At 43.6% G+C, this 288,358-nt stretch overlaps 1 protein-coding gene across 2 annotated transcripts; it reads left to right on the top strand.

Moving 5' to 3' along the window:
* The first annotated feature begins 114,254 nt into the window (after positions 1-114,254).
* Positions 114,255-286,819, top strand: thoc2 (THO complex 2). Of its 2 annotated transcripts, none has more exons than XM_084320913.1 (39): positions 114,255-114,338; positions 134,377-134,432; positions 163,930-164,021; positions 164,465-164,516; positions 173,057-173,127; positions 173,954-174,075; positions 179,938-180,071; positions 180,335-180,495; positions 182,239-182,331; positions 185,549-185,704; positions 190,982-191,154; positions 203,912-204,107; positions 204,349-204,378; positions 204,869-204,999; positions 221,070-221,171; positions 221,822-221,906; positions 224,132-224,225; positions 224,659-224,739; positions 225,160-225,256; positions 226,715-226,832; positions 228,621-228,800; positions 240,361-240,525; positions 241,009-241,284; positions 243,387-243,528; positions 248,042-248,199; positions 254,407-254,535; positions 256,275-256,406; positions 258,256-258,440; positions 259,006-259,178; positions 261,559-261,658; positions 263,016-263,422; positions 263,636-263,694; positions 267,914-267,949; positions 271,263-271,394; positions 274,370-274,436; positions 274,565-274,710; positions 276,044-276,122; positions 285,344-285,383; positions 285,496-286,819. In XM_084320913.1, the coding sequence occupies exons 1-38, from the start codon at positions 114,274-114,276 to the stop codon at positions 285,361-285,363; spliced, it is 4,695 nt and encodes a 1,564-aa protein (XP_084177039.1). In that variant the 5' UTR covers positions 114,255-114,273; the 3' UTR covers positions 285,364-285,383; positions 285,496-286,819. The 2 variants fall into 2 exon arrangements, with proteins under 2 accessions (XP_084177039.1, XP_084177040.1); XM_084320914.1 differs by having other exon boundaries at positions 114,262-114,338; positions 276,044-276,120; positions 285,336-285,383.
* Positions 286,820-288,358: the final 1,539 nt, after the last annotated feature.

The following is a 288,358-nucleotide window of genomic DNA, read 5'->3' as shown; positions in this document are numbered from 1 at the left end:
TCGGGGAGGCTGTCAGGATGAAACCCCTGCCGGGTGATAACACTGGCCAATGGAGAGTCGGGACCTGCCTCCAAAGGGTGGCGCCAAGGTCGTATCTGGTTAATGTTGAGGGCTACCTGTACCGTCGTAACAGAGTAGACCTCAGAGTAGCTGAGCCAACAGCGAGGGACACACACGAAACAAATGGGCCTGAGGCAGCACGAGCTCCGGATATTTCTGCTCCAGAGACTGTAGAGGCTCTCCCAGCGGTGACTGAGCCACCAAGCCCGGTCAGACTCTCACCCAAGGCCTTTTCTGGCCCAGTCAGTGCCCCGCTTTCAGATGGGCGCACTTACACAAGGGTTGGACGGCTATCTAAACCACCTCAGAAACTCACTATGTGATAAATGTGATGTAGCTGTTGTTGTAAAAAAAAAAAAAAAAAAAAGGAAAAAAAGAAAAGATACTGTAAAACATACTGTTTGTTCAATGCTGTTGTTGTTAACCATCTTTGGTTAATTTGGAAACTGAGATTTTGCACTACGTTCAAATGTGTTGTTACCATACAGTTTAGCACTTGTTCAAATGTGTTAGTTCACTTGGAAAAGGAGGATGTTCCAGACCTAGGTTGATCGATGCCATCGGCAATCCTCTAGTGAGGCCTGTGATGTTTACACCCGTGCTCGGGAAGATGTTACGCCAGTTTATTATTACATGACTTAACAACACACCGCGTCCGTGTCATTATTATTTGGATACTGTATACAGCATACAGAAACAAAAGCCGCTAGCGGCGTTATTTTTTTCCGTAGCCGCATTTCTGGCAGACGCTCTCTGATTGGCCAGTGCCACTGACTGACGCTCTCTGATTGGCCACTGACATGTTTGCCCAATCGCGTTTTTTTAGTATCTCAAACAGTACTGTATTTGAAAATCTGGTATGTCATAAATGTATAGATGTAGCAGTACTGTCTATCTGTATGTCGTGTGTGTCATATGATGAATTGAAAATGGGGGACCCTGATGGAAACAAGACGAAAGTCTTTCTCATTGATTCATTGATTGAAAACTTTATTAACAGATTGCAGAATGGGTACAGTACAGTACAGCTCAATACATACAATTGTTAAGGGGATGCAGACCAGAGAAAGACTTTCGTCTTGTTTACATCAGGGTCCCCCATTTTCAATTCATCGTAACATATATGACATACAGATAGACAGTACTGCTACATCTATACATTTATGACATACCAGATTTGCAAATACAGTACTGTTTGTGATACGAAAAGAGTCCAGAAAAGAAGTATATACATTTGATGTAGAAACTGTACATTGGAGGAGGTTGGGTAGGTGGGGGGGGGGGGGTACTGTACATTGGAGGTGGTTGGGTGGGTGGGGGGAGGTTGGGTAGGAGTGGGGGGAGGTTGGGTAGGAGGGGTGGGTGGGGGTGGGGGACACTGTACAACTGTACAAGCAACACTGTACATTGGAATATTGACAAGACCATACTTTTTAGACCAATTTTTACTGTACATTGAAGGGGTTTGTGTTAGACATTTACAGGGGCCAGTTTCGAATTGCAGTCTCCCGTAGGTGTTTTTTGAGAGTGTTTTTGAAAGTGGGTAGTGATTCACATTCCTTTACAGCTTTGGGTAGTGCGTTCCACATTGATGTGGCATAATTGCGAAACGTGTTTAGTCCCTTGTTTGAGCCGAATCTGGGTTTAACATGATTTGTGGAGCTCCCTCTGGTGTTGTGATCGTGGTATTCACTGACCTTTGGGAAGTATTTTGACATGTACATGGGTACCTTGGTCGTGTAGTGTATCTTGTAGACCAGGCCCATTGCAAGTTGCTGTACTCTGTCGTCTACTCTAAGCCATCCTAGGTTGTCAAAGTGGGCAGGGGTGAGGTGGGTTCTAGGAGTAAGGTCAAGCAGTAGTCTGACCAGTTTGTTTTGAGATGTTTGTAATTTTGTTTTTAGCGCCTTTGAGGTGCTTTGGTACCATGAGGTGCAAGCATAGTCGTAGTACACTTGAATGAGTGCTCCTGCCAGAGTCTTCAGGGTATTCTTGTTTACCAGTGAGGAGATCCGGTACAAGAAACGAGTTCGTTGGTTGACTTTTTTTATTACATTGGATGCCATTTTGTCACAGGAAAGATTTGCCTCTAGGATGGAACCCAGGTAGGTAATATCTTCTTTCCTTGCGACAATATTGTCACCCACTGTAACTGAGAAGCCGTCGGTCTTGCTGAGTTTGTTATTTGAACCAAAGAGAATGGACTCTGTTTTGCCCATGTGTAATGATAGTTTGTTATCAGCGAGCCATATGCAGATTTTGCCTAGTTCCGAGCTGAGGGTTTTTTCAACCTGTGACTTGTTCTTGTCAGAGACCAGCAGGGCTGAGTCGTCCGCAAACAGGAACAAGTTGCAGTCACAAGCTGACGACATGTCATTTGCATAAATTAGGAACAGTAGCGGACCTAGTATGCTTCCTTGTGGAACACCACAGCTTACTGTGAGGGGGGGGGGATAGGGTACCGTTTACCTCCACCATCTGCTCTCTCCCCTCCAGGTAGGATTGCATCCAGCTCACTGATAGACTATCAAAACCAATTGCTTTTAGCTTGTCAATCAGAATGGTGTGATTGACAGTGTCAAAGGCCTTTTGTAGGTCCAGCATGACCATGCCGCAGTATTTGCCCGCATCCACCTCTTGTTTGATGTGGTCGTTTAAATAGAGAAGGCATTTTTCGACCTGTTCGTATACAATTTTTTCCATGACTTTCGAGATGGAGGTAAGGATAGAAACAGGGCGGTAGTTGCCTGGGTCTAATTTACTGCCTTTTTTGTGCAGGGGTGTTACTCTCGCAATTTTGAAGTCCTTGGGGACGTGTCCCTGTTTTATGGAGAGGTTTATTATGTGTGTGATGACTGGGGTGATGACGGCTGCTGAGTCTCTGAGGAATTTGGAGGGGATGTTGTCATGGCCAGAGGCCTTGTTAGGTTGGAGGGCGCTCAGTTTTTTGAGTACCTCATCTGTTGTTACCATTTCCAGTTTGAAGTCGTCTTTGTGGACCCCTAGGTTCTTGTAGTATGCTACTATGTGTTCTACCCCATAATGCCCTGAGTGGGAGGGTAGTTTGTTTACCAGTGTTGTGGCTATGTTTGTGAAGAAACTATTTAAGTAATTGGCTACATCCAGCTTGTCTGTGATGAGCGTGTTGTCCGTCTTTATGTTTATGTTTGAGAATCTGGTTTTAAGTTTTTTACTGCAGCCTAGTTGGTTATTGAGTAATTTCCAAAGTTCACGTGGTTTGTTTTTGTTTTCCTCGGTTTTGTCATTGATGAAATTTTTTTGATCATGGAGTTTACGTCATTTCTTAGTCTGTTTCTTTCCAGTTTGAGTTCAGTCACGTGGGCTTGGAGTTCACTGCTCGTGCTTATGGTAAGCTTTGACTGACTTTTACGAAACTCAGAGCATTTTTTGTCTCTGGTTTTCATAGCGGTCAGTATTTCAGAGTGCATCCACGGCTCCGCGCGATTTTTTACCCTGGTGGTTCTTAGGGGGGCCATGTTGTTTAGTATCGTTGAAAATTTGATTTTGAAGCCAAGCCATGTTTTTTCAACCAGTGTACCATTGAGCCCATCTGACCAGTCCAGACTCTCCAGTTCAAGGTTAAAGGCCTCGCTAGAGTAGGTTTTGAGGTCTCTAGATGTGACTGTTTTGTGACAGCCAGCCTTTTGTTTTAGCTTTTTGCGGGTACAGAATATCATATAATGATCACTTAACCCGCATGCTATAACCCCTTTATTGGCAATCTTGGACTTGTCAGAGGTCAGGATGAGGTCAATGGTAGTCTGAGTTGACTCACATACACGTGTGGGTTGCGTGATTAGCTGGCTGAGGCCGTGCAGATCACAAAACCTATTGTAGGATTTGAAGACGGGTGCATCTTTTTGTTGCATATCCGTGTTCCAATCCCCAATAAGAATCATTTCTGCATCCTCAGCTCCAGCTAAGCACGCATCCAACACATCATAAAAGCCATTTTGGTCTGGCGGTCTGTAAATTGTGCCGACTATAACAGGTCTGCATCCTCTTAACAATTGTATGTATTGAGCTGTACTGTACTGTACCCATTCTGCAATCTGTTAATAAACGTTTCAATCAATCAATTCAATCAATGACGAGCTGTGTCTTTGCCCATTTCTGCGTCGAACAGCCTGCAAACTACCTGGCATTTTATCGCCATGCTCTAAGACAAACTCTAACCTTAACCAACTTCGAAAGAGTGCCTAAGCTTAACCGTCGAAAGAACTTGCCGTCACGCTCTAAGACAAACTCTAACCTTAACCAACTTCTACCACTAGCGTGCCAACTGCCAAGCCTGTACCGGAAGCGTCTATATTTATCACAGCCGAAGAGTGCAAGAGCGCTTCCGCATTTTGCCCTGATTGGCCCCGGTAACGCCCTCCAAATGCCCATTTTCTTTTCCCCCGCTCAGACGCCCAAATGGAATACATGTATATTATCGCGACGCGATAACGTTATTTCCCTGTACATTGCAACGTTAACACAACGCAGCTGTCAACTGTACTTTACATATTATCCAAACGAGGACCACATAACGCCATAATGTTATTTCCCTGTACATTGTAACGTTAACACAACGCAGCTGTCAACTGTACTTTACATATTATGGAATACATGTATATTATCGCGACGCGATTCACTCGCAACGCCATAACGTTATTCGGGCATTCATAAAATTGATTGAATGAAATTGATTGAATGAAAATGTTATTAACAGATTGCAGAATGGGTACAATACAGTACGGCTCAATACACACAATTGTTAAGGGGATGCAGACCAGAGAAAGACTTTCGTCTTGTTTACATCAGGGTCCCCCATTTTCAATTCATCAGGACATATATGACATACAGATAAACTGACAGCCCTAATTACAACCTTTATTTAATGGTTAATATTTTGATAAAAGGTAATTTACTATATTTGCATATAGCAGGGGGTCTGAACCGCGTCGAACCAAGCGGCGACCTCATGCGCATGCGCGGCGAGCACCTGGGCGAAGGAAAAGGAAATGCGCATTACCGTACTGGCGTATGGCGAAGGATGCGGAAGCGATCTTGCACTCTTCGGCTGTGATAAATATAGACGCGTATCGGAAGCCTGAATGCCTTCTACAACATAACTGCATTTCCGCGTCTCTGATTGGCCAGGTCATTTCTGGTCATGTGACATGTACGCTCAATCGTGGGACCGCAAGTTTCTACAATGGTTAAGCTTAGGCGCTCTTTCGAAGTAGGTTAAGGTTAGAGTTTGTCTTAGACTTAGAGCATGGCGATAGAACGCCAGGTAGTTTGCAGGCTGTTAGACCCGGAAATAGGCGCAGAACTTGCTGTCCCACGATTGGCGCACATGGCACATGGCGGAAATGCAGTTCCGTCGTCGAAGGCATACACGCGTACCGGAAGAAGCCCCTGGCGCGTGATTTTTCCCCGTAGCCTATGTTTGCGAAGACGCTCTCTGATTGGCTAGCCGCGTACAGCGAAGACCCTCTCTGATTGGTTTAGCGCCGAAGGGTCTCTTCCGCCTTGTACATATATATTCTCTGCTTCAAAGTGGTTATGCTTTGGCCCTCTTTCGAAGTGGGTTATGCTTAGAGTTAGGGTTAGGGTTAGGGCTAATAGACAGTCTCCTCCCCACCGCATGTATATTATTCTCTCCCCGCCGTATGTATATTTCTCTCCCACCCACCCACCCCCTCCAAATGTACAGTCTCCTCCCCACCGTATGTATATATTCTCTCCCCACCGTATGTATATTTCTCTCCCACCCACCCACCCCCTCCTAATGAACAGTCCCCTCCCCATCATATGTATATACTCTGTCAGGACCTATGGGTAACAGTACTGTATATTTGAATATCGTATATGTCACAAATGTAACAGTACTAAATACCTGTATGTCATGTATGTCCCTATGCCATAAATGTCATGTATGTTGTGTATGTCATAAATGTCACTATGAATTGAAAATGGGGGACCCTGATGTAAACAACACAAACGTCTTTCTCTGGTCTGCATCCCCTTAACACTTTCAGTGCCGGCCATAACGTTGATTAATGTCCTTGAGAGCCATCATCCACTTCAATGATAGCGTTAAAAACGCATAATCTATGTTTTAAATTATGGCTATGTGTCTAATCTGCCCGTCGCTTATCAATGACTTGTTTGCAGTCAACATTGTCGAAACGGATTGTTTTTTAATCCGTTCATATCCTTTTTATAGCATTTAGAAAAGCTATCGTTTTGTCGAAAATTTCCGGAAAATAGAAAGATTCCGTCATAAACGGCATTTATTGGAATATTCTCGAATACACTAGACCAGTGGTTCTCAAACTTTTTACACCAAGTACCACCTGAGAACGTAGCTGGCTCTCCAAGTACCACCATATCACAACGTTAAAATACAGTCTATTCAGCTATGCACAGTTCACGCAGATGTATTCCTAATACCATTATTTATTGTTATCTTTTGTCAGACACAGCCACAATGTACAAAGGGGTAGCACTAGAACTAGCAAACTCTTCCACACAACTAATACAATGCAAGGGGCATTGAGAACATAATAACTACACACACAGCAAGTTGTTGTCCATTGACAACTCACATAAGCAGGGCCGGACTGGGGAAATAATTCAGGCTGGGAAATATAGTGTGAAATATAGCCCCAGTCAGGCCACTTTTTAAGTGGGGATCCGCCACCAGGAATTATTTTGTTACAAAGACTTAATTTCCTGCATTCTGGTGCAGGCATTTTTTTTTATTTTTACCCTTTAAATTTCAGTGTTTGTGATGGGCATCACAAAATATATATATAAAAAATAAAAATAAAAAACACATATTCAATACATTTTCGAATTGTAACCATTTAAATGCCAGTTTGTGTGATGGCATCACAAATTATTGTTAAAAAAAACACAAAAAAAGTAAAATATTTTCAATATATCAAATGCAAAGTACATTTTTCAAAATACAATATGTAAAAGTGGACTTAAAGGAAAACTCCAACATTTTGGGAAATTAGCTTATTTGGCATCTACCCTGGAGTTAGACAAGAAGATACATACCCTTTTTCTTCTCTGTGCATGCAGTAGGAGTAGGAAGACAAACACTGTTAGCCTAGCTTAGCGTCAGTCACTGGAAGTAGGTTCCTCCATTAGCCTAGTTCCAAACGTCTTCCTACTCCTACTGCATGCACAGAGAAGAAAAAGGTATGCATCTTCTTGTCTAACTCCAGGGTTCCCAAAATGTTGGAGTGTTAAGATACATACGTTTTTCTTCTCTGTGCATGCAGTAGGAGTAGGAAGATGCGCACCATTAGCTTAGCTTACCGTCAGTACTCGTTACTCAATAATCAACTAGGATGCAGTAAAAAACTTAAAACCAGATTCTCAAACATAAACATAAAAACGGACAACACGCTCATCACAGACAAGCTGGATGTAGCCAAATAATTAATTTTCTTCACAAACATAGCCACAACACTGGTAAACAAACTACCCTCCCACTCAGGGCTTTATGGGGTAGAACACATAGTAGCTTACTACAAAAACCTAGGGGTCCGCAAGGACGACTTCAAGCTGGAAATGGTAACAACAGATGAGGTACTCAATAAACTGAGCGCCCTCCAACCTAACAAGGCCACTGGCCATGACAACATCCCCTCCAAATTCCTCAGAGACTCAGCAGCCGCCATCACCCCAATCATCACACACATAATAAACCTCTCCATAAAACAGGGACACGTCCCCAAGGACTTCAAAATTGCGAGGGTGACCCCTCTGCACAAAAAGGGCAGCAAATTAGACCCAGGCAACTACCGCCCTGTTTCTATTCTCACCTCCATCTCGAAAGTCATGGAAAAAATAGTCTACGAACAGGTCGAAAAGTACCTAGCGGAAAAAAATCTAATCTACGAATTCCAATCTGGCTTCAGAACATCCCACTCCACTGACACATGCCTTCTCTATTTGAATGACCACATCAAACAAGAGGTGGACGCAGGCAAATACTGCGGCATGGTCATGCTGGACCTACAAAAGGCCTTTGACACGGTCAATCACTCCATTCTGATTGACAAGCTAAAAGCAATTGGTTTTGATAGTCTATCAGTGAGCTGGATGCAATCCTACCTTGAGGGGAGGGAACAGATGGTGGAGGTAAACGGTACCCTATCCCCCCCTCTCACAGTGAGCTGTGGTGTTCCACAAGGAAGCATACTAGGACCGCTACTGTTCCTAATTTATGCAAATGACATGTCGTCAGCTTGTGACTGCAACTTGTTCCTGTTTGCGGACGACTCAGCCCTGCTGGTCTCTGACAAGAACAAGTTACAGGTTGAAAAAACCCTCAGCTCGGAACTAGGCAGAATCTGCATATGGCTCGCTGATAACAAACTATCATTACACATGGGCAAAACAGAGTCCATTCTCTTCGGTTCAAATAACAAACTCAGCAAGACCGACGGCTTCTCAGTTACAGTGGGTGACAATATTGTCACAAGGAAAGATGAAATTACCTACCTGGGTTCCATCCTAGAGGCTAATCTCTCCTGTGACAAAATGGCATCCAATGTAATAAAAAAAGTCAACCAACGAACTCGATTCTTGTACCGGATCTCCTCTCTGGTAAACAAGAATACCCTGAAGACTCTGGCAGGAGCACTCATTCAGGGGTACTACGACTATGCTTGCACCTCATGGTACCAAAGCACCTCAAAGGCGCTAAAAACAAAATTACAAACATCTCAAAACAAACTGGTCAGACTACTGCTTGACCTTACTCCTAGAACCCACCTCACCCCTGCCCACTTTGACAACCTAGGATGGCTTAGAGTAGATGACAGAGTACAGCAACTTGCAATGGGCCTGGTCTACAAGATACACTACACGACCAAGGTACCCATGTACATGGCAAAATACTTCCCAAAGGTCAGTGAATACCACGATCACAACACCAGAGGGAGCTCCACAAATCATGTTAAACCCAGATTCGGCTCAAATAAGGGACTAAACACGTTTCGCAATTATGCCACATCAATGTGGAACGCCCTACCCAAAGCTGTAAAGGAATGTGGATCACTACCCACTTTCAAAACCTCTCTCAAGAGACACCTACGGGAGACTGCAATTCAACACTGGCCCCTGTAAATATCCTAACCCAACCCCCTCCAATGTACAGTCATTTACCTAGTATGGTTTTGTCAATAGTCCAATGTACAATTTTGTTTGTTTGTACAGAGTCTCCCCCCCCTCAATGTACAGTTTTGCTTGTTTATACAGTGTGCCCCCCCCCCCCCCCCCCAACCACCTCCAATGTAAATTACCCAGTATGGTTGTCAATATCCCAGTGTACCCAACCCCCCCCACCCAACCTCCTCCAATGTACAGTTTCTACGTCAAATGTATATACTCCCTTTTCTTGACTCCTTCTGTATCACAAACAGTACTGTATTTGCAAATCTGGTATGTCATAAATGTATAGATGTAGCAGTACTGACTATCTGTATGTCATGTATGTCATATATGTCCTGATGAATTGAAAATGGGGGACCCTGGTGTAAACAAGACGAAAGTCTTTCTCTGGTCTGCATCCCCTTAACAATTGTGTGTATTGAGCTGTACTGTATTGTACCCATTCTGCAATCTGTTAATAAAGTTTTCAATCAATCAATCAATCAATCAATCAATCAATCAATCAATCAATTCAATCAATCAGTCACTGGAAGTAGGTTCCTCAATTAGCCTAGTTCCCAACGTCTTCCTACTCCTACTGCATGCACAGAGAAGAAAAAGGTATGTATCTTCTTGTCTAACTCCAGGGTAGATGGCAAATAAGCTAATTTCCCAAAATGTTGGAGTTTTCCTTTAACTCGCCCTCACGGGCGTGTCTCTCCCCGGGGTCTGCGCTTTGGACACTGTCCAACTCCCCGGGAAAACGGGGAGTACCACAAGGCTGTAGGCTTCAATCAGGAGTGGAACACAGATGGAATATGGAAAACCTGATTAAACCTCTTTATGGTGGCTGTTTTAAGGTGTGCCAGCCAAATGACCATTCAACAACAATCTAGATTTAAAGGTGCTAGATATCATTCAGCCGCTAGATGTCGAAATAGAGCACCAGCATGTCATTTATTCAATCAGAAGCGTTACACGTAGGGAAATGGGAAGTAGGGATGGGGATTATATGCATGCAACATGTAAACAACAACATTCATTTTGGACCTGAAAACATTTTCTTAATGATAAATGCATTAATAAAAATGTTTTTGGGGAAAAAGCAATACTTTTATTCTGCACCTTTCTAACAGCTCTGTGGATGTATATATATAAAATAAAAAGATGATCTATAGCACCTTTTAAATAGGAACGGTTATTATATCAATTCAAATGCTATGCTATAGGCATTTACCATATTCACACATGTGAATATGGTCAATTGGCAAACGTCTGTGTATTGAGGGTAATAGCAGTAACTGAGTTGATGTTTGTGTGGTTCCAGCAAGGCGAGGTGCGTCTGAAGTGCCTGACTGCCCTCCAGGGCCTGCACTACAACTGGGAGCTCAAGGTGAATCAGCAGCCCTGCTACTTCAGTACTAGTCTGGCGAAATCTTTAGACACCCATTGGTTTCAGTGAGAAATACTATGTGTTAAAAGACAAATCGCTAGTGCTGGCAGTGCTGAGGTTGATTAATTGATTGAACATTTTATTAACAGATTTGCAGAATGGGTACAAAACAATACAGTACGGCTCAATACATTTTAATGCTACCATTGGATATCGGATACACTAACCCTAAAATACTACTTAGAACTTTCAATAGCTGGAAGTAATGAATTGCTTTTATACATTTATAAAGGGCTACCGCTCTGAACGTACTCCTTCCCTCAATGTCCCCTAAGAGACAAAGAACGGTCATCAATGACAGAGAGCATGTGAATAAATTCAAGTCTCTCTGCCCGCTTCACGCTCAGGAAAAAGTACCGCATCTCATCATCGTGGTTAGCGAGACACACACTTTAGAAACACATTTCACAAGTCAAGAACTATAGAAATGATCCCTGAAAGTATAGTCTTACCAGATAACACAACATAGTCCAGTACCACTATGGGGCGTTTACGAATCTGTGTCATGGTGTCTATTCCAGGAAGCTTTTCGCTCTAAATATAGACAGCCATCACTGAAATATCCGCACCAATGCCATCCATATACCAAACTAATACCTACTCTATTTATGAACTTATATTAATTTACAACAAGTGTGTCTCTTGAATACCCACAATGCTGTCTGGTTTACATACAGAGTAGGGCGTATCTGCACGCTCGGAGCCAAAGCCGCTTCCAGCTGCAGCCGTTCAGACCAGCGCTTACAAGCCCCGCACATACAAGCCCCGCACATAGCAACCCCTCGCTTCCATTGGCTGATTTTGGTGACGTGATTTTGGGTCACGTTGCACGTTGCACTGCGGGATTGATTGATTGATTGATTGAAAACTTTATTAATAGATTGCCGTATGATTTGGGTCACGTTGCACTGCGGGATTGATTGATTGATTGATTGATTGATTGATTGATTGATTGATTGATTGATTGATTGATTGATTGATTGAAAACTTTATTAACAGATTGATTGATTGATTGAAAACTTTATTAACAGATTGCCGAATGGGTACATGTGACCACAGGCCCTGATTGATTGATTGAAAACTTTATTAACAGATTGTAGAATGGGTACACGTGACCTGACCGATTGATTGATTGATTGATTGATTGATTGATTTATTGATTTATTGATTTATTGATTGATTGATTGAAAACTTTATTAACAGATTGCAGAATGCAGTACAGCTCAATACACACAATTGTTAAGGGGATGCAGACCATGCAGTACTGTTACATTTGTGACATACAGTAAATATATACAAGGGGGAGGGAACTGTACATTTATGATGAATTGAAAATGGGGGACCCTGATGTAAACAAGACGGAAGTCTTTCTCTGGTCTGCATCCCCTTAACAATTGTGTGTATTGAGCTGTACTGCAGATATATTTCAATTGCCTTACTTATTTACATAAGTATTATAGGCCTACAGCAGTATTGTACAGACAGTCTGTGTGAAGTCTGTGTGGTTATCCAGCTGCACAAAGGCAGAGCAAGAGGCTCTACAGAGGGTGGTGAAGGCGGCAGGCAGGATTGTCGGGACTCCTCTATCAAACATCACCTCCGTCTTCACCTCCCGCTGCCTCCACCGCTCCAAGTGTATCATCAAGGACCAGTCTCACCCAGCACATCACCTCTTTCAGCTCCTTCCCTCAGGGAGGAGATACCGGTCCATACATGCCAAGAGTTAAAGATTTAAGAACAGCTTTTTCCCCCAAGCAGTCAGACTGTTAAACGCTCATTGACTGTCCCCTCACGTGCACCATGCACTTACCTGGACTTGATAATCACTGTTACCACTCATCATGCACTTTATTTAAAATATTCTGTTATGTACAGTGTTATATGTGTTTCATGTATGTATATATTGTACTACGGTCTGTGGGAGCTCCCCTGAAATTTCACTCACGGTCATATAAGAGTTTTAATGTAGAAGGTTTTATTAATGAAATGTTGGGTATAAACTGGGAGGAGGTATGTTGTGAGGATGACCCAGAGGTTGCACTGGACTTATTTATGTCAGAAACAAATCAGCCCCATGGATAGATAGTAGCTTTTAATGAATTTTAATGAATGAGAGAGACATACTGTAGCCAAAAAAGCATCAGTGTGTTCCAGTTCTGCAGATGACAGACAAAAGTACCGTTCCTTACGTAATCAAGTCACAAAGTTAAATAAGGTGAGAAAAAGGGAATATTTTAAACCATGGTTATATGATGTGAGAAATGATGGTAAAAATCTATGGAATGTTTTAAATCAAATTATGGGTAGAAAATCCAATGTCTGTACACCTTTTGTTGAGTCATATGGAATTGTCCTAACCAAACCATGTGATATTGCCAACCATTTTAATGATTTGTATGCAAGTAAGATATCTCAGCTCAGGCAGGGAATGCACATCTCAAACAATACAAAATCAAATGACATAATTAAGAATATCATAATGAAAGATAAAGGGTGTACATTTGATTTTCAACAGGTTGAGGTTAGTGATATTGAAAGGTTCTCCAGCTTCTGCTCCACTCTTCTTCTCTTTGTCAGCCTTTCTATCTTTTCTATATTAGGTCTGGAGTTGCCCTCATTAAAAACTGATTTGGAGTCTTTGGGTAAAGGAGTAACCTTAGCCTCCTTCCATATCTTTGGACATAGTCCCACTTGTATACATCTATTAATAATATGACACTGGACTTGCTATGATCGTAGCAGTAATTCTCAATAATTTACTATCCAAGTTGTCTGTGCCAGCTAACTTGCTGTCAGGTAGAGCCTGGAGTAACCTTTCAATATCACTAACCTCAACCTGTTGAAAATCAAATGTACACCCTTTATCTTTCATTATGATATTCTTAATTATGTCATTTGATTTTGTATTGTTTGAGATGTGCATTCCCTGCCTGAGCTGAGATATCTTACTTGCATAAAAATCATTAAAATGGTTGGCAATATCACATGGTTTGGTTAGGACAATTCCATATGACTCAACAAAAGGTGTACAGACATTGGATTTTCTACCCATAATTTGATTTAAAACATTCCATAGATTTTTACCATCATTTCTCACATCATATAACCATGGTTTAAAATATTCCCTTTTTCTCACCTTATTTAACTTTGTGACTTGATTACGTAAGGAACGGTACTTTTGTCTGTCATCTGCAGAACTGGAACACACTGATGCTTTTTTGGCTACAGTATGTCTCTCTCATTCATTAAAATTCATTAAAAGCTACTATCTATCCATGGGGCTGATTTGTTTCTGACATAAATAAGTCCAGTGCAACCTCTGGGTCATCCTCACAACATACCTCCTCCCAGTTTATACCCAACATTTCATTAATAAAACCTTCTACATTAAAACTCTTATATGACCGTGAGTGAAATTTCAGGGGAGCTCCCACAGACCGTAGTACAATATATACATACATGAAACACATATAACACTGTACATAACAGAATATTTTAAATAAAGTGCATGATGAGTGGTAACAGTGATTATCAAGTCCAGGTAAGTGCATGGTGCACGTGAGGGGACAGTCAATGAGCGTTTAACAGTCTGACTGCTTGGGGGAAAAAGCTGTTCTTAAATCTTTAACTCTTGGCATGTATGGACCGGTATCTCCTCCCTGAGGGAAGGAGCTGAAAGAGGTGATGTGCTGGGTGAGACTGGTCCTTGATGATACACTTGGAGCGGTGGAGGCAGCGGGAGGTGAAGACGGAGGTGATGTTTGATAGAGGAGTCCCGACAATCCTGCCTGCCGCCTTCACCACCCTCTGTAGAGCCTCTTGCTCTGCCTTTGTGCAGCTGGATAACCACACAGACTTCACACAGACTGTCTGTACAATACTGCTGTAGGCCTATAATACTTATGTAAATAAGTAAGGCAATTGAAATATATCTGCAGTACAGCTCAATACACACAATTGTTAAGGGGATGCAGACCAGAGAAAGACTTCCGTCTTGTTTACATCAGGGTCCCCCATTTTCAATTCATCATAAATGTACAGTTCCCTCCCCCTTGTATATATTTACTGTATGTCACAAATGTAACAGTACTGCATGGTCTGCATCCCCTTAACAATTGTGTGTATTGAGCTGTACTGCATTCTGCAATCTGTTAATAAAGTTTTCAATCAATCAATCAATAAATCAATCAATCAATCAATCAATCAATCAATCAACCAATCAATCGGTCACTGTACCCATTCTGCAATCTGTTAATAAAGTTTTCAATCAATCAATCAATCAATCAATCAATCAATCCGTCAGGTCACGTGTACCCATTCTACAATCTGTTAATAAAGTTTTCAATCAATCAATCAGGGCCTGTGGTCACGTGTACCCATTCGGCAATCTGTTAATAAAGTTTTCAATCAATCAATCAATCTGTTAATAAAGTTTTCAATCAATCAATCAATCAATCAATGAATCAATCAATCAATCAATCAATCAATCAATCAATCCCGCAGTGCAACGTGACCCAAATCATACGGCAATCTGTTAATAAAGTTTTCAATCAATCAATCAATCAATCCCGCAGTGCAACGTGCAACGTGACCCAAAATCACGTGACCAAAATCAGCCAATGGAAGCGAGGGGTTGCTATGTGCGGGGCTTGTATGTGCGGGGCTTGTAAGCGCTGGTCTGAACGGCTGCAGCTGGATACTATTGGAGACTGTCGCAAAAAGCCCCTGGCGTGTGATTCTTTCCCGTAGCCTATGTTTGCAAAGACGCTCTCTGATTGGCTAGCCGCGTACAGCGAAGACCCTCTCTGATTGGTTTAGCGCCGAAGGGTCTCTTCCGCCTTGTACATATATACTCTCTGCTTCAAAGTGGTTATGCTTTGGCCCTCTTTCGAAGTGGGTTATTCTTAGAGTTAGGGTTAGGGTTAGGGCTAATAGACAGTCTCCTCCCCAGGACCCCACCGCATGTATATTATTCTCTCCCCGCCGTATGTATATTTCTCTCCCACCCACCCACCCCGTCCAAATGTACAGTCTCCTCCCCACCGTATGTATATATTCTCTCCCCACCGTATGTATATTTCTCTCCCACCCACCCACCCCCTCCTAATGTAGAGTCCCCTCCCCATCATATGTATATACTCTGTCAGGATATTTGAATATCGTATATGTCACAAATGTAACAGTACTAAATACCTGTATGTCATGTATGTCCCTATGCCATAAATGTCATGTATGTTGTGTATGTCATAAATGTCACAAGACAAACGTCTTTCTCTGGTCTGCACCCCTTAACACTTTCAGTGCCGGCCATAACGTTGATCCTGTTATGCCTTAAGGTCCCCCTATAGGGGACTTTTTTCCCCTTTATCAATAGAGACCGTATTAGATCCAATTATCATATCATGGGGTATCATTGGAAAGCCACACTCATTGGCTACAACCCTGTGCAAAGATTTTCGAGATCGCCAAATGATTGACGGAGCTAGAGCCCCGGGAGTCGGGGGTGGTAATGTGTACTTTTGCGTACTTTGGGGCACGCCTCACATATCGGCATGTAACTCGAGAACCGCTGAACGGATTCTGTCACCTGAAACGGCAATCGACAGGCAACAAATAGGGCTTTAATTCTTTGTTAATTCTACCTATATATTGTATTAAAAGAAATGCACACCCGAGCCACTAGAGGTCGGCAAAGAATCGTCCACATGTGGGCCCTTGGATGTTAAGAGGTTAATGTTTTTCAAAAGAAAAATTGTAGCCAAGAGTAAATACCATAACCCTATCAAAAACAGTAGTCAAAGTGTATATTTTCATTTTTACCGATGTTTTATATGTTTTATCGGAAATACAAATTTATCGGAAAATGCTAATTATCGTAAAAATCGCAAGAAATGACTAAATCCATAATAAGGTCAAGTTCAAGGTCAAATATGAATTTATAATTAAAGTTGATTATCATTAATTACTGTATCTACAAATCCTTCTGTTCAATCATCTTCTTCAATAAAAAAATCAAACGACAATTCGCGTCGTCGCCACTCAACGGGGGGCATGAAAAGACGACATAACACGTTGCTGGCACTCAAAGTGTTAACAATTGTGTGTATTGAGGCGTACTGTATTGTACCCATTCTGTATTGTACTGTATTGTAACCCACAGGTTAAGGTTAGGGTTAAGGTTAAGGTTAGGGTTAGGGTTAAGGTTAAGGTTAAGGTTAGGGTTAGGGAACAACATATCAATTGTTGTTGAATATGCGGAAGAGACCCTTCGGCGCTAAACCAATCAGAGAGGGTCTTCGCTGTACGCGGCTAGCCAATCAGAGAGCGTCTTCGCAAACATAGGCTACGAAAAAAATCACGCGCCAGTGGCTGCGTGTATATTTTCCCTAACGGACTTTCACTTCCGTGTTCGGGTTCAGCTGACGTTTGGCTCAGCACCAATCGCGTTACGCCTAGTTATGTCTCTAACAGCCTGCTAGCTAGCTAACGCCTAGTTCTATCACTGGTTAAGCTTGGCGACTCTTTCGAAGTTGGTTAAGGTTAGAGTTTGGAATCAGGGCTGGTGGTCTATCGCCCTGCTCTAAACCAAACTCTGACCTTAACACTATGACGACCGTTGCGGCCTGGCGATTTAGGCCTCAGAGGACAGCAGAAAGTAAACAAACCGATGTACTTTCTAAGAGCTTTATATATCATTTTAGTATTGCTATCTGTCCATTCTCATTGTCACTTGAGTGCATAAACCGTGCCTTCATAATGGCTTAAAGAAAATAAAAATCCATCGGTTGGTTGTCATTTTATAGCGTCGTGAATATAAGGTATAACGCACTTTTCGTCTAGGCTTTTCTGCAGGAAGCTAGATAATAGGCTAAATGTTGGCGCCGTTATATCAAACGCCATTTCTGCTGTATATATACGAATGAAATAAAACAAACTGCGTAGCATCCGGACTATTACAGAGCATCTATGGATGAAATGGGGGCGGCGGGGAACGCCGATTACTATTATTGATCTGCAATACAGTGTGTTCAATATAGCATTTTCATTGACCGATCACGTTACGTTATAAAACAATGTCCAATCTAGCTGTAATTTGGGGTAATATTATCCTACCGTCAGGCCATGTGATCGCCGGCAGCATTTCCTCACCAGTCATCGGATTCTGGTAGATCGATATGCACATTGGCTAATCATAAATCCCATTATTCCACGCTGAAAAAAACGCTCGCCAAGCTGATCCAAGATGGAGGATGTTCGGCTGGGATCAAGGAACTATGATCTGCCCACAGAACTGTACTTTAATTTTTTTTTTAATTCACATGATACTGCAGTGGAGCGATGGCGCCCCTAAGCGGGTTTGGCCGGTACTGCATGTTTCGAAAATCAAATATCTGAAAAGATGCTGGTAGTGGATCGGGTACCTAATAAGCGTTATAAATATGGAATAAAACAATAACAACTCGTCACGTATATACTCGTGGCTCTGGTCCACAACGCTCTTTTTCGAAACACGTATATACTCGTTCTCGGACGGCATAGTGTTAACCAACTTCGAAAGAGTCGCCAAGCTTAACCAGTGATAGAACTAGGCGTCACGCGATTGACGCTGAGAGAAACGTCAGCGGCCAATCAGATCGCGGAACCCGAACGCGGAAGTGAAAGTCCGTTAGGGAAAATATACACGCCCCCTGGCTGGCAAAGGTCCCCTGTCGTAATGCATTTTAGGTAGCAGCTGTTCTGCCTGGTTAAAAAACGTTTTATATTTGACTGATACAAAGCCTGCCCAGCGGAAGTAGCCCGTAGGTTTGATTATCAATCAATCAATCAATCAAATTTATTTATATAGCACATTTAAACATGACACTTGTCAACCAAAGTGCTTCACAAAGGATGCTTGGTTCATACACATTAGGGATGGGTACCGAATTCGGTACTTTTGAGGTACCGAACCGAAACACGTCGGTACTACCGAGTATCGAATCAAGTGAGAAACCAAAAAGAAAATAAAAAAAAAATAAAAACAAATATTTTTTATTAATTTTTTTTTTTACTTTTTTTTTTTTTTTTTACTTTTTTCTTTTCATGTCAACGTTCACACGCACAATATATGCTTACCTAGGATTTGACTTGATTCAACAACAAAGCAGTCGGAGCAATGACAAGCCGAAAACTGTCGAAATTGTAGTTATTTGAAGTTTGGATTTTTTTTTACGACTGAGGTAGGTAAATTAAATTTCGACAGTTTTCGGCTTGTCATTGCTCCGACTGCTTTGTTGTTGAATCAAGTCAAATCCTAGGTAAGCATATATTGTGCGTGTGAACGTTGACATGAAAAGAAAAAAGTAAAAAAAAAAAGAAAAAAAATTATTTTATTTTTTTTTAAAGTACCGAAAAAAGGTACCGTTGGGTACCGGTATCGATTCACAGGTACCGGTACCGGTATCGGTTCAAATGTGAAAGGTACCCATCCCTAATACACATACAGCTCATTATAGTAATATTCCACAATTATTACATTGATAGTAATAATGGCACACAGTCATAAATTCACCAACATGCACATTTGTTATACATGCAGGACTCTTTGAGACAGACGTATGTGTATTACCGCTGCCATGTTTGGCGCGGAGCACCCGGGGGGGGGGCTGGGGGGTTGGGGTTGACGAGACAGCGTTGGCTCCCCCCTCCAGCATGCATACAAGTTAGCTGCCATCACCAACGTGAGGCGCTGGGCCAAACATGTAGGAGGGGGGGTGGGGGGAGGGGGCTGGGGGTGGGGGAGCCGCATGCCACTCTTATCTCCAAGAGGGCCTTCGACTCCAGCAGCTCTAAGTTTGACCTTGGAGTCATCCAGGAATTTGTTTTGGCTGACTGACTGGCAACATTTCCCCAGTCACGTCGATTTAAATTAGATTTTGAGTAGAGTGAATTATAACTCTATTGGTTTGAGTGGAGTGAGTTTTAACAACTCCGTCCAAATGACTGAATGCATTAGTCCAAGTGTCCAAGTGTCTTAATCAGTTCATTTTGGTAGGTCCTGTGTGCGGTAAACAGATCCAAAATCTTCTTATTGCAATCCCAAAAGCTTCGATAATCCAAATGTCCACGACTTCAAGTTGGTAGCCCGATTGAAATGTCGCAGAGGCAGAGAGGGTTAGCCTTATTCTGCTTCCTTGACGAAAATATGCAATCCACTGATTAGATCCATTTCGAGTTGATTTGAGTATAGTCCGACAACCGGCACAAAGCACAGGGCACAGCAGCGTCAGGCTTCATGGAGGCAGTAGAGGCGGCGGTAGGAACGGCCTTGAGGAGCCTGGGGAGAGGAGAGAAATGCGACTGTCTCTGGGAAGGCTGGGAACACACATTAGCTGTCGATAGTTATCTGACAAAACACAGACTTTCATCAAAATGGAGAAACGTAATTACAAGGTAAGCTTTGTTATATTACCTTGTATTATTATTATTATTATTATTATTATTATTATTATTATTATTATTATTATTATTATTATTATTATTATTATTATTATTATTATTATTATTATTATTATTATTATTATTATTATTATTATTATTATTATTATTATTATTATTATTATTATTATTATTATTATTATTATTATTATTATTATTATTATTATTATTATTATTATTATTATTATTATTATTATTATTATTATTATTATTATTATTATTATTATTATTATTATTATTATTATTATTATTATTATTATTATTATTATTATATTATTATATTATTATTAGAAAAAAATACATTTTTGCTAAATTGACAAGTACTCCTACAAGTGCATTGGCTTAAGTTAAGGGGATGCAGACCAGAGAAAGACTTTCGTCTTGTTTACATCAGGGTCCCCCATTTTCAATTCATAATGAAATTGAAGCCCTTTCTTATCAGTGGATGCAAGTGAATGTTTGAACTGAATAATTTTAGACTTGAATGTGGCCCCTTGACACTGTAGAGTGACTATGCAATTTTATTCAACCTCCTCGAGTGCTGAGTCAGCATTGAAGTCATAACACTGTTTCTGCCTTTTTCATGGAGCGTTTTCTCACACTATCCTGTTCTGTATCATTAGGGGATCCGCTTGGCATCACTCATGCACTCCCTCGCGTACGTGCACGCGCACTGAATAAATTCCACAAATGTACCTTTAATACCAGTATTAGTCTGACCACACCCCTCATCAGCTTACCTTCATAAGCAGGTGTGTGGTCACCTGCTCTCCTCCTTCTCGCTTTCACCACAAGGAAGTGCCCGGTAGTACCCCACTTGACGTGTTGTTAGTTGAAAAGAGTTGTGACGAGTTTACATTGTGCTTAATTTTTTCTTCTCTCATATCTGTTGTAAAGAAAAAGTTTGGGTCATAATGTATTCCGCGGAGAGTAGACCCGCTAGACCTACTCTTCACCAGCGGTTCTCCATTCCCGCCTCCGTCGGCTCTGGATTTCCGATGGAAACTGAGGACTTCATGGAAGAGGCGGACGGATTCTTGTATGATGGTCCCGTGGAGGAGAGTATCCCTCCTCAGGAGACCCCGGAGGGGGGAGAAATGGCTCCATGGGGCTCCCTGTTCGAGGATGTCGAGGAACCACCTTGGCCTCATCAGCAGGATGCCCTACTGTCGGCCACATCAGACTGTGGCTACTTAACCAGTCGCAGCCTGCTGCATGTGAGGGATGCGGGGTCGGTGGAGAAGGTCCGCAGGGGGAACTGCAGGCTTTGTTTCCCGAGCTCATGGCGGTAGCCGCCGCCGCAAACGGCGTGCCGCTGCCGCTGCCATTGCCTGCACCTGTCCCTGATGATCTCATAGGTCATCCCTGGCAGCGTCGCCCAGTGAGAGGGGTGGACGTTGTCTACCCATTTTTCCCCTCAATGGGGGCCTATGTTCGTCGGGGTCAGGCGGTGTCCAACATCATGGGACTAACTCCCACCTACGTACCAGTTACGCGGGTGTCGGGGTTAGTCAAAGGTATGGGGGAGGGCGTGCCTCGGCTTGACAGTCCGATGGCCGCTCTCCTCTGTCCGGATATGGTGTGGGAACCCCTATGCAAGCCGGTCCTCCAGGGGAAATCGGCTAGGCGATTGGCTTATTGGGGTGACCAGTCATTTATCGCTGGTACACAATCGCTGGCTGCGGCGTCTAACATCGCCCACCTGGCTAGATTTGTATCAGGGATCATGACGGGCGGCACGGATCTGAACGAGGTAAAATGCGATCAGATCACCCAGGCTGCAGGAGCTGTCCTGCACCTTTCCCAGGTGCTGGCCATAGCCATGGGGAAAGTGCGCGCCCTGGCTACCCTGGGCCAGCGTCATCTTTGGCTGGAGCAGGCCCGTGTGCCGGAACGGAAGAGAGCCCCTCTTCTGACGGCCGCCCTCTCCGACGCTGGTCTGTTCGGGAAGGCCCTGCGGTTGATGACCTCAACATGCAGAGAGATGGCAGAGGAGAGATCCATCCTCCAACCCCATTTTCCGCCTCCCGTCCTTGCCGGTGGAGTCAGAAGGCTTCCGCGACGTCGAGCTGTCTCCGTCGCCGCTACCACTGCCTCCGCCGCCGCTGCTGGCCCTTCCAAGAGGGCCAGGAGAAGAGACGGCGCTTCTGCCACCGCCGGCCCATCCACGACCGGAGGAGACGGTAGGGAACGTCGTGACCAGCAGACAGTAACCTACCGTCCCTCCGGGGCTCCTCGGGGTGGCAAGACTCGAGCGGCGCGAGGTGGCAGACGCCGCTGAGTGACTTTTCCCCTCTGTATCCCCTCTCTTTTACACCCTCCCCGGCCCCTCTATGATTTTGTACCTTAAAAAAACATTATAAATAAAAAAGTTCCCCGACATAAGGGGGACTATGTTTTGGCCGAACAAACTGTGTGTTTCTTCAACAATTCATATGGTGGGGTTGTGTAAATATGAATCTGCACTTTTACGTTGTGAGATGAGTCGTGTTGTGTTACGAGGTTAAGCAAGGTCTGCAACATACACTCAGTAATAGGTTCTATTAGCTTGATGCTCCACATGCAGGTAGAAACTGGTGTTATTCCATTGCTTGAACTAAGTATATGTGTCTCACAATGCTGAGTTGTTTAGTTGCAGTAATACTTGTACACGCACATTCCACGGCCTAGCCATTACTCTCGGTCAGCGTTTTTTGCTATGTACGACATAGTCAACGGGTGTAGGATTCACACACATGCGACTTGTTTTTTGTTGTAAATCCTGTTCACATTTTGTGGGTAGCGGGCATTGTATTAGCTTATGCTATGCATTGCGTTCTACCGGAGGTTTTCAAAATGGCTACGGTTGTTTTTCTGTGTGTAGGGAACGTAGTGTGTTTTTGTGAGGGGGTGTCGAATAAACCCCTCCTTTCCCACTTGATTGGTTTAGGGGATTTTTTATCTCTTCTGCTGAGCCAGTCAGGGCCGAGCCGGTGGGACAGCTTGGCAGAGGGGGGGGGTTATCCTGCCAACTCCTATTACAAGACAGGAGCCGGCAGGATTCCCCGCCCGTTGTAGCGGTGTTGCTATGGCGACGCCTTCCATGAGTTACGGTGTCTTAAAGGTGTCGAGTTAGGGCGTAGGGCTCACGGTTCTGCTACGCCCGATTTATGTGTAAACTTGAGTCGGTTGGTCACATGACTCACAGTTGGCATATCTTTTTCATGACTATAAACTCATGTGGGAAGGTGTTTCTGGGAGGGTCTGGTCTTACACTCTGATTAAAAAGAGTGACTGGATTTGAAATCATGTGAAAACGGTTTTTTACTCCCAGCTGTGCAGTTGGTTCATACGGGTGATGCTTTTTCTTTATTATTATAAAGAGTTGGATGTGTCTATATGAATTGGAAATGGGGGTTCCTGATGAAAACAAGACTGACGTCTTTCTCAGGTCTGCCTCCCCTTAACCAATTGTGTGTATTGCACCGTACTGGGTTGTACCCTTTCTGCAATCTGTTGGGTAAAGTTTTCATTCATTCATTCATGGAGTTGATTGCATCTCGCCCCTCTTGTCGTTCCCCTGGGCGTCTTGGGGATTCAATAAGATGGTCTAAATAGCCTATTGTTGATGTGGGTATGTCAAAAGCCACACATAGTGCTAGCTCAGGATGTTCTGTTGGACATTGGCTGACTGGCGCGCCTTGATTGCTTGGGGTTAAAACAGCGTTTTTTATGAAGCAATTAGGATGGGGGTTTTTTCCTCTTCCGACACCCTGTGTGGTTGTCGATGGGTTTCCGTTCATATCAGGGGATGATGACGGAATGGATCTGAACATAGGGGGAAGGGTCTCACGCCCTGGGGGTGCGCCGCCGGGCGCGGTTCGCACCGAAACGTCTGGGTGGCGCCTTCTTTTTATGTTTTAAGGTCAACACGCATATCTGCCCCTTCTCCTGGAGTTGGCATGTCGGCGTGGTTAGGGCACGGGACTGGTTCTGGTCGCGCTGGTCCGGATCAGTTAAACCTGTTGTCCGCCGGGGATGCAGATCTGCTGTTCTGGTACCCTGAGGGACTTGGGCTTTTTTCAGGGGGAAAAATGCTAGGTCGGTCTGGGTGTTACAGGGTTGAGCGCTATGGAACCCTTGTTGGGTACATTGTATTCTACACTGTCGTAATGGCTTACGGCCGTGCCAACCTGTACGCGCCCGATCTCGTCGGATCTCGGCCGCCATGCAGGTTGGTCTTGGTTGGTACTTGGTTGGGTGACCTCCTGGGTATACCAAGTGCGGGGTGCTGGGGCTGGTTTTCCATTTTTTACGCTCTTCTCTTACGCGTAGCGAAGAGGGGCCTTGGGGTGGTTTTGGCCTCCTCGGGGGACCCTGTGCTCCCCGTATCACCGGGCCCGGTCCGGGGTAATGTTTCGTTGACCCGTAGGCCCGGGATGACCCTGTTGGAAACTGGAACGCGGGCTGCGGCAGTGCCGCAGGTGTGTTTTGGGTTTTTTTCCTGAGGGGTTATGGGACCAACCACCGCATAGGGTAACACCTGGGTGGTTGGTTCTCTGGTGTGTTGCTGCAGTGTCAACTCCCGGGTTCACCGATTGAGGGTGCCCCTGCACGTTCATGACGTCTGCCAATCGTGTCAGCCTTCTCTGTGGAGGCTTGGTCATGCAACAACGCCAGCATACGCCCCTTCCGCCGGTGCGGCTGTGTTCAGCTGTCCTTTCTGGCGCCTGTCTCGTCCGCAGTCTCCAGGCTAGGGTTAACAGCCTGTTGCCTGGTCTTTTTCCCCGGTGCACTGCCTGCTTCCGTTGGTTAACTCTTGTGTGTTTACGGCCATGCTGTCTGCCTGTTACAGGGCCAGTGTGCCAGACGGTGTACTGTTGGGGAGGACAGGGCCCGCTCGGCTGAGGGGCCTTTGTCCGAATACGCTGGCGATGTGGGGGGCGGGGTCACTAAGTGCCCACCTGGTGGGGTCTTGATGCTGGCATCATGGACTTCTCCGGGCCCCCATTCCAGGGAGTCCAGTCCTTTTGGTGGGTCTGGGTCTTCCTTCGCGCTCCGCTGCTACGGCCTTGCCACGAGGTTGGGTTTGCCCTTGACCCCGTGATTCTGGGGGCAGTAACGAGGTTGTTTCCCTCCGTTCGTTCCCGGGTGGCATGCGGGTTGTGCGTGTGTGTAGTCGTGGGGTCAAGCCACGGTCTGCTCACCCTGTGCGTTGAGTTGCTTGAGTGCCTCTTCGCACGGTCGGGTCCGTCGCCCTCCCGGTAAACCTCTAATAGGGGGGGTGCCCTCCATTAGGGGGGGTCGGGGGGGCTCGGCCCTCCCTGTTCTGTTGGTTGTGGGGGGCCTTCAGCGGGGTGTATTTGTCGGCCAGTGGCTCCGCTTGGCCTCCCTTTGTGCATGAGTGATGCCAAGCGGATCCCCTAATGATACAGAACGTTAGGTTATGACTATAACCAAGTTCTGTTAATTAGGGGTGACGCTTGGCATCCGACGGCCGCTGCAGCCCTTGACCTCACCTTGTGGTGAAAGCTTGGGAAGGAGGAGAGCAGGTGACCACACACCTGCTTATGAAGGTAAGCTGATGAGGGGTGTGGTCAGACTAATACTGGTATTCATGGCCGCCTAGTTATAGTTGAAAGTGGGGGTGCATAATTTTTTTTTTATTATTATTTATTTATTTATTTTATTTTTTTGACAGGCAAGGGGTGATTTGGAGGGGGTCCGGCACAACCCCCTCCACGGCAGAATTTTTTTTCATTTAATGAACCTGTACATGCAATTTCCTGCAATATAGAGCCTTCAATCTTGACCAATAAAGCTGCTCTTTTCACTATAAAACTCAGTTTATATTGCAGTATGATAGCCAATTACTATAATAATAATAATATATTAATATATATATATATATATATACTGTATATATACTGTATATTGATTTTTCGCTCTTTTATTTTTATTAAATCAATCTCCTTTCAAATAGGCCAAGTTTTTAATAAGAAAGAGAGAAAAAATACCAACAAGGAACAATAACAGGGTCTGCTGTAAATATAGCCTATTTTGTGTCTTAATTTGTTATGTTATCCTACACTTTAAGCTGTCTGATATTTCCATTACCTGTAACTCTTGGGTCTCTTTCTCTCCTTCTCTGCCTCCTCCCTGAGTCTGCACAGTCACCATATCATTCTACATTAAGGAGAGCAATACACTTATGAATACACTGAACATCATTATGAAACATTTCTATTGCACCCTTACTTACAATTCATTATGAATTGAAAATGGGGAACCCTGATGTAAACAAGACGAAAGTCTTTCTCTGGTCTGCATCCCCTTAACAATTGTGTGTATTGAGCTGTACTGTACTGTACCCATTCTGCAATCTGTTATTGATTGATTAAAAATGTTATTAACATATTGCAGAATGGGTACAATATAGTACGGCTCAATACACACAATTGTTAAGGGGATGCAGACCAGAGAAAGACTTTTGTTTTTCTTTACATCAGGGTCCCCTTATTGCATTATTATTATTATAAAAAAATTAAAAAAAAAAAAGTAAAAAAAAAAAAAAAAAATTGGGGGCCCCTCATCACTAAAGGCCCACGGGCCGCGGCCGTCGTTAATCCGGCCCTGCTTCGAACGTTAAAATTTGCAAACGAAGTCAACGTTATCCAGCTGACGACACCACATATCTAGATATATGACAACGTTACCTAGCGGCTAGCACTAAAGCTAACGCCAACCAGAGGGAAACTTTGTTATTATTATTATTATTATTATTATTGTTTGGTATGACCAGATGGCATTTCGGGACGTGAAACACTTTTATTGTATTGCGTGGTAGAACTTCTACCACTCAATAGAAGACATGTCTAACATAAATAATCTTAACAATCATAAACAACTTACTGGAAAATCCTGCCTGCCACCAAATGACACACTTCTGTGGCCTTTATTTACACTCAGCCTACCTGCAGCCAGCGCCGTGCGCTGTCTGCTCTGCTGGGGGTGGGAGAGGCACTGGATCAAACCATATGGGGGAGCAGGGGGGGGGTCGCAATCTTTGGAAACTTAAAAACGTGTTATTAAGTGTCATTGCGTATTATTAATTTGATTGAAATTACGTAGTTATGCTTAGATTTATATATTGGGGGGGGGGTATATCATATTTTTCATATGATCAAAAAGTGGTGGAGCAAGATCATATCCTTGCTCCCCCAAGTTCAATAGTCCTGGAGCACGTGCATCGTCTGCTCTATTGCGCAGGCGTCTATGCTGGTATTAAAGGTACATTTGTGGAATTTATTCAGTGCGCGTGCACGTACGCGAGGGAGTGCATGAGTGATGCCAAGCGTCACCCCTAATTAACAGAACTTGGTTATAGTCATAACCTAACGGTCATCAGCCTCAGTACATGCGCCCACTCGCTTACATTATTCAAATTGTTTCCATTCACTACTTTGCTAATGATAGCTGTCTATATAATCCAGTATACCAAACTGCCTTCCTATAGTATACCCTCAAAAGTTGCCTCACTGGCAATGGATGTTTCTACATTTTCTACAACTCTGGAATAGTTTTCATATGTCCTCCTACCTCTATAGTCTGTAGTATGTCAGCACACTTTGTTTTGGTGAAAAAGACTACTTTTTTTAACGACTTCACCCACTCTGACTGCTCTACACTGCTCCTTGCTCTTCCTAATATGCAATGAATGAAAATGGATAAATGTGTCTCTGGTGTTAGCTTTCCTTTTAAAAGAGTGTCTATATTTGGCTTCAGGGCTCGAAGACCTTTTTTTTTTGAACATCTAAAAATGTCTTCTACTGACTGCAAAGAGGGGCATCCAGGCTTTTACCTCTGCTCTTTTACACTTCTGCAATTCCCTTTACTCCTCACTTTCGCCTCTCCAGGTCTTTCATAACACAGCTGCACTATTCATCACATGGCTGTCAATATTACAGCGTTCATTTTATTTGAAAAGCTTGGGTTTTTTACGCAATTTACCTTTTTTGAGCCCAACCGCCTCCCATTAAGTTAAAAAGCAAGCTGTCCTCCCGATCCCTCTGACGTGTAAAACCAGGACATTGAATGATGAGTGGTGACCAGACATCCCCCTGAAAGGCAGATTCCATTATACAACATTTCTGAATGTACCTTTGGATTAAACTAAGTTGTAATGCCCTTTTTGCAGTGACGTCATCCCACTAGAGCGACAAATTAATTCCACAAGATTGAAAAACAACATTTTCATTGTACTGAATCTTTAATACTGGCATATTTTAAGTCTGTACCAATCTGTACCAATATTGTACCATGTACCATATACTTGATATTTCAGTCAAATTATCTAAATACATTTTTATTCCTTATTATTTTAAATTAGTGATTAGTTTATAGGCCTATTATTGTTTATGCAATTTCTGTATCAACACATCCCAGTTGGGGATCGAGTTACATTCAAGTTCAACTCTTATTTGAATCTGAAATTAATGTTGTTGTTCTATCTGTATCTGTTTGTATGGTTGTTAGTACTTTCTTTAAAATACAAAAGAAACTACTCAAAAATCTTATCAACATTTGACTACAGACTAAATAAATAGATCATATAATTTTATCATAGATGTTATAAATATTAGGCAGGGAAATAAATAGTTATTATCCTGTAATTGACTAACCGCATGTTAACTGCATTGTGTTTGATCTTTTTCCTGCTGAACATCTGCATTATATCTGTGTATGTGTATACACATTATATATTTAAACATTTGTGTATTTCAATTGTTTTTTATTCTATTTAAAAAATGTCTACTGCATCATTTATTGTTTGTATTTATGTCTGGAGATGTAACTTTTTGGACTATTTTGAGTACTTCAGTCAACCCTTAGTTGCAATTATTTTGTTTTGTTTAAAGAACTTAGAGGTGTGGGGAGGGTGTGCTAAATGACTGTGAATTTGATTATTGTTATTGTAATTTCTTTTTATATACATGTGTGCAGGGCTGGTAACTCTGCATACAAATCTCATGCCCAGTCTATTCTGTTATTCCACACCTATTTTTCATGCATGGAATCCCAAAATGTTACAGAATGCTTTATTTTTAAGCAACAGCTATCTAGGTATCATTGTATCATCAATGTTATTGGTACATAACAGTAACATATTCCTACAACTGCAGCCAATAACCATGATATAGCACAACCCATGTTGTCACTTTGTTACTTTGTAGCTAGCTGACAAGTATGTAGTGGTTACAATGCAACAGTTGACTACAATGCAAATCAATGGCGGGCAACTTGTAGCTAATGTCTCTTGTCCAATCAAAATGTGCAGTCTGAAATAAATGTGTATGTATAGTATTAGTGAACAAAGTAAAATGTTGTTATGTTATTTAGTTGCATTCCTGTACTCTGGTATTGTACTTGTTATAGTCTATTTCTTTACTTTCCTCTTTTGGCTAATGGTGAGTGTATGTGTATGTGAGATGACAACGGACCTGTTATGGTTTGACACCGACCCCAAACGCTACGACACAAGAGAGTAGGATTCAGAGTTGCCAAATACGAGGGCTTGTTTATTTGGTACTAAGAATAAGAGAAACAGGGAAAGCAGGTCAAACAAGACAGGTACAATGATCAAGGGGCAATGTTCTGCTGCTCTGCAGCTTCTCCCGTGAGGGTTGTCTTGGGAAGCAGGTGTTGACTTCTGAACCGCTCTGCAGAATCCTCTCGGCGGGTTCTCAGATGTTGTGGCGAGACCGAGAGAGGGAGAGAGGGAACGAGTCAGTGACAGAGCAGTCCTTAACGAGCAGGAGAACAGGGTGTACAATTCTTCGTGTTAACAACACAGTGAGCACAGTTCCAAACACAGCCCAAGTGAATCTCTTCGTGTTAACAACACAGAGAGCACAATTCCAAAAACAGCCCAAGTGAAACTCTTCGTGTTAACAACACAGTGAGCTAACTCCAAACACAGTCCCAGTGAATATCTTCATGTAAACACACAGTGAATATCTTCATGTAAACACACAGTGAATATCTTCATGTAAACACACAGTCCAATTGTGAAATAATATCTTCGGTGTGAGCAAACACACAGTGGATATCTTCATGAAAACACACAGTCCAATTGTGGAATAATATCTTCGGTGTGAGCTAGCACACAGAGGGAGATGGTAGATCCCAAAATATCATTCCATAAAGGAACAAGCAAAAATAGATAAATGGCTGGGTGAGTGACTGTCTGACAAAAAGGTGGTAGTCTTCAGTGTAAGTTTACACACGAAAAACGGAATAGGTCAAGAACAGTCAAATAGATAACTCACCCAGACGAGATGCGTAATTGGAACTGGAACAACAGTGGAGGCGAGCGCGCGCCACGGGAGCAGGTATCCAAGCGAAGGCTTCTAGGAATTCCTGGAGAACAGCACAGAGAAAAAAGCAGCAGCAACAGCAACGGGGAAAAATATCCAGAGACAAATCAAGGCGACAAAACAAGACGATCCAACAACTTAGGGTGGGGAGAAACGGGGTATAAATAATGAGGGATCGATTGATTGAAAAGCGTGGGGAAGTGAGAGAACCAATCAGCGACGTCTCTGATGACGTCAACGGGGAGAAAGCAGTGACAGCTGGGGAATGTGATTGAAAAGCGTGGGGAAGTGAGAGAACAAATCAGCGACGTCTCTGATGACGTCAACGGGGAGAAACGTGTGAACGAGGGGATAGAACCAATTGACAGAAACTGAATGAAAACATAGCGAGGGTGGTTAAAGGAACAGAACGAGTGAGAGCGCAAGGACAGAAACCTCACAGTACCCCCCCCTCCACGGGAGCCACCCGGCGACCAGGCCGACCCGGCTCGTCAGGATGGGCCCGATGGAAGTCGGTGATCAAGCCGGGATCCACGATGAGCTGCCGGGAGACCCAGCTACGCTCCTCAGGGCCGTAACCCTCCCAGTCCACCAGGTATTGGAACCCCCGGCCCCGCCGACGAACGCCCATCAACCGGCGGACCTGCCACTGGGGGTGACCATCCACTAGCACAGGAGGCGGCGGATCAGGAGCCGGAGGCATAAGGGGACAGAGGGAGACGGGCTTAACCCGGGAGACATGGAACACGGGGTGGATGTGCATGGATGCAGGAAGCTTCAGGCGCAGGGCCGCCGGACTGAGTACTTTCAGGACCTCGAAAGGCCCGACGAAGCGGGGGTTGAGCTTCTTGGCCGAGGACCGTAGCGGGAGGTCCTTCGCGGAGAGCCACACCCTCTGCCCAGGGCGGTAAGTCGGCGCGGGAACCCGGCGCCGGTCGGCACCACGACAGGCGCGCTCAGATGTTCGGAGCAGCGCGGTCCTGGTGATCTCCCAAACTCGACGGCAGCGGTCGAGGTGGACCTGCACGGAGGGAACTGCCACTTCCGTCTCCTGTGCGGGAAAAAGAGGGGGCTGGTAGCCCAGGGAGGCCTCAAAAGGGGAGAGGCCGGTGGCGGAACTGACCATTGAGTTGATGGAGTACTCAACCCAGGGTAGGAAACGGCTCCAGGACGCCGGCCTCTCGGCTGCCACACACCGAAGAGCAGACTCCACGCTCTGGTTCATCCTCTCCGTCTGCCCGTTTGTCTGGGGATGATAGCCAGAGGAGAGACTGACCGTTGCCCCCAATCCTTTGCAGAAAGCCCGCCATACCTGGGAGGTGAACTGGGGCCCCCGGTCAGAGACGATGTCCTGGGGAAAGCCGTGAAGGCGGAACACGTGGTGCGTCAGGAGGTCCGCCGTCTCGGCTGCTGAGGGAAGCTTGGAGAGGGCCACGAGGTGGACCCCCTTGCAGAATCGATCCACCACGGTCAGAAGGCAGGTGTTCCCCTGGGAGGAGGGTAGACCAGTGACGAAGTCGAGCGCCACATGTGACCACGGACGGCTTGGAACGGGAAGGGGCTGCAAGAGCCCGGAGGGTGCCTGGTGAGAGGCCTTGCTGCGGGCACAGACCGCGCAGGCCAATACGAACTCCTTGACGTCGTTCCGCATGGTGGGCCACCAGAAACGACGAGCCAGGAAGGAGAACGTGCGATGGACGCCTGGGTGGCAGGCGAACCGGCTAGTATGGCCCCACAGCAGTACCTGGGACCGGACAGAGTCGGGGACGAAGAGACGGCTCCTAGGGACGTTGCTTGGAGCACGTTGGAAGCGAAGGGCACGCCTCACCACACCCTCGATGCCCAAGGTGATGGCTCCAACCACTCGGGCCTCCGGGATGATGGGAGATGGGACCTCAGAGGGTGGAGCCCCCTTGGAGTGCATCCGGGACAGAGAGTCGGCCTTCGTGTTGCGGGAACCGGGGCGGAAGGTTAGCGAGAAGTCGAACCGGCTGAGGAAACTGGCCCATCTCGCCTGCCGACCGTTGAGGCGCCTGGAAGCGCGGATGAACGTTAGGTTCTTGTGGTCCGTCCAGATGGTAAAAGGCTCCTCGGCACCCTCAAGCCAATGACGCCACTCCTCCAGCGCAGCCACGACCGCCAGTAGCTCCCGATTGCCGGTGTCGTAGTTCCTCTCGGCGGGGAGGAAGCGATGCGAGTAGAAGGCGCAAGGATGTACCTTCTGGTCGGAAGGAGAACGTTGGGATAGGACAGCGCCCAGACCAGAATCCGAGGCGTCCACCTCCACGATGAACTGTCTCTTGGGGTCAGGGTGGAGCAGGATAGGGGCGGAAGTGAACCTTCTCTTGAGGGAGCGGAACGCAGCGCATGCCGCTGGGGACCAGTCGAACGGCAGAGCGGGGGAGGTCAGCTTGGTAAGAGGCTCCGCCACTTGACTGTAGTTCCGGATGAACCTTCGGTAGAAGTTGGCGAACCCGAGGAAACTCTGTAACTCCTTCCGAGTGGTGGGTTCCGGCCAATCCTCCACAGCCTGGATCTTGCGAGGATCCGCTCGGGTCAAGCCCTTCTCAACGATGAAGCCCAGGTACTCGACGGAGTTGGAGTGGAAACGGCACTTCTCCGCCTTGACGAAGAGCCGATTGTGGAGGAGGCGCTCCAGCACCCGGCGAACATGCAGGATGTGTTCCTCGAGGGTCCTGGAAAAGATAAGAATGTCGTCCAGGTACACCACCACGAACACCTCCAGCATGTCACGGAGGACATCGTTCATGAGTGCCTGGAATACCGCCGGGGCGTTGGTGAGGCCGAACGGCATAACAAGGTACTCATAGTGGCCCCTGGGGGTCTTGAAGGCGGTCTTCCATTCATCGCCCTCACGAATACGGACAAGATGGTAGGCACTTCGGAGATCCAGCTTGGTGAAGAACGAGGCCTGGGTCAGTGGCTCGAAGGTGGAGCTCATGAGAGGTAGGGGGTATTTGTTCTTGATGGTGATCTCGTTGAGCTGACGATAGTCGATGCAGGGCCGCAGGTCCCCATCCTTCTTACCAACAAAGAAGAACCCGGCTGCCACCGGGGAGGAGGAAGGCCGAATGAGTCCTGCTTCCAATGACTCAGAGATGTAGAGATCCATCGCCTTCTTCTCCGGGACAGTCAGACTGTAGAGGCGGCTGCCGGGAAGGGGAGCCCCTTGGCGGAGGTCGATGGCGCAGTCATAGGGGCGGTGAGGTGGAAGGGCCTGAGCCCTGGTCTTACTGAATACCTCCATGAGGTCGTGGTACTCGGGAGGAATGGACGAGGGGTCCGGGGGCAACTCACCAGCCGGTCTCCGGGGCGGGGGACAGGACGCCGCCTGCAGACAGCGGGCGTGACAGGAGGAGCTCCAGCCCCTGATGGTACCGGAGGACCAGGCGATGTGGGGCTCGTGCAGCGCGAGCCAGGGCCTACCCAGGACCACCGGGACAAGGGGGGATTGGGTAATGAGGAACTGGATTCTCTCGACGTGGTTCCCAGCGATGGTCAGCACGACTGGGCCGGTGCGTTGAGAGATGTCGGCCAGGCGGTGTTGGTCCAACGAAAAGATCTCCAAGGGCCTCACAAGGGCCTCAAGAGGTATGTTGGCTTGGGTGGCAAACTCGAAGTCGAGGAAGTTCTCGTCTGCCCCAGAGTCGATGAGGGCCTCCACCGTGGCACGTTGGTCCCCCCAGGCCAGGGTGACGCTCATCAGATGGTCAGGTGGTGCGCGGCGCTGGGACTGGGAAAAACGGCTCACCAGGATCTCCCGGGGTCTTGGTGAGCCCGATCTTTTGGCCGGATAGGGCAGTCGGCGAGAAAGTGTCCCGTACCTCCGCAGTAGAGGCAGAGATCGGACCTGAGCCTTGCCTGACGCACCACCTGGCTCAGACGAGAGCGTCCCAGTGGCATGGGTTCCTCCTTGCGCACCGGACGGGGAAGCCTGTTACCATCAGTAGTGTTGGGGACGGGGCGTCCAGGAGTCCGGGGTGCCTCAGGAGGTGACTGTCGGGTCCTCTCGTGCCTTCTCTCCAGGAGGCGTCCGTCAATACGGATGACAAGGCTAAACAGCTCCTCGAGGGAGTCGGGCACCTCCCTGGTAGCGAGCTGGTCCCGAACTGCGTCACTGAGCCCCCTTATGAAGGTTAAGCGAAGAGCAGGCTCGTTCCATCCGCTCTCCACCGCCGCCAATCGGAACTCCATGACATAGTCCGTCACCCTGCTGCTCCCTTGTCGGAAGGTCCCCAACCGGGCTCCAGGGTCCAGACCTCGGGCTGGATGGTGGAACACTCTGCGGAGCTCCGCCACGAAGTCTGGGTAGGAGAACAAAAAATCTGCCTCCATTGCCCAGGAGGAAGTGACCCACTGGGCAGCATGGCCTGAAAGTAGGTTGGTTATATAAGCCACTCGGGACCCATGAGCAGAAAAACGGCTTGGTTGATGACGGAAAACCAACTCACATTGCATGATGAATGTGGCACACTCCTCGGGATTACCGTCGAACAGCCGTGGGACGGAGAGATGGGGTTCCCGAGGTGCGAGATCTGCTGGGGCTGCGGGGAATGTTCCTGAAGGGTGTGAGAGATGAAAAGTATTAACGGCGTCGCCCAGCGAGTTAAGCTGGGCGAGAATCTCGGACTGTTGTCTCGCCATAGCGGCCATAGAACCCTGCATGGGCAGGACCTGGTCCCTGAGGTCCTGCACCGCAGCCGCAGCCCGCTCTAATTGGAGACCGTGATCCCTGGTCAACTCGACTTGAATAGCAAGTGCGGTCTTGACCCTCTCTGTGTCGGCTGGGGTCGTCATATTGTTGGTTGGATCGTAATGTTATGGTTTGACACCGACCCCAAACGCTACGACACAAGAGAGTAGGATTCAGAGTTGCCAAATACGAGGGCTTGTTTATTTGGTACTAAGAATAAGAGAAACAGGGAAAGCAGGTCAAACAAGACAGGTACAATGATCAAGGGGCAATGTTCTGCTGCTCTGCAGCTTCTCCCGTGAGGGTTGTCTTGGGAAGCAGGTGTTGACTTCTGAACCGCTCTGCAGAATCCTCTCGGCGGGTTCTCAGATGTTGTGGCGAGACCGAGAGAGGGAGAGAGGGAACGAGTCAGTGACAGAGCAGTCCTTAACGAGCAGGAGAACAGGGTGTACAATTCTTCGTGTTAACAACACAGTGAGCACAGTTCCAAACACAGCCCAAGTGAATCTCTTCGTGTTAACAACACAGTGAGCTAACTCCAAACACAGTCCCAGTGAATATCTTCATGTAAACACACAGTGAATATCTTCATGTAAACACACAGTGGATATCTTCATGTAAACACACAGTCCAATTGTGAAATAATATCTTCGGTGTGAGCAAACACACAGTGGATATCTTCATGAAAACACACAGTCCAATTGTGGAATAATATCTTCGGTGTGAGCTAGCACACAGAGGGAGATGGTAGATCCCAAAATATCATTCCATAAAGGAACAAGCAAAAATAGATAAATGGCTGGGTGAGTGACTGTCTGACAAAAAGGTGGTAGTCTTCAGTGTAAGTTTACACACGAAAAACGGAATAGGTCAAGAACAGTCAAATAGATAACTCACCCAGACGAGATGCGTAATTGGAACTGGAACAACAGTGGAGGCGAGCGCGCGCCACGGGAGCAGGTATCCAAGCGAAGGCTTCTAGGAATTCCTGGAGAACAGCACAGAGAAAAAAGCAGCAGCAACAGCAACGGGGAAAAATATCCAGAGACAAATCAAGGCGACAAAACAAGACGATCCAACAACTTAGGGTGGGGAGAAACGGGGTATAAATAATGAGGGATCGATTGATTGAAAAGCGTGGGGAAGTGAGAGAACCAATCAGCGACGTCTCTGATGACGTCAACGGGGAGAAAGCAGTGACAGCTGGGGAATGTGATTGAAAAGCGTGGGGAAGTGAGAGAACAAATCAGCGACGTCTCTGATGACGTCAACGGGGAGAAACGTGTGAACGAGGGGATAGAACCAATTGACAGAAACTGAATGAAAACATAGCGAGGGTGGTTAAAGGAACAGAACGAGTGAGAGCGCAAGGACAGAAACCTCACAGGACCAATACCTTAGTTTAATGCTGCATTTGTTTATAGTCGGAGACAGGACGTTGGAAGGGAAATGCGTCATTGCCGACCTACATGCGCTTGACCTACAAAGTTGGAAAGACCTGGATGTTCACACTAAACTTTTTTCTTACAATTTGTCTTGCATGAATGTCACATAAGTTGTTACTTATAATATAGATATATTACAGATGTACCTGTTTAAAGATAACTGTATACCTGAACCCGTTCAGTATGTGCATGTAGCACAAGTCCCGCAGGAGGAAAGAATGAAACGTTTTCCACAGTATATAATATTTATTTAAATAAAGGGGGAATGGAACCCATAAACACACAAATAGGCATAAGGGAAGGGAGAACAAAACAGGAGTGTACAATAGGACAAACAAAGCAGGGCAAAGGACAACACTAAACAACCCCACTCATGGGGGGAAAACAAGAGGAAAGTGTCACAGGACAGGACACAATCAAAACTCACACGGTAAGAACCAGCACGGCAACATAAGGCTATTAAACAAATACGTGTGAACTGTTCACACAGTCCCACACAACAGTGGCATAAAGCTGAACCAACAGTTCACACAGACAATTCAATGACAGTGGCAAAAGGCCATGAGTGTGTGTGGGATCTCAGGTTTTATCCACCCGCCCCTGAGTGATTGCCCTCAGCTGTTACAGTAGTCGTCATCGGGCACTCAGAAGACTCTACACTGTAGAGTCTACAGGAAGGGGCGGGCAGTACCTGAGAAGGGGAAACAGAGGTGGCCAAAAAGTTCTGGCCCATTAATGGCCCGTATCCGGCAGGCCGGAGGAAATTAATTGGCCCAAGTCCGGTTGCCGGAACCGGCCCGAGTACACTGGACCAGGTCCGGTTGCCGGAATCGGTCCAGGTCCGGGGTTGCCGGAATCGGCCCAGAATGCGGAATGACTGACTGCCCGGAATCGGCCCAAGTACACTGGGCCAGGTCCGGTTGCCGGAAGCGGTCCAGGTCCGGTTGCCGGAAGCAGCCCAGATGCGGCCCAAACACACTGGGCCAGGTCTGGTTGCCCGAAGCCTAGCCAACACTGCCAATGCAATACTGGTACTACACAGTAAATTCCGCAGAGTACATTTTACTCAAACTGAGTACATTTGACTCAAACTGAGTAAAACTTTACTCAGTTTAAGTAAAATGTACTCAGTTTGAGTAAAATTTACTTTGCGAAATTTACTGTGTACCCAGTATTCTGCCAGAGCTACCCCACTATCTGCCTATGACCGTACATTACCGGAAATACAGTAGGAAATGGTTGATTAGTAATACAAAACCACATATATTTAAGGACCCTTCCCTTTACCAATGCAGTATTGGCATGTCCCTCATTGAAAAATCCAGACGTTTACATGCTGTCTCCTACCTCACTGAAGTATATTCTCAGTGTATGTGACCTGGATGCTTCAAGTTTCCACATCAGTTAGCAGATGAATGTGAAACAGCCTAGTGTCAAACTCTGCACATTGTACACAATATACATCATTCTGCAGTGAAGCTCAAGTCAAATATCAAGTAAAGTAACAGCTTACCCCCATACATGCATGCTACTTTTTCCAGTTAAAAATGACACCATGAATAGATTATATTTAAACATTTATTAACAAAGAAAATATCATTGTTACAACTCAAATTTGTTTACTTGCTGTTTTCTATTGGAGTTCAACTGGAGTGCAACAGCATGTCTTCTCAGCAAAGTCCAACAACTGTTCTGGTATAAAGCATTAACATATCCTCTCTGAACCCAACCAGCCTCTATGGCGGACAACACCCTCCAATGAAATGCAGGTACCGGTAGTTATAAGAAACCCATTGTTCCCCTGTAACAGTCTTCTCCCACAGAGTCCATACCCAACCTTACTATATATGTCAGGGACGTGTATGTGTGTGTGTGTGTGTGTGTGTGTGTGCAGGGGTGTAAAGTACTTGACTAATTGTACTTCTTTACAATACTTAAGTACTGTTTTTGGGGATTTGTACTTTACTCAAGTAGTATTAGGTTTGCTGATTGGTCCTTGTGCAAGACTAGAAAGCAGGGATCTTTGATTAAACACCTGCTATCAGAAGAATAGACAGTCAGAAAAAAGGTGTTTACTTTTACTACTTAAGTACATTTAAAAGTAGAAACATTGACTTTTACTCAAGTCTGTTTTTAGCCAGATACTCTGACTTTTACTTGAGTACAATTTTGAGACGGTACCCATACTTTCACTTAAAGGAAAACTTTTGGAAAATAGCTTACCGTCTTCTCCAGAGAGAGACACGAAGATAGATACCAGTCTCCTCTCTGTGCGTTGAGTAGAAAGCTATCTGGCTGCATGTTAGCCTAGCTTAGCACAATGAATGGAAGCGGGCATGACTGGGTAGCCTAGGTATTGTCCAACTAACACCTCTCCCGAAGGCTACCCAGTCATGTCCATTTCCATTCATTGTGCTAAGCCACAAGAAGATATATACCAGTCTCCTCTCTGTGCGTTCTACTCAACGCAGAGAGGAGACTGGTATATATCTTCTTGTCTCTCTCTGGAGAAGATGGTAAGCATGAATATGATCAGTTTCAAATTTTGTCTACCTATGGTGGTAATTACATTAGACTATTCCTTCTAAAAAAAAAACACATTTGAATATCTATTATTGCTCATTATGTAAATATACCTACACCAACATACATCTATCTTCTTGTCTCTCTCTGGAGAAGACGGTAAGCTAATTTCCCAAAATGTTGGAGTTTTCCTTAAGTATCATTTCTGGGTACTTTTTACACCCCTGTGTGTGTATGTGTGTGTGTGTATGTAAGTGTGTGTATGTAGGTGTATGTTTGCATGTGTATACGACAGTGGTTCGGTAGGTAGAGCAGTCGTCTGGTTATCCGGAGGTTCCCGGTTTGATTCCCGCTCCTGGATGCGTGAATACTTTCCCCAAGGCAGTTGTCCTTCCGCGTTCGGTTTACGCGGCCTGATTGGCCACTGACGCCCACTGACGCTTCTCTTAGTGCCCAATCGCTTTGCGCCTAGCTTTCAGTTCCACAGCCCAAGTCCTCGCCCATTTCCTCGTATTGTTTTCATCTCTCTATATTAACGTAGCCCATTTCCTCTTATTGTTTTCATCTCTCTATATTAACGTAACGCGCTATTCATATCAATCGACATCACATCAATATATAAATAACGTATTGTTTTCATCTCTCACATCAATAGTCCTCGCCCATTTCTTCGTATTGTTTTCATCTCTCTATTAGCCCATTTCCTCGTATTGTTTTCATCCCTCTATATTAAAGTAACGCGCTATTCATATCAATCGACATCACATCAATATATAAATAACGTATTGTTTTCATCTCTCACATCAATAGTCCTCGCCCATTGCCTCGTATTGTTTTCATCTCTCTATATTAACGTAGCCCATTTCCTCGTATTGTTTTCATCTCTCTATATTAACGTAACGTGCTATTCATATCAATCGACATCACATCAATATATAAATAACGTATTGTTTTCATCTCTCACATCAATAGTCCTCGCCCATTTCCTCGTATTGTTTTCATCTCTCTATATTAACGTAACGCGCTATTCATATCAATCGACATCACATCAATATATAAATAACGTATTGTTTTCATCTCTCTATATTAACGTTAGGCTGTAAAAATCTGTTCTATAGGCTATATTTAGTCTAGTTGAGTGATAGTGAGTTGAGTGATAGTTAGTTAAAAATCTGTTCTATAGGCTATATTTAGTCTAGTTTAGTGATAGTGAGTTGAGTGATAGTTAGTTTTAGTATATTGAGCGAGTGTATTGAGCGAGTAGTTAGGCGATAGTAGAGCTAACACGATTGGGCGCTGAGAGAAGCGTACCACTCAGGCCGCGTAAACCGAACGCGGAAGGACAACTGCCTTGGGGAAAGTATTCACGCCTCCTGGATAGATAGAAAGATAGAGAAAAGTAGGGGGAGGGGACAGATAGTTAGTTAGATACACCATAAGTTAGATCAGTGGTTCTCAAACTGTGGTACGCGGACCACTAGTGGTACTTGGTGGTACTGCTGGTGGTACTTAATTTTTTTTTTATTATTATAATACTTTGCAGCCAGGCCACTGAACTTAGAAGCAGGCCAGTGTTTCTAGTTGCGGCGGCGCAATAGTTAGATAACCTAAGTGGGGAACAACCAGGAGATCACTGTGACAGAGAGTAATGCAGTAAACAGTCATACATCTTTTATTTACTTCAGCCCTGATCATAACCATTTTTATTTTTAGATTTTTTTGTAATGTCAGATACAAAATGAAATACTCCCACTTTTCTGAAAAGGGTTGTTGTTAAATCTGACATTACAAAAAAATCCATCAAAATCTGTGTTGTTGCTAATCATTGACACATGCCTAGCATGTAATAATCCCCCCCACTTTTTGTGTGTGTTTTTTTTTTTTTTACAATAATTTGTGATGCCATCACACAAACTGGCATTTAAAGGGTTACAATTCGAAAATGTATTGAATATGTGTGTGTTTTTCTTTTATACAATACTTTGTGATGCCCATCACAAACACTGGAATTTAAATGGTAAAAATTCAAACATTCCTGCACCAGAATGCAGGAAATTAAGTCTTTGTAACAAAATAATGGTATTAGGAATACATTTGCCTCCTGCGTGAACTGTGCATAGCTGAATAGACTGTATTTTAACATCGGTCATATGGTGGTACTTGGAGAGCCAGCTACGTTCTCAGGTGGTACTTGGTGTAAAAAGTTTGAGAACCACTGAGTTAGATGAACAGACAGATGGGCAGTACACTGGTGTCACCAGGGTGGATTTTTCAATAGTCTTCACCGTGATTTATAAATTGTGATAGTGTAGGCTATTATAAGTGAAATAATCTGTCTGTAAACAATTATTGGAAAGATTATTTGTGTCATGCACAAAGTAGATGTCCTGTAGTTTTAACGACTTCAACATTCAGTAAGTATATGTGACAGACTACAACTTACTAAGAATGATCTTGTCTCAAGGCCCGCTCTCTCCTTCCTCCATCTCTGTCTGATGCAAGCTGCAGCCACCTTTTGATGCATTTGTCTATGTCTGCATCAGATGCACTTTAACTGCTCCCATTGCGTCTCACGGACCCTAAAAGAAATTTTTTAAATAAGAATGGAACAGAAATTTTCTTTAATGGAGGGGGGGGGGGGGGGGGGGGGGGGTTGTGCTGCAGACATTATGCCTGCAGACTGCAGGTTTGAGTTACTCGCACTCTCTCACACACAAATATTGGTTGTGCTTGCCCATTTGCATGTCAAGAAATATGGGCCAGGTAGGCACACATAGTTGTACTGTGATCACATAATCTGAATATTGAAAAATTTAGCTATACTATAATAATAATAATAATAATAATAATAATAATAATAATAATAATAATAATAATAATAATAATAATAATAATAATAATAATAATAATAATAATAATAATAATAATAATAATAATAATAATAATAATAATAATAATAATAATAATAATAATAATAATAATAATAATAATAATAATAATAATAATAATAATAATAATAATAATAATAATAATAATAATAATAATAATAATAATAATAATAATAATAATAATAATAATAATAATAATAATAATAATAATAATAATAATAATAATAATAATAATAATAATAATAATAATAATAATAATAATAATAATAATAATAATAATAATAATAATAATAATAATAATAATAATAATAATAATAATAATAATAATAATAATAATAATAATAATAATAATAATAATAATAATTCATTTATTTTGTATAGTGCTTTTCAAAGACCCAAAGTTGCTGACAATAGGCAAAAAAGAAACAAAGAAAACAAAGAAACATAGAACCACAGGGAAACGGAGGACAATAAGAAATACACAGGAACATAAAACCATGAGTAACGAATAACAAATACGGGAGTGAGTAGGGGAGACAGTCAGGAGGAGAGTAAGGGAAAACCAAGGGGGGTGGGGGGGGGCAGGAGAGGAGAGAACGTGGGGCAGGGGGAAATGGTGGCGAGTTGGAGGAGGGTGGTTATGGGTAAGGAAGGTTGAATGCTTGAGAACAGGTAGGTTTTGAGTCTGGATTTGAAGGTGGAGAGTGAGGGAGAGTCTCTGATGGTCTGAGGGAGGGAGTTCCAGAGTCGGGGTGCAGCTTGTGAGAATGCCCGGTCACCAAAACTTTTGAGTTTGGATGACGGGACAGTGAGGGAAAGAGTGGAAGAGGACCGGAGGGAATGGGTGGGACGGTAGGGGAGAAGGAGGTCAGTCAGGTAGGGGGGGGGGGGGGGGGGGGCAGGCTATGGAGGGCTTTGAAGGTGAGGAGTAGTGTTTTGAAGTTAATGCGTTCCTTGATCGGGAGCCAGTGGAGGGAGTGGAGGACAGGAGTGATGTGTTCGCGGGACCGGGTGTTAGTGAGGAGGCGAGCGGCTGAGTTTTGGACCATCTGCAGTTTATGGACGGAGCGGGAGGTGATGCCAGTGAGGAGGGAGTTACAGTAGGCGGGAGGAGATGAAGGCGTGTATGAGGGATTCAGCAGCAGGGGGGGAGAGGCAGTGACGGATTTTGGCAATGTTGCGGAGGTGAAAATATGAAGTTTTGACAATGGAGCGGACATGGGGGTCAAATGAGAGGGTGGGGTCGAGGATGACACCGAGGTTGCGGACTAGGGGGGAGGGGGTGATGGTGGAGTCATTGATGGTGAGTGTGATGGGTAATACATTAGTAGATAGTCTAGGCCAGTGATTCTCAATATTATTTTGCATATCTAGGACCTCTAATTTAGTCCACATGCACATCTACATACAATATACTGTAGCATTACAAACCATTTGACAGCCAGGTTCTGCACCTCTCCGTTCTTGTCCTCTAGGAGCCATCGCAGCATGGCCAAGACCTTCCTCATCCAGCATACTGTCCTTCTGAAGCTCTAGCATCAAGTCATTAGTGGCCATGAACCACCATGAGAGAGAGCGAGAGAGAATTTGAATATTGAAAATGTTTGCTATACTATAATACGTTAGTAGATACAGTCTAGGCCAGTGATTCTCAATATTATTTTGCATATCTAGGACCTCTAATTTATTCCACATGCACCTCTACAACATACAATATACTGTAGCATCCATCATCACTTCTTGATTTGTAAGAAGTCTTTGCAGAAGAGCTAAAAGTAAGGACATTCAACATTCAGTATATGAAGGCATTACAGGATGACTCTTTCCAGCTGTTGAAATGAAAGTATGTCCCAGATTAAAAAGTATATATATACACAGTCACACACACAATAAAAAATGTTATACATCACTTACAAGCATGACCACTTGAAGTACCGGTAGTTGTTCTTGACTGTCTTGGGCTTTCATCTCGTTGTTGAGATCCAGCACTTGTCACAGACCGCTAGGGTTCAGAGCTAACCCTAACTTTCAGTATAGACAAAAGAGTAGAGAAAGCTATCAATGAAATGCCTAAATGTAATGCCCAGTTTCTCAAACCATCCGCTAAACTATCTGTAGGAAGGTGAGGAGATGTATATTTCCTTTGTGGAATTCTTGTCCATGAGGTTTATTCTTCACAATATCCAGTTTTAGCTGGAATAGTTGCTATTAGTTATTTGATCATGGGTAAAACAATTAACGGCTGAAGCATAAACAAGAACTGTCATAGATAAGCATAGGCCTATATATAACACAAATTAGATCACATATATAAATGAGTACAATATTTAGCACATTTAGCCACTATGCTACGCACTATGCAAGCTTATACTGTAACGTTAGATGAAAGAAAATAACGACGGTTGGTAAATGGTATCATAATATCGAACTACGTTACAGTAGTCACTGAAACACAGACTAAACAGTCAGAACACAGCCAAATTTGCGATATAATCTGAATGTTACAGGATGGATCCCACATAAATTAAATAACTATTGACGTTAACTTTCAAACGAGTGAACTATCGGACTGAACTTCAACCGTTCAACTATCTTCACAACCAGCGTCTTGAAGGGACAGTCCCCAGATCTCCCAGAAATCAAATAAAAAATACACAGGAATAAATCCTGTAACAGTATTTGCTACAATGAAATTATATATTTTATAATTAAATTAAGCCATGAAAGATCTGTGCAGCGTGATATGCATTGGTTAGCTAACATCATTCTCTATACTAGCAGTAGTGCTACAGCCCCCCGCCAGTTTCATAATATCGAGCTTACAGTAGTCACTGAAATACAGACTAAACAGTACTCATTTACATCAGCGGCACGCATTACTTATAAATAATAAAAATATATGTGTTGCATACCTGAGATGAGAAGATGCAACAGCAGTTGGTCGTATACTGTAACGTTAGATGAAAGAAAACAACGACGGTTGGTAAATGGTATCATAATATCGAGCTACGTTACAGTAGTCACTGAAACACAGACTAAACAGCACTCATTTATATTAGCGGTATTACTTATAAATAATCTAAAATATCTGTTGCATAAATTACCTAAAACGAGAAGAACTGCAGTGGTCGTACTGGTCTGGCTTCTTCTTCTTCTTCTTCAGTGAATTAATGGCAGATCGCGACCACTAAAGGCGCATACCGCCACATACTGTACAATCCATTAAACCCCATAACACACAAAACAAAAACCCCATCCCTAATATCACCACCCTATCCAAACTTAATCTATGCGTCAATCATTGCCTCCTGTGGGCTGACTCTGGCCATTTTGAACACTCACCACCACCTTCCCTAACTCTCTTACTTGATTACTCACAACAACCTTCTTCCCTAACTTCCCTAACTCCCTTGATACTTGCCCCATTGTCAACCCCTTCATACCCAAGTCTAGTACTGCTGCTTCAACTACTAACTTTAACCTCTCTTTGTCCTACTGCTAACCATCACTATTGTATTCACTACTCTTGTCACAAATGCCACTATCTCCAACTTCACCCCCCACACCCTCTCTTTCTCCTCCTGTACTTCCTCTACTGACAAATGCCCTTTTCTAAACCCCTGATCCTCACCTTGCTTCCCCTGATCCTCCTGCACTACCCTTACTGCCAAATGCCCTTCTCCTTCCTTACCTTGCTTTCCCTGTCCTACCTTCCTAACTGCCTCTGCATACGAAATCCTATCCTCCCTTCTCACCTGCTGTACCACTACCTCTCGCTTCATTGCCTCACAACCCCAATACGCTACACTATGCTTCCCACCACAACTACAACACCTCGGCTCCACTCCCTGTTCACACTCCCCATACTTATGCTCCCCACTACATCTACCACATCTCTGTCCCTTCCTACATGACCTAGCTATATGTCCAAACTCCTGGCACCTGTAACACCTCAACGGTTTCGGCACAAACTCCCTAACCCTATATGCCAAAAACCCTAAAAATACTCTCTGACTAACCTCACCCTCAAACTGAATAACTATCGTCCCTGTCACCTCCTTCTCTACACCTCTCATCATCCTATCTACACTCTTAACTATCCCATTACGTTTGTCACTCCTCAACTCTTCTAACAGCTGCTCCATACTAACCTTAATTGGAATTCCACTAATCACCCCCTTGCACCCACCATCCCTTTTCTCCCCTACTATCACTACTCTACAGACCTTCACTTTGCCAATGCTCTTCATTTCCCTTGCCTTCTCTACCTGCACTACACTGCACTACACTACACCCTATAAACAAGTTCCCATCGTCTAACACCTTTCCGTACCTTACCTCTCCTAACTGCGCTCTAATGAGTTTTGACAGCTGACTCGGCTCTATGTTCCTAACTCCGTCTACTTCCTCGAATCGCACCACTACATTCAACCCTACAAACTCCTTCTCTCTACCCTCATCCTCTGACCCACTCAAGCTATCTCCCCCCTCTTTCTTCCTCTTACTCCCCTTCCCCCCACTTTCCCTGCTCTTTTTCCCCACCTTTTCCCACCCCTCTCCCTCGTTTTCCTCTCCTACTGTACACTCCATATCACTAGCCAACCCCTCTCCTTCATCACGGCCATTCCCATCACTGTTGGAATTGCACTTGCTTGCTCTACCCGCCCTGTCTCTTGACGTCGAACCCTGGGGGGAACTAGGGCCCGAAAACGGCGACAGGCTTCGTTCACTCCTACTGCTACTTCTGGCTCCCGACCTCAAACCCTTGGGGGAAACAGGGCTCGGATACGGCAAATCCCATACCATCAACTCGTCAACATGTGTACACAAGCCGCAAATCCTACAACCATCTTCGCCCAAACTCCACTCGTCAACAAGACCACCACAACACATCCGATATTTCGGCATTCCCATTCCCACCCTCCTCCTTCCCTTCTTCCCCATCGACTGCTTCCTCCTGCTGCCCAGTCTCTTTTCAGCCCTGCGTCACCCTTAGAATCCCGCGACCTACTGGTCTGGCTGTGCGCGCGTGTCAATTCAAATGTCAAAAACCACAATGCATTGTGGGGATCCCCCACAATGCAACGCAGCTGTTAGTCAGTGTTGCCAAATTTGAGAGTCTGCCCCCATGTGGCGTTCCTTTGATTACATTGGGCGCGGTTGGGAAATTGTTCATCCGATCTGGCAACCCGCTCTTCCTTCACAGACTGCAGATCACGGTTTCCAGACAATTATTATTTATATTATTTTATATAACAGTTACTCAATCAACATGCTTTATGCCTACAATCTCTCTGACAAATCTCAATGGCACAAGAATAACTTAAAATAATAATAATAATAATAATAATAATAATAATAATAATAATAATAATAATAATAATAATAATAATAATAATAATAATAATAATAATAATAATAATAATAATAATAATAATAATAATAATAATAATAATAATAATAATAATAATAATAATAATAATAATAATAATAATAATAATAATAATAATAATAATAATAATAATAATAATAATAATAATAATAGCTCTCTTTTCAAGTAAAAAAATATGAAATAATGTTCGAAATAATACATCTTGTGTAGAAAATCCAGCTTTAACAAATTATCTCTGCATCTTTTCAATGTAAATAATAAATCAGTAACCTCATATAACGGGTACGTCCTAGTACCCGTCACGAAATTCGACCGTGCCTCGAGTGGGAGTCGAACCCCGAGCGTCTGCTCCGGGGCCAGTATAGCAAACCGCTGTGCCAAGAAGGGAATTCCCCACTAACTAACCATGTCTATCCTGTCTCTGAGGATCAGGGGAGTGAGTTTTACTTCTATGTACCGCTACCGAGCCAGCCACGTCTCTGGTCACACTATCGCGGTACATATCCGTTACATTCACCCCCCCTAAACTCACTCCACTCCACCCAAGGCACTTCGATGCCTTGAGTGGGATTCGAACCCCGGTCTCCCGCACCGCGGGCGACACCACAGACCTTTGCGCTAGGAAGGAATTCCCCTCTAAGCGCTCGGTTTATCTGCCTCTGGGGAGTGAGTTTTACACACTTCTATGTGCCGTAGTCACACTATCGCGGCACATATCCGTTACATTCACCCCCCCTAAACTCACACCACCCAAGGCATCCGGGTCAACGGCACCAGTATAACGGGTACGTCCTAGTACCCGTCACGAAATTCGACCGTGCCTCGAGTGGGAGTCGAACCCCGAGCGTCTGCTCCGGGGCCAGTATAGCAAACCGCTGCGCCAAGAAGGGAATTCCCCACTAACTAACCATGTCTATCCTGTCTCTGAGGATCAGGGGAGTGAGTTTTACTTCTATGTACCGCTACCGAGCCAGCCACGTCTCTGGTCACACTATCGCGGTACATATCCGTTACACTCACAACCTCTAATTATTTTTAAAGTGCACTATGCAGTTTTGGATTTGTACATTTGCATAGTGAACATGACATTTAGGTGGGTTTTGAGCAGTTTTTTTAATGAGTCCAGAGTTGGGGCGTTGCGGAGTTCAGCGAGGAGGGAGTTCCAGAGGGTGGGAGCTGCCACACTGAATTATAGGGTGACTTTTTGATAATTACATTATTTGAATAGCCTAAAATATCATTTTTATTGTAGCATAAAGTGTATACATGAATTGGCATAAATCTGGTCTAGAATAGCCTAATAGATATTTATGTTAATTGTTTATTATTATTGTTTAGAATGACATTACATTATAGGCTATATTTCTGTAACACACCATTTGCCCCCAGTGATAAGTCAGCTGAGTGCAGGACATCACACAGCCGCACGCTCCAACCAGGGCTGGACTGGGACCAAAAATCGGCCCTGGCATTTTTGGCCCAGACCGGCCCACCATAATCGGTCGGACACCACCCACTAGTACATCATCCTTGCGGTCCCCTTAAATAATTGTTATGGATTTTACACTTAAAGTAGAAAAACAAAAGTAATCTGTAAAATAATACAGTGAATTTCCTGTGGAAAAACATTTATTTTTTACAGTGTACCACCTCAAAAACATCTCCCGTCTCCGACCCTCACTCTCAGATTTGTGTGGCTGAGACCCTGATCCACTCATTTATCACCTCCCGGTTGGACTACTGCAACGGAGTCCTAGGTTGTCAAAGTGGGCAGGGGTGAGATGGGTTCTAGGAGTAAGGTCAAGCAGTAGTCTGACCAGTTTGTTTTGAGATGTTTGTAATTTTGTTTTTAGCGCCTTTGAGGTGCAAGCATAGTCGTAGTACCCTTGAATGAGTGCTCCTGCCAGAGTCCCCAACCCTTGGACACTTTCAAAACTGCTCTCAAAACACACCTCTTCACCAAGGCTCTTCCCCATTAGTTAGTTTAGATTAGATTAGGTTCATTATCCCTTACCTGCCCTCATCCTCCCCTTTTCCCCTACTGCCCCATTTCCCTAGCCCTCTTGATTGTAAAGCGACCTTGGGTTTCATCATTCTGGGAGGCCTCTGTGGAGTCCTGCCGCTTCTTCGGCATGACACTCTCCCGGGACCTGAAATGGGAGCTGAACACCATTGCTCTCAATAAAAAGGCCCGGAAGAGGATGTTCTTCCTACGTCAGCTGAGGAAGTTTAGGCTGCCGAGGACTATGATGGTCCAGTTCTACACTGCCATCATCCAGTCCATCCTCACCCTCTCCATCATCACCTGGTTCCCTGCAGCCACGGTCAGGGACAAGGCCAAGCTGCAGCGGGTGATACGATCAGCGGAGAGTGTGATCGGCTGCCCCCTTCCCTCCCTCGAGTCCCTACATTCCTCCAGGGCCTTGAGGAGGGCGAGGAAGATCATGGCAGACCCCGCCCACCCGGGTCACGACCTCTTCACCATGCTTTTCACCCTAGCAACCACCTAGAAACACCCTAGCAACTACCTATAACACCCTAGCAACCACCTAGAAACACCCTAGCAACCACAGATAACACCCTAGCAACCACCTAGAAACACCCTAGCAACCACTTATAACACCCTAGCAACCACCTATAACACCCTAGCAACCACCTAGAAATACCCTAGCAACCACCTAGAAACACCCTAGCAACCACCTAGAAACACCCTAGCAACCACCTATAACCACCTAGAAACACCCTAGCAACCACCTATAACACCCTAGCAACTACCTATAACACCCTAGCAACTACCTAGAAACACCCTAGCAACCAGGTATAACACCCTAGTAACCACCTCTTTTGTATCTTTTGAACCGTTTGTCATAGAGACAATACAGACCCTCTCCCGTTGGCCGGCGGTGCACAGGCGTCACCCACACTTTCACAATTTCCCCCGTGCGGAATTGTCTAGGCTAGGGTGATCATATTTTGATTTCCAAAAAAGAGGACATGCTGGCCCCAGCCTCGAGATACTTAATGATACTTTGCACAATCGAAGCGGGCATGGCCACCTTCATTTCACTATGTCTTGTGTACTGTACTGTATGTGATGAATAAACCTCTTGAATCTTGAATCTCTACTCAAAGTTTACTCAAAGATGCCTTTATTGTTTTAACATATGCTTGGAAACATGCACCCAGAAAAGCTGCCATTTTTTTTATACTTGAACGTTAGGACTGCATACTTTTTTTGCAAAGCTTATCTTTATACATTATGCCTATAGCACATGCATGAGCCTGGTCTCTTTTGAAAGATAACATTCTGAAGTTACTAATGCAAAAAAGGAAAATCACTTTTAGTGCTAATGAAATAGAGTAGCATATAGGTCTGAACTTGAGTTGAACGTGAACTTGTGTACTCACATTTTTCTGCAGTGGTTGCAATATCCCAAATTTAGCCACATAACATGCGCCCAGAAAAGTGGCAATTTTTTTTTACTTGAACTTGAGGACTGCATACTTTTTTTGCAAAGTTTATCTTTATACTTTATGCTTATAGCACATGCATAAGCCTGGTCTCTTTTGAAAGATAACATTCTGAAGTTTCGTACACAATAAAGAAAAATCACTTTTAGTGCTAATGAGTAACATAGGGCTGAACATGAGTTGAACTTGTGTACTCACGTTTTTGTGTACTATAGTTGCAATATTCCAAAATAATATATATATTTTTTGTATAAGCTGGAAAACACCGCAAATCCATAGCCTGAAGGGACATGGGCCTGAAGGGACATTAACGTGTGTTATCGGGCCTTACAAATACATTTGATTTTGATTTGATTATCAATAAGGTAGGATATCTGGAACACACAAACACACTATTTTTTAAATCACATGCCATGAAACTCTGGGACCTGGCTGAATTTAAGACTGCACAAATCATGTTTAAAGCACGAAACAATTCACTCCCGGATAACATCCAAAAATTCTGTTATAGAGAGGGGGGTTACAGTTTAGAGGAGAGTCTAACTTCAAGAAACAGGCTGTTTATTCAACAATGTATGTATATTTCAGTTTGTGGAGTGAATATGAGTTGCATAAGATAATAGAGTGTGAAGATATACTGAATACTGTCTATCTGTATGTCATATGTTAGAATTGAAAATGGGGGACCCTGATGTAAACAAGACGAAAGTCTTTCTCTGGTCTGCATCCCCTTAACAATTGTGTGTATTGAGCCGTACTGTATTGTACCCATTCTGCAATCTGTTAATAAAGTCTTCAATCAATCAATCAATCAATCAATCAAGGGGGTAGGAATACATACGTTTACACTTCTATACTCCTGCTTGTTTGTTTTTTAATCTGTTTATTACTTGTTTTTTATTATTATTTATTTTCAATTTATGTTTGAAATAAATAAACGCATTCATTCAAGATATTGTGTGAGCAAAAGTATAGTTAATTTACTCCCTCGAGTCTGGCCCGCGCGGATCTCGCAGCTGTGCCCGCACAGTGCAATACTCCAATTCAGCCATTGGCAATTCAGCCATTGGGTGGGTGGCGCTGCTGAGCGGCCCTCACAGCACGGCCGTCAGCGCGCGGCCCTGAGAGCGCCGCTGGCTCTGCGGCTCTGCAGCTGCATGCTTCTCCGGGAGTCGTCCGGGGTGATAATCTGGCGCGCCATGTAAAAAGTTGCACGCCTGACATATCGGCATGTAACTCGAGAACCGAGGCATGGATTTTGGCGATTCAGATGGCATTCGAACGGCAACGAATTGCGCTTTAATTCGGTAATTTATATGTTCGGCGAAAAATGCAGTCCCAAGCCTTCAGATGCTCGCAAAGGGCTGTGAAACTGAAACTGAAAAACAATGAAACCCCGGACATTTCCATGAATTTATAAACCCCCCCCCGGACACCCCGGACAGGGCGTGAAAAGAGGACATGTCCGGGCAAAAGAGGACGTTTGGTCACCCTAGTCTAGGCTACATCAACAGGCTGCTATGAGTGCAGCTAACGTTAGCTTTATGAGGCTACATCAACAGGCTGCTATGAGTGCAGCTAACGTTAGCTATATGAGGCTACATCAACAGGCTGCTATGAGTGCAGCTAACGTTAGCTTTATGAGGCTACATCAACACGCTGCTATGAGTGCAGCTAACGTTAGCTTTATGAGGCTACGTCAACACGCTGCTATGAGTGCAGCTAACGTTAGCTTTATGAGGCTACATCAACAGGCTGCTATGAGTGCAGCTAACGTTAGCTTTATGAGGCTACATCAACACGCTGCTATGAGTGCAGCTAACGTTAACTTTATGAGGCTACATCAACAGGCTGCTATGAGTGCAGCTAACATTAGCTTTATGAGGCTACATCAACACGCTGCTATGAGTGCAGCTAACGTTAGCTTTATGAGGCTACATCAACACGTTTCTATGAGTGCAGCTAACGTTAGCTTTATGAGGCTACATCAACAGGCTGCTATGAGTGCAGCTAACGTTAGCTTTATGAGGCTACATCAACACGCTGCTATGAGTGCAGCTAACGTTAGCTTTATGAGGCTACATCAACAGGCTGCTATGAGTGCAGCTAACGTTAGCTTTATGAGGCTACATCAACACGCTGCTATGAGTGCAGCTAACGTTAGCTTTATGAGGCTACATCAACAGGCTGCTATGAGTGCAGCTAACGTTAGCTTTATGAGGCTACATCAACAGGCTCCTATGAGTGCAGCTAACGTTAGCTTTATGATAGGGATGCACCGATATGAAAATTTGCCACCGATACCGATTGTTCAACTAACACAATCGGCCGATACCGATATTAAAAAAAATTATGAAACTACTGTATATTTGTATGTCTCTAAATGTTTTGATGAATTGAAAATGGTGGACCCTTATGTAAAAAAGCCGAAAGTCTTTTTCTGGTCTTCATCCTCCAGTCCACTGAGCTGTACTGTACCCACTCTGCAATCTGTCAATAAAGCTTTCAACCAATCAATCAGACAAATGCATAGAAAAGCCCTTATTATAACCAAATAACAAAAAATTATATTATTGTTTATGAAAATGTTTTAGCCCTATGCTTGACTATTATTTTAGCCATGGCAACAAATAAAATAATAATAATAAAATGAATAAATAAAATATAAAATAAATAGGCTACACGTCTCTCTTTTTGTGTTACAAATTGTGCTGACCGATATGAACATAGGCCTCTTTACTTACTTAAAAAAAGGAAACATCAAGAAATATGTTTATGGTATTAATTCCACCATGCCATGTAGCACTATCTCTCAACCAGAGCTCTCAACCAAAGCAATGCACCAGAACAATTTAGATTGACAGTCGATTCTGCCAATTACGTCACACCGCTTGCACCCGCCTCTGCTGTTACCACCAATCGGCAAGCGCGTATTCGTTTTTTACTTCCTGGATGTCCGCCATTGATTTTGACGAGAGCTCACAACAAGGCTAATAACGTTAGCTCCCCGCCGGCCACGAGTGGACTACCAGCGCTCCACTGGAGTACTAAACAAGGCATAATGATTTTACTGCAACGAATGTTATAATAAAAGCCCTTCGTTCTATACACTTGTCTGATTGAAAACTTTATTAACAGACCGCAGAATGGGCACAACTCAGCACGCTCTGAGCAAAGGAAGGAACTGAGATATGAATTGAGTAATGCTTGGCTTGCTATGGTCTGGTAAATACGCTGATGTTATTGAACGTGTAACTATATAACGTTAATGCCACAAAACGAATGCCTTTGTTAATCATAAGTAGTAACTTTGATGCAGTAGCGTGTGTGTGTGGGGGCTGCGTTGTGCAGGTCGCTTGACTGAAACTTCGGCTCTGGCCCGGCAATCATTACCGGGCCAGAGCCGGCTAATCTTTGGCGAGCCGGAGTCGGCTCTGGCCTGGCAACCATTACCGGGCCAGAACCGGCTAATCTTTGTCGAGCCGGAGTCGTCTCTGGCCCGGCAACCATTACCGGGCCAGAGCCGGCTAATCTTTGACGAGCCGGAGTTGGCTCTGGCCCGGCAACCATTACCGGGCCAGAGCCGGCTAATCTTTGGCGAGCCGGAGTCGTCTCTGGCCCGGCAACCATTACCGGGCCAGAACCGGCTAATCTTTGGCGAGCCGGAGTCGGCTCTGGCCCGGTAACCATTAACGGGCCAGAGCCGGCTAATCTTTGGCGAGCCGGAGTCGGCTCTGACCCGGCAACCATTACCGGGCGAGATCCGGCTCATCTTTGGCGAGCGGGAGTCGGCTCTGGCCCGGCAACCATTACCGGGCCAGATACGGCTCATCTTTGGCGTGTGCCGACCAGTAGCCGGAATCGGGCCGATTATGCTGGCTACCTGGGGGGGATTATTATAAGTGAACACAACACCATATAAATACAAAATAACTTACCTATAATAACCTGATGTTTACATTGTATTATAAATACAATAATAATGATAATGGCCAACCTACCTACGTCACAATGAACTACAACTCACAAAGACAGTTTACAACAACATATAGCTAATATACTTACAAATGTACACTAAAGACAGCTAATAACAACATTAGCATTTATACGATGTGAGTGGCCATGTTGAAATTAAGTCAAATGATGCTGAGGTTGAACTGGGGTACTACGTCCTATAGGAACCTCCAAGCAACTTGACGCACCGTTTTATTTGATTTTTTCTAGTAGGAAGTTGGAATTTCCGACCTCCGAGTTATAATCAAATGCAGAATAATACTCTAAGAATCCCAACTAGAATGAATTAATTACTTAGGGGTGAAGAAGAACACCATAGCCTATGTTACAATCAGAACTTCAAACAATGTGAATATATCAAAGTGACAAAAGTGACAAACAAAAGTGGTTATACCCAGTTAATGGCCCAATCAGTGATCCAAATGTAATAGATGGGTAGTCCCCCAGACTAGACACATTTTCTTTTTAGACACATTCGTTCTCTAGCTAATAGACTCGGCTCTTGATACTTGACACTAGACATCAGTTAATATATAAATATAAAATAGACAAAAATAAATGCTTTAAGGACAAAGAAATAGCCAAATAGGTTATTTTCTATAAATATTTGAAAGAATGTATTGGGGTCGTCAGTTGTCTCTGAGAATATAATTTGACTATGAATAGTGACATGAGGCAAATTCAAATATTAAAGGGGCACTTCACAGAAAAAATACGCCAATTTATTTTGCACATAATCTGACACACATCCCAAGGCTCTAAAGTCTAAACTCTTTTCAGAGGACACTGAATCATTGTGTTGTTGTGTTGATTACAGCTCAATGAAACGATGCAGATGAAAAAATAGAGACCATTTCCTCTGCCAACAGAGAGATAAACTGTAGTCTGTTCACAGAAGAAAACAAGGAAATAATGTCCTTCTCCAGGAGGGGAAGCCAAAAGGCCAGGAAGGAGCATCGCGTCCCCTGGTGGGACCAAAGCTGCAGTTCACTACTACGGCTTAGGGACTCACTCCTTAAACAAAGCCTGAAATCCGGGCTGTCGACAGATAGGCAGAAATGTACCCATACATAAGGTGACTCAGACCTTAAGAAAGGCCAAAGCCAACTTTTTGATCAGTGTAATTGAAGATGCAAAAGGAAACGGTAAAATAGTATGGCATATCTTAAATAAATTACTAGGTAAACAGAACAAACAGGTAAACGACATCCTGTAATTAAAAGTCAACAACGTCCTAATTAAAGACCCCACTGTACTGGCCTGTACTTTTAACAATTATTTTTTAAATAGTGTATTGGAAATAACAAAACTCTTTGCCCCCTCTGCGGTGCTTCACCCAGCCCAACTGTGGAAGCCAAGCCCCTCTTTGAGCTGGAGGAAATAACAGAGGAAGAAGTAAGAAAAATCCTGAGTCTAAGGCCAAGGACACTCATGGTCTGAACATAGATTTTTATAAAAACGCACTCCGACACTCTAGTAAAACATATCACAATATTAGTGAATCTATGTGTGTTGATCATGTCAGATCCTCTGAGATGTGGACCCTCAGGTACTTAAAGCTGCTCACCCTGTCCATGGTAGCCCCGTTTATCCTCAGTGGTGTGTGTGTCTCCTGCTGTCCTCTCCTATAATCCACGATCAGCTCCTTGGTTTTACCAATGTTCAGGAGACACGTCCACCACCACCAAAATGGTAGTGAACCCATCTGACAGGGAAAGGCCAGAAATAAAATCCAGGGATATGTGCGACCAGGGACGTTTGGGAATAGGAAGAGGCCGGAGGAGACCCGCTGGTGCAGGGCGAGAGGTCTCACTGCGCGCGCACACCGGGCAGGCCGCCACAAAGGAACGCATATCCCCCTCCACTGTCGACCACCAGAACCTCCTAAGGATAAACTCCAGGGTTCTAGTGGCCCCAGGGTGGCCGGTGAGTGAAGAGGTATGTGCCCACTGCAGCAGGCGCAAGCGTGCAGCCTTGGGCACATACAACCGCCCCGGAGGACCCCCACCATGCCAGAGCCGATCTTACCACCTTATCTATGCCCCAAGACACAGGTGCCAAAATCAAGGCCTGTGGAATAATGGGATGGGGCTTCTCCTCCCGACCCGGAGGATCGAATTGGCGCGACAACGTGTCAGGTTTGACGTTCTTGGAACCGGGCCGATAGGAGATGGAAAATCGAAATCGATTGAAGAATAATGCCCACCTGGCCTGGCGAGCGTTAAGGCGTTTAGCCTCTTGGATGTAAGCCAAGGTCTTATGATCCGTCCAAACAATGAAGGGATGTGCCGCGCCCTCCAACCAATGTCTCCATTCCTCTAGTGCCAATTTGATTGCCAATAACTCCCGATTACCCACGTCGTAGTTACCCTCGGCCGAAGACAGCCGGCAAGAAAAAAAGCGCAAGGATGCACTTTACCGTCCTTTAAACACCTCTGAGAGATCACCCCCCCCCCCACCGCGATGTCAGAGGCATCCACCTCCACAATGAACGGAACCTCTGCATCGTGGCGGATCAGTACAGTAGCGGAGGTAAATCGACGTTTGAGGTCGCAGAAGGCCGACTCTGCCCTAGGCGACCATTCAAAGCCAGGGAGAGAGGACTTAGTGAGAGCTGTTAACGGATTGGCTAAGGCGCTAAAATTGCGAATAAAACTCCTGTAGAAATTTGCAAAACCCAAAAACCGTTGTAACTCCTTGAGTGACGAAGGCCGTGACCAGTCCAAGACTGCACTCACCTTGGCTGGATCCATGCGAAGATCGCCCTTCGTCAACACAAAGCCCAGGAAGGAAACGGTGTCAGTGTGAAACACACACTTCTCTGCCTTAACAAATAGTTGATGCTTGAGGAGACGGTCTAGCACCTCACAAACGTGCACTTGGTGTTGCACCATATCGCGAGAGAAAATCAGGATGTCATCCAAGTAAAAGAAACACAGACACCCCAATTAAGTCCCGCAGCACGTCGTTAACCAGGGCTTGGAAGATTGCTGGAGCATTAGCTAAGCCAAAGGGCATGACTAAATACTCATAATGCCCACTGGGCGTGTTAAATGCAGTCTTCCACTCGTCTCCTTCTCTAATCCTGACCAGATTGTATGCATTACGTAAATCAAGTTTAGAGAAGTGTAATGCCTCCTCCGGTCCTGCGGGACCGGACGGCAACCCTCCTCCCGGTTCGGCTAGATCAGGTGTCGGACCGTCTCAACTCCCCTTCCATACACCCCTTCATAATACAACATTGCCAACCGGTGGGCTGATGCAGATCTGGCATCAGCTCACTCACCTGATTACTATTATTTACTGCCATTTATGTTTATTATGTTTATTGTCTGTGTTGTCGTTGTTGTCTCCACTTTGTTAGACTTGTGTTCCCCTGTCTGTGTTTTGTAAATATGTTTTAGTCTTGTTGTTCAATTGTTATTGTTTTTCCCAGTGTGCTCTGTGTTCTGTTGTTTCTGTCTACCACACCTGTGTCCTGTTTGTAATTACCCTCTGTCTCTAATTAGTGTTTGTATATTAGGTGTTGTGGGCCAGCAGACACTTGCATGTTCATTGTTTTATTGTTACCGTTGTTGTCAGTCATGTTTGTTGTTTTCTGTTTTGAAGTAGAAGCCTTATTATTCACCACTACGCCGTCTCCTGTATCCTGTATATCTCTCCGTTCTACACTGCAAACTGAGTTACACCACATCATGCCAGCAAAGCGGCACCATCGTAACAGAGAAGACCTGTGCCCCCTGTAAGCACTCAAAGGCGGTGTCCATGAGAGGCAACGGGTAACGGTTCTTGATGGATACATCGTTCAACCCCCTATAATCAATGCACGGTCGCTGGGAATTATCTTTCTTAGCAACGAAGAAGAACCCAGCGCCGGCAGGAGATGTGGAAGGATGTATATGCCCCGCGAGCAATGCCTCCTCAATGTAAGTGTTCATAGACACTGTCTCAGGGCGCGAGAGAAAGAACATACGCCCACGGGGCGGAGAGGTACCAGGTAGAAGATTAATGGGGCAGTCGTATGATCTATGAGGCGGTAGTGCTTTAGCACGCATCTTGCTAAAAACGTCCGCCAGGTCCCAATAGATCTCAGGTACACCTATCAAATCAGGATTGGTAGGGCTGACAGCATCTGCAACGCTCCCCACCATCCTGGAGAGAGAAGAGGAAGACAAAAGAGAAGAGGGGGGGGGTGGGCAAACTCTCGCCGAAGACCGACTTAACGCCGTTCCCCGTTGAGAGTTCACCCATGCACCAATTAATCACAGGGTTGTGAAACGCTAACCAGGGATGACCTAAAACCATGACAGAAATGGGGGAGACAAGCAAAAAAAATTGCAACCACTCCCACCAACCACCCGCCACCTGAATGTGCATGGGAGCAATGTGGTGGGTGATGCTCCCACTGCCTAGCGGCCGTCCATCCAGGGCCTGGACGGGAACGGGTACCATCAGTTCCTCGTGAAGGATCCCCCACTCCTCTACCAGCCCCACATGGATAAAATTGCCTTCTGCCCCTGAGTCAATAAGTGCCACAGTACTCTTGACGTCGCTCCCACAGTTGACAGTCACCCTAAAAAAAGTGCGTGTATCGGGAAAGGGATTTCAGCCCACTTGCCAGCGCCTCCTCAGGACCTAGCAGGCTCCTCCTTTTCCCGAGGAGCCCCGACAGCTGTCGAAGCAATGACCGGTGCGGCCGCACCGGAAGCAGCGTCTCTCCTCGACGAAGCATGGGTTCATCACCCAGTGGCTCACTCGTGTAATGCAGAGAGATGTCGACACCGGGAGAAGAAGGGACACGTACCTGAGCCGTTGTTCCTCGCTCACGTTCCCTCTCCCGATGTCGATTGTCCATGCGGATGGCCATGGTGATGATCTCATCCAAGCGCTCCGGCAACTCACGTACGGAGAGCACGTCTCTCATCCGCACGGAGAGCCCCTGAACAAACAACACACAACAGGGGATCTCTGGCCAAGCTGCCTCCCGAGCCACGATCCTGAATTCAATGGCGTAATATGCAACATTGCGGAGGCCTTGCCGGCAGGCGAGGAGCCGCGCCCCGGCCTCATAAATAGAGAGATCTCGGGAAGTATCAAAGATTCTTCTCAACTCCCCGGTAAAGGCGTCCACATTGCTGCAGATTACTGACCCATTCTCCCATTCGGCCGTAGCCCAGGAAAGCGCTCAGCCCGAGAGGAGGGTAATGATGTATGCAACCTGGGAAATAGCAGAGGGGAATGAGCGTGGCTGCAACTGGAACACAAGTGAGCACTGGGTGATGAATTCCCTGCACCCCTCCGGTGCTCCCGCATAGCGGCCCGGCGGTGATAGCCGTGGCTCCTGGACCTCTTCCTGGATCCCGAGAGCCCCACGATCTCTCCTGCCGCCGACAGCCGCTCCTTCCGGCGCCGCCTCAGCTGCCGCCGTCCTCGCCTCAGCCACCTCGGTACTGGCCCTCTGGGCCGCGGCCAGCGCCGAACTCGCCGTCTCCTGGGAGGAAATGGCGAGTCCTCCCAGTCGAACCAGCTCAGCGCTGACCTGTTGTTGTCGCTCGGATACTTGCCCCAGAGCGTTCTCCAGTTTCCGGTGCATCTCTGCAAACGCCTCCATGGAACCTTTGGTGGTCGGATCTTCTGTTACGGCGGAGACAGGTAGGTTCCAGTTGTGGAGCAATAAGTAGAAGCAGAGAGGTTTTTGTAGAACGGTACACCTAGAGCAGGGGTGCCCAACCTTTTTTGAACCAAGATCTACTTTTTTATTTACCACCTAGCCCGAGAGCTACCAGCCAAAATTGTATATTGTAAGCCGTCATTTGAGGCTTTATAAAAGCAGCATAATGAACACAAATCTGTCAGTGCCGAGTCTGACCCCATCTTAAATAACAAACAGCATTGCTTGTTGTAGTTAACAAGGAGAGGAAGAGTTGATTTAGCAAAAAAGAATAAAAAATAGAAAAATAAATTATAATCGAATTTTATTAATCAAGATTTACTTGAAATCAGCCCGCGATCTACCTGTCGATCGCGATCGACTGGTTGGGCCCCACTGACCTACAGTAACTCCAACAGGTAGTAACTCCAACAGGTAGTAACACTGACGCAGGGCGTCTAGGAGAGAAAGATAATAATGATAACAATAATGACAGCAACGTCCAGTGTCTGCGGTACCGCCGTGTACCTTGCAGGAGAATGAGTTGATCCGACAACTGGAAGCAGAAAGACAGGTGTTAAATAAGACCACATTCCAGACATACCAAGCGCACCATCGTGACAACCAATCAGGAGACCCAAACAATAAGTGACAAGTGACAGGGAGACAAGTGACAGGAAAGCCAAGTGACAGGTGTCAGAATGGTAGGTGGGGCCAAGACACGCTGACGTCACGAGACTGCCGCCATCTTGGTGTTGGGGAAACAAGCTGATTTCTACTGATCAAACGTATGCGTTGAGCTCCGTTTTTATTACATGTTTTTATCACACTCTTGTTAATTTCATAACCTTTTCATATCATTTGTTTTGATAATATTGAGGCCAACATGGCATTTCACTATTTTGAAAGCCTTTCTGGTAGTTCTAAGGCGAGATATGAGTCAAAGCTCGCCCTGATTGACTTGCAATCTTGTCCATACAAGACACCTGCAGACCATTGGGAGAACAACCCAAAGACATGGACATCCCTATTTTTTTTTTATCTACTTTTTCTCCCCATTTTCTATTTTTCTCTCTTCCCCAATTTCATATTGTCCAATTCTACCCTCCCCTGTCTCGAACGTTGGTAGGCCATGCCTCCCACAAGCCGGCTGCAATGTGGACGAAGCCTTGCATCACAAGTCCCCTCCGGTACTCAAGGAGGCAGCCGTCGCATCTTTTCACCTGTACAGCGCAATCTCTCAGCAGCGAGGGTTTGCGTGGGAGGGACACACCGCCCTCGTTGCTTCCTGATTCTACTGCGCTGTCGCTGTCCACAACGTCCGATCCCCACCCACCAGCTTCCCACCCCCTAATACTGCCAATTGTATTAGTATGAACGACCAGCCAAGCTGGTAGCAACGCCGAGAGCTGGGCTCGAACCCAGCATCTCCTGCGTTGGTGGCGAGCGCCTTGCCCACTGCGCCACCTATCCGCCCCTCGACATGGACATCTCTCGAATACCCAAATGTGTACCACTACCTGATCAAACATCCACGTAAGATTAGATAAGATAAGATAAGCTCCTATCGGTACTGTAGTACTACTACATTGTTGGACAAGCTATGCTAGCTATTGTTAGATTTTGACCATAATCAGCCAGTATCACCTCTGTGTTCGTGTAGTTTCTGCGTTGTGTTTATCTCTCTCTCCGAAGTCGACCTTCTCATACTGGCTGTACATCGATGTCATTCCCCTCATATGCAATCCGTAATCATAAGAATTTGACACTGGCAACGTGATACCTTTCTTGGAAAAACATTGTTTATTCCATAAACAAAGCCTCATAATCAGATGTAACCCCTTCTGTATTGTCCTTGAAAAGTCCTAATTCATTCGTCTCCACCGTCTCTCCTCTCATTCTCTCATTAGTCCGATGGTTCTGGGCCTTGTCGTAGCCAACCACCATTTTCCTGTTAGCCGAAGCTAATGATGATGTGTCATATTCCCTTCCCCCACCCAGCGAGGGTGGGGAAGGATGAAAGCCTCTGATCCACGTCTGCTCGCGTCAGCTTCGTGTCTAGATCTAACCTTACCCGGAAGAAACTCACTCATAACATTCTCCGCATAACAACGACAGTAATCATTTTGAGTCGTTATAAAAAAATTGAAATAGACGTTTATTTCACTGTGGCCACAATGAAAGGACAGTTTACAGACAGATACATCATGTTCACACACTAGCGTCTGACCATAAAGTGACCAAGAGGTCTGGGCAGAACGTACATTATACACACTTGCAAGACGTAACATGATACATCAGATATGATGATGTATAGTAAATAAAAATGGTTCCCAGTTACGGGAAGTAATAGCACAACCTTGCTTTGGCTGGCTGGGAAGATAACCTTGGTACTTTCGGACCTTTTAAAGAGATACACACACATTATACTAGCTGGCCATATTGAACCAGTCAAGCTGTACAAAGATAAAATGATATCTCAACACAGATCTATAATGACATGATGATATTTTCTATGACACTCCACCCTGTTTGATACAATAGATTCACAATCACTTATCAAAATAACCAAAAAATATTATCATTCTTTATTACATCAACCAACCCCCAGAGGGAGACACTAGTCCACACATAAATGAACGATGACATGCGCCCCAAGTGAACTGCCTCCGCTGGTCGAAGGCGCATCAGCTGGAAAGACAGAACAAAAAACAACCAGTATCTTGCAAAAACACATAACAAAAAACAAAACATGAAAAGCACACGCTCTGTTATGACTGCAGTGTCCGGAATCAATTTGGAAGCAGCGTTCCCATATGAACGCCTGTTGTAATCACGGCGAGAGCCTTCCTCACCCCTCCTCCTTCCTCACCATCACCATCACGGCGGAAGCCTCCCTCACCCCTTATCCTCTCACACCCTTATATGGGCAGAATCCGTTCCCCGGTTTCCCACACTGCCAGCACCTCAATCAACACGGCTGTGACGGATTCCCTCATCAGCGTGAGGATACTTCAGCCCGCAGATCCTGTTCTACCCTCGTCGGAGTGTTAACCTTACTTCCTAGGTACGACGACTAGCTCCAGCCTTGCTACTCAAACCGTGTTGAATTGCCTTGTCCTAATCCTGTTCTCTCTGTGCCCCAGGACCACCGCCCGGTACTCCGCTCACCTGGACGCCCTGTGCGGCACATGGAACGCACCATCCCTCATCTCGAGAACATTCTTGTACCTGTCGCTCATTCCTATTTGTGAAACTGTCTGCTTCCCCGTGCGGCACATGGAACGCACCATTCCTCATCTCGAAAACATCCTAGTACCTGTCGCACATTCCTATTTGTGAAACTGTCTGCTTGGGGAATTATAATTAAAACCAACCTAAACTGCTCCGTTTTCTCTCCTCCTGTGTTCTGCAATTGGGCTACGCCAAACCCCTATCCTAACAGAACACTCCGACCAGATGACGAACCCAGCATCACCGGAGCCCGGAGAATGGAGGGAATTCCAGATTGTCCTCAATGGACACGGCCGTTCTGGTAAACCAACACTCACAATTACTGGATGAGACTATTACCCAACTTGGCGCTCTCACGCTCAGCTCTGCAGAGCGAGACAGCCGATGTAACCGTTTTGATGCATACATCTCTGCCCAGCCAACCCCACCTGTAGCGCCTCCGTACAGGGAGCCCCATGTCCCCGCACCATTTACATTTACATTTACACCAGAACGCTACGACGGGGACGTTTCTAAGTGTCATGCCTTTATCTTCCAATGTTCATTAGTATTCGGACAACAGCCACAGACCTTCCTAATAGACGGTGGGCCGAAGGTCTCTAGAGGCTTCCGTTAATGAAATGATTGATCTGGTTAAACAGACTATATGTTATTGTAATATGAACTACATAATATACTATAATAACACATTTCCGTTTGTTGGCAACTGTTGTGAAGGATCAGATTAAACCGAATATATATATTTATTTATGGATATATATTTAATAGTATTTGTATATCGTTTGATATCCCTTGTATATTCTTTGTACATATACACTGAATATCCCTTTAGTCTACTACAGCCCATAATAGTTCATTCTCTCATTGGACAAGAACCTGGCGCCAGCAGACAAGCCCCTTGAGTCAAGTTCAATAGTGCCGACGAACATGTCCCAACTAGCCCCGGTTCCGCGTAGGAATACGGCTACCGAAATACGAATGGTACTATTTGTTCACCGTGCATATAAATATGGCGCAAGTAAAGTAGAACTTTCTTTTTAGTCCATTAGTCCTTTACCCTCCAACCTAGTAACAGACGTGAAGCCTCACCCACGACCCACGTGTGGTGCAGTATGGCCTATTTGGCCCCAGAATAGGCATTGAGACCTCGTGTAAATTCATAGCTGAATTGTCATAGTTTGGCACTGTACCGTCGAGTGGGACGTATTTCTATTAAGTTAATAATAGTCTATTATGTATGGTGCATCGTTCGGTTAGAGTTCTAAAGTGAGCAGCACCCCCATCGTTTCCTCGCGTTATCTAGAGTCTTAACCAGGCTGGGCAGACCACGCGTGGTGCTTTCATCCGAGGAGTTCTGGGCGAGGACGAGTGGACCTGCACATTGGATTACCTACCCGGACGACTGCTGAGCCTATACGGCATGGAATATCTATTTGCTTTGGGTGCTTTGATTTGTGGAGCGGATAACAGCCAACGCCGGTGAGTGTTGGAATTACCCCCGAGAGGAGCCCAGGTGAGACGGCGCTCAACCCAGACCGAGGCCGCCTCGCTTCTCCTTCGTTGTGGACCTACAGCCTACAGCTACCGTCTACAAGAGGGCCCAAGTGTATTCATCTGTGGATCAAGATCCTGCGGGCACTGTGTTCTGTACCTGAATTCTCCCCAGGAATCGTTGGCCAGATGGGATGCAGCTGACGGCTCTCCAAACCCCCCCCCCCCCCTTACTGACTTACAACCAGCAGGACCCCTTTAGTATCCCGCTATAATCCTTAAGTACCATCGCTATAGTTCCCTAAAGAACCAGGTTGTATACTTGCTTCCTGCGTAACCAGAGATTGGACATTCAGTGTTGATTTGCCTACGAATACTCATTTGCCTTACAAGTGCATTCAAATCATAAATGTAATTAAGTGAATGTTGTATATACCTTTTGCTATATTAAACCTTCGACTGTTATATTTGTGTGGACCTGATTTCATATGTGGGAAAGTGTTCATCATACTTAGATATCGTGTACTGTATGGCCAGAAGTTAAAGTACATCAAGCGGTAGTGGTTTAATGATACCATACTTATCAATACAGTCAGGGAATTGTACCCCTCAGTTACAATTGGTCCTTCGAGCCGGAGGGTAACTAGTGTAATATTAATATAGTGTTATTAATATTGAAATGGCCTATGATGAACACTCCACGAAACGGTCCTCCTAACGTAGAACGCCCGCGGCGCAGACGACAGACACCTCAGTACTTAGAGGATTACGCTGTTAGTCAACTACCTAGCCTTCTACAGACGGTAAACGCGGTAAAAGTAGAAAGTAAAATTATGTCTGACCTTAACGACCAGGTTACCCCGACCACAGAGGCCCTAGTGGGTTCTAATGTAACTGACCAAGCTCACGGTGGGGACCAGGAGGGAACAGACATGCCTTTACCCCTCGCCAATACCGAAGAAGTAGTCCCCGACCAGCTCCGAGAGGAAGACAACCCTCCAGAGGTGGAACCCTGCACGGAACAAGATGAGGAGAGCGCCGAGGAGATAGAGCTCCAGGACCCCCCAACGAGTACAGCCAGGAGCGGCTCACCTCTACAAGCGTCTTCCCCCAGCGAGGCGGAGAGGATGCTGTCACAGGCGTTCCTCGTCAGCCTGACAGCCTCTACCGAACGCGATCGACTCCAGGGTGAACGCGATCGACTTCAGGGTGAACGCGATCGACTCCAAACACAGCAACGGAGCGAAGAAGAGCACATACGCCTGGAGATGAGACGCCTTCAGACGGAAGAGAATATGGCAAGAGACCGGTCCGACACCCAGCGAGCCGCTGACGGTGCCCAAAGAGAAGCAGAGCGCGACATCGCTCTCATCCAGCGCGAAGCCGAGCGCGACAGACTACAGGGCGAGCGCGAGCGCGACAGACTACAAGCGCAGCTAATGGAGCAGCTGATCACCAAGGCAACACCCTCTCCCTCCGCCAGGGGTTCAAGGGCCTCGTCGAGACAACAGTCAAGGGCAGCATCCCCTAACCGACCAAGCGACCCTGAACTTGACCACCAGAGAGAGCCTATACCCCCCGCAGACCCCCTTCCCCGACCGGTCCAAGCGAGACCCAGCTACAAGGAAGGAGCAGCATACACTGCGGAGAGGCTAAATAAACGACTACAGGATCTAGAGGACCTGACAGAAGAAGAAGAGGGAGAGGAGGAGAACCAAGCCCGACGACAGCACAGTACTCCACCGGACCAGGAGGTCCAGTACAGCCCAGGCTATACCCCCGCGGCGCTGCGCTACAGACCCCCGACTCTATTCACGGGTGAGCATGACACACGACCAGCCCCGAGGAACAGCACCTGGACCAGCGGGCCATGGTACCCTGCCGGTACCAGCCCACAGAGAGGCGCAAGAGGAGACTCGCCTGGGAGGCCTCTCTCCCAACGCTCACCGATGTGCCAGCCATCCACGGCGTCATACATTGGCACACCGACGTTTCCAGACTTCACCCATGAGAATCGAGCACAGTACACGGAGCTCCGGATGTGCTTAGAGACAATGATGGTGGATGTCGTTGACGAACGCCACAAGTATGCAATATTACTGAAGCACCTGAAAGTACCCCGAGCGCACAATATAGCGCTAGCCTATGCCACCTCTACGACCCCATACACCGCGGCTCTAGCAGCGCTGGACCAGAGATATGGACGTATATGGGATTACGTAATCCAAGAGATAAGGCATATTGACCGCCTACCCCCAGCAACAGACAATCGCTCACTAGACGACCTGTCTATAAAAGTGCAGTCCCTGGTAGGGATGCTGGGAGCGCAACGAGAAAAGGGTATGCACGAGCTATACGCCAACTCTAACGTCGAGAGGATTTTAGAGAAGCTGCCGCCCGCCAGACAAGAGCGCTTTAGGCGGCAAAGAGACCACCATGATCCTAACGGTCCCGAACCATCCCTCCTCGATTTAGCCGACTTCCTGACGAGAGAAGTCAGCAGCCTACGCTTGGATACATTCGTGCGGAGCACACCAAGCTCCAGAGAGGGACCTAGGAGAGTAAACGATGGAAGAAGATCAGTGACTGTCATGCACCAATCAGAATCAGTACCGAGCAGTAAGAACCACAGTACCCCCTCCAGAAAAGAGAAGTGGAAGATGGTGTGCCCGTACTGCGAGAAGGAACACTGGCTGTCACAATGTGACCTGTTCAAGAAGATGAATGCAGAAGAAGTGAGTCAATGGATAAAGTCCAACAGGCGCTGTTACCGATGTGCGCGCAGTCACATGGCAGCCGAGTGCCGCCTAAAGAAGAGGTGCAGTCGGTGTGACGGAGCCCACCTAGATGTCCTACACGACAGTAACAGAAGAAAGCCTGCACCTGCACCATCGAGCAGCACAAAGACAAGTGTCATGTACATTGACCCCGCCAGCAGCAGCGGCGCCCAGGTGCTCTTAAAGGTAGTCCGTGTAACATTGAGCCAACAAGATAAAGTCATGGACACTTACGCCGTCCTTGATGACGGGTCAGAGAAGACCCTTCTCCTCGCATCCGCTGCGGCCCAGCTGGGACTGCGGGGGAGCGAGAACCAGATGACGATTCGGACAATAAGAAGAGATTTAAAGACGATAAAAGGCGAGAATGTCTCCTTCACTATCGCAGCAAGCGGGCAGCCAGAGAGACGGTATAGGATTACAAATGCTTTCACCAGCCAAGAAATAGGACTATCACAGTACACCTACCCCATCGCCAAACTGATGGATAAATATGTGCACCTGCGTCAACTACCTATCCCGCTCATAGACGGCGCCACCCCGACCCTGCTGATAGGCTCCGACCATGCAGACCTCATAGTCCCGATAGACCGGGTCCATACAGGACCCAGAGGCTGTCCTGCAGCAGTCGAGACCCGCCTAGGATGGACACTACAAGGCCCCCTCGCTAAATCTCTCAACCGAACAGCAGCCACTAGCTGCCTCCACTCCAGAGTGACAGAAGAAGACACCACTCTCCTGCAGCATGTCGAGAGGCTATGGACACTAGAGACAATGCCCTTTAAGAACGAAAAGAAAGACATTCGTTCTAAAGAAGACATTTACGCCATAAACCTCCTCGAGCAAGGGACAAAGAGAGTCACAGTCGGCGGAGTGATGAGATACGCAACTCCACTCCTGAGGCGAGAGGGAATGCCCACCTTTCACGCCACGAAAGAAGCTACGGAGCGGTATCTATTGAACACAGAGCGGCGCCTAGCCAAAGACCCCGCTCAAGAGAGTGTGTACCGCGCTGAGATTGAGAAGCTAATCACAGCGAGACACGTAATGAAGATTGACATTAAAGAGGCCGATCAGACGACCGAATCATGGTACGTGCCGCACCACAAGGTCCACCACAACGGCAAGGATCGCATTGTGTTTAACTGCAGCTACCAGATCGGATCCCAGAATCTGAATAAAGAGCTCTTGCCCGGCCCCACACTCGGCCCCTCTCTACTAGGCGTGCTACTACGCTTCCGCCAGGACAAGGTGGCTATCAGCGGGGATATCAAAGGGATGTTCCTGCAGGTGAGACTAGTGGAGGAGGATAAGCCCCTACTGCGGTTCCTATGGAGAGAGAGGATCGGAGATGAGCACCCAGCCATCTACCAATGGGAAGTCCTCCCCTTCGGAACCACATGCAGCCCGTGCTGTGCTACATTTGCACTGCAGAAACACGTCGCAGAGGACCCAGCAGCAGATGAAGAGGTCCGACACAGTGTGAAGAACAGTTTCTACGTGGACAACTGTTTACAAAGCGTTTCGACCCAAGAAGAAGCCGAGGCTCTCCTACTCAAGCTACGCGCCTCCCTGATCAAAGGCGGCTTTGATCTCAGGCAGTGGGCCAGCAGCGACCCGCAAGTATTGCGCAGCCTCTCCCCCGCGGACAAGGCAGCCAGTAGCGAGACCTGGATGGCGACCATCCCAGGAGAAGCCCAAGAAATGACACTAGGACTAGTCTGGCGCTTCAAAACAGACTCGCTCCACTATAGACACAAACCCCTGACCACGGAGCAGGGAAGGTCGACGGCGATACCGACCACCAGACGGAGTGTGTACAGAACACTCGCCAGACAATATGACCCGTTGGGATGTATTCTACCTTACACCACCAGGGCAAAGATGATTGTACGAGCACTATGGGACAAGGACCAGGGCTGGGACGACCCAATACCCGCACACCTTGCCTCCACATGGAGAGAGTGGGAGACGGAACTCCGCTCACTCCCAGGCGTCAACATACGCCGCAGCTACTTCCCACCCACAGTGAGGCCAGAGACATGCAAGATGGAACTACACGTCTTCAGCGACGCCTCCGAAGTAGCCTATGGATCTGTGGCCTACTTGCGTGCCCAAGAGAAGGGAGGAGAGATACACACCGCTTTCATCCTGGCTCGCTCAAGAATAGCCCCACGAAAGCAACAATCTATCCCGCGTCTAGAGCTCTGCGCAGCCCTAGCAGGAGCGCATCTAGCCACGTTAATCCAACGTGAACTCACCATCCCGGTGCAAAGAACAATCTTGTGGTCAGACTCTACGACAGTACTCACATGGATCAAGTCTGATTCATGCAGATACAAGGTCTTCGTGGGAGTCAGAGTCACAGAGATTCAAGAGTTAACAGAAGAAGCAAGCTGGCGGTATGTGGACACCAAACACAACCCAGCTGACGTCATCACCCGGGGAATGTCCCTAGATGACCTCACCCGTCACAACATCTACAGTGACGGACCAGAGTTCCTCAAGCTCCCGGAAGAAGAGTGGCCTACGCCCACCCCACGGGAGGCGAGTAAAGAGGAGGCTGAAAACAAGAAACCTATGTTCTGTGGATTGAGCACAGTCGCCTCCACAGACCCCAACATAGATGATTGCCTCACCCTACAGAGTGCGCAGCTAAAGACATTCCTGTGGCACCACCCAGAGATTCAGCCCACCACTGACATTTCAGCAGCTGACTACGAAGAAGCAGAACTTCTTCTACTACAACGAGCCCAGAGAGACTCGTTCCCCGATGAGCTAGACTGTCTACAGGGAGGAAAGCCCGTCCCATCAGACAGCAGACTGCTCCACCTGGCACCCGAGAGTGACGCCCATAATCTCATCAGAGTGGGTGGTCGTCTGCGGAGAGCCCCCGACCTACCGGATGACGTTAAGTACCCGATAGTCTTGAACAGCGACACAAGGTCACAGAGCTGATCATAAAGAAATACGACGAGGATGTGCACCACGCAGGAGCAGAGAGAGTCTTCGCGGAGATCAGACGTCGCTATTGGATACTTCAAGGGAGAGAAGAAGTGCGACGCTTCCAGCGAACCTGTCTAGACTGCCGAAAGTGGCGCGCGCAGCCCAGCATACCCCGGATGGCTGACCTACCTCCCTGACGCCTCCGACTCGGCGACAAGCCCTTTCACTCCACAGGCATGGACTGTTTTGGCCCGTTGTATATAAAGAAAGGAAGAGGAACCGAGAAGCGGTGGGGTATTGTATTCAAATGCATGACCACCAGAGCGATACATATCGAACTCCTTCCAACCATGAGCACAGACTCATTCCTTATGGCCTTCCGAAGATTCACATCGCGGAAAGGAAAACCGTCTACATTGTTGTCTGATCACGGGACAAACTTCAAAGGCGGAGAAAGAGAGCTGAGAGAGAGCTTCCAAGCTATGGGCCCAGAACTTAAGACCCACCTCGCTCCATCCCAGATTGACTTCCAGTTTAATCCCCCGAACGCACCCCACTTGGGTGGAACCTGGGAACGAGAAGTACGTTCTATAAAGACAGCCCTGTACGCCGTGCTTGGGGCCCAGACTGTGGCGGAAGAAGTCCTAATGACAGTCCTCACGGAGATCGAGGGAGTATTGAACTCCAAGCCCCTCGGTTACGTCTCAAGTGATGTAGCAGATGTCGACCCAGTCACCCCCAACACACTCTTGATGGGGCGGCTGGACCCCGCGCTACCCCAGACAATGTACAGGCCTGAAGAAGCGAACGGCCGAAGAATGTGGAGGTACAGTCAAGTACTGGCTGACAAGTTTTGGAATAGCTTCCTACTCCACTATCTACCGTCTCTACAGACCCGCCAGAAGTGGGTAAAAGAGAGAGACAATTTGACAGAAGGAACAGTCGTCATGATTATCGACCAGTCACTACCCAGAGCTATGTGGCCGGCTGGCCGCGTAAGCAAAGTGATCACCGGTGCCGATGGCAAGGTCCGAGCAGCTGAAGTGCTCGTCCAAGGGCGGACTTACACACGACCCGTGGCGAGGCTAATAGAACTGCCAAGACTCCCAGACACTATCGATGACGACCATGACCCCACGACTTTGTGAGTTGACTGACCCTTACAGCGGACCTTGAGTGGTAGACAGTGCGGTTAATCTGTCTCTGCTTAGCTAATTAGGTGGGACTAATTAGGGGGCGGCTGTTGTGAAGGATCAGATTAAACCGAATATATATATTTATTTATGGATATATATTTAATAGTATTTGTATATCGTTTGATATCCCTTGTATATTCTTTGTACATATACACTGAATATCCCTTTAGTCTACTACAGCCCATAATAGTTCATTCTCTCATTGGACAAGAACCTGGCGCCAGCAGACAAGCCCCTTGAGTCAAGTTCAATAGTGCCGACGAACATGTCCCAACTAGCCCCGGTTCCGCGTAGGAATACGGCTACCGAAATACGAATGGTACTATTTGTTCACCGTGCATATAAATATGGCGCAAGTAAAGTAGAACTTTCTTTTTAGTCCATTAGTCCTTTACCCTCCAACCTAGTAACAGACGTGAAGCCTCACCCACGACCCACGTGTGGTGCAGTATGGCCTATTTGGCCCCAGAATAGGCATTGAGACCTCGTGTAAATTCATAGCTGAATTGTCATAGTTTGGCACTGTACCGTCGAGTGGGACGTATTTCTATTAAGTTAATAATAGTCTATTATGTATGGTGCATCGTTCGGTTAGAGTTCTAAAGTGAGCAGCACCCCCATCGTTTCCTCGCGTTATCTAGAGTCTTAACCAGGCTGGGCAGACCACGCGTGGTGCTTTCATCCGAGGAGTTCTGGGCGAGGACGAGTGGACCTGCACATTGGATTACCTACCCGGACGACTGCTGAGCCTATACGGCATGGAATATCTATTTGCTTTGGTTGCTTTGATTTGTGGAGCGGATAACAGCCAACGCCGGTGAGTGTTGGAATTACCCCCGAGAGGAGCCCAGGTGAGACGGCGCTCAACCCAGACCGAGGCCGCCTCGCTTCTCCTTCGTTGTGGACCTACAGCCTACAGCTACCGTCTACAAGAGGGCCCAAGTGTATTCATCTGTGGATCAAGATCCTGCGGGCACTGTGTTCTGTACCTGAATTCTCCCCAGGAATCGTTGGCCAGATGTGATGCAGCTGACGGCTCTCCAAACCCCCCCTCCCCCTTACTGACTTACAACCAGCAGGACCCCTTTAGTATCCCGCTATAATCCTTAAGTACCATCGCTATAGTTCCCTAAAGAACCAGGTTGTATACTTGGTTCCTGCGTAACCAGAGATTGGACATTCAGTGTTGATTTGCCTACGAATACTCATTTGCCTTACAAGTGCATTCAAATCATAAATGTAATTAAGTGAATGTTGTATATACCTTTTGCTATATTAAACCTTCGACTGTTATATTTGTGTGGACCTGATTTCATATGTGGGAAAGTGTTCATCATACTTAGATATTGTGTACTGTATGGCCAGAAGTTAAAGTACATCAAGCGGTAGTGGTTTAATGATACCATACTTATCAATACAGTCAGGGAATTGTACCCCTCAGTTACAGCAACGGTTGTTGGGTCATATCTTTATGAAATTAATGTGTTGATAAGATAAAAACTACCTACGTTTGTGAAAAGGGGCGTTGCTGCGGAACCAATCAAAACGTGTTACAACGTCAGGTGACTTGATTTCTCCCAATGACATTCTTCAAGCCCTGGAACCAGGAAGTAAATATTGCTACTCGTCTGTTCACAACACTGGATAGCTCTGCATTCGGTAAGCTCTCAATTCATTACTATTACTATTGAAATGCATTTTTACTTAACTTTACAGCATTATTCAAACGTGATAGGAAGTTATGAGTCATCAGCAGTTTATATGTAGTCCGTTTTGACGTCCGATTACACATTGGAAAATGTTAGCCTACGTTAGCATTTTAACTTTAACATTACGTTAGTGTAAATCAAACAACTCTAACCCAATACTAATAATAGTAACTTGTTTCACATTTTTGCTGTGTGTTACACTATGGTAATAGCGGTCTTTGTTTTAGATGCTGTTGTCACTATGAATTACAAATGGGGGGCCCTGATGTAAACAAGACAAACGTCTTTCTCTGGTCTGCATCCCCTTAACAATTGTGTGTATTGAGCTGTACTGTACTGTACCCATTCTGCAATCTGTTAATAACGTTTTCAATCAATCAATCAATCAACATTTATAACACAATAACAAGTGTGAAAATAACATGTTATTTATTTTAACAGTAACATGTATTACAAAAACATATTCCCTGTTGTCCCAAATTACTGCTCCTTAATGATGATGATTCTTTAGCTTGGCAGGAAGTACTGCTGAGAAAAAAAAATTGCACTTTGATGGCAAGCTCCACATTCTCTGCCCTTTAATCACTAGAAACAGTTATTAGCTGATGTTGTAACAATGGAGCTTTCTACAGCTAGATTAAATGGTGCAAACTATCAAACAATAGATAGCTGGAACCAACAATGTGCATTGTATGCCTGTACCTGTGCCTTCCAAAAAAGAAATAAAATATATGAAAAAAAGAAGATACAGTGTTCTGACAGTCCAAACACAGACACATGTCTGTACATGGTAGGTTGTTTGATTTGCATGTGCATCGCCCCTTCATGCATTGTGTTTTTTTTGCAGGAGCAGTATACAAGTTCCAGGATTGCGACTGGGGCTGGAGGAAGTGACATCCAGTCAATCTCGAAGAAATCTCTGGACTGCTGATCACCACATGGGAACTGTATTGAGAGGCATGAGCACAGTGAAGCAATAGTCGGGTGTCTGCTTCCTCCTATATTGAGAACAGTGTTTGTAGTGGTAACACCTCCACCCCTGTGCCATCAGGGACTTCAACTGTGGCGGGTGGATTTACTGATCCCTCGAGAAAGTGCATTAACTTGGCTTTATCAGTTTTCACCATAGAGCCATCCATGTTCGCTATGGCTGCAGGGAAGGGTCCCAGACTGTAGACTAACATTTCCCCGATGTCAATCTTCCTCACTGTTCCCACCACTATAAGCCTGGCGAAGAGGTCTTGGTCTGCTTTCAGGGCCATCTCCTTGCCTCTCACCTTGGTAACACTTGATGTTGTTGTGTCCTTGAAGGTTTTGAGTTTCATCTTTTTTACAGGAGCATGGAAGTCCACCTCATCTGTTAGGAGACGTTGTTTAAAGAAATCGCCAAATGCCTTCTCACTGTACTAGTTACACATTACACACATACAAATGACAATAACACTATGTAACAACCATCAAATGCACTCACAGCACACACATCCACACGCACACACTCACTTTAAACAAACAACTCACTGCAGCACCCACTTTAGAACACCTAAACACACTTTATATTTATTGGCAAAGAATATGCACTACAACCCATACCTCATTACACCTTACTGTAAATTGTACCTCATCCCATTTCTGCATTGTACTGTATAGTATATTGTATTGTAACTCAGTTACTTTTCTACTCTGCATTGTACATTGTATGTATATATTGAACACTTGTCTACGTACTTGACTTCTATTTTTATCTAGCACAATCTCTGGAGCAAAACAGAAAGAAGCATTTTATATAAAAGTATTCTGTACTTCTGTATGACAACTAATAAAGAAACTTGAACATCAAAAAATCAACATTCTGTTCTCTATGCCAGGCTAGATCTGACCTTGACTCATGTTACAGGATTAATACACACTTTATACACAAATTGCATATAGCATTCTCTTTGGTAGCATTCATTCTGTGTTAATTGTGTCATACTGGGGAATAATATTAATATTATTATGTCCTATTGGGGACGCGTATAGCTTATCCGCAACAGTAAGTTACTTCCGGGGTAGGCCTGATTGGCCCCGACAGGCACGTGACGCGCAACTTTCTCTGCCGCGCGGCACGCTCGGCAGAGCTTGTGGAATTACGTAACCGTCCAAATCCGCTATGACTCTCATTCGGCGCTTTAGCTCACCTGGCATAGCAGCGGTCCGTGGTCCTGCGGTTCGTTGTTGACGCGAGTTCAAATCCCATGATTTTTTTTTTTTTTAACGTGATTTTTTTTTTAACGTGTATTCTTTCGCCGGTTAAGGTTAGGCATGGTTAAGGTTAAGGTTAAGGTTAGGCATTGTTTCGGAGTTGGTTAAGGTTAGAACGGTTAAGTTTAGGCGCTGTTAAGGAGCTGGTTAAGGTTAGAGTTTGTGTTAGAGAATGGCAATATTCTTTCTATGGTTAAGGTTAGGCATGGTTAAGGTTAAGGTTAGGCATTGTTTCGGAGTTGGTTAAGGTTAGAACGGTTAAGTTTAGGCGCTGTTAAGGAGCTGGTTAAGGTTAGAGTTTGTGTTAGAGAATGGCAATAGACAGCCTATTTCCGCGCGACAGCTCTCAGCAGCCTCGTTGCGCGTCCTGAGTTTGCCGCGTCACGTGCCTGTCGGGGCCAATCAGGCCTACCCCGGAAGTAACTTACTGTTGCGGAACAGGTACACGCGGGACATCATTTTAAATTCTGAGCAATTCAATCGTTTTTTTTATAGACGTCTGACATTGATTGAAAACGGTTAACAGATTGCAGAATGGGTACAATACAGTACAGCTCAATACACACAATTGTTAAGGGGATACAGACCAGAGAGAGACCAACAAAGTGAGGTATGTAATACATTTCGAATCAAATTGTGGTCGGTTAGATCTAACGTTAATATCACGTTATCCATCTAATGGATAGCAAGCTCACCTGACGTCGGTATGGCTTGCGAAATACAATCTTATAGTAAGAAACAAAACACAAGTTGAACATAGTTTTGAACGTTTTATTACAATAGTATTTAGGTCGGACCGTCGGATAGATAGCGTTAATATCACGTTAACCATCTAAAGCTCATCTGTGACGTCGTTATGGTTAATACAGTGTGAAATACAATCTTATATAGTAACAAAACAATACACAAATTGAACATAGTTTTGAACGTTTTATTACAATAGTATTTACTGTCTCATGTTGTGTATAATCAGCTAGCGTTCCAGTCAGATGCATTCTCCGTTGTTCATGTTGACAATTTTGGGGTCCCGAAATCCCGTTTCTGTATCCTGATTGGTTTATCAGCTAGAGGTGTCCAAAGATATGCATGAGAAAACATTTAATTTAAATGTAAGATTACGAACACAGATGACCAACAGACAGCTGGCCAACAAACGTATTTTGACTCAACATAATAACTAGATATTACACACAAAGAATTGTGTAGTCTGCCAACATGGATCAATCAAGTTCACTTTAGACTGACTCGGCCTCCCATCTATAAGTGATAAGTCTAAAGTCTCTTACCTGTCGGGTCTGCTCAAAGGTCCCGCGTTAGAATGGGCAACCGCCCTCCACTTCAGTCGGTCCCCCCTCTGCGGTTCATACTCCGCATATATCGGCGACATGCGCAAAGTCTTCGACCATCCTCCTGGGGGCTCGGATAGCACTGCCGGCTTGTTCACAATCCGCCAAGGTAATTGCAGCGTGAGCGAATATGCAATTGAATTCCGTATCCTAGCAGCAGGTTCCGAGTGGAATGACACGCCATTACGAGGGGCTTTTCGCCAAGGCCTCAGCGACGTCCTAAAGGATGAATTGGCGTCTTCCCTAGACGAGCTAATTAATTTAGCCAGAGAACTGGACACGCACCTTCGCGAACGCCGCCGTGAAAAAGCTAGCGCTGCTCGTCCTCCATTGCCCAGCTCACCTCGCTCTCCCCCCTCCGGAAGCACCGTCCGCGCCGTCTGCACCGAGCACAGCCTCTCTGAACCTATGGAGCTCGACCGCTCTCACCTCAGCGAACGCCGTCACAGACTCCAGACGGGGGCATGCCTGTATTGTGGGCAACATGGCCACTCCCTTGCTGCATGTCCGATTCGCCCAAACGTTCCGGCTCGACAGTAATGCTGGGGGCATGTTCGAGCCCAAATTATGCTCCCAGCTCCGGTCCAAACATGCAATTCAGTGCCACGCTGTGTTACAACGGCAAATCGATCCCGCTGTCCGCGCTGATCGATTCAGGCGCAGACGAAAATCTCATCGATGCTGGGGTAGTGTCTCACTTCCGTATTGCTACTGACATTTTGCCTATTCCCCGCGATGCTCACGGCCTAAACGGGAGGCTTCTCTCGCAAATAACTCATCACACCAGACCCCTCCGCCTCCTGCTCTCTGGGAATCATAGCGAGGTTATCCGCTTCCAAGTCACTAATTCCCCCCATAATCCCATTGTTCTCGGCATGCCTTGGCTAAAGCTGCACAACCCTGTGATAAACTGGCCAACAGGCTGGAGCGCTCACTGCCACACCTCTTGTCTACATTCAGCTCGGCCGCCACTGGAGGCCGCTGGTTCTCGTGTTCCCAATGAACCCATTTCTGCTATCCCTCCAATTTATCATGATTTAGAGGCTGTTTTTAGTAAACAGCATGCTCTCTCCTTGCCACCCCATCGCCTGTACGACTGTGCTATTGACCTGCTCCCGGGGGCCCCGCTCCCCGCTAGTCGCCTGTTCAATCTCTCACGCCCGGAGAGGGAGTCCATGGAGAAATACGTCCACAAGTCCCTGACCTCAGGCATTATTACCCCCTCCTCCTCTCCTGTCGGCACGGGTTTCTTTTTTGTTTCCAAAAAAGATGGCTCCCTTCGCCCCTGTATTGACTACCGGGGTCTCAACAATATCATGGTCAAGAACAAGTACCCCCTGCCATTAATTGACTCTGCTTTTGAGCCCCTGTAAGGTGCCACCATTTTCACGAAGCTGGATCTCAGGAACGCCTATCACCTCGTCCGTGTCCGGGAGGGGGACGAATGGAAGACAGCCTTTAAGACCCCGCTCTGTCACTTCGAGTACAAGGTAATGCCCTTTGGGCTGACCAACGCCCCTGCTGTCTTCCAGGCCCTTGTCAATGACGTTCTCCGTGATGTCCTTAACCGCTGTGTTTTTGTTTATTTGGATGACATTCAGATTTTTCCCCGCTCTATGGAAGAGCACGTCCAGCATGTCCGCCGGGTCCTCCAACGCCTGCTGGAGAACAAGTTGTTTGTCAAGGCGGAGAAGTGTGAGTTCCACGTCTCCTCCATCGGATTCCTCGGCTACATAATAGAGGGCGGCCGGATCCGGGCGGATCCAGAGAAGATCAAGGCAGTGTCAGACTGGCCCCGGCCCACCAACGTCAAGCAGCTCCAATGCTTCCTGGGGTTTGCTAACTTCTATCGGCGTGAAAATATCTTGTATTTGATCAAATATTTAGTAGAATTATCTTTTGCAGATACTTTTGCTTATTATACTATTTCCCCCTGATTGGTCAATTTAATGTTGTTTTACTTACAATGGCCCATAGTGCAAATTATCAGCGAGATCTAACACAAAACATCTGCAATAATAATCCTAGTCCTGTATCACAGGTCAATCAGAAATGTCTCTCTAATCCTTTTTTTTTTTATCCACTTTTTCTCCCATCCCAATTTCGTATTTCCAATTCTTCCCTCCCCTGTCTTGAACGTTGCTAGACTATGCCTCCCACTGGTCGGCTGTAGTGAGGATAGAAGCCTTGCATCACGTGTCCCCTCCGGTACACAAGGAGGCAGCCTGTCGCATCTTTTCACCACAACAGCTCGAACTCTCAGTGGCGAGGAGTAACGCGTGGGAGGCTCACGCTGCCCCCGATACTTCCTGTTTCCGCCGTACCGGCGTCACCCAACCGACCTGTAGGAGTCGCTGTCCACAACGTCCAATCCCCACCCACCGGCTTTCCCACCCTCTAACACTGGCAATTGTGTTAGTATAACGGCCGGCCAAGCCGGTAGCAACGCAGAGAGCTGGGCTCGATACCAGCATCTCCTGCGTTAGTGGCGAGTGCCTTGCCCACTGCGCCACTCAGCCACCAGTGTCTCTCTAATCCTTGAGATCAATGCTGTCTCCCAGATTCACCAAAGCAGCACATACTCGGATGATCTTGTCGATGCTGCTGTATTGCTCACGATTGGCTTCACCTGCTAGACTCTGAACACAGCGAATCGGAACTGGATCCTTTAGTATTGTGTATCCCTTGGTTCTCGAGTTACATGCTGATATGTCAGGCGTGCGACTTTTTACACGGGCGCATCAGATTATCACCCCGGACTCCCGAGGCTGCAGAAGTCAATCATCCGCCGATTGCGAAAATTATTGGTCAGCGTTGTAACTTGTAGCAAACAATGAGTGTAGCTTTCCAGTGATATCTTTCCTGTGCAAATCAGGGATCTAGGTGAAAATTGACAAGCGAAGGCGACAGAAGTGATACAAATTCCGAATGAATTTACTTGGATGAGGAAATGGAGAGATAGAGAGCTTTTTTCTTGGCACACGGTTTACCCGGATGTAATCTAGAAGACTCATTTCTGAACGGATTTTTATAAAATTTTGACCTGTACTACATAAGACTTCAAGGCTATGGATTTGCGGTGTTTTCCAGCTTATCCAAAAAATATATATTATTTTGGAATATTGCAACTACTACACACAAACGTGAGTACACAAGTTCAAGTTCAACTCAAGTTCAGCCCTATGTTACTCATTAGCACTAAAAGTGATTTGTCTTTATTGTTAAGAAACTTAAGAATGTTATCTTTTGAAAGAGACCAGGCTTATGCATGTGCTATAAGCATAAAGTATAAAGATAAGCTTTTGCAAGGATACAAACTAAATGTGTTTCTTACTTAGCATAGCTACCATAGGCTACATTACAGCATGCATACATTTGGTTATGACAAGGTTCTATCTTACCTTATGGCCTGCATATAGTGCTTGTGAAGTTCTGGATGGCATTATAGCATCCTGCTAGCCACTTTTTCCACTCATACCAGGTTGTTGAAAATCCCCGGTTGTAAGTTTTCCCTCCCCTTTGAAGGAAATATAGGTTTTTCAAGGTCTATATAGTGTTAAATATTGGTGGATGACAGCATCTACTTATAGCCAGGTCAGAGAGGTAGATGTGGTGGAAGAGGCGGTCAGAGAGAGTCAGTGTGGTAGCAGCAAGCAGGGTGTGTGTGTAGGCCCAGGGTCGTTTAGCACATAACACTGATAAGGACTGAGAGCAGGCAGAATGGTCAGAGAGAGGTTTGACATCAATAGAACGGACGTTTAATGTGTGTTAAAGGTGAATAGCAGTTGTCATGACAGCGTGTCATATAGTGACGAGAATGTCAACAAAAAACCAGAGACCAAAATGGCCGCAAGGAGAAGTCACCCATTAGGCGAGGGAGAGAGGGACAACACAGATGCATTGACACGTCAGAATGAGTCGGCCGCCCTCTGGTGGTGGGAGGGGTAATGCAGGGCAAATATTTAAATATAGATATCTGCTACCATCTAGTGGCGTAGTTCGGTAATGCAGAGAGGTGGAGAGGAAGTATTTAAATATAGGTCTCTGCAACCATCTAGTGGCAGAGTGGGGTAGTGCAGGGAAGTTATTAACAAATAATGACAGAGTGATTCCAGTTCGGATACTGGAACACGAGAGAGAAGGAATATTATTATGATTATAATAATAATATTGATATACAGTTAATTAAATAGAGTTTAATTATAGAATGGATGGGGTGCAATTTAATAGAGTGATTCCAGTTAGATACTAGAACATGAAGAGGGGGAATATTATAAGAATAATATTGATATACAGGGTAATTAAATAGAGTTTAATTATACAATGGATTAAATAAGAACTTCATAGAGAGATGGGGTGCAGTTTAATTAAAGGGTTTAATTTGGAAAATAAAGAGGGAATTTAATGTCCAGCTGCTCCTTCTCACACCAGGTAGGGCCAGAGTTTTCAGAGTACACAGTCACCAGAAAGAACTAGCGTGCATGATCGCGCTGGGGGCCAACCATGGGACGAAGATAGAGTTGCGGAGTGGGTACCGGAAGCTGCTGTGTGTTGCGACGGAAAACAACAGGGAGAACCGCCCTGTAGGGAGAGATGGGTGTTGAGAAGGTGGTAGACTAATATAATGGTAGCGCCATGGGCTGTACGACACTCACAACGTCCAACAGCCTAAAAGGGTGTGGCCATGGGAGGGGCTTGCAGAGAATATATATAGCGAACCGGAAATGACAGTAGGGAATGAGTATAATGAGCGGCCGGGAAAACACAAGGGATAACGTTGAGTGTACAGAGGACTCCTGGGTTTGTTTTTCTGCTTTCAGAGTCCGGAGACGACCGATAGCGAAAGGGAGGACCATCGACAGCGAGCAGGGAAGACGGCCAACGGGGCGGAGTCCAGCGGTCACAGGCGGTGTTGCCCAGGGGAGGACGAGGCAGACACCGGGCCTTCCTGCAGAGACGCTGTTTCGAGGCATTTGAAACAGAGATCATGGGCGGGTTTATTGTTGAATCATGAACAAACAGGGACTTCCTTCCAGAGTCAATCAAGATCGAGACAAGACGACAGCGTGAAGTTGACAGCGTGAAGTCCTGTGTGTTCATTGATAATAATTTACAGGAGTATGAGATATATTGGAAACCTTATTGAGGATTGATATATAAGATATATATATATAGAAGGTATATAGGGGGTAAATTGATGACAATTTCCGGTAGTATGTTAATATAGTCCTTTCAGGACAGATAAACTATTTCTCCACCAGGATCCAGGGAGGAGGGGGGGAAAGGTGAGTTTATCTCGGGACCACAAAGAAGGGAGGGTGTTCTATCCGAAGAGATAATTCCCATAGGAGAAAACGCATTGTAAGATGGAGATTAGCAAGGGGTGGGTAAAAACAAAAAGATAGGACAAGATAGAATTATTGGGAGCAGACAAAGGATTGTCTAATTGTTATGAGTCGTTGGATGTTGTTGGTTTGGTGGTCTGTTTCGGTTTCCTTGTGCACGAGGGGAAGCGCGACAGACCTCAAACAGCAAGATCAATGATGACAGGGAGGTGTCGTGTAAGAGTAGTAAGCCATTGGTAGCCAGCACAGTGGTTTATCAAGTAAGAGTAAGCGTGTAAGAGTAAAAGTCATGACTTGTAGTAAGAGAGTAAGTAAGCACCATGGTAAAAAAAAAAAAAAAAAAAAAAAAAGGAGCTCTCCCAGGGAGTGCTAAGTGGCTGTGAGGTTGCCTCTGGGTGTCGTTGAGTGGATGTGCTACGGTGTGTTCCCTGGTGCCACGGGAAATGCATAGTGGGCATCGACTAGCGAGATCACAGTTTTGACGGGATGCTGTCTCCCTTCCTCTGGCACCAGTGTACGTTAAAACGACAGCCGAGTATGATTGAAAAACCAAGTAGTTTGTTGATTCTGAAGGTTGATTTAGAATCAAAGGGAGGATTGAAGGAAATATAGGTTTTTCAAGGTGTATATAGTGCCAGGTCAGAGAGGTAGATGTGGTGGAGGAGGCGGTCAGAGAGAGTCAGTGTGGTAGCAGCAAGCAGGGTGTGTGTGTAGGCCCAGGGTCGTTTAGCACATAACACTGATAAGGACTGAGAGCAGGCAGAATGGTCAGAGAGAGGTTTGACATTAATAGAACGGATGTTTAATGTGTGTTAAAGGTGAATAGCAGTTGTCATGACAGCGCGTCACATAGCGACGAGAAGAGGGGGCGGGCCTGTCGTTGCTATGGAGAGAATATAGAAAAGTGAGTTTCTTCCGGGTGTAAGTGAGATTTAGCTACGACACACAGACGAGAAGAGCTTGATCAGCGACTTTGAAACGGCTCCCTCCTCCCCTCGCTAAAGGGGGGGGGGGCAGCAATGGAGAAGATGACACATCATCACTAGCAGATAGAGTGGAGGACTGAAGTGCCACGACGACAGGCTTTTGGGATAACAGCCAGGCCGCGATGACCACCGAGAGGGGTGAAAGGAGAGATCATTAGAATAATGAATTTAGTTTCTTCCCAAGACTTTTCAAGGACGGGCGGCTACGTGGCGTAGTGGGCAAGGCGCTCGCCACGAAATCTGGAGACGCTGGGCTCGCCTGTTCGAGCCCAGCGCTCCACATTTGCTTTCAGTTTAGCTGGTCGTCCGTACTAATACACATTGGCCGTATTAGGGGGTGGGAAACTGATGGGTGGGGATCGGGCGTTGTGGACAGCGACTCCTACAGGTCGGTTGGTGCGCCTGCGCAGTAGAATCAGGAAGTGTCTGGGGCAGCGTGAGCCTCCCACGCGTTACTCCTCGCCACTGAGAGATCGAGCTGCGCAGGTGAAAAGATGCGACTGCTGTTACCTCAAGTACCGGAGGGGACTTGTGCTATGTATGACTTAGTCCACATTGCAGCCGGCTTGTGGGAGGCAAGAAACAGCGTTCGTGACAGGGGAGGGTTGAATTGGATGATACGAAATTGGGATGGGAGAAAAATATAGAAAAAATGGGAGAAAAAGTGGATAAAAAAAAAATACTTTTCAAGGACAATTACAGAATTGGTTTCCATCTGATTACAGAGGCTTTGTTTATGTAATAAACAACGTTTTCCAAGAAAGGTAACACGTCTGACAGTGGTGAATTCTTATGATTACGGATTGCATTAAAGGGGAATGACCACGATGTACAGCCGGTATGAGAAGATCAAGAGATAAACACAACGCAGAAACTACACAAGCCAAGAGATGAAGAGGTGATACTGGCTGAGTGTGGTCAAGATCTAACACCTTGTAGATACTTGCTTTATGTTTAAATTTGGTCTGGGTGGTCCTAATTCCTTAGTTGCCAATTTATCCTGATTACTATGACGACTGAACGGTACTTATTTTAATGATATGATCGTGTTGCTCCTCTCACAGGTGTTGACGGTAACGTTAGCCATTTTGAACTAGACTGTGAGAGAGAGCGACACGGCACATGAATGCACCACCTACGTATGACGCTGACGAAAGCACGTAAGGGCTTGCACTAAAACAACCCATAGAAAAGCATTGGTGGTCATGTTTTTAAAAAACAAAACAGGCCAACACACGAATGAATGAGAGGACTGAGGGTTGATCGGCAGAGAGAAATTGCAGTGATTCTGAGATTCATTCCAGAACAAAATTAGATGCTGCAGCTGACTATGATATTCAGAGGCAGGATTTTTTTTTATTATTATTATATTTATCATACATCATTATAATTTTGTACAAAATTTATGTAAACATTTTTAATCGCCTGTGGGAGGGAGGGCGACGCACAAATTGCCATAATCAGTCAGCCGCCCCTGCAAAGGTCACACCCCACTCCACCCACTACAATTTGGCTTCGGCACTCATCACTCCACTGAGTCAGCTAACTGTGTTTTTATTGAAAAGGTTAAGTATATGCTGGACAAAACCCCATATGTAGGTGCTGTGTTCCTGGATCTTAGAAAGGCAAGTGCTTTTGGCAAAGTTGTCTCATTTCAATTTCTCGGTGTGCCACAGGGATCGATCCTTGGGTCATTACTGTTTTCCCTGTACATCAATGACCTGCCGGACATATGCCCGATGGGGAAATGTTTGTACATGGTAGAAAAACTGACCTGATCTCATGTAACCTCACAAATGCTTTGAACAAGGTTCAATACTGGTTGCAAAACACATGCCTACTGCTAAATACAAAATAAACTGTATGCATGATGTTCAGCAAACAACCAGTTGGCATCACAAGGTCTAATGTGTTTCTGGGGGGGAATTGGAATTGGTTTCCCATTTCAAGTACCTCAGAGTCATCTTGGATTCGAACCTATCTCACACTTCCCAGCCTTCCCAGAGACAGTCGCATTTCTCTCCTCTCCCCAGGCTCCTCAAGGCCGTTCCTACCGCCGTCTCTACTGCCTCCATGAAGCCCGACGCTGCTATGCTCTGTGCTTCGTGCCTGTTACGAAGGATCAGATTAAACCGAATATATATATTTATTTATGGATATATATTGAATAGTATTTGTATATCGTTTGATATCCCTTGTATATTCCTTGTACATATACACAGAATATCCCTTTAGTCTACTATAGCCCATAATAGTTCATTCTCTTATTGGACAAGGACCTGGCGCCAGGGACAAGCCCCTTGAGCCAAGTTCAATGGTACCGACGAAACATGTCCCTACTAGCCCCGGCTCTGCGCAGGAATACGGCTACCGAAAAGAGAGTGGCACTATTTGTTCACCGTGCATATAAATATGGCGCAAGTAAATGTAGAAGTCCTCTTATCCCTTAGTCCTTTACCCTTCTACCCAACTAAGTAACAGAACGTGAAGCCTCACCCCACGATACCGCGTGCGGTGTAGTATGGCCTGTTTGGCCTTAGAATAGCATTGAGACCTCGTGCGAATTAATAGCTGAATTGTCAGAGTTTGGCACCGTATTTCTATTAAGTAATAATAGTCTATTATGTATGGTGCATCGTGCGGTTAGAGTTCTAAAGTGAGCAGCACCCCCATCGCTTCCTCGTGTTATCTAGAGTCTTAACCAGGTTGGCCAGACCACACGTGGTGCTTTCATCCGAGGAGTTCTAGGCGAGGACCGAGTGGACCTGTACATTGGATTACCTACCCGACGACTGCTGAGCCCTATGCGGCATGGAATATACATTTGCTTTGGTACTTTGATTGTGGAGCGGATAATCGCCAACACCGGTGAGTGTTGGATTTACCCCGAGAGGAGTCAAGGTGAGACGGCGCTCAGACCAGACTGAGGTTGCCTCGCTTCTTCTTCACTGTGGAGCTACAGCTACAGCTACAGCCTACAAGAGAGCCAAGGTGTATTCATCTGTGGATCAAGATTCTACTGCACTGTCTTCTGTACCTGAAGTCTCCCTAGACATCGTTGACCAGACGGGATACTGCCGACGGCTCTCCTACCCCCCCTACTGGCTTACAACCGGGAGGACCCCTACAGTATATCCAGCTATAATCATTAAGTGTGCCATCGTTATAATTCCCTAAGAGCCAGGTTGTATACTTGCTTCCTGCGTAACCAGAGATTGGACATTCAGTGTTGATTTGCCTACGAGTACTCATTTGCCTTACAAGTGCATTCAAATCATAAATGTAATAGTAACTATTATATGTACCTTTTGCTATATATTAAATATTTGATTATTACCTTTGTGTGGACCCGATTTCATTGTGGAAAAGTGTTCATCATATTTAGATATCGTGTACTGTATGGCCAGTAGTTAAAGTACATAAAGCGGTAGTGGTTTAATGATACCATACTTATCAATACAGTCAGGGAATTGTACCCCTCAGTTACAATTGGTCCTTCGAGCCGGAGGGTAATTAGTGTAATATTAATATAGTGGTATTAATATTGAAATGGCCTATGATGAACACTCCACGAAACGGTCCTCCTAAAGTAGAACGCCCGCAGCGTAGACGACAGCCACCTCAGTACTTAGAGGATTACGCTGCCAGCATACTACCTAGCCTTCTACAAACGGTAAACGCGGTAAAAGTAGAAAGTAAAATTATGTCCGACCCTATCAACCAGGATACCCCGACCACAGAGGCCCTAGTGGGTTCTAATGTAACTGACCAAGCTCACGGTGGGGACCAGGAGGGAACTGACACGACTTTACCCCCCGCCAAGACCGAAGAAGTAGTCCCCCAAGAGCTCCGGGAGGAAGACAACCCTCCAGAGATGGAACTCTGCACGGAACAAGAGGAGGAGAGCGCCGAGGAGATAGAGCTCCAGGACTCCCCGCAGGGGAACGCATCCCCAACGGGTACTGCCAGGAGCGGCTCACCTCAACAAGCGTCTTCCCCCAGCGAGGCGGAGAGGATGCTGTCACAGGCGTTCTTCGCCAGCCTAGCAGCCTCTACCGAACGCGATCGACTTCAGGGTGAACGCGATCGACTCCAAGCACAGCAACGGAGCGAAGAAGAGCACATACGTCTGGAGCTGAGACGCCTTCAGACAGAAGAGAATATGGCAAGAGACCGGGCCGACACCCAGCGTGCCGCTGCCGGTGCCCAAAGAGAAGCAGATCTCACCAAGCGCAACGCCGAGCGCGACAGACTACAAGGCGAGCGCGACAGACTACAAGCCAAGCGCGACAGATTACAAGCGCAGCTAATGGAGCAGCTGATCACCAGGGCAACACCCCCTCCCTCCACAAGGGGTTCCAGGGCCTCGTCAAGACACGGGTCAAGGGCACCCTCCCCTAACCGATTAAGCGACCCTGAGCCCGACCGCCAGAGAGAGCCCACACCCCCCTCCGAACTCCTTCCCCGACCGGTCCAAGTGAGACCCAGCTACAAGGAAGGAACGGCGGACACCGCGGAGAGGCTAAATAGACGACTACAGGATCTAGAAGACCTGGCAGAGGAAGAAGAGGGAGAAGAGGAGAGTCAAGCCCGACAGCAGCACATTACTCCACAGGACCAGGAGGTCCAGTACAGCCCAGGCTATACCCCCGCGGCTCTGCGCTACAGACCCCGACTCGATTCACGGGTGAGCATGACGCACGACCAGTCCCGAGGAATAGCACCTGGACCAGCGGGCCATGGTACCCTGCCAGTACCAGCCCACCGAGAGGCGTAAGAGGAGACTCGCCCAGGAGGCCTCTCTTCCAACGCTCACCGATGTGCCAGCCATCCACGGCGTCATACATTGGCACACCGACGTTTCCAGACTTCACCCATGAGAACCGAGCACAGTACACGGAGCTACGAATGTGCTTAGAGACAATGATGGTGGATGTAGCTGATGAACGCCACAAGTATGCGATCCTATTGAAGCACCTGAAAGTGCCCAGAGCGCACAACATAGCGCTGGCCTATGCCACCTCTACTACCCCATACACAGCGGCTCTAGCAGCACTAGACCAAAGATATGGACGTATATGGGATTACGTAATACAAGAGATAAGGCATATTGACCGCCTACCCCCAGCAACAGACAATCGCTCACTAGACGACCTGTCTATCAAAGTACAATCCCTGGTAGGGATGCTGGGGGCGCAACGAGAAAAGGGTATGCACGAACTATACGCAAACTCGAACGTCAAGAGGATTTTAGAGAAGCTGCCGCCCGCCCGACAGGAGCGCTTCAGGCGGCAAAGAGACCACCGTGATCCTAACGGTCCCGAGCCATCCCTCCTAGACCTAGCCGACTTCCTGGCGAGAGAAGTCAGCAGCCTACGGCTGGATACGTTCGTGCGGAGCACACCAAGCTCCAGAGAGGGACCTAGGAGAGCAAACGATGGCCGAAGATCGGTGACTGTCATACACCAATCAGAATCAGTACCGAGCAGCAAGAACCACAGTACCCCCTCGATGAAAGAGAAGTGGAAGATGGTGTGCCCGTACTGCGAGAAGGAACACTGGTTGTCACAATGTGACCAGTTCAAGAAGATGGCCGCTGAAGAAGTGAGTCACTGGATAAAGTCCAACAGGCGCTGTTACCGATGTGCGCGCAGTCACATGGCAGCCGAGTGCCGCCTCAAGAAGAGGTGTAGTCGGTGTGACGGAGCCCACCTAGATGTCCTACACGACAGTAACAAAAGAAAGCCTGCACCATCCAGCAGCACAAAGGCAAGTGTTATGTACATTGACCCCGCTAGCAGCAGCGGCGCCCAGGTGCTCTTAAAGGTGGTCCGTGTAACACTGAGTTACCAAGATAAGGTCATGGACACTTACGCCGTCCTTGATGACGGGTCAGAGAAGACCCTTCTCCTCGCGTCCGCTGCGGCCCAGCTGGGGCTGCGGGGGAGCGAGAACCAGATGACGATTCGGACAATAAGAAGAGATCTAAAGACGATAAAGGGCGTGAATGTCTCCTTCACTATCGCAGCAAGCGGGCAGCCCGAGAGACGGTATAGGATTACTAATGCTTTCACCAGCCAAGAAATAGGACTATCGCAGTACACCTACCCCATCGCCAAGCTGATGGATAAATATGTGCACCTGCGTCAACTCCCTATCCCGCTCATAGACGGTGCCACCCCGACCCTGCTGATAGGCTCCGACCATGCAGACCTCATAGTCCCGATAGACCGGGTCCATACAGGACCCAGAGGTTGCCCTGCAGCAGTCGAGACCCGCCTAGGATGGACATTACAAGGCCCCCTCGCCAAGTCTCTTAACCGAACAGCAGCCACTAACTGCCTCCACTCCAGAGCGACAGAAGGAGACACCACACTCCTGCAGCATGTCGAGAGGCTATGGACACTAGAGACAATGCCCTTTAAGAACGAAAAGAAAGACATTCGTTCTAAGGAAGATATCTACGCTATAGCCCTCCTCGAGCACGGGACAAAGAGAGTCACAGTCAACGGAGTGATGAGATACGCAACTCCACTCCTGAGGCGAGAGGGAATGCCCACCTTTCACGCCACAAAAGAGGCGACGGAGCGGTATCTATTGAACACAGAGCGGCGCCTAGCCAAAGACCCCGCTCAAGAGGCTGTGTACCGCGCTGAGATTAACAAGCTAATCACAGCGGGACACATAAAGAAAATTGACTGGCGACGTCGTCCGCTGCTCCGCGCCTCCCTGATCAAAGACGGCTTTGATCTCCGGCAGCGGGCCAGCAGCGACCCCCCAGTACTGCGCAGCCTCCCCCCCGAGGACAAGGCAGCGAGCAGCGACACCTGGATGGCGACCATCCCAGGAGAAGCCCAAGAAATGACACTAGGACTAGTCTGGCGCTTCAAAACAGACTCGCTCCATTATAGACACAAACCCCTGACCAAGGAGCAGGGAAGGTCGACGGCAATACCGACCACCAGACGGAGTGTATACAGAACACTCGCCAGACAATATGACCCGTTGGGATGTATTCTACCTTACACCACCAGGGCAAAGATGATTGTAAGAGCGCTATGGGACAAGGACCAGGGCTGGGACGATCCCATACCCGAACACCTTGCATCCACATGGAGAGAGTGGGAGACGGAACTCCGCTCACTCCCAGGTGTTAATATACGCCGCAGCTACTTCCCACCCACAGTGAGGCCAGAGACATGCAAGATCGACCTGCACGTATTCAGCGACGCCTCCGAAGTAGCCTACGGTTCGGTGGCCTACTTGCGTGCCCGAGAGGAGGGAGGAGAAATACATACTGCTTTCATCCTGGCTCGCTCAAGAATAGCCCCACGAAAGCAACAATCTATCCCGCGTCTAGAGCTCTGCGCAGCCCTAGCAGGAGCGCAGCTCGCCACGTTAATCCAACGTGAACTCACCATCCCGGTGCAAAGAACAATCTTGTGGTCAGACTCCACGACCGTACTCACATGGATCCGGTCTGATTCGTGCAGATACAAGGTCTTCGTGGGAGTCAGAGTCACCGAGATTCAAGAGTTAACAGAAGTAGCGAGCTGGAGGTATGTGGACACCAAACACAACCCAGCTGACGTCATCACCCGGGGAATGCCCCTGGATGACCTCACCCGTCACAACCTCTACAGTGACGGGCCAGAGTTCCTCACGCTCCCGGAAGAAGAGTGGCCTACACCCACCCCACGGGAGGCGAGTAAAGAGGAGGCAGAGAACAAGAAACCTATGTTCTGTGGGTTGACACACACACTCGTCCCCACAGACCCCGATCTAGACGATTGCCTCACCCTACAGAGTGCGCAGCTAAAGACATTTCTGTGGCACCACCCAGAGGTTCAGCCCACAACTGACATTTCAGCAGCTGACTACGAAGAAGCAGAACTTCTTCTACTACAACGAGCCCAGAGAGACTCGTTCCCCGATGAGCTAGCCTGTCTACAGGGAGCAAAGCCAGTCCCATCAGACAGCAGACTGCTCCACCTAGCCCCCGAGAGCGACGCCCATAATCTCATCAGAGTGGGTGGTCGTCTGCGGAGAGCCCCAGACTTACCGGATGACGTCAAGTACCCGATAGTCTTGAACAGCCGACACAAGGTCACAGAGCTGATCATAAAGAAATACGACGAGGATGTGCACCACGCAGGGGCAGAGAGAGTCTTCGCGGAGATCAGACGTCGTTATTGGATACTGCAAGGGAGAGAAGCAGTGCGACGCTTCCAGCGAACCTGTCTAGACTGTCGTAAGTGGCGAGCCCAGCCCAGTATACCCCGGATGGCTGACCTACCTCCCTGTCGCCTCCGACTCGGCGACAAGCCTTTTCACTCCACCGGTATGGACTGTTTCGGCCCGCTGTATATAAAGAGAGGAAGAGGAACCGAGAAGCGGTGGGGTATTGTATTCAAATGCATGACCACCAGAGCGATACATATCGAACTCCTTCCAACCATGAGCACAGACTCATTCCTTATGGCCTTCCGAAGATTCACATCACGGAAAGGAAAACCGTCTACATTATTGTCTGATCACGGGACAAAGGCGGAGAAAGAAAGCTGAGAGAGAGCTTCCAAGCTATGGGCCCAGAACTTAAGACCCACCTCGCTCCATCCCAGATTGACTTCCAGTTTAATCCCCTGAACGCACCTCACTTCGGTGGAACCTGGGAACGAGAAGTACGTTCCATAAAGACAGCCCTGTACGCCGTGCTTGGGGCCCAGACCGTGGCGGAAGAAGTCCTAATGACAGTCCTCACGGAGATCGAGGGAGTATTGAACTCAAAGCCCCTCGGTTACGTCTCAAGTGATGTAGCAGATGTCGACCCAGTCACCCCCAACACACTCTTGATGGGGCGGCTGGACCCCGCGCTACCCCAGACAATGTACAGGCCTGAAGAAGCGAACGGCCGAAGAATGTGGAGGTACAGTCAAGTACTGGCTGACAAGTTTTGGAACAGCTTCCTACTCCACTACCTACCGTCTCTACAGACCCGCCAGAAGTGGGTGAAAGAGAGAGACAATTTGACAGAAGGAACAGTCGTCATGATTATCGACCAGTCACTACCCCGAGCTATGTGGCCGGCTGGCCGCGTAAGCAAAGTGATCACCGGTGCCGATGGAAAGGTCCGAGCAGCTGAAGTGCTCGTCCAAGGACGGACTTACACCCGACCCGTGGCGAGGCTAATAGAACTGCCAAGGCCCCCCGATACTATCGATGACGACCATGACCCCATGACTCTGTGAGTTGACTGACCCTTACAGCGGACATTGAGTAGTGGACAGTGCGGTTAATCTGTCTCTGCTTAGCTAATTAGGTGGGACTAATTAGGGGGCGGCTGTTACGAAGGATCAGATTAAACCGAATATATATATTTATTTATGGATATATATTGAATAGTATTTGTATATCGTTTGATATCCCTTGTATATTCCTTGTACATATACACGGAATATCCCTTTAGTCTACTATAGCCCATAATAGTTCATTCTCTTATTGGACAAGGACCTGGCGCCAGGGACAAGCCCCTTGAGCCAAGTTCAATGGTACCGACGAAACATGTCCCTACTAGCCCCGGCTCTGCGCAGGAATACGGCTACCGAAAAGAGAGTGGCACTATTTGTTCACCGTGCATATAAATATGGCGCAAGTAAATGTAGAAGTCCTCTTATCCCTTAGTCCTTTACCCTTCTACCCAACTAAGTAACAGAACGTGAAGCCTCACCCCACGATACCGCGTGCGGTGTAGTATGGCCTGTTTGGCCTTAGAATAGCATTGAGACCTCGTGCGAATTAATAGCTGAATTGTCAGAGTTTGGCACCGTATTTCTATTAAGTAATAATAGTCTATTATGTATGGTGCATCGTGCGGTTAGAGTTCTAAAGTGAGCAGCACCCCCATCGCTTCCTCGTGTTATCTAGAGTCTTAACCAGGTTGGGCAGACCACACGTGGTGCTTTCATCCGAGGAGTTCTAGGCGAGGACCGAGTGGACCTGTACATTGGATTACCTACCCGACGACTGCTGAGCCCTATGCGGCATGGAATATACATTTGCTTTGGTACTTTGATTGTGGAGCGGATAATCGCCAACACCGGTGAGTGTTGGATTTACCCCGAGAGGAGTCAAGGTGAGACGGCGCTCAGACCAGACTGAGGTCGCCTCGCTTCTTCTTCACTGTGGAGCTACAGCTACAGCTACAGCCTACAAGAGAGCCAAGGTGTATTCATCTGTGGATCAAGATTCTACTGCACTGTCTTCTGTACCTGAAGTCTCCCTAGACATCGTTGACCAGACGGGATACTGCCGACGGCTCTGCTACCCCCCCTACCGGCTTACAACCGGGAGGACCCCTACAGTATATCCAGCTATAATCATTAAGTGTGCCATCGTTATAATTCCCTAAGAGCCAGGTTGTATACTTGCTTCCTGCGTAACCAGAGATTGGACATTCAGTGTTGATTTGCCTATGAGTACTCATTTGCCTTACAAGTGCATTCAAATCATAAATGTAATAGTAACTATTATATGTACCTTTTGCTATATATTAAATATTTGATTATTACCTTTGTGTGGACCCGATTTCATTGTGGGAAAGTGTTCATCATATTTAGATATCGTGTACTGTATGGCCAGTAGTTAAAGTACATAAAGCGGTAGTGGTTTAATGATACCATACTTATCAATACAGTCAGGGAATTGTACCCCTCAGTTACAGTGCCGGTTGCCGGACTATACTCAAATCAACTCGAAATGGATCTAATCAGTGGATTGCATATTTTCGTCAGGAAGCAGAATAAGGCTAACCCTCTCTGCCTCTTGGGACATCATAATCGGGCTACCAACTTGAAGACGTGGTCATTTTTGGATTATCGAAGCTTTTGGACTGCAATAAGAAGATTTTGGCTCTGTTTACAGCGCACAGGACCTACCAAAATGAACTGATTAAGACATTTGGACACTTGGACTAATGCATTCAGTCATTTGGACAGAGTTGTTTTCAAGTGTTTTAGAAAGGAAGGAGAGAAGAGAGACAGGACGGTAGTTGCCTATGACGGTAGGGTTCAGGGTTGGTTTTTTTATGAGCGGCGTGACTCTGGCTTGTTTTAGGGAGGTGGGGACCACCCCCGAGATGAGTGAGGAGTTGATGGTTGTAGTTAGGAATGGGAGGATGTCTGGTGCTATGGTCTGGAGGAGTGGGGAGGGTAGCTGGTCCAGCTGGCAAGTAGTCGGACGGTTCGACGTTACCAGTGTCAGGGTCTCTGCTTCTGTAATGGGAGAGAAAGATGACAGAGTGAAGGATGAGGTTCTCGATTCAGCATTTGGAATGGGTGGGGGTTGGGAGAAGGAGCTGCGGATGTTCTCCACTTTTTCCTCAAAGAAGATCGCAAAGTCTTCGGCAGAGAAAGATGAGGGAGGGGGGGGTGGGGGGGGAGTGAGGAGGGAGGACATGGTAGCATGCAGTTTGCGAAGATTCTTGGCAGAGGCCTCGATCCTATGGTGGAAGAAAGAAGCTTTGGCATTAGTGATGGTTTTGGAGAATGTTAACAAGAGGTTGTGATATGTGTCGATGTCAGCAGTGAGGCGTGACTTTCTATACTTCCTTTCAGCTGCTCTCAGGACCTGTCTTTGTTCTCTCACTGGATCTGTCAGCCATGGACTGGGTGGGGAACGGCGGGCAGGTTTCTCAACGAGGGGACAGAGCTTGTTGAAGGAGGTTGCAAGGGCTGAAAGGAGGGTGGAGGTTGCCATCTCTGTGGAGAGAGCAGAGAAGGTGTCACTCAAAGGTAGAGCGGATAGTAAACAAAATAGTATAGCGGATAGTAAAAAAAAAAATACAGCGGACTGTAAACATTTTACGATTGTGATATGATGATTGTTTAATGAGACGATGAGCTGTATGTGTAAGTCACTTGAATTTCCCCGTGAGGGATCAATAAAGGTTATCCTTATCCTTATCCTTAAGAAACACATACAAAAAGTGAAACGCACAATTAATTTTAATTTAGTTAATTTTAGACAAATCCGGCCTTTTTTTAACAGTTGATGCTGCAAAAACATCTTCATTGCATGATATTCTCACACATTGAATACTGCTTCACAAACTGGTAGTTTTCTGGTGCCACTGTCATGAAACCCATTGAACAGCTTTTTCATAGAGCCATTGGCATACCACCATTGCAACATTCTGGAACAACATCGCTTTTTGAGCTTTGAACATGTCAAAGTCTTAAAAAGTGCTTGTTTTATCTACAAATACCTACATGGATGAGCTCCCCCCCCTGTACAGGAATTCATATACAAAAAAAGAAGGTGGCTGTGTGACGGATCATACTGGTCTGCGTTGTGTTTGATGTTAAATGAGAATGTCCCGAGGGGGAGTCGAACAGGGGGCTCCCGCGTCCGCGGGCGACGACACAGGCCGCTGCACTAAGAAGTGAATTCACTCCTAACTACCGTACCTATGCGTCTGTTAACCCTGTTATGAGGAAGTGAGTTTAACTTACCAGCCCGCACTGCCACAGTCACTCGTCAACACACCTGTTTCCGTGACTGTGGACATACCCACAGGCTTCCCCGTTACACTCACCTCCCTAAACTCACGCCCCTCAGGACATCCGGGTCACTGGGCACCACTGTGACGGATCGTACTGGTCTGCGTTGTGTTTGATGTTAAATGAGAATGTCCCGAGGGGGAGTCGAACAGGGGGCTCCCGCGTGTGCGGGCGACGACACAGGCCGCTGCACTAAGAAGTGAATTCACTCCTAACTACCGTACCTATGCGTCTGTTAACCCTGTTATGAGGAAGTGAGTTTAACTTACCAGCCCGCACTGCCACAGTCACTCGTCAACACACCTGTTTCCGTGACTGTGGACATACCCACGGGCTTCCCCGTTACAGCTGCATGGTCCAACGTAGACTGACCACGTTTGGCCACGTGGAACAGTCTCCCCATTTCCCTGAGGGAAAGCCCCACCCTTGCTTCTTTTAGAGGGCAACTAAAAAAATGGCTGAAGACCAAGCAGTCATGTGACCACATGTGACATATCTCTAGCCACTAGTATATTTGTGTATTAATTAATGCCGGACCGGGAGATTACAATATATTTTCACAACTGAATAAACTCAGAGGAAGCTTGGATCCCTTGAACACAGTTTGAAGCTAGGAATCTATACCTGCAAAGTTACTATTGCACTGCTGTTGTTTACAAAGACAGGGCCCACAATTGTGTTAAACTTATTCTAGGCTTACATTTGGTTCACAGGGTCTCAAAATTATTTAGTTAAGATAGAATAATTCTAAGAATTACAGTACATGTCTTTTGCAGGCTCTGCAAACAAATCCCCCTCCCCTGAAACTGCATAGTGTACCTTTAAGGTGTTGGGTTTACTCATTAAAAACAATGATGAGTCTCACTACAGGGACGAGGTGAGCTAACTGATCACGTAGTGCGGGAACAAAACCTCATTCTCAATGTGGAGAAAACAAAGGAGGTTGTTGTCGACTTCCGGAGAGCGCACACCCAGCACCCTCCACTGACCATCAATGGTGCAGTGGTGGAGAGAGTGAGCAGCACCAAATTCCTGGGTGTGCACAACATCACAGAGGACCTCTCCTGGAACACCAACACTGCATCGCTGGCGAAGAAAGCTCAACAGCGCCTCTACTTCCTCCACAAACTGAGAAGAGCTGGAGCCTCAGTGCCCAGCCTGTGCTCCTTCTACCGGGGCACCATCGAGAGCCTCCTGACCACTCTTTCCCAGCCCTCCCCCCGCTCTCACTCTGCCACCACAGAACGTGGACTAGGCGGCACGGTGGTGTAGTGGTTAACACTGTCGCCTCACAGCAAGAAGGTCCAGGGTTCGATTCCCGCTTGGGGACCAGGTTTCCATGATGCCAGGTACCCAGGTGGGGGATCTCCCAGGCCATTCTGTGTGGAGTTTGCATGTTCTCCCCGTGCTCGCAAGGGTTTCCCCTCCAGATAAGATAAACCCAATGGAAAAACATGCACAACAACAGATCGCTAACGCTGTGGCGTCCTTGACGAAGACGGGCAGGAGCACTTGGATTGGTCCCCGGGGCGCGGCTCACGTCGACGCCCTATCTGCTCCTGGCTGCCCATGGGGGGAAGGACGACGGGATGGGTTAGGCGCAGAGACTCAATCGCATCGGCGACTGAGAAAAAGACAATGCATGTGTGTATCCCGGTGTGTGTGCCGCTCCAATTGCATGTCCAGTTTGTTGCATTCCAAATAAACACCCATAAGAGGTCCTGCATTATTATACTAAGAACCCCCCCCCCTACTGACACACACACACACACACACACACCTCTCCCCCCTCTCTCCTACCCTGCCCCCAGACTCTGGACTAACCCCCCCCCCCCACTGACACACACACACACACACACACACTTCACAACTCACTGCCACTTTACTGCAATTATTTTTGTTTACATTATATTATCTTACTGCCATATCTATCATACTTACTGCCATTATTGTATTCTACTGCCATTATTTATTAGTTATACTTACTACTATGTACCACTGCTGCTAAAAAAAAGATTTGCACTAAGTTCCTTTACCTCCTATATTTATTTCAATCATACATAAAACATTTTAGCCACTGTTTATACTGTATATATAGTCCTGTATAGTGTATGTACATCGTGTCCCTGTTACTTATGTTTATAGTGTCCTATATGTCACTTTATTTATATTAGATATTTTTTTATATACACCGTGGGAAGGGGGAAACACAATTTCATTTCTCTGTATGTCTTGCACATTATGAGAAGCGACAATAAAGCTGAGTTTGACTTTGTCTTTGACTTACTGCGCTGCTAGGATCCTGATGAGGGTGCGCATTATGACCACATCACCCCTATCCTCTAATCACTCCACAGGCTTCCTGTCTCATTCAGGTTTGAGTACAAGGTCTCAGATTTCAGATTCAGATTAAGATCGTTTTATTTTCCATAATGCAAAATACAAAATAACCTCACTGTACTTATGCAACAAGTACAAAATTAAAAAACCCGTCCAACCTCACTGTAGTGGGAAAATAGGAACGTAAAACAAAGATGATGATGATGACAATGGAATTCTTACTCTGCATTTGCTCTACAGCATAAAGGAATAAAAAAGACAAACAATTTACAGAATAAAAGCAGGTGTTTATATACTGCGGTCTCCTTCCTTACGTACCAGTGCATGCATGGCAATGCTCCTCTCAACCTCAAGGAACTCCTCACTCCACAAACTGCCCCACGTAACCTCCGCTCTGGAACCGCCAACCTTCTGAGGACACCACAGACTGTGAATGCTTTTAAACGTGGCTTAAAAACATGCAATATAAATAAAATGTATTATTATTATTATTATTATTATTATTATTATTGTTTTTAAGGCATGGCTGGGGAATGGAAGAAAAGATAACAAAAATATTTCCATTACAGTTTTGGGGATGAATTAAGCCTGATGTTCACCAACATGCTGAAAATGTCCATGCATTAGGCAGTAAAAGGAAGGAATATCTGTCTGTCTCCGTGCGTGTGTGCATGTCGTGCTCGGCAGGTGTATTGCTGAGGACCCAGGTGGGTCTGGTGTTGAATTTGGTGTAATTTGGTCAGATGGTGGTGCTATAGTGCGTGTCTGTCATTCGCATATCTTGAGAACCATTCATCTGATCAACTTTTCACTTGGCGTGTGTGCTGATTACCCAGGGAAGTGCAGTATCATATTTGGGATGATTTTCACTATCCTCTGCAGTGCTTTTCGGTCAGAGGCAGTACAGTTGCCATACCAGACTGTGATACAGTAGTCTTGTGACATGAACACCCAGGAATTTGAAGCTGGAGACATGCTCAACCTCCATCCCATTGATATGGTTGGGAGCGTGCGTGCCAGCTCTGGTCCTCCTGAAGTCTACAATAAACTCCTTTTCTTGGTGTTGAGGGCCAGGTTGTTGTCAGCGCACCATGCCGCCAAGTCTTGGCCTGTAGGCCAACTCATTGTTGTTTTTGATAAGGCCCACCACCGTTGTGTCATCTGCAAACTTGATAATGGTTTTGGTGCCATGTACAGGAGTGCAGTCATGGGTGAAGAGGGAGTAGAGGAGAGGGCTCAGCACACAGCCCTGTGGGGCACCGGTGTTTATGGTGAGGGTCAAGAAGGTGAGATTGTCTAACCAAACATACTGGGGTCTGTTGGTTAGGAAGTCAAGTATCCAGTTGTGTGATGGGTTGATGTTGAGGTCCTTGGTTTCCACAAGGTCACCAAGTTTGGAGATGAGTTTGGAGGGGATGATAGTGTTGAATGCTGAGCTGAAGTCAATGAACAGCATTCTAACATGGGTGTTGCTGTCGTCCAGGTGGGAGAATGCGGAATGTAGTGCTGAGGAGATGGCCTCCTCCCTGCTCCTGTTCTCACAGTAGGCAAATGATCCAGTGAAAGGCTAGATTTGAGATGACCCAGGACCAGCCTCCCGAAGCACTTCATGATAATGGGGGTGAGTGCAACGGGCGGAAGTCATTAACACTTTGAGTTCCAGCGACGAGATTTATCGTTAGTTCATGCCGACCATTGAGTGCCAGCGACGATAAATCTTGCTTTTTTTTATTAGCGATTTGAATTCATATTTCATCAATCTAGTCTCACATTAGTGCTGCAAACTCTCTCTGAGCTCCATTGGGAAAATACCGCCCCCTATCGTCTCTCCCTGTTGTACTGCACCCCTTTGGAATGGATTGCATGGAACACATGGGGGGAGGGGGAATCCAGCTTCCTCATTTTACTTCTCAGACAAGTCACCCGAGAGGATCGGGATTCATTGCCGAGCCCCAAAACAGCGTGGAATACATATTTCCAGTATCCAGCATTGGATCAATAAACGCGATCGATATTTGGAATGGCGATCAGGAATTGGAATAATCTTTTTGGAGAACATCTGATCTGAGGTAAGGAATCTATTTTACCAGTCTTAGGATAATCAGAACTTTTTTCACAGAGATATCAACGTGTGCCTTATGTGTGTGTGTGGCGTGTGTGTGTGTGTGCTGATCAGGAAATGAGAGAATACATTTTTCAGCTCGTGTCTATAGCGTGCATAAGTACACATATACTATCGATAATCTAGCGTTTATTTGAAAACGATTAATAAATATGCCGAAAAATGACAATGTTTTTGTGTATTCCAGAATATTCCAGTAAAGGGCGATTATCACAGAATCTTTATATTTTCCTGAAACTTTCAAAAAACTAGAGTTTTTCAAAATGGTATAAAACGGAAATTAACCGATTAAAAAAACAATCCGTTTTCGACAATGTTGACTGCAAACAAGTCATTGATAAGCGACGGCCAGATTAGACACATAATCTAAGACATAGTTTATGCGTTTGCAAATTTGAGAGCTCTATCATTGAAGTGGACGCTGGCATACGGAGCTTTAGCGCTCCGCGTGGCTGGCACTGAAAGTGTTAAGGCTCGCTGCAGGAGTGTTTCGGCACTGGCACGATGGAGGTGGTTTTGAAGCATGCAGGAAACACTGCCTGAGCTACTGACAAATTGAAGATGTCAACCTCTTAACATGCAACAGCCCACATGTGGGCCCTCTTGAGGACGATTTGCCCACCGGCAACCTCTACTGGCTCGGGTGTGCATATTTTTTTAATACAATATATAAATCGAATTAAAGCCCCATTTGTTGCCTGTCGATTGTCAGGTGACAAAATCCGTTCAGCGGTTCTCGAGTTACATGCTGATATGTAAGGCGTGCGCCGAAGTACACGGTATTGCGCAAATACCACTCCCGACTCTTGGGGCTCTAGCTCCATTAATAATTTGGCGATCTCGAAGATTATTTGACAGGGTTGTAGCCAAGGAGGGTGGCTTTCCAATGATACCCCACGTGGGGATGTACGAATAAGGGATCTAGGTGAAAAGTCACGAGCGAAAACAGGAAGAGAGAAAACGCAGAATGAATCGAAGTCTATGAGGAAAATGAAACCAGGAACGCTACACAGTTTACCAAAATCACTCCTAATCACTCATTTCTGAACGGATTTCTATGAAATCTGGACATGTACTACACAAGACTTCAGGCTATGGACCCATGGTGTCTTTTCAGCCATGACAGTTTTTGGGGAAATACTACTTCTGGACTACTAACTACTAACGTGAGTAACAAGTTTTTCTACAACTCTAGTTCTATTTCATTAGCACTAAAAGTGAATTTTCTTTATTGTATCAGACTTCAGAATGTCATCTTTCAAAAGAGACCAGCAGTGGCGGTTCTAGACCATTTTTAGGGGGGCTGAACCCGGTTTGGATCCTTTGAATGAAATGAAAATGTAAACAAACACTGGCCTCACGTTAGAAAGTAGCACTGCACCAACGATAGAGATCAAAGAAAAATTCAAAATCAAATGGGACATGGACAGGATCAAGTACCTAGGGGTGAACATCACAAGAGGGGGGGAGGGGCTATACGATGCAAACTATACACAGATAAATCAGAAAATCAAGAGAGATCTAGAAAGATGGACGGTGATGCCCCTAGATTTCAGTTCAAGGATCGAAATCATTAAGATGAACATATTACCAGGCGGTTAGGTGGTCGAGCGGAGATTGCGTTCGTCACCAGCCCCGGAGCTGTGAGCTTGGTTCGCTTGTTCGAATCCAGCTCACAGCTCCGGGGTTGTCACCAGCTTGGCTGGCCGTCTGCACTGATACAATTGGCTGTATCAGAGGGTGGGAGAAGCTGGCGGGGTGGGTCCGGGTCGTTGTAAACAGCGACTCCTACAGTTCGGTCGGGGCGCCTGCTAAGCGCGGATTGGACGTGAGGGGGATAGTGTGGTCCTCCCACACGCTACGCCCTCTCAATGAGAATCCGCGCTGCCAGGTGAAAAGAAGCGGTGATTGGCTGGACGTGTGTCGGAGGAAGCACGTGGTAGCCTCCACTCTCCCAAATGATCTGACTGTGGGGGGTAAAGCGCAGCGACCAGGAAGGGACTGGGAATTGGCATACGACTAACATTGGGATGGGAGAAAATCGGAGGAAAATGGAGGGGGAAAAAGACCAATAAAAAAAAATAAAAAAAAGATGAACATATTACCAAGGTTACTATACCTATTTCAATCCCTACCTATATTAATACCACAAAAACAATTTAGGGAATGGGATAGACAGATATCAAGATTAATTTGGGGGGGGGAAAAGGCCAAGGATCAGATATGTGACTCTACAATTACCAAAGGAGAAAGGAGGGATGGCAGTACCCAGTTTAGAAAGCTATTACTATGCAGCACAGCTTAGAACAGTAGCATGCTGGTGCAATGTGAACTATGAGGCCAAATGGAAATATATAGAAACCAAAAGAGAGGGATTCAAAGTGCAAGCACTGATAGGAGATAGGGAGCTGTTCAGAAGACAGGAACAACTACTAGATCCAATTACCAGATTCACTATAAACATATGGAACACAATAGTAAAGAAATACAAGCTAGAAAAAGAATCTAAGATACTGAGATGGATAGCACACGACAACAAATTCAGACCAGGGATAGAAGATCATGGGTTCAAGAGGTGGGAACGGGGGGGGTATAACAGCAATGTGCACGATGACAGAAGGAGGGGAGATGCAGACTCTACAAAAATTGAAAGAAAGATACGGACTAGAGAATAGGGACCACTTTAGATATTTACAGATTAGGGACTACTATAACAAGGAAATAAAGCAAGATAGAGACAAAGAACAGAATGGGGTAATTAAGATAATGGTAAAGTCATACGAAGGACGGAAGGGGAGGGTGATATCAGCACTATATCAGGCAATAATGGACAGTAAGGGAAATACAACATTGTATGTGAAAGAAAAGTGGGAAAGAGAGTTGGAAATAGAGATAACAGAGGAGGAATGGTATGACACATGTAAGACACAACAAACAACCACAGGATCAAGGATATGGAGGGAGTTTGGGTGGAAAAATATAATTAGATACTTTATAACACCATAAATACAGGGCACTTACACACCAGCAAAGAAAACATGTTGGAGGGAGTGTGGACAGGAAGGGGCGAACCATACACACATATTCTGGGGATGTCAGAAGATAAGGCACTACTGGGAAGAGATAGGAGGGATAATAAATGAAATAATAGGATACGAAATACCCCAGGGAGGCCAAGTGTTGTATTTGGGGAATCTGTCACAGGAAGGAATCCAAGGGGAAGACAAATATTTGATTAAGATATTGATAGTGGCAGCCAAGAAAGCTTTAACTAAACTGTGGTACAAGGTAGAAGTGCCGACAAAGGATCAATGGATAGAGTTGGTAGAGGGGATACAGGAAATGGAGAGAATCACACATCTGCTGAGGCTGCAAGAAGAAAAGTTTGAATGGAAATGGGGAAAATGGGAAGAATACAGGAGGGGAAGTAACGACATCACAGAGGTTTGAAAAGGATACAAGGAAATGAATAAAAATGTAAATAAATAATGCAAATGTAGAATGGACCGAAGGACCCATGTCACACTTTTTCTTTACTCATTTTTTGTCTATTTGTTTTAATTTATGTACTGTGTATTGTCTATGAATGTTGTCTATGTATGTTGTTGAAAAAATGAAAATAAAAATTTAAGTTTAAAAAAAAAAAGTAGCACTGGTGTCGTGAAATCACTGAGCCCAGAGAGGAGTGGTTAGGCAAAAAATTGTTCAGAGTATATTTGCTTAGAAAACGTAAATGTCTAATTCAATTTTTTTTTTTATTTCTCCACGTGGTAAATACACAGGTCACAACATGTTTACAGGAACGTTTTGGAGTTGTATTTGGAGTGTATTTCGTGACTGTAGGGGACTGTAGGGAACTTCAGGGTAAAGGTCTGACCCACTTCCAGTGATGAAGCTAAGCTACGCTAACGGTGCGGGCGTTCCCTAAGCCTAATGCATGCAGAGAGACAAAAAAGGTATGTATCTTCTTGTCTAACTCCAGGGTCTGAAGGAGTCGACGAAAAGCTTCTTGTCCTCTGCAAAAGCATGCAATTGGTCCACTGATGGATACATCTTGATATTTGTGTGTTCATTAGATGGGTGAAATCCTCTTTCAGTGCCTCTGTGCCTGTTTTCTTAGGCAGTTAGCCTCTGGTATGTGTGCCATTAGTGTTAGCCACGCTTCTAGGCCTCTTTTCTTTTGGAAAGAATGATAATTTTTTTTAAATAAATACAATAAAAGATTCTAATAATTTTTTATTGATTTTTTGCATTCGACTAAGAGGTTGGCAGTCGACTACGGCTCCTTTCGATCGATTAGTCGACTATTCGACTAATAGGGGTCAGCCTTAGACGACACAGAAGCAAATCTTCATTCAAACAGCAAAGGCAGGTAGCTCGCACAGAAGCAATCGTCCGTGTTATCTGATTTGGAGAGTATTCCTTCATTAAAAGGACAACAAAAAATGTTTCTGAAGGCTTATATTGTCAGAGAATAGGCTACGGTGTCAGAGAATTAGGAGAATTAGGCTACGCTACGGTATGCTCCAAATGGCATTGAGTTTCTCTCGTTCGATGTCACGAATAGGCTAGGGGATACAAATTCAGCCTGAGTCGTTCAGAGTCACTCCGGCCCGCGCGCACACACGCTATTGTCACCTATGTGTGTCGTTGCGCTCTGGGTAGTGTATCTGTAGTAGAGCGCTGTGTAGGCTACATCATCTGGACGGACTGTTTCTGTGCGAGCAAGCATGCGTAGTATGGAATTTAATCCTGCCGGCGCCACTGCCGGCCCACATTAGTGGCCCACACACCGACTCACACACTGGCCCACACACCGACTCACACACTGGCCCACACACCGACTCACACACTGGCCCACACACCGCCCCACACACCGGCCCACATTAGTGGCTCACACACCGACTCACACTGGCCCACACCGGCCTGCCTTACAGACCATGTAGCCTGGGAGATGACTGAAATCATTGCAAGAGCTAGTAGGCTATTTTTAAGCATCTTTCTGTGGCAATTTTCATTTTTACATCTAACTTTTTCAGCCCTACCCTACCAATGTGGGCCGATCGGAGTGGACTAAATGGGCCAGTCGAACCCCCCCATCAAAAAAAAAGTTTAATTTTTTTTTGACCAGCCCACTTTACTTCCGGCCCATCGGGATTCGTCTCGAACGTCCCGATGGCCAGTCCGAGCCTGGATGGATATACAAAAATGTGAGTCTCTCTCTCCCTCTCTATCTCTCTCCCTCTCTTTCTCTCCCTCTCTCTCTCTCTTGAACGCAGTGAGCGCTCCGTAATATGATCATGATCATTATGATCGACTGGAATAAAAAATAATAATAATAGGTTTACTACTTACATACTGTAGTTGTCTCCTTAATACTGTAGTTGTTCATTAATGTTACCTAAATGTCATAAGTGAATTATATAGAAACAACTCACCAAAATTGACTGTTGCACAACTGATTTGACAAAAAAGATCCATCAAGGGGGGGGGGCCTTTACCCCTCCCTGCACCCTCCCTTGCCTGACCATGGCATTTAGTGAAATTATGCTACTGCTCTAGGGGCTGAGCCCCCCTAAAGGTCTGATGCTAGAACCGCCCCTGCAGACCAGGCAAAAAAAGGATGCAGTCCTCAAAAACGAAAACTAAAATGACCAATTTGGGGGCGCCTGTTAAGAGCGGCAAGTGCAGCTCATGAAGAGACGGCCGGGGATGACATCAGGGTCAGCTGCCATGCATTAGTCCTGCTCTGTGTGGCACATGCATTGGTGCGGGAGAGAGTGAGGGGTTGGTGGTCAACAGGGAGAGCTTCCTTGGTGGGCGCCTCCTCGTTGTCCCTGTCAAAGTGGGCTTAATGTTATTGAACTCAGGGAGGAAGCAGTCAGTGGTTGGGGGAGAGTTGTTGGTGGGTTTGTAATCTGTAATGTCCTGGATGCAAGTGTTCAAGTTCAAGTTTCAAGTTTGTTTATTATTTGTCACAACAAAATACAGAATACTTTATGATGAAATGCTTGTTTCTGTATGAACCCCTGAGAGTGTGCTACATACAGTAAAAAGAAAGTAAAATGTATTGTGTATATTGATTGAACATTCCTTTACTTACAATACAGAGTAAAATGAGTAACAGTGAGGTACAATGCAGAAATGAGGTACAAAACTTAGGGTAGAGTGCAAATGAGGTATGAATGTAGTGCAAATCGCTTTAATAATAGATAAATATAAAGTGTCTAAAGTGAGTAAAGTGAGTGGTAAAGTGAGTGTTTTGAGTGTGTACATGTGGATGTGTGTGCAGTGTGTGTAGATTAGGGCTGTCCCCGACTAAGGATTTGGATAGTCGACTATGATTGGACGAAATTTGTCGACTATTAGTCGACCAAAAATAATAATAATAATAATATTAATTTTTATTTTTTATCATTCCATTTGGGCTGTGGGGTGCTTAATGTCTGAAGGAGTCGACTGGAGGCTTCTTGTCTTCTGCAAAAGCATGCAATTGGTCCACTGATGGATACATCTTGATATTTGTCTAGTCTAGTGTGTTCATTAGATGGGTGAAATCCTCTTTCAGTGCCTCTGTGCCTGTTTTCTTAGGCAGTTAGCCTCTGGTATGCGTGCCATTAGCATTAGCCACACTTCTAGGCCTCTTTTCTTTTGGAAAGAATGATATAATTTTTTTGTATTTTTTTTATAATTATTATAATTATTATTATTTTTTTCGACTAAGAGGTTGGCAGTCGACTACGGCTCCTTTCGACCGATTAGTCGACTAATCGACTAATAGGGGTCAGCCCTAGTGTAGATGATTGGTTGTTACATAGTGTCATTGTCATTGAGCATCCTGATGGCCTGGGGATAGAAGCTCCTTCTGAGTCTCTCTGTACTGGCCATGAGACTCCGGTAGTGCTTACCTGACCGCAGCAGTTCAAAGAGGCAGTTGTTTGGGTGACTAGAGTCTTTGATTATTCTCTTAGCCTTGGCCCTGCAACACTTATTATAAATGTCCTGGAGAGTGGGAAGCCCACCTCCAATTGTGGGTTCGGCTGAACGGGCTACTCTCTGTAGTCTGCTGCTGTCTTGTGGAGTGCTATTCCCAAACCAGGAGGTGATGTTACCAGTCAGGATGCTCTCTATTGTGCACAAGTAGAAGTTCTTGAGGATCTTCTGACTCACTTTTAACTTCCTTAGGCACCTAAGGAAGTAGAGGCGCTGCCGTGCCTTCTTCACTACACTGTCAATGTGTGTGGTCCATGTCAAGTCCTCGGATATGTGGACTCCGAGGTACTTAAAACTGTTCACTCTCTCGACCGGTGCCCTGTCGATGTTGAAGGGGCTGTAATCCCTGGCCCGCGACCTCCTAAAGTCCACAATCATCTCTTTCGTTTTTGCTGACGTTCAGGGAGAGGCTGTTCTCCCGATACCACCGCGCCAGGTCCTCTACCTCTTCCCGGTAAGCCCTCTCGTCGTTTGCAGAGATCAGGCCCACCACAACTGTGTCGTCAGCAAACTTGATAATTGTGTTGTTCGGCTGTGCCACACAGTCATGTGTGTACAGCGAGTAGAGGAGGGGGCTCAGAACACAGCCCTGGGGGGCCCCTGTGTTGAGAGTAATGGATGAGGAGGTGCAGTTGCCTGCTCTCACCACCTGGTGTCTTCCTGTCAGGAAGTCCAAGACCCACTGGCAGAGGTCATATTTCAAGCCCAGGTCCCTGAGCTGTTGTTAGAGTTTGGAGGGGACTATGGTATTGAATGCTGAGCTGTAGTCAATGAATAGCATTCTCACATAGTTCCCCTGCCTTTTGTCCAGGTGTGATGCTGCTGTGTGCAGCACATGGGCTATGGCGTCCTCCGTGGACCTGTTGGGGCGATATGCAAATTGCAGGGGGTCCAAGGTGTTGGGGAGGGAGGAACAGATGTAGCCCTTCACTAGCTTCTCAAAGCACTTCATGGCTATAGAGGTGAGAGCTACAGGGCGATAGTCGTTGAGGCAAGCGGGCATGGATTTTTTGGGTACAGTGATAATGGTGGACTTTTTCAGACAGGTGGGGATGACAGACTGTTCTAAGGACAGGTTGAATATGTCAGTGAATACCGGGGCCAGTTGGTCGGCACAGACTTTTAGGAAGCGGCCGGGGATACCGTCCGGTCCTGCTGCCTTCCTGATATTCACTTTCTTAAAGGTCCTCCTAACCTCATGTTCTGTTATCCTGAACACTGAGTATCCACCGGCAGTGGCGTCCCTCTCTATTGCAGTGGTATGTAGGCTGAGGTCATTATTCACAGCCTCAAACCTGCATAGAAGGTATTTAGCTCATTCGCCAGGGAGATATCATTGTTCAGCTTGGGGGAGGTGCCTTTGTAATATGTCATTGTTTTGAGGCCCTGCCACATACCTCTGGAATCAGCCTGTTCAAATTGAAGTTCCACCTTATCCCTGTATCGCCCTGTGTTGGGGGTAGAGTTGTTAAAAATGCTCTTCCGTTCTTAGCTTGTGACTGTGCTTGGCCCACTTGATTCCTCTTTTCAGGTTAGCCCTGGCTGCGGATCACCAGATCTAAAAGTGGTGTCATGTACCTTTAGCAATAAACACCTCCACCTCTGGTCTTATGATCTGTCCACCCTGTGAAGAGTGGTAGCTCAATAGCACTGTCAGGAATTCGGCTATAAGCACATGATTCTGTGAAAATATCTGCTTGTGATCACTGCGGGGAGCAGTAAGCCCTGCCAGTCGGCCATGCTCGGTTGTTATCAAGCGATGTCAATGGGGCGCTAAAGGTCGCCAATAAAGTTGTCAGATTGTTGTAATCCAATGTCCAAAAGATCTTGTCAGGTGTATTATAAATACTGTTCTGGATGAGCAGATTTAAAACAAGTAGGTAATTACAGCTAATTTGCAAAAACTGGTGAGATGCTGGACCTCACGATGTGCCACCATCTTTTAAAACAATTTTAGCACGGAATTTAAACAAAACCCCATGTCTGGTATTGATTGATTGATTGAAAACTGTATTAACAGATTGCAGAATGGGTACAATACAGTATGGCTCAATACAAACAATTGTTAAGAGGATGCAGACCAGAAAAATACTTTCGTCTTGTTTACATCAGGGTCCCCCATTTTCAATTAATCAAGACATTTATGACATACATGACAGACATACAGATATACACACAACTGTATTACAAAGTTGGAGAGGCCATGCTGGTCATATTATTATAGAGTGCAGGTGGAGGTAAACGGAACCCTATCCCCCCCCCCCCCCCTCCCAGTGAGCTGTGGTGTTCCACAAGGAAGCATACTAGGACCGCTACTGTTCCTAGTTTACGCAAATGATATGTTGTCAGCTTGTGACTGCAACTTGTTCCTGTTTGCGGACGACTCAGCCCTGCTGGTCTCTGACAAGAACAAGTTACAGGTTGAAAAAACCCTCAGCTCTGAACTAGGCAGAATCTGCACATGGCTCGCTGACAACAAACGATCATTACACCTGGGTAAAACAGAGTCCATTCTCTTCGGTTCAAATAACAAACTCAGCAAGACCGACAGCTTCTCAGTTACAGTGGGTGACAATATTGTCACAAGGAAAGATGAAATTACATACCTAGGTTCCATCCAATGGCATCCAATGTAATCAAAAAAGTCAACCAACGAACTAGATTCTTGTACCGGATCTCCTCTCTGGTAAACAAGAATACCCTGAAGACTCTGGCAGGAGCACTCATTCAAGGGTACTACGACTATGCTTGCACCTCATGGTACCAAAGCACCTCAAAGGCGCTAAAATAAAAATTACAAACATCACAAAACAAACTGGTCAGACTACTGCTTGACCTTACTCCTAATCCACCTCACCCCTGCCCACTTTGACAACCTAGGATGGCTTAGAGTAGAAGACAGAGTACAGCAACTTGCAATGGGCCTGGTCTACAAGATACACTATACATGACAAAGGTACCCATGTACATGTCAAAATACTTCCCAAAGGTCAGTGAATACCACAACCACAACACCAGAGGGAGCTCCACAAATCATGTTAAACCCAGATTCGGCTCAAACAAGGGACTAAACACGTTTCGCAATTATGCCACATCAATGTGGAACGCCCTACCCACAGCTGTAAAGGAATGTGAATCACTACCCACTTTCAAAACCACTCTCAAAGAGCACCTACGGGAGACTGTAATTCGAAACTGGCCCCTGTAAATGTCCTAACCCAACCCCCTCCAATGTACAGTAAATGTCCTAACCCAACCCCCTCCAATGTACAGTTACCCCCCCCCCCCACCCCGCCTACCCAAACCTCCTCCAATGTACAGTTTCTTCGTCAAATGTATATACTCTCTTTTTTAGACTCTTTTTGTATCACAAACAGTACTGTATTTATAAATCTGGTATGTCATTGATTGATTGATGGAATTTGATTGACATTTTTATTAACAGATTGCAGAATAGGTACAGTACAGCTCAATACATACAATTGTATAAGGGGATGCAGACCAGAGAAAGACTTTCATCTTGTTTACATCAGGGTCCCCCATTTTCAACTCATCATAACATATATGACACACACACGACATACAGATAGACAGTACTGCTACATCTATACATTTATGACATACCAGATTTGCAAATACAGTACTGTTTGTGATACAAAAAGTGTCCAGAAAAGAGTGTATATACATTTGACGTATAAACTGTACATTGGAGGAGGTTGGGTAGGTGTGGGACTGTACATTGGAGGTGGGGGGGGGGTTGGGTAGGGGGTGGGTGGGGGACACTGTACACTGTACATTGGAATACTGACAAAGCCATACTTGGTAATTTACTGTACAACTGGGTTAGGACATTTGTAGGGGCCAGTTTCGAATTGCAGTCTCCCGTAGGTGTTATTTGAGAGCGTTTTTGAAAGTGGGTAGTGATTCACATTCCTTTACAGCTTTGGGTAGGGCGTTCCACATTGATGTGGCATAATTGCTAAACGTGTTTAGTCCCTTGTTTGAGCCGAATCTGGGTTTAACATGATTTGTGGAGCTCCCTCTGGTGTTGTGATTGTGGTATTCACTGACCTTTGGGAAGTATTTTGACATGTACATGGATACCTTGGTCGTGTAGTGTATCTTGTAGACCAGGTCCATTGCAAGTTGCTGTACTCTGTCGTCTACTCTAAGCTCTCCTCTCTGTTGTCAAAGTAGGTAGGGGTGAGGTGGGTTCTAGGAGTCAGGTCAAGCAGTAGTCTGACTAGTTTGTTTTGAGATGTTTGTAATTTGGTTTTTAGTGCCTTTGAGGTGCTTTGGTACCATGAGGTGCAAGCATAGTCGTAGTACCCTTGAATGAGTGCTCCTACCAGAGTCTTTAGGGTATTCTTGTTTACCAGAGAGGAGATCCGGTACAAGAATCGAGTTCGTTGGTTGACTTTTTTTTATTACATTGGATGCCATTTTGTCACAGGAAAGATTAGCCTCTATGGAACCCAGGTAGGTAATTTCATCTTTCCTTCTGACAATATTGTCACCCACTGTAACTGAGAAGCCGTCGGTCATAAATGTCTAGATGTAGCAGTACTGTCTATCTGTATGTCATATATATTATGATGAATTGAAAATGGGGGACCCTCATGTAAACAAGACGAAAGTATTTCTCTGGTCTGCATCCCCTGTATTGAGCTGTACTGTACTGTACCCATTGATTGATTGATTGAAAGCTTTATTAACAGATTGCAGAATGGGTACAGTACAGTACAGCTCAATACATACAATTGTTAAGGGGATGCAGACCAGAGAAAGACTTTCGTCTTGTTTACATCAGGGTCCCCCATTTTCAATTCATCGTAACATATATGACATACATGACATACAGATAGACAGAACTGCTACATCTATACATTTATGACATATCAGATTTGCAATTACAGTACTGTTTGTGATACAAAAAGAGTCCAGAAAAAAAAGTATATACATTTGACGTAGAAACTGTACATTGGATTGGGTAGGTGGGGGTGGGGGGGGACTGTACATTGGAGGTGGTTGGGTGGGGGGGGGGGGGGGGGGGGGGTGGTTGGGTAGGAGTGGGGGGGGGGGGGGGGGGTTGGGTAGGAGGGGTGGGTGGGCGACACTGTACAACTGTACAAACAAAACTGTACATTGGAATATTGACAAGACCATACTTGGTAATTTACTGTACATTGGAGGGGGTTGTGTTCGGACATTTACAGGGGCCAGTTTCGAGTTGCAGTCTCCCTTAGGTGTTTTTTGAGAGTGTTTTTGAAAGTGGGTAGTGATTCACATTCCTTTACAGCTTTGGGTAGGGCGTTCCACATTGATGTGGCATAATTGCGAAACGTGTTTAGTCCCTTGTTTGAGCCGAATCTGGGTTTAACATGATTTGTGGAGCTCCCTCTGGTGTTGTGATCGTGGTATTCACTGACCTTTGGGAAGTATTTTGACATGTACATGGGTACCTTGGTCGTGTAGTGTATCTTGTAGACCAGGCCCATTGCAAGTTGCTGTACTCTGTCGTCTACTCTAAGCCATCCTAGGTTGTCAAAGTGGGCAGGGGTGAGGTGGGTTCTAGGAGTAAGGTCAAGCAGTAGTCTGACCAGTTTGTTTTGAGATGTTTGTAATTTTGTTTTTAGCGCCTTTGAGGTGCTTTGGTACCATGAGGTGCAAGCATAGTCGTAGTACCCTTGAATGAGTGCTCCTGCTAGAGTCTTCAGGGTATTCTTGTTTACCAGTGAGGAGATCTGGTACAAGAATCGAGTTCGTTGGTTGACTTTTTTTATTACATTGGATGCCATTTTGTCACAGGAAAGATTTGCCTCTAGGATGGAACCCAGGTAGGTAATATCTTCTTTCCTTGTGACAATATTGTCACCCACTGTAAGTAACTGAGAAGCCGTCGGTCTTGCTGAGTTTGTTATTTGAACCGAAGAGAATGGACTCTGTTTTGCCCATGTGTAATGATAGTTTGTTATCAGCGAGCCATATTCAGATTTTGCCTAGTTCTGAGCTGAGGGTTTTTTCAACCTGTAACTTGTTCTTGTCAGAGACCAGCAGGGCTGCAATCTGTTAATACAATTTTCATTCAATCAATCAGTAGTTTGAATATCGATTAATTTCACCATAGATGTGGTCGATTGGATCCGGCACTCCCAAATATGGTCAAGACTTGTTCAACCGTGACGCGGTCATATAGGTGGTCTGCAACTGTTGGTGTAAACATGCGGCGACTGCGGAGCTTCCTCCGCGACTCCGCGCTCCGTTCCGCGCTCCGCTCCGGCTCCAGTGGCTCCCAGCGCTCCGCTCGACCCCGCGCGTGCCATGAACTAGACATCCGGGCTGAGTGTGGTATCGAGGGGAAGATGGCGACACTAATTCTACCTGCTGACTGGGTCAAAAACTGGGAAAAATCAGGAAAACACGAGTTGTGAGTATCGCTATACAGTAATAACGTGTCATGGAATATAAGTGTGTAACGTTGTCGAATCATTGCAGTGAAATTTAGTCTTCATCTCCTTACAAATCCGATGGCAGCCTCAATATTAGTTGGCTAACGTTGTGCTCAATGCTAACGTAGCGTAGCCACTAACGTACAAGAGAACGTTAGCTGAAAAGCGACACTGTTCCACTTCAAACCGTGCCAGTATTGGCTATTTAGTGGTATTTAGCTATTTAGTAAATTCCATTTCGGGATAATAAGTCTTTCGTGTAACGCACTCGACTGTCCTAAAAACTTACTTAATAAATTACATATGGCTCGCTAACAGGTTAGCTTGTATACGGATAGCTCCGAATCGAGACTCAATTGTGTTCACGTTAGCTAACACGCTATATTTTCATATTTGTAAAATTACAATTTTACTTAAATCTGGACCATTGTACTTCGGACGTACACTTGTTCTAATGTGGATGCAATAAAAAGAGTTCTTGGCTAGTTAGCTAGCTGACGTTATCACCAGCTTTTGATCAAAAGCGCGTTGTTAGCTTATTTGTAAACACATTTGGTAACACATTTGGTAGCATTGGCTAACTTAACATAGCGAGCATTGCGTTTAATCAGTCAGAACTTTATACCACAGTGACGTTAGGCGAGCTGAATATAACAATTTAAGTAGGGGCAATGCTTCTAAACGAGATATAAGTTATATATATATTTGTTAGCAGCTGGCTAACGGAGGGAAGAGGCTGGTTGGTAGTAACTTAGCTAATGGGATCATCGCTCCCTCGCTTCGTGTCATTACTCATTAGCGAGCAACTAACTGGCAACATAAACAAGTTGGATGTCCTCACAATAACTACTGTTCCATGTGGAAAGTGTCGTATCTTCCATCAAAAGCATTCTGTTTCCAGCGAACGTATTGGCTCACTCGGGGCTATCTAGCTAACGTTGGTCAGGTATTTTGTTCCTGCATACCAACTGAAACTTGCTCATGTTAGTTAGCTGTGTAGTGTTTCAAGACAGGCGATGGGATGGCACATTGGTAATGTTTTGAAATCTCTTACAAAGGTTCAGCTTAGTTTGACGCTTGCTGTGTTGCTTCCAGCAACAACTGATCAGTAACAAGCTAGCCGAAGCTCCCATAATACAGGCTGGCTAATACAGTGAAGGCTCATGTAGCAAGATCCAAAAGTGAACTTTATTTAGGGAAAGGGGGACCGAAAATGTGCATGGCTGAAGGAATATGGTAACGTGTGGTCCATGTCCTTGATCACACCTCTATTCTGTGTTATCCATAGATAGGCCCATAGACATGCACAATTCGACAGTGAACAGGGCCTTAAATTATATCCTATGATGTGGCCTCGTCTTGCAAGAGGCCTCATCTAAATAACACATAGGCAAGGCAACTATATCATCATATGGCATAGAGTGATTGCCACACTACCTCTAATCGTCAAAAAGTTAGTTTGTAATGCATTCTCAACTACAAGTAGAAATGGCTAGATATTTGGGGGCATCTTTTCATCTGTGGTCACATAAGGTTCAAACCCCGCAGAGGCAGACTTTCTATCATTTAATTTTTTTTGAATTATCCCACCCAGTGTCGGGTACCAAACTCAAGGATGCTGAGGTGGTGGTTTTGACAGGTGTGGTTGTGGGTGGCACTGGTGTTACAAAGCCTTGGGAGTTGGGACTACTGGTCCCGGGAGCGTGAATACTTTGTTTGTTTCCGCGTTCGAGTTTTGCGCTCTGATTGGCCAGGTCATGTGACATGTGCGCCAATCGTGGGACAGCAAGTTCTGCGCCTATTTCCGGGTCTAACAGCCTGCAAACTACCTGGCGTTCTATCACCATGCTCTAAGACAAACTCTAACCGTAACCAACTTGGAAAGAGCGCCTAAGCTTAGCCAGTGTAGAAACTTGCGGTCCCACGATTGGCGCACATGTCACATGACCAGAAACGTGCATGGCCAATCAGAGACGCGGAAACAAACATTTGTTGTCGAAAGTATTCAGGCGTCCTGCGATGCCGGCGTTCACAGTTGAGCTTTTAAAAAAAAAAAAATATATTATATTTTCCTCCCCTTTTCCCGTTTTTCTCCCATCCCAATGTTAGTCGTTATGCCAAATCCCCTTCCTGATCGTTGCGCACTCTAGCCCCTACCGTCGGTCTGGGAGGGCGGAGACTATCACATGCTTCCTCCGACACATGTGTATTGTGTACCCAGGGAACAAAATAATTTTTTTTATCTACTTTTTCTCCCATCCCAATTTCGTATCGTCCAATTCTACCCTCCCCTGTCTCGAACGCTGTTAGGCCATGCCTCCCACAAGCCGGCTGCAATGTGGACTAAGGCCATGTCCCCACGTATCTGGATCTTTTGCCAAACGCACATTTTATTCCACGATTGGGCCTTTCATCCACACGTAAAGGGTGTTTCCAGAGACATAAACAGAGATTTTCTTAAACGCATTTTAAAGTGAAGATTTTCCAAAATATCTGTTCAGTGGATCCGTGCAGCCACTGTAAACGCATAGTCTAGACTCTAGATAAACGATGACGCCCAGGGGTGTACAGTGCGACATATATCTCGCACGTGCTACAGCAACAGCTGTCTGTGCGATGGATGGATTTACTTCACTAGCACTGGTGCGATAGGGATTCGGTTCATATAGATACTCTTATTTTGAAAATCCTGTAGCGGGTCTCATTTCTGCCCACGCGCAGCTCCAGCTATAATAACTAGGATCGACAGCTAGCAACATTCAGGTGCATATGATACTCTTATTTTGAAAAAACTCCGTGACAACTCGACGAGTCATATCCGCCCTATCCGTGCTTGCAAGCAGAGCAGCGTGTTGGTGCGCACACAGCAGTGCGCCTACACGTCCCGAAATAAGTCCGGTGTGTTTTTTTTTTCTCGCAACGGGTCAAATGCATCTACATGCTTTGCACCGTCGCCATTCCTTTATGCGCACATCGCCCGAAATTAACGTTTATGTACCATTACAATCACTACAACGTTAGCAAGCTAACAAGCTAATCCTGATCAGGCAGAGCCAGCAGACACAGTGTGGAAAGGGAAATGGGGGGCACTCTCTCCCCTTCCCTGTGTGTGTGTGTGCGTGCGTGCGTTTGGAAAGACGATGAAGTCACTAGTCAGGACTCAGGACAGGAGTATATTATAGTAAACTGAGGATGGACAGATAATGTTGATATTCAAATATAAAAAATTTCGAGAGGAGTGGAAGTTTGAAGACTAGACTACAATATGATGCGGGGGTGGTGAGTTGAAACAGTGTGTGTGAATGAATGAATGTAAACTTTATTTAACAGATTGCAGAATGGGTACAGTACAGTACGGCTCAATACACACAATTGTTAAGGGGATGCAGACCAGAGAAAGACGTTTGTCTTGTTTACATCAGGGTCCCCCATTGTGTGTGTGTGTCCCAACCGACCCCACTTCTATGTTTCAATAAATTATTTGCATTTAAAACTATTAACGCTGACTCATTCCTTCAGTCCACTCAAAATTATGCTAATATTCCTTATGTTGTTTATGATATTAATTGAAAATAGCATATGAGAGTATTACTATTATAGTAATAATAACACATGGCGATATACTAAATGACAGCCAAACATGGCACTGCAACTAAATGACACAAATACAATAGGCACATTTGTGACTGTTACAAATATAACACGTTTTATACTTGTGCTACAAGATTTTGGCCTGTGCTACAAAACTATCAACCTCTGTAGCACCAGTGCTATGTGCAAAAAAAGTTAACGTACAGCCCTGCGCCACAGCTCACTATGCATGCTCAGACTGTGGCGGGCCGTAATAATATCTTGCCCGTCAGATTGTTTGGCGAATATTACTTTACTATTTCTCTAATATATATCAGACCGACTATACTATAGGCTAGCTACTGCTAGGCTATATATTTCAGCTATAATGTCCTAACAGAGAAACTACCACCTAAAACATCCTTATTACACCTTGTTTTATCCATATAGGCAGTAGCGCTTTGAAGTAATAATAACTTCGGTGGACTTGGTGCTGAAATGTCATTCAAACTATCCTTACTTATATGCGACGACGGCACCACACGTGAACAGTACAATGCAATTAATGAATGTCTTGTTGTAATTAGTATATATATAGTTTGTGATAAGGACTCGCCATATTTAGTTTCAGAATCCGGAGATTGTTAGCCCCTTTCGTGACTGATGCACCGAGTGAATCCACAGTCACTTGCTCCTCAATAGGAAACCAACCTAGATTTACCCTGAAGGACTGGTTCTAACCGAACCGTTCGTTATACAAGTATCACAGAGAAATGTCAAGGGTACTCACAGTTGCACGAGGGTTTCGAACAGAGATACGGGATGGTTTGAAAGCTCGGCGTTGCTAATAAACATTTTTTATATTTTTTATAAACTGCTCAAAGCGGCATTATTTCCGGCGTTGGCTGCACCCAACGCCGGAAATAATGCAGTTTTGAGCAGTTTATAAAAAATATTTAAAATGTTAACAGAGTTGATGTTAGGTTGTAATTTAAAAATAAACCAACGGACAATACCTTCCAACAATTTTCTACCCGTTCATTGACAGATCAATGTAGCTGCAGCCTTGTATCGTGTGAATTAGACTGAAAGTGAAACTTAAGCTACTGCGACTTCTGCACAGACTTATAAAATAGTTCCAAGGTTAGGCCTAATCCAATTTTGTACAAGTGATGAGACATGAAAACAATATAAAATAGAAAATAATCTGTCTATTACAATGCTCTTGTGCACATGCAAGTAACCAAACATGACCTGCATGGCAAAAAATAAAGACCTGCACAGCTAGACAAAGAAATAACCACCGTTTCCTCACTTCTGCAGTGGTTTGCTCACAATGCTTATAAATATCATCAGCCAATATATATATATATATATATCAGTGTTTCCCCTACCATTGCCGGGGCGGCCCGCCCCTTCAGAAAAAATAATAAATCTTTTTTCTTTTTTTATAAAAAATTATGTATTTTTTTTATAAAAAATAATGTATTTTTTTATTAAAGTTTGCTTTAATCACAGTAACGTTGGCGAGCTAGCTAAATTATACATAAATCGTTTTTCATATAAATCAATCTTCACTAATACTTTAAAACGGTGGTGCGGCACGGTCTACGGAGACGCAGAAAAAAGCTACCAAATCTATTCCGAGACAACTCCGAGACTGACTAAGTCTCAGTCTCTCTCTCTCCTTCAAGTGACCAAACGTTACTCTAAAAATGTACATCAAACTAACACACACACAGGGAGCGAAATTAACTTTTTGACTCACCGGCCAGTGGCGGGTAGATGGGAAGAATCTACCCGCCAAGCATATTTCTTACCTGCCAAAATCTTTTTGATTAAAAAAATATATATATATATTTTGTATAATTTTTTTAAATAAAATATATATTATATAATCATACTTGTAGTTGTATTATCTGCGAGACATCGCCACCACGCAATAAGTCAAAATGCTCGCTATCTGCAAACAGCTCCACTGTCTGTGATACTTGAGTAGCCTCCAGCTCCAGCAAGGATTCTCCGGCCCTGCAGCTAGACCTATTCAGCTAGACCCTACATTCAGCATGCAAGGATTTCCGGCGATGCAGCTGGACCCTATTGGTATAACGTTACGGTTCTTTTGTCAAATCACATTCAACATGCCCTCAGCTAGAATACGCATTCAATCAATGTTATAAGACATTGATATCAGGAGCTATCTGTAGCTACTGCTAGCCCGGTAGATAACGTTAAGACAATTTAGTTTACTGGGACAGATATATAAAGCGTGAGCTAGCTAACGAGGGAACGGAGGTATTATGCACTCGAGTCGACTATTGCTGGAGCATTTGTTGATATCAGCAGCTATCAGTAGCTAGCCAGCTAGATACCGTTAGACAATGCCTCGTCATGTATTAAACTAAAAGTGAATAGTTGACTGGGTCATTGTTTAAACGGTAACGGTTAGGGATGCCCCGGTCACGTTTTTTGCCACCGATACCGATCACCGATCGTCGTGAGCCATATCGGCCGATACCGATCCGATACCGATTGTTTTTGATTAAAAAGAAAGTAAAAATTATTTTATATAATTTTTTTTTTTTTTTTTTTTTTTTTATAAAATATATATATTATATAATTAGACTTGTGCTTGTATTATCTGCGACTGCGAGACATAGCCACCACGCAACAAGTCAAAATGCTCACTATCTGCAAACAGCTCCACTGTCTGTGTGTACTCTAGTAGCCCAGCTCCAAAAAGGATTCTCCGGCGCTGCAGCGGGACCCCATTGGTAACGTTAAGTGCTTTGGTCATTTCACATTCAGCAAGCCCTCAGCTCGAATACGCATTAAATCAATGTTATAAGACATTGATATCAAGAGCTATCTGTAGCTACTGCTAGCCGGCTAGATGACGTTAAGACAGAACTTTAGTTCAATGGGACATTTCGTTTTGAACAGTAAACGAACGTCAGCTAACGCAAGCTAACTGAGGTATGAACATGAACTACTAGACTTTCTGGATCATTTGTTGATATCAGGAGCTATCGGTAGCTAGCCGGCTAAATACCGTTAGACAATGCCTACTAAACGTGAATAGTTGACTGGGTAATTTTGTTTAAACAGTAACGATAGCTAGGTAGCTAACGTTAGCGCAGGTCGAATGCAGTGCACTACAGACTCGAGCAGAGGAGCCGCACCTCTTTGTTTACAAACTCTACACGGGGCGGGCGGGGCTAGGGAGGAGGAGCAGCGGCAGTTTGCAGGTCGTGTGTGTCTGAGACAGACAGCGAGTGAGAGCTTCGCTTGATCGGTTTCCGCTATCGGCGAATATGACTAATTATCGGAATTCACAGATTGCATATTTATACTGAGTATCGCCGATAACGATCGGTGGCCGATCGATCGGGGCATCCCTAGTAACGGTAGCTCATGGAGGTCCGATCTAGACTAGAGCAGACTGCCCGCATATCGCAATGGTGGCGTTTCAGGAAGTAAACAAGCCAAATGAGAGCTTCCGATTGGTCATTTGCTTTCTTTCTCATGAAACCAGTCACGTCACTCTACTGTGATTGGACCGTTGACATTGTTTAAACAGTAACGGTAGCTCATGGAGGTCCGATCTAGACTAGAGCAGACTGCCCGCATATCGCAATGGTGGCGTTTCAGGAAGTAAACAAGCCAAATGAGAGCTTCCGATTGGTCATTTGCTTTCTTTCTCATGAAACCAGTCGCGTCACTCTACTGTGATTGGACCGTTGACTTGAGTGCAATGTGGGACTTGTCGTTTTTTAACGATCTCGCGGCGGAGAAAAAAAAAGACGAGAGAGGCTATAATCTGTAGTCGCACAAAATCAAAATCAAAATCAAAATAAGAGTATCGTTATGAACTACACGGCGGGCAGCCCTCTAAGTGTCAAGCGCCAAAGGTAAAAACTGAGCGCCCCTGGCGGGCGGCGGGCTTTAGTTTCGGTCCCTGCACACACACACACTGTACTGTTTCAAAACAACACTGCTCTGTTCATTCTATTTTAAAAATACGTACATTATCTGTCTACATTTATTTAGACTAACATTATTTAAATATTGAGTGCAACTGTGGTTGATTACGTAATTCGGTGTCGGAACTATCTATGGGTTGGCGGGTCCGCAGGGACATTTTAGTGTCACGGACCATCAGCTCCGGTAACGTTAGGAGTTCATAACATCAACATGCAGTGGAAAAGCGGCAATAGTCCCGGTTGAAGTTATTAAAACAGTTGTATGTTAGCCTTCTTGGATGTTGAATAAACGCTAGGGATGCCTAGCGTTTATTTTAAAATATATATTATATAATCATACAAAATGCTCGCTATCTGCAAACAGCTCCACTGTCTGTGTACTCGAGTAGCCGCTGCCTCCAGCTACGGCCAGGATTCTCCAGCGCTGCAGCTGGACCCTATTGATCACATTCAGCATGCCCCAGCTCGAATACGCATCGAATCAATGTTATAAGACATTGATAAACGCCTATCATTGTCTTTAAACTAGGGGTGCACGATAGATTTTTTAAATGTATATTCCTGTAGTTTTGACCTAACTAGATTTATCATGACGGCGTTACTACTATGAACAAAACAAAGCCAAGACAACAGTTTTGACTGATAAAGTGACAATATTTATTTTTCCAAATAAATATAATTTGAATCAGAAAATTCACAATCCGTCAATAACTTATAATACATCCAACCTAACAAGTCAACTGCAACATCACCACCGCTACGATGGTGTGTTAAAAGCCTACGACGACGCGCGAGCAGCTAAAGCTGCTGTGAATCCAAAGCCGGCTACAAAGGAACCTGCGGCGCTTGTACCTATTGACGAGGCGTTTGCTAAATTAAGGAAGTTTGACAGAAATGACTCAAGGGCTCAAGCCGCTAGCTTTTAAGCAGTGCTTGGTGGTGCAAATTAATAGAGATGTTCCGATACCATTTTTTCCTTTCCGATCCGATTCCGATACCTAAGCTTTGGGTATCGGCCGATACCGATACTGATCCGATACCAGTGCATACATAAAAAAAATGTAAATTAAAAAAGAATTATATAAATTATAATATATATTTTTTTATACAGCTACTGTTTTATATATACTGTTTTTTAGTAACTATAAAGTAATGGTATTTATTCAACAACAGGTGATTGTATAGATTAGTATTAGTATCAGTATCTCAATGCGTTCACCCACGGAAAGGTTGTTGGCACATTAGTTCCACACGGACATTATTCGTTGCTGCACTTGCTTCCAGAAGGCTCCGTTTAAGTAGCAGAGGATCTGTTGTGATTTTTGCACAATAAATATTCAACATTCTCTTTTGAGACTCCGCTTCAGACTCTTATCTTTTGGCACTAAAAGCTAAACATTGTCACCGATATGGCTGTCCGCAACATGTCATTAATTGTGTACGCGAGGTGGTCGCTCAGTGACAACGCTAACGTGAGCTAGGTTAGCTAGCATGAGCTACCGGGAGATGGAAAGACTAACGTTACTGGTGAAAATGTGATTTACTCCTTTGCCAATTTGCTGTACTTTGCTTGCAGGTCTGCAGCCATTATTGCTGGATTATGAATAGCCCCAACTTTAGCCAAGGTAACGTTATGGCTAAACATTTAACGTTAGTTAACGCTAGCTTTCGGTTAGCTGTTCAATGCTAATAACACAACCAAGCGAACCCATCAGATCTCCCCGTCAACACCCCTCTCTCGGGAAGATGGCATTTAAGAAAGTATCTGCTGTTAAAATGACAAACAGCATTGACACTTTAATTCACGGTCGATTAAAAACACGTTTGTTTTATAATGCTCACTCAGCATTACGTCATATGGTATCGGAGCGCAGCATTAGACGGGTATTCGCCGATACCGATACCAGCATTTTAGGCAGTATCGGCGGCATTTCCGATACTGGTATCGGTATCGGAGCAACTCTACAAATTAACCTGGCTACTACGGAGCAATAAGTGACTGCGTATTCAACCGAGGGTTGCATCACAGTCATGAAAGGGGCTAGATTTGCAGCAGCTTTAGCTGCTCGCGCGTCATCGTAGGCTTTTAACACACCATCGTAGCGGTGGTGATGTTGCAGGTGACTTGTTAGGTTGGATGTATTATAAGTTGTTGCCCTTTTCCCTCCTCATGGAACTTCTGCATTGCATTTGTTACAAATAGCAAGCAAACTTTTTTCCTCTGAAACTATCCCCACACTACCGACGCCATCTTTGTTTACATCTGCGCTGCTTCAGAAACATACGTGGCTACGTCACAGCCAAGAAAGGGAGCGCTGGATTTGTATAAAACGCCCTCTTCCTAAACCACACGCTATCAGTCGTACCACAGTACTGGCAAAACGGGAGGAGCCTACAGTAAAAACAAACGCCCTTCATCCCAATTCACCCACACGCCACACCGCATTTTTTTTACCAAAAAAATACAGTATAGTATCGGAGCTATTAATAACGTTATCGGGTTTATCGGGATGACGTCATAATATCAGCCCGATAATTATCGTGCATCCCTATTTTAAACACCCCGCCTCTCAGACTCTCATTTTCTCCTCTGCTAGCTAGTAGCTACGATAACATTGCATTGACTGTATTAGCTGGCGGGCTACCATAGTTCAACATGCGTTGTGTTGTACAAACTGCTAACGCTATGGCAAGATGTAGGCCTATGTAATGTTAATGGCTATGTTTTTAAAGTCGTTTCGTTCCTATACACGCTATATTAAAAAATTCAAATGCATATGCTCGGTATACATTATGCTCCATCATGCATGAATGAAAGGGGGGGGGGGGTCGTTTATGATTCCTTGATTGTCAGTAACGGCTTTCCTTAGTACGACATACGTTGATCGGATGGATTGCAATGAAATAAATGGACAATTGAGCTGGAATTAACGTTTGATTCCTCTTAACTGTGGCCGATGAGTCTCGAGAAGAAAAATTCCAATTATTTGATTTCGATCTGCTAGATCCATTTTCCGTTTGACGCAATAAACGGCGAAAGCATATTGATTCTTGCGTCTCGAAAGCGATCGAATGCACTAGAGTGTTTGTCTTGATCAACGTAACAAGATAGCTCTGCCGGAGGATTTTCCCCGTTGCACAGAGCGCCACATCTGGTTTAGAGTGGAGTGCAACTCGCCCGAAATCCACCAGGCGGCGGTATTGAGGCGTTGAAATATCAGACGGGGTCCAGCTGGCTCCCAGAGCCTTCCTGGATGAATTATGAATGCCAATAGCGAATTAGGGCTGGGCGATATATCGAGTTTACTCGATGTATCGTGGCTTGTTCTACATGAGATGTAGTAAATTACTATATCGTGAACATTGAGTATATGTTGTGTCACGTCGCGGCTGAGATGAGACTTGCTTTAGCGCAGAGCTTTCCTCATTTCATTATAGACAGACTAGCGTGGACCTTCAATGACATGCAATTGTAATTTCATTAGACAGACTAGCGCGCACCTTTAATGACATGCAATTTAATTGACGTGAGCTGCTAACTTATCCCATGACTAGGCTAACTAGCGTTAGCTGCTAACCCTAAAACTTCGAGATGAAGCCACGTTACAAGCCCAAGACTTCCCTGGCTCGCATTAGACCTGGCAATTTTTTTTGACATTGCTATGTCTATACATTGGTTTCTTGTTCGAATGCATTTATTTCTATAGACCAGTGACATGCAATATAATTGATGCGAGCAATGGGCTAACGTTAGCTGCTAAGTTATCTCATAAATAGGCTAAGCTAACTAGCGTTAGCTGCTAACCCTGGAAGCGCTCAAAGCGACTCCACGACACTAGTTCCATTTGTGAGGAAAGGGTAGAGCCATATGAAATCAGTTTTATTTTTTTCCAAATTCCATTAAATTTTTTTCCAAATTCCGTTTTTTCCGTTTTAATTTTTCAGAATTCTGTATTTTGCTTTGTACGCTCATTTTACCATCAGAAATAGTGTCTAATAAGTGGGAATGAATAAATGTCCACAATTTAATAAGATATAACAGTCCATTTAATAGGGCTGTCTTAAATACTTCGAAGCTTCGTTCGATGGGCATGGGATTAGAATATGAAAATAAAATTTGATTATTAAAAAAATAAATAAAAAAAATATATATATATTTTTGCAAAATCAACTCTGCCTCTCTTTGTTAACTACAACAAGCAATGCCGTTTGTTATTTAAGATGAGGTCGGACTCGGCACTGACAGATTTGTGTTCATTGTGCTGCTTTTATAAAGCCTCATGTTGTGAAGGATCAGATTAAACCGAATATATATATTTATTTATGGATATATATTTAATAGTATTTGTATATCGTTTGATATCCCCTGTATATTCCTTGTACAATATGCACTGAATATCCCTTTAGTCTACTAAACAGCCCATAATAGTTTCATTCTACCATTGGACGAGAACCTGGCGCCAGCAGCCATACCCCTAGGTTCAAGTTCAATCGTGCCGACCAACATGTCGTGGCAAGCCCGGTTCCGCGTAGGAATACGTCTGGCGAAATACGAATGGTACTATTTGTTCACAGCGCATATATATATGGCGCAAGTAAAGTAGAACTTTCTTTTAGTCCATTAGTTCTTTACCCTCCAACCTAGTAACAGACGCGAAGCCTCACCCACGACGCACGTGTGGTGCAGTAAGGCCTACTTGGCCTCAGAATAGGCATTGAGATATCGTGTGGATTAATAGTTGAATTGTCATAGTTTGGCACTATACCGTCGAGTTGGACGTATTTCTATTAAGCTAATAATAGTCTATTATGTATGGTGCATCGTTCGGTTAGAGTTATAAAGTGAGCAGCACCCCATCGTTCCTGACGTTATCTGGAGTCTTAACCAGGCTGGGCAGACCACTTGTGGTGCTTGCATCCGAGGAGCTCCGGGCCAGGACGAGTGGACCTGTACATTGGATTACTTTACCCGGACGACGGCGAGCCTTCCACGGCTTGGATTATCTACATGCTTTGGGTGCTTTGATTATTCCATGGATAACGGCCAACACTGCTGAGTGTTGGAACTACCCCCCGGAGAGGAGTCCAGGTGAGACGGCGCTCTACACCAGTGAGGTCGCCTCACGTCTCTCCGTTGTGGACCGGCAGCTACCGTCCACCAGAGGGTCCAGCTGTATTCATCTGCGGACCGAGGTTCTGTGGGCATCGTGTTCAGGACTCTGAATTCTCCCAAGAAATCGTCGGCCAGATGGGATACCGCCAGCGGCTCTTCTAACCCCCCCCTCCTACTGTCTTACAACCAGCGGGACCCCCCCCCCCCCCCCTTAGTGTATCCAGCTATAATCATTTAAGTACCATCGCTATAGTTCCCTAAAGAACCGGGTTGTATACTTACTCCCTGCGTAACCAGAGATTGGACATTCAATGTTGATTTACCTACGAATACTCATTTGCCATACAAGTGCATTTCAAATCATAAATGTCATCAAGTGAACGTTGTATATACCCTTTGCTATATAAAATATTCGATTTGTACATTTGTGTGGACTTCGTTTCATCAGGTGGGAAAGTGTTCATCATATCTATATCATGTACTGGATGGCCAGAAGTTAAAGTACAAGAGGTAGTGGTTTAATAATACCATACTTATCAATACAGTCAGGGAATTGTACCCCTCAGTTACACCTCAAATGACTGCTTACAATATTTCATGAAAGCAAAGTCTTTTGTTTGTCTAAGATTTAAAAAGGTTTAAACGTTACAGCACTGACAAAGTTGAACAAAGTGCTGTACATGTCCCACAACATAATTTTTTTTTTTTAATAAATAGTTGATTCCATTTTTATTGCTCAATTCCGCGATTCCGTCCGCGATTCCGTGATCGCGGATTCCATATGGCTCTAGGAAAGGGGGTGGGTTATATTGACGACGCTTTACAACAGAGTAGGGCTGGGTGATACGGCCTAAAAATAAAATCTCTTATTTTTTTTTAAATCCGATTTCCGATTTTAATTGATTTTTTTCTCTTGTAAACTACAAACTAGAGTTGTACCGATACCAGTATCGGAAATGGCGCCGATACTGCCTAAAATGCTGGTATCGGTATCAGCGAGTACCCTCTAATTCTACGCTCCGATACCATATGATGTAATTTATCAACAACACTGCGGTCTGCTGAGTGAGCATTATAAAACAAACGTGTTTTTAACCGACTGTGAATTAAAGTGTCAATGCCATTTGTCATTTTAACAGCAGATACTTTTGTCCCGACAGAGCGCTGTTGAGGGGGAGCTCTGATGGGTTCGCTTGGTGGTGTTATTATTAGCATTGAACATCTAACCGAAAGCTAGTGTTAACTAATGTTAAAGTTTTAGCTTTAACGTTACCTTGGCTAAAGTTGGGGCTATTCATAATCCAGCAATAATGGCTGCAGACTAGGCTTGGGCGGTATAATTTTTTGCATACCGTTATACTCTGATGACCTAATACCCCGGTATACGGTATATGACTGTATGACTTTCATTTTCATCAGCGGGGGGGGGGGGGCAACCCGTGTTACCAAGTAAACAAATCGCGGAGATGGCCAGTTAGCCCGCAGCATCCGAGTGCTACTATCATTAGCTCTCAGAATGGTAGCCACTAGCCAGAAGCCCGCAGAATCCTAGTACTACTAACGTTAGCTCTCAGAATGGTAGCCAGAAGCCCCGCAGCACCCTAGTAACGTTAGTATTGTGTATTCAAAAACACACCGGACTGCGACGTAACGTTTTACCGTTTATTTGCTTGCTCCACCAGTGCACAACAGCACCAACTTCGAAGAGTGCCTAAGCCTAACCAGGGTAGAAACTGACGTCGGCCAATCAGAGTGTCCGCCAGAAATGCGGCTACGGAAAGTATAGACACAGCACGCGTCAGTGTAGAAACTGTCGTCGGCCAATCAGAGAGCGTCCGCCAGAAATGCGGCTACGGAAAGTATAGACGCAGCACAACAACACACACTCGTTACCACAACGCTTTACGGTATTTTCACAGCACTGTCGCAACATTACCGTAAAGCGTGACCACCGTTGTGATACACATACACAACAGTTAGCTCTCAGAACAGCCAGTTAGCCCGCAGCAACGGTAAGCGTGTCTCATTTAATTTCCAGTGAAGCGGGGTTTCCCCTCCTCCTCCTGTGTGTAGACAACCAGCTCTGCGGCTCGCTCCACTAGTGAGGACTGGTCTCGCCCTCTGCTGGCGCGTGTGTGCAGTGCACTACAACCAACCACTGTCAAAACTCTGTTTCACTGTAATATAAACTGAAACGGATCTGTGATTTTGACGGTATTGATTTTCAATACCGTTGGTATTTCTAGATACCCTGGTATACCGTAATACCGTCATACCGCCCAAGCCTACTGCAGACCTGCAAGCAAAGTACAGCAAGTTGGCAAAGGAGTATTCCAAGTTAAATCACATTTTCACCAGTAACGTTAGTCTTTCCATCTACCGGTAGCTCATGCTAGCTAACCTAGCTCACGTTAACGTTGTCACTGATCGACCACCTCGCGTACACAATTAATGACATGTTGCGGACAGCCATATCGGTGACAATGTTTAGCTTTTAGTGCCAAATGAAAAGAGTCTGAGGCGGAGTCTCAAAAGAGTGTTGAATATTTATTGTGCAAAAATCACAACAGAGCCTCTGGTACTACAGTAGTTAACCTAAGCGGAGCCTTGTGGAAACAAGTGCAGCAACGAATAATGTCCATGTGGAACTAATGTGCCAACAACCTTTCCGTGGGTGAACTCATTGAGATCGTTTTCAATTACTGATACTAATACTAATCTATACAATCACCTGTTGTTGAATAAATACCATTACTTTATAGTTATTACTAAAAAACAGTATATATAAAACAGTAGCTGTATACATTTAAGTTTTATAATTTATATAATATATATATTTTTTTATGTATGCACTGGTATCGGATCAGTATCGGTATCGGCCGATACCCAAAGCTTAGGTATCTGAATCGGATCTGGAAGGAAAAAATGGTATCGGAACATCTCTACTACAAACGCCTAGGAAATCATTCAAATAACTAGGGCTGTCTTAAATACTCCGAAGCTTCGTTCGATGGGCATGGGATTCGAATATGAAAGTAAAATTCGATTATGAAAAAAAAAAAAAATATATATATATGTTGTTTTTTGGTGCAAAATCAACTCTGCCTCTCTTTGTTAACACTTTGGTTGCCTAAGGTTAAATTAATGATATACCATAGATTGCCAGCGCTATTTGTCTATGGAGAAAGTCCCCTTCTTTGCAGGGCTATAACTTTTTAAATTCTATTGCTACATTGCCATTATTAGGGCCCATTCAAAGTCCTATATGTATTGTTCATTGTGTAGCAACGTTAAACTTTTTCATTCACATATTCATAGTAAAGTATGGTCTAATGTATAAGTATGTTTTCATCTCTTTCTGCAGCTTTCTCCAGAACGTGATATATAGCCCCAAATGCATTATATTGATGATGAAATACAGTTTGATGGCAATCAGCGCGATATAAAAAATTCCAACTAGACGTACTTCTAGAAGTTACTACACGTCATCTGATGTTGACCGGATGGGCGAGGGGACGTTTATAATTCCGTGGGCAGCGTTATACCAATCATCTAATGTGGGTCAAATGTTGATAATATCAGTTATTATCGAAGACGGTAACGTTACACGCTGAAACTCACCCCAGTCTCCGCACGCCGTTGGGCGATCATCGTCGAGTAGAAATTTTATCATTATGGGATATATTATTACCCGGTCCATCTCCAGCTTGTATAATGGTATATACGTCCAAATCATGTTGTTTATCGAGTTATTGGCAATCGATCGCTATGTAGTGTGACGAGCTAGAGTGCCGGAACCTATCCCGAGTGGCCGGAAGCAATACGGACATCTAGCACAACCTCTACTGCGCTTCCTGTTAAGCGGTTGCGCGATCGGCCACCAGATGGCGCTCCTGAACCGCCAGAGAGCTCAGTGGGTCCTGCTGGTGTATCTCAGGCCAGCGGAGGGACATTATGAATCCGATCGCAGATTTTTGAAATATTGATATAAAGACGACGTACAGCGTCCCCCGGCAACTTTAGCATGGCCAGCAAAGACGTCTAAAGACGGCTCCCGGCAGTCAAAGTGTTAATTACAACAAGCAATGCTGTTTGTTATTTACGATGAGGTCGGACTCGGCACTGACAGATTTGTGTTCATTGTGCTGCTTTTATAAAGCCTCAAATGACTGCTTACAATATTTCATGAAAGCAAAGTGTTTAGTTTGTCTAAGGTTTAAGGCGAGACACTGCAGGCAAATATACTTTTTTTTGTTGATTTTGAGATTTTGTTATATTTTGCTTCCTAAACATGTCTTCTATGAAACTAATGACAATAAAACGTCAACACACATTTAGTTGTTTATTTTACTTCATTTTGCCTTATTGCATCCATAAATGTGCACATATTTAATGGGGAAGTGCCTCATTTGCATATATAAACATACATTTCAGAAAACTTGCAATATATTTTTTCTTAGTTTATATGTACATAACAAACTGGGAAAGTTTCATAGTGATATCTATTTAAATATTTTTTGCCTATTAGGGGGTACTACACTGTACTACACTGTTTGTAGCCTGTGTGTAGTTATGTTCAGTTCAATAACATCATTATTATTATTATTCAGTTATCAGGCATGTGTTTAGGTTGTCTATTACTAATGGTTTGATTAGATATTGTGTTTGTAAATATCTGTTTAAAAAAAAAAGTATGGCATTTTACAATACAGAACTTTGAAGGCGTTTTCCCAAAAATGAGTTTTAAGAGTTTTTCCTCATACTCTGAGCCAGAAATCTCCACTTCAGTAGCACTCGCATACACCAAAACGTCCAGTTCTATTCATATCTATGTTCTGAAGGTATTTACAGAAGGGTTTGTTGATATCGCATTCATACCCAGATTTATATCACATTTTATTCCTAAAAACATGGCGAAATATGGAATTTTACCATAAAAATGGACTGAATGGAGTATTTTCTGATTTATGGAGTGATAAAAAGAGATATCCAAAATCCCCTCTGTAATAACCTTTGGCTCTAATATGTCAACCAAATGAAACTATAATTTTGAAAATGGCTTTATCCAATGTTCAGATTTCTGTCCTGGAATTATATGCAAATTAGTGCATATTTAAGTAGATAATGCCTCATTTGCATATTTAAACATACAATTTCAGAAAACTTGTAATACAAAAAAGTCTTGTCTTAATATAAGTAATCAACTGGGGAATTTTCATTGTGATATCTATTAGTTAATTTATTTACCCTATTCACCTGTAGTGTCTCCCCTTAAAAAGGTTTAAACTTTACAGCACTGACAAAGTTGAACAAAGTGCTGTACATATATATATATATATATCAATCATTTTGTTTAATTTTATTTTGAAGCTTCGAATTAAAATCGAATCTCTGCCCCCAAGCTCCAAAAAAAAGGTCAGCCCTACAAATAACCTTTTGTTTTTATTTGACACAAAAAGATTATCAAACCAAGATGAATTTCCCTATTGGGATTGAAGTGCAAACCTAACTTTCACCAATCTTCACTTAAAAAAAAAAAAAAATAATAATATATATATAGGTTACTCTTGATCAAAAAAAGATGAATGTCCCTATTGGGATTAATAGTGCAATAATTGCTTTTTCACCAAACTTCACTTAAAACAAATAAAACGTGCCTCTTGATCATCAAACAAGAATGAATTGCCCTATTGGGATTAATAAAGTGCAAATCTAACTTTCACCAAACATCAGTTTTTGTAAAATAAAAGGTGAATCTATTTTTTTCTTTTTAAATCTGTTTGAATTTTTCAAAATCGTCCTAGATCATTAATTTGAATTAATCGAAAATCGATTAATCGCCCAGCCCTACAACAGAGGTTTAAAGAACTTCATATTTATTGGTTATTCGTTTCTTTATATTGGGCATCCACAGTTTCAATCTACGTGTGTTAAACTCTTCCTGTTGATGTTCGAGTGTGACATCATCGCCTACGGCAGCTTATACGATCAAAACGCGAACCTAAAACAAAATCCGGGGGCTGGCTCTTCTTGCGCGTTCTCGCCCTCTCTCGCTCTCATACTACATTCAATGATTTTTATTATTTTTTTATCTACTTTTTCTCCCAGTTTTCTATTTTTCTCCCATCCCAATTTCGTATCGTCCAATTCTACCCTCCCCTGTCTCGAACGCTGTTAGGCCATGCCTCCCATAAGCCAGCTGCAATGTGGTCTAAGCCTTGCATCACGTGTCCCCTCCGGTACTCGAGGAAGCCACAGTCGCATCTTTTCACCTGCACAGCGCGATCTCTCAGCGTCGGGGGTCTGCGTTTGGAGGGCACGCCGCCCTGTCGCTTCCCGATTCTGCTGCGCAGGCGCACCAACCGACCTGTAGGAGTCGCTGTCCACAATGTCCGATCCCCACCCATCAGCTTCCCACTCCCTAATACTGCCAATTGTATTAGTATGAACGACCAGCCAAGCTGATAGCAATGCGGAGAGCTGGGCTCGAACCCAGCGTCTCCTGCATTGGTGGTGAGCGCCTTCTGCCCACTGCACCACCTAGCCGCCTACATTCAATGATTTAAAGTAGCCAAACGTTACAGTATAAATACTAACTGGATCGTTGATATAAACATTTAATTATCTGAAATATTCTAAAATCATTAAGTCAGCTATAAGCCATTATCCCTTTGTGTGTGATTATAATTTTCTCACAGTAGTGTGTATATATATATGTGTGTGTTTGGCTAAAGTGGATAGAAAACACAGTACTGTGCAAAAGTCTTAGGCACCCAAGAGTTTTTATATAAATTGTCTTTATATTTTTTATTTTTACATATTAGTGTGTCAGTAGACTACTCTTAGTACATTTTCATTTAATTATTTTTTAAAGCATCTTCATGGTTTAATAATGCAAACATATGTTGCAGGGCCTTATTATAATCATCATATTGGCGTGACTGTATGCATCAAAGGGTTAAAAGTGCTTTAGAGGAAATGTAAAAATATCGCGATATATATCGTGAGATGGTCAAAAAATATTGCGATATCATTTAGAGGCCATATCGCCCAGCCCTATAGCGAATAAAGGAAATGCCGATCATAAAAACGAGTAAACTCGTTGTTGACGTTATTAGATTGGCCGGCAATAACGAGTAAACTCATTTTTGGCGCAGGATGTGTTAAGAGGGGCCGGGCTGTTGCACGTTAAGAGGCTAAGTGTTCCCTTTATCTTTTTGAGCAGTGTATAAACACTACAATTTCTTGCAGATAATATTGATTTTCCGAGACATATAAAACTGATGATGAAAAACATTTTGATATTTGAATAGTTTCATTGACTACAATTCTCTTTTTCCCTCTTTTTAGGTTAAAGCTGTGCAAGGATCTTACAGAGAAAACTAATCATGCCAATACAATTGGAGGTAAGTCTTAAAAATGACAGTTTCAGACTCCATTCTCCCATGGGATGGCATGATTCTTATCAGAGGAACATTTTAATGCAATGGTAACATTAAAAAACCCACCTAGTATCTCCCCAAAGAGTATTTATTAGGGGTGTAACTCCAAATTCACCCCTTCCCAAAATATGTTTGTAACACAGCAGGGTCATTACTGAAAATGAAATACCCCCACACCAACTTTCTTCCACGTGACTTTCACTCGCAGCTGAGCCGAGAAAAAAACAAAAACACACAAAATGCCTTTGCTTAGCTCCTCTCCAGTCGAGCTACTGCAGTCTTTAAATCCAAAATATTGATAAATCCTCTGCCATTGTTGTGTAACATGTCATCTCTTCTCAGCTTCACGTTTAATCACGTTAAATCTACTCTAGAAGTGGAACTAAAAGTATACGGGGGTGGGGCGGTAGGCAATTAATTTACTCTGTGGATGCCTGAACACAGAATGACACCGTTATGACTGGACTACCATGGCAAGCCTAGTTGGAACTAAGTATAACGGAGGTTATCCTACTATAACCCTAGTTATATGAGTATAGCGAGCACTCTGCTCTATTGGAACTGTCCCTTTAATCATATGCTATCATGAAAACTTTCAACCACATGCACGCTCCTCACCTGCCTGGCCACGCCCACATCCGCTCACACATAAGCGGGGCCATGGCCATACTACCAGCTCCTTCCCCAGTCTTTCACCGCCGAAACGGAAGACACGTGGGGTCCTCAGTGAGTCAGAGCAGAGCGCTTGCTATACTCATATAACTAGGGTTATAGGATAACCTTCGTTATAGCTTTGCGCTCTGCTCTATTGGAACACAAGAGTGGAGCAGAACGGAAAGCCAGACAGATGTACCCGCTGAGGTCCCCTACAGGGGAGGAAAGTAACTTTTTGGCTTACCAGCCAACTGGCGAGTATCTGATTTTTTTTACCAGCCAAACAGATTTTTTACCAGACAAAAAAAATCGCTAATTGTGATAATTACTTCTTTGTATGTCTTCGTCTAAATAGATTTTCAATCATAGTAAAATAATCACACCGTGTCTCTACTCTTTAAAATATGTATTAGCATAAAACATTAATCTCTACTCTTCACAATATTAGCATAAAACATATTAACATGAAAGAGGTATCTATTCTGGACTGGGTTGGGCTGAACTGGGCAGTGAAAGATGCTGGGTTGGACTGGGTTGGGCAGTGAAAGAAAAAAACCGAAGTATGTTGTGAAGTGTATAGATAGATGTGAAATATATAGATGTAGCAGTAGTCTATCTGTATGTCATATGTTATGATGAATTGAAAATGCCGTACTGTATTGTACCCATTCTGCAATCTGTTAATAAAGTTTTCAATCAATCAAGTTAACTTTGAACCTCGGTTGTCAAGCCTCGTCAATGTTGTGTATGCATCTGGGTATGCACCTTTAAGACAGCACGGTGGTCTTACGACAGTACCGTCAAGTGTTGTGATAACGTCAGTTGGGTTGGTGTGCTGTTGTACACAGTGCACTGGTTGAGCTTAGCTAGCCCCTTTCGTGACTGCGATGTGCAAGCCAGGGGCTTTTGAGCATGAAATAAAATGTCTAACCTTACGTCGTAGTCCGGTGCTTTTTTGGAAACATTATAGTCATAACAGATGCACCTAGCTGGCTGCTTTGAGCACACGGGGCTAACGTTAGCTAGCAAGCAGCTATCGCTAAAACTAGAAGCTAACCACTATACATTTCCAGTAGACTAACATTACACCTCTGTGATTTAAATGTGTCCTTAGTAACTTATACTCGAGGGTTGTACTAGGGTTGGATGCAGTTCCCCGTTGGTCAGTCTGTCTGTTTTCCATCTTCTGCTGTGTTTAACGTTATCCGTTTGAGAGTGCTCCTGATGGCTAGCCTAGTAACGCAGGACTTTTATCATTATATGTCCGCGGGTTGGCCAGTACTGCGCAAACTTTTATTAAACATTATATGTCCGCGGGTGGTCTTGTGCAGTGCTCTCGTGGCACTGTCAACTAAAGCGAGCACTCAGAAGACGCGCACCGTTTGCCAGTGCAGTGATTGCAGAATGTTTTTTTTTTTTTGTATACTCTCCAGACTGACGAGTGGTCTTCATGAATCACTCGCCAAACGTAAAAAATACTCGCATTTGGCGAGTAAAGTGGCCTAATTTCCTCCCCTGGTCCCCTACAACCATCAGAATAGTGAGGGGCGGGAGGGAGACTGGACCCGAACTGCGCGAAGAGGGAACAGTACCTCAAACGCACAGGGTGAGCAGACCGTGGGACTTACCTTCGCATAGAAGGGCCTGCGACTACTTGGACGCGCATCCCGCACGCCACCAGGAAAAGACGTGAAGCCAAAACCCCCCGTCACAGCCCCCAACATCGCAGGGTCGGGTTCAAAAAGCCCCAACCCCGTGGCAAGGCCGTAGCAGTGGGGCGCGGAGGAGGCCCCAGCTCCAGGCCACATCCTGGGGGTCAGGACTCCTGAAAAAGGGGCCTGGCGAGGTCAACGAGGCCGTGGCATCGAGACCCCACAAGACGGTCACTGGTGACACCACCCCCCACATCGCCAGCGTATCGGACAGGGCCTAAAATAGGTGAAGGCCCTTCTCCCCCTGGCACGCCGCTCCGAAGCGCTCCACGGAGGCTCCCCCCCCCCACAATGTCGTGGGGCCAGCTGGCGCACCGGGGAGACAACCCTCCAAGGAGGTTGATCCCTCAATCCAGGTCGACAGGTCTTAACACATTGAGTGCCAGCGACGAGATTTATCGTTAGTTCATGCCGACCGTGCCAGCGACGATAAATCTCGCTTTTTTTTATATTAGCGATTTGAATTCATATTTCATCAATCTAGTCTCACGTTAGTGCTGCAAACTCTCTCTGAGCTCCATTGGGAAAATACCGCCCCCTATCGTCTCCCTGTGGTACTGCACCCATTTGGAATGGATTGAAACTAAACACATCGGGGGGGGGGGGGGGAATCCAGCTTCCTCATTTTACTTCTCGGGCAAGCCACCCGAGAGGATCAGATTCATTGCAGAGCCCCAAAACAGCGTGGAATACATATTTCCAGTATCCAGCGTTGGATCAATAAACGCGATCGATATTTGGAATGGCGATCAGGAATTGGAATCTTTTTGGAGAACATCTGATCTGAGGTATGGAATCTATTTTACCAGTCTTAGGATAATCAGAACTTTTTTCACAGATGTCAACGTGTGCCTTGTGTGTGTGTGCGATCAGGAAATAAGAGATTTGATTTTTCAGCCCGCTTATATAGCGTGCATAAGTACACATTGAAAACGATTCATAAATAGGCCGAAAAATTACAAAGTTTGTGTATTCCAGAATATCCCAGTAAAGGGCGTTTATCACAGAATCTTTATATTTTCCTGAAACTTAAAAAAAAAGCGAGTTTGTCAAAATGGTATAACACGGAAATTAACCGATTATTAAAAAAAAATATATATATATTAGTGCTGTCAAACGATTAAAATATTTAACTCGATTAATCGCATGATTGTCCAAAGTTAACTCGCGATTAATCGCAATTTAATCGCGTTTATTTATTTTTTACCATAAACTGATATTTTTCAAGTTTTAATACTCTTATATCAACATGAGTCGACAAATGCTTGCTTTATGCAAAAAATGCATTGTTTATTTATTGCCACAATAGAAATACTGTCCAGAATCTTCAAGTAACTTATTATGTGCAAACTGCATTGTAAAACAAATGCAAGATCATAAACTAAAAGAATAAATAAAAAGCCCAACAAAAAAATAACAGATGAGCGTTCCAATTTACTAACTAACATTACATAGTAATGATTACTAACACAGTAATGTTGAACTTTACACGTCAAAACAGAGTGATGCACAAAATAACTTAATATAAAACAATGAATAAAGTGTGCATTAAACAGTGTAATACAGGACTCAAATGATATAGTGCAGTCAGGCTATAGCCTATAAACAGCTGTTCTGTTGTATTCAGCAGAGTCAGGCTGAACAACACAGCCTCATTCTCTTCTGCTCTTTTAACAGATCAAATAAACACCAGCTCAGCTTTCTTCTGCTCTTTTAACAGATCAAATAAACACCAGCTCAGCTTCCTTCTGCTCTTTTAACAGATCAAATAAACACCAGCTCAGCTTCCTTCTGCTCTTTTAACAGATCAAATAAACACCAGCTCAGCTTTCTTCTGCTCTTTTAACAGATCAAATAAACACCAGCTCAGCTTTCTTCTGCTCTTTTAACAGATCAAATAAACACCAGCTCAGCTTTCTTCTGCTCTTTTAACAAATCAAATAAACACCAGCTCAGCTTTCTTCTGCTCTTTTAACAGATCAAATAAACACCAGCTCAGCTTTCTTCTGCTCTTTTAACAGATCAAATAAACACCAGCTCAGCTTTCTTCTGCTCTTTTAACAGATACAATTAATATCAGTTATACTATGTGTGTGTGTGTGTGTGTGTGTATGTGTGTTAGTGGGTGTGTATGTGTGTGTGTATGTGTATGTGTGTTTGTATGTGTGTTTATGTGTGTGTGAAGTGGGGATATAAGATGCACTGGACGCTTTTGGTAAACATGTGCCTCGTTACCACACTAAACAAGCCCCGACTGAGAATTGCTGCAATGTCAAAGACAAAAGACAAACAAATTGCCAAATATTGCTCTGTCTCAGCTATTATTGGCAGCTTAGCCGCGTGGAGAAGGAGGTGCTGTGTGACCCTTAAAGGGGAACTATCTTATAAATGGCCTTTTTGAGTGTTTAGCATTGTTTCCTAGCTATGTGAACTTATATTAATATGATCTATGTCTCTAATTCTCATATTGGCGCATTCTTCCAATTCTCCTCTCACAATATTCACCCTCACTGAACTGAGTCGTTTGAAAATGTGCCTATATGTGATGTCATATAGTCACCGCTGCATGTTAATGTTCAGGTGAACACGACGCTCAGCAGGCCCGGCGCAGTGGTTTAGGAGCCCAGGCTCAAAACAGCTCGAAATCTTGAGGTAGAAAAATGCTGTTTTTGAGGACTTGATTAGAAATACAAAACAATGAATAAAAAAAATATATATATTACAGAGGTGTTCCATAGACTCAGAGGAATTGTGTAAAAGTGCCCAAATAGTGAAAGAAATAGTAAAATAGTTCCCCTTTAAGTGTTCAGTGCTGCTTGGCCCCGATACATTTGATTCCCTGTTTATGTAATATAATTTGTGGAACCAAATAAAGTATTCAAGTGTGTGTGTGTAAGTGTGTGTAATTATTTCTTTGCACTGAGCCAGTTGCTCAAACAGACAAGCCTGTTGACATTTTCAGAAGACAGGGAGGCTCTCTTCTTTGAAACAATATGCCCAGACAGTGAAAACAACCTCTCGCATGGCACGGAGGTGGCAGGTGTTGCCAAGTACTTGCGTGCAAGGCAGGCCATCATGCTGTGTGCCCCTTCATGGTTGGACCACCACTGCTGCGGACAGTCCTCTGTGTCAATAGTTGGCTCCGCCCTGTAGCGCTCCACACATTTCTCAATGCAGTCCTCTTCCTCTTCATCCGATGAAGACGGTGGAGCAAGCAGAGCTAATCTTTTTGTCCCCTTAGGTGGCTCAGATGTCGTTGGTTGTTCCTGCTGTGCAGGCCACCCCCTGAGCAAGGCACTGATCGAACGCCACACCTCAGCCCTCTCAGCTTTGCTCAAAGACTTGAGGTCCTTAAACCTAGGGTCCAGAGCTGTCGCAACCCTCAGCCATGTCATGTTTGTTTTGTCCTTGCGTTGCTTCAAGTCTGCTGTGAAGGTCTCCTTTAATTTCACCATATATGCTGGGTCATCCTCAGAGACATCCATGACCTGTGACAGATGGCACAAGGCTGGCAGCACCACTGAGCAGGATACAAACTTCTCTCCTCCGAGAAGTTCTGTTATGTACCTGCAATAATAGTGGAAAGAAAAAAGTTAGGAACTTGTTACATCACCCACACAAGGGCTGAGGACCCCCCCCCCCCTCTCTCACACACACACTTTGTTCAATACCCTTTTCTGTAAGTTTAGTGTATTTTACTTGTTACTGCATTGTATGTGTTTATCATGTCCTACTTGTAAAGCACTTTGGTTGGCTTTTAGTAATTGTAAATGTGCTATAAAAACAAAGCTGACTTGACAGTCTCCCAGCTCTCTCTCTTGCCCCTTCTTCATCTCTCTCACACCCCCCTCTTTCTCTCTCTCTCACACACTCTCTTTCTAGCTTGCCCCTTCTTTATCTCTCACACACACTCCCAGCGCTCTCTCTCACACACACACTCTCTCCCAGCGCTCTCTCTCACACACACACACTCTCTCCCAGCGCTCTCTCTCACACACACACTCTCTCCCAGCGCTCTCTCACACACACACACACTCTCCCAGCGCTCTCTCTCACACACACACTCTCTCCCAGCGCTCTCTCTCTCTCACACACACTCTCTCCCAGCGCTCTCTCTCACACACACTCTCCCAGCGCTCTCTCTCACACACACACACTCTCTCCCAGCGCTCTCTCACACACACACTCTCCCAGCGCGCTCTCTCTCTCACACACACACTCTCCCAGCGCTCTCTCACACACACTCTCCCAGCGCTCTCTCTCACACACACACACACTCTCTCCCAGCGCTCTCTCTCTCACACACACACTCTCCCAGCGCTCTCTCTCTCTCACACACACTCTCTCCCAGCGCTCTCTCTCACACACACACTCTCCCAGCGCTCTCTCTCACACACACACACACTCTCCCAGCGCTCTCTCTCACACACACACTCTCCCAGCGCTCTCTCTCTCTCACACACACTCTCCCAGCTCTCTCACACTCACACACACACTCTCCCAGCTCTCTCACACTCACACACACTCTCCCAGCTCTCTCTCTCACACACACACACACACACTTTGAGTCAGAAACATAGTATCAATGAGAGTATCAATAATTCACCTGCAGGGTTCCAGTACTGTCTCCAACTTCTGCAATTTGTCCAGCTCAGCTGCTGTTGGCATTGTGACCTTGGTTGCATGTAGGGCCAGGACCTCTCTCAGTGGTTCTTGATTCCTCAGAATCCGCCTGATCATCTCCAGGGTGCTGTTCCATCTCGTTGAAACGTCTGGTGTGAGTGCCTCTTTAGATTTTCCATTTGCAACCTGCTGCTGCTCAAGCTCTGCTGCATTTGGTGCGCTGTGTCTGAAATGGCCCACTACCTTTCTGCATTTTGTCAATGCATTATCAAATGGGCTGTTTTGTAGAGACACTGTGATGGCTCGTTGGAGGAGGTGTGCTGCGCAAGGCATGTGCTCAAACGGGAGTCGGCTGGACGCTGCGATCATGTTGCGTGCACTGTCGGTGGTCAGTGTGCTGACTTTATCTTCAATGTTCCATTCTCGGGCTACCTGCATGAAGTGCTCCGCGCATGTGTTGGCAAAGTGCCTCTCCTCTGTCTTCATAACAGTCAACGCATGTGACTGAAGTCCCCACTGCTCGTCAAAATAATGCGCTGTGACCCCGAGGTAACTGTGATTAGCGAGTGAAGTCCAATAATCTCCAGTGAGCGCAACTGTGCTCGTCACCCCCAATGCCTCCGCCAATTTGGCTCTCTCGTTTTCATACAAGCCGCCAATCTTCTTGGTAGTAGTGGCTCTACAAGGCAATTCATAAGTCCAGTCGTTGGATGCGATGCGTATGACTTCACGCAGACCGACATCCTCCACAATGTTAATCGGCCTGCAAGCCGGGGCCACCCATTTAGCGACCGCTGTTGTTAGCTTGCGGCTTGTAGCGCTGTCCAGCTGTTTACCCAGCATATTATCACCCATCGTTGTTTGCCTCAAGCGAGGAGGAACGGGGGTGGGGCTATCTGCAATGGCACTGTGTTTGGCATACAAGTGGTATCTTAAACTAGACGTACTCCGGTGGTAACTCAACTCACATCGACAGTAGATACAAATTACCTTTGTCCTGTCGAGAGAGCCATCTGGCATGGCTTTGAAGCTAAACTTGCCATTCAAAATAGTGTCCTGTCTAGGCATTGTGCTAACAGGGGTTTGTTGATAATATTATTTGCCGCGGCTTCAACGTTAGTGCATTGCTTCCGGATTTCCCAAACCACGGGGGCCCGAGGTCCAATCACAGCCCGCCCGTTAATCTCGCGACAAAAAAATAGTGCCATTAAAGGAAGTCAAAGTTAACGCGATAATATCGCGCTAACTTTGACAGCCTTAATATATATATATATATTGTTTCGACAATGTTGACTGCAACCAAGTCATTGATAAGCGACGGCCAGATTAGACACATATCCATAATTTAAGACATAGTTTATGCGTTTGCAAATATGCAAGCTCTATCATTGAAGTGGACGCTGGCATACGGAGCCCTTTAGCGCCCCGCATGGCTGGCGCTGAAAGTGTTGAGAGCAGAACTCGACCTGCGCCCGGAGCACTGCGGACTAGACAGGCGCCTAAGGGGCTAACTGTAAGAACAGTATCCCGGCGGAAAGGGTGTTCGGTATGCTGTGCACCATGTCACAATCTCATGGGGCCACGAACCTCGCGGAGTCGGAGTTAGCCAACTCCACCAGCGAACAGATTCCACCACGAACCCTGACCCTGCAAAACATGCAGGGGCATACTCTTGGGCAGCCGGGGTCAGACCCGGGCTCAACCAGAGAGTCGACTCTGCTACCAACACACCGGGGAGACAACCATAAACAGAAAATGGTTGCTCCCTTAACCCATTAAGAAACCCCGGAAACAGGGCGTTTAGGTGGCATAGCGGAGATTGCGTTCGTCACCAACCCCGGAGCTGTGAGCTGGATTCGCCTGTTCGAATCCAGCTCACAGCTCCCGGGTTGTCACCAGCTTGGCTGGCCGTTCACACTAATACAATTGGCTGTATTAGAGGGTGGGAGAAGCTGGCGGGGTGGGTCCGGGTCGTTGTAAACAGCGACTCCTACAGTTCGGTCGGGGCGCCTGCTAAGCGCGGATAGGACCTGAGTGGGATAGTGTGATCCTTCCACACGCTACGCCCTCTCAGGAAGGATCCGCGCTGCCAGGTGAAAAGAAGCGGTTGATTGGCTGGACGTGTGTCGGAGGAAGCACGTGATAGCTTCCACTCTCCCAGATGATCTGACTGTGGGGGGTAAGTGCGCAGCGACCAGGAAGGGGATTGGGAATGGGCATACGACTAACATTGGGATGGGAGAAAATCGGAGGAAAATGGAGGGGGAAAAAGATAAAATAAAAAAAAACCCGGAAACATAACTGCGCGTATACACAGGCTATACAATGCAGTTCAAGGCGTTTCGGGTTTAAAAAGGCCAACAGGTCAACGATGGCAAGGCCCGACCTGGGCCTGGAGGACCGGGACGCGTGAATATTAAAGGCAACCAACTTGTGTTCAGCTTTTCTCTGATTGGCCACGACCCCCCACCCCCTTTTGCCGCGAACGCGGCAGGCAAGCGGCAGCCGTCTCAAATGAAAGCCATCAGTGGAGGAAGCGGCAGCGGTCCCAAATGAAATCAATCAGTGGAGGACGCAGGCTGCTGACTGATTATGAAATGAATGAATGAAGCACAGAGCATAATGTATAATGTTATTTCGGAGGACGCATGCTGCTGACTGATTATGAAATGAATGAATGAAGCGCGGAGCATAATGTATAATTGAAGCGCGGAGCATAATGTATAATGTTATTTTGCGGAGCATAATGTCAGGCATTAAAGCGTTCCGTCCATTTGATTAGGAGATTCCGTCATTTGATTCCGAGTCGTGACGGATTTTAACCTGAGCCAATCAGAGGCGTCAAGCAGTCATTTGCGAGCAATCGTTTACAGCGCTTTCACCCGCCTCCGCTGTGCTCAGCACCAATGGGAAGCGACCGTTTGCCTTTCAGTTTATGAAATGTCAGCCATTGCTATTTAGCTCTACTCGAGACCCAGAGTAAACACTGACATGCTGCAACTTTTCCGAGATAGTAAGTTCATTTTACTTATTCTAGTCTAAAGAAACATATATATTACTATTGCTATTGATAAATCTAGGTAACGTGAATGCCACAAAACGAATGCCTTTTGTTAATCGGAACGTTATTTACGCGACGTGTGTTGTTGTTGCGTGTGTGTGTGTGCTTGCGCCGTTCGCTTTCCGTGTATGATAAATGTACATATGAATGTTGATACATCTAGTTAACGTTAATGCCACAAAACGAATGCCTTTGTTAATCAGAACGTTATTTGCGTTATTATTTGTTTTTTTCTAACGGAAACCTAGGCTACTGGGGGCTGTCTGTTCCGTGTGCCGCAACTATTTCAAAAAGAAAAACAGAAACAACACATTTGTCATTGTCGTGTTACTTCACAGTACCCCCTCCTAATGTACAGTCTCTTCCCCATCATATGTATAATCTCTGTTAGGATCTCTGGGTAACAGTACTGTATATTTGCATTTCGTATATGCAGGGAACAAACTTAACTTTTTGACTTACCAGCCATTTGGCTGGTAGATTTTAAAAACTACCAGCCAGGCAGATTTTTTACCAGCCAAAAATAAAAAATTGCTTTTTAGTATATCGCCATGTGTTATTATTACTATATAATACTCTCATATCCTATTTTCAATTAATATCATAAACAACATAAGTAATATTAGCATAATTTTGAGTGGACTGAAGGAATGAGTCAGCGTTAATAGTTTTAAATGCAAATAATTTATTGAAACATAGAAGTGGGGTCGGGGACACACACACTGTTTCAACTCACCACCCCTGCATCATATTGTAGTCTAGTCTGTCTTCAAACTTCCACTCCTCTCGAAACCTTTTTATATTTGAATATCAACATTATCTGTGCATCCTCAGTAATCCTCAGTTTACTACAATATACTCCTCTCCTGAGTCCTGACTAGTGACTTCATCGTCTTTCCAAACGCACGCACACACACAGAGAAAGGGAGAGTGCCCCCCCCCCCCCCCCCATTTCCCTTTCCCCAGTCCACACTGTCTGCTGTTCTCTATGGCTCTGCCGCTGATCAGGATTAGCTTGTTAGCTTACGCTAACATAACGTTCATTTCGGGCGATGTGGGCATAAAGGAATGGCGACGATGCAATGCATGTTAGATGCATTTGACCCGTTGTGAGAAGAAGAAAAAACCACAGACTTATTTCGGCTCGCAAAATAGGCGCACTGCTGTGTAGCTCTGCGTACAATACAGTACAGCTCAATACATACAATTGTTAAGGGGATGCAGACCAGAGAAAGACTTTCGTCTTGTTTACATCAGGGTCCCCCATTTTCAATTCATCATAACATATATGACATACAGATACAGTACTGCTACATCTATACATTTATGACATAACAGATTTACAAATACAGTATTGTTTGTGATACAAAAATAGTCTAAAAAAAGAGAGTATATACATTTGACGTAGAAATTGTACACTGGTGGAGGTTGGGTAGGTGGGGGGACTGTACATTGGAGGTGGTTGGGTGGGTGTGATGGGGGGGGGGGGGGGGGGTTGTAAGTAACTGTACATTGGATTATTTTGCGTTTGTCTTGTTTACATCATCAGGGTCCCCCATTTTCAATTCATAGTGACATTTATGACATACACAACATACATGACATCAAGTGGATGTCATGTATTAAAAAAGTGGTTATCAGGAAGGCAGCAGGACCGGACGGCATCCCCGGCCGCGTCCTAAAAGTCTGTGCCGACCAACTGGCCCCGGTATTCACTGACATCTTCAACCTGTCCTTGGAACAGGCCGTCATCCCCACCTGTCTGAAGAAGTCCACCATCATCCCTGTACCCAAAAAATCTACGCCCGCTTGCCTCAACGACTACCGCCCTGTAGCCCTCACCTCCATAGCCATGAAGTGCTTTGAGAAGCTAGTGAAGGGCTACATCTGTTCCTCCCTCCCAATCAACCTGGACCCTCTGCAATTTGCATATCGCCCCAACAGGTCCACGGAGGACGCCATAGCCCATGTGCTGCACACAGCAGCATCACATCTGGACAAGAGGAAGGGGAACTATGTGAGAATGCTGTTCATCGACTACAGCTCAGCATTCAATACCATAGTCCCCTCCAAACTCATAGCCAAGCTCAGGGACCTGGGCTTGAACTATGACCTGTGCCAGTGGGTCCTGGACTTCCTGACGGGCAGACCCCAGGTGGTAAGAGCCGGCAACTGCACCTCCTCATCCATCACGCTCAACATAGGGGCCCCCCAGGGCTGTGTTCTGAGCCCCCTCCTCTACTCCCTGTACACACATGACTGCGTAGCACAGCGGAACAACAACACCATCATCAAATTTGCTGATGACACAGTAGTGGTGGGCCTGATCTCTGCCAACGACGAAAGGGCCTACCTGGAAGAGGTAGAGAACCTGTCACAGTGGTGTCAGGAGAACTGCCTCTCCCTGAACGTCAGCAAAACAAAAGAGATGATTGTGGACTTCAGGAGGTCGGGGGTCAAGGACTACAGCCCCCTCAGCATCGACGGGGCACCAGTTGAGAGAGTGAACAGTTTCAAGTACCTCGGAGCCCACATATCCGAGGACTTGACATGGACCACACACATTGACAGTGTTGTGAAGAAGGCACGACAACGCCTCTACTTCCTCAGGCGCCTAAGGAAGTTCCAAGTCAGTCAGAAGATCCTTAGGAACTTCTACTCATGTACAATAGAGAGCATCCTGACCGGCAACATCACCTCCTGGTTTGGGAATAGCACTGCACAAGACCGTAGCAGACTACAAAGAGTGACACGTTCAGCCGAACGCACAATTAGAGGGGGGCTTCCCACCCTCCAGAACATTTACAACAAGCGGTGCAAGGGGAAGGCTAAGAGAATTATTAAGGACTCGAGCCACCCGAACAACTGCCTCTTTGAACTGCTGCCGTCAGGCAAGCGATACCGGAGTCTTATGGCGAGCACAGAAAGACTCAGAAGGAGCTTCTATCCCCAGGCCATCAGGCTGCTAAACGAACAATAATCGCTAAACGAACAATAATCACTATGCAACAACCATCAAATGCACACAGCACACACACCCACACGCACACACACACTCACTCAAACAAACAACACACTGCAGCACCCACTCTCCACACTTTAGATCACACAAACACACTTACACTTTATATTTATTGATAAAGGATTTGCACTACAACTCGTACACCTACTGTGAATTGTACCTAAACTGCACCTCGTCCATTTATGCCTTGCACTATATAGTATTGTATATTAGTACACTGCACAGTATTGTATATTGTATGGTAACTACGTCTACGAACATTGTACATATGTCTAAACTGAACACTGTGACCTCTTTTTTTTCTTCTAATTTTTACTATGTTTTTGTTTCATACTTATCTTGTCATGCACAGTCTCTGGAGCGCAACAGTAAGAAGCATTTTGTACAAAAGTATTCTGTACTTCTGTATGACAACTATTAAAGAAACTTGAAACATAGGGACATACATGACTTACAGGTATATAGTACTGTTACATTTGTCACACGATATGCAAATATACAGTGCTGTTACCCAGAGATCCTAACAGTAAATATATACATATGATGAGGAGGAGACTGTACATTAGGAGGGGGTGGGTGGTAAAAAATATATACAAATGGTGGGGAGGAGACTGTCCATTGTTGTTATGGCATAATTGCGAAATGTGTTTAGTCCCTTGTTTGTATGATAACAAGCCTTTTAGTTCATCGTTCAAAGTAATGGGAAAATGGTTCTAGCTCGCCATCAATCAGAAGCTAGCCACAAGACTTGCATTCACGCTCTCCAGCACACAGCCTCCCTGCCTGGCACAACAACCACAACAGTAGGGTCTATAGTCACAGTCGGGACAGTAGGCTCTACAACAGGGGTGTACAGTGCGACATATATCTTGCACGTGCTACAGCAACAGCTGTCTGTGCGATGGATGGATTTACTTCACTAGCACTGGTGCGATAGGGATTCGGTTCATATAGATACTCTTATTTTGAAAATCCTGTAGCGGGTCTCATTTCTGCCCACGCGCAGCTCCAGCTATAATAACTAGGATCGACAGCTAGCAACATTCAGGTGCATATGATACTCTTATTTTGAAAAAACTCCGTGACAACTCGACGAGTCATATCCGCCCTATCCGTGCTTGCAAGCAGAGCAGCGTGTTGGTGCGCACACAGCAGTGCGCCTACACGTCCCGAAATAAGTCCGGTGTGTTTTTTTTTTCTCGCAACGGGTCAAATGCATCTACATGCTTTGCACCGTCGCCATTCCTTTATGCGCACATCGCCCGAAATTAACGTTTATGTACCATTACAATCACTACAACGTTAGCAAGCTAACAAGCTAATCCTGATCAGGCAGAGCCAGCAGACACAGTGTGGAAAGGGAAATGGGGGGCACTCTCTCCCCTTCCCTGTGTGTGTGTGTGTGCGTGCGTGCGTTTGGAAAGACGATGAAGTCACTAGTCAGGACTCAGGACAGGAGTATATTATAGTAAACTGAGGATGGACAGATAATGTTGATATTCAAATATAAAAAATTTCGAGAGGAGTGGAAGTTTGAAGACTAGACTACAATATGATGCGGGGGTGGTGAGTTGAAACAGTGTGTGTGAATGAATGAATGTAAACTTTATTTAACAGATTGCAGAATGGGTACAGTACAGTACGGCTCAATACACACAATTGTTAAGGGGATGCAGACCAGAGAAAGACGTTTGTCTTGTTTACATCAGGGTCCCCCATTGTGTGTGTGTCCCAACCGACCCCACTTCTATGTTTCAATAAATTATTTGCATTTAAAACTATTAACGCTGACTCATTCCTTCAGTCCACTCAAAATTATGCTAATATTCCTTATGTTGTTTATGATATTAATTGAAAATAGCATATGAGAGTATTACTATTATAGTAATAATAACACATGGCGATATACTAAATGACAGCCAAACATGGCACTGCAACTAAATAACACAAATACAATAGGCACATTTGTGACTGTTACAAATATAACACGTTTTATACTTGTGCTACAAGATTTTGGCCTGTGCTACAAAACTATCAACCTCTGTAGCACCAGTGCTATGTGCAAAAAAAGTTAACGTACAGCCCTGCTCTACAAGTAGGCTCCCTTAAAACGCTAACGCTATTAAAAAAAAAATACAGTGGAGGTTAAAATAAGAATGACTTGGCCAGAAAAAAAGTTCAGTCAGGAGATTTTTTTTTGCTTTAATCCCTGATAATGTATAATGTTATTTCGCAAGGCTGCTGACTGAACTAGAAACTGTAACGTTATTATGTTTCGCGTTTTTAACGTATTAATGTATTTACGCCCATACAATTTTTTAGATGAATGATTGTGGATATAATATAGAAAACACATCATTATGATATTGTCAGATGGCGCAAAATACAATGGTGAGTGAGAAATGTATCTCCAGTGATAAAACCCAGTTCTGCCGCGTCTCTCTCTGCCGCGAAGGGCGTGTGCTAGGGCGGTCACGTGGCCGTGTGGCCAATCAGAGAAACGCTGAACGAAAAGCTGAACACAAGTTGGTTGCCTTTTAATATTCACGCGACCGGGACCTACACAGGGATGCATAGAGGAGTTGACAGAAGCAACCTCCCCGACAGCCCCCTCCCATCCCCGGCTTAGCAGGGAGGGATGGGTGAAAACGAATGTTGACCAACCCACCAAGGACCAACCCACCTAACATTGTACAAAAAGGTACAACACAGTATGGACCAATGCACACCACTGTTAAGGGCAACTTGTAGTGACATCTATATGACACACACAGTCATGACATCAACCCCTGTGACGTCCGGCCCGACCAGGCATTTTCCCCCCCGGAAAAGCTCAGGGTCCTTCGGGGTACCAGAACTTGTCTGCGCCCCGGCGGACAACGGGTTAAACTGATCCGGCGCGACCAGGACAAGACCCGTGCCCTTGTCACGCCGCCGCCCCCAGTCCTAAGAGGGGGGTAGGTACGTGTGTCGATCCAAAACACAGGAGGCATTCAATCATTGAAAAACACCCTGGGCCAGCGCTGATTGGCCTCGTAAGACCAAACGCTGATTCATGAAACGGCGTGTAAGCTCGTAAAGAACCCGAGAACAGTGATGGCGAATTTCTAACAAGAAAGAGCCCCACAAAGTTTTTTCCCTGCTTTCTGGGACGAGCAGCAGGAAACCGGTCTACTAGAGACACAGATACTGGCTCTCATACGACGAGCCTGGGAATAAAACCCCCCGTCAATTCTGCTCTTTATGTAAGAGGGGAAGACAGCGGTTTTCCCAGAGAGACCTCAACATGAGTAAAACAATTGAAAAAGGTTCATGTACCAATTGGACTAAGTAGACTAAGACTCTCTGAGGAGAAGGCTCCCCTGAGGAGGCTCTCTCACTGAGAGGGATGCTCTGAAACTCTGAGGAGGCTCTGAATCTCCCTGAGGAGGAGGCTCTGAAACTCCCTGAGGAGGCTCTGATACTCAAAACGGCCCAATATACACTACTGGTAGGGAGCAGGGCAGAAGAACCAATAGTCTCGACTGCATTGCATCACCTATCCTTTACAATGATAGCGGTCTGTAGCACAGGCCCTGTAACTCACAGACCTGTCTCTTGGTCAATAAGAAAACGCGCCTGTGACGTCTTCAAATGGCCGGGGGAATCCTGTGTCCCACCTATCCTAATTTGGTGTGGGAGACAGGGACACCCCCCCCCCCTTCCCTGTGACGAGAGAGAGAACACCCTCGTCAGGGAGACTGATAGGTAGAGAGGCACAACCTCTCTGGCCAATCAGTTTCGTAAAGGATATAACTATATCCGGGGGGGTGAGGTTTATTCTGTCCACCCCCCTCAACACCTCACCCCTGATACAACGCTAGAGCTGCCGCGGTATTGATGTTTTCCTTACCGCACACATTTGCAAAATATTTCCTACCGCCGCGGTATTACCGCACACACACACACAAAAAAAAAAGTTTGAATGAATTTTTTTTGTAGTCTACTCTTTATATAGCATATAGCCTGCCTCTAGTCTAAATGTCTATCTTTAGAGGATGACTTTGCAGCATGAATATTGTTTGGGATTCGGCATGCACGTATTCGTTATTAAAAGTGAAACACTGATTCGAAGTCTCCCCTCGGTGTCGCGCCTGCCGGTTACCCCCCCGACCCTTTCTTCTTCTTATTATTATAACGTTACTACTTATGATTACAAAGGCATTCGATTTGTGGCATTAACGTTAGTATAGTTACATGTTCGTATTTACCGGACCACATAGCAAGGCAAGCGTTACTCAATTAATATCTAAGTTCCTTTCTTTGCTCAGAGCGTGCCGAGTTGTACCCATTCTGCGGTCTGTTAATAAAGTTTTCAATCAGACAAGTGTATAGAACGAAGGGCTTTTATTATAACATTTCGTTGCAGTAAAATCATTATGCCTCGTTCCCTGAGGAGCGACGGCGTCGGTAATCCACTCCGGTCTCCGGTGGGAGCTAACGTACTATTAGCCGTGTTGTGATGGCTGAGATTCAGGAAGTAAACGCACTGCAAGATGCTCCAAGCATGTGACGCGTATCTCTTCTGACCAATCAGTGGTCTGCAGTGTTTCATGTGACTTTTCTGGTACCCAATAGGGTCGCTTGGAATCTCGACAGAGAAGTAGGGTATATCTGCAGAGCCGCAAGCCCAACGAGAGCGTAATAATAATAATATAATAAAAAACAGCGGTGATGCCGGTATTCAGCCCAACGCTGCGGTGGGCATGATGTAACAGCGATACCGCGGTAATACCGATACCGCGGCAGCTCTATACAACGCCATAAAAAAGCAGAGCCGTGACACCAGTTGCATAGCGCGCTACATGAAAGCACATGCTTACCTGTAGAGTAGCAGTGAAGTTTGGAGGTGGAAGTATCATGGTGTGGGGCTGTTTCTCCTCTTGTGGTACTGGCAGACTTCATATCATTGAAGGAAAAATGAATGGAGCCATGTACAGAGAGATTCTTGAGACGAACCTGCTGCCATCCACAAGGATGCTGAGGATGAGATGTGGGTGTTCCTTCCAGCAGGACAACGATCCAAAGCATAGAGCAAAAGAAACTCGTAATTGGTTTCAGGGAAAATCAACTTGTTGGAATGGCCCAGTCAATCACCTGACTTAAACCCAATTGAACATTTGTGGAAGCATCTGAAGATCCAGATTCACAAGAGGGCCCCCCGCAATCTTCAAGATTTAAAGACAATCTGTGCAGAGGAATGGGCCAAAATCACACCCGAATACTGCAGGCGATTAGTTACTTCATACAGAAAGCGCCTTGAAGCTGTCATTACAAACAAAGGCTTCTCCACTAAGTATTGAATAAATTTCAGTTAGTGTGTTCAATACTTTTTTCCTATGTCATTCCACAACTCGCGCGCCCTGCGACAACACTAGTAGTTTTGGGTGCCTACCACCCCCCCCTGAAAAAAATCCTAGGGTAAACACTGGTAGGTGCTGCTGATCTGCATAACTAACACCCCCTCTATGGTTGTAGCGCACTCAACAACAGAGCGAGTGGAAATACTGACACTTCCTCAAACGGGTTGACGTGCGCTGGTGCCGACAGAGAATCAACAATTCGGTCAACAACGGAGCAGTGGGAATAATGCGGAAGTGGTCTCCCTGACTCTCCCTCTCTCCACGGCCCACCTGCATTTTACACACAATCGCAGTCGAGCCGCTCACACAGCGCACACGCACGCACAGAGCGATGCATCCTCTCTCCCCCTCTCTCTCTCCACGGTCCACCTGCATTTTACACACAATCGCAGTCGAGCCACTCACACAGTGCACGCACGCACAGAGCGATGTATCCTCTCTCTCCACGGTCCACCTGCATTTTACACACAATCGCAGTCGAGCCACTCACACAGCGCACGCGTGCATGGAGTGATGTATCCTCTCTCGCTCGCTCGTTCTCTCTCTCTCTCTGTATCACGCTGTGTGGGTGACTCACTCAAAGCGCTTATGGGTGGAGCCCAGCCCAAAAGAGCTTGAAATCTTGAAGTGGAAAAATGCTGCTTTAGAGTACTTGATTAGAAATACAAACAATGAATTTTTTTTGAAAACCTTAAAGATGTGTTCCATAGACTCACACAGGAATTGTGTAACATTGCCAAAATAGTGAAAGGAATAGCAAAACATGGGACCTTTTAACCATAGATATCTATATAGAACATTAGATAGCTTACCCGCGCTGCCGGCCAATGTAGAGCGACGTCGTCGTAGGGCGGCCATCTTGCTCGAGGCAGCTCAGCTACTGATAACATTCATGTCTACTTTTTTTTTATTTATTTTTTTACAAACCACTTGAATCATAGCCACGTTAATAATGCTTGTAATAAACCAAACCGTTTGTAAATCCGTCAATATTTCAGCGAGTTATGAGTATTCTTGTCTGTGCAGATCACTCACCCTCACTCAAGGCTGACTCGAGCAAGATGGCGGCGGTTCAGTGATGCTGGTGACTCTGCCTTAAGCCATCTAGTGTTCTATATAGATATCTATGCCTTTAACACTTTCAGTGCCAATCATGTCATATGACGTTTTATCAGCCCAATGCCTGAATGCCCACGACGTGTATTAGCGCTTTATTTTTTTTATTAGCGATCTGATTTCATATTTCATCAACAGTCTCCCATTGGTACAGCAGCTCCTCCAGCAGCTCAGAATGGAAAAATAAGTGCCCCCTATCGTCTATCCCTGAGTAACTGCAGGTCAGTCGCTTAGACTGACCTGTGATCAGTTGATATGTAGAGGCGGAGCCAGCTGGCTCCCTGAGCTGGCAAGCTGTCTGCTCAACATGGAAGTCATTGCGGGACGGGAATCAGCCTGGAATACATATTCACAGTAGCCAATCGATAGTAGACTAGTGATCGATTTTTGGAATGGCGATCAGGAATTGGAATGATCTTTTTGGAGAACATCTGATCTGAGGTAAGGAATCTATTTGACCAGTCTTGGGATAATCAGAGTTGTATTCGCTGAGATATCAACGTGTCCCCTATGTGTGTGTGCGCGATCGCTGATGAGGAACTCCGATAATCGACTTTCAGCTCGCCGCCCCAGCGTGCATACGTACACATATACTATCGATAATCTAGCATTTATTTGAAAACGATTCATAAATAGGCCAAAAAATGAAAACGTTTTTGTGTATTCTAGAATATTCCAGTAAACGTCTTATCATTATCTTTTTATTTTCCTTGAAAACGAGGGCTTTTCAAAATCCTATAAAACGAAAATGAACCGATAAAAAACAATCCGCTTCGACAATGTTGACTGGAAAACTAGTCATTGATAAGTTTGATAGACACAGCCATAATTTAAAACATAGATTAGGCGTTATTAACGCTAACATTGAAGTGGATGGTGGGCATTCAAGCACTAAATCGTGCGCCCCCTGCTGGCACTGAAAGTGTTAAAGATCGGACTGGCTCCACGCTGCGTTTTCGCAGATCAACCAATGCATTGTTGGAAAGTTTAATTTGCCGCCATTCGATTGTCACTAGGGGTGTAACGATTCGACCTCAACGATTCGATTACAATTCTTCAGGCAACGATTCAATGCATCATGAAATCCCTTCGATTTGAAATTTTTTTGATACATTTTTGATACATTTTCTGGCGCCCCAGTGGCGAACCACATAACGCACTGAGTCGCGGCACGGCCGACCCGGGTTCGTTTCCCTGACCAGTCGTTATTTGCCGAATATCTTCCCCCACTCTGTCTCCCGTTCCTCCTCTCTCTCTCTCTACTGGACTGCCCAGTAGTAAAAAGCGATAAACGCTAAAAAAGAAATCTTAAAAAAAATAATAATAATAATTTGAATACACAAATGTGACTGGGGGAACTGATTATATAACTGATTATTATATATTATAACCATATAACAAAAAATTATATTATTGTTTATGAAAATGTAGGGCTGACCTTCGATTTTTTTTGGGGAATTTGAAGCTTCGGGGCCGAGATTCGATTTTAATTCGAAGCTTTGAAAAAAAAATTTAAATAAAAAAAATGTAATAAAATATTTAATGTTGTGGGACTTGTACAGCACTTTGTTCAACTTTGTCAGTGCTGTAAAGTGTAAACCTTTTTAAATCTTAGACAAACAAAACACTTTGCTTTCATGAAATATTGTAAGCCGTCATTTGAGGCTTCATAAAAGCAGCACAATGAACACATCTGTCAGTGCCAAGTCTGACCTCATCTTAAATAACAAACGGCATTGCTTGTTGTAGTTAACAAAGAGAGGCAGAGTTGATTTTGCAAAAAAATATGATGCATTGTCACTAGGGGTGGGACGATACATCGATCCAGATCGATACATCGATGTAATTATCAACAATCGAATCGGATCGATGCGATGTAATAAGATCGATTCATATCGATACTCTTATTTTGAAAATCCTGTGGCGAGTCTCATATCTGCCCAAGAACAACAGCAGTAGCTCCGTGTGTGTAGATGTTACAGCATAGCATTCTCCCTTTCTGTGTGTGTGTGTGTGTGCGCGCGTCTTTGGAAAGACAAGATGAGGTCAGAGGAGTTTGATGTTTAAATGTTATTTAAACATAAACAATATAATACATAATAAATGTAGGCCTATACATGATCATGCAACATCAACAAATTGTTGTAGGAACGGTTTGGGAGAGGGAGGTTGTGAGTTTTGAGTTCCAAAAAATGTAGCTTAAAGTTTAAAGCTCAATATATAAAAACGTGGCACTTTACAGTGAACAGGTCTATTTGTATTAAAAACAATAGATTGATTTTCCTTTAAATGTCTGGAAGAGCTTAAAAATACAAATGTCAAATGATATTTTCATTACCTTTTTTTTGTTGATCTAAATGTTACCGATTGTGTTAAATGGGCATATGATATCATCTCATATCGATCGCAGGCACCTGAATCTAATCGTATCGTATTGTATCGTGAGAGACTTTGTGATATCGGCAAATATCGTATCGTTGTCCAAAGAATCGATATCATATCGTATCATGATGAAACTGGTGATTCCCACCCCTAATTGTCACACCAGGCAGGAAGTCAAGACACAGTTGTAAGCTAGAGCATAGATACGAGCTAGAGTCCGACATGTAAACCAACAGCCAATAAATGTGAAGTTAACTTTGAACCTCGGTTGTCAAGCCTAGTCAATATAACATACACCTATATGGGGCTGGCTGCTTTGTGCACACAGGGCTAACGTTAGCTAGCAAGCAGCTATATGGCTAAATCGCTAGCTTTGAGCACACACACGAGGCTAATGTTAGCTAGCAAGCAGCTATATGGCTAAATCGCTAGCTTTGAACACACACACACACGGGGCTAACGTTAGCTAGCAAGCAGCTATATGGCTAAATCGCTAGCTTTGAGCACACACACACAGGGCTAACGTTAGCTAGCAAGCAGCTATATGGCTAAAACGCTAACTACTGTATACAGTTCCAATAGACTAACATACTCCTCTGTGATTTAAATGTGTCCTTACCTTAGACTCAAGGGTTGGATGCAGTTCCCCGTTGGTCTGTCTGTTTTCCATCTTCTGTGTTTAACGTTATCTGTTTGCGAGTGGCAGAGTGCTCCCTTGATTGATGGGCAGTAGCCTACCGCGGGAACCTTTATTAAACATTATATGTCCGCGGGTCTTGTGCAGTGCTCTCGTGGCACTGTCAAAGCGAGCACTCAGAAGACGCGCACCGTTTGCCAGTGCAGTGATATGCGCACTGACAGTCCGCGCAGTTGACATTTTCCAAATAAATCCTCTTCGTCCCCACTGCGTCCCGGAGAGGATTTGTGTTTGTCCCAAATAAATATTTGATAGTCCCGGGGACGACGGGACATCGTTGGTCTCGAGCCCTGGCTAGGCCGACAGACGAGGGCAAAGTGTTGCAAAGTGTGCGCTCGGGCGTGACCGCCGAACATTAACAGTTAACCTCTTAACACATTGAGTGCCAGCGACGATAAATCTTGTTTTTTTTTATTTTTTTTTAAATTTATTAGCGATTTGAATTCGTATTTAATCAATTTAGTCTCACGTTAGTGCTGCAAACTCTCTGAGCTCCATTGGGAAAATACCGCACCCTATCGTCTCCATGTGGTACTGCACCCCTTTGGAATGGATTGAAACGAAACACGGGGGGGGGGGGGGATCCAGCTGTGTTGTGTATGAGAAGGATTCCCCCCCAGCTTCCTCATTTTACTTCTCGGGCAAACCACCCGAGAGGATCAGATTCATTGCCGAGCCCCAAAACAGCGTGGAATACATATTTCCAGTATCCAGCGTTGGATCAATAAACGTGATCGATATTTGGAATGGCGATCAGGAATTGGAATAATCTTTTTGGAGAACATCTGATCTGAGGTAAGGAATCTATTTTACCAGTCTTAGGATAATCAGAACTTTTTTCACATATCAACATGTGCCCGTGTGTGCTGATCAGGAAATGAGAGAATAGATTTTTCAGCCCGCTTATATAGCGTGCATAAGTACACATACTATCGATAATTTAGCCTTTATTTGAAAATTATTCATAAGTAGGCAGAAATGACAGTTTTTTGTGTATTCCAGAATATTCCAGTAAAGGGCGATTATCACAATCATTATATTTTCCTGAAACTAAAAAAAACTAGCGTTTTTCAAAATGGTATAAAACGGAAATGAACGGATTAAAAAATAATAATAATAATAAAACAATTTTAAAATATCAGTTTCGACAATGTTGACTGCAAACAAGTCATTGATAAGCGACGGCCAGATTAGACTCATAGCCATAATTTAAAGGGGACATGCATTGCTATTCCTAGCACTATTTGGACAACTTTACACAATTCCTGTTAGTCTATTGAAGACAGTAAGGTTTTTTTCAAAAAAATGCATTGTTTTATATTTCTAATCAAGTACTCAAAACCATAATTTTTCAGCTTCAAGATTTCAGGCTGTTATGGCCTGGCTCCGCCCCTTAAGCACTTTGAGTGACAGTCAGTCCACACAGTCTGCGACTGGTAGACAGAGAGAGAGAGGGAGGGGGAGGGGGTGGGAGAGAGAGAGAGAGAGAGAAAAAGACAGGCCGTTATTGACGAGGCCCCCTCTCTCCCTTTCTCTCCCTCTCGGGTGTGCCGCGCGGCAGCTTGTGGGGGCCTCCCTCCCTCTCTCTTCCTTTTTTTCTTTCTTTCAATCTCCCGTTTGCGGGTGTGTGCCGCGCGGCAGGTCCCCCCCCCCCCCCCCCCCCCAAGTGCTCTCTATCTAATGCATGTCACCTTTAAGACATAGTTTATGCGTTTGCAACTATGAGAGCTCTATCATTGACGTGGACGCTGGCATACGGAGCCCTTTAGCGCCCCGAATGGCACTGAAAGTGTTAAGCCCTAGCCATATTTTCAGAAAATTTGCCTAATACCCAAGTAAATGGAAGATTGCTCCACTTCTACAAGGTCCGTTTGCATGGTCTTGGTATCTAGGGACATCTATGGACCTCAGGGAATGTATTAGTTATTAATTAGATTTAGTTAGAAATCGTGCCATTTGTCGCTTGACAAATTAATAGTTTTCAAATAAATGCTAGATTATCGATATGTGTCCTCATGGGCGAACAGAAGCGGCGTCTGAAAAATCGCTTCTCCGTACTTGGTCGGCGCGAACCACACACACACACACTCCGGCGGCGGTGAAAGGAACATCTGATTAACCCAATATTCGTAACATAAAGTCCTTACCTCACATCTGACGTCCTGCAAAAAGATTAATCCAATTCCTGATCGCCATTCCAAATATCGATCGCGTTTATTGATCCAACGTTATATATCCTTATTACATGGCGTTTTCACATTCGTCTAAATGCTTGCTTGTGATTGGTCAATAGCCCCCCGACAGCGGTCATTATTACACAATAATGACCGCTGTGGGACAATAATGACCGATGTGCGCAGCTGTTCGCAATCAAGCCCACATCAGTGCAGCAAATCAGACACACCTGCCGCGGCTGCACTGACAGCGGAGTGTGTGTGACGATTACAGCGGAGCCAGAACAGAGCTCTGCCCGCGATAATAATAATCACTTTATTTGGGCTGACAGAGCCACAGAACTGCGATTTGTCAAATGAATTAGGTATATTGTTAGTAAGTTAGCCATGTAATAAGCGGGATAATGTATAGCTTTACTCGGTCATCGCAAAATAATTGACCTTCACTGACGTTTAAAACACCTCGCAGAGGCGGCTCGGTATTTTAAACTACGTGTCGGTCAATTATTTTGCGACAATGACCTCGTAGCTATACATTATCCCTTACAAAACACATAATCCATGCTGCTCAGATTGTCCCCAGTCAATGTGTTATAACGATACTGCATCCCCGAGAAGGAAAACCTGGACCAGACTTTTTTTTTATGCACATCCCCAGCCAGAGGGATTCCAATGATGTGCAATACCATCCGGGAGACAATAGGCGGCGGTATTTGCCCTTTGCGAGCTCAGACCCATTCCCAATGATAATGTCAGGCTAGATGGATGAAAAATGTATGGATATAGCGAATAAAAGAAATATAGATTAAAACCCAAGATTTCTCTGGTTTTGCGCCCAGAACATGGCGAGTTAACCCCACTTATCTCGGGTTTGGCCTCGAATGGGTTAACAGGCACCCAGAAAAGTGGCAATTTTGCCATCAGCAGATGATTGGCAGTTCTGAATAGGGATGGGTATCGTTAGGATTTTATTGATACTACTACTCTTATCGATACTGCTTAGCGGTTCGGTACTTTATCGATACTCTTATCGGTTTGATTAAGAACAGAATCGACATTGCTTTATTTATAACTTTATAAATAAATATAATAAATAAATATAATTTCTTCAGCAACAGTAACCCTGTGACACTCGTTCACCCTATCCTCTGTCATCCTTCCTCTAGCTGCTAGGGTGAAGGGACTTTGGGCTTGGCTGGGACCGGTGGTGGTAGAGGGGTGGGCTGGGACATGGTGGCTGCAGCCTCAGCCTGACTATCTATAAAAAGTTGTCATCTTTCAAATATATTTGTAGCTAAACAATTAGCTAAGCAATTATATTTTATTTATTAGCCTATTCGTAATAATTCGTTATTAGCCTAGCTACCTCCGTATCTTGGCTTACCTGCAGTGGATGGAGATGTCACACTGCGAGCAAAGCAGTCGAAAACGGCGCATTTCACCATGAGCGCATGCATAGCTGTCTGTGTGCTGCGCGCTTCAGCACGGAGCCAAGTACCCGTATGTGCATTTGTCTGAGTGTGAGCGACTCAAGCCGCGATTGTGTGTAACTTAGTCCCGCGCAACGTTTAAATTCCTCGAAAAAAAAAAAAATCATAATTTCTCGAGTATCGATAGCAGTTAAGATAAGATAAGATAAGATAAGATATTCCTTTATTGATCCCCTTGGGGAAATTCAGGCATCATAGCAGCATGGGGGGGAGGGGGGGGGGTACAGGTAGTAAAACAACACAGTGTACAGGTAGTAAAAACAACACAGGCAGTGTAAACAATTTGGTCAATATAATTTACTATCTGACTAGCTGAAGAAATATTCACATTATTCACAGTGTCACATAAGGTGCAGTATGCATAAGGTAGTGTTATAATTTACTATACTGAGTATACCTTATTCACAGTATCACGGTATCCACTGAAATATACATTATTCACAGTATCACAGTATCCACATAAGGTGCAGTAAGCCTAAGGTAGTGTAGGTTGTCCTCCTTGGGTTCCTATAAGTCCCAGGTCAATGTCTGGTAGCAGTCGCTGTCGCTGCCCCCTGTTGTGGAGCCTGGAGGCTGCTAGTCGCTGCCCACTGTTGTGGAGCCTGATGGCCGCTGGTATGAAGGACTGTCCGAGGCGGTTAGTTGAGTGTCGGGGGGAATGAGTCTGTGGCTGAACGAGCTTCTCATCTTGACTAGCTTGTCGTAGAGGGGGTGGTAGGGGTTCTCCATGATGGCAGCCAGCTTCCTTATCATCCCCCTCTCTGCCATCACCTCAAGTCTAGGTAGCTCGACTCCCACCACGGAGCTAGTCTTCCTCACCAGCTTGTTGAGCTTGTTGGTGTCTCTTGAATTGATGTAGCCTCCCCAGCATGCCACAGCATAGAAGAGGATGCTGGCCACAACAGACTGGTAAAAAGACTGCAGCAGTCTGTTGCACACATTGAAGGACCTGAGTCTCCTCAGGAATAACAGCCTGCTCTGTCCCTTCCTGTAGAGGGCCTCTGTGTTATCCGACCAGTCCAGTTTATTGTTCAGGTGTACCCAGGGAACAAAATAAGTACCAGCCAACCGCCAATGGCTGGTAAAAAATCTGCCTGGCTGGTAGTTTTTAAAATCTACCAGCCAAATGGCTGGTAAGTCAAAAAGTTAAGTTTGTTCCCTGAGAGCAGAGCTACAAAGCAGTGCGCCTATTTTGCGAGCCGAAATAAGTCTGTGGTTTTTTCTTCTTCTCACAACGGGTCAAATGCATCTAACATGCATTGCATCGTCGCCATTCCTTTATGCCCACATCGCCCGAAATGAACGTTATGTTAGCGTAAGATAACAAGCTAATCCTGATCAGCGGCAGAGCCATAGAGAACAGCAGGCAGTGTGGACTGGGAAAAGGGAAATGGGGGGGGGGCACTCTCCCTTTCTCTGTGTGTGTGCGTGCGTTTGGAAAGACGATGAAGTCACTAGTCAGGACTCAGGAGAGGAGTATATTGTAGTAAACTGAGGATTACTGAGGATGCACAGATAATGTTGATATTCAAATATAAAAAGGTTTCGAGAGGAGTGGAAGTTTGAAGACAGACTAGACTACAATATGATGCGGGGGTGGTGAGTTGAAACAGTGTGTGTGTCCCCGACCCCACTTCTATGTTTCAATAAATTATTTGCATTTAAAACTATTAACGCTGACTCATTCCTTCAGTCCACTCAAAATTATGCTAATATTCCTTATGTTGTTTATGATATTAATTGAAAATAGCATATGAGAGTATTATATAGTAATAATAACACATGGCGCTATACTAAAAAGCTATTTTGAATTTTTGGCTGGTAAAAAATCTGCCTGGCTGGTAGTTTTTAAAATCTACCAGCCAAATGGCTGGTAAGTCAAAAAGTTAATTTTGTTCCCTGGGTGTACCCCAAGGAACTTGTATGAGTCCACCATCTCCACATCCACCCCTCGGATGGAGATGGGAATCGGGGGGGGCCTCTTCTTGCCCCTCCGGAAGTCCACCACCAGCTCCTTGGTCTTACTGGTGTTGAGTTGGAGGTGGTTGCTGTCGCTCCACCCCACGAAGCTCTCCACCAGGGCTCTGTACTCCTCCTCATCATCGTCGGTGATGTAGCTTACGATGGAGGAGTCGTCTGAGAACTTCTGCAGGTGACACCCGCTTGAGTTGCGGCCGAAGTCTGAGGTGTAGAGGGTGAAGAGGAAGGGTGACAGCACAGTTCCTTGGGGGGTGCCGGTGTTGCTCACCAGTACATCAGACTGACTGTCCTTTAGTCTGAGGTACTGTGGCCTCTCAGTGAGGTAGTCCTTCGGAGCTTATCAATACTTTTTTCTAATTTAGTACCGGATCCCGTTTAGAACCGTGTTTCGGGGGGCATCCCTAGTTCTGGAGTCCTGGGTGGTCATCTGACACGTGGAGCGTAAAAAGACGCTCGCCTGACATCGTCATGTAACTCGAGAAGCGAGGCATGGAAGTGGTCGAATGAGGTGGCATTCGAACGGAAACAAATAAGATCTTTCGAACGGTATATTATATGTTCAGCGAAAAATGCAACCCGACTTGCGCGCAAGGGCAAAGCGGCACGTATACGTGCCAGTGCACACTATGAGGTTAATATATATTATTATATTGTAAAAAATTTATGCATTGAAATGTCTAAGTCTCGATGGCATTGAAAATGAGGGTGACCTCAATTTTCCTTTCAAGAATAAATAAAGGTTTGAATTTACCGTTATCGGGCTTAATTAAGAGTTTAAAGGTTCCCTGCCTATTGATTGACACAACCTTAGGCAGGATTAAAGGTTTCCCTGCCTATTGACGGAACTATTGCCTTATGTCCATTTAGTGTCTTTTTCTGAGCACCTGTCTTTGCATTTTCTGTGTAGCAGCATCTAGAAACATTTATATATTAATGTTTTTCTTACCTTGTAGCATCTAGAGACTTATATATTGAACCCCATCACAAATTTCTGATTGAAATCCACGGAGGTCATATTGACAATTGAGTATATAGGAAATTGGAGTATAACTATTATCTCCATAATCATCTTCCTATAAAAGGTTGAGGGACCTGTTGCCTACAATTAACATTGTGTTTTTGTGTCTTTTTTTTCTCCAATTCTCTAGATATACAGGCTGCCTTGTATGAGCTCTGCTGGCAAGTTATACAAGGCAACTTGAAGTTGGATCTCGCTGCTAGCGTCCTTGGAGATATAATGGTATGTCAGTGTTCGCATCACTTTCTTTTTGTCACATTACTTTTGATTATTATCAAAAAAAAAAAAAATGCTTTTTGTGCCATTTTTTTTTTTAAACTGTCACAAAAATAGTAAAAATCTTCAAGTTCCTCTCCCATGCCACATATAATTAGGGATTCAATCTTTTAAACAAATGTTCACTTTCTAGTGATAGTTTTTCCTGTGTATATCATGCACGAGCATGTAAGTCGCAGATGACTCTGATAATGGCCAGGAGAGAAAGACGTACATATTTTTTGGCTTTAATGGGACAGCTAACTCAAAATAAAACAACATATGTTTGCTCTTACCTGGGGTGCTACCTATCCATCCAGATAGTTTCGGTTTAATAGGGAACTATTTTCTATCGAAGAAAATTTTTTGTTCACAAATCTTTCTCCCTAATTATTTCTTTCCATTTACAGGACCTCAGAGATGACATGCCATCCATTTTAGCAGATGTTTTTAGTATACTAGGTAAGTTTGGGTTTGGCTTTTCTCAGACATTGGTATTCACCAGAGCAATGTTGTTAAATCAGTAACATGACAAGATTTTTTTTATATTAAGCAATAATATTACTTTAAAGAGAAGGTTTGGTCATTTTGAACCTATATACTTTTTCTGATTTACAGATCATGGAAATTAACAACATGGTATCTTTAACGCTGCACTCCATAAAGCTGTGGCTTATGTCTTATGATAATGTAGTTTCCACAGATGACATATAATTATTGATATAATTGTACTGAGTTGCTCTTAATTTCTTCTAATCATTAGCATAGTAACAAGAAAGGCTAACATTGGAAACATGCCATTTACAGCACAGCCATCATTGATGACTATATTCTAGGAGAAACCGACCATGATTGGAAATTGATAGAATTTTTTTATATTGGTCCAATATTTCGGAACCTTCCCTTTTTTATTGTTACCAAGTTATGGTATATTATGCATAAAAAAATATCTTCTTCTAAAAACTAGTTATTTTCATAACATTTCTACAAGAGTATGATTCAATTGGTAGATGGCTGGCATGCAATTTATGAAGGAGTCGTTTAACTTTATTATTGTTTTATATCTTACATATATTTAAATGTATAAAGAATAGTACATATAAGTGTAGATATGTGTTTGTATATATATATTAAGGCTGTCAAAGTTAACACGTTGTTGGGTGAATGTACCAAGTTCCTAATGTTTTTTTCCCCCTATTATTTCATGCACACTTTATTCATTGTTTTAAATTATTTTCTTAAGTTATTTTGTGCATCACTGTTTTGAATTTGATGCAAATTTTCAATGCATGAGGGTCATCCTTTTGTGTTAAATGGCTGCATAAAGCAATCGTTTGTTGACTCGTGTTGATAAGAGTATTACAACTTGAAAAATATCCGTTTAAGGTAGATTTAGAACGGATACAAAATATGCAATTAATTTAATTAATATTTTAATCGATTGACCGCCTTAATATATATATATCTATTGTGACTTAGAAAGATTTATAATCACAATCGCTGAGCAGTAGACGAGGGGTAGGATTAAATTAATGTTAAGTTAATATTTTCTATTTGTTTTAACTATTTTGGTTTGTTGTTGCGTTTTATCATTTCTTTATGCATGTACATCTTTTAACCTCTTTAGCCCGTGCGGTCCGCCGGCAGACCGCAAATGACATCACGTCATAAATCAAGCTCTGCAGACTGACAAAATTATTGTATTTTTTGTGAAACGTATTCAAGTATAAACATCATAACCATGTCACAACAGCATAATGTATATTATCATCAATATGTTAGTTTACCAATAGGTTAAATAGTCTAGATGGAAACATAGGTCCACCTGCATGGTCTGGATTTATTTTTGCCACCTGTTTTTTTCTTAATCCTTGATTCGCTTCGGAACATGGGTAAGTTTTAGATAGTTAGCCATAGTATTGTATTTTTTACGTTAGCTTTTTCTTAATCCTTGAAAGGTAGAAATAATGTCCCATGGGGTTTATTTTTAACCCTTTATTACACCTATCCTGAACGAAAACCTGAAAAAGAAAACAACATAACTTTTGAAGTTAACAACATATAGAGACAAATTAAAACATTTCCCCAAACAATATTGAGTCAAGGAATTCAGTAAATATTTTTAAGATTCAAACACATCTTGATTCTATTTCAGGACAAGAAAATGCAAAAAAAGCTGAAATGTAGTCCATCAGATGAGATCAATTTGAGTTTAATATTGGAAATACAATCTTAATAAAGATTGTATCATGCTGTTATGCCCTAAATATTGTAGATTTTGTGTAAACGAGGCCAAAAGTGGAAGACTAATGTGAAAAGACTAATTTGTCCTACATAGACAAATTTGAAATCCAGTGAAATATGTTTTGTTAAGGTTCAAACAAAGTACTATAACAATTACGGTACAGTACATCTTCTCTGTTGGCACAACATTAAAACCTAAACTACTAATCATCATCGTCAAAGTCTATCTCTCCATCCTCATCACACTCGTACTCTCATCCTCCTCATCCACTTTATGTTTTGCACAATCTGCCTCCTTATTAACACATTGGACGCCAGAGCCGAGTATAGTAGGGTTAACTCGTTAACTCAGGTTTTAATCGTTATTTCTTTTTATTAGCGATATCTATTCATTTTCATCCATCAAACCTGATGTTATCATTGGGAATGGGTCTGAGCTTGCAAAAGGGCAAATACCGCAGTCTTATCGTCTCCCGGATGGTATTGCACATCATTGGATTGGCTGGGGATGTGCACCAAAAAAAATAAAAATCCGGTCCAGGTTAATCGGATGTTTCTTTCACAGCGATCACAACGTGTGTGTGCGTGCCGTTGGCGCCGACCAATGCACGGATAAGCGATTTTTCAGCCCGCTTCTGTATTGTGCATGAGGACGCATATAATAGCGATAATCTAGCGTTTATTTGAAAACTATTCATAAATCAAGCGACAAATGACAACATGTTTAGTAGGGCTGCAACGATTAGGCGACATAATCGACGACGTCGATCATAAAAATTTGCCGACGAGGAATTTTTGCGTCGATGCGTCGTATAAAAAAAATCAGAGCCGCAAATGTTCATTTGTAACTGCAATGCACTACAGGAAGTGCTGGGGGCAGTATCGTTTCCATTGTCTGACAGCATTATGTAGTAACGGCCCGGGTAAGAAGAAGAAACGATGCACCCCGGAGCTTCGGAACATGGGTAAGTTTTAGATGGTTAGCCATAGTATTGTATTTTTTACGTTGGCTTACATGTTGGAAAACAGAACGTCTCATGGATATGGATAATGCTTGCTAAGCGAACTCTATTGCTGTATGTTGTATGTAACGTTAAACAGCGCCAAGCTTACAGCGTTGCTGCACGCTATTTCAGTTATGCCGAAGCTGCGGTATGTTGTATGTAACGTAACGTTAGCTAAACAACAGCGCCAAGCTTACAGCGTTGCTGCTTTTATATACACATATACTCAATGTGGCAGTGTGTCACAATCTTACTTAGCTAGTCAGTTTGCTCTGTTCTAACATGAGCTGTCTGTAGCCTAGCCAGCCAAGTTCCAACTAGCTTTCCCATGGTTTAACGTTAATGGCATTATGCAGTACATCATCTAAAATAAAGTTTCACACATACACACACACTCCTCACACACAGCAAACAAAAGACCTAGAAGTCTGTCTGATCTGTCATCCTCCTCTCCTCTCCCCCTACAGCTGTTCCAAGTCACCCTCCTGGACCAAGTTACAGCCCCATCAGCCGCGGTGCTGGGGGCAGATGCTGCTACTTATTTTCTTTCTTTGTTTACATTTAAACACTTGCACTTTAATTTGTATTTAATTTATTTATTTTGTTATGATTGATTGTTGTATTGTATTTATGTTATTCAAATACATTTTAATTTAAGCAAGTTGCTTAAGATCCAAATTCAAATGTTTCATGAGTCATTATTCTAATTTGCTATGGGGTCATGTTATGTTAATTTAACTGTTAAGGCAGAGGGACTGGACACCAGGGTGACATTCACAGGTTTGCAGACTTGAGCATGTGAGGTAAAACATGCACTGTAGCCCGGAAAAGGAGCCGCGCCCACAGGAAACAGAGATGGAGGGTGTGACAAAAAGAATCGTTAGATTAGTCGACTAATCGAAAAAATAATCGACAGATTAGTCAACTACCAAAATAATCGTTAGTTGCAGCCCTAATGTTTAGTGTATTCCACTAAAACGCTATTATCGCGTCTTTTCCTGGAATTACACAGAAGCACCCAAACTATATTCATATTCAAAACGGTATAAAAAGGAAATGTACTGATGAAAAAAAATCCGTTTTGTACATGTTGACTGCAAGCAACTCATTGATAAGCGACGGGTGTATTAGACCCATAGCCATAATTTAAGATATATTTTAAGCACTCGCAAATATCCCCGTCCTCCCATTGATTAAAGCGGTGGCCATCTAGACCTAATTCAGAACTCAAAGACTCGAAGCAGGTGGAACAACTCAGGCAGGATACAATCAGTGGCCTCAAGCAGATCAACAACACTGCTCTCCCTGGGAAGCTGAAGCTGTGGTGCTTTCAGTTTGGACTGCTGCCCTGTCTCATGTGGCCAATTGCCATCTATGAGGTCACTCTATCCCATGCCAATCGGCTGGAGAGACTGGTGAATGCACATGTGAGGAAGTGGCTTGGACTGCCGAGAGGCCTTAGCAGCATAGGCCTGTATGGCAACGGAGCCCTCTCCCTACCAATCTCAAGCCTGGTGGAGGAGTACAAATGTGCCAAATCAAGGCTGGAAATGACTCTCACAGAATCCCGGGATCCATTCGTCAGAGGTGCTGCTCCAACCCTAGCAACGGGGAGGAAATGGAAGCCATCTGCAGCAGTTGCAGTGGCAAAGACCGCCCTCAGACACCGGGATATAGTGGGGCATGTCCAACATGGCAGAGGGGGCCTTGGATTGGAAGCAATTACACCCACATGGCAAAAGGCTACTCCAACCGAACGGCGGCACATGGTGGTGGAGGAAGTGCGCCACCAGGAGGAAGCAGCCAGGTGTGCCAAGGCAGTCTCTCAAGCCCAGCAAGGCCGGTGGATGAAGTGGGAGGGCGTGGAGAGGAGGAAAATCACGTGGAACGAACTGTGGAGCATGGAGTCTAATAGGCTAAGCTTCATCATCAGAGCCACATATGATGTCCTGCCCTCACCAACCAACCTACATCTCTGGTATGGAGAGGACCCAGCCTGTCTCCAGTGTGCAGCCCCAGCAACCCTCAAACGCATCTTAGTGGGTTGCAAGACCAGTCTAACTCAAGGAAGATACACCTGGCGCCATAACCAGGTACTGAAGTGCTTGGCTGCCGAACTTGAGAACAAGAGTAACCACCAACGCCATGCCTCTAAATGCCCAAACTACCTTCCCACGGAAAACAACCTTCATCCGGGAAGGGGAGAAACGGCGGACCAAGCCGTCACCTCCGAACTCAGGCCCACTGAACGCAGCCCGGGATTGGGAAATGCGGGTAGACCTCAGCCAGAGGCTTACCTTCCCATCTGAAATTGCAGCGACCAACCTGCGCCCAGACCTGGTCCTCTGGTCCAAATCTTGCCGGCGTGTCTTCATCGTTGAGCTGACTGTCCCATGGGAGGAAGCCATCGATGAGGCATTTGAAAGGAAGAGGCTGCGATATGCCAACTTAGCAGCTGAAGCAGAGGGGCGGGGCTGGAACGTGAAGGTGTGGCCAGTGGAGGTGGGCTGCAGAGGCTTTGTAGCCAGTTCCACCACAAGGCTCCTGAAGGAAGTAGGGATCAGAGGACGGGCCCAACGAAAGGCAATCAAAGAACTTGCCACTGCAGCAGAACGGAGCAGTCACTGGTTGTGGCTGAAACGTAGAGACTCATCATGGGCTGCTAAATGAACACGTGGTGCCACTGTGCGACACACACCCAGGCCAGGTGGTGGGCCAACCTCGGCAGAGGGTGTATTGTGATAAATGGCCGAAACACCCAATGAGGTCGGGGAACACAACTGAAGATGTGTCGTACTGGTGATCATCACGTGATCATTGCCAAATTCCACCCCACTCCAACCTCATTCAATTGTTGTGCTGAATATTTAGGGATCTTTAACAACTAGTCCTATTAAGAATCATATAGTCATATAGCTCCGGCGCTGAATGTGTTAAGAGCTTCTTGCTCTTCTGACTCCGCTTTCTGGGCCAGTACCTCAACAAGAGAAGGAGGGAGGATGGGTCCAATCGTTCAGACAGGCTCTAACACCCCCTCATCCATCTTCTCCCAGCCCATATCCTGATCATAGGGTTTGGGCATCTCAAATATTGGCTGGTCTGCTCTTTTGTAGCAGGCAACTCTGAAGTTGACTTGCTGTACATGTGGGACCAGCCAATATTTGAGATGCCCAAACCCTAGATATGGGCTGGGGAGAAGATGATGGATGAGGGGGTGTCTGGACGATTGGACCCATCCTGCCTCCTTCTCTTGTTGAGGTACTGGCCCAGAAAGCGGAGTCAGAAGAGCAAGAAGCTCTTAAGGAGGCAGATTATGCAAAACGTAACGTGGATGAGGAGGATGGAGTGAGTGTGAGGATGGAGATTGGAGAGAGACTTTGACAATCTCGATGATCATGATGATTAGTACCGTAATTCCTCTAATAGTAACCGGTATTCAATTAAAAACCGGGTCTCTATTAATGACCGGGTGCACTGTTGAGCTAAGCAATTATAAGCCGGCCTCCTAATACAAGCCGGGTTTCATGTATATTAGAGTTATATGCTGGCCTGGCTGTGCAGTAAATACCATATAATGGTATGGTGTTAATGTTTACCAAGAGAGTAAGCCTACCTCAGAATTGTATAAAACGAAGTTATTATTATTATTATACCAGTATTGTGATTGCACTATTTTACTTTATTTAACTTTTTTTGACCACCTGTAATTGCACTGTTTACTACCGTATTTCATACAGTACTTGCTTGGTTTCAATAAATTACCCCAGTCCATTTTACTGGGTTCAAACTGACACAAATTGTTGATTTATTCATTATGATCTGTTTGAAAATTAGAAATATAGGCCTCTCTCTTATCCATGTCTCCTCCTAATACAAGCCTGGTATCCGCTACAGTTGAAACAAATACAAGCCAGGGTTACTATTAGAGGAATTACGGTAGTTTAGGTTTTAATGTTGTGCCAACAGAGAAGATTTACTGTAATAGTACTTTGTTTGAACCTTAACAAAACATATTTCACTGGATTTCAAATTGTATAGGAAAATGTGTTAATTTGTCCTATGTAGGACGAATTAGTCTTTTCACATTAGTCTTCCACTTTTGGCCTTGTTTACACAATCTACAATATTTAGGGCATAACACCATGGTACAATCTTTATTAATATTGTATTTCAAATATTAACCTCAAATTGATCTCATCTGATGGACTACATTTGAGTAAAGTGGGAAAATAGAGATGTGATCTAAACATTTCCAGATTTTTTAGCATTTTCTTGTCCTGAAATAGAATCAAGATGTGTTAAGATCTTAGAAATAACAATTTTACTGAATTCCTTGGGTCAATATTGTTTGGGGAAATGTTTTTATTTGTCTCTGTTAACTTCAAAAGTTATGCTGTTCTTTTTTTCTTTCAGGTTTTCGTTCAGGATAGGTGTAATAAAGGGTTAAAAATAAACCCCATGGGACATTATTTCAACCGGTTACCTGTTAAAATCTTAAAATAGACACTTCAAGGATTAAGAAAAAACATGCGGCGAAAAAAAATCCAGACCATGCAGGTGGACCTATGTTTCCATCTAGACTAAAAGTGTTATTAGATAGATTTGAGTTTTTCTGTTTTGATTGCGAAAGTCCGCAATTTTTTTAAATTTGACCATCGGTAATTGTAGTTTTTTTGCTGCCATTTTGAAGAGGACATTCAGAAATACACTTCCCAGAGGCCTCTAGGTAAAAAAAAGCAAATGGGTTCCGTATGAATCTTTTTTAATATCCCTTATTACTCGGGATAATATACCACAAAACTGAACGTTATTGGCATATATTGGAGCACAGTTAATTTGTCTCCACTATTTTGAGCATTTAGCAACAATCAGATTTGAATCGGTTTCAAAATGGCGTCACTCTGGCCAGAATAAGAAACCAATGCAATTTGAAATATTATTATAGAATATAGAATAGCAGGCTTACAAATTACCTTATTATAGCCAATTTGCACATTTATGGATTGTGCCAAATCTTATCTTTCAAATGCCAGAGTTCAATTTGAATTTAGTATCACCAGGCGTGCATAAGAACAGATAATGAAATCTACTGTATCTGTTCTTATGCACGCCTGGTGATACTAAATCCAAATTGAACTCGGTCCGGATGGGAGAATTCAGTACTGTATCTACAAAACCTTCTGTTTTCATCTTCCCTTTATTCATTTCCTTAGATTTATTGTACACTGATCTCAAGAAGGTACTGAACGAGATCAGTGGCAGTCTTTCATGTCTGGTAATTTTTAGCATGGTGTTATTCACTGTCAAAGATGCAAAGAAAAATCATAATTCATATTCTCCTTTGTTTCATCACAATTTAAGCAAGCCTAGTAATAGACACAATATTTCTGACACTGGGAATACATTCACTGAGGTCCATAGATGTCCCTAGATACCAAGAACATGCAAATGGATCTTGTAGAAGTGGAGCAATATTCCATTTACTTAGGTATGTATTTTAGGTGGATTTTCAGAAAATAGGCCTCCAGGCTTAAGAGGTTAAAGACTTCATTCAATTCAACTTGGAATTGGAAAAAGTAACACATTACTTTCTCTTTTTCAAAAAGTATTTAAAAATGATTTTGTTCTTAGAGTAAAATGGAAAAGTACATATTTTAGGTAACTTGACCTACACTGCTTCTGAGTCACCAAGTCAACAAAATTTAGATATTGTCATTGTGGTGAATAATACATTTTTTGTAACCCTCGACGCAGATATAGAGACGGGCGCATTGGAAGAAAAAAACAAACGTGACCATTACACCCAGTTGGTTGGAGCGTGTTTGGTAAGATTAGCCTTGATTAACAGCTAAATGTTTCTAATGAAATGTATAACTGTATTATGCAATCCAAATAGAACCTTTTTGTATTCCGTTTTCAACTAAGTCTAGGGGTGTCCTAGAATTGATATCACGGTATATACTGTATAATATATATTTTTAATTTACTGGGCTCTTCCATTAGTGTTTAGTGTCAATTGACATTGAACTAAAGTGTTATTGGTCATTGAACTTGTCTTTGAACTCTTTATGCGCACATGAGCTCCTAAACATTATTTCTGTTTCGCACACATCTATTTTATTTGCAAATGCAAGTAAACTCTGTTCGCTCAACTGTTTGTATAGGCACCATGTCCTTGCATAGGTACTCCTTTATTGAATTTGTAATGTCCTTCCACTGCTTGTTTTTTTGTCATACGGATAGCGATTCTTGTGTCTGCGCGCATCTGGCAACATATTTTGCTTGACATTGCTTGCAGATAATAGTTTTCTGCTCAACGTCCAACCTTTTAACCCCAAACCATTTACATTCAATGAGCCTAAAAGTAGCCTTCTACTGGTACATCCTGTAGAGTAAAATCTCTACCTTGGCACAGATTTCTATATACCACTTCAACCATTATACCACCCATCCCTATGTAAGCCTAAAATATTATGATGCTCTATTTGCCTTTCACACATAAATAGAAATATTCAGTTAACTGCACTTTGATTAGTAGAAGAGTTTGACTGATGTTTCTGGCCTCCGTTGTAGACTTTTATTTGTATTTATGTGATTGATTCTGCTGTACTGATCTTTAATAAATACCTAATTGTCTCTCTACTGCTGTAGTTCTGTGTTCCAGACTCCATTCTGAAAGAGAGGCTGGACCCAGAAACCCTTGAGTCACTGGGACTTATAAAGCAAGCCCACCAGTTCAACCAGAAGATTGTAAAAATAAAGACCAAACTGTTGTAAGTCAACTCTTGTCGCGAGCCATCCACATATAGCAAGAGAGAAACGATGTGACATAGGGATGCAACTAAGAACTATTTTGATAATCCATTAATCTGTTGATTATTACTTTAATTAATTACTTTGATTACCGGTAATCAGAGAAGAAGTGGAAAAAAAGCGAAATTCTTTGCAAAAAACTACAGTTTATTCATCTTGTACAATGCTCTTTCAAACAACTTGCAAATTGTAAAAATGTAAATATCTTAAATGTCTTAAAGGCCAACTTGCAGATTAAACCCTACTCTTCAATTATGGGTAGTTTACATCATTGGTATCTAATTTCATTATTTATTTATTTCCATTTGAAGCCGGAAATCCCACTCAGAAAGGGTTAAAAAGGTCCATGCACGAATAACATGTACGGAGCAAATGAAAAAGCTTATCAGACGCTAGCAGGGCCATGACGTCACTCCAGGCAACTTATGCCTGATCCCCGTCCGGGTCATAGTACTACTGGCTATATGGCTCTGGCTAACGTTACCCCGCTAACGTTAGCATTATGGCTACTGTCGTGAACCATTTTAAATCGGGGCATGTAAAAGTTTTGGGAATGAGTAAAATGTGCAGGTCCTCTTCTCAGACCTGTGGGGCAAAGCACTGCACACGCATCATGCCGGCTAGCAAGCTACACATCACGGCATGTTGATACGATAGTAGCCCCTCGGATAGCACTCGGTGCATCAGTCACGAAAGGGGCTACCACGATAGCTAACTAACGTTAACGTTACAAGCTCAAACACCTTATAACTACTACTGCTGTCATTTCCATAAGTTCCCTGGCAGAATACTTGTGAGGACAAAGGTATACAAAGAGGAGAGAACCATTTTAAATCGAGGCATGTTAAGAGTTTCGAGAATGCTGGCTACCAAGCTAGCTAACTTAGCTACTAACGTTATATACACAATGTACAACGACACAATGATTTACATTATTACAAATATGGTAACGTGGTTGTGGCGTTTACAAATAGTGGTTAGCTTTAGAGATGAATGGCTATGATCACGGAGCAATAGTGTTAGGTGAAACGGATACATTTTCATTCATTCACTCCTCGGCTAGTAGTAGCAAGGCTCTCTGCTTCCTGCCACTACCTGCCTGTGACTCTCAGGCCCCTCGCGGCCCTGCACCTGATGTGACGTCATCATTAAGATGACACATGCACGTTATGAACCATGGATTCAAATATGCATGTGCGTGGAGGTTGTAGTTTGGTCGACAAAATGTTTGATACAAACGCTAAAACTGGGTCAATTTCGATAATTCTTTTTCCCCTCTTCATGAAAGTCACCGTTGCCCTAGTCACATTGTTTATTGAACAAAAATACAACCTGCAAGTTGGCCTTTAAGTAGATTATAAAAAAAAGAAGCAGTGAAGCTAGACCAGCACTCTCAGGTTCAAGTATTTAATGGCAGCCTGAAACAAACATGTTTCGGAATTACATATTCCTTCTTCAGTGTTATAGCTTGTTTGTTTGTTTGTTTCAGGCTGCCATTAAATACTTGAACCCGAGAGTGCTGGTCTAGCTTCACTGCTTATTTTTTTTTTATAATACTTAATGGGATTTCAGCACCCAGTGTAGAATCTTGAGAGCGCGGTCTAACTTGACATTTGGCCTTTAAGTAGAAAAATGCGATTTTTAATCTAGATTCATCTAGATTAATTACAGAAAATTGTGAGATTAATTAGTTCGTTTTTTTTTTTTTTTTTTATCTATTGACTGCACTAATTTTTACATTTGTTTTCTAAACAAAAAAACCTGTTCAAGTCTTCAGTTTGAAAGACTCTAAACAATTTATTTATATTTGCAATTGAATATTTAAAAAATGTTGATTCCTCATCCTTTTTTGCTTTAGATAAAAAAAACTACCAGCCAGAGATTTTTACCAGCCATAAATAGCTTTTTAGTATATTACCATTAATTATTCTGTATTGTGTGTTATCTCTCCACTCCACACTATGGTAGTGCTTGTGCCAGCACAGGAGATACGATTAAAATGTATTTTTTATATTTAGGCTATATACATATTTAAATCTATCTTCCTTTGGAATAAAATAGGCTCAGGAATCAGGATTGTTGAAACTAATTAGCCTACTCCATGTCAAAGAGTAGCGGTAGCCTATAGTAATTGTATGCACACACACAAGAGAGGGAGAAGCTTATAGCAGACTTAATGATTTTAAAATATTTTCGCTAATGAAGTGAAATAGTTTCACTATCAAGTTAGTTTTTATAGTGTTACTTTTGGCTACTTCATTGATCATCATCATTGAATGTACAGAGTGAGAGAGAGCCCTCCCCCCCCCCCCCTTTCCTCAGTATTAGAACTCCATGAAACTGATTTATCCTGTGCCTGTGAGCTAGCTTAGTTAGCAGCTAAAGTTAGTTAAGGTTTTTAACCGCGACGGGCATACAGGAATGGCGAGGATATAAAGCATGTTGGGCACATTTATTGGACCTGTTGCTTACAGAGTTTACATGAAAACAGCGCGACTCGCATAGGAGTTATCACAGGCTGTAGAACGCAGGGTGAAGAGCTGCCATAGCTTCTTAAATGTACGGTGGCCGTATCAGGCTCAGCCCCTCCCTTCCAGCTGGAGTGAGACACGGAAGTTATCAAATGTGAGCGAAACGTGCACTGTGACTGTTGAGTCCTGGCTCTAGGCAGATTCACAAATAGTGGTTTAAGAGAAGTGATTTATATTTTGAACGTGATTCACTGCGCATTAGTTAGATTACACGTAGCGCATGTTAACGTCTGCCATTTCCACCGCAAAAGGCACATACAATTAACAATACGATTTGTCGATCATGAATATGCAAATCGACAACATTTCAACGTCGACTAGGGCGACGCATCGTGACAGCCCTACTATATCAAATGGCTTCAACATGCCATGCATCATAACATGGACCCAACTAATCCATTATAAAAATTGTTGGCAGTCCGGCCGGGTAGTGCAGAGGACTAAGCGCTGCCTACCACCACAGAGACAGTGGGATCGCCCTACTATATCAAATGGCTTCAACATGCCATGCTTCATAACATGGACCCAACTAATCCATTATAAAAATTGTTGGCAGGGCGGCCGGGTAGTGAAGCGGACTAAGCGTCTGCCTACCACCACAGACAGTGGGATCGAATCCAGCTGTGCTGCTTCCAGGTTGGCCGACCGTCCATACTAACACAATTGGCTGTGTTAGCAGGTGGGAAACCCGGCGAGGGTGGGTCTTGGTAGTTGTAAACAGCGACTCCTACAGTTCGGTCGGGGCGCCTGCACAGCAAGGGAAGGATCTAGGAGAGGTAGTGTGACCTTCCACACGTTACACTCTCGTAGTTAGAGTCCGCGCTGCCAGGTGAAAAGAAGTGGTGGGCTGGGTACACATGTGTCGGAGGAAGCATGCGATAGTCTCCGCCCTCCCAGAACGACGGTAGGGGGTAGAGTATGCAACAACCAGGAAGGGGATTGGGAATTGGCATAACGACTAACATTGGGAGGGGAGAAAAACGGAAAAAGAAGGGGAGAAAAGATAAGTAAAAAAATATATATATACGGTATATATATATATATATATATATATATATATATATATTTTTTTTTTTTTTATTATCCTTTCTTATATATATTGTTGGCAACTATTTTTATAATGGATTAGTTGTTGCAGCCCTAATGTGGGCCAAATTTTCTTTTATATTTCTTATTTCAAGGATATCAGTGGCTTCAAACATGAGGAAACGGCATTTTTTTTCTGCCGCGCCAAGCAGAGTCATTGGTGTTTGGGTGTGCGGACTGATATTGACTAACAATAATGGACGCAGGCCACGCAGCGACTCGAGAGACAGGATTACGCTAATAGTTTGTCGTCGGAAATGTATAATAATTGCAAGATACTTTCAGACAGTGTTGGATCTAACTAAATGGATTTATCGACACATTTATGCCCGGACCACAAAGCTTATTGAAGGGTTAGCGGCAGCGCAACGGCTCTCAGCCTGTTGTTATGATATGAAAATGTAATTGTAGTGCTGTCAGACCCTGATATGGGTTGTCTTTTCCTTTTAGCTAACGCTATTAAATAAAAATATAGTGGAGGTTAAAATACGAATATGACTTTGCCTGAAAAATAAAGTTCATTCAGGAGATGTTTTTTACATGACGCACCCCCGCGGAATTGACTTTACCATAAATCATAGGCTGATATACGCTACATTCAACCTATTGATCGACCTTCAGCATACATAGACATGAACAGGCAGGTAGATCCAGTATCAGAAACGCATTCACATCATTAGGCTATGTCAGAAAACACATGTGCACAAATCCTGCATTAGGCCTACTTTAGCGGACAAACCCCAAACCAAACAAAACGTATTTCTCACGCTCATCTACCTCCGATACTCATCGAAGCCCACATGAGCACGGAAACTTGATTACCGTTGAGCTAGTAATGCTATAAGCATGGATGCACGCAATGCGCATACTAAAAGAAGGCTCCGATGTGTCGGAGGTAGATAAAAGCGTTAGAAATAAATGGAGATGGACTTGGCTCTATGAAACGGGGTATGATAACAAGCCTTTTTAGTTCATGGTGCAAAAAACTAAAAGAGCCAGGTGTGTGTTTTTGCAACGTATGCCACAGGAAATGACAGTATGGCAGTAATGGGAAAAGGGTGCTAGCTCGCCATCAATCAGAAGCTAGTCAGTCAGGACAGTATGCTCTACAACACATTGGTCTATAGTCAGTCAGGACAGTAGGCTACAACACAGTGGTCTATAGTCAGTCAGGACAGTAGGCTCTACAACACAGTGGTCTATAGTCAGTCAGGACAGTAAGCTCTACAACACAGTGGTCTCTAGTCACAGTCAGGACAGTAGACGCTACAACACAGTGGTCTATAGTCCAAAGACTAGAGGAACCTCTGGATGCAGAAGACTTGTGGATTAAGTACAAGACACATACATTTGAAATCTATATTTTATGTTATGTGTGCATAAAACCCAGAATTAGGAGTTTTCTGTATGTAAGCTGCACTTTTTTTGTTTGTAAAATTGCATTATGTATTATTAAAGCACTGTTTCCCTTGTTTAGTTCCTTGTTCAAGTCATAAGCTTGTTCAGTTGTCACAATGTAAATAAAAACGTGCACTGAAAAGTTACAGTATGTAGATTTGTATGACAAAGTCAGAGTCAACCCTTGCAAAAAAATCTGTTTTATTTAATGAATTGAAAACAGCATTGATATTACATAAAAGCAAACTGGCAATAGAATTTTTTTCAAAATAATCTAGTTTCCTTAAACACTAACGCTATTAAAAATATATACAGTGGAGGTTAAAATAAGAATATGACTTGGCCTGAAAAGTTCAGTCAGGAGATTTTTTGTTTGCTTTAATCTCTGAGGTTGGCACCTTGCATGGTTGCATCAGTGTGTGAGTGACTGGGTAAAATGTGAGGTACAAATTGTAAAGCTCTTTGGATAAAAGCGCTATATAAATGCACCATTTACCTTTTTTCTTTTCATTTAATGTGCTCTCACTTGCCCTCTGGAACCAGCCATCTTTCACCAGCCCTATGGTGCAATAGCATGTGCTACTTTGACCAGGGTTTTTCATGGTAGCAGACTGGCTAATAATTGGTTGGTAGTCTGTTTGCTAGCTGGTGCTTGTGGAGCGGTTTGCATAGCATTTTTTAAACTTCCTGCTGACTCAACCTTTTCGGTGTAGTGTTCAATTGTTGTTCATGGTTTAAAAGTCTGTCTAGCGTTCCTCAATGTTAAGTGATGCCTAGATGTATGATTATTTCCCTGTTTCCTGTCAGTTACAAGCAACAGAAGTTTAACTTGCTAAGGGAGGAGAATGAGGGTTATGCCAAGCTCATCACGGAGTTGGGTCAGGACCTATCGGGCAACATCACCAGCCGCGTTGTGTTGGAGAGCATCAAGTCCCTGATAGGTATGAAACAAAATTATCTGTTACTTTAGATTGATGGCCTTTTATCTTGGTTTTATTTTGTCATGCATTGTCTTGTGATCTTATGAATGTGTCAGAATGTGCTCTGAAAAGACTATTTTAATAAATACATTTAATTTCAATTAAATTTCAATTTAAACTAAATTCTCTATCAATAGCAATAAATCTAATGTGGGATTAAATCCATTGGATTTATTATATTTAGTTTATTTTTCTCATCTGTCTTCCACCTCCTCCTCGCGCAGGATGCTTCAACCTGGATCCTAATCGCGTCCTGGACATCATCCTGGAGGTGTACGAGGGTCGATCCGACCATGATGAGTTCTTTCTCCCCCTCATCAAGTCTTACATGTGTGAGCCGCTCACTCTTTGCCACATCCTGGGCTTCAAATTCAAATTCTACCAGGTGAGAATGAGCTTGATCGAGTAGAAATCGGAAATTGCTGCTGGCATACACTTTAAGATGCATTCCCTAAACAATTATTCAAACACTGCTTCATGTGAGTACTTGATCTGGGAAAACATTACTTGTGCCCATCCCTAATTTCTCCTGTTCTTACTGGACAGCCGGAATGATAAAAGTGCAGTCAGAATGACTAACGTTAATGATAATAACGCTAATATTGAAATCTTCACTTTCGTTGTGAGAGAGAGTTTAGACTAAATCTTTATGTTGCGCTTGCTCCAGGGTCGAATGTTCAACAGGCGATTGGGGCTAAAATGAATCCCCCTGAAGTGCAAAATGTTATTGCCTTATGAATGGTAGATGTGGGTTGTGGTGGTCCCTGGTCTGCTATGACATCAATATAGGTGGGCCATATACCATTAGAAATGATACACGGGTAGACATTTGTGCTATGGTATACATTGACCCATATCATTTCTACTGGATGGGTACACGGGTATGGTTTTATCTTTAAAAATGTTCCACAATATGAATATTATACTGTGTAATGTGTATTTATTGCATTGTTGAGACCCATAGCAAGAAATGTAACTTACTATAGAGTTTTTGTACTATTTAAAACATTTATACAGTAATTGTATAGTGTTACTGTCCAAAATATGAATTATATGTATACCAAAAGTGTCATAATTCTCTTTGTAAAATGTCCTCTTTAAATAAGCTCACGTTGGCAAAAACGCCCCGCAAGCTAAGTTGGTCTCCTGCCCTGAGTTGAATGATTGTGTCATTGTTGTTGAGAGTCAATGCATTAACTCATTCCGGGCCAACAGCGCCCTCTGCCGATGGCCCTTTCCGTGTCAACGCTTTATCCAATGGAGAATAGGATTTATTTGCGAGTGCATAAAACATATCAAATATAATAGCAATAGATCTAAATAACACTGTGATCGTCAATGAGTTGCTTCCAGTCAACATGCATGAAACGGATAATTCTTTCATACATACATTTCCATTTTATACCGTGATGAATATCAATATATTTCTAGGGCGTTCTGTCTCATCTCAATAAACTCCAGCAAATCGAGCTTAAATGTATTTCCTTAGAAAGCGTGCCATTTGTCGCTTGATTTATGAATAGTTTTCAAATAAATGCTAGATTATCGATAGTATATGTGTCCTCATGCACGAAGAGAAGAAGGGTCTGAAAAATCGCTTCTCCGTACTTTGGTCGGCGCGAACCTCACACACACACGCTCCGATGGTGGTGATAGGAACATCTGATTACCCCAAGATTCGTAACATAAAGGCCTTACCTCACATCTGATGTCATGCAAAAAGATTTATCAAATTCCTGATCGCCATTCCAAATATCGATTGCGTCCATTGATCCAACGTTATAGTCCAAAACGCATAATCCAAGCTGCCCCCCTGACTCGACCAAGCTGCAATAGTATCCAGCTGCATGCCCGAGAAGGGAAACCCGGACCGGAGTTTTTTTCCTGATGCACATACCCAGCCAATCCAATCCAATGATGTGCAATACCATCCGGGAGACGATAGGCGGCGGTATTTGCCCTTTTGCGAGCTCAGACCCATTCCCAACGATAACATCAGGTTGGATGGATGAAAATGAATTGATATCGCTAATAAAAGAAATTGGCACGGAAGCGATGGCGAGTTAACCCGACTATACTCGTGGTTGGCACTGAATGGGTTAATTATAATTTTTTGTGTTTCCTACAGGAGCCCAACGAGGAAACGCCCAAGTCACTTTACCACATTGCTGCTGCACTCCTTCACCACAACCTGATAGAGCTGGAAGACCTCTATGTGCATGTAAGTATTACATTAAAAGAAAATGCAACAGCAGAATAAATTGACATATTGCCTACATTACAAGTAGCCCAGTTTTACAGTACAATTCCTTGAATTATTGTTAGTTAAAGGGTAATAGTGCTCCATTCAAGAAATTAATATATTTATGGATTTGGGGTGTTGCCTCTTCAGTTCAGGATGAATAAGATTGTAGTTTAGTAAAGTTTTGGTTGTAGAGCTCAGTAGGTGATTGTAGAGCTCAGTAGGGTGGTTGTAGAGCTCAGTAGGTGATTGTAGAGCTCAGTAGGATGGTTGTAGAGCTCAGTAGGATGGTTGTAGAGCTCAGTAGGATGGTTGTATAGGTCAGCAGGATGGTTGTATAGGTCAGTAGGATGGTTGTAGAGCTCAGCAGGATGGTTGTAGAGCTCAGTAGGATGGTTGTAGAGCTCTGTAGGATGGTTGTATAGGTCAGTAGGATGGTTGTATAGGTCAGTAGGATGGTTGTATAGGTCAGTAGGATGGTTGCATAGGTCAGTAGGATGGTTGCATAGGTCAGCAGGTGGTTGTAGAGCTCAGCAGGATGGTTGTATAGGTCAGCAGGATGGTTGTATAGGTCAGTAGGATGGTTGTATAGCTCAGTAGGATGGTTGTATAGCTGAGTAGGATGGTTGCATAGGTCAGCAGGTGGTTGTAGAGCTCAGCAGGATGGTTGTATAACTCAGTAGGATGGTTGCATAGGTCAGCAGGTGGTTGTAGAGCTCAGTAGGATGGTTGTATAGCTCAGTAGGATGGTTGTATAGCTCAGTAGGATGGTTGTATAGCTCAGTAGGATGGTTGCATAGGTCAGTAGGATGGTTGTAGAGCTCAGTAGGATGGTTGCATAGGTCAGTAGGATGGTTGTATAGCTCAGTAGGATGGTTGTATAGCTCAGTAGGATGGTTGTATAGCTCAGTAGGATGGTTGCATAGGTCAGTAGGATGGTTGCATAGGTCAGTAGGATGGTTGTAGAGCTCAGTAGGATGGTTGCATAGGTCAGTAGGATGGTTGTAGAGCTCAGTAGGATGGTTGTAGAGCTCAGTAGGATGGTTGTATAGGTCAGCAGGATGGTTGCATAGGTCAGTAGGATGGTTGTATAGGTCAGCAGGTGGTTGTATAGGTCAGCAGGTGGTTGTAGAGCTCAGTAGGTGGTTGTATAGCTCAGTAGGATGGTTGTATAGCTCAGTAGGATGGTTGTATAGGTCAGCAGGATGGTTGTATAGGTCAGTAGGATGGTTGTATAGGTCAGTAGGATGGTTGTATAGGTCAGTAGGATGGTTGTATAGGTCAGTAGGATGGTTGTATAGGTCAGCAGGATGGTTGTATAGGTCAGTAGGATGGTTGTATAGGTCAGTAGGATGGTTGTATAGGTCAGTAGGATGGTTGTAGAGGTCAGTAGGATGGTTGTAGAGGTCAGTAGGATGGTTGTATAGGTCAGTAGGATGGTTGTAGAGCTCAGTAGGATGGTTGTAGAGGTCAGCAGGATGGTTGTATAGGTCAGCAGGATGGTTGTATAGGTCAGTAGGATGGTTGTAGAGCTCAGTAGGATGGTTGAAGAGCTCAGTAGGATGGTTGTATAGGTCAGCAGGATGGTTGTATAGGTCAGCAGGATGGTTGTATAGGTCAGCAGGATGGTTGTATAGGTCAGCAGGATGGTTGTATAGCTCAGTAGGATGGTTGCATAGGTCAGCAGGATGGTTGTATAGCTCAGTAGGATGGTTGTATAGGTCAGCAGGATGGTTGTATAGGTCAGCAGGATGGTTGTATAGGTCAGTAGGATGGTTGTATAGGTCAGCAGGATGGTTGTATAGGGCAGCAGGATGGTTGTATAGGTCAGCAGGATGGTTGTATAGGTCAGCAGGATGGTTGTATAGGTCAGCAGGTGGTTGTATAGCTCAGCAGGTGGTTGTATAGGTCAGCAGGTGGTTGTATAGGTCAGTAGGATGGTTGTAGAGCTCAGTAGGATGGTTGTATAGGTCAGCAGGATGGTTGTAGAGGTCAGCAGGATGGTTGTATAGCTCAGTAGGATGGTTGTATAGGTCTGTAGGATGGTTGTATAGCTCAGTAGGATGGTTGTATAGCTCAGTAGGATGGTTGTATAGCTCAGTAGGATGGTTGTATAGGTCTGTAGGATGGTTGTATAGCTCAGTAGGATGGTTGTATAGCTCAGTAGGATGGTTGTATAGGTCTGTATGATGGTTGTATAGCTCAGTAGGATGGTTGTATAGCTCAGTAGGATGGTTGTATAGGTCTGTAGGATGGTTGTATAGGTCAGCAGGATGGTTGTATAGGTCAGTAGGATGGTTGCATAGGTCAGTAGGATGGTTGCATAGGTCAGCAGGATGGTTGTAGAGTTCAGTAGGATGGTTGTAGAAGTCTGTAGGATGCTTGTATAGGTCAGTAGGATGGTTGTATAGGTCAGCAGGAGGGTTGTATATGTCAGCAGGATGGTTGTATAGGTCAGCAGGTGGTTGTATAGGTCAGTAGGATGGTTGTAGAGCTCAGTAGGATGGTTGTATAGGTCAGCAGGATGGTTGTATAGGTCTGTAGGATGGTTGTATAGCTCAGTAGGATGGTTGTATAGCTCAGTAGGATGGTTGTATAGCTCAGTAGGATGGTTGTATAGGTCTGTAGGATGGTTGTATAGGTCTGTAGGATGGTTGTATAGCTCAGTATGATGGTTGTATAGGTCTGTAGGATGGTTGTATAGGTCAGCAGGATGGTTGTATAGGTCAGTAGGATGGTTGCATAGGTCAGTAGGATGGTTGCATAGGTCAGCAGGATGGTTGTAGAGTTCAGTAGGATGGTTGTAGAGGTCTGTAGGATGCTTGTATAGGTCAGTAGGATGGTTGTATAGGTCAGCAGGAGGGTTGTATATGTCAGCAGGATGGTTGTATAGGTCAGCAGGTGGTTGTATAGGTCAGTAGGATGGTTGTAGAGCTCAGTAGGATGGTTGTAGAGCTCAGTAGATGGTTGTATAGGTCAGTAGATGAATAGGAGTGCTTTTTACCTTCAATGTTAAATGGTGCATTGATGTGACATGACAGGTTATTGGGTGAAACACACTTTTCTGACATTTCTAAGCTGTGGCAGACTGCTTTGAACAAGGACTAATACAAATTTAACTGCTAAGGCTGCATAAACCTACATTTCAACAGAACACTGTCTTATTTTTCTCGTCTTTTAAATTCGCTATTTCCAGCTCATGCCACTGGACGCAGCCATCGTCGAGGAACATAAAAAGGAAATCACAGAGGCCAAACAGATTGCCCGTAAGCTGGTCATGGTGGTGGTGCCCTCGGAGAAGAGCGAGGACAAGGACAGGGAGAAGGAGAAAGAAGAGGAGAAAAACGAGAAGGTACCTGTGTGGAGGGTCTCATCTTTGCATTTCTTCTCCTGTTCTGTTCTGCCTCTGACTCCTCACAATGTCTAAAATGTTTGCCTGTGCTCACCCGAGTTGGGCAGGGTTGGGCGCAGTGTTAATTTTAGTTTTAGTCTTAGTCATGTCTCGAATGCTCTTTTTCGTTTATCATATTTATTCACCTTTTATCTATTTTTCATTTAGTCAACTACAGGTCTGAGCATTTTAGTTTTAGTATTTTTTGTTTAGTTTCGCCACTCAGTTACAGCCTCATAAGTTGGTGTGATTTCTTTTAATTACATTTTTTTGGACCTACTTTTTCTCCTTCTGTGATTTTTTTTTTTATTTTTTTTTCTCCCATCCCAATTTTTCCCCTGTCCTGATCGTTGCTTGCATGTGCCCCCCACTGGTCGGTCGTAGGGAGGATAGAAGCCCATCACATGTCCCATGTGGAGGCAGCCAGTCACTTCTTTTCACCTGCCAGCGCGGACTCTCATTGGCGAGGTGTAACGTGAGGGAGGCTCACACTGCCCCCGCCATTTCCTGTCTTTGCTGTGCAGGCGCCCTGACCGACCTGTAGGAGTCGCTATTTACAACGACCAGACTACCACCCATCGTCTCCCCTTCCGCTGACTCTGCCAATTGAGTCAGTATGACGGCCGGCCCAAGCCGGAGGCAACGCTGACAGCCGGATTCGAGACCGGTGTCTCTTGCGTTGGTGACGAGCGCAATGTCCGCTGCGCCACCCAGCCGCGACGTGAGCTTTTTCTAAACAAAAAAAGTAGGGATGCTCGATATTGGCTTTTTTACCGATATACCGATATTGTCCAACTCTTAATTTCCGATACCGATATCAACCGATACCGATATATGCAGGGCCCCCCCCCCCCAATTTTTTTTAAATAATTTCAGGTAATTAACATTACATATCTCTTGTTGTGGAATTAACACAACATTATGCATACTTTTGACAATAAATAAAATCAGAATTTGTTCTTACTTGCTTGCCTGGGTAAATAAAGGTTATAGAAATGTAATTATTTTTTTTATTTATTTATTTTTTTTGAAAACCGATACAGATATTTTTCGATATCACATTTTAATGCCGATATCGGCAGATAATATCGGTAGGCCGATAATATCGGACATCCCTAAAAAAAAGCTAACGTTAGTGCTAGCTGGTTAGCTATTTAATGTGTTCTATTGTGGTGGATCGACATAATGTAGCGATCCGTCATGCAGTAATGTAGGGAAGAAAGAGGAGAGTTTCCTTTTCTGTATGGTGCTTTATTTCCAGCTCAATATGGGGTTTTACAGGTTGATATTTCCTTCTCATACACAACACAGCTACCTGCTAATAGGCTAGCGCTTCACAACAACAATGTAACATCCGGTCCGTCCTCTCATATCTCCCGGGGGGAAACAACACCCCCAGCATAACAATGGTGCCCTAAGACCATACAACTAGAGCGACACACAAAACCCCAGAACATTACAATAATTCACCCACGGAACGATGTGTTGGGGATAAGGGTTTCGCACGGACAATTATGTTTGTTACTTTCCTGTCGGCAAACGAGTTCCTGTTAGCTAGCAAGTAAACAGTTTTGAAGTTTAGCAAGATTTTATTTAGTAAATTACATTTTGTGTTTTTAGTCAACGACATGAATAATTTCATCACGTTAGTGTCACATGATCTCTATTAACGTGACGTCTCGTCTAGTTTTCGTCAGGGGGAAAAATCTTTGTTGACTATCACATTTAGTCATTTTCGTTGACTAAATTAACACTGGTTGGGCGATAATTCAATATTATCGTATCGGGATGAAATTTTGCTGTCTAATTATTAACAAGATTTTCTCAAATGGTTGAGTTCCAGGGCTGAGAAATAACATTATAAGTAATATTGCTGTGCTACATTACAGATTATGATTCTGATTGTGTCGGACCAACCAGAAAGGACAGATATAGATGCACATTGTGTGTCTCAGTCTCCAGGCATTTGGATAACGTTAAGCCTATCAGCCGATCACGTTTTTTGCCACAGATATCGATCACCGATCGTCTATGAGCCATAGCGGCCGATACACTGCAGATACCAATCGTTTTTGGTTTTGTTTGATTAAAAAAAAATTATTTTACATTTTCAACAACAACCAACAACACTATCAACATCAACAATACTAATAATGACAAAACAATAATAAATAATAAATACAGATCTAAACTTAAACAAATACAAAACGTTTTTGGTTTTGTTATAGCAATACTGTAGGTCTAACAGGCATTCTCAAGCGAAGCTTCGAAGTATTTAAGACAGCCCTAATTATCTGTATTATCTGCGAGACAACGAGTAATTTTTTTTCGCTCTCTCTACTCTACTGCTAGCAGCGTCTTTGCATGTCCGACTTCTTCTTCTTTGCATGTCTTGAATTCCACCGGCCTGGCCGTGTGGCAATAAAAGGAACTTGAACTTGACTGCACTGTGTGTGTGTGTGTGTCTGTCAGTCAACTCTGCTTTGGTCCAATCACATTCCCCCACCCCACAGTCTGCGAATCAGTAGGGCGGGTCTTCACGGCATGCTTGTTGTAACTTGTTGTCTGTTCAGCAAGCTGGGAGAGTGTAGCGGACAATGTGAGAGAGTAGTCTGTCTCTCTCAGCCCTATGAATTTCATGACTTTTCTTGTGATCGCCTTAGCCTTCTGACTATCACGGTTATACGCACCGATGCCCTCTGGTGGTTTGCGTTAGCAGTCGTTTTGGTTATTAATCAGCCTTTTTCTTTTTACTAGCGATGCCCCGATCACGTTTTTTGCCACCGATCATCTATGAGCCATATCGGCCGATACACTGCCGATACCGTTTTTTTTTATTTTCTTTTTATCAAAAATATTTTTTCCAACAACAACCATCTCATATTTAAAAAGAAAATAACGATGAAAACCCGACTTTTCTCGGGTTTGGCGCCCAACGTTCGGTGAGTTAACCCCACTTATGTCGGGTCTGACGTCCAATGTATTAAAGGTATAAGGAGTAGAATTGCCCAAATAAAACAATGTATAGACTCATACTAGGGGTGGAACGGTTCACAAAATGGATGGTTCGTTTCGTATCACGGTTTTGGGGTCACGGTTTTCGGTTCGGTTCGATATATGTTGTTTTTTATATAAAAAAAAATGTAACACTCAAAAATCTAAACATGTTTCTCATTTATTAAAAAATAAATAAAAATAAGGTTTACAGTGTTTACAGCCTTAAATAATGTTTGGCACACAAAGACCGAACTGACTGAAAAATATAGGCTACATTTGTCAAAGTATTAACTTAGTGCAAACAAACAATATGCTCAGCCAGCACTAGACTTTCCTTTCTTTAATATAAACACAAAAAAACTGTCAACAATGTTTAAATTCCCTGATTGTCAGTTCTTAACACATTGACGACCACGGTTTCCAGTGTAATATGGATCTAGAGGGCCAGGGTTCGTCAACAAACCGATGTACTTTTGGATAGCTATATATATACTTTATAGTATTGCTATCTGTCCATTCTCATTGTCACTTGAGTGCATAAACCGTGCCTTCATAATGGCTTAAAGAAAATAAAAATCCATCGGTTGGTTGTCATTTTATAGTGTCGTGAATATAAGCTTTATCGCAGTTTTCGTCTCGTATTTTTTCTGGAAAGCTATTTATAGGGCTAAAGGCTAGTCACGTTATATCGAACGGCATTTCTGTTGTATATATACGAATGAAATAAAACAAACTGCTTAGCATCCGGACTATTACAGAGCATCTATGGATGAAATGGGGGCGGCGGGGGATGCCGATTAGTATTATTGATTAGCATTACATTATCTGTCTACATTTATTTAGATTATTATTTAAATATTGAGTGCAACTGTGGTGGGTTGGAACTATATGGGTTGGCGGGTCCGCAGGGACATTTTAGTGTCACGGACCTTCAGCTCAGGCAACGTTATATCGGCTCCGGTAACGTTAGGAGGTGATGGCATGCAGTGGAAAAGCAGCAATAGTCCCGGTTGGAGTTAGTAGAACACAGTTGTATGTTAGCCTTCTTGGATGTTGAATAAACGCCTATCATTGTCTTTCAACACCCCGCCTCTCAGACTCCCATTTTCTCCTCTGCTAGCTAGTAGCTACGATAACATTGCATTGACTGTATTAGCTGGCGGGCTACCATAGTTCAACATGCGTTGTGTTGTACAAACTGCTAACGCTATGGCAAGATGTGTGTAGGCCTATGTAATGTTAATGGCTATGTTTTTAAAGTCGTAATGAAGATTGATTTATATTGTGCTTGCCATTTTTACACAAACTGCAGTGCTGCAGCCAGCGCTCACCTCTCCCGGCTCCGCGAAATTAAATTATTATTATAATTTTTTTGTGCGCATCCCCTGAACCGTACGATACACACACGCCCCGAACCGTGGAGGTCGTATCGAACAGTACATGGTTCGAATGCGTATCGTTCCACCCCTAACTCATACAAATTAAACTAAATGAAAAACTTCCTGGATTTTCTATTTTGCGGTTCCGGGGCCATGAGTGCTCGTTTTTGCGTGATGTAGCCCCTCACTACTTGCCATTTCCCCATGTGGAATTCACCTGATTGGATAAACACTGCTAGTGGGCAGTCTGTAGCCCCATTCACACTTACCATTAATGCCGGGATTTGTACCCCATTATCCCAGGATGCCCTTCTGTATGAAAGGAACCAAGGCGGAATGGGGGGTGAAATTTTATGCAGCATTTCGATGTCTTTGGGTATAGTAAAATTGCAGGGTTGGTTTTGTCCCGGCTTCTGTGTGTAAGGTACATCCAGGCATAGCGGGACCAACCGTGCACATGATATAATAATGTCATGACGTATATACATTCTTTTGGTGGTGCTCTAGTGACCTCTAGAGGCTGAAACTACTCATTAGGTCTTTAATATATATCCATAGCAGAATAATTCCAGATATTATCATGATATGAATGCCTTTCACCCAGTCCCTTGGAGGCATGCATCCCCTCCCTACTTCCCATTTCCCCACTCCATGTGGAATGCACCCGATTGGCTGAATGTTATCTATAGCACCTTTTTTAAATATTCATTATTTTGTTTTCTTTTTTCAAGAGGTCAGTTGACTGTTTAGAATATAAAATGTGGCCGGTCAGTTTTGTAATTCACCAGCCACTCTGGTTTGTGAAGGGGGGGGGGGGGGGGTAATTTCCTGCTTATCATACTGATCCTCCCTCTCCGTTTAGCCACCAGATAACCAGAAGCTGGGTCTGCTGGAAGCCCTGCTGCGGATTGGAGACTGGCACCACGCCCAGAGTATTATGGACCAGATGCCCCCCTACTATGCCACCTCTCACAAGGCCATCGCCCTGGCGCTCTGCCAGCTGCTACACTTGACTGTGGAGCCGATTTACCGAAGGTGCCCCCTCCCTTTACCCACGTCCAGACTCATGTGACCACCAGCGCATATGGCTCCACATGCTCTCATTTCAAAACACAATACAGGGTATCTGCGGGGTATTAAAAAAGTCGTAAATGTTATTTGCACAGGTATTACATTTTTTATCAGGATATTAAATAATATTGAAATATATAGCACTTTTCTCACAGCATTATTATACCGCAATATGGGTCTCCCCCCCCCCCCCCCCCCCCCCCCCCCCCCCCCAGTCTGACAGCTTTGGGTTGTCCACACTGAACCTAGCAAGACTGTATAAGTGTGTACGTTCTGACAGAATGCTGTGATGCCATGTTCCCAAGTCCGATAGACGCAGCGCATATAGGATAGACGCAGCATGTTCTGAATTGGGTCACCAAATAGTTGGGTCATCTGTGGCATTTCCGTGACTGGAGAGCGAAGGTCCGTTTCTCAATGGATAAAAAAACAATCCGCTTCGACAATGTTGACTGGAAAATGAGTCATTGATAAGCGACGGGCATATTAGACACATAATTTAAAACATAGATTAGGCCATATTAACGCTAACATTTAAGTGGATGCTGGGCATTCAAGCACTAAATCGTGCGGCCCCTGCTGGGCACTGAAAGTGTTTTTAAAAAAAAATCGAGTGTAAAAAAAAATATATATATATTTTTATTTTCTTTTGCCTTCAAAATGCATCTCCAAGGGAATATCACTTGAGTTGTACACGACGGCGACGCCACACAAAACATTAAGGCTATGCCTATGCTGCTATGATGTGTTACCAAGTTGGCTAATTTAATTGTAATCATCTGCTTTTGTAGGTGCATTGTCTGATATAATTATAAATTAAATATAATATAATTGTTTGCTTGATAGACTAAGGTTGCAACATAATTATGTAATGTCATGTCGTTGGCTGTGAGAGCAGCCCCACTGCACCCAGGCAGCGCAGCCGAGTGAAACCTTGTTGGCTGCGTCACAGTCACGAAAGGGGCTACTTAATTCATTAATCCAATCCACTTTATTTATAGAGCACATTTAAAAACAACAAAGTTTACCAAAGTGCTGTACAAGTCCCACAACATAAGATAAAAAAAAAAATCTTTTTTCCTTCAAAGCTTCGAATTCAAATCGAAGCTCTGCCTCGAAGCTTCGATTGCCAAAAAAAGCTTAGAAGGTCAGCCCTAACACACGCTGATCAGCTGGATCGATATGAAAACATTGTAGGATCAAGGTGAAATTGAGGTCATTACCTTTGATCTGGGTTATTCAAAAAAGAATATTCCAATTGTCTGATTGCGATTTCCAGTATTGGTGTCCATCGTCTCCCCAACATAATCCGGCACAACACATGCATCGGGGGCATTGGGCGCGTTTCAATGTGATCGGGTAAACTGCTAGACTCATCTGACTCAAAATACTGCACCCGGAGGGAATTAAATGTAACTGGTGTGAAAAAAGGTTTCAAAGGGTGGGCGATACTGCCACCTAACAGGATGCGGCTGGTATTGCACTCTAGCGATCTCTGAGTGATTCCCTATGGTAACTCCGAGGTCTGTGTGCCTGAAATGAATTTAAAAAAGAAAAGAAAAGAAAAACGTGTATGGCGCTGAACGGTTGGCGAGCAAACACGTATATTTACATGGTTGGCCGGGAATGAGTTAATTTAAAGGTCAACTCAAAACAAACAATAAAATTTACTTTGAAATTAAAACAGAATCCTAGGCTACTAAATTTCATCAACACAGTAAAGGGAACTTGACTTCGAACTCAGCTGACAGTCTAGCCCAGGGGTCAGGAACCTTTTTGACTGGGAGAGCCATAAAAGCCAAATATTTCTAAATATATCTCATTGAGAGCCATATAGTATTTTTAACGTATAATAAATTAAATATGTCTTACTTTTAATGCGACTTCTGATGCTGCATGGTTTTGCTGATGGCCTTGTAGTCTGGTTCATACGTGGTGAGGTTGAGCTTCATGCAGGTGTTGAGGCTTCCATCAGTTAAACGTGAGCGTAGGTTGGTCTTAATGTTCCTCATATGCGAGAATGACTGCCCACATGCATATGTAGAGCCAAACATGGTCAATACGGCAATACTCACGCTGCATTGTGTTGTATGTCACAGGAAGCTCGTTCCAAGTTTTAAGAATCAGCTGGTCTTCAGGTTGAAGATTTTTTCATTTCTGTCCACTTGTGTTCCCTCGCCAGCTCTGCTCGCTATATCTTCAGCTACAGATACTATTAGCTGTATCTTCAAAACTAATTTCTGTTTACTTTAAAATGACACAGTATTATTAAGAAATAACACAAGTATAAAAAAAAAAAAAAAAAAAAAATTTTTTTTTTTTTTACTCAAAAAATTCTGGGAGCCATATATGGCTCGCGAGCCATAGGTTCCCGACCCCTGGTCTAGCCCTAATCCCTGTTGCGCAATGCCCCTTTTCAGTAAAGTTTTAGTTTTTGCTAAGAGTATGGACTTTTAATCTTGACCTTGTTGCAACGCCCCTTTTTCAGTCAAGCATTTTCAGTTTAGCTCAGTCTGTGAAGCAAAAAGTTCTAGGGTGAAAAGCTCTAACAACTTGCTCTTCACAGTCTTGCGCATTCACATTGAAGAGTGAAAGGCACTCCTCTTCTCTCAAGGGCTGATTCAAGTTGTATCATACCAGATCCCTCTGCTAGGTCCACCAGGGACGCTAGTCCTGATCTCTCAGTCTCAACCTGAGCTTGGCCATCTGGAATTGCAGTCTTAAGGTCATGCAGTAACTGGTGAGGCGACCAGGCCAGACTGTAGTGACCTCAGTGTAGTTGAGGAGTTGTCAAATGGGTCAGCTTCAAAATCCCTCATGCATGCCTGCAGGTCCTGAACTGCTTGCTCATCCTTCTTCATCCTCACTGGCTGGCATTCGAAATGCTTCCTGTGACGACGCTGGCACTGGAGGTCCCGCTTCACAGTAGACTTCACCCTTGCAACATTGTTTGCATTCCTTGTTGTTGAGAACAGTTGTTTCTCACTCTGTAAAAGCTGAGTCCATCCTTGCTTTAGCTTTGAGTTCAGATTCATAGATGTTTCTATCCAAAGATCGACGGGCTGGCAGGAGTAGGGTAGCCCTGTCATCGACTGGCAGGGCTGGGCGATATAGCCAAAAACGTTATCGCGATAAAATTATTTTCATATAACTCGATATCGATAATTATCGTCGATATAATGTCTGTCAAGTTTAATTAACTTATTATGCCCGGCGCCGATGGACTTGTTTTTCTGCTGCGAATGTCTCGAGTTGATGTCGTCATCAGTCCGCGCACGTTAGCAGTTAGCCAGAGCGAGACAATCCCATGACAATGTACTAGTAAATATCCCTAAAATACTCTGTTCCGCCCCAATAAATTGCAACGACGTCCACCGTATACCACACACTACTATAACCGTGGCATCAGAATTCACGCCACATACATACTCTGCACGTAAATATATAAAATCGCGCCGTGCAAGCTAATTATCATAGCCACGCATGTATCCAAATGTCCTAAATATCCCTAAAATACTCTGTTCCGCCAGAATACATTGCAACGACGTCCACCGTATACCACACACTACTATAACCGTGGCATCAGAATTCACGTTACACGCATACACGGCACGTAAATATATAACATAGAGCTGTGCAAGCTAATTATCCTAGCGCCAGCCTTGAGTCCTAAACCAAAACAGTGGCGCATCTGGAGCTGTGGTGCGTAAGCACGTCACGTCATCACGTAACGTTGGCTGTTGTTAGTGAGTGTGTTGAGCCGAGGCTGAGCGGGCCAAACTTGGAAAATCGATATATCGAAACTTTGCGACCACGTTTCATGTTTATTTCGAGAAAATAATTTATCGCGATATTTATCGTTATCGTTTTATCGCCCAGCCCTACGACTGGGTAAAGTGATCGTGTTTAGAACTCCATTTGCTCATCTGACAGTGAAGAGAGCATTGCCCAGTAGTCTGGCAACCACATCCCATAGTCATGGTTGTCGTATGCCATCAGTCCTGGCAGCGTGAATATTAAAGGCAACCAACTTGTGTTCAGCGTTTCTCTGATTGGCCACACGGCCAATCAATCAATCCACTAGCGCACGCCCTTGCGGCAAGAGAGACGCGGCAGGAGCGCTGGTCGAACGACTGCGCTTGCCTTGTGTTCAGAGAAAAGCCGAACACAAGTTGGTTGCCTTTAATATTCACGCGTCCTGGCAGCATGTTGTAGGTTGACGATAGGTACTACTCAGAGCCATTTCTTGCATGACATGCATCAAGACATTGTACAAGTGGGTCAGACATCTACAAGAATGAGACTCAAAAGTCCCCCATGTCTGTGCCAGGCTTCTCATAAACTCTGTTGATCAGCTCCTTCATGTCACCATCATTCTCAAGATCACAGTAAGCTGTCTGTAGAGCCTCTTGAGTTTCAGTCAGTGCATTCCGCAGAATGTTGAGGTTCTCCTTGATGTCTTCCGATAGTTCTTTGTGCTCAAGAATGTTTGACAGTTGATTTTGGATAAGAACCTCAAGAGCAGGATGCACCGCACGCCCCGTCTGTAGTGCTTTCCTCGTAGTGCTTGGTCTACCGACCCCTTCACTACTACCCCTGCTGTAACCAGAGTGTATGCCTTTCCAGAGCCCTTGAATCTCTTGTAAATGGCATAGATGTAGGACATCAGCTTGTGGAAAGCTCAGAGGATTGGGATGATGTCCTTGAACATTTCTGGATTCTCCGCCTTGATCGTCTTGTAGGTGGGCAGGTCACCAACAATAAAGGAGAATGGAATATTCTTCAGCCGCATGGCTTCCACATGTTTCACCATGATGTCATTCACCACTGACTTGCTTGGAGGTCCATTGTATGTTGTGTGGTAGTAAGGCTTGCTCTTGAGTCTGTCTCGGGGCAGCTCTGGCTGCAATTGTAGCTTACCACCACCGGTATGACTGTGTATGAAATAATAATGGACTCTGTGAAGCGCTCTGGGTGTCATGAAGAGCGCTATATAAATCCAAGTCATTATTATTATTATTATTATTGTTGGGTGGTGGATGACAGCAGGACTGGGCACCACTGTATCCTGGAACTCGCTGCTCTTCAGGTGGTGGTCTTGTACCATGATTGTCTACATGAGACAGTGCATGTGATGTATCACAGAGCGAGCACGTTGCGGAGCTGACCCATCCACTGGTGCATCTACCCTGGGATGAGCAGGTGGCTCGCTCTTGCTACCAGGGGGGCATCTGTACTGGCAAACCTTTGTCACTGCTGTGCAGAGATTTCCTTCATCTTGGTGAGCGTTTCGGCAGTCTCTTTGCCTGGTTTCTTTTCATAGCTCTCTGGCTGCACGTACATGACATTTGTTCGATGCGCTCCTGTAGAGTCACCGGTCATTGTGTCGATCTTGAAGTCGTCATTGTCGATGATCACGATAGCTGGCTTGCTGTCTGCGATCTCCTGTGGGCAGGTTGCTGATGCCTCCACATCCATCAGAACCCAGTGGTCATAGAGGAGCAGTGTATCTGCATAGCTGATGCAGACACCACTCTTGTGAGAGTGTCTACCAGATCTTTACTCCTTGTCATGCCATGGACATTTACGCCCAGGTTGATAGCAGTGGTAATGTGCTGTCCAGTGATGCGGTACTGGATCACTTTACTGAAAAGGGACATTGCGCAACAGGTATTAGGGAACGGGTATTAGGGCTAGACAATCAGCTGAGTTCGAAGTCAAGTTCCCTTTACTGTGTGTTGATGAAATTTAGTAGCCTAGTGTAACCGGTCTTATTTTGACATGCCCGGAGTGGGAGTTGAACCCCGGTCTCCCGCGCCGCGGGCGGCATCACAGACCACTATACCAAGAGGTGAATTCACTTCTTGGTAATGGGTCTGGATGCCTCTGGGGAGTGAGTTTTACTTGCAGTACCGCTTAACGTCCACAGCCACTTCACTACACTGTCCATCGTGACTGTGGATAGACACGGTACCTCCATTACACTCACCCCCTAAACTCACTCCACCCAGGGCATCCAGGTGACTGGGCACCACTGTAACCGGTCTTATTTGACATGCCCTGAGTGGGAGTTGAACCCTGGTCTCCCGCGCCGTGGGCGGCATCACAGACCACTATACCAAGAGGTTAATTCACTTCTTGGTAATGGGTCTGGATGCCTCTGCGGAGTGAGTTTTACTTGCAGTACCGCTTAACACTTTGAGTGCCACGGATGCGTTTTGTCGTTAGTTCATGCCGCCAGTTGAATGCCAGCAACGCTATATAGCGTTTGTTTGTCGTATTTCTTTTATTAGCGATTTGAATTCAGATTTCATCAGCCTCACGCTAGTGCTGCAGACTCTCTCTGAGCTCCATTGGGAAAATACCGCCCCCTATCGTCTCCCTGTGTAACTGCACCCCATTGGATTAGACTGATGAAGGGGGGGGGCCAGTTTCCTCATTTAACTTTTCTGTCAAGCCAACTGAAGGATCCAAGTGATCGCAGAGCCGTAAAACAACGTGGAATACATATTTACAGTACCCAACGCTGAATCAATAAACTCGATCGATATTTGGAATGGCGATCAGGAATTGGAATAATCTTTTTGGAGAACATCTGATGGCGTAATCGGATCTGTTTTGACCTATATATCAGCGTGTGCCCTATGTGTGTTTGTGTGTGCGCGCTGATCAGGAAATGAGAGAATATATTTTTCAGAAAGCTTATATCGATAATCTAGCGTTTATTTGAAAACCATTCATAAATAGGCCGAAACATTTCAACGTTTTTTGTGTATGCCAGAATATTCCAGTAAATGCCGTTTATCACGGAATCTATATATTTTCCTGAAAAACGAGGCTTTTCAAAATGCTATAAAACGGAAATGAACCTATTATTAAAAAAAAATAAAAAAAAAAATCCGACAATGTTGACTGCAAACAAGTCATTGATAAACGACGGGCAGATTAGACACATAGCCATAATTTAAGATAGAGATTATGCGTTCACAACGCTATCATTGAAGTGGGTGCTGGCATTCAACCACGTTTTACCATGTTAACAAGTGGCAACCAAAGTGTTAACGTCCACAGCCACTTCACTACACTGTCCATCGTGACTGTGGATAGACACGCGGTACCTCTGTTACGCTAGGATTCTGTTTTAATTTTATAATTTTATTGTTTGTTTTGAGTTGACCTTTAAAACCCTTAGGAGTCTAACCTAAAGAGCTCCTCCTCCTGAGAATTTCCCCCTTTTTTTTTGTTACATAATATAAAATTACAGATTCATACCTTCAAAATAAGCCATCAATTGTCAAATTTGAGACGATAGTTTTCAATCAATGTCCTATCAAACATTCTGGTAAAATCCTAACAACTTTTCAGTATAGGACTTGAATAGATCCAAGTTCATTCAGCTATCTGATGAGAGAACTACACTCCCAGAATTCAATGTGATCATTGTCACTAGAACCATTTCACACCTGGAGCAAAGGCCCAGTCATTCCTTTGTTATTCCAGTGAATGGACCCAGCAGGAGGCCTAGCCTAGCGACAAGCGGCCACTACGGTATTGAAAAAATTCTCATATACACATAGAGAATAATAATCAACAAGAAACATCAACTGTATCAATTGTATTGTACAATGAACAACCCTATATATCGCTTTTGGATTACAATAGTAATACAAGGTAATGTACTGATTTCTTTTGATTTCTCTGTTTGAGAGAGAGAGAGAGAGAGTGTGTGTGTGTGTGTGCAGGGGAGTAGCTGGGGGGGGGGGGGGGGGGGGGGGGGGTAGGATGATTCCAAGGGCCCAGCAAATGCCCCAAATTTTTTTTATAGATTGGGGGCCCCACATTTTAATGGATTGGGGGCCCACAAATTGATTCTTTTCATGGGGCCCAGAATCTCCAGCTACGCCCCTGTGAGCGCACCTTTCTCTAGACTAGAGAGCTGTCATCACCGTGATGCGCGCTTGAATGAACTGCGAGATAACTCATAACTCGTACACACACGCACTCTGTCTCTGCCAGTTATGTTGATGAAAAGCATGTTAGACTACTTTTAATACATAAATTAACGTTCCGTCGGGTCCCGTGTATTCTAGAGAATGATAATAATAATAATAATAATAATAATAATGCAGGACGCGCTGAAGAAGCATACATAGAAGCAGACTCGACACAAGTTTCGTCTCGACGCTGCGTCTCAGCGCACACACACACACACGCACACCACATTATTCTGCGAAGCAGCTCAGTGTCCCGTGGATATTATTGCAAGAGATAATTCATACATATTATGAAAAGCCGATGCCGATCTGTTGTTTAGAATTTGGATGGGGGGTAGCGAGTCTCTGATACCTCTCACCTCTGCGCGGGGGTCTAACACCTATTCACAGCGCACACGCTTCTCTTGTGTGTGCGTGTATGTGTGCTTCGTGACGCGCTGTAGTTCTCTTGCAAACGGAAATAATTACAAGCATACCATCTAGCAAGAATTAAACGTATTTACAAGTCGTATTATGTTTAGCAAGTAATGAGACATATATAGAACATCTCAAAGCACTCGAAATTGTCATTTTTCTATTTTTATCGATTTCTGAAAATATGTACGTTTAGAGCATTTAGAAGACATTCTAATTCTTTTGTTCTCCGCCCACGGGAGCAATACGCCCCGTTGACTCCTAAGGGTTAAATTCAGCTCAAGCAAGGCGGCTAAGTGGCGCAGTGGGCAAGGCGCTCGCCACTAATGCAGGAGATGCTGGGTTCGAGCCCAGCTCTCGGCATTGCTACCAGCTTGGCTGGTCGTTCATACTAACACAATTGGCAGTGTTAGGGGTGGAAAGCTGGTGGGTGGGGATCGGACGTTGTGGATGGCGACTCATACAGGTCGGTTGGTGCGCCTGCGCAGCAGAATCAGGAAGTAACGGGGGCGGCGTGTCCCTCCCACGCAGACCCTCGCCGCTGAGATCGCGCTGTACACGTGAAAAGATGCGACGGCTGCCTCCTTGTGTACCGGAGGGGACACGTGATGCAAGGCTTGGTCCACATTGCAGCCGTCTTGTGGGAGGCATGGCCAACAGCGTTCGAGACAGGGGAGGGTAGAATTGGATGATACGAAATTGGGATGGGAGAAAAATTGAAAAATGGGAGAAAAAGTAGATAAAAAAAAATTATGAAAATGTGATGGGATGAACTGGACACTTATTGCTTAATAACAGCGGAGCAGTGCTGCCGTTGCTTCCGCGTTTTCCCTGATTGGCTGCGACACGCCCCGCGGCAGGCGCAGCAACCGCAGAGCGGAGCGGCAGAGCTTGCGGCATTATGTAACCGCCCTAATCCGCCATGATTTTCATTCGGCGCTCAGCTCACCTGGCAACGCAGCGGTCCTGCGGTCCGTTGTTGACAAGTTCGAATCCCATCAATTTTTTTTTTTTAACGTGATTTTTTTTTAACGTGTATTCTTTCGCCGGTTAAGGTTAGGCATGGTTAAGGTTAAGGTTAGGCATTGTTTCGGAGTTGGTTAAGGTTAGAACGGTTAAGTTTAGGCGCTGTTAAGGAGCTGGTTAAGGTTAGAGTTTGTCTTAGAGAATGGCAATATTCTTTCTATGGTTAAGGTTAAGGTTAGGCATGGTTAAGGTTAAGGTTAGGCATTGTTTCGGAGTTGGTTAAGGTTAGAACGGTTAAGTTTAGGCGCTGTTAAGGAGCTGGTTAAGGTTAGAGTTTGTCTTAGAGAATGGCAATATTCTTTCTATGGTTAAGGTTAGGCATGGTTAAGGTTAAGGTTAGGCATTGTTTCGGAGTTGGTTAAGGTTAGAACGGTTAAGTTTAGGCGCTGTTAAGGAGCTTAGAGAATGGCAATAGACAGCCTAGTTCCGCACTGCCGCTCTCCCGCGTTGCCGCGGTCACATGGTCAAATTGTCACATTCTTGCACTGCTCCGCTGTTAAAAAGTAACACGCGAACTGGACACCATATTCTCGGTAGCCTACCCTATTTAACACTTTGATTGCCCAAGGTTAATTCCTTTTTACCTCCTTGAATGCCCAGGGCCACTTTAATTTTAAACATAGATTCTGCCCGTCGCTTATCAAAGACTCATTTTCCAGTCAACATTGTCGTAGCAGATTGTTTTTTTTATCTCATTTCCGTTTTCTGGCATTTTGAAAATCACTTGTTTTCACGGAAAATATAACGCATTCCATGATAATCGCCTTTTACTGGAATATTCTAGAACGTTGTCATTGTTCAGCCTAGGGGTGGACGGTATGGTCTAAAATTTATATCACGGTATAATTTGAAGCATAGACGGTAACGGTATATATCACGGTATCAGTGTTTCTGTTAGAATAATTTTTTTTGCCTGATAGGCAGGCTATATAAAGAATGACATCCTCAAGGCATGTAGATTTATAATATTTTAACTTAAAACTAGGCTACTTTTGCGTATAAAGTCATTATATTCCAAATAAAATAAGTCCAGAGTCGAGACTCCTGCTCCCATTGCAAACAGCGGGGCTGGATTTCGCTAGAAGCATATGTAGCTGCAGAGCCGCAGAGCGAATTGAATTGAATAAGAATTGAGACAAAGGTGCCACTCATCCTCAGCTTTAAGAATTGACAATTGTGTCAACAAATTGACACGTGTCAACAAATTGACACACAAAATGCTTAGAGACGATGGGGGTCAGAACGTCGCAAGGGTGGGGGGGCGCTGTTTGACGGGCCTGTGACCAGACCTGAAAGAGCCACTGGCTCTGCGGCTCTGCAGCTGCATGCTATTCGCAAATCCACTGCTGCACGCCTTCCTCCCGGCTCCCGCTGCTGCCGTCGTTATCATAACACTACACACACACATATCGTAATGTTTACAGCAAACTGTAGTTGATCATCAGGTATGTTTTATTAACGTAGAATAATTCATATAAGAAAAACGATAGGGAAATATCTTACCTTTCTCCACTGGTTAAAAATGCCAGGAACTGAAATTGAAACTTGCTGTGCGCCGCGGTGACATGTGTTTATTATGAAATGACAATTGCGTGTTGACACGCCCACTGCGCGAAGCCTCCTAAATAACTTTTTCCAGTTTGCACATATCTATTATCTATGACTAATTCTATCTATGTTTAGGGGCAAATGCGATTGAAATAGTCGCGCTGTGGTTACATGACGTCATTGCTATTTTAGAGCTGCTCTACCGGTTAAACGGTATAGTCAAAATCCATACCGTAGAGCAAATTAATACCGTTTATACCGTATACCGTTTATACCGTCCACCCCTAGTTCAGCCTATTTATGAATCGTTTTCAAATAAACGCTTGATTATTGATAGTATATGTGTGCGCATGCACGCTCGTGCCGCAAGCTGAAAATCGATTCTCCTATTTCCTGACCGCTCGCACAGTGAAACAGCAATATCACATAATCGCATAAAAGCTTATATCTCTGTGAAAACGAGTCTGATTATCCTAATACTGGTAACATAGATTCCTTACCTGAGATCAGATGGTATCCAAATGGATTATTCCAATTCCTGATCGCCATTCGAAAAAATCATGTCGGGGATTTTTTTTCTCATTCATTTTCTTTGAGTTCAATCCAAAAGGGTGAATTACCATCTGGGAGACGATAGGGGGTGCTTTTTTCACATCTGAGCGCCTGGAGTGGTTGGATTTCCAACGGTAGACTTGGTTGATGAAATATGATTTCAAATCGCTAATAAAAAAAACGAGAAAATACGAGAATTCTCGTGAGTGGGCATTCAACCCGTGGGGGGTAAACCCGAGAAAACTCGGGTTGGGCAATCAAAGTGTTAATGGAAAACCGCAAATCAGCAACTGTTGTTTACACACAAACATTGATTTATTGACCTCAGAGATTACTTATGCGTACTTATACTGTATATTATTCAACTCATGAGCAGAGCTTTCATTAGAGCCTAATATGAAGGCTCTGTGACGATTTTGAAAAAAATCCCTTTTGGAGCACAAAATTGGCAGCCATCTTGCATTTGAAGGTCAACAATAGGTCAAATCATTATATAAACACCACATGTATTCCTTGACCAAAATAAGCTCTGAAACCATGTATTGTGCATCATTGTAGGTCAAACCATTAAAAAGTTAATTTCCACGGCAGCCATTTGGGATTTTGGTCTCTCGCAAATTTCCCCCGCCTTTTTAAAAAATACACCCCGGCTAAATTTGTTTAATTACCCTCCTAGACGACGACATCCATTGAGAAACGGACCTTCGCTCTCCACGGTCACGGAAGTGCCACAGATGACTAAACTAAAAGGTGCACGCACGCAATGAAAAGTACCAAATTGACATGCATAACTCACAATGATTAGTTAAGACAAACTTTCTCTATGCCTTTTGAAAATGTAGGGCAGACCTTGTTGGTAATGGAGCAGCTGATAGAGGAACCTACAAATTCGCTTTTTGTCGCTTTGTAAACAAACAAAAAAAATATTACATTTACACGAGTCCAGGGCAGCCCAGTTGTTTTGCGTCTTCTCACTTTGCATATTATTTTAATTGGACATAAAACATGTAGCCAACCCGGCAATTTCAAAATACCTGAAGACTGCAAATGTTCTGTACAGGGCAGAGCTGGTGTACCTAAGATATTGTCTCTGTTCCCTGCTGACTCAATGTTCTTTACCCGGCAGAGCTGGGGTACCTAAGATATTGTCTCTGGTCCCTGCTGACTCAATGTTCTGTACCCCGCAGAGCTGGGGTACCCAAGGGGGCGAAGGGGTGTCTAATGCAGCCGCTGAAGAACGAGAGGGCCCCTCTGCCTGCGGAGACCTTCGAGGACCTGCGCAGGGACACGTTCAGCATGCTGGGTTACCTGGGTCCCCACCTCTCCCACGACGCCATCCTCTTCGCCAAGATAGTGCGTCTGGGCAAGGGCTTCATGAAAGAGGTAACCAGATCGCTGTTGTAGGATTGGGACGATATGGCCAAAATATCAAATCGTCATATCGTCATATTTTTCTTAGTTTTGACTGCATGATGGTATATAATTTTTCTGTATAAATTACAATGTGATATTACATTTTTTTGTTGTCTTTATCCTATAATAGTTATTATGATTCTAGTTATAGTAAAAGTATTACCGGTAATCCGTATTAATATTTGTCATATTTTTGTTCTTCGCTTCGCAGTACCTAAGTGATGGCAGAAATGAGAAAATGGTGAGTCATGAAACCGCCTCGGACATCCAGTGAATAAAAAGCATGTCTATGCATGACTATCATCTGATCTACGTGCCATTTTTTTTTTTTTTTTTTTTTTTTTTTTTTTTTTATATAATATAAAAGTTGTACCGGTAGGTTTGATTTTGATGGTCTGGTGTAAACTTTTTAAACATTTATTTCACATATTTCTCCACTTCAGATATGTTAAGAGTGGGAGGTGGGTGGTGGTGCTTGGTGGTAGAACCCAGTGGGAGGTGGGTGGTAGAGCATTGTATACATCTACTATCGGCTTTTTATTAGTATTTGCTTAAAAATAGTTTATCACAACAAAAAACCTACCTCTTGGGACAGTAAAAACTGTGCTTTTGTAATACGAAGGAGAGAATATAGGATTAATGGGCCTTCATTTACTTTGCTTGTTCACAAATGGGTCTGACATTATTGTCGTGTCAGTATTGTGGTGTTGATTAAGCTCCTCCTCCTACAGGAAACCCTGCTGAGTTGTTTCCTCAGTATTGCAGACCAGGTGCTGCTTCCCTCTCTGTCTCTGATGGAGTGCAACGCCTGCATGTCTGAAGAACTATGGGGCCTCTTCAAACTCTTCCCTTACCACCACAGGTGAGAGACCACACACGGCAATGCTGGCCAAAGTAGGGTCATTGCATGTGTCATTTTAAATTAACTGTATATTCTTAACAGTTAAATGGTTAACACTTTGAGTGCCACGGACGCGTTTTGTCGGTAGTTCATGCCACCAGTTGAATGCCAGCAACGCTATATAGCGTTTGTTTGTCGTATTTTTTTTTATTAGCGATTTGAATTCATATTTCATCAATCGAGCCTCACGCTAGTGCTGCAGACTCTCTCTGAGCTCCATTGGGAAAATACCGCCCCCTATCGTCTCTCCCTGTGTAACTGCACCCCATTGGATTAGACTGATGAAGGGTGGGGGGGGTGGCAGTTTCCTCATTTTACTTTTTCGGCAAGGCATCTGAAGAGACCCAAGTGATCGCTGAGCTGGAAAATGCGTGGAATACATATTTACAGTACCCAACACTGAATCAATAAACGTGATCGATATTTGGAATGGCGATCAGGAATTGGAATAATCTTTTTGGAGAACATCTGATCTGAGGTAAGCAATTTATTTTACCAGTCTTGGGGTAATCGGATCTGTTGACCTATATATCAGCGTGTGCCCCATGTGTGTGTGCGCGAGCTGATCAGGAAATGAGAGAATATATTTTTCAGATCGCTTATATAGCGTGCATAAGTACACGTATACTATCGATAATCTATCGATTCATAAATAGGCCGAAAAATGACAACGTTTTTTGTGTATGCCAGAATATTCCAGTAAATGCCGTTTATCACGGAATCTATATATTTTCCTGAAAAACAAGGGCTTTTCAAAATGCTATATAACAAAAAAAAAAAAAAACGTTTCGACAATGTTTTTCTTTTTTTTATCTCTTTCTCTGTTTTCTCCCCGTCCCAATTTAGTCGTTGTGCCAATTCCCTCCCTCCCCTACCTGGTTGTTGTGCGCATGTTCTCCTACTGGTCGGTACAAGGGAACCCTGAAGTATCCGCACGCTTCCTCCGACATGTGCGGCGACAGCCAGTGGCTCTCTTCTCACCTGGCAGCGAGGGCTCTCATTGGTGAAGTGTAACGCGTGGGAGGTCACGCTGCCTTCCTCAAGTCCTGCCTCCGCTGAGCAAGCGCCCAGACCTGACCTGTAGGCGTCGCTGTCCACAACGCCAGTTTCCCACCCACGGCTTCCCTCCCCCTAACCCAGCCAAAAGAGTTAGTATAGCGATCAGCCCAAGCCAAGGCAATGCTGACTCCGGGAGTCGAGACCATAGCCTCTTGCATTGGTGACGAGCGCTATCTCCGCTACGCCACCTGACCGCCCCGTTTCGACAATGTTGACTGCAAACAAGTCATTGATAAACGACGATAAAATTATGGCTATGTGTCTAATACACCTGTCACTTATCAATGACTTGCTTGCAGTCAACATGTACAAAACGGATTGTTTTTTCATCAGTACATTTCCGTTTTATACCGTTTTGAATAGGAGTATAGTTTCTGAGATTTCTAGTCATTCCAGAGAAATCCGCGAAAATAGCCATTTACTGGAATACACAAAACACGTTGTCATTTTCCGGCTGATTTATGAATCGTTTTCAAATAAACGCTAGATTATCGAGAGTATTTGTGTTCTTATGCACGATACAAAAGCAGGCTGAAAAATTATTTATTCGTGCCGCGCTCAACGCCTAACGCCACACACACACACACACGTGCAATCTGTGAAAAACAACTCTGATTAACCCAAAACTGGTAAAATAGATTCCTTGCCTCGGATCAGATGTTCCGCAAAAAGATTAATCCAATTCCTGATCGCCATTCCAAATATTGATCGCATTTATTGATCCAACGTTATAGTCCGAAAAGCATGATCCAAGCTGCTTCCAGCCTCGCCAGTGACTCTGGTAACACGACACTGCTTGCCAGAGGTGGGGAAAACCTGGGGCGGAGTTTTTCTCTGATGCACATGGCCACTCAATCCAATCCAATGATGTGCATTACCATCCGGGAGACGATAGGGGGTGGTATTTGCCCTTTTCAAGCTCGGAGCCATTCCCAATGATGATGTCAGGCTGGACGGATGAAAAATGAATGGATATCGTTAATAAAAGAAATAACGATTAAACAACGAGAAATCTCGTTATTGGCAACCAACGCATGGCGGCCAACAACGAGAGGATCTCTCGTTGTTGGCAACCAATGTGTTAAGCCCGAGTGGTCCGGTACCGGTACGAGAATGACGCCATAAATCCATCTCTATAGAATGTATGAATTAATGTTGCATTTCTTTCTAAATGTAGCTAAGAGTAAAGACCCAACCCTGTCAACAGCAGTCAAAGTGTATTATTTTCAGCACTACGTTTGCTTACCAAATATTAGTTTAGAAATTAGAAATATTAGTTTATAGAAATCTCAGGGCATGGAGTCGGAAAAAGGTGAGAATTGGCGCAAGGATTTGGCGCAACCTAACTTGAGTAGTCTTTTGAGAGAAGAGAACCAGGGCTTTCGATGGGCTTTCGAATTTCCAAAAACTACACTTCACAGCTCATGCCAGTCTCTGTCGATCATCTGACTTATTTTTATTTAATTAAATGTATTTTTTTTTTATCATCATATCTCGCATATCTGAAACGTTATTGCCATAAATTAGAACACACAGTTAGTTTCTCTACCTTTCTGTGAACGTCTAGCAAAAACGTTAATTTCATTTGATTAGATTTTTTTCAAGAAGGTGCTGAATGAGCAATTTTTCATGTCTGGGCAATTTTAGCATGGTGTTATTCACTGTCAAAGATCTAAAAAAAAAACTGGGCGCTCTAGTAGTAGCACACCATGTATCGCGCTGCGTCGCGAAGCGGCCGTCCCGGGTTCGCTTCCCACTCCCGGTGACTCCCATTTGTCACATGTCTTCCCTGCCTCTTCTCCCGTTCATCCTCTCCATCCGTCGGTCATGTCTGACCATGAAAAGCAATAAATGCTAAAAAATAAATCATCACTTCATTACAATTTACTCGAGCCTAGTAACAGACAAACATATTTCTGACACTGGGAATACATTCCCTGAGATCCATAGATACCAAGAACATGCAAATGGCCTTGTAGAAGTGGAGCAATCTTCCATTTACTTAGGTATGTATTTTTAGGTGCATTTTCAGAAAATAGGGCTCAGTAGGTTCATTAGCATTTTTCTAATATTATTTTGTATATATTTTATAGGCTGAATGTGTAAAATAAAGTGAACACATGAGACAGCGATTTCTCTACGTTTAGACTTATACGTCTTCCATTTAGACCGGAGTAAATAATTTCTGTCTAAACAAGCATTTTTATAGCTGCCCCAGAAAATAGTCTAGCTCTCTTGAAAACTCATATCTCAAGACCTTTCACTATATTGGGCATTTGCTCAGTTTGAGTACTTGAGTTCTAACAGCGCGTGCCTGTATATTAAACTGGCAATGGGGAAGAAGAATTGAGTGCATGTGAACTAGACAACACAGTGGAAAACTAGGGGTGTAACGGTACAAAAAAAACCACGTTCGGTACGTACCTCAGTTTCGAAGTCACTGTTCGGTACGGGTTTTCGGTACAGTGGGGGAAAGTTTGGCTTTCCATGTTCCACTCGGGTGATGCCGTGTGCAGTAACTAATTGTACTTGTAGGGCTGTCAACGAATGTTCTATATTGAAATTAATAATAAATAAAAAATTATATTATATCTTGCAGCATATTTTAAGTTTTTCTTTCTTATATTAACACTTTGAATGCCACGAGGTGGCGCCAGAGGTAGCGCTTCAATGCCACCATCGGCGCCAATGTTACGCTTAATATCGCCTAATCTATGTTTTAAATTATGGCTATGTGTCTAATCTGCCCGTCGCTTATCAAAGAATCCTTTTCCAGTCAGTGCTCTCAAGGCAGATTGGTTTTTTATCGCTTAATTTCCGTTTTAGAGCATTTTGAAAAGCACCCGTTTTGAGGTAAAAAAACAGTTCATTCTAGACCATTCTATGATAATCGTCTTTTACTGGAATATTCCAGAACGTTGATATTTGTCGGCCTATTTATGAATAGTTTTCAAATAAACGCTAGATGATCAATATTATACGTGAACGCAAGCACATTCAAGCCGCGCACGGATAATCGCCGTGTTCATTTCCTCTTGGACTTTTACAGTGAAACCGAAAGAGATGGTATCCAACTGGTATATTCCAATTCCTGACCACCATTCGAAAAAATCGATAAGTGTATGGATCCAACGTGTGTACAGTGCAGTACATGATTCCGCGGGTCTGAGAGGCTCCAGAATGAACTGTGATAACCCCGGCTGCATCAGTGGACTGGAAAATGTGGAGTACAGGATTTTTTTCCCCATCCATTTTCATTGAGTCCATTCCAAAATCCCTTATGTCATCTGGGAGACGATAGGGGGCGCTTTTTTCCACATCTGATCGCCGGCGGCGCTCGGGTATACTAGGGTAGGCTCGCGTGATGTAATATGATTTCAGATCGCTAAAAAAAAAAAAAAAATCAGAGAAATCTCGTGAGTGGCTTTCAACATAACTATCGGAAACCCGAGATATCTCGTGAGTGGCAGTGAAACTGTTAAAGTACATTTCGTTTTTAAGAATGGTAAAGGATAGGCAAAAATAAGCATGTGCTTCAGCCTATTCCTTTTTTCGGTCATTGAGTTTGGATTTTGTGTGTGAGCTTACTTTGAATACCGGTATGTACATTTGTGATTTTTTCTTTTTGAGGGTCCACACATGTGTGTTTTTGATTTATCTGTAAACAAATCAAATCAAATGTATTTGTAAGGCCAGACATACCCCACGCGAAGGTAATGAAAAACTCACTAAAACCTAACAATAGGAAAAAATGCACCACAGGCAGTGTGGAGGAGAGAAACCTTAGAAGGGCCATTCAAGGGGGGATCTCCCTTCTTAGATGTCGGTGATAGTAGTGTTGCAGACTGACAGTTGGTAAGCATGCACTCATGTGTGTAGTGAAACACAGATGAGTGCATGCAATAGCAACTGAACATTTTGAAAAATTTAAGATTGAGCTGATAGTGATAGCAACTGATAGTGAATCTATTTGAGGCACAGGGGCGGCACAAAGAGGGTTGCGTCCTCCCAGTCTTAATCACGGGACGTTCAACACTCCGGTCATCGCTCTGAGACAGCCGGATACAGGGAGATAGGGGGCGGCGCAGAGAGGGTCGCAACCTCCCCGACATCATCGCGGGACGTCCAGCACTCCGGTCATCACTACGAGACAGCCGGAGACAGGAGGGCACGCAGAGAGGGTCGCATCCTCCCAGTCTTCATCACGGGACGTCCGACACTCCGGTCAACACTCCGGGACAGCAACTCACAGGGAGACGGGGAGACGGGACGCGTCTATATTAAAGGCAGCCCAAGAGTGCTTCCGTGTTTCTCTGATTGGCCACGACGCCCATGTGACCGCGGCAGAGCGGAAATAGGCTGCTGCTCCGGCGAAAGAAAGACAAGCATTCTATTGCCATGCTCTGCGACAAACTCTAACCTTAACCAACTCCGAAAGAATGCCTAAACTTAACCTTAACCAACTCCGAAAGAATGCCTAAACTTAACCCTAACCTTAACCAACTCCGAAAGAATGCCTAAACTTAACCGGCGAAAGAAAGACCGGCATTCTATTGCCATGCTCTAAGACAAACTCTAACCTTAACCAACTCCGAAAGAATGCCTAAACTTAACCCTAACCATAACCAACTCCGAAAGAATGCCTAAACTTAACCGGCGAAAGAAAGACAGACGCTAAATTAATTAAATGTAAAAAAAAAAAAATTGAAGTGATTGGAACTTGTCACCAAATTACCGCAGGCTCCACAGCAAGCTGAGGAACGAGTTGAGCTAACCGTCGATGTTAAAACAGGGGGGATTACGAATGCATAATGCCGCGGCAACCTATGCGCCTCTGCCGCGGGGCGTGCTAGGCGTTGTCACGTGGGGCGTCACGGCCAATCAGAGAAACGCGGAAACACTCTTGGGCTGCCTTTAAAGAAGAGGCAGACGGGACAGGCGTTAGACAGCTTGCGTGATTGTAGTGGGCGGACATAGCAATAGATACAAGTGGTAAGCATATATGTGAATAGAATAGATATATGAAGTAAGCATATCATGTGAATAGAATAGAAGTACTTAACCCAGCAATGAAACCACATTGACAGACCACAAACCATGTTGACAGACCACGGACAGAAGACTGTAAGGAGCTGATCCATGGCCTCGGTGGTGCACGTAGAGCAGTCACTGCAATCTTGGCCAAGACCCCGAGACATCCATCACCTTGGTCAGCACTACGAGACAAGCACTCAGAGAGATGGGGGGGGGGGGGGGGGTTAGAGAGTTCCCATGTTTGTAGTGCTGCAGAAAAGCAGACATGGGAGAAAATAGACATCCTAACTAAACTAGACAGATTAATCTAAAGGTCAGTCCCCGACCAGGTGAGATCAGGGTAGGTTGAAGAAGAGAGAGAAAAGATGGGTCTTAAGCAGGGATTTAAAAGCTTCGACAGAGCAGGCGCCCCTGACGACGGCAGGTAATTTGTTCCACAGGTAGGGAGTGCGGTAGACAAAGGCTCTGTGGCCGGCGGATTTCTTTTTAACCCTAGGAATCGATAGAAGCCCCGCATTTTGTGAGCGCAGAGCACGAGCGGGCGAGCGGGAGATGAGATCGGATAGATAGAACGGTGCAAGTCCATCTAAAATTTTGTAGGTGAGGAGTAGCAAAGACCGAAAATAAAACGATTCAAACAAACTATAAACTTGTTAATTTCAATCAACACCCGGCCCTTTGCGCAAATAATATTTTGGGAAGGGGTGAACTTGGCGTTTTGAATCACATTCTGCATACAAAGAAAAGTTCTGCACATGTGTTTGTTAGTGTTTAACGTACCATTGTATTCGTTCTGTACACAGCCGTACTGAACTGAAGGTCCAGTACTGAAACGGTTCGGTATGGATACGTGTACCTTTTTATGTAAAAAAATTAAGGCTGTCAAAGTTAACGTGGTATTAACACGTTATCGCCCGATTCTATTAACGCCACAATTTCTTTTAACTCACGATTAACTTTTAAGAAAATATATATTTTTTTTACTTTTATTTTTATTTTACTAGACTTCACTCAGGTGTATTATTGATGCTCTCATTGATACTATGTTTGTTTCTGAAGTGTGTGTGTGTGTGTGAGATATAGAGAGAGAGGGGGGTGAGAGAGATGAGGAAGGGGCAAGAGAGAGAGAGCCGGGAGAGTGTGTGAGAGAGAGAGGGGGGGTGTGTGATTACTCAGCCCTTGTGTGGGTGAATGTAACAAGTTCCTAACGTTTTCTTTCCCCCATTATTTCATGCACACTTTATTCATTGTTTCAAATTATTATTTTCTTAAGTTATTTTGTGCATCACTCTGTTTTGAATTTGATGCAAATTTGCAATGCACGAGGGTCATCCTTTTGTGTTAAATGGCTGCATAAAGCAAGCATTTGTTGACTCATGTTAATAAGAGTATTAAAACTTGGAACTTGAAAAAGATCTGTTTAAGGTAGATACAATTAATCTGTGATTAATCGTGAGTTAACTATGGACAATCATGCGATTAATCGCGATTAAATATTTTAATCTATTGACGGCACTAAAAAAATATATATATACATATGTTGAGCTTTTCAAACGAGTGAGACCAAAGTCGGAAGAATCAACAGGCTGGCGATTATCAAAGGACTTGGCTGGTCATGGATTATCAAAGGACATACAATACTGCCCAACAAAGACCATGGGAATAACATTAGGAATTGGAATGTGACTGATGGCTCCATGGAGGCTTTCTTGGCTGTTTGAGACAAATTAACTAAATGGTATGCACCCTTTTTTATTGCCATTCTCTTGAGTAGTGTTGATGATTAATATCCTTATCTTGATTGACAATGAGCATATCATTGTAAGCCCCACAGCTAGTGGGCGTTTGTACTGTGTGGTGAAATGAGTTTGGTCTAGGGATGGCACGATACCACTTTTTCATGTCCGATACCGATATTACAGCCTTGAGTATCGGCCGATCCTACCCGCCCCCCCTCTTAAAAACAAAAACCTGTGTTTAACCTAGCCATCTATAAAACATCATGCTAAAACTGTGAAACAAATGTCCTACTCCCCTAAAGGAAGAAACGCATAGCAAACATGACTCAGTTATGCAATAGTTTCAAGTTTCTTTAATAGTTGTCATACAGAAGTACAGAATACTTTTGTACAAAATGCTTCTTACTGTTGCGCTCCAGAGACTGTGCATGACAAGATAAGTATGAAATAAAAACATAGTAAAAATTAGAAGAAAAAAAAAGAGGTCACAGTGTTCAGTTTAGACATATGTACAATGTTCGTAGACGTAGTTACCATACAATATACAATACTGTGCAGTGTACTAATATACAATACTATATAGTGCAAGGCATAAATGGACAAGGTGCAGTTTAGGTACAATTCACAGTAGGTGTACGAGTTGTAGTGCAAATCCTTTATCAATAAATATAAAGTGTAAGTGTGTTTGTGTGATCTAAAGTGTGGAGAGTGGGTGCTGCAGTGTGTTGTTTGTTTGAGTGAGTGTGTGTGTGCGTGTGGGTGTGTGTGCTGTGTGCATTTGATGGTTGTTGCATAGTGATTATTGTTCGTTTAGCGATTATTGTTCGTTTAGCAGCCTGATGGCCTGGGGATAGAAGCTCCTTCTGAGTCTTTCTGTGCTCGCCATAAGACTCCGGTATCGCTTGCCTGACGGCAGCAGTTCAAAGAGGCAGTTGTTCGGGTGGCTCGAGTCCTTAATAATTCTCTTAGCCTTCCCCTTGCACCGCTTGTTGTAAATGTTCTGGAGGGTGGGAAGCCCCCCTCTAATTGTGCGTTCGGCTGAACGTGTCACTCTTTGTAGTCTGCTACGGTCCTGTGCAGTGCTATTCCCAAACCAGGAGGTGATGTTGCCGGTCAGGATGCTCTCTATTGTACATGAGTAGAAGTTCCTAAGGATCTTCTGACTGACTTGGAACTTCCTTAGGCGCCTTAGGAAGTAGAGGCGTTGTCGTGCCTTCTTCACAACACTGTCAATGTGTGTGGTCCATGTCAAGTCCTCGGATATGTGGGCTCCGAGGTACTTGAAACTGTTCACTCTCTCAACTGGTGCCCCGTCGATGCTGAGGGGGCTGTAGTCCTTGACCCCCGACCTCCTGAAGTCCACAATCATCTCTTTTGTTTTGCTGACGTTCAGGGAGAGGCAGTTCTCCTGACACCACTGTGACAGGTTCTCTACCTCTTCCAGGTAGGCCCTTTCGTCGTTGGCAGAGATCAGGCCCACCACTACTGTGTCATCAGCAAATTTGATGATGGTGTTGTTGTTCCGCTGTGCTACGCAGTCATGTGTGTACAGGGAGTAGAGGAGGGGGCTCAGAACACAGCCCTGGGGGGCCCCTATGTTGAGCGTGATGGATGAGGAGGTGCAGTTGCCGGCTCTTACCACCTGGGGTCTGCCCGTCAGGAAGTCCAGGACCCACTGGCACAGGTCATAGTTCAAGCCCAGGTCCCTGAGCTTGGCTATGAGTTTGGAGGGGACTATGGTATTGAATGCTGAGCTGTAGTCGATGAACAGCATTCTCACATAGTTCCCCTTCCTCTTGTCCAGATGTGATGCTGCTGTGTGCAGCACATGGGCTGCACATAGTGCTGCTGCTTTTTATTTTGTTCAAATCTTTTAGTTAATAAGACTACAGCGATTTCATGACTGCTTCCTGTCTTCGCCCCTGTTTTCCGGTGCAATGCGTGGATATTTTTTAAATCATTGGTAAACAAACGTAGTGCTGAAAATACACTTTGACTGCTGTTTTGATAGGGTTATGGTCTACATTTGTAACAGAAACTCAACATTCTACTTACCGGTATTTGGGATAGCCGTGTCGGAGATAAAATGCCGGTTTGGCAACATGAAGCGAGGATAAGCGTCAGAAACCTACATTTTCAACAACAGAAAGGGGCTGGTTGCAGGGGTGATTTTTTTTTTGTGCCATTTTTTTATTGATGAAAACGCATAATATGGTTTTTACCTATACATTCGGATCAGCAGTTCAGCACCTGCACTGTTGGTGGGTGAGCCTAGTAAAGGATGTCACATTGCGTTCATCTTCAATGAATGGACCAATGCAATAGTCTACCAAAGTTAGTTATCAGCTTTGCCTTGTTACCGTCTGCAGGGAGTTTCTCGCACTTCTGAATGGTTTCCAGCTACGTTAGTTGTGGCAAAACCTTTCCTCTTGGCATTCGTTGCACGTATAAACTCGGCATACTCTGTTTCCATGATTAATCTGCTTAATTTGAATGTTTAATTAAGTCTGTGGTGTTGAAGTTTCCAGTGTTGCTGCCACCCCTAGACATATTTCCGTTGCAGATATTACACTCGGCTGTGCCGTGTTATTCCACAAGTATACACGTGAGTCCTCTGTATTTGTGAGTGTCTTTATTGTTAGCGGTTAGCTCCACCATTATCCGCTCCTAGTCTACTCTGCCCTGCATACCTGTCTGTGACCCCAGTACGTGGCCTGTACTCTGTCGTATTAGCACGCATACATTAACAACGCTAAAGTTTTTGTCGCGCTACTACTGTTCACGCGATGGCAAGCTTCACGGCATGTATCGGATCAGAAAATTCTTCCTGTTTTCCCGATATCCGATCCTGTGAATTTGACCAGTATCGGCCCGATACTGAGAGTCGGATCGGTGCCATCCCTAGTTTGGTAAATTATTTGTCCCATCGTTGTGGGTATATAATGTGCTGAAGTGAAAGTCTGCGTCATCATTTTCACAATCTCCGTCTATGCATGTCGTCATTACTACGCAACCACATATTTTGCAAATGAAGATGGGGTCTGTACTGTACTGTGGACATGAGTTTCAGTCGGTTTTACAAGTGTTGCTACTAATGATGAGTAAATCACAGTTACCATGTACTGTAGGCTTGCTGTATTTTTGTAATTAGCTAACATTTATGAACTACCAAGCATTGTTGTGTGATGACCAGCAGAACTCATGGATGATCGCTGTGTGTAGCCTATGTTGTCTAGATGTCGTCTGGTAAAGTTGGATATATGTGTATTGTGTTGAGAGAGATAATTAGAATGAAATGTGGTGATTGTGCGCACTGCAGACCTCTTGGAACCATGTTAAGTAAAAGAGGGTAAAAAACAATGCTAACAGGTTTTCATCTGCCCGCAATTAAATAAGCTTGCACATCCCTAGCAGGGAGAAATGTGGCTCTTCACAACATTATTTCTGGCCCTGGGTTCTAGAAAGTGAGAAACTATTGTGTTACAGGAACACACAAGCATACTGGGTTGCACCAGCTTATGTGTAAGTTACTGTGTAAAGGAGGTGTAGGGATGAAACGTTTACCGGTTTTAATGATAACCAGTCAAATTCCCTGGCGGTTAGTAATATCTTTCAAATTTTAATTAAGGCTGAGACCACTTATCGATTTATTGATAACTGCGTGAAATCGATGAGTGGCATAAAAAAAGAAAAAACATAAAATACTAGGTCTTGTGGCATGTTTTAGTTAAAACATCACATTTCATGTAAATTATGTTGAATTGCAACTCTGCACTGTGCATTCAATATGCAGTGCACTCCATCACATCCAGAGACCACCGACTATAAAATGAGAAGGATCACTGTGGTAGTTTTGAATGGGGAAATCTGTAACACTAAAGATAGCGGCAACGACAAAGAATTGCTACAAAATAAACCTACATTTGTTGTTTAAATAATAATAATAATAATAATAATAAAAAAAAAAAGTATATATATATATAAAAATATCGATCTATAATTTTGTCCCGATTTATCGATTCTTCCAAATGGCATATCGTCTCAGCCTTAATTTTAATTATCATTAAAACCGTATTTGATTACTGCGCTGTTTGAAAAACCCACGGTAAATACTGTCCAGGCTTTAGCAATCAAAGATGTTAAGCAACAGTCTCCCAGATGCAGGCGCAGCATGGTGCTGCTAATTGTAATTGCAGTTTTCAATATAAAACTTGGTGAATTGATTTCAGTTTGTATAAGTGAATAAGAAAATGTTCAGCAAAACAGCTTATCAGGGGAAAGCATGGCTCAACAAGTACTTACAAAGATCAATAACGGGATTCGATAGCTAGCCAGAATCTCCCATTTTTTAGATCAGTCGGCGATGAAAATTCTTGCTGGAGCACTCGTACAGTGTCACTATGACTATGCGTGTGGCTCCTGGTACAACAGCGCCCCCAAAAGTCAGAAAATAAAACTACAGACATCACAAAACAAGCTAATCAGGGTAATACTAAGGCTACCCGCCCGAACCCACCTTGACCCATCACACTTTGAGAACATGAGATGGCTAAAGGTGGAAGACAGAGTCAACCAAATAGGGATGTGCCTAGTTCACAGAATCGTGCACGGGTTAGTGCCAGTGTACTTCAACAACTACTTCAATCGAATCAGGGACACCCATGCATACCCAACTAGGCATAGCTCAACTGACTTCGAGTTGTATGGGGAAGGAGTCATTTTTATATTCTGCAGCTGTATTTTGGAACAGTCTGCCCAGTGACCTGAAAATCGTAATCAATGCTGTTAGATTCAAGTCCAGCCTCAAGACATGGCTCAAAAGGGACTATAATTAACTCAGACACTCAGCTAAAAGGCACCCTTACATGTTTTTATGCGTCTGTTATGTATATAAATGGTAAATGGCATATGTGATGTCATGTCTGTATGATGCATGTCTAAGCATCTCATTCCCCTACCCCCCTACAAGGACCACAATGGAAATAAGCTCTGAGCTTTCTTGTGTACATCCTTGGCAGTATCTCCTGACTGCTTTCTGTCACATGTTATTTTATATTGTCAAATAAAGTCATTCATTCAGCACATTTGCACAATACTGTGATAATACTGATAAACGTGATCATTTTGGTCACTATAATCATGAAATGAAATGTTCATACTGTTACATCTCTAGTTAACACTACAGGCTTAGTAACTACTACCGGGGTGACAGTGGCTCAGGAGGTAGAGCAGTCGTCTGGCAATCCGGAGGTTCCCGGTTCGATTCCCGCTCCTCGCGAGCAGCGTGTCGATGTGTCCTTGAGCAAGACACTTAACCCCTAATTGCTCCCGATGAGCAGGTTGGCACCTTGCATGGTTGCCTCCGCCGTCGGTGTGTGAGTGAATGGGTAAAATGTGAGTAACAAATTGTAAAGCGCTTTGGATAAAAGCGCTATATAAAAAAAAGCAGCCATTTACTAGTTAGTTAGTTTGTAACTAAATAACCAACTAAAATGGTTGCACCACTATTATTTATGGCATAACCTAACTGTTTTTTTGTAAAGTCATAACTAAGGCAAGTGGCCAATCGGTGATCGAAGATGGGAGTTCCAGCGTTATGGTTACTGTGCGTATCAGCTTACTGGCTGGCATGAGGCACTTGGCGTCGTAGCACACCGTAGGGAGGACATAAATCACAACTTAGTAAGAATTTCTGTTGTACTGTTATCTTCACTAAACTTACAACTGGTGCAACAGGTTGCAGGTGAATAGTACAACCACTAGACGGTGTTCTAGGAAGGCATTGACTAGTTGGCTCCACTAATGTGTTAGAAATGCAAGTGCTTTGTAATTCCCTCGACTAAATATATATACATTATCTTTATACAAAATGTTTTACCCTTTTTAAGTAAACATTTAGTTTTAAGTACGTCATGTATGTTATGCGTTACACCACGACAGCGGGAAAATTATTAATAGGCTGGATGCGATGAGGCAGTTGCTCTTAACCCATTCAGTGCCAACCACGAGATTAGTCGGGTTAATTCGCCATGCGTTGAGTGTCATTTTTCATCCATCCAGCCTGACGTTATCATTGGGAATGGGTCTGAGCTCGAAAAGGGTATTGCACATCATTGGATTGGATGGGACTGTGCATCAGAGAAAAACTCCGGTCCGGGGTTTTCCCATCTCGGGCAAGCAGTATCTGTTACCACATTCACTGGGGAGGCTCGGAGCAGCTTTCGATTATGTGTTTTCAGGGCTGTACGCTAAGCTTTTTCACTAAATATTTTCACAAAATATTTTTTAGGGGCAAATTTTTAAATAACAATTTTACCATTATTTATATCGATTGTTTTTGATTAAAAAAAAAGAAAAAAAATTATTTTATATAATTTTTTTTTAATAATATATATATATTATATAATCATACTTGTGATTGTGTTATCTGCGAGACATCGCCACCTCGCTGTCTGCAAACAGCTCCACTGTCTGTGTGTATACTCTCCAGCAAGGATTCTCCGGGGGTGCAGCTGGACCCTAAACGCTACATTCAGCATGCAAAAGAATTCTCCGGCGCTGCACCTGGACCCTGCCCTCACTCATGCGATGTAAACCAGGGACTCGAATACGCATGTTGTTGTTGTAGCCACATTGATGCCAGGAGCTTTCTGTAGCTACTGCTGGATGGCGTTGGGACAACGCCTCAGTGAACTATTTAGTTTACTGCAACATTTCGTAGTGACTAGTTACCTAGCCAACGGAGGTATTATGCACTGGACTATTGCTGATGGATTTGTTGATGTCGGGAGCTATCCGAAGCTAGCCGGCTGGATAACGTTACACAATGCCTCAAAGTCATGTATTAAACTAAGTGAATAGTTGACTGGGTCATTTTGTAACGGTAGCTAACGTTATCTCACGAAGGTCCCACACTGACTAGACTAACGTCACGGTGAGGCAATAGCCTCTGTTTACATGCAACAGGTGGGGAGGGGGTAGCAGCAGCAGTGCGCGGTGCGCGCTTCATGTGTGCTGAGACAGCGAGTGAGAACTCCGCTAAAGAATTGGATCATGATTTTCGATTTTCACATGACTATTTGATTGAGCGCCACACGGCGCTCAGACGTCTCAGTGGGAGGCGCCAAACGTAAAAACTGAGCGCAAATGGCGGGTGGCGCTCTCTAGTTTCGGTCCCTGCATGCACTACTAGACTTACTGGAGCATTTGTTGATAGCTATCAGTAGCTAGCCGGCTGGCAGGCTCACCGAGGTCCCAGTGTTTACAACAGCCACGGGTGCGTTTACTTAACTTTTCTTCATAGCTAAGTCAGCCAGTCTACCAGAGTGAGTGCTCAGTCGATTGTTCCCGCTGATCATACCTGCTGAGTGCTCACTGCTCAGCTCGCGTGAGTGACGTCATCGCGTCATCACACGGCTTGGATAATTTAGGAGTGAAATGCGAATCCAAGGCTTGAAAGCACTACTCGCAAGCCCGCCCCCAGATAATATTTACCAATCGCAACGGCCAATTAAAGGGGCAATTCGCGACGATATCATCGCAGTATACAGCCCTGGTTTTGGTGCTATAACGTTGGATCAATAAACACGATCAATATTTGGAATGGCGATCAGCAATTGGATTAATCTTTTTGCAGAAAATCTGATCTGAGGTAAGGACTCTATGTTACCAGTCTTGGGTTAATCAGATGTTTTTTTTTCTCCGCCATCACAGCGTGTGTGTGTGCGTAACGTTAGCCGTATCCACGGCATGGATAATCGATTTTTCAGCCCGCTTCTCTAGCGTGCATAAGTACACATATACTATCGATAATCTAGCGTTTATTTGAAAACTATTCATAAATCAGCCGAAAAATTGCAGTGTTTTGTGTATTCAAAACGGTATAAAACGGAAATGTACCAATGAAAAAACAATCTGTTTCGTACGTGCCAGCAAGTCATTGATAAGCGAGGGGTGTTTTAGACCCATACCCATAATTTAAGATATAGTTTAGGCGTTCGCAAATTTCCCCAGCCTCCCATGGACTTCCTTACTGGCACGCTAGCCCTAATATGGTCAAAGGGGCGTGGCTCTGAATGAGTTAATAACTGATGGGACCTTACATACCATTAGGAAGGAAAACTATATTCAAAACCATCTTTAAAACACATAACTTTTTTGGATTTGAAAGACATTGCATCTCTATTCCCACTCCCCCAGGTACCGGTTATATGGGCAATGGAAGAATGAGACCTACTCCAGCCACCCACTGTTGGTCAAGGTCAAAGCTCAGACTGTAGACCGGGCCAAATACATCATGAAGTAAGTCTCTCTGCTTCTGCCGCAACACATCCTCCTCAATAAATTTTTACACAAGTCACCATTCAATTTAAGTGAAAATACCTTCATTGCTAGCTGACAACCACACAAGCCCTTTCTGAAATACTTGACATGAAGAACCATATAAGTCTGCTTTAGGTTTTTAGATGAACAGTGTTTTCAAACCTAATTATCTTTAAGTTAGTGTTGTGTTTATTCATAAAGGTAAAGGTTGAGTACTTTATTATCTAAAGATGGTAAGTTAGTGTTGTGTTCATTCATAGTTAAAGACGGTACAGGTTGAGTACTAATAATGATCTAAAGATGGTAAATTAGTGTTGTGTTCATTCATAGTTAAAGACCGTAGAGGAGAAGCCATTTCAGGTGTTGTATCACATTCACACTCTTTGGATTGACTTTACAACTGCAAATATTTCAAAACGACTTATATGATTGTTTGTCTCAAAGGTTTGTTACTGGTATGTTAGAGTTGTCTGTTTGCTCAATATCTGTTTTCTTCAATGTCTTATATTCTCTTCATCTTTTTTCCTTTCTCTCCCCATCATCCCATCCCTTTTTCCCTCCTTCCTCCCTCCCCTTCCTCCCTCCCTCAATTTCTTCCTTCCTTCATCCCTTCCCTCCATCCCTCTCAGGCGGTTGACCAAAGAGAATGTTAAACCATCTGGGCGACAGATTGGAAAGCTGAGCCATAGCAATCCCACAATTCTTTTTGATTACGTAAGTCTGGTTACATTTTCTTATCAGGACTATCTCATGGTCACTTATCACTACTAATATTATTGGCAATCTGTTATCACCACTGCTATCTAACCTTAGCTAGCGTAGCTTGATCTGGCTGTGTTAACATTACAAGTGTAACAAGTTTGTTGTTCCGCTGGGACAGACCAGTCATCACTGCATACAGCTTGGTTAATCCAAAAGTCAGTTCAGAAACTTTATATAAAAATAACTCCTCATACAGAACTTGGCAAGTCTCTTCACTTATCAAAACAAAAGGCAACAAGAAGTGACAGGGTTTATGGAAAAAAGGGAAATTTTTCATCACCCCATTGTTGTACTCCCCTGCACGTCGTAGAAATACGCATTCAGGTTGCTATGGAAATTACACTATGAAGAAAGAGAACCCCTCTCATTCCTCGACTTGCCATTTTTAGCAAATTCCTGCAATTTTAGCATTTTCTGTAAATTCCTGAAATTTTTCAGAAAAATCGCATAAAACTTTGAGAAAAGTCACTGCAAAATAAAGCATTATTGATGGAAACAAAAAAACTGCAAAATCCTGGAGGGACTTGATATGTGTCTTTGGGGCACTGTTTGCAATAATCCATTAGTTGATTTAACCCTTTCACTGCCACACTACAGAAGGTTAACCTTTACTATCACACTACCGACGGGTTAACCTTCTGTAGTGTGGCAGTGAAAGGGTTAACCGTTTGGTAGTGCGGCAGTGAAAGGGTTAAGCCTGACTGATTAATATCACGTCATAAATGGATCAATACAGTCCGTATTAATTAATGTTGAGTTTTTTTCTCAAATGTAGCCAAGAGTAAAGACCCTAACCCAATCAAAACAGCAGTCAAAGTGTGTATTTTCAGCACTATGTTTGTTTACCAATGATTTTAAGTGTTATTAGCTAAATTAGTTCATATATATTTCGGCGGAAACCGGATGAATTAGACGCAAGGAAATAACGGCATCATTCATGTTTGTAGTCCTAAGAGAGAGGAGACCCAGGGCTTTCGATGGACATGGACATTTCATAAAACTATACTACCCAGCTCACACCAGCTGTTGAAAATATTATTTCCGAGGGTTAGGGTAAAAAATTCTGACGTTATTTTCGTGATTCTATCTCATAAAATACATTATAGTTTGTTTCTTTACCTTTCTGTGAACGTCTAGAAAAAAACCTGTCTCAATCTGATGAAAAATGGCGGAGCTTTGGTCATTATAAAAAATTAACTGTACTTACAGTAGATTTCATTCACAGTCTTTGCTGCCCTGTAACGGGCGCCCGGTGGTACTAAATCCAGATTTACCTCTGCCTTTGGAAAGGAGAGATTTGGCCCGATCCATAGATGTATGACTTGGTCATAATAAGGTCATTTATAGGCCTGATATTCTATATTCCATTCATATTTAAAATTGCATGTGTCCGGATGGCAAATTTCAGTACTGTTATCTACAAAAACCCCTGTAAATCATCTGCCCTTTATTCATTTGCTTAGATTTTTTGTACACTTGATCTCAAGAAGGTGCTGAATGAGCTCTGTGGCAATTTCACGTCTGGTCAATGTTAGCATGGTGTTATTCACCGTCGTAGATGGAAAAATGTAATAAAAACTATATTCTCCTTTTTGGTTCATTACAATTTACTCAAGCCTAGTAACAGACACACTTTTTTCTGACACTGGGAATACATACCCTGTCCATAGATGTGTCTAGATACCAAAAACATGCAAATTGACCTTGTAGAAGTGGAGCAATCTTCCATTTACTTAGGTATGTACTTTTAGGCGAATTTTCAGAAAATATGGCTCGGGTTTAAGAGGTTAATGGACAAATCTGTGAAATTGTGCCTCCCAGATGCAAGAGAAGGACTTATTTTTAAATCTAGTGCTTACCAGAGATGTGCTTATCATTTTAAATCTAGTGCTTACCAGAGATGTGCTTATCATTTTAAATCTAGTGCTTACCAGAGATGTGCTTATCATTTTAAATCTTGTGATTGCCAGATGTATATATGCTTATAATTTTCACACATAAAAAAGGACTAATTGACTACTGTAGTCCTTTCAAAGAATCTGCTAAGATGGGCAAGCTCTCGTAGGAACCCAGCGCACTTATCTCTCTAGCAACTATAGGCTTGCATGTCTCTTGCTGCTGTGTTAAGTCTGCACGTACAGTATGCCATTAAGCCATCATTGTTGTGTCTCTCGCAGATCCTGTCTCAGATCCAGTGGTATGACAACCTCATTGTTCCAGTGGTGGACTCCCTCAAATACCTCACATCACTCAATTATGACATCATGGCCTGTATCCTTTGCTCATATATTACATTTTAATAGGTTTTAATATCTTATTTCTAGCAGCAACTGGGGGATGCACATCTTGGGTATGAAGGTACTGGCGTTAAGCCACTTTCTAGTTTATTTTAAAGTTGGGCTATTACACAATTTCACATAACTGTGATTTAATTAACATTTAGTCATTTAGTTGACTCTTTTATCCAAAGCCACTTACAAATTGTGAACAAGTCAACAGGAGGTGTACACTAACAGCTAAGTGTAAGTGGTATTGTTCATAAAATGGTGTCGAACTTGAGTGTTATATATGTATGTGTGTATAAATATGTGGACTTGTGTACACTTGGTGGTGGTGTTAAAGTGGGGCACATGAGAACCACTGATTTCTTACTTGGACAAGGAGGTGGATGGGGTTGTTCTACTTAACTTAGATCTGTGTTCAGATTGCATCATTGAGGCTCTCGCCAACCCGGAAAAAGAGAAGATGAAACACGACGACACCACCATCTCCTCTTGGCTTCAGAGTAAGTTTCCTCTGCTGTCCGTTTATTGGCTTCACGATCACTGAGCTAGGTGCTTATTCCATGTGCTTCCATCATTCTAAAGATGATGTTCCCGAGTCGAATAGATGAGATATGAAATATGTCTCCAAAGGTGCATGCCCGCAATGAAAAATATAATTGACATGCATAGCTCACGATGATTAGTTAAGACACGTTTCTTTTTCTTTTTTCTAGGCTTTTGAAATTGTAGGGCAGGATGCAACAATTTTCTATGAAAAGTTTTGTATTATTATATCATATCATGTTGGTGCGTGGTGGTCATGCGCCCTATGCCACTTTTCACCAGAGTGAAAGTGTGTGTTGGTAAATGTCCCTGTCAAAATGTTTGAACAAAGCACTGATTTGGATACTGATCGGTTGCTGTTCCTCTCGTCCATCCAGGCCTGGCAAGTCTCTGTGGAGCCGTGTTCAGAAAATACCCCATCGAGTTGGCCGGCCTTCTACAGTACGTGACCAATCAGCTGAAAGCGGGAAAGAGGTAACTAGCTCTAACAGCCAACTGTGTCCTGATTGGCTAGTAGGATGTGATGTGATGTGATTTGGAGAGTAGGGACCAGCTGCAGCGCCAGAGAATCCTCAAGGGGCAAGTCTGTGGCAGCCACAGAGAGCGCGCTGATTGGCTGAAGGTTGAAATACGGGAGAATCGACAGGTATGGCACCTCCGAGCTGCTTCTGTAGAAAGTAGGTTCGTACTTTACGCCAGACTTATATACATCTGTGGCTGCCACAGGCTTGCCCAGTGAGAGGATTCTCCGGCGCTGCAGCTGGACCCTATTGGATTTGGAAGAACCGATTCCACGTTCCACATGTTGGGACACATCCTTGTCGAAAAGTCACTTAACCCCTAACTGCTCCTGGTTGACGCCTGCCATGGCTGCCTTCGCCGTGTGTAAACTATGTGTGACATGAGGTTGTGAAGGTTGAATATATATTCTTTTGGTAATATATAATTAACTATTGAATTTGGTGCAATAAGGTGCCCTTTCAAAAACGGCTGCTCTGTCAATATCTACTGTCAAGGTAGACTACTTTCCCCAGGATTTTTAAACAAGATGGTGCTGAATCGCAACTCAAGGGTGGTCCAGAGGGGGACTGTGTCTGGGAGGCAAAAACATTTGCCATAAAGAAAGTAATTTGCTGTAATTTCCTGCAACTTAAAACCGTAATTCCAATAAAATGGCAAACATAACGGTAAGTTCCAAATAATAACTTATTTATTTAGATAGTGTATAAGGTTGCACAATAAGGTTGCACAATAGTTTAACGTTGAACAGGAAAACACACATACAATGGAACTGTGGACTGAGCAATCGCGTATTAAACAATGATGCGTCTGTTTCTAAGCAGGCCCCAAGCTTTTACTTAGTGGCCAAATGGTAGAAAAGACTGATTGTACTGGGAGGCTTGCAGGTATGAGTGTCCCAACTGTGAATGTGTAGCAGATCACTGATGAAAAAGAACAAATAATCTTTGGATTAAACATTTTTAAATAAAGTGTTCAACCGGGCCGACCCACTACCTACCTGCGTCCGACCAAACATCCTGCCAGATCGTCCATGACTGAGTGAGTGGATGAGTGACCACAGTTTGCCATGCATAGCACCCGCCGGCAGTCCTGTGTGCTGTGGAGAGAAAAGAGCTGATTATGAGGAGGCTGCTGACTGCCAGAGAGGAAGGAGGCGTCACTATCATAGCCTGCATCTCTGTAATGGCTGCTGATAATTAACCTCAACCGCATCAGGTCAAACCAGCCTCTGCCAGGCCCAGGGTGTAGCACGCAGGGTGGACCAAGGTGTCAGTGAAACAGCCTGAACATTAATCTGCCATGCAGGAACACTGATCATTGTCGCCGTTCTCTCTGCCATTGATTTCCCCCCGCCGGGTTACTTGCTCTAACGTGTGACGTGTATTTCTGTATCCCTGCTTCCACTTGCAGCTTTGACCTGCTGATTCTGAAAGAGGTCGTACAGAAGATGGCGGGCATCGAGATCACAGATGAGATGACCTCGGAGCAGCTGGAGGCCATGACGGGAGGGGAGCAACTCAAAGCTGAGGTACGGAGTACATTCGACCTTCCCTTAACGTTCAAGCTTTAAACCACTTCGTTTCATCTTCATAAACTTCCCTTGAATATCGTCTTAACTGTAATATCATATTGTGGATTTTGTTTTTATATCTAGAATTAGAGATGTAACTGTATGAAGATTTCATATTGTGATTATAGTGACTCAAACTATCACGGTTATTAGTATTATCGCGGGATTGTTAAAATGTGCTGAACATGTAAAAAATCTTTCAAGTTTCCCTCAGCACTCTTATAAAAACCAAAATATGTGCACATAGTCCTCTTAGAATGAAGAAAGATCTCCTGCATTCCGCCATGTTTTCATTGCAAAACAAGCCCAGGTGGAGCATCTGGAGGCTGCTGTGTGTCTGCTTGATGCTAGACAGTATTTATTGTGAGCTTTTTAAAGTACTGTAATCAAACATGGTTTTAACAATATTTATTTTGAATGGTATTAAAGGGGAACTATCTTACTATTTCTTTCACTATTTGGGTAATTTTACACAATTCCTGTGAGTCTATGGAACACATCTGTACGTAAAAAAAAAACAGTGACAGTCACCCACTGCACTGCAATGCACTGGCAGATACCTTTTGAGAGAGATAGAAAGGGACTAATTAATTTCGCTGCAGGGGGCATAATCCCACGGACGGGACAATGCATTGGTAACTTGTTTCAAATGACAATATATACCCTTGTGAATATTATTGCACGGATTATTGCGCTATGATATTTTGCAACAGGTTGACGTGATACAGCGCTCCGAGACGAGTCGCACCGTATGAGAGCCTCTCTCCCTCTCTCTCTTTTTCAGTGTCAGTGACAACTCTGTTGTTGAGCGAATTGTTGATTGTGGGCGGTGGCTACAATCACAGAGGGGGCTGAGATATGCAGATCAGCAGCACCTACTTTCGTCAGGGAGCGAGTCAATTCTGAATGGCTTGGTTCAGTGGGGGAGGTTCTTGTCTGAGCTGAACTGAAGAAACAGGACTAGCTAGAGATTTCACATCTAGTCAGTGTTGGTACAACCCCACATTGCTAGAAAACAATGCAAACCACTGGAAAAAGCCATTTATAAGATAGTTCCCCTTTAAGTCATGGAATTTCACCACGGTTATTATTAATGCCAGTAACGTTTCATCCCGGTCTAGAATTGTGATACACAATCAGTTTCAGTTGATTGTATCACACTTCTCATTACCCTGCAGTCCAGTATGATGAACATACCGGTACATTACCCTGCAGTCCAGTATGATGAACATGGATTGGAGTATCTGACATGTGATCTTTTATACCCCAGCAGATATGCTGTTGCTGTTATATATTAATGTGGTTTGAATATGGTGATATACATGTTTATCTCATATCGCCCAGCCCTAGTGTCCTTATGGTTTTGAACTATCATGTTATTTTTTTTAAATATTTTTCTATGAATCTCTTTTTCAGTTAAGCACTTTGTAACATTGGTTTTTGAAACATGTCATCATTGCAAGTGCATATAAATCCACTGGCAGCATTTTGTTGATAATACATACATCTGATTAGCACTATTACTCAGTAGTACTCATTTATATATTTGATATCCAGTTTAATCACATGTATATTGCTATTGCACTTTACGGTTACATTTGCACTCTGGTTGGATACAAAACGTATTTTTGTTGTGCTGTATGATGACAATACATTTGAATCTACTGTAATGGACAGCCATCCTGGCGCTAGCAGTGCTGTGCAGCCTCAAGTCCAGTCACTGACCCGTGCTGCTCTCGTCCTCAGGGCGGCTACTTCGGTCAAATCCGCAACACTAAGAAGTCGTCTCAGCGTCTGAAGGACGCCCTGCTGGACCACGACCTCGCCCTGCCCCTGTGTCTGCTGATGGCCCAGCAACGCAACGGGGTGGTGTTCCTAGAAGGGGGGGAGAAACACCTCAAACTAGTGGGCAAGCTTTATGACCAGGTACACGCGCACATCTGTATTCTTATCTAGGAATCAATTAGGGATGGGCAAAACTCACAAAATTGCTATTTGATCTGCATTCTGTTTATTGGCTTCATGTCACTGGGAACTATTGGAATACTAATCAACCATGTTAATGTATGGTTTTGTTTTTACTTACCGGTAATAGCGAACGTGAGATAATCCAACAAACGAGCGAGCTAGCTGGCTGCTGTCATTGCTAACTGCTAATGCTAGCGGACCAGGCAGACGTAAAGCATTCATTCTTAAAGTTACATCACTGATGCTTGAAATGTGTGAGCTTAGTGAAACAACATGCGTACAAACATACACAATTTTGCTACCATGTAACATCTCCGGTCTCTTTCGTCATCTTTTTCTTTTCTGTTCTCCCAGCTGTTAATAAACTGTTATGCTAGCTAGCGAGCGGTAACCAGCATGCTGTTCAGCGGTGTAACAGTTAATAGGGTCCCATCTCATAGGTGTCGGTAAAAAAAACTGGAAATATATTTTCTGAGACAAATTTATAATCGCAAACTATTTGATTAAAAAAGAAATTGCGACTATTCGAAAATCAATGCCCATCCCTCAAACCAAATGTTATTCTCTGAATTAATGGTAAAAGGCAAATACTGAAGTGTAAATGATCACTTTACTTATAGACAGTCAATATGGATTTAGATCGAATCATTCAACGTCATTGTCACTAATGGACCTAGTAGAAGAACTGACAAGCATAATTGATAATAAGAAGTTTGCAATATGGGTCTTCATAGATCTTAAGAAGGCTTTTGACACTAAATCATGATATTCTGCTACACAAATTGGAAAGGTATGGGATCGGAGGAGTAGGGCTCAAATGGTTAAAAAGTTACTTGGAACAAAGACAACAGTTTGTGCAGTTGGAGTACAGATCCACTCAGGCCATGTTTAGATGGAAACGCTAGCAGGTGAATCCGGATTTTTTTTTTCGGATGTGTCTTTTGTTTATACGGCAACAGCGTTTTTGCGGGGAGAATCTGCAAAAAAGTGAGACCACCTTCCTGGGTGGAAATCCTAGAAACTATACACTTTCGCGCTATCATCTAAACAGTCAAACCGCATAAAACTATGACTAAAGGGTTTCAAGGCTCTCGTCGCGTACTGCTTACATCACAGGCATGCGCCAGTAGCCTAGAAGCGTAAACAAAGCGAACAAGCATGTCTCATTATATCCACGGAGATCACCTGAAGGCTACATTGGCAGTACTTTTAAATACACAAGAATCAGTCCAGCGGCTATCGCAACTATTAGTGACTGGAGCCACTGTCTGTGTGATTCTGCTTTGGTCCAATCACATTCCCCCACCCACAGTCTGCGAATCAGAGGCAGAGTAGGGCGGGTCTTCACAGCATGCCTGGTTGTCTCAACGACCTGAGGCAGTGTAGCGTATGGGTTGCGTGAATATTTTCCCTAACGTAGTTTCACTGCCGCGTTTGGTTTGCGTGATCTGATTGGCCACTGACGTTTCTGGTCATGTGACATCTGCGCCAATCGTGTGACAGCGGGGCTCCGTCGTCTCGAGTTGACACAGCCTCGTCTGCACGCAGAATTCCATCCCAAAACACTAGTCTAAACGCAACATTAAAAGTGAGACCGCAAGACTACTTTTGCGGTTTCTGTTCAGACTCTCCGTCTAAACATGGCCTCAGTCAAACATAATCTGTGGTGTGCCGCAAGGGTAAATTCTGAGCCCGAAACTATTCATACTGTACATAAATTATATAGGTAATGAGTCTAAAATATTGAAAAATGTCATTTTTGCTGATACAAATGTCTTCTGTGAGGGAGAGAACCTCCAAATGCTGTTAAAGAATGTCGCAGCTGAGCTATCCAAGCTGAAAGTGTAGTTTGATGCAAATAAATTATCATTAAATATATAAAAAAAAAAAAATCATGATATTTGGTAAACGTGATATACAAGAAAACACACCGGTTGAACTAATGATTGATGGTATTAAACTGGAAAGGGTATTTGAAAGAATACATTTCTGGGGGTAATAATAGACCACAAACTTAACTGGAAACCTCAAGTCAAATATGTCAGGACTAAACTGGCACGGAGTGTTGGTGTTTTATGTAAGATAAGACTCATCCTAAACCAAAAAACACTGTATACACTGTAGGGCTGCAACTAATGACTAATTTGGTAGTCGACTAATCGAAAACCAATTATGTAAACAAAAACAAAAAAAACAAAAAAGGATATAATTTTTTTTTCTTTTTTTAAACTACCTATCTTTGTGAAAGTGGCTTCTCAGCTCTGGTCCAGCTGAAGACAGAGCAGAGGAACAGATTGGACATTGAGCATGACCTCAGAGTTGCTTGTCTACCATCACCCCAGACTTTGAGACTCTTGTCAGGACCAAACAACAACATCATAACATGATGATCCCATAGCAAATTAAAATAATTACTCATGAAACATTTGAATTTGGATCTAAAGCCACTTTAAATGAAAATGTATTTGAAGAACAATACAGCAATCACTCATAACAAGATAAATAAATTAAATAATACAAATTAAAGTGGAAGTGTACTTTAAATAACTAAAAAAATAATAATAAAAAAGAAAAATAACTAGCAGCATCTGCCCCCAGCACCGCGGCTGATGGGGCTGTAACTTGGTCCAGGACCAGGAGGGTGACGTGGAACAGCTGTAAGGGGAGAGGGGGATGAGTCAGATCAGACAGACTTCTAGGTCTTTTGTTTGCTGTGTGTGAGAGGAGTCTGTGTGTGTATGGGTGTGTCTTAAGGCTGCGGTTACACCTTTCGTATCATCTTCGTATTGTTTTCTTATACGTATCGCCGCGTATCGCCGCGACGTCATGCGCCTCGAGTCACACTTTCGTTTTTTTTTCGTTTTTGTCACCAGAGCACACTGATGTAGTACACTGCCAAAGCAGTAGGTGGCAGTAGGTGGCAAACATGAAGGCAATTTCAACCAATCAGAACGAATGTGCCAATACACTTCCTGGAAGCTCCAGCAAAGAAAATGTCAATAAGGCAGGCGCCTATGCCGCGCCACCATCTTGCCTATTTACTCAATGCAGCAATTCTTTTTTCAGCAAAGCCTAATAAAAGTGCAATAAACAAAACGGATACATTCACTGTGTGTTCTGCCTGTCATTTGTTGCTGAAACAAAACTAACATCAACACAAGTGACCACCAAGAGCGGATAGTTTAGTCTAAAAAACGATCGGTAGCATTGTTAGCTGCATGCTAACGTCAATGGAGTATGCCATTATAACAATATAGCATTGTGGCTAGAAGCTAACGTTAGCTCACGCTACTTAGCCAGCACCAAAACTGATGATATCGCGAGCTATCAGTAGTTAGATAACATTAGAGACAACGCTGTGTGTATTAAACAAAGGTGAATAGATGACTGGGCCATTTTGTTTAATGCTTAAGTTGAAAGAGGAACTCTGAGCTAACAGGGTCTGAATCCTGATAGCTCACGTTAGCCAGCTGCTCATGCAATCGGTAATGCTAGCAGAATGAATGGATGTAAACTTTATTTAACATATTGCATATGGGTACAATACAATACGGCTCAATACAAACAATTGTTAAGGGAATGCAGACTGTTGTAGCTTGGACTGGGGTCCTTATAACAATAACTTGACAACACATGGTAGCTGAAGCTATTTGGGACACGGAGCTCTGTCCCAAACACACACACTGTTGTCACCGGAAGGGCACGCAGATGGTATCTACTGCGCATGGGCGTTTTCGCAACAACTGCTCCGTGCTGACTACACGCTGTTGTCGACTCGTTTTTTTTGCGTATCTCCAAACGCAAACACAATTTTGCGTTTCAGCCGTATCCACAAAAAAACGCCAAAAAACGCATTTCTGTGTAGATAGGACATCAAACGTCGTCAAAAACGTATAAAAAAACGCCAGGAATACACTAGTCTAACGCCTTACTCTGATCGCTGTGTGAGTGAGAGGAATGTGTGTACTGTGTAATTTGTGTGTGTGTCTTACTCTGATCGCTGTGTGAGTGAGAGGTGTGTACTGTGTAATTTGTGTATGTGTGTGTGTCTTACTCAGATCGCTGTGTGTGAGTGAGAGGAGTGTGAATGTGTGTGTGTCTTACTCTGATTGCTGTGTGAGAGAGAGGAGTGTGAATGTGTGTCTTACTCTGATCGCTGTGTGAGTGAGAGGAGTGCGTGTGTAATGTATTGTGTGTCTAGTCTGATCATCATCTCCTGCAGGGGAACAATGTTTTCAATGTCCAAAATTTGCTATGGGATCATCATGTTATGATGTTGTCTGGAACCCTGAGAAGCCACTCTCACAAAGATAGGTAGTGTACCAAAAAAAAAATTAAATAATTTTTTTTTTTTTTATGACTAATCGACGCAACAATTTCTCGTCGGCGATTTTTTATAATCGACGTCGTCGATTATGTCGACTAATCGTTGCAGCCCTAATACACTGTACTGTACACTCTTCCTTCCATATATGAACTACTGTGCGGAGGTGTGGGGTAATACCTACAAAAGCACTATACAGCCAATATGCACCATGCAAAAACATTGACATTTATGGACTTAGTTGATTTCAAAACTGCCCTCATTGTATACAAAGCCAGATATAAACTAATCCCAGGCAACATTCAAAAATGGTTTAGAGACCGGGAAGGAGAATATAACTTAAGAGGGAGAGGGAATCTTAAACAACCAATGGTACACACTACGCTGAAAAGTAGGGATGCCCCGATCGATCGGCCACCGATCGTTGTCGGCCGATAATCAGTATAAATATGCGATCGGTGATGATGCTTTATTTTCGCCGATCGTCAAAACCGATCTCACTCGCTGGGTTCTGTCTCAGACACCGGGTGGTGCGGCGTCTGCTCATCCCTCCAGCCCCTCCCGCACGCATGTAAACACGGGTCTAGTCTAGTGGGACGGGAGGACGGCGTCTCCCTGAGCTAACGTTACAAAATGACCCAGTCAACTATTCACTTTTAGTTTAATACATGATGAGGCATTGTCTAACCGAACGGTATCTAGCCGGCTAGCTACAGTACTGATAGCTCCTGATATCAACAAATGCTCCAGCAATAGTCTAGTAGAGACGTGTATGATACCTGTTAGCGCAAGTTAGTTCACTGTTCAAAACGAAATGTCCCATTGAACTAAATAATTCACTGAGGCGTTGTATTAACGTTATATATCCGGCTAGCAGTAGCTACAGATAGCTCCTGATATCAATGTCTTATAACACTGATTTGACGCGTATTTGAGCTGAGGGCTTGCTGAGCACAGTAACGTTATACCAATAGGGTCCAGCTGCAGCGCAGGAGAATCCTGGTCGTAGCTGGAGGCTACTAGAGTTGTTACGACCCTGGCTCAAAGGCACGCAACCTATGTGCAAACCAACACCAAAACCCTGTGCTCTAACTCAAAATGCTACTATATCAAGGAACTATTAGTGTAAACCAAAGGACAAGGACTGGAAGAACGTGACAGCTCTTCCTCTAAGCACAGACACTGCATGTGTTTTACCAGGGCTGGTTTTAAAGCTCCCAGCAGGTAACCAATCAGCACTAATTAGCTAATTGGCAGCCCTCAACCTGCATGCACAGTGACACAGGAGTGATCAGGCTCCTGGTACATAACAGAGTACACACAGACAGTGGAGCTTGTTGCGTGGTGGCGATGTCTCGCAGATAATACAAGTACAAGTCTAATTATATAATATATATATTTTATAAAAAAAAAAAATAATCAAACTATCGGATCGGTATCGGCCGATATGGCTCACGACGATCAGTGATCGGTATCGGTGGCAAAAAACGTGATCGGGGCATCCCTACTGAAAAGCATGTGCATATCTGTTTGTGGAGTGAAGTTGTGGAATCATTTACCTGAATACATCAAACTGAGTAAACATGGCACAATTTAAAAAGCAGCTTAAAAAATACACATTAGAGAAATACAGAAATGAGTAATGCGGATAAACAAAGTTATGTTATATTGTGTTATGTAGTGTTGTATAGGGGTGGGAATCACCAGTTTCATCACGATACGATACGATATCGATTCTTTGGACAACGATACGATATTTGCCGATATCACAAAGTCTGCCACGATTCGATTCAGGTGCCTGCGATCGATATGAGGCGATATTATGTGCCCATTTAACACAATCAGTCACATTTAGATCAACTAAAAAAAGGCTACGGAAATATCAATTGATGTTTTTATTTTTGAGCTCTTCCAGACATTTAAATGAAAAACAATCTATTGTTTTTAATACAAATAGACCTCCTGTTCACTTTTTATATATTGAGCTTTAAACTTTAAGTAAAATGTTTTGGAACTCACAACACGCAAGCTAAAACCCCTTCCCCTCCCAAACTTCCTACAATTGTTTTATGTTGCATTCATGTTTAACACTTTAATCGCCATGGGTTAAATTCTTAATATACCATCCTCCGCCAGCTCTATTTGTCTATGGAAGTTCCCCTTCTTTGCAGGGCTATAACTTTTTAAATTCTATTGCTACATTGCCATTATTATGGCCCATTCAATGTCCTATATGTATTGTTCAGGGTGTAGCAACGTTAAACTTTTTCATTCACATATTCATACTAAAATATGGTCTAAAGTATAAGTATGTTTTTATCGTTTTCTGCAGCTTTCTTCAGAACGTGATTTATAGCCCTAAATGCATTATATTGATGATCAAATGCAGTTTGGTAGGAATCTGTGCGAGATAAAAAGTTTCAACTGGACGTACTTCTAGAAGTTTCTACGCATCATCTGATGTTGACCGGATGGGCGGGGGATCGTTTATAATTCCGTGGGCAGCGTTAGATGATTCATCCAGAGTGGGTCATATGTTCATCAGATCAGTTAGTATAGAATAAGTTAGAAAATAACGCTGAATCTTACCGTGGCTTCCTCGTGCCGCTGGCAGATGAGCGTGGAACAGATTTTTTTTTCTATTATGGGATGTAGAAATGCCCGATCCATTTCCAGGTTGTATAATAGTATATACGTCCAAATAACGTTGTTTATTGAGTTAGGGCGAGCGATCTATTATCCAGTGTTTCAAGATGGAGTCGCGGGAGCTATAGCGAGTGGCCGGACCACATTTGGATGAGTACTACCGGTTCAAAGGTTAATATCCGGTTGGCGATCTGCCGATCGGCCACCAGATGGCGCTCTTGAACCGCTAGAGAGTTGAGAGGAGATCAGCACTGTGTCTCAGGGCTCCGGAAAGGAAATATGATTTCGATGACAGTTTTTTGAAATATTGACATCAAAGACGAGTTACGGCGTCTTCGGCAGAATGAGCATGGCTCGGAATGACGTGAAAACTCGTTTTCGGCGACCATAGTGTTGAATATCAACATTATCTGTCCATCCTCAGTAACACACACACACACACACACAGAATGCCCCTCCCCCAGTCCCCCACAGAAAGGTAGACTGCCCCTGCCCCTCCTCCTTCCCCTCTGTTCTCTCCTGTTCTCTCTCACGGTTAGCTGCTTAGCTTAACGTTCATTTAGATATTTAACGCAACGTGGGCATAAAGGAATGGCGACGATTAGGGCTGGGCGATATGGCCTAAATATGATATCACGATATTTTCTGACCTTTCGGCGATACACGATACGCATCACGATGTTTTTCTTTTTTTCCCCAAACAATTCATTATGAGGCTTACCAAGACGGTATTTGAGTTTGCAAGCTAACATTAAAGACAAAATAAAATACCCATGCATTTAGCATTTTTATATTATATATTAGATTTAGATTATTGGATTATTAGATTATATATTGCATATATTTAGCAATGAGATATTATATGATTTAGATATGAAATATGATGAATTGAAAATGGGGGACCCTGATGTAAACAAGACGAAAGTCTTTCTCTGGTCTGCATCCCCTTAACAATTGTATGTATTGAGCTGTACTGTACCCATTCTGCAATATGTTAATAACGTTTTAAATCAATCAATCAATCAATCAATCAATAGGATTTTAGCATTTTTATGAAACTACTGTATATTTGTATGTCTCTAAATGTTTTGATGAATTTAAAATGGAGGACCCTTATGTAAAAAAGCCGAAAGTCTTTTTCTGGTCTTCATCCTCCAGTCAGTCCACTGTTGTTGTATTGAGCTGTACTGTATTGTACCCATTCTGCAATCGTTAATAACGTTCATTCATTCAATCATTCAGCCGGCAACAGAATAATTTTGATTGACAGTCGAGTCTGCCAATTACGTCACACCGCTTGTACCCGCCCTGCTGTTCTTAGCACCAATCGGCAAGCAGCGCTATTCTTTTTTTACATTCCTGAATGCCCTCCATTGATTTTAACGAGAGCTCAGCTCAACGACAACAACAGCTCACCGCAGCCGACGAGTGATTACTAGCGCACCGCAGCATGACAACGAGGCATAATGATTTTACTGCAACAAATGTTATAATAAAAGCCTTTCCATACATCTGTCTGATTGAAAACTTTATTAACAGACCGCAGAATGGGCACGCACAACTCGGCACGGACTGAGATATGAACAGTAACTGTAACTGAGGGGTACAATTCCCTGACTGTATTGATAAGTATGGTATCATTAAACCACTACCGCTTTATGTACTTTAATTACTGGCCATACAGTACACGATATCTAAGTATGATGAACACTTTCCCACATATGAAATCAGGTCCACACAAAGGTAATGGTCAAATATTTAATATATAGCAAAAGGTACATATAATAATTACTAATTTATGATTTGAATTGAATGCTCTTGTAAGGCAAATGAGTACTCGTATGCAAATCAACACTGAATGTCCAATCTCTGGTTACACAGGAAGCAAGTATACAACCTGGCTCTTAGGGGATTATAGCGATGGTCACTTAATGATTATAGCTGGATAATATACTGAAGGGGTCCCGCCGGTTGTAAGCCAGTAGGGGGGGTAGGAGAGCCGTCGGCTGTATCCCGTCTGGTCAACGATTTCCAGGGAGAATTCAGGTACAGAAAACAGTGCCCGTGGAACCTTGATCCACAGATGAATACACTTGGGCTCTCTTGTAGACGATAGCTGTCGCTGTCGGTCCACAACGAAGAAGAAGCGAGGCGACCTCAGTCTGGTCTGAGCGCCGTCTCACCTTGGCTCCTCTCGGGGTAAATCCAACACTCACCGGTGTTGGCGATTATCCGCTCCACAAATCAAAGCACCAAAGCAAATAGATATTCCATGCCGTATAGGGCTCAGCAGTCGTCGGGGTAGGTAATCCAATGTGCAGGTCCACTCGTCCTCGCCCAGAACTCCTCGGATGAAAGCACCACGCGTGGTCTGCCCAGCCTGGTTAAGACTCTAGATAACGCGAGGAAACGATGGGGGTACTGCTCACTTTAGAACTCTAACCGAACGATGCACCATACATAATAGACTATTATTACTTAATAGAAATACGGTGCCAAACTCTGGCAATTCAGCTATTAATTCGCACGAGGTCTCACTGCTATTCTAAGGCCAAACAGGCCTCTACTACACCGCACGCGGTATCGTGGGGTGAGGCTTCACGTCTTGTTACTTAGTTGGGTAGAAGGGTAAAGGACTAAGAGGAATTCTACATTTCTTGCGCCATATTTATATGCACAGTGGACAAGTAGTGCCGCTCTGCTTTCGGTAGCCGTATTCCTGCGCGGAGCTGAGGCTAGTAAAGGCATGTCTCGTCGGTACCTTTGAACTTGAACGCCAGGGGCTTGTCCCTGGCGCCTGGTCCTTTTGTCCAATAAGAGAATGAACTATTATGGGCTGTAGTAGAATAAAGGGATATTCAGTGTATATGTACAAGGAATATACAAGGGATATCAAACGATATACAAATACTATTAAATATATATCCATAAATAAATATATATATTCGGTTTAATCTGATCCTTCACAACAGTAACGCTTGCTATCTATGTCGTCATCGGACGTTGCTATGTTTGGGTAAATACGCTGATGTGTAACTATATAACGTGTAACTATATAATGTTGATGCCACAAAACGAATGCCTTTGTTAATCATAAGTACTAACTTTGATGCAGTAGTGTGTGTGTGGGAGCGGCGTTGTTCAAAAGTTTGAACGGGGTGGACCAGATTGACGCGACACAAATCCTCTTGGTCAAAACATCACGATATCCACGATACGTTAAAAAAGTGTATCGTTAATGAACTGTACCCGATATTTATATAATATCGTCATATCGCCCAGCCCTAGCGACGATGCAACGCATGTTAGATGCATTTTACCTGTTGCGGGGAAAAAACTGCACAGACTTATATCGGGTCGCAAAATAGACACTCTGTAGTGCTTTACAGCAGACGCAAACACTGCTGTAATGTCTACACAGAGTTTCACAATACTGGGCGCCGGCGGATATGACTCGCGGGATTTTCAAAATAAGAGTATCGCAATATGAATCGATCTTTTTACGTTGCATCGATCCTATTTGATTATTGATAATGGATCGATATATCGATCTGGATCGATGTATCGTCCCACCCCTAGTGTTGTACTGTATTCACTGCTGTCAAGCGATCCATTTTTCCCCCGTACTATAAGTAAAAGTATATTCTATATTGTATTATACTAAATTATGTTATATCTAGTAAAATTAATGGAAGAACAAATGTAAATGTAAGGGGGTAGGGATCAATAAGCTTAGCTTCCCTCTACTCCTTTTTGAACATGTCAACTAACTACCGGTAAATACATTGCTCTTGACTTTTTGTTTATAATTCCTTTTTTTTTTTTTTTCTCTTTATTTTTTTAATTGTTGGATTGTTCTGTTTGACGGAGCTAGATACCGTGATTTGTTTGGAGGAATATGGAGAATACATGTTAAAAAATAAACATTCATTCATTCATTCATTCATTCATTCATGCAGGTCAGTACATCCACATGCTACTTGCTAGACGTATACAATTTATCCTTCTGATTTGTTATTAACTCCCAGTTGCTGTGCAGATTTGAATAGCTTGACGTAAAGTAATACAGTAACAAAAATAGACAAATACAGTGATGCTTACAATTCGGCAATCATTTATTTAACACCTTTATCAGCTATTCAGTCAGATTTGATCTGATGAAGACCTAGAGTGTTGAGTGCTGTATATAACGTTTTTAATAAATTATGTGGTGGTATTTTCAGTGTATTCTTCTCATGTATTCTGTATGTCTTCTTTGGTGCATATATGGGAGAGTACACTATAACAAGGCACACTGTGATAGAGCGACATGGTTTCAGGTTTACATTGGTTTTGTTTTTAAACACACGTTTTATGTGACTTGTGTTAGCTTTAGTAAAATAGATTTTGTTGGGCTCAGAAAAGTATTACCTTATTCTAATCTACAAGTCAAAACTTTCATGAACATAATGTAACTATAATTTACAGATCACAAGATCCCAAAATGTGTACATTTAATTAATTAAAGTACGTATCTTTCATCTCTATTTCTCTTGTGTCTTGCTACAGTGTCATGACACACTAGTGCAGTTCGGTGGCTTCCTGGCCTCCAACCTAAGCACGGAGGACTACATCAAGCGCGTTCCCTCCATTGACATTCTGTGTAACCAGTTCCACACGCCGCATGATGCCGCTTTCTTCCTGTCCAGACCCATGTACGCCCATCAGATCCTGGTGAGTCTGCTAATGTAGTCCTGTGTGAGCCGGTCTGCAGTGGCATTTCAGACTAGTAGCACTTAATCTGAGAGGAATGGCCTTGTTCCCTTCCTGTGTAAGACCATGTCATGTAACATAAAACCAGAATGTCTATCGTTTGGTGGATGCTTTTTATTCAAAGCTCCTCATGGTACCTCGACTATATACATTTGTAGTGGGGATTAATCTCCTAACCGCCTTGCCATCGTACCATATTTAGAGTTGGTCCCGGGTGCCAGACACTGGCTGCCTACGGCTGCTAAATGGCTAGGGTGGGTTAAATGCAGAGACCAAGTTCCTGCCTGGTGTATGTAAATATATAACGATGTATGTATAAAGAGATTCTAACATTTGACACATTTGTCGGGTACCAGTCTTGACAGTGTTTAGGCATAAATTATTTTGATTTCTGTTGAAGCTACAAGGCAGGGTCTAGACGTACTATATGTTCTCTCTGCACAGAGTAAGTATGACGAGCTGAAGAAGGCGGAGAAGGGCAGCAGGCAGCAGCAGAAGGTCCACAAGTATGTGGCGGCTTGTGAGCAGGTTATGACGCCGGTACATGAGGCTGTGATGTCCCTCCATCCACCCCAGGTGTGGGTCGACCTCCGACCCCAGTTCTACACCACCTTCTGGTCGCTCACCATGTACGACCTGGCCGTGCCCACGGCCGCCTATGAGCGCGAGGTCAACAAGCTCAAGGCCCAGATCAAAGCCATTGAGGATGTCCCGGAAATAGTGAGTGGCAGAACCACCTGTCAACGCCCCTGTATCCTGGTCTAATGCTAACGTAATCTGATCCCATAACAGGGTATCTGTGGGGTATTGACCCTGACATTACCAGGCTATTACACAGTAACGACTAATGTGTGAACCATGAAATTAAATGCTACCGTTAATGGAGGTACAGTTCTGTTATACTTATTTCTAGGGATGTCCGATATTATCGGCCTACCGATATTATCGGCCGATATCGGCATTAAAATGTGATATCGGAAAATATCGGTATCTGTTTTCAAAAAGATTTTATTTTTTTTACATTTCTATAACCTTTATTTACCCAGGCAAGCAAGTAAGAACAAATTCTGATTTTATTTATTGTCAAAAGTATGCATAATGTTGTGTTAATTCCACAACAAGAGATATGTAATGTTAATAGGGATGGGTATCGTTAGGATTTTATCGATACTACTACTCCTATCGATACTGCTTAACGGTTCGGTACTTTATCGATACTCTTATCGGTTCTTTTTGATAATTTTTTTACGATTTTTATATTTGCAGTTGAGAGCATTGGTCATCTCCCTACAGTAAAGATTAGAAATGATTGAATTATTGTAAATGTGTGTGGAGTGGTGGGAATAGCTGCTTCAATAATAACTTATAACAACAACAGACAAGTTAGACAACTATGTATACAAAAAAAACGATATACACTGAATGATTAGTTGTTACCTAAAGTCCTTGGACTCCACTGTAGAGAACGGGTGCAGGCCTTTGACAACAAACTTTGTCACAGCCCTGTGACACTCGTTCACCCTATCCTCTGTCATCTTTCCTCTAGCTGCTAGGGAGAAAGGACTTTGGGTGGTGGAGGTAGAGGGAGGATGTGTGGTGGGCTCACTGGCCTGGGACACATTGGTGGCTGACCTCAGCTTGACGATCTATAAAAAGTTTTTAGATTGTAGTATTTGTATCTAAACAATTATTTTGTTTATTAGCCTATTTGTAATAATTCGTTATTAGCCTAGGAAACTCCGTATCTTGGCTTACCGGCTGCAGTGGACGTGGATGCAGATGGACCACTGCGCGCAAGGCAGTCGAATACCGCGCATTTCTGCACACTAATATAGTGTTTTGCAAACAAATGTTTTGATAGATTGCTCGTATTGCCACCCTTACTGGCAAATGTTTTGTTGCACTTGTGAACGCTTCGCTCTATCCGCCATCACGACTCAGTCCATGCAGAGCTGTCTGTGTCTGTGTGCAGCGCGCGTCGGCACGGAGACAGCGCTGAGATGCTTCCAGCTGCAGCACATCAGGTGTGCGGGGCTTGTATGTGCGGGGCTTGTAAGCGCTGCTGTCTGACGTGCTGCAGCTGCATACTATTGACAGCGCTTTCATTAAGGAGTACCCGTATGTATGTGTAGCGCGACTCGCGAGGAGTGTGTGTAATAATGACTCGCTGCTTCTCGTGCAGAGACAGAGAGAGGAGAGATCGTTCGCAACTTTTAAATAATAATAATAATAATAATAATTTCTCTAGAGTATCGATAGCAGTACCGAGGACGTCGGAGCTTATAAATACTCCGGTATTTTCTAATATAGTACCGGTTCCCGTTTAAAACCGGGGTCCGGGGGGCATCCCTAAATGTTAATTACCTGAAATTATTCCGATTTTGGGGGGGGGAAACCCTGCATATATCGGTTGATATCGGTATCGGAAATTAAGAGTTGGACAATATCGGTATATCGGTATCGGTAAAAAAGCCAATATCGAGCATCCCTACTTATTTCCCAAGTAGCTGTTGGCATTATGCATGTGAAACATGTTCAATGTTAGCTTGCTAGCTAACGTTACTAATGTTGCATAAACTTAGCTAATGGGACGACTGTAATGCACATTCAACACTATTGGCTACTGTAAACGCCAAACAATATCTATGACAAGTCGCTCCCTAGATTCCTGTTTTTACAGGAAACTCATAAATATGTGGAATCAAATAGCATTCTGCTAGCCATTTCTTGGAGACTTTAAGCATTCTTCTGAGTAATCCAACAAGCAATCAGTGGTTGCAGTTTTACCAAATGTCTGTCATTTTGGTGCCCCACCCCTGCAGCCCATCAACAAGAAGAAGAAGGAGAAGGAGCGGTGCACGGCGCTGCAGGACAAGCTGCAGGAGGAGGAGAAGAAGCAGCTTGAGCACGTTCAGAGAGTCATCCACCGCCTTAAACTGGAGAAGGACAACTGGCTGCTTGCCAGTAAGTGGGCAATATTGTCCAGAATAGATCATGATGATGATACAGTATTTCTTTCCATTTCTAGTTTTTCCTATTATGTACAAAAATAGAAAAACATACAAACCACACATATACATACACAACGCTTTCCCTGATTAAGATTAGATTCAAATGTATCGTCATTATACAGCACAAGTACAGTCCCACGAAAATAAGTTTGGCATCTAACCAGAGTGCAAATGTAACGGTAAAGTGCAATAGTAATATACAATGTACAAGTGATTAAACTGGATATAAAATATATAAATGAGTATACCCATATACCCTACATATACACATGCATTAAAGCGTTCAGTCTCCAGACGGATTTCAATCTTTTTTTCTTTTTTTTTTCGTCAATTTGATTTGGAGTCTGACAGAATTGGCTACCTGGTATAATATGATTTGTAGATGCATACAGATTGAAACGACATTTAGCCAATCAGAGCCGTCAAATATCATGAAAAGGGGCGTTTTGACCATTCTAACTAATCAAACGTGAGCTTTACGCACACACACGCTGCTCGCAGTGCCCTCCTCCTCACAGACCCGTCTTGTCGCGTATCATTTGCACCGAAGATAGCAAGCGTGCAGGTCCTCTTTTAACACCACTGAAGCATTAAACAATGGCCCAATAAACTATTCACTTTAGTTTACTGCACGAGGCGTTGTCTAACGTTATCTAGCTGATAGCTCATAACATAATAGACATATCTCAAACCCTGCCCCTTTTCTTGATCCTCCAATCACAGCTGTCGCTTACCTCGGACAAACTTTGTTTGTACGAGGAAGTCCGAGGTAAGCGACAGCTGTGATTGGAGGATCAAGAAAAGAGGGCAGGGTTTGAGATAGGTCCATTGAAATTCGTTTTTGAAGCTGTGGCTAACGTTAGCTAGCTACCTATCTTCGGGTGGCTAACGTTAGCTACCTAGCAACTGTAGCTTGCTAATACAGGCTGTCCTGGCTGGCTAACTTTTAATTCGCAATGGAGTGGAGCTAACTAACTGTACAAATCGATGTGATTGGCTGAGACTGTATTTTGTACGGTTGGCTGCCTGGCTGTTGTGGATTCGGGTAGCCAGCTAGCAGCTAACATCAACTCAATGTCAACACTATGTTGACACTCTGAGCGAGTTTGCAGACAGCAATGTAACAAACAATGTGGTCCGTGCGGAACCATTATCCCCAACACATAGGTCTGTGTGTGAATAATGTTGAGCCACCACAAAAGATGAATCCAAAGTTTAATATAGTAAGAATAGTACTAGGCTATATGTCACAAATGTAACATTACTATATTCCTGTATGTCCCTATGCCATAAATGTCATGATGTCAATGTCATGTATGTCATAAATGTCAATATGAATTGAAAATGGGGGACCCTGATGATGTAAACAAGACAAACGTCTTTCTCTGGTCTGCATCCCCTTAACAATTGTGTGTATTGAGCCATACTGTATTGTACCCATTCTGCAATCTGTTAAATATTGATTGATTGATTGAACATTTTATTAACAGATTGCAGAATGGGTACAATACAACATTTGATTCCCTGTTTATGTAATATAATTTGTGGAACCAAATAAAGTATTAAAGTGTGTGTGTGTGTGTGTGTGTGTGTGTGTGTGTGAAAATGAGACTACAACAAGGAAGACACAGGATGTATGTTTGTTCCCTTCATCCACTCTCCTATTCTTCATCTTCTCCCCCCATTCCCTGCTCTCCTCGCCTAACTTCTCTCCTATCTTCTCCCATCTCTTCTCCTATAGTTGAATCTACTCTACCACTCTCCTCTCCTCTCTTCTCCACTCCTCTCTTCTCCACTCCTCTTATCTGAATGAATGAATGAATGAATGAATGAATGAAAACTTTATTTAACAGATTGCAGAATGGGTACAATACAGTACGGCTCAATACACACAATTGTTAAGGGGATGCAGACCAGAGAAATACTTTCGTCTTGTTTACATCAGGGTCCCCCATTTTCAATTCATCATAACATATATGACACACATGACATACAGATAGACAATACTGCTACATCTATACATTTATGACATACCAGATTTACAAATACAGTATTGTTTGTGATACAAAAATAGTCTAAAAAAGAGTACGGTATATACATTTGACGAAGAAACTGTACATTGGAGGAGGTTGGGTAGGTGGGGTGGGCCGTGGGGGGACTGTACATTGGAGGTGGGGGTAACTGTACATTGGATTATCGACGAAACCTTACTTGGTCCCAAGAAGAGGGTCTTGTGTATTAAATAAAGTTTTCATTCATTCATTCACTCTGGATCTGGTCAATCCAGTAGCAATACACACAATTGTTAAGGGGATACAGACCAGAGAAAGATGTTTGTCTTGTTTACATCATCAGGGTCCCTCATTTTCAATTCATAGTGACATTTATGATATACACAACATACATGACATCATGACATTTATGACATAGGGACATACATGACTTACAGGTATATAGTACTGTTACATTTGTCACATATACGATATGCAAATATACAGTACTGTTACCCAGAGATCCTAACAGTAAATATATACATATGATGAGGAGGAGACTGTACATTAGGAGGGGGTGGGTGGGCGGTAAAAAATATATACAAACGGTGGGGAGGAGACTGTCCATTGTTGTTGTGGCATAATTGTGAAACATGTTTAGTGCCTTGTTTGCAGTGATGGGCAAGCTACTTGGAAAATGTAGTAAGCTACACTACAAGTTACTCTTGATTAAATATAGCTAAACTACAATGGAAGCTATCCCCAGAGAAATGTAGCAAGCTACACTACAAGAACATGGCAAAAATAGCTAACTACATCGGCACTACTTTTATTTATTTATTTGTTTTACTTTATGATCAAGTTTCCACACAGCCCAATGCCTGATGCTGCACGGCGGCAGTTTAAACAACAACATTATTATTGTCCCTTACCTTAGATGCGCCGCGCCTGCTGCATGCATCCCACAACTTCATCTTTTCCATTAATTCATTCCAGATAGGGCCATGGAGAGGCATTGTTGTTATTGACATCATCTTCATCAATGCCATCAGCCCTGGAAACATCGAATCCCTCTGCCATTTCGCGCGGACTGGTTGCATTCATTCATCAGTGGTCTGTTTTGATTTGCACTTCCTGGTTTGCTTGCGGAGCTGGAGTCCCGCCCTATCCTGCCTCTGATTGGCCTACCCGTAATGTTTTGGCCTAACCTTACCCAACCGTGAGTCGTCATACTCTTATCTAAACCAACCAACCAATCATAGTGGGTTTTCTCCGGTGAGTTTAATTTTTTCACGATTCTTTGTCTGTTTCTCCGGATAGTAGCGTGTAGCGTTTCCTCACGCTATGTCACTACTTTGTTCTAAAAATAGCTGCACTACAGAGAACGCTACTTGGTTCAAAAGTAGCGACGCTACCATCACGCTACTGAGAAATGTAGTTTAGCTATGTAGCGTCGCTACTTGTAGCTAGCTACTGCCCATCACTGCTTGTTTGTATGATAACAAGCCTTTTAGTTCATGGTTCAAAGTAATAGGAAAGGGGTGCTAGCTCGCCATCAATCAGAAGCTAGCCACAAGACTTGCATTCATGCTCTCCACACAGCCTCCCTGCCTGGCACAACAACCACAACAGTAGGGTCTATAGTCACAGTCAGGATAGTAGGCTCTACAAGTAGGCTCCCTTAAAACGCTAACGCTATTAAAAAGAAAATACAGTGGAGGTTAAAATAAGAATATGATTTGGCCTGAAAAAAAGTTCAGTCAGGAGATTTTCTTTTGCTTTAATCCCTGCATATACAACAGTAACCTCCCCCAACCCCTTACCACCAATAGGGAGGTGTAGTGGTTACGTCATTGCCGTTTTTTGTGTTCTATCCTCTGTCCAACGCAATGTATTTCCCCATTGCCCATTTCTATCGTCTCGTTTTAAACAAATAAAGCATTAACATTTGCATTGCATGGTGTACCTTTCTGTGCTTATTCATCCACAATCTATAGCTCAACATGAAAACATTCACAATTAATCATAAAAAAATATCGCCAAATTTGATTTCAACCAAAAATGCTTAAACAATAATGTTAGTGATAGAAGGGAACTCATTTTGTGCAAACATGTAAAGCTTTTCAATTTCCATGCGGCAGAATTGTTACAATAGCCGATGATCCATTTTCCCAATGATAAATCCCTATACGGGTGGAACAACCAGTGACGTCAGACTACACCTCCCTATAGGGACCACACATTTGTTGCTGTATACATTCATATACTGTTGTTGTCCCGCTTTGTTCCTCAAGCATAAACATAGGAGATTCAGAATTTAGACTACTGGTTTATGATATTTGTAACCTGTATTGAGTCTTCACACTAGTCATTAAGACTAGCTTCTTCCCAGGTGTGCAGAAGATGTTTTTATATTTTGTGAACCGGTCAGCAGCTGTTACTGATCCATCTCAACCGTGTTTTGTTGTTTATCAGAGTCCACCAAGAATGAGACCATCACCAAGTTCCTGCAGGTCTGCCTCTTTCCTCGCTGCATCTTCTCAGCCATTGACGCCGTCTACTGCGCCCGCTTCGTGGAGCTGGTGCACCAACAGAAGACGCCCAACTTCTGCACTCTCCTGTGCTACGACAGGGTAATTCACACTCGCACGCGTTAAAGAACACCACGTTAGTGAAATTCTCGGTCCAAGAACCCAAAATCCACTTAAATCATCAACAATTTAAGTTTCAATGCGAAATGACGATGATTTAGCATCGCGGCAACAAAAACCCAAGTCTTGACGAGATTACTACTCAATATCTGAAGCAATGTGTGTAAAATATTTGGGTGCCTTTTGGTTTATCTTCATAGATCCTGTTTAGTTTAGAAAAAAAATATTACAGAATTACGGTACTCATGAATCAAAACACTGGCACAGTGAATCAAATCAAAGCCTATGATAACAAAATTGTGGATCCTGCTATTGTAAGCAACTGTCAAAAGGTCCATTTTCAGGTAGTTTTCTAGCCTCAATGTTCCAGTGACCCACGTTTCAAATTTCTCTAAGAATATTGCACTTTAATTTTAAATATTTTGTATGCAAGCCTCAGCATGAATATATTTTCATCTGTGCACTTTTGCACAGAGCAACAGAGGTATCACTCCACTATGAGTCATTTGAGCACCCGCTTGAAAGATACACGCCTGTTTGTACACCTAGAAACCGAATAGGAGGCATCTGCATCTAAACGGATAAGCCTGACAAAAATACATCTCTTGAGAAAGCACCTTTCCCATCAGTAGGAGCTAAATAATACACACAAGCAGCTCAGGAACTCTCCGCTCTGCCTCCTGCTCTTTCTGATGTAGACGCTACAGAAAATGTGGGGAAACGGATTTTTCCCATTTCCCTGGAATGTATACTGAAGGTTTTCTCCCAAAATGACATCTTAAGACGTCAATAACCGGTTAACCTGGTGAATACCAACTCTGCAGGTTAACCTGGTGAATACCAACTCTGCAGGTTAACCTGGTGAATACCAACTCTGCAGGTTAACTGGTTATTGACGTCTTAAGATGTCATTTTGGGAGAAAATCTTGAGTATTCAAATTACTTCCTAAATCGCCTCGAGTCGAGCTTCCTATCTGCTTACGTTCATTCAGTGACTACAACTAATTGCAGTGTCTTACTTTTTTTTTTTTTTTTTTTTTATCGTGCCAATACATGGTCCAGCCATATACTAGGTTTTCATCTACCGGTAGTCTTTTCTCTCTGACAGCTCTTGATACAAGGAATAGTACTTTGCAAGTGCTAACATTTTTGTATTTGTTTTAAAAGCCATACAAGGTTTCTAAACATTAAAGCAAAACAGGCTTGTATTTTGAGTTATGGTGAGAGAACTTTTAAGTGCACATTATCCGTCATACTTTTCAAGAATATAGGACTATATACGGTAACCTAAATTGATACTCAAGTAAAGTTACAGTATACCAATTTACAGCCATTTATTAACACTTTCAGAGCCCAAGCTTCATCTTGATTTACCGCTTGAATGCCCACCATCCACTTCAATGTTAGCGTTAATAACGCCTAATCTATGTTTTAAATTATGGCTATGTGTCTAATCTGCCCGTTGCTTATCAATGACTCGTTTTCCAGTCAACATTGTCTAAGCGGATTGTTTTTTTATCGGTTCATTTTCGTTTTATAGCATTTTGAAAAGCCCTCGTTTTCAAGGAAAATATAAATATTCCATGATAATCACCCTTTCAGCGTTTCCGTTAGCCGGTAATTACCGGTATTTGACTGGCAAAATATGTTGAAGTCCGAATATTTAAATATCTCCGGTCATAATGTCCGGTGGAAATAATTCCTCTAAGCACAATTTTATTATTTGAATTGTATTAAAATAGGCTAAAATTAAATAGCCTATGCGATGAACGTTTGTTTCATTGTGCTTCGCTCTAATAAAGCGCGGATGGCGCCGCTCGGATGTGAATCTTTTTTTTTCTTTTTTTGAGCCTGTCTGGCCACCATAATAACGACAAACAGCTATACGAGCGAGAGAGAGAGATGGCCAAACAAGCTAAACTTAACAAATATTTCATGAAACCAAGCACAAGCAGGTCTAATAATAATGACATTGACAACGAAGATGAGTCTTCTGAAGTCACAGAGACCGCCGATGCTCCCGCGGAAAATAAACAAATGTCGAGCGTTCAGGCGGCGGCCCGAGTGGAAAGTTAAATTCTCCTGGCTGAGGTACGACATTATAGTCTAGTAGTCTAGCGTCTATGATGTACGAGAGATAACATTGATTGAACGTACACAAAGTACACTTTATTGATTGAACCACAAAGAGCATCCCCAGTCTGCTGCTACCGTTGCGAGCCTCGCAGAAGTCCACCTGTTCCAATGCAATGGGGATCTAGTCGCAGGTACAAAACGGATAGGCAGAACGAGACGGGGTGAGTAAGTGTTGACATTTTTTAATCATAATGCAACTGTTGGTTGACTGCCGTGTCACATAGTAATGCATATAATTGATTATAACTAAATGTAGGCTATAATGAAATCAACAAACGCATTACGAGCATGTGGCTCGTCCTCTCGCTCTCTGCATGCAAACGAGGCAATGTGATGATCAACTACAGTTTGCTGTGTGTGAAGTTGAACATTATGATATGCGTGACGTGTCTGATACAACGAGGTGAAGCGATGTCAACTCGAGATTCATTTGGTGGTGCGTGTGACAGCTGCTGCAGCGGGAGCCTGCAGGGCGGGAGCTTGATGCTGGATCAGCGTATCGCACTAACTTGGGAGGCGAGAGATAGTAATTTGATTCTGCAAATCAATTTCTCATTCTTCGCTTGATGTAATTAATACAAATGTCCAATATAACGGAATTCGTTAGCTCATAAAAATGTGATTATAACAGACTGCTGTTTAAAACTCTGACCGGAATTTCAGGAATATGTCCGGGGATAGAAATCTTGCAGGTCACCCAGACCGGCACGAATATGTTCTAACGGAAACGCTGCACCCTTTACTGGAATATTCTAGAATACACAAAAACGTTGTAATTTTTCTGCCTATTTATGAATCGTTTTCAAATAAACGCTAGATTATCGATAGTATATGTGTACGTATGCACGCTATATAGGCGATCTGAAAAATCGATTCTCTGATTTCCTCAAAGCGATCGCCCACACACGCACACACACACACACACATAGGGCGAACGCTGAGATCTCAGCGAATACAACTCTGATTATCCCAAGACTTGTAAAATAGATTCCTTACCTCAGATCATCAGATGTTCTCCAAAAAGATCATTCCAATTCCTGATCGCCATTCCAAAAATCGATCGTTTTTATTGATCCAACGCTACATACTGTACATATGTATTCCACGCTGTTCTGAGGCTCCACAATGAATCCGATCGGCTCGGGTTACATGCCTGAGAAGTAAAATGTGGATTCCGGATTTTTCTTTTCTCATCCATTTTCATTGAGTCCATTCCAAAAAGGTGCATTACCATCTGGGAGATGATAGGGGGCGGTTTTTTCACATCTGAGCTCCTACAGGGGCTGCATACCAACGGGAGACTCGGTTGATGAAATATGAATTCAGATCGCTAATAAAAAAATAAAACGATAATAAGCGTTGTGGGCATTCAGGCATTGGGCTGATAAAACGTGATATGACGTTTTGGGCATTCAAAGTGTTAAGAAGAAATATAATGAATCGTATTTTGCCAAGTATATAACAGCACTTGATTTTTGCACTTGAAACAATAATGATTTAAAGAGTTAAAGAAATCTTATTTTTGGGAAGTACTCTAATAATTATTATTACTACTGTAAATGTTACAGAAAAAAGTCAATAGAAATGTTGCAACCACTGAGCCTACAAACAATGTATTATTTAAATCTACAAACCTTTTTATATTGAAATGGTACCGGTAATCTACTTTAAATCCGCCTTTCTACTGGAATCGAGGTAATCCTGATTTTCTTTTTTTATCCAAATCCTAACTACGCATTTTGAAGATTTGATCCTGATTAAAACTAGAATTCGATTACCTGATCTGATTACAACCTTTTTAAAGTTGTTTCAATTTCCCATTTGCAGGATTTAATCCAATCTGATAATCAAAATATGATCAGATCACTTTTGAACTCCTGGGCCCATGTGATTAAACTGGGTATGAAATATATATAAATGAGTACGGTACTACTGAGCTAATCAGTAAAAAATAAAGCCCTTTGACAGTTTCATTCGATTTTCTTTTTTTCATGTCACAAAATATCTGGAGCCAATAACATTAAATGATCAAACTATTAACTAGTAGAATACTACAATTTATTGAACTGATACAGTAAGTGAAAGATGCAGTTTATTAATCAAACGCAGAGGAGTCTCTCCCAGGCCTCGAATGTAAGGACCTCCCGTCATCCCAGGGGTCTTCGGGGAGGATGTAGATTCATTTTGGGATGAGACTCTTTAAAATATATATTGATTCATTAATATTCATGTGCCTATCGCTTGCACATCTGTTTCTGTCTCTCCTCTCTGCCTTGTCTTAAGCACAGCAGAGGAACTGAGGACTGGGGCTGCATGAGTTCATCCAAACTGATCAAATCATATGGGCAAAAAATTTATTTTTATATATTTATATAGTTATATCCATCATTATGAATAAAAGTGTCTCATATCAATCGTAAAGTTCTTTCACCAGAAATGAGTGCGTTCCATATGCTGTAAAAATAAGTGTGTTCATAATTGTACCAGTAGCACTCACTCTTCCCCCTGAATATTTATTGGTAAATAAAGGTGTTAAAAGAAATAATATTTATATATAATAATAATAATAATAATAATCTCTCTCTGGTGCATGTTGTCCAGAGGCAATACGCAATTACAGCTAAACCAAACCGATGACAAAAAAGGATTGTTTGCTAATATGAAATAGGAATACGATTTTTCATCATAACGTTTCAGTGCCCCCAAAATGCAAAACAAAAGCCCCCGAAAATCTATTTAAGGGGGCATAGAAAAGCCCTATATAAAAATGTATTAAATTAATTTATTTGTATTAAGTTGCACAGATATCAAGTTGCCAACATCTAGTGCGACATCTAGTGGCTGAATGTTATCTATAGCAGGGGTTTCCAAACTTTTCAGGCCGTGACCCCCGAAATAACTGTCAGAGCCGCGACCCCCACTATTATAGGAGGTAAAAAAAAGTATATATATATATAATTATATTTTTATGAATGAATGGAAATGTATCGTTGAAACATGCAAACGTTCAAACGCACACACACTAATAACAAGCATTGGAGGCTTTTAACCAGGGCCGGACTGGGGAAATCATTCAGGCCAGGAAATATAGTGCGAAATATAGCCACAGTCGGGCCACTTTTTTTATTATTATTTTTTTTAAGATTTATTTTTTAGCGTTTATCGCTTTATTCTACTGGGCAGTCCAGTAGAGAGAGAGAGAGAGAGAGAGAGAGGTGAAACGGGAGACAGAGTGGGGGGAAGACATTCGACAAATAATGACTGGTTCGGGAATCGAACCCGGGTCGGCCGTGCCGCGACTCAGCACGCTATGTGGTTCGCCACTGGGGCGCCCCGTCAGGCCACTTTTTAAGCGTGGGTCTGGGGGTCCCCACCAGGACATTTTGTTACAAAGACTTCATTTCCTGCATTCTGGTGTAGGCATTTTTTTTATTTGTACCCTTTAAATGCCAGTGTTTGTGATGGCATCACAAATTATTGTTAAAAAACAGGCTATGTATGATTAGCAACAACACTGATTTTGATGGATTTTTTTTTGTTTTTTTTAAGGGTCCCGCCCCCACCAATCACATGCGGCTCTGTGTGTGTGTGTGTGTGTGTGTGTGTGTGTGTGTGTGTGTGTGTGTGTGTGGGGGAGAGAGGGAGAGAGGGAGAGAGACAGTTCTCCAACTTGTGTGGGTTGCAGTGATCTCCTGGTTGTTCCCCACCTAGGTTATCTAACTATTGGCCTGGCCTGCTTCTAAGTTCAGTGGCCTGACTGCATTAAAAAAATAAAAATAAAAATACCTTTTTAAATTTTGTTTTTATCATCTGGCGACCCCCACTTTGGGAACCCCTGATCTATAGCACCTTTTCACTCAACTTTGAGTTGACAGGAGGTCATCTTTATTTTATCTTATTATTCTTAGGCTTATTTTATTCTTTATTCTTAGGCAATCTTTTGTTATTCTTATTCGTGATTTGTTTGTCTACCTAAATGTTTACTGTGAGCGATTTGTAGTGCCAAATTTCCCTTGGGATGATTAAAGTATTTCTATTCTATTTTCTCTGCAGGTGTTCTCTGCCATAATCTACACGGTGGCCAGCTTCACAGAGAATGAGTCTCGGCGCTACGGGCGCTTCCTGTGCTGCATGCTGGAGACTGTGACCCGCTGGCACAGCGACCGGGCCATCTATGAAAAGGTTGTCCTGCCGCTTTCAGCTCTACACCACACACCTGCACTTTCAGTTGTCGTTTTCAGTTCCATATGTCATGGAATTGTATTACAAAATAGTGTAGGAACATCATTGAACGAATACTCGAGCACACTGGTATTCTTGCTTCTTCAGTTACCGTAATTCCTCTAATAGTAACCGGGTCTCAAATACAAGCCGGGTCTCTATTAATGGCCGGGTGCGCTCTCTGGAGCTAAGCAATTATAAGCCGGCCTCCTAATACAAGCCGGGTTACTAATATACTGAGCTGCATACTGAGCTAGTTACTTGATTTCACTTTGAAAACGTTGAAATGACCAGTGACCACCTGTAATTGCACTGTTTACTATTTCATACAGTACTTGGTTTCAATAAATGAACCCAGTACATTTTACTGGGTTCAAACTGACACAAAATGTTGATTTATTCATTATGATCCGTTTGAAAATTTGAAATATAGGCCTCCCTCTTATACAGGCCTCCTCCTAATACAAGCCTGGTACCCGCTACAGTTGAAACAAATACAAGCCGGGGTTACTATTAGAGGAATTACCGTATGTGGAAATACGCCAATGTTTCGGTCAACAGAGCTTCTCCAGGGCCTGATCTGTTGACCGACATGTTGGTGTATTCCATATGAAGGTGAAAAAGCAAGAATACCGGTGTGCTCAGAATATTCGGTCCATGTTCAAGCTTGTATTTCCCACCTGGGGGAAATCGAGGTGTATTCTGAGAACCTGGGGGAAATCAAGGTGTGCACACGTTTGAAACAGTTGAAGTTGTAGAAATCCAGGGCTGTTAAGAGCTTCATAATCAACTTTCAAACCTTTTTGGCTTTACTTTCAGACATCAACCTTGTAGCTGGAAATAAAATAAAAGCTATTTCCATGTTTTCAAAGTTATAAATGCAAACATGTACAGTCTACAAACCGAACAAGGTGTTACTTAAAGGATAACTCCACTATTTTGGGAAATTAGCTTATTTAACATCTTCCCTGGAGTTAGACAAGAAGATGCATACCTTTTTTGTCTCTGTGCGTGCATTTTAGCTTTGGGAATAGATGCTCCGTTAGCATAGCTTAGCTTCATCACTGGAAGTGAGGCAGGACAGTAGCCTTACAGTGCCTTACAGTGTATTGCAAGGTCTGACATTGACCAAACTTGATATGCATGACCTTGGTGGGCTCTAGGTCAACTCCTGAAAAGGGGGTCAATGTCAGACCTTGCAATCAAAAGTTAGGGGCGCACTGAAATTATGGCAAGGGTTATTAGCCCCCTAACTTTTGATTGCAAAGTCTGACATTGACCCCCTTTTCAGGAGTTGACCTAGAGCCCACCAAGGTCATGCATATCAAGTTTGGTCAATGTCAGACCTTGCAATACACTGTAAGGCACTGTAAGGCTACTGTCCTGCCTCACTTCCAGTGATGAAGCTAAGCTATGCTAACGGAGCATCTATTCCCAAAGCTAAAATGCACGCACAGAGACAAAAAAGGTATGCATCTTCTTGTCTAACTCCAGGGAAGATGTTAAATAAGCTAATTTCCCAAAATAGTGGAGTTATCCTTTAACTCTGCTCTAAGCAATGATAACCAACACTGCTCATGCCTAATAACACCTATACAAAGAAAATTCTACAGTATAACAACTACAATCCACAATCTGAAGTTGTGTACATTCTTGCTTCTAACTGATTTGTTGTTTGTTGTTGTTGTTGTTGTTTGAAGGAGTGTGGCAACTACCCAGGCTTCCTGACCATCTTTAGAGCCACAGGCTTCGATGGAGGCAACAAAGTTGACCAGCTGGACTATGAGAACTTTAGGCATGTGGTGCATAAATGGCACTACATGTTGACCAAAGTGAGCCTTGCATTGTTTTACACAACCTCCAGAGAATATTTTTGTCATTATCAGCCAAACTGATGAAAGCTTTTTTATCAATAACAATAACATAATTACATTATACGGTCTTTTAACTCATTCAGGGCCAACAGTGCCCTCTGCTGATGGCCCTTCGGTGCCAATGCTTTATCCAATGAGAATATAATAGCAATAGATCTAAATAACACAGTGATTGTCAATGAGTTGCTTCCAGTCAACATGCACGAAACAGATAATTTTTTCATACATACATTTCCATTTTATACCGTGATGAATATCAATATATTTCTAGGGCGTTCGGTCTCATCTCAATAAACTCCAGCAAATCGAGCTAAATGTATTTCCTTAGAAATCGTGCCATTTGTAGCTTGATTTATGAATAGTTTTCAAATAAACGCTAGATTATCGATAGTATATGTGTCCTCAATCATGCACTAAGAGAAGCGGGGTCTGAAAAATCGCTTCTCCGTACTTTGGTCGGCGCGAACCTCACATACACACATGCTCCGATGGCGGTGATAGGAACATCTGATTACCCCAGATTCGTAACATAAAGGCCTTACCTCACATCTGATGTCATGCAAAAAGATTAATCTAATTCCTGATCGCCATTCCAAATATTGATCGCGTTTATTGATCCGACGTTATATATCCAAAACGGGTATATCCAACTGCTCTGAGTGTCCTCAGTCCATCTGTTATAACGATACTGCATGCCCGAGAAGTAAAACCTGGACGGACTTATTTTTTTGATGCACAGTCCCAGCCAATCCAATCCAATGATGTGCAATACCATCCGGGAGACGATAGGCGGCGGTATTTGCCCTTTGCGAGCTCAGACCCATTCCCAATGATAACGTCAGGCTGGATGGATGAAAAATGAATTGATATCGGTAATAAAATAAATATGGATTAAAACCGGAGATTTCTCGGGTTTGGCGCCCAGAGCATTTACAGGCCTCCAGTGAGTTAACGGCCTGTAAATATCACAATACTATCCGTCAACCTATTGACAGAGTATTGTGTCAGAAAGTATCACGGTACTATCAGAATCAGAAAGGTCTTTATTGCCAAGTATACTTTACACATACAAGGAATTTACTTTATACGTTACTGGAGCGACATTAACAGACAGACAGATTAATACTGAATCAATACCCCCCCCCCCCACACACACACACACACACACATAACGGAACGTAGGCCAAATGCGTCCACATTTTTATAGGATTCTATCACATTTTCATAACAATAGCACCCTGCGGCGTTTTCATTGAGGTTTCTTACAAATTAACGATGCTCCATGTTGTCCTTTATATGCCGATTATCATTAGAATCTTAAATTGTACCATATGTCCCCCTTTAGACAACATATGTAACGCTACCAGCGCACTTTTGTTAAGATAATTAGTTGGCCATTCTCGGTCGCTATACCGAGGTCGCAGTATCGTTTAACGCTGTTCAGATCACGTCGGAGAATATAGACACATCCCAGTGACCTGCGACCTGTGCTAACGCTCTTGGGAAATGCAGTGTTGTAGTTCTCAACATTTTCAGCCTTTAATTGTAAACCAATGCTGCCATCTACTGACAACAAAAAAGTGTTGTCTAATCGTCACCTTGAGAGCTACTTCCGTACAGCGACGCCCCAAACCCATTCTAGAGATTCCCACTTTTTGCTGGGAGTGGGGCGTGGCCGTATTTGGTCCCAGACAATAAGAGTGGCCGTGATTGGTCACTGTGACGTTATATATATTGTCAAATGTAATGATTCAAAATTATGTATTTATTTCCTCCCATGTGTCGTTCCTACCAACCATCCATCCAGGCTTCGGTGCATTGCCTGGAGACGGGCGAGTACACCCACATCCGGAACATCCTGATCGTCCTCACCAAGATCCTGCCGTGCTACCCCAAGGTGCTGAACCTGGGCCAGGCGCTGGAGTGCCGTGTCTCCAAGATCTGTCAGGAGGAGAAGGAGAAGAGGCCCGATCTCTATGCCTTGGCCATGGGGTAACCGACAGCTAGCTCACCACCAAGCATTGTGTGCAAGTCTGCAGTGCAGCTCCTCCAGCGTAGCATACCATATTGTTTAACATGCGCTTTACCCGTTTTGTTGTTTGTGTCGGGTGGAACTTGCGTTTGTTTGATTAGTTAGTCCTTCTGGAAATGTATTTTGTGTGTCGGATGAATAATTATTTTTCCCTATGAGGTACAATATTACATGGTAGTGCTTTTTAACACAGACGCATTATGATGGCAAGTAGTGGATTTTCTGTTTTAGTCGTTTTTTTGGGGGGGGGGTTAATATCTGTAAAAGGAATGTATAATTAGGATTTAGATAACAGTTCAAGTCATGTTTTGAAGTGCATCATATGCGTTTGTAAAACGGTAGCGACAATTGAAAGAGAAAAAATCCTAATCTTAAATCAAATCTACACTTGTGTGAGTGACACTGAATCAACAGAATCCCTGACTTGTGTGATTTTTCTTTCTTTATCGTGTGCAGGTTTGAAAGTTATCTTGGTGTTTTCTCTCTCTGTGCCAGTTGTGTAAACCAAATATGCGTCTTATACAGCTATTCAGGTCAGTTGAAAAGCAGGAAGGTGCACATGGTCCCCGAGAACGAGTTCCATCACAAGGAGCAGCCGGTGACCAACCACCCAGCCAACCAGCAGAACGGCCCTGGCAGCACGGGCAAACCTGCCACCAACGCCACCAAGACCGAGGAGGGGATGTCCGAGGATGGAGGTGAGGGAGGAAAGAGTCTGCCTATGTAGAATAAGACCCTCGTCTAAGATGATCGGTTGGTTAATTGTCCACGATAGTACGAGTTTGGCTGTGGGTTTCTCTCATATTCAATAACCTTATATATATATACATTTTTATATATATATAGGATTTGTATAGTCTACTTTGTTTGGCTGAAATTTGCCAGAATGCAAAAAAATATTATTATATTTTTTGAATTTTTTGGGGGGAATCATTCCATTTGGGCTGTAGGGGGATGCTTACTGTCTGAAGAAGTCGACTGAAGGCTTCTTGTCCTCTGCGAAAGCATGCAATTGGTCCACTGATGGATACAGTATGTTTAGTGTGTGAAATCCTCTTTCAATGCCTCTGCCTGTTTTCTTAGGCAGTTAGCCTCACTGGTATGCGCGCGCCATTAGCATTAGCCACGCTTCTAGACCTCTGCTTTTGGAAAGCATTTAGGAAGTGCATTCGACTAAGAGGTTGGCAGTTGACTACGGCTTCTTTCGATCGACTATTCGACTAGTCGTGGTCAGCCCTAGTATATATATATACAAATATGTAATAGTGCAACAGAATGTTAAAGGGGAACTATCTTACTGTTTCTTTCACTATTTGGGCAATTTTACACAATTCCTGTGAGTCTATGGAACACATCTGTAAGGTTTTAAAAAATATATATTCATTGTTTTGTATTTCTAATCAAGTACTCTAAAGCAGCATTTTTCCACTTCAAGATTTCAAGCTGTTTGTGGCTGGGTTCCACCAAGATATGTCCTGTATTACAAAATAGTGTAGGAACATCATGGAACGAATACTCGAGCACACTGGTATTCTTGCTTCTTCAGTTATGTGGAAATACGCCAATGTTTCGGTCAACAGAGCTTCTCCAGGGCCTGATCTGTTGACCGACATGTTTGTGTATTTCCATATGAAGGTGAAAAAGCAAGAATACCAGTGTGCTCAGAATATTCTGTCCATGTTCAAGCTTGTATTTCCCACCTGGGGTAAATCGAGGTGTATTCTGAGAACCTGGGGGAAATCAAGCAGCATTTTTCCACTTCAAGATTTCAAGCTGTTTGTGGAATGCGATTTGAGTGACAGACCCCCACCTGTAGCTCCGCCCATACTACTCTACTAACGTCAAAGTGAACCTAATACACATAGGAAATGCATGCACACACACAGAAGAGTACCGTAATACACAAACGGATGAATGAACGAGTTCCTACTGCTAATTAACTAATTACGACTTACTGTATGTACTTACTGATTCGATGCTTTCTTTCGGTCCCGAAGACTTGGTACAGGCTAGCTCCCTTCTTTAGCAACAGCCAGGAAAATCACGGCAGCATTATAAAGTCCTTCGTCTTTGCAAAAATCCAAAAACGAACTTGGCCCATTGCTTGTGGAGCACGATATCATTATCACCTTATGTTATGGATGGATCATCACCGTTTGTCCCCTTCCTCTTCATAATAATATCCAATAGTTCGCCATTGTAGGTGATCGCCCAGCTGTAGTCTGGTGAGCTCTCAACTCTGCGACAAATAATGTTACCTCCTCGGCCTGTTTGACTATAGTATTTTTATGATTTACCAGAAGTGCTGAGTCCAATGTAGTCTGGTGAAAACGCACGTTATCATCCATAAGTGTGATTGTTTTGTCCTCTTCTAATAGTCTCCACAAGTCGCGATCGCCATAGCTCACAAATTTGGCCCATTGATGACGGATCACGACATCAGGAAATGAATGCAATGACATATTCGCTGCTTGGCAGTCAGGACATATCTTGCCCCTTTGCTCATAACGTTTTTAAATGCTAACCCAATGCTAACTCACTGTTAACTTCAATTCCACGCTTTTGCTTGCGTACTGCAATAAATAATGGTTGAGTGTGCGCCTGGTGGCAACAAACATAGAGGGGGCGGGCGTTATTATGCAGATGAGAATTATTGGACGTCAGAGGTACGCGTATGTTTTGAATGACTCAGTTCAGTGAGGGAGAATCTTGTGACATGTGAATTGGAAGAATGCGCCAAAATGAGAATTAGAGACATGGACCCCATTGATACAAACCCACATTGCTAGAAAACAATGCTAAACACTGGAAAAGGCCATTTATAAGATAGTTCCCCTTAAAAGAGGTTTGGGCAATTGTTTGCTATTTATCATTTGCCACACCTGGCAAACAATGTTAATTTCCACAATGGCATTATCAAAATTCTATCCCACCCATCTTGGTTGCACTGAAGGATATTTCTATGATAGACCAGGAAGTGTTCTTTCTATCCATTCTACTTCAATGGGTACAACTGTTCTATATTAGATTAGATGTTGTGCTTATGTGGTACATGCTCCCATTTTCTTTTCCTGACAGATCGGAGCAAGGATAAATCTCAGGGGACTGCAAAGCCAGTGAGCAAGTCCAACAGCTCAGTGGCCAAAGTGACCACCAGCAATGGGAACGGTGCTCTCAGGTGAGCATGCAGCTAACGGGTCCCTGGTGCTCTCAGGTAGGCATGCAGCTAATAGGTCCCTGGTGCTCTCAGGTAGGCATGCAGCTAACCGGTCCCTGGTGCTCTCAGGTAGGCATGCAGCTAACAGGTCCCTGGTGCTCTCAGGTAGGCATGCAGCTAACGGGTCCCTGGTGCTCTCAGGTAGGCATGCAGCTAACCGGTCCCTGGTGCTCTCAGGTAGGCATGCAGCTAACAGGTCCCTGGTGCTCTCAGGTAGGCATGCAGCTAACGGGTCCCTGGTGCTCTCAGGTAGGCATGCAGCTAACCGGTCCCTGGTGCTCTCAGGTAGGCATGCAGCTAACAGGTCCCTGGTGCTCTCAGGTAGGCATGCAGCTAACAGGTCCCTGGTTCTCTCAGGTGAGAATGCAGCTAACGGGTCCCTGGTGCTCTCAGGTGAGCATGCAGCTAACGGGTCCCCGGTGCTCTCAGGTGAGAATGCAGCTAATAGGTCCCTGGTGCTACCAGGTGAGCATGCAGCTAACAGGTCCCTGGTGCTCTCAGGTAGACATGCAGCTAACAGGTCCCTGGTTCTCTCAGGTGAGAATGCAGCTAACGGGTCCCTGGTGTTCTCAGGTGAGCATGCAGCTAACGGGTCCCCGGTGCTCTCAGGTGAGAATGCAGCTAATAGGTCCCTGGTGCTCCCAGGTGAGCATGCAGCTAACAGGTCCCTGGTGCTCCCAGGTGAGCATGCAGCTAACGGGTCCCTGGTGCTCTCAGGTGAGCATGCAGCTAACAGGTCCCTGGTGCTCCCAGGTGAGCATGCAGCTAACAGGTCCCTGGTGCTCCCAGGTGAGCATGCAGCTAATAGGTCCCTGGTGCTCCCAGGTGAGCATGCAGCTAACGGGTCCCTGGTGCTCTCAGGTGAGCATGCAGCTAACAGGTCCCTGGTGCTCCCAGGTGAGCATGCAGCTAATGGGTCCCTGGTGCTCCCAGGTGAGCATGCAGCTAACAGGTCCTTGGTGCTCAAGTGAAAATGCAGCTAAGTAACTAGTCACTGGTGCTCTGAGGTGGGCATGCAGCTATGTAACTGTCCCTGGTGCTCTCAGGTGGGCATGCAGCTACCGGTAACAGATCCCCGGTACTGGGAACCATCTCCTTCATGCATTGTCCTAAGTTCGTCTAGAGTACAATGTTAATACAGTAACTCTGTATTGACTCTGGAAGCTGAGGTTTTGTTTAAAAGTAGAGATTCTGCAGAAGCATCACTTAGTCTGGTTATCACAGTGCAAGGTATATCAGCTTGGTGTTTTCTCTGTTACGCCTCAAGCATTATTAACGTGAAATATTTGTCTTTTTTTCCCCCCTCTTCTCCTTCCAGCGCCAAAGCCATCAAAGAGAGGGAGGACAAAGAGAAGAGTGGCAAGGAGAAGAAAGAGAAGAAGGAGAAGACGCCAGGCAGCACTCCAGAGACGAAGGGGGAGAACCGTCGGGAGAAGCAGCGGGACGAGAGGGCAGGCAAGGAGGAGCGGGCACCACGCGAGGGTAAGGAGAAGACCCCCAAGGCGGAGCGGGAGAAGCTGAAGGCGGAGGAGAAGAGCAGCAGCAGCAGCAGCAGCAGCAAGGAGGAGAAGTCCAAGGCGGGGAACAACGGGGAATCCAAGGAGCCATCCAGGGAGCGTGACACCGTCAAGGAGTCCAAGACCAAGGAGAAGGGAGACAGGAGTAGCCTGACCGGGACCCTCAAGTCTCCGGTGCCCAGATCCGAGTCAGCTGAATCTGAGAGGGGTGAGCCCCTGACTGTTTCTGTTGCTGATGGGCAATGAATGGGGTTTTGAATTTTGAATGTGCAACATAATGTTTTATTATTTATAGTTGTTTTATATGTTTTATAAAACTACAGTAGTTGTAGAGTTTGTATGATAATATATATTTAAAAAATCCTTTTGCTCTCCTTGTGCCTTAAATTGAGACTAATGGTTTTTCTCTGGTGTTTGGCAGATCACAAAAGGCGAAAGCTGGAGAGCCACTCCTCACCATCCCACTCCTCGTCTGTTAAGGTTAGTATGGCCTGAGGGAGTTTCTTCTCTGTCCGCCCGGAGCCTTCCCCAGCCTCTTGCTCATTCCACTGGCCACCTCAAGACCCATCGAGGCGAGGGAGTTCTCACATACACGGGGAAAGGAGTCTGTCTGGAAGTTCTCGTCCCAAAAAAGCCATGCGAGTTGTTTTTTTTCCATTCCATGGACAATTAATGTTAATATTTTGGAGGAAAACAATTCTCCAAGGACTTAGCGAAGAGAATAATTGTAAATATTGATCATTTTTATATTGAAATATTTATATATTTTCATGTTAAGGAAAAGCAGTCGTAGTGCCTTGAAGAAAGCAATTTTTTCAAACGCATTTCTACATTCCCCCAATTTTTTTCCATATTTTGTTTGGAGATAAATCTTTGCCTGAAGTGGAATGGCTTCCCGTTATCAGGAGTACCACTCTTTTCACTGTCGAGCTGAAAAGAAGAGCAGTATTGTGCATTTTTATTTTTATCTGGAATGGTTTTTTTTTTCTTTTTTTTTGACTTTTTTCTTTTTCTTTTTTGCCAAGCGGAGACTGGCTGAATTGCTTCAAGGTGTTTTGCTGTTCCTCTTCAACGTGCCACAAAGCACACCGACGGTGTAGGAGCACCGGCCTGCTGCAGCCACGTCCTCATCAGCCCCCCTTCTTTGTCTCACTATGTTCAAATGGCCCGCATGCAACCTTCAACTCAACTCAACATGCGTGTGCAGTCATTCCTGTTGGCCCCTCACCGTACGAGGCCCCCCACACACATGGAGCCAGCCACCAGCAGCCGTCAGCGTCACCACTACCGCCCAACACAAATGCAGAGGGGACGCTGAAGCCACCAGCAACCGAGAGGCCCACGGAGTCACAAAGTCACAGTTTCTAATCAGCCAGGGAAAACAAAGCACGCCTACCCCCTACAAAGAGAGAGAGAGAGGGAGGGAAAGTGTGGGTGAGGCCTTCTGAATCGACTGGAGCATTGTCCAAACCACTGGACGCTTGTGGTGGTTTTACTGTAATTTTACTCTTCCACCAGAGAAATAGACTCCCCTTGCACAGTTGCACCAGTTAGAGTAAAATAAGATGTTTTTAAATTGGGCTTCGGTACACACATTTACACCTCTTGCACCATCTTTTGTAAGAATACTATGGAAGAAATAACAGGTTTATGAAGTTGGAGTGAGATGGATGCATTTTTTCATTAATTTATCCTTTATTGAATTCTTGGGAATACATTGAGGTTAGCCCTCAGTTTGAGTAGCTGTGGTTACATTGACAATATTTCCTCAAACCGATTTCAAATCGACCTTTACATGGATGATAAATAAGATTGCCACTTCAACACATGGTTGATTGGGATTTGTCTTGGTGCCAAACATACAGTACATACAGTATAAAAACATACAATATAAAAACATACAAGAATACATGCAATGCAATCCCTACAATAGAAGTATTTTGCAAACAATAAAAAAAATGCTACAGTGCCTAAAAGAGCTCAGTGTTCCAATTTAAAGTGCATATTGCCTTAAAGTGCCTGTCGGCGGGTGCTAGCCCTTATGGTACAAAGTGCCTGTGCATTAGGACTTGAGTTCAGGTGACTGACAACCTCGGGATATAGGCTATTTTTAAAACGGGATGTCCTACACCTGAGACTTTGGAGTCTTCTACCAGAGGGGAAGGGGGTTAAAGCGGTAGTAAGCAGGGTGAGAGGGGTCAACGATCACCTTCTCCCCTTTCCGCCTGATGTGTGTGGCATATATGGAGGCCACAGAAGGAAAATCACAGCCAATGATTTCTTGACGCTGTGCGTACAGTCCTTTCTACTCTAGCTGTCCCCTATCATGGACGGTGGTGTTTCCGTACCACACCGTCACTGAGAAGCTGAAACTTGTTTCAAGCCTTTCAACCCTGCTCATCTCCAGCCATAATGTAAAGCAAACCACATTTCACTGTATGCCCTGGTATGTATGTGATAAATAAACTCTTGAATCTTGAAGCCACGCTAGCCAGGGACCAGCAACGTTGGACCATGGTCCGTGTACTAACGTCCAAGTCAAAGAGAATGGTCAAAACAGACTTACCGTAGTCTTAATTTGGATACCATGATAGAGAAACAAGTTGGACATTCACTACACAGACGTGCCATCCAGCGTTTCCGTTAGCCGGTAATTACCGGTATTTGACCGGCAAAATCTGTTGAAGTCCGACATATTTAATCTCTCCGGTCTTAATGTCCGGTGAAAATAATTCCCTCCAAGCACAATTTGATTATTTGAATTGTATTAAAATAGGCTAAAATTAAATAGCCTATGCGATGAACGAAACAATAATTACATTTGTTTCATCGCTGCTTCCAATAATGACCGACGTTGTCAGCGAGAGCTTAGTGCTGGGTTTGCGAGTGCAGCTGCAGAGCCGGAGCTGCAGCGGCACAGTGCAGTACTCCAATTCAGCCATTGGCAATTCAGCTGTTGGGTGGGGGGCGCTGCTGAGCGGTCCCCAGATAGAGCCAGAAAACAGCTGAATCTGCTGCTCTGCATCGACATACTCTCGCAAATAAGTCATTGGGAGGTGGAGAGAGAGCGAGTCGTCACGCAAACCCACGATAATGTTGCCGTCTCTCTGCCAAATTTCTCAGTTCTTCGCTTGATATAATTAATACAAATGTCCAATATAACGGAATTCGTTAGCTCATAAAAATGTGATTGTGGGCGACTGCCCACAGACACCTATTTGATTTAAAGTCGGCAGCAGCACAGAGTCTCGGGACTTATTTTATTTGGAATATAATGACTGTATACGCAAAAGTAGCCTAGTTTTAAGTAAAAATATTATAAATCTACATGCCTTGATGATGTCATTCTTTTGTTTTGTTGTAATTCTTTTGCCTATCAATTGTTTTTAAGCTCAATAAACTCTGACCGGAATTTATCATTTGACCGGTAGATTGAAATCTACCGGACACTGAGGCCGGCAACAATTTTTTCTAACGGAAACCCTGATGCCATCGAGGCATTCAACAATCCTTTTAGCGAACGCTAACCTTCCAATAAAGACATGTTTTATTTAGAAATGTCCCTGGAAACTCCTTCACGTCACTAAATTACATCAAAGACCTTAGATGTTACCCCCACGTGGGGCAAACATGTGCAGAATCATTTGTATTCCAACCAGAGAGAAATAATCTGATCAAGTGTTTACACCACCCCTCAACTTTATTGAAAATTCCTTCCGACTGGATCAGTCTCACTCTCTTCCAATTGAGGTGATGAGTTAGTTAGTTACATGAGGCATTTTAATTCTTATCTGGCTATTATTCCGGTTATTAGTGGAATATTAGGGTCCATGTAATTCCAGCTAGTGATGCCAAGATTACATTAGGCAGCAATAAACAAGACAATAGACATGACACAGATTTTGCTAGTTTGCACCAGATACAAAATGCCCTATATATATTTTTTTTTATATATAAAGCACCACTGGCTTAAAATGGCGTGTTATGCACTATTAGTCGATTTGACGCTAAGCACACCATGTTCAAATTGAGAATGTTAATTGAAACCACTGAGCCCTTTCCGAAACAAAATAGCAGAGTCAGCTCACTTCCCTGTGAGAGAGAGTGCATAGTAAATTCCCCATCAACGCCATCTTGCATTGGGTGTACGATTTACATCCCGGTGGTGCAAGAGGTGTAATTGGCACATGTGCTAAGTCAGACCTCAGCGTAAGACCTAGCCTTAAGATGAGGCATACGTCCAATTGGTGCAACTGCCCCCGTTATCTGATCCAAAACTGTAGGTGACAGCAACAGATGGGGGAGTAGTCAAAACTTCTGAGCATTACACACTATTCGCACAACGTGCACTATAGACATAATGATACAAGCTGCACTGTAGGCACATTTTATGATGATATGATAACATGCCTAATATTCCAGACATTTGGTTATAGTAGTAAGACTCCCAATTATTTTCATATTGCTCAGGTTATGTTTCTTACATTTAACTATTTACATTCCAGATGTCGAGCCTATGACCTCTCCTCTGTGTAATAACCTTGTCAAAGCCTCAGTCCTTGAAGGTGTCAGAGGGCAAAGGAGGAAAGAAGTGTGATGTTGGCCCCGTCCAGCACGGCCCCCCCTCCGAGTCTCCTACTGCTGTCTGACAACCCCTCCCCCCTCCCAGCTCATCTGTCATCTCCATTCATTCCTACAGGACAATAGCAACGAACCCAAGGACTCAGCATCCAAGGTTTGAACAGACCCCTTGCTCCTCACACATACCGTACTTTTCACACTATAAGCCGCACCTGACTATAAGCCGCAGCAGCTAAATTGAATGATGTGTACATATATAAGCCGCAGGTGTTTTAATGTTTAATTACCATATGTAAGGGATCGTGCACAGAGGGGATTGTCACAATACTGTCGGGACAAATAACAAGAATTAACTCATTTACAAGTTGTATTAAGTTTAGCAAATAAGGGAACAGATAAATAACATTTCAATGCAGTAAAAAAGCAATATTTTCGGGTTTGGTCCACATATAAGCCGCACCGTTATATAAGCCGCAGGGTCTAAAAATGGGGGGAAAAGCCGCGGCTTATAGTCCGAAAAGTACGGTACTCTTAAAGGGGACATGCATTGCTATTCCTTGCACTATTTGGCTAACTTTACACAATTCCTGTGAGTCTATGGAAGACATCTGTAATTTCTTTAAAAAAATTAAAACATTGTTTTATATTTCTAATGAAGTACCCAAAAGCATAATTTTTCAGCCTCAGGATGTCAGTCTGTTATTGGATGGGCTCCGCCCATAAGCGCTTTCAGTGACAGTCACCCACACAGCGTGATACATACGAGAGAGAGAGAAAACAGTCAAGTTTGTGTGTAAATGCTCCTATGAGGGAGAGCGATGGCACACACACATTTTTACACACACTTCTGCACGGTCCCGCCGGTCCCTCTCTATCTCTGCAGATCAGCTACTTGCTATGTCGCATTGCGAGTCAAATCAGAACAGCTTAGTTGAGTGAGGGAAGATCTCGTGAACTCGAGACTAGACTGATACTCAATATGATAATTAACGACACAGACCACATTGATATAATCCCCAATTGCTAGGAATCAATGCTAAACACTGGAAAAGGCCATTTATAATGCATGGGACCTTTAACAGCAGACTACAGGCTCACCAACAATAAAATACCTTTCTCTTGTTTGTTGTCTCGCAATTGTACCAAATGACAAATGTGAGCATCCCAAATCAAACGTATTTCGCCCCAGGATGTCTGGATGCAGTGTCGAGCCCTGCTCTGCTCTTACATTATTTTCCTGCATTACCTTTTAATGTTAATTTTAATTAAGACCCCCCTCTTCTCTCTGCATATGCACTGACTGCTTTCCATAGGTCCTTTCTGGTCCAATGCGTGCATTGATTTCTTTGATAAGAGGCTAGACCTTTGTTAGCATAGCTCGACCAAGAGATTTAAGCTAGGTTTAGCACTTTATTGGTATACTATAATGGTCCTTTTAACACGTTCACACATAGACCTTCGCAAGCTTCAATGTCATGATTGATTTCTCAGACTTGTTTTAGGGCTCAATCAGAACATTATTGGAGAAATGGTACAGTCTGTAATCTATTAATTCAATTTCCACACACATCGAGCGATGGATTTACACATATATATATTTATTAGGGCTGGGACTTTATCACATTAATTTTGATTAATTAACTACAGAAATAATTAAAAGTAGGGATGCTCGATATTGGCTTTTTTACCTATACCGATATTGTCCAACTCTTCATTTCCGATACCGATATCAACCGATACCGATATATGCAGGGTTCCCCCCCCCCCAAAAAAAACTGAATAATTTCAGGTAATTAACATTACATATCTCTTGTTCTGGAATTAACACAACATTATGCATACTTTTGACAATAAAAAAAATCTGAATGTGTTCTTACTTGCTTGCCTGGGTAAATAAATGTAAATTATTATTATTATAATAATAATAATTTTTTTTAAACCGATACAGATAATTTCCGGTATCACATTTGAATGCCAATATCGGCCGATAATATCGGACATCCCTAATTAAAAGTTAAATGAATGTATTCATTTAATCGCATGATTTTTCTTTATTGTGTACGAATGTTACCTTTCAAAGGAGACCAGACTCATGCATGTGCTATAAGTATAAAGTATAATAAATCGCAAATAACTTTTTTTCTTAGTCTGGTTTGTTCATAATAATAATATAAAAAAAAAAAAAAAGAGAACTTGAGTTTACAAAAGATCCTTTGTGCTATATATATATTGTAAAAAATTGCATTGATCTGTTGGTCTGTGTAGTAGCTAATACAGGATATTGCTGCTTAAACGTATGTATAATGTATATTCATTGATTCACTAGTATACCAACATTTATTTGAATTGAAAATTTTAGCTTTTCGCATCAAATATTGATATGCGATTAAAATGTGATTAATTTCGATTAATTAACGATAAAGTCTCAAATTAATTCGATTACAATTTTTAATCGAGTCCCACCACTAATATTTATTCTTGGTAAGTGTCCTTCAAATTTTTCTTCCAATAATTAACTGTTAAATGTGTATATCTAAAGTAGTTTGACCTCTAAACGGTGATATAAGTGGATATCAATAATTAACTGTGATAAAGGTGTATACAAAATCACAGCCTATTTTATTTGATCAGTATATTAATTCAGATCTCTTTTTGTTAAAATGTATTAAAACCATAAAGCTGTGATGCAGGCATTTTTTATTCTTTTTATGCAGAGCTATTCAATTGTCAAGCATATCTTGCCTACACTGGATTGGTTTTACTAACTTTAATATATTTGAAGTTTACACTGTGCAGCTGTATTAACTAGGTAAATACACTTACTGGATACTACAGGGACACCACAAGGATACAATCGGCAGATACTACACTTTGTATTTTTGTATTTTATAGTATGACATTTTATGCTCGGATTGTACAGCACTTTGGTTGGCTCTTGAGTTTTTAAACATGCTTTATAAATAAATTACTTGACTTGACTTGACTATTAAATGTCACCCCTATATATAATTGTGCCTTTATGTAGTTTAAATGTGAGCATATTAAAAATGTATCATGAATGTTAAAAATGTATACTATTCTAGAGTGTTGAAGTTAAACATGCCTTCTCCCTCTCCAAATATGTTTCTCAATATTTTCAAATATTATGAGCCAGGTAGCTGTATCTCAGAGGGAGTACTTTAGCCTATTTTACATCTTGGAAATGCAATTCTCTGGAATTATTTGGGTTTGGTTTTTAGACTTGAAGCCTGCACCTATGACATGGATTATTATTTTCTAGCTACCCCTTGCCTTGACTTAATTCACACCACAGGCTTGTTGGAAGTTGCTGTGGTGGATTGAGTAGGTATACACGCCATGGAATGTAAAGGCACCATATAACTCATGAACTGAATTGTCAAATTTGGAACAAATAATTAATGTATTTTTGTGTTTTGTGTGTTTTGTGTATTTAATTGTCATTACAGCACCACATCAACTACAATTCAGGTGCGCGGTCCAAGAGCAGAGAGAAGGAGCTGGACAAGAAAGACTCGGACAACACACAAGGTCGATCCAAGGAGAAGAAGGAGGACAAGGATCGCAAAGAAAGGAAGAGAGTGAGTTATTGATTTTTTGTTTTGTAGTTTGGTTTCTTTATTGGGGTACGATTTCGCCGAATGGCAGAGTTCCATAACCGCTGCTGTGATGTCAGGTGGGTCGTGTGAGGAGTCCATGATAGTGGTGATACATCGATCTAATTATCAATGATCCAATAGGATCGATGCAACGAAGATTGGTTCATATCGATACTCTTATTTTGAAAATCCTGTGGCGAGTCTCAAGCCCAAGCACAGCTCCGTCAGCTGGATTCGCACAATATCATCACGCGAGATGTGAAAACAAAAACCATCTGGCAGAGTCAACAACAGCAGTAGCACGTGAAACGCCTGTGTATAGCAGGGCTCCAGAGTGCGCCTTTTTTGTTGCATTTTGCAACCCGAAAGAAGTCCCTACAAATGCATCTAACATGCTTTGCATCATCGCCATTCCTTTATGCCCACGTCGCGTTAACCGTTTCGTAGCCAACCACGTATATATACGTTATTGGGCGCCATCCTTAAACGGCCAACCACGTATATATACGTGTTACCACTCGGTTTTGCTTTTATTCCATTTTAATATCCTACTCAATGTCACGGATGTATGTTGGCTGGAAACGGCATATCCGGACTCCGAAAGTGCCGTACCGGCCAGATCCTGGTATTGGCGCTGTCTTGATAATGCAGTTTTCCCTGTTGCAGACCGGGTGTCACTTTTTTTTCATTCCGGGTTAACTTTTCTGTTAGCCTGAAGCTATGGCTTTACCAGATCGCCTGGAATACTTTTTGCGACGCCGAATTCAGTATGCAATAAAGGAATATAGCATCAGCCAATGGACATATCGATCTACCAGATGGTGATCAATAACTGGGAAATTCTTTTTGGAATCCAACCGGCCACAGGTAAGAGCGGTATTACGTCAATTTCAATCTGATCGGGCCGCATCTAGTTTTTTACCAACCGGTTTCCAGTTCCGCGTTCTGCGATCTGATTGGCCACTGACGTTTCTGGTCATGTGACATCTGCGCCAATCGTGTGAAGCCTGTTTTCGAAGTTGGTTAAGGTTAGAGTTTGTCTTAGAGCAGGGCGATAGAACACCAGCCCTGATTCCAAACTCTAAGCTTAACCAGTGATAAACTAGGCGTTAGGTAGTTTGCAGGCTGTTCGAGGCGGAAATAGGCGCAGAAACAGGCGTCACGCGATTGGCCACATGTCACATGACCAGAAACGTCAGTGGCCAATCAGATCGCAGAACGCGAACGCGGAACTGGAAACCGGTTGGTAAAAAACTAGACGCGATCGAGCCTTGTTCTCATAGCCATCCACCCGGTCAACCTATGATGTTGCAATAACGAATGCCGTTATTGGTAATCAATAATCAGAAACGACTTCCCCCGCCCCCCCCTTTCATGCATTCATGGTGGTCCATGATACCGATCATATGCATTTTGATTTTTAACTCTAGCTTGTGTAGGGCCGAAACGCCAATCGATTTAACGTTATTAGCTTAGCGCCCTATAACTAGCTTTGCAGGAATTACCCTAGACCATTCCGATATACCGTTCATATTCACGACGCTATAAAATGGGAACGTATTGATGGGAAAAAAAATCTGTCATATTGAAGGTTTATACTGTCAATTGACAATGGACACATAGCAATAATATAAAATATATATTTAGCTCTACAAACAACCTCACGCACAGTGAAAACTTGTAATGAAAAGCTGGCCTCATAGAGTGGGATTTGACGGGCCCCAATGGCCATGAATGTGTTAAAGACCTAAACTAACGTTAGCTGCTTACGCTAACTAAGCTAACCTCCCTCCCTCTTTCTCTCTCTTTCTTTTTCTCTTTCTCTCTCTATCTCTCTCTCTCTCTTTCTCCTTTCTCTCTCTTTCTCTCTCTCTCTCTCTCTCTCTCTCTCTCTCTCTCTCTCTCTCTCTTTCTCTTTCTTTCTTTTTCTCTTTCTTTTTCCTCTCTCTCTCTCTCTCTCTCTCTCTCTCTCTCTCTCTCTCTCTCTCTCTCTCCCCCCCCCCCCCCATGGAAAGACCAAAGGAGTTTGATAGTATTTACAGAGGATGGACAGATAATGTTGATATTTAAACAGAAAAAATAGAATACATAATAAATGTATACATGATCATGCAACATAAAAAAAATTGTTGTAGGAACGGTTTGCGAGAGGGAGGTATAATATATTGTATATATTATATAGTATAATATAATAATATATTTTTCATTTAAATGTCTGGAAGAGCTAAAAAAAATTAAATAATGTAAAATGATATTTTCGTAAATTTTTTGAGTTGATCTCAATGTTACTGATTGTGTTAAATGGGCATATGATATCGTCTCATATCGATCGCAGGCACCTGAATCGAATCGTATCGTGACAGACTTTGTGATATCGGAAAATATCGTATTGTGATGAAACTGGTGATTCCCACCCCTAGTTCCAATACAGTTTTAAACCAACCTACAATAGCACTTGCTAGGATACTGGTTGTATGGCAACTAGGCATCTTGTGAGTTGATTAGATACCGTAAGTCATCATTGTATGTACGTTAGTTATTTTGGGTTAAATTTCTTTTTGGGTGGTCCTCAATCACTCGATGGGTCCCTAAATTGGCCCTCAATCATGAAAGCTTTGAAGAACCCCTGGTCTAGATAGTTTAAGCATGGTCCACACATATTCTAGCATTTCAAGGGGGGAAACATATTGCAACAATGATTGTAAGGACTGCCACATTGCCGGGATTTTGCAAGCTAGCTAGATAACGTTAGTTAGTTGTCAGTGCGGTACGAACGTTAGTGTTGCCAAAGACAGGACGGTAATGGCTAGAAGGCATCCACATTAAATCATTTTAGAATTTTGTGTTTGACAACCACATTATTGGGACTTTATTTTAGCATTCATGAATTAAATTACTACGGTTAGGGATTTCACTTTACTGTCATTCACTATTTCGATTTTTCCTTTACCTTTCAGGACCATAACGTTGGCGACCGCGAGATGAGCCAAGAATCCAAACGCAGAAAAGACGAGAACGGAACCAGTAAGTCAGGCTCGTTTTACATGTTCCAACTTGACTTCTCACAGTCACATTGCTCTTCTGAAACTGCCGTGGACAGCGATGTAATCAAGTATGCATCTTTTAAGACAACCTTATCCTCTTCCTCCCAGACTCGTCCAAAAACAGCAAGAGTACCAGTCCTTTGTCTGACTTCCCGCTTTCGGCTGAAAAGGAGAAGACTAAGAGGTCCAAGTCCTCCAGCAAGGAGAAGGGAGAGTCAGCGAAACCTGAGAGAGCCTCATCCGGAGGCAAAAAGGTCACAACACAATTTTACGAGGAAGGGCAGATTTGAACACTCTCTTTCCTCCGTCTCTGTGTTACAGACAGATATCACACTATACGTGCAGTATTGCCACTGCTTGAAGTTGCATTAAAGGGACTGCTTTTCACAGATGACATATTTGAAGGGCTTCATTCCAAAGAAAAAATTGGAGGCCTATTGCATTTAGCTTGACATTTTTTTCCATTTGCATTTAATATCTTGCTTATTTTATATGCAAAGGCCAGTACCATTGCAAATAATATTCATTATTATTATCATTTCTGAATTATTATTATAAAAATAATAGGGATGTCCGATATTATCGGCCTACCGATATTGGCCGATATTGGCATTAAAATGTGATATCGGAAAATATCTATCGGTTTAAAAAAAAAAATACATTTCTATAACCTTTATTTACCCAGGCAAGCAAGTAAGAACAAATTCTGATTAAATTTATTGTCAAAAGTATGCATAATGTTGTTAATTCCACAACAAGAGATATGTAATGTTAATTACCTGAAATTAATGGGGGGGGGAACCCTGCATATATCGGTATCGGTTGATATCGGTATCGGAAATTAAGAGTTGGACAATATCGGTATATCGGTATCGGTAAAAAAGCCAATATCGAGCGTCTCTAAAAGATATTTTAGGCGGTCAGGTGGCGTAGCGGAGATTGCGCTCGTCGCCAACGCAGGAGACGCTGGGTTCGAGCGTTGCTACCAGCTTGGCTGGCCGTTCATACTAATACAATTGGCAGTATTAGGGGGTGGGAAAGCTGGCGGTGGGAATCTGGCGTTGTGGACAGCAACGCCTACAGGTCAGCTCTCGGCGCTTGCTAAGCGGGGGGAGGACTTGGTGGAGATAGCGTGCCCTCCCACGCATTACACTTCACCAATGAGAGTCCTCGCTGCCAAGTGAAAAAAGTGTCACTGGCTTGACTGCGCACGTCTCGGAGGAAGCGTGCGTTCGACATCAGGACACCCTTGTACCGACTCGTGGGAGAACATGCATACAACAACCAGGTAGGGGAGGGGGGGAATTGGCACAACGACTAATTGGGACGGGAAGAAAATCGGAGAAAGAGGAGGTTAAAAAAAATTTATAATAATAATATTTTATACCAGGAATCAGTTTAGCTAAACTAGGTATACATTTTTGGATTTATGAAGGAAGCTCTTTATTTCCACTGTTTTAGTGTCGGTCTTACATGTAGAGGCAGTACAGCCATGTTAATCCTATACACTGTTGCTGATATCTCCTTGTGCTTCATCCTGTATATAGCTGGTCCATTAGATTGATGTCTCCCTTTTGTCTTCTGCAGGAGTCCAGGCATGATAAAGAGAAGTCTGATAAGAAAGAGAAGAGGGACAGCAGCGGTGGAAAGGAAGATAAGAAACAATATCCTTTAACATTTTGTCAAAAGAAAACCTGAGGGCACTTTCTTACTATTTACACTGTAAATATTTCCAGATTCAGTTACCTTTCTAGACACATGGTCAAGACCAGTGGAATTCTTGCTCTTTATAGCTGGTGTCAAAGCTCAGTCCTGTATCAACATAATGGAGATTTCACAACATTCAATACACAACACAATTGTCTAAAAAAGACTTATGCCTTGTCCAGACTAAAACGATTTTGATCTTTTTCGTTTTCGTTTTCGTTTTCATTTCAAAAAGGTTTCCGTAAAAACAAAACCATCTCAAGATAATAAGTGCGTGCCACAAATTTACTAAATAAATGTCTTTCCTGTTTTTAGACGTCGCTCTTTTATTTTGAAAACAATGTGCTTGGGTTTTCAGAAAAAAAAGGCCAGCTATGTGACGCTAATCTCTAGTTAGTATCGTGTATTGCATCACAGTAGCCTCCCGATCAAGCTCAATAGCTTCTGTAACACAAATGCAACTACTCTGATGCCATTGTTGTTTAATAATAACTCCCGGTGTTTAACACTTTGCCCGCCGGGCAGTTTGCCCATCTCATGCCCCTCTCTGCCAGCACTATAACCCTATGGAGTGGCTCACCTTCTTTGCAGGGCTATAACTTTAACATTTTTATTGCTATATTGACATTACTATGGCCCATTCAACATCGATTATCTATCGTTCAGGATGTGCGAACATTATACTTTTTCATTCATAGATTCATACAAAAATACCTTCTAGAATATAAGTATGTTTTTATCGTTTTCTGCAGTAATTCCTAGAATGTGAGTTATAGGCCTAAACGCATATATAGATTATCGATTGCCGTTTCTTCCCTATACACGCTATATTAAAAAATGCAACTGTATATGATCGGTATACGTTATGCTTCATCATGCGTGGAGGAAAGGGCGGGGGTGTCGTTTATAATTCCCCGATCAGTAAATGCTTTATGTAGGTTGGGTGATATATTGATCAGATCAGTTTGCTCACAAGGAAACTCACAATTGGGTTGAAAATAACGTTATATTCCTCTTACCGTGGGTCAAAGAGACTGGCGGTGAAAGATCCCAAGCATACGACGCCGATCGCCTAGGTCCATTTCCGGTTTGTATGTCGCAATAAACGCTGAAATCATATCGATTATTAAGTTTAGAAAGCGATCCATTATGTACATTGTGTCTGTCGGGAGTCATGCAACGATATCTGACGGTCGGATGAGTTTAATCGACGCACATCAGCCATATCCTGTAAGCGAGTGTAACTCGTCCGACCATCCACCAGACGGCGGTATTGAGCCGTCGTTGCCGTCACCTATAGGGTCCGCCTATATATTAAAGGCAACCAACTTGTGTCTAACCACGCCCAACTTGCGTCTAGCCACGCCCCCGCGGCGACGCGGCAGCAGCAGAGCGGAGCGGCAGCTCCGCTCAGCCGCGGAGCGTAGCGGCAGAGCGGAGTTCGGCCGCATAGCGGCAGAGCGGAGTTCGGCCGCGTAGCGGCAGAGCGGAGTTCGGCCGCGTAGCGGCAGAGCGGAGTTCGGCCGCGTAGCGGCAGAGCGGAGTTCGGCCGCGTAGCAGCAGAGCGGAGTTCGGCCGCGTAGCGGCAGAGCGGAGTTCGGCCGCGTAGCGGCAGAGCGGAGTTCGGCCGCGTAGCGGCAGAGCGGAGTTCGGCCGCGTAGCGGCAGAGCGGAGTTCGGCCGCGTAGCGGCAGAGCGGAGTTCGGCCGCGTAGCGGCAGAGCGGAGCTCATTATATGCCAGTAACCGCCCCTTATTCAGTATCCAGAAATAGCTCAATTGGCAAAGCTGCATGGCTGTGGATCCTACGGCTCGTTGCTCGCTAGTTCGATTCCCTTCAATTTTTTTTTTTTTTTTTTTTTTTTAACGTGCATTCGCATTCTTTCGCCGTTAAGTTTAGGCATAACTTTAAGCATTGTTTCGGAGTTGGTTAAGGTTAGGCATTGTTTCGGAGTTGCTTAAGGTTAGAAGGGTTAAGTTTAGGCGCTGTTAAGGAGCTGGTTAAGGTTAGAGTTTGACTTAGAGAATGGCAATAGACAGCTTATTTCCGCGCTGCCGCTCTCTCGCGCTGCCGTGGTCACATGGGCGTATTGGCCAATCAGAGAAACGCTAAACACAAGTTGGTTACCTAAAATATTCACGCATAGGGTCCAGCTGCAGCGTCGCAGCTGTATATATGAATTATGAATGCCATGGCGAAAAAATTATATATTGATCTCAATAACGCTGTACAGCGAGGTCTGGCAGACAACGCATGGTGGGCAATAATGCTGTAAAGCGATTTTGGCGGGGAATGTGTTAACACTTTGATTGCCAGCGTGGCGTGCACTATTTATCGTTGGATGCCACCACCCACTTCAATGATAGCGCTCTAAACGCATAATCTCTGTCTTAAATTATGGCTATGTGTCTAATCTGCCCGTCGTTTATCAATGACTTGTTTAATCGGTTCATTTCCGTTTTATAGCATTTTGAAAAGCCCTAGTTTTTCAGGAAAATATATAGATTCCGTGATAATCGCCCTTTACTGGAATATTCTGGCATACACAAAAAACATTGTAATTTTTCGGCCTATTTATGAATCGTTTTCAAATAAACGCTAGATTATCGATAGTATATGTGTACTTATGCACGCTAGAGAAGCGATCTGAAAAATATATTCTCATTTCCTGATCAGCGAAGCACACACATTGATATATAGGTCAAAACAGATCCCATTACCCCAAGACTGGTAAAATAAATTGCTTACCTGAGATCAGATGTTATCCAAAAAGATAGCGTTTATTGATTCAGCGTTGGGTACTGGAAATACATAATCCATGCTGTTCTGAGGGTCGGCGATCAACTTGGGTCTCTTCAGATGCCTCGCCGGAGAGTAACATGTAACATGAGGAGGCTGGACCGCCTCCCCCCATCAGTCTAAACCAATGGGGTGCAGTTACACAGGGAGAGATGATAGGGGGCGGTATTTTCCCAATTGAGCTCAGAGTCTGCAACACTAGCGTGAGGCTCGATTGATGAAATATGAATTCAAATCTCTAATAAAAAAAAACGACATAAAAACGCTATATAGCGTTGGTGGCACTCAACTGGCGGCATGAACTAACGACAACGCGTCCCTGGCACTCAAAATGTTAATAAACACTTCTAGCCAGGACGCGTGTAGCTTTATGCCAAGCAAGCAGTGCAAAAATTTACCGTAGTGGCGTGCAGTAATGCGCCTTTCATTTTCCGCCGCCCAGCGCCCAGGTCGCGCGGAAATAGGCTGTCTATTGCCATTCTCTTTGACAAACTCTAACCTTAACCAGCTCCTTAACAACGCCTAAACTTAACCGTTCTAACCTTAACCAACTCCGAAACAATGCCTAACCTTAACCTTAACCTTAACCATGCCTAACCTTAACCATAGAAATTATATTGCCATTCTCTTTGACAAACTCTAACCTTAACCAGCTCCTTAACAGCGCCTAAACTTAACCGTTCTAACCTTAACCAACTCCGAAACAATGCCTAACCTTAACCTTAACCTTAACCATGCCTAACCTTAACCGGCGAAAGAATACACGTTAAAAAAAAATCATGTTAAAAAATATTTTCGATGGGATTCGAACTCGCCAGCAAACGAGCCATAGGATCCACAGCCATGTGGCCTTGCCAATTGAGCTATTGCTAGATACTGAATAAGGGGCGGTGACTTATATATATTGAGCTCCGCTCGTGTCGAACCAAGGCGGGATCTCATGCGCATGCGCGGGCACCTCGCGCGAGCACGCCGGCGCACGCACGCACGCACCTGAGCGAGCACGCCGCCGCCGGTGCACGCACGGTAGCATTTGTCTGAAAAGAAGGGCGCTTTACCGCACTGGCGTGCGGTGACGAATGCGGAAGCATTTTTGCACTGCTTGCTTGGCATTAAGGAAAACGCAGCCAGGACATATAAGACATATATGTATCATGTTTATTTTTTTTGTCTGGGTCTGCATGCGGATTAAGGGAGATGTGTGTGCGCAGGGCACAAAATTAGAGGCCGCCACCCGCCATTGGCGGGCAGATTTTACGTTTGGCGAGTGAGACTGAGAGGTCTGTCCGCCATGTGGCGGGCGCCGGGCAACCAAATAGTCATGTGAAAACCGATCGAAAAACATGATCCAATTCTTAGCAGAGTTCTCACTCGCTGTCTCAAGCACACAGACATGCAGCGCACTGCTCCTCCTCCTGCCCCTCCCAAACCTGTGTAAACACAGAAAGCCTCGGGCAGTCTGCTGACTGCTCTAGTCTAGTGGGACCTCCGTGAGCTAACGTTAGCTACCGTTACAAAATGACCCAGTCAACTATTCACTTTTAGTTTAATGCATTAGGCATTGTCTAATGTTATCTAGCCGGCTAGCTACTGATAGCTCCTGATATCAACAAATGCTCCAGCAATAGTCTAGTAGTGCATAATACCTCAGTTGGCTAGGTAGCTCACGTTAGCTCACGTTAGCTCACTACGAAATGTCCCAGTAAACTAAATGGTTCACTGAGGCGTTGTCTTAACGTTATCTAGCCGGCTAGCAGTAGCTACAGATAGCTCCTGATATCAATGTCTTATAACATTGATTCGATGCGTATTCAAGCCCCTGGCTTCCATTGCATGAGGGCATGCTGAATGTAGAGTATAGGGTCCAGCTGCAGCTCCGGAGAATCCTTGCTGGAACTGGAGGCTACTCTAGTACACACACACACAGTGGAGCTGTTTGCAGATAGCGAGCATTTTGACTTGTTGTGTGGTGGCGATGTCTCGCAGATAATACAAGTATGATTATATAATATATATATTTTATTAAAAAAAAATTGGTTGGTAAGAAATATGCTTGGCGGTTAGATTTTTCCCATCTATTCACCACTGGCCGGTGAGTCAAAAAGTAAATTTCGTGCCCTGTGTGTGCTCCTCGGTTGGGAGTGTGTACAGCAGAGCCCCGCTCCGCTTCATTCAGATCGAGAGAGCACAGCGCGTGTGTGAGCATTTGTGTGCGACTCGGTCGGGATTGAGTGTAAGCACAGCAGAGCCCCGCTTCACTTCAGACAGATAGAGAGAGCACAGCATATGTAAAGCTGTAAAAGCCTGATCAAGCTCAATAGCTGTACATGTCATTGTTGTTGTGATGTTTTCACACGCGGGGTAAGGGAGAGGTGGGCTATCACGTCATCGGTTCAGGAGAAGACTTGTATCGCTTGTAAAGATGGTGACGCAATGGGGGGCGTCTTCAGGCGTCTTCAGAATTGAGCACTCTGGGAGCTGGTATCAGAAAGTACCGTCTTCAGGCTGCCAGAACGCAGTTCCGTGTGGCAGAAAGGTGCAAACGATCAAATATTTTGCCTAAAACGACCAAAATCTTTTTAGTGTGGACATGGCCTTAAAGGGGCACTTCACCAAAACAATACTGATTTCTTTTGCACATAATTACACCCACATCCAAAAACTACAAACTGTTTTGCACACATTAATTTAGTTTGACAGTTATTTAGAGTAAATGAGTTTGCATGTGGCCACCAATGATGTCATTGGGGCCTTGAATCCTTGTGTTGTGTTAAAGGTCCCCTATCTTATAAATATTTTTTTCCAGTGGTTTGCATTGTTTTCTAGCAATGTGGGGTTGTCCCAACTAGGGCTGGGCGATATGGCCTCTAAATGATATGGTATATTTTTACATTTCCTCTAAAGCACTTAAAAATGCCCATTACATTTGAAAATAACATAAATGAAAGTGCACTCTTTGTCCATGCCACTAGACATTTTAAAATAACATAAATGAAAGTGCACTCTTTGTCCATACCACTAGACTAGGCATTTTAAAATAACATAAATGAAATTGCACTCTTTGTCCATGCCACTAGACATTTTAAAATAACATAAATTAAAGTGTACTCTTTGTCCATGCCACTAGACATTTTAAATGAAAGTACACTTTTTGTGCATAATGTCAAACGGGTCTGGTCAAAAACGGTAAACAAAAAATTGCTGCATTTTGTGCATGGTTGTGTCCTGTGTGTTTGTGACAACCAGTCAGTACCAACAGGTATCTAGAGGTTTTGTGCCAAAAACACAAGCCTATCAACTAGGGATGCACCGAATGGGAAATTCTTGGCCGAAACCGAAAATAGGCCGAAAACGGAATGCCGAAAGGCCGAAAATGATTACCGGTAATATGAATATATAATGTTTTTTTTTCTCCTTTTTTTTTTGCTACCTGATTATGGCAAAAGACATGATTATGGCAAAACTTAACTTAAATAATATTAATAATCACTATTATGGGCCCATAAAACATTTATTCAGCACTTTTGAATGCATACATTAATTCCAGACTGACTGCTGAAAGATTGTACAATTTAAACATTTTCTCTTTGCATACAACAAAATGTGCATTAAAGTCGAGTGCATTTTCTTTTCTCTGTAGGATAATTACAACAAGTGCATTCAGAACAAAGCCAAGGTGCTTTAAAACGGCATAAAGTCACACACACATGCACACAAGAGGTGTTGATGTACTATGTTTGTTTGTTGTGTTGCATATTTGAAATAAACTTCAATCAAATCAAACACCCCCCTCTTAAAAACAAAAACCTGTGTTTAACCTAGCCATCTATAAAACATCATGCTAAAACTGTGAAACAAATGTCCTACTCCCCTAAAGAAAGAAATACATAGCAAACATGACTGTCCTCGCATTTCCATTTCGGGTTTAACGTTAAATTTTCAACAGATTGCTGGTAATTAAACACTTCATGGAAACGGTGTAGTATGAACTCGACATACCGTTAACGTTACTCCGTTTCAAGTGTTGCTGCCACCGTTGCGTCGCAGATGGATGGTACACTGTTAGTCTCTAGGAGCGGATTAGCTACGGAGCTATCAGTATCAACGGCATCTGGCTTGAGGGCTGCCCGGTGGCATGTAACTATGTTCCCACAGGTACTAAATAATCGTTCCGATGGGGAACTGGTGGCGGGCCGTTTCAGAATAAATAACTCTCTAAACTCTTCTTTCACGCTATCGTATCCTCTTTCCCTGTCTCCTCCGAACAACATGTGCACTGACTTGGCACCGCCTCTCTGTGTCTGTGTGTATATGTGAAGTAGATGGGCGGGCCGCGTGTAACTGTTCCGCAACAGTAAGTGACTTCCGGGGTAGGCCTGATTGGCCCCGACAGGCACGTGACGCGGCAAACTCAGGACGCGCAACGAGGCTGCTGAGAGCTGTCGCGCGGAAATAGGCTGTCTATTGCCATTCTCTAACACAAACTCTAACCTTAACCAGCTCCTTAACAGCACCTAAACTTAACCGTTCTAACCTTAACCAACTCCGAAACAATGCCTAACCTTAACCTTAACCATGCCTAACCTTAACCATAGAAAGAATATTGCCATTCTCTAAGACAAACTCTAACCTTAACCAGCTCCTTAACAGCGCCTAAACTTAACCGTTCTAACCTTAACCAACTCCGAAACAATGCCTAACCTTAACCTTAACCATGCCTAACCTTAACCGGCGAAAGAATACACGTTAAAAAAAAATCACGTTAAAAAAAAAAGATTTGATGGGATTCAAACTCACCAACAAACGGACCGCAGGATCGCAGGACCGCTGCTCTGCCAGGTGAGCTGAAGCGCCGAATGAAAGTCATGGCGTATTTGGACGGTTACGTAATTCCGCAAGCTCTGCCGCTCGGCTCCGCGGAGCGTGCCGCGCGGCAGAGAAAGTTGCGCGTCACGTGCCTGTCGGGGCCAATCAGGCCTACCCCGGAAGTAACTTACTGTTGCGGATAAGCTATAAGCGGGCGGGCCGCGGGTGTGTGAGAGAGAGGAAAGCAGGAGTCTGCACGCTGCAGCGCTTCTCGAGGAAAGCACTGCGAGTGTCCTCTCGGCCGCGGCGCCATATAAACTGACGCGACAACATATATTCGATGTTCGCGATATAGTACAGTACTAAATCTCATGTAGAACAATCCGCGATACATCGAGTATACTCGATATATCGCCCACCCCTAGTCCCAACACTGACTAGGTGTGAAATTCTCATTCACGCGCATTCCTCCAGTTAAGCTGAGACAAGATCCTCCCCCACTAAACCAAGCCATTCTGAATTTATATATATATAGGAAAATATAGGTTTAGCTCTACAAACAAGGTGAGCGCTTACATGGGGTTAATGGGTAGCAAGGCCAGATGCACTTCCCGGAAGGGGCGTGGCACCCAATGCTTTAGATATCAGAAAAGCATCAAAAGCAGACCCTTGTGGGACACATTTACTCATTTCAAGAGAGCTTGTTTTGATACCATCAGCAACAGTTTCACCCTGAGAGATAATTATAAAACCAGTTGACTGCAAGCTCATCCAAACCTATGGAAGATAGCTTATTTATTAAAATATCAAACACTTTTGATCAATAATCAATAATAGTGCAGCACAGTGCTGATGGTTATCAACAATCAACTATATTATTTATTACAAGTGTTGCAACTGTAATATGTCCTGGTCTAAACTGATTGATTTGGTTGTAAAATGTTATAAGCATCCAGGAAGGCCTGTAACTGAGAATTAACTGATTATTCTTTTCCATTTTTCTTTCTTCTTCAAATTTTACAAACATAAAAGCAGCACCCACAAAAAAAGATACCGTAACAAAAAACTTTTTTTTTTTTTTTTTTTTTTTTTTTTTATACTAATGATTCTAAGCAGCATCGTTTTGAGCTTTCCACACATGTGGGATTTTACCAGACATAAATGTTAGATTGAAATGTGAGCAAGCGGTGCAGCAATTACATGAGCACTAAGACTCAGGAGGCAAGGATCAAGATCATCCTCACCCTTTGACTTCTTTGTGTTTAAGCCTATATAAGTGCATTATAAACTTCACTGTCACTTACAGGTCTAAATGAAAATATGTTATTAGAATGGTAAGTTCTCACTACAGAACTAGGAGTATAGTGTATACCGGTACTATAGTATAACTATATTTTATAGTTTATAAATGTAGAACAAATCGTATAACTACAAGGTCAGTCAGTAGTCTCTTCTGTTTTGTCACATATTGTGACGTCACACAGCACAGGCCACCTTTTCCTCCACTGTAGAACGCACCCAATATTTGACTAGAATTCCTGCTTCCTATTTCCCTTAACGTTCGGCACTCATAAATCCTCCGACAAGCACAGATAATGAGCACCAATGCAGTGAGGGTAAGTTGCATAGTAAGATTCTTATTTTGATATATTGCCTTTTTATTTTTCACATTCATCTGTTGATAACAACTACTCATGGTCAGTATATGCTCCATTTGTATTCCTGTAGTTCTCCTTCTGGACAGCAGCAGAACTGGAGGAGCTGTGCTGATTTATACCCCAAGACGACTCCAACCATGTCTTTACCATGTCGTTAACTAGTACTCATTTCTGCCTGTTTTTTTTGTTTTTGTTTTGTATACTGCCCTACAAGTGATGTTAGTTGTTGTATTTCAAGTTTTAAATCTCATCTTTATGACCGTGTATTTCATTAAACCAGTTGAAAGTGTTTTCTTTAGTTTTTATTTTTATTTTTTTTCTTCTGTTTTTTACTTTTCAATATGGGCACAATGTGCTACTCAAATCATGAAATGTTATTCTCAGAAAACTGGGTACTGTAATTAAAAGGGGCATATTGTAGGGGTTGCAATTTTCCTATATTTATATAGGTATTTGATCAAGGCCGTTTAATGAAGACCGTAAAAATTTGAATTTGTACGAGCAGCTAGATTTACAGTTACATTTTCAGAAAATCGTTTAATTTCAGACCATTTCAGACTTATCTCCATTTACTACATCACACATTAACTCTGTTTGATTGGCATTCCTCCCCTAAAACAAATTTTTGAATCCTTCCAATCACTTGAGTTTGCAGTATTTGAACTGATTGAACTCAGTTCTCTGTTTTTGCATCATTTGTATGAAGAGGACTGGTACTGTCTGCTTCATCAAAAATCATTCAGGATCATTTGGTTGGAAAACAACGCGAAGCACAGTATTCTTACCCCGAGACACACTGCATTTGAAAAAGTGATGTATGAAAAGGTAAAATATGACTCATTTAAATGCTCTCGCAGTAGCATCAGGTCATATGTTAAAAAATAAATAAAATCCCATGCTTGGAGAAAAAAAAAGAATTTTTTAAATGTCAGGTTTCACCTTTGCCTGTTTTATTAGAGCTAACACGCTTTCCATATTTTTTTACTTGCCTCATCTCTCTTAGACGTAACTGTCTTTCCCTTCTCCCTTTTAACCCAAGCAAGAATTTAGGCATAGGTGAGTTGAATTATACAAAGGACCAGTTTGTATATTACGTGTACAATAATGGAGGGTAACATGTAATTCATGTAGTCTTCTTTTTTTTTTTTTTTTTTGGATGCCCCTTGAAATGTCCTTTATGTGATTTTGTTTTATCAGGTTTTTGCGTTATTTATAAAATGCCACTTCACCATTGAAGCAAGTAGAAGTTGTTCCAGAAAGAAAAAAAAATACTCCAAATCCAACTGTCAATTTCTTTTTTTTTTCGGAGGGGGGCATTTCGATCTGCTGTACTCAACCAGTGTATGCTTTTCTAAAACCAATAAATGATAGTTTTCCTAGTGTGTCACTTTCAACACGTCTCTTATCTTACTTCACTAACTGCAGAAAGCCCTTCAGCTTTACGTCTACACACTCCTGTCTACACAGTCCTAGTGCTAACTCCAACCTTGGCTTTTGCAGGCATGGCGCAGGCTATTAAACAATGTTTGTTTTATTAATAATATACTGCTATTTGAGATAAATATTGCAAGTTGGTGCATGTAATAAATACTGTATTATACCTGCTTAAAATAGCCGTGGAGTAACTCATACTGACCATGAGAAATCTGACTTTTTGATACAAGGACCGACACTAAGGCCAACAACATGTACTCGTATACCCGAGAATAATGCTGATATTAGCCAGAATACTGAGGCTTTGTATAGTCCTGATGAAGACTGTGTGAGGGTACCACAGGGGACTAGATTGTCAGAATCTCAAAATTATATATTTTATAATTGAATATAGCCTTTAATATATATTTTCATTAATATATGTATTTTACAAAGTTTGTTCACATCAGTTTAATTACAATTCCATTGCTCTCTCCACCTGTGCTGTCTGAGTAAAATAAATCTACCCATAGGCCTTCAGGATGTCGAGTGAATCCACTGCTGTTGAAACTAAATTTGATGGGGAGATTTTGTTTGTCGCATCCTTTAACTAATCAGATTTTGAGTTTGACGTGTTTGGCATATACTCTACTCTTCTTTGGCACACGAGAGCCATTTAGCTGAGTTGAGTGGCACGAAATACCAGTACTGTATCTATGTCGTGTATGTCATATGATGAATTGAAAATGGGGGACCCTGATGTAAACAAGACTAAAGTCTTTCTCTGGTCTGCATCCTTTAACAATTGTATGTATTGAGCTGTACTGTACTGTACCCATTCTGCAATCTGTTAATACGTTTTCAATCGATCAATACAATTCTGCTTGCACTATCTGAGGGATAGCTACTGAAGCAAAACTAGGAAAATAAAGTGTCATAGCTGGTTTACATTTTTTGAGAGGTTTTTATTTAGATTTGTGTTTTAGTCCTGTTTTCTTTCATGCACAACGATGGAAGGGGGAACAAAATGGATTTGGTGACTGATTTACTGGGAAAACCTTTTAGGAGAAGGACCTTTGAAGAAAAGCTGGAGCTAGTGAGGACAGCTACTGTACTGTAGCAGCCGTGTCCCAACCATGGAACTTTCAATGGAGCAATTAGGAAAGCTACTGACTCAGCATGATGTAGCATTGCAAATTGTATTGCTGGGAATGCCTGTTATTTGCAACCAACAAATGTGAGAGCGAGCATGACCGGTGCATGTATTTGTTTCTCACTAAATGCAGCTGAAGCCACGGTCACTTCAATATAGTATCTCAACCACTGTTTGAGCACTATTCATCATATCATTTTCGTTTTGTTTCTATGTGAAGATGATTAGAAAACATTTTGAAGCATTTTGAGTTTGGTAAATAAATGCTTTGATTTTTAAAAGTCACAGATTTTTTTTTTTACTTTAGTTGGATTGAAGAGGGTGAAGTGGATTTTCTTTGCAGAGAAGACTAGAATAATGTCAATAT

This window comes from Notolepis coatsorum (assembly GCF_963971535.1).
Source record: "Notolepis coatsorum genome assembly, chromosome: 8".
Taxonomy (NCBI): Eukaryota; Metazoa; Chordata; class Actinopteri; order Aulopiformes; family Paralepididae; genus Notolepis; species Notolepis coatsorum.
The sequence above is the reverse complement of the archived record's forward strand: the minus strand, read 5'-3'. Positions and strand labels throughout refer to the sequence as shown.

Bases quoted from the DNA above. Each gene is read 5' to 3' on its own strand.
- thoc2 (XM_084320914.1), top strand. From the start codon at position 114,274: ATGGCGACACTAATTCTACCTGCTGACTGGGTCAAAAACTGGGAAAAA. The intron at 134,433-163,929 runs GTAAGTCTTAAA...CCAATTCTCTAG, and splicing joins TCATGCCAATACAATTGGAG to ATATACAGGCTGCCTTGTAT. The intron at 173,128-173,953 runs GTAAGATTAGCC...CTACTGCTGTAG, and splicing joins AGTTGGTTGGAGCGTGTTTG to TTCTGTGTTCCAGACTCCAT.